This window comes from Triplophysa dalaica, chromosome 21 (genome assembly GCF_015846415.1).
Source record: "Triplophysa dalaica isolate WHDGS20190420 chromosome 21, ASM1584641v1, whole genome shotgun sequence".
Taxonomy (NCBI): domain Eukaryota; kingdom Metazoa; phylum Chordata; class Actinopteri; order Cypriniformes; family Nemacheilidae; genus Triplophysa; species Triplophysa dalaica.
The window spans coordinates 10910462-11198819 of record NC_079562.1 but is presented as its reverse complement, the minus strand read 5'-3'; the positions used below and the strand labels follow the sequence as shown (position 1 = coordinate 11198819).

General features: G+C 37.9%; 3 protein-coding genes and 1 long non-coding RNA gene across 9 annotated transcripts in view; 2 read left to right on the top strand and 2 right to left on the bottom strand.

Annotated features, from left to right (window-relative positions):
- suclg2 (succinate-CoA ligase GDP-forming subunit beta) overlaps nucleotides 1-46383 on the bottom strand; it is a 95650-nt gene extending 49267 nt beyond the window's left edge. The window contains exons 1-4 of the mRNA XM_056734921.1: nucleotides 46237-46383; nucleotides 23495-23636; nucleotides 1469-1568; nucleotides 235-325 (exon numbers count right to left, since the gene is read on the bottom strand). Of these exons, the coding sequence (XP_056590899.1) occupies nucleotides 235-325; nucleotides 1469-1568; nucleotides 23495-23636; nucleotides 46237-46320 (417 nt within the window). The 5' untranslated portion in view covers nucleotides 46321-46383. The remainder of the gene's footprint in view (nucleotides 1-234; nucleotides 326-1468; nucleotides 1569-23494; nucleotides 23637-46236) is intronic.
- LOC130410318 (uncharacterized) lies at nucleotides 19026-63685 on the top strand. Its single transcript, XR_008904995.1, has 4 exons — nucleotides 19026-19160; nucleotides 26752-26839; nucleotides 56976-57027; nucleotides 62573-63685. It is a non-coding gene; the product is annotated as an uncharacterized LOC130410318 (long non-coding RNA).
- A 39539-nt stretch (nucleotides 63686-103224) lies between these two features.
- Nucleotides 103225-228433, top strand: LOC130410217 (chemokine-like protein TAFA-1). 5 transcript variants are annotated; one of them, XR_008904990.1, is made up of 6 exons: nucleotides 103225-103810; nucleotides 105645-105782; nucleotides 210085-210225; nucleotides 220489-220613; nucleotides 223130-223212; nucleotides 227028-228433. XR_008904990.1 is itself a non-coding variant. In XM_056734784.1 (5 exons), the coding sequence occupies exons 2-5, from the start codon at nucleotides 105659-105661 to the stop codon at nucleotides 227043-227045; spliced, it is 408 nt and encodes a 135-aa protein (XP_056590762.1). In that variant the 5' UTR covers nucleotides 103225-103810; nucleotides 105645-105658; the 3' UTR covers nucleotides 227046-228433. The 5 variants fall into 5 exon arrangements, 2 of the variants coding, with proteins under 2 accessions (XP_056590762.1, XP_056590763.1); XR_008904989.1 differs by lacking the exon at nucleotides 227028-228433 and adding an exon at nucleotides 224259-225413; XR_008904991.1 differs by lacking the exons at nucleotides 103225-103810; nucleotides 227028-228433 and adding exons at nucleotides 104385-104442; nucleotides 224259-225413.
- A 21812-nt stretch (nucleotides 228434-250245) lies between these two features.
- Nucleotides 250246-288358, bottom strand: part of tafa4b (TAFA chemokine like family member 4b) — a 38661-nt gene continuing 548 nt past the window's right edge. For both annotated transcript variants that reach the window (XM_056734981.1, XM_056734982.1), the window contains 5 exons: nucleotides 275777-275881; nucleotides 275539-275653; nucleotides 265099-265254; nucleotides 255149-255273; nucleotides 250246-251897 (listed from right to left, as the gene is read on the bottom strand). In XM_056734981.1, coding sequence (XP_056590959.1) covers nucleotides 251886-251897; nucleotides 255149-255273; nucleotides 265099-265254; nucleotides 275539-275653 — 408 coding nt within the window. In that variant the 5' untranslated portion in view covers nucleotides 275777-275881 and the 3' untranslated portion in view covers nucleotides 250246-251885. The remainder of the gene's footprint in view (nucleotides 251898-255148; nucleotides 255274-265098; nucleotides 265255-275538; nucleotides 275654-275776; nucleotides 275882-288358) is intronic.

Below are 288358 nucleotides of genomic sequence, written 5' to 3'. Positions count from 1 at the left end.
GAAATCCAACTAATCTAAGCAAAATAACTTTTTAAATTAAAAAGACAGCAAGAGCATCTTTAAAATGGATGAATTGTACAGATATCTTTCACAACCAGGAACAGCAGAGCGGAGAGAACGAGAGGACAATTTATTTTCAAGTAGAACAAGAGTGATTATTTATTCAGTAAACAACATCAGTACAGTAAAATTGCACTAGAGTAAAGCAAGTTAAATAAAGAAAATCCTTTTTACCGTTTTCACTTTCACTCCTTCTTTAGGGGTCTGTTTGGTGGCCAGATTGTAGCCCAGCATCTTACTAGCCAGATCTCCAACAACAGCAGGGCTAAACAAAAGTAATGTAAAATTAAAATATTTTGTTGTTATTACTGAAATATGAACTCAAAGGGAATAATAAAGGAACTGAAGGAACAGTTCACCCAAAAATGACAATTCTGTCATCATTTGCACACCCTCAAGTTGTTCCAAATCTGTGTAAATGGCTTTATTCTGATGAACACAGAGAACAGTTCGTGGTCACCATTGAATACCATAGTAGAAAAAATAGCGTTATACATTTCTTTGCTATGTTGATATTTTGAAGAATGTAGGCAAACAAGCAGTTCTGGAATTTTTGCCAGCCATGGTAATTTTTCCTACTATAGTAGTCAATGCAGGCCAGAAACGGTTTGGTTGCAAGCATTCTTCCAAATATCTTTTTCTGTGTTTGGCAGAACAAAGAAATGAATACAGATTTGGAAAAACTTGAGGGTGAGTAAATGATGAAAGACTTTTTATTTTTGGGTGAACTGTCCCTTTAAGGAGAGATAATAAACTTAAAAAGTTTATAAAGAAATAAAAAAACTGTGGGCTCTAAAGCTACATTTAAATTCTATTAAAATGTGTTTTAATCTAACACAAAATAAAGAAATTGTGACAATCAAACAAACTAAGAAAGAAGCTTAAATTAGCAATGCAAGTCTAAATTTGGCTCAAATCTTTTGATACTGTTTATAATTTCATCTGTGTACTGAAAGTAAAGCTGAAAAAGCTTTAGTCATTGTTTAAAATGATCCTGGTATCAAAAATCGCACTGTGCTCATTTCCTAGATAAACACAGTAGCGTGATGTTTTCTCTGGATGATTCTTTTCACCCTGAACGCAGAAGTACACTACGGTGACAGTGATACACGACTCGGGCATTCAGTCATAAATCAGCCCCTACTTGAGGAAACCGCGTGGCTTTGTGCTAAAGTTTTTGAGATTGCTATATTTCACACGTCTCCTTCATTCTCAAGGGTTCTTGTTCACAACATTTTACAGTTTCTTTTACACTTATAATTTCTTCATTGCGACCGAAAGTACAAACAACAGAGGAATCCATCATTCTACATTTCAAGGACACCTGAAAATGTTGAGGGGAGCGTGACAGTCTTCATGGTGAGAAATGCCTTTAAGAGTATGTTTTTGGGTTTGGGCAGGCACTTACTCTTTTGTTAAATGCACTCCTCCCTTCAAGCCGCTGTCGAACACTCCTTTGCCTCTTCCTCCAGCTAAAATTTGAGCTTTCAGGACAATTTCCTTCGCTTCTACAGTAGGAAAAAAAATTGAAATGCGTTAGATGTTCAAGGTATTGAGGAAAATGGATTTTTCAGATGACATGAATCAGCTGCATATGATCCAGACACAGCTTATGAGATTCTTATGCGAACGATTCATTTTCGAATCATATAACTGCAAACATACAAACGTAACATACAGCTAAACAAGTAAACAGAAATATGAGTTTGCAGTGAGGAGTGTGTGTTTTCAGCAGTAATTTGATTTCAAATATTACGCTGATCTCCAAAGGCATGTTTTATGACGCATGTTCCAGAGAGGTTAGCAATTTTCCCATTATTTCTTTCAAGGAAAGAACACTGAAATGAAAGCACAAGGCTGAGGAAATAAGTCTCATGAAGAATGTTGAAGTTCTTGATCGATATAGCTGTGTAGAAATCATTGTATTGAATTTGGGGCCACATTGTGTAAAGTACCTTTTGTGTGACTTTGATTAAAAGAATCTCAGAGAAATTTGACCTATTTGATTTCTTAATACTATAATATACAGCTTTTGAAAAAGATAAGAGACCATTCCAAATGTTCATTTATTCAGCCTGTCTAGATGTATTGTGTCCATTCCAGTCCAGTGTCTGTTGAATTTCAATAAAATCAAACCTCAGGAGTGACAAAGTCATCCAAATACAACGTGAAAGACTGACAGTATGTCAAGACACATGAAAGCTGTGATAAAAATTTACATTAAACATAATTGTTTAACTTTGGCTAAATATACCTAGAATGTTACTGTTGTATTGCTTAAAAGTTAACATGAACTATGTTATTTGCCGAATTCGAGATCTGAAAAAAATACAGAGCACCTTTTCTGTTATTTGTAAACCTGTTTTCTGAAGTTTTCATTTAAATTAATTGCAAATAAATACAAATAAAAACATTATTTTTATTTGAAATTTGTGAAAAATATTGTTAGAAATTCAAAGAATGAAACAAAAATTATCATTTAACCTAAACGCTTACCTATAAATAGTACATTTTAAAATCTCTTGATTTTTTCTGCAGGTGTATATAGAGAAGAGAATTTGATCCATGTCACTTTTCCCCAGCAAACATCAACTAGAGTGTCATCGCTTTACAGGCTACAATCACGACATGAATTGGCACATGGTATAATGACTTCAAACCCATTAAGGACTTTATATGATCATAAAACTGTCATGACTGTGAAATTTAAATGAGTTCAAGTTGAAAAAAAGACGTTTCCTGCAGGCATCTGGAAATAAATAAAAAAGTGAAAAATCTGTTCAACATCAGGGAGAATGCAGCTACTGTACATGATGTAGATGACACATAGAGGAGGACCTTTGAGATGAAAGGGGTAGAGGAATAATATACAGGTGTTCTTTGCATGATTCTCACATTTGAGAGGTGGTATGAGAGCAAAAAATTGAATATAAAAATGGTAGACCACAGCAAGTGTCATTACACAAAGAAATAATTTCCCCATCTTCCCAAAAGAGGAAAAATGTGTTCCACCTCATGTGTCCTCCTTGATCGATGGCATACACCAACACTGTCACTCCCTGAGTATAACAGTGGATTAGTTGAAAGGTATTAAACCATTTATTTGATCCAATTAATTAAATATGATTTCTGTCAACACAACTGAGCAATTAAAATATACCGTTTGACATATCCCATTTCTCAAACAACATTAAAATAAGACTGCCAATAAGCAACCTAGCGTTCACTCATCCTTAGAAATGAAGAAATATCTCAACTCAACTCAACTCAACTTTATTTATATAGCGCTTTTTACAATTTTCATTGTTACAAAGCAGCTGTACATGAGACACATTTAATACAAGTATGAATTCTAAAGCAGCCCCCCCGGCCAGGCAGATAGTGCAAAACAATATGCAAACGGTGGTGAGGAACCCAAAACTCCCATCGAGAAAAAAAACCTCAGGGGAACCCAGGCCCAACCAGGGGATTCCAGTTCCCCTCTGGCAAAAGCTGCTGCCTCTGCACAAGCTCATCAGTGCTTGCACAACAAGGCTTAATACATAGAAGATCTCACAAAAGAAAATCAATAAATAATCGAGATCTGGTGATATCAGTATCAGTACATCCTGGAACACTACTACAGGCAATTCAGAAAAGGTTGTGTGGAAAAAAATGCCCATAGTAATTTGATAGGAAAAAATACAAAGCAACTCTAAATCTCTCTAATTGACTGAAGTCACTCATAATAGTGCGTACGTAAGGGACAATGTACATGGAACCGGTTGTTATCGCATCACACTTATGGGGCTTATTTCGTGATAACACCCTGCTGCTTGTGCATTATGCCGCTTATTACACGGCTATTTGCCACATGAGGAAAAAAACTGGACATGGAATGTGAACTAGCTCATTTTTAAAGAATGCAGACCTTCCGCGAGGAAAAGACGTTTACTTTCGGTTTTAAGGTAAGAAACGACGTTCAAATGTCACAAACAGGAAATTTGAACAACAACAATGCCGTAACTTGATGACGCTGTGATGGATCGTGGAATGATGGGATCTGTTTTCTTCAATCTACCGCTGATGGCCATCAATCAGACAGAACCTAGAAATCAAGCTAGCAGATGATGTAAAGTAATGAAGTTTTATAAATGTTGAGTATAATTGGGGTCTATAAATAAGAGACTGTTAGAACCTACATTCGCATTTGTTCACGACACTGTTGTCATGCGGTTTCTACGTCAGTTAAAGTTGTAACAAAGGGTAACGCGTATATGACGACTTTGACAGGCGACTGCACAGCACTGTGTCACTGTTTACAATGGCCATTTTCTCAGTAGTTGGAAACATTTCAGATTTTGTAAGTACTCCGCTGAACAAAATATATAACTCTGGCCTAGTGGTTTTCGAATATTTTACTGCAAAATTGTTACAAACTGTAACTTTAAAAGACATTTTTTCATTTAATTTTTGAACAAAAAACTATCAAAACGATTTGCTGCATCTGGTTTACCGTGTGTTATTGGTTTTGAGAGGTTGTTATCTGGGAATAAAGAACCTGCAAATATTGCAACAGGCCAATCAGAATGAAGCATTACAACGAGCCTTGTAATAAGGAAAAGAGAACAAGAGGTCTGGAACAACACAACCTCTCCATCCTCTCGAATGCTACACTTCGACCAAGTCCAAATGCTTCATCTTCGTCTTTTAAAAAATCTTTCTCTGCTTGAACAGAAAACTTGGTTATGCCTTTCAAGGGAGAACAACGAAAATGAGGTGTCCCAGAAATGTCCACAGAAAGTGTTGGCCTTAAGTCATTTTTTATATACTTTTTCACATTTTGCCACTCTTTACATACAGAAACTTAGAGACTAAACATAAAATATTATTGAGAGCAAGTTAAATCAGGAATTATTGCAAACCTGCTAACTGCAATGCCATGGCTCCAGCCTTAGTCATTGTTGAACAGCAGTTGTGCACTTAACTAGACTGTTGGCTTATATTGTGAATGTAAAAAGTTTTCACACTTTAAGTGCTGATTAAGACCCACTATCACCGCTACATTGCACACATACCACAACTCCTCCATTGATTGCAGTGCATACATTATTTATCACTGCCACACAGAGCTGATAACATTGATCATGTGTATGACCGTCAGGAAGAAGAATGCACAACTTGCAATACGAGAGATATGGAAGCCATTGGATCACTAAATCCAAACAAAACAAGTGAGGACTGGCTGGTGAGAGAGAAGCCTTAGCAGAACACCTCTTGTCCTGATAAGAGATCTGATAGTGTTAGACAGGAACACTACACTGCAGCACATGAGACTGAGATGAGCGCTACAGGAGACACAGATGAGAGTGATACAGAAAGAGGAGAACAGAGATGTACATGAATGTTCACTGGAAAACACTGACAGCTGGACTTGAAATGCTGCTCCACAGCTTTAGCCTTGAATGTAACACTATTAGAGAAAACCTGTAAATGACAACGTAAACAGAATCCAATGGTTAAAGGTTATTTCCAGCACAGTCAGTGCTGGTGTGTGAATTGCAGCAATTTGAATAAAACAAGAAAGATTTTATAATTATCTTGAGCAATGTGCAATGTGCAAAGTGGCCATTAAACTGAGAGAGAGAGAGAGAGAGAGAGAGAGAAAGCGAGCGAGAGAGCGCACATATGACTTGACTATAATGATCAAATTAAAAAATACTTATCAAAAACCGGCCTCATTAGAGAACAGTAAAGATATCATTTTGGCAAAAGGCTTATAACAAAGTTATTATAGACCTCCAACTTACAATAAATGAATGCATACACTGCCGTAGGAAGAACTAATATCCAAATTTTTATTTAAGCATTATGTCTAGATGTATTGTGACTGTTGAATTTGAATAAATCAAACAAAGTCATCCAACTGCAACGTGAAAGACTGACAGCATGACGCATGAAACCTATGTTAAAAAAAATCTAAGTTAACACATTGTTTGAACTTCTTTCTGAATACATGAACAATTACTTTTGTATTGCGTAAAAGTGAAAATGAACTTGTTTTTTGCAGTATTTGTGATCTGAATATACAGAGCATCTTTTCTGGTATTTTGACCTGTTTCTCTAGTTTAAAATCCAAATAGAAAAACAAATTGTGTTTGAAATTTGGGGAAAATATTATTTTCAATACATTTTCAATAAAAATTATTGGGGCTGATTTTGCTTTATAATCTCCAACTTAATCGCTATAATTAACTTATAGCTTGTTTTATAGACAAAAGAAAAGAGCATGTCCAAATATTTGGATGTGGATTTTAACCCAAGGAGAATTTCTCCGAGTAGATTTTTAAGCTCCAAATTATTATTTAACATAGACTCAAAATCTTATAGCTGACATACAACCCTGACCTTTATCCCTGGTCTTCCCTACATGTATAGCACAAAATGTCTTTAAACACCAAGTACCGCATTTCCATAATCTTTGTACATTATTTGCTATCCATCACATGTCAATTATCCTTAATTAGCCAGAGCAGAAGTGACTCAATTTCTTTCTCATGGATAAATGATGAGAGCAGCAAATTAAAAAGTGAAGGAAGCATGAGGCCTGTAGCTTTATAGTTTTACCATAAGTTTCTTTATTTCCTGCAACTTATTTTTTTCTATGCCAACCATACAACATAAATTCAGAATCGAATTCAACAGCTCCATCAAAACCATCACCGGAGTGACACTTCAAATGCCCTAAAAGACACTATACTGGCTTTTTGATTGTTTAACCTGAAGCTACACATCAAATCACACCATAAAATGATATATGAACTTCACAGAGACATTTATTTTCTCCAGGAACAGCCTCCAGACATAAGACATACAACACCAAAGCACATATTCCATAAAAAGCTAAATTTCCTCACCACGGAGGTATAAATACACACCTCATGTCTGACTGACTAACAACGACTAAATAAAGCTATCAGGTATTTTTAAATTCACACAGCCAATCAGATTGAAGCTTACCATTTTTGTACAGTAAGTTGTCACAGTACAGTATGTGAACGTGGGCATGCCATCTGAGAAGAAGGCTGGCCAAGTGATATATAAGAGGAAACACATTTTATAAGAGCAGCAGTAAAACATCATGTAAGGTAGTGTTGGCTGGCAAACATTAACGCTTTGTCTATAAGAAGACCGATAACACATCTTTGTGGTAAAAAGGACATTTTCTTTTCCATTGAACCCCCCCAAAAACTACTGAAAACTATTTCTATATAGTTACAACTATATAAAAGTCATATGTGACCCTCGACTTCAAAAGCAGTCATAAGGGTCCATTTTTTAAACTGAGATCATCTGAATGATGAATTAATATACTTTCCATTGATGTACTGTTTGTTGGGATATGACAATATTTGGCGGAGATACAACTGTAAATCTTTAATCTGAGCGTGCAAAAAATTTACATTTTGAGAAGATTGCCCTTAAAATTGTCCACCAGAGGCACTGTAGCAGGCCATTGCTAAGAAGAAACAGGTTTATTTTAATGCTCTCTATTGGCTTACCGCTGTAATGACGTTGTGGAGACCAAATGAACCCAAAAGCATAAATTCTAAGATATACATAGATACCAAACTTGAGTGGGTAATTCCCAAAGAGCGGCAGCAGCGTGTGAATGTGTAGATGTGTTTCCGGCCATTTATGTTCACGATTTTGCGGCATCCACAAATAACATTTGGATCTGTTTAAAGTAGGAAATGTATGAAATATCTTCACAGAACATGATCTATCATTTAGACCCATACAATATTTTGGCTATAGCTACAAATATACCTGTGTGACTGGTTTTGTGGTCCAGGGTCCCATATAGATTATTGCATTCATTTGACAATGTTAAACTATACAGATCAATTGTTTTGATGCACTTCTCAAGCATGAGCCAAATACTGTGCAGAGATGGGAGGGTAGAACAGCAGGCAGAAGTGATGGAGAATAAAATGAGCATAGTTTATTTAATAATCTTGGATGCATTTCAATGGTTGGTCCGAATAGAAACAGATTCAGCAGGTGTTATCATACTGTGCAAAGAACGTGAAAATTCACTACTTCACAGCACTGCCTTGTGAAAACCTTGAGACTGAGACAACAAAAACAAATTAGAACCAGAATTAAAAGATTGCAAAGGATTGTAAAATGCATAAAAATAAATAAATACAATGTGTCAATACATACATTACAAGGATAAGATATTTATATCTGTTCTACATAATACAAACAGAAAAAACTGTGTTAACAAAAGGTCGACTTTGCAAAAAAAATGCTTACATGGCATTTGTTTAATATACCATTTTATTTGCTCAATAATTAACTGAATGCTAAATGAACAGTACTCATTTAATTCCGTGTTTCATTCGCATTACTGTCATTTCATCATTTAAAATGAATAAAGCATTAAAATATGCCTATGAGCCACATCACAAAATAAACAATCTAATGCTTATTGAAGTGAAACATACGGTTTTGCCCCACATGTACGATAAAAAGAAAACATAAAGCTTGCATTGAGCCACAAATATGTTCGTACAGTTTCAATGGCATTAAAAGTAATTGCAATAATAGAGTCATCCCCATCGGCCTCATTCATTAATGAACACAAATCAACTTAAAGCTTATGTACCAATGACAGGAGTCAGAACATCAGAGCTGGGCCTTTCTTTCTGCTTCACCGTTTTTCTATTTCCCGTGTGCCTAATGTCTGACTGTGGACATGACTGCAGGGTGAAAAACGCAGAGGTGTCCTGTTGTTTGATATTCAGCGAGAGCAATGGGGCTACGGTAATAGGGTACGGGGCATAGCGACTGTACGGATTCAGACAGCCGAGAGAACAGAGGGGAGTCAAGATCCCTTATGTGTGTTTAATACAGTAAAGTGGGTCAAGAGGAAGAGAAGCATGCTAAAGAGATGTGGTGAGTTTGGCAAATATTAGAAAATGGAATATCTTGTGCTAACACAATTACAGGATGTTGAGATCTGTGGCCAATACAGTTGCTGCAATGACTGTAAATTACAGCACTATCTTAATCTTACCCACGCAATGGAACATAGTCAAGATTAACCCTCAATAAAAAAAATCTCAAAAATCAACGACTCAAATGCTGTGTCCACCGAGGCATTTCTGCCAGCTGACGGTTTTCAAATGTTTCCAATGACACCGCAATGTTTTTTTTAATGACCAGCAGCTGCCGTTCTTTTCTGCAAATTCAGCGTTTTTTTTAACATTCTGGGTATCATAGTAAGCAACGGGCCTCTCCTTGAAAACAAAAATGCCATTCAAGCACCCACAATCCACGTTTTCAGCCACTTAAAGATTATTAAATTGGTCAAGATTATTGTAGTTTACTAAAACTACAATTATAAAAATACTTTTCTGTTTACTGAAATTTAAATAAATATTGGCCTAAATATTCTATAAATATATATGTGTCAAAGCAATATGATGGGAGTTTTTTATGAGGTGTCTCATTCGTGTGACTTCGTATTATCTCATTTAGTATGATTTGACTCTGCCACATGTGACGTTTAGGGGCGGAGTTAAAGTTGGCTTTAAGCATTGCCTGGCCACCTCATACTTGCCTTTGCGCCTGTGATTAAAGCTTTGGGTGGGTGGGGCTTATAGCCACCTTATAAAATATGAAAAAAAAAAATCCTCTGATATGAGGTTAAAAATATATAAATGTATGCCAACACTTTATTTTACATTGCTCTTGTTAGACATGTTATATGTATGTATTGTAGTATTTACTATAAAGTTGGCATAATTACATGGAACTAACCCTAAACTACACCCTAATCTTAACGCTATCCCTATAGTTAGAATAAAATTAACATTGTAACACAAGACACTTAGAATAAAGTGTAACCACATGAACATACACATGTGATATGTGTATTGAAAGTCATGCTGAGTGACTTGTTGGGAATTCGTGTCCATAAACAAATTTGGTGACCTTCACGAACTGCAATGAAACTGGGTTGTATATAGCAACACAAAATATAACAAATTAATAATAAAATGACAATAGCATATTTAAATAAAATGGTTCTATCTACACAATCAAATTTTGTGCTATAAGGTTCTATCTGCACACAAGTTGACCAATCGGGATCAGCTTTCTTTGTCATGTGACCGGACTCCTCAGTGAGAGGGTAACATCTTAGGAAACAGTGCAACACAAAACAATGTTTAAAAGAAACCTTAAGGTTGACTGTTTCATTGATACTCTTGTCAACAAGAGCAGCTCAAACGTCAGTATTTTTATTTCTTTAGTTGAGGAGATAATTTTTTCTATATTTATAGACTTATACACTAGCCAGCAGTGTTAGCTTCCTAATACCGGTGTTTACATAGACTCCCATAATGCAGTTAATGCCAAATATTCAACAACGTCAAGAGTCTTGATTACAATAATAAACATTATTATGTTTTTTCAGCCATACTCATCTCTAAAAAGTAATTTGATCCGTCCCACCTTCTGTGGATAAAACATTGATGCAACAATTAGCACTGCCTTTTAATGCTTAACTTGAACAAGAAAAAGCATTCTCAAATATGAAATAAGTATGAAATGCTAAAACTTTAAAGCTCAATATCTCAAAACTACTCGGAAACGAAAGGCAACAAAATATGTCTTTATGGGTACTATATAATTTGTTGTCGGATGACCAACTGTATAACAGATCCAAACAAACTCATGACCTGCGTGAGCCGATCTGCTGCAGTGTTCTCCACCTTTTGACACGCTCGCCCGCTTCACCCTACACAGAAACAAGTCATACCAGAACAATGATCCAGTTCTACCTCCATCTAATGATCCCGGTGTGCTTGAAAACAGAGCAGAGGTTGATAAGAGTGCCACTTCTCCTGTCTCACTTTCAGTATGTGTTATTTCAACTTCAACTGTCACTATATCACGACAGCAGAGTTCTTGTTAAATTCATACACCTGCTTCTCGTCGCAATACTTCATAATGATCTCCAGCTTCTTTCAAGGTGTTACCCATGTGCAACAAAGGAAGGAAGAGGCCGGAGTTTGAGTACTGTGTACCCTCACGTACCATGTAAAGTGTCTGTAGATGTGTACAGTTTACCTAGACCTCTTCAAGCATTTTTAAACCGTACTGATATGAGACCACAGAGAGCCACACAATGCAGTAATATAAAAAAATCATTGTATGCTAACGTATATCATTATTTTCATGTAAATAAACCTTAGTTTGCATTTTCCAATGGTAAACAGATTACGGATTCAGGGATCTAAACATTATTCATAATCATATTAGCACTGTACAAAAAGTAAATGTACTCCAGATTCTCATCTGTTTAATATTATTGCAAAAAATCTGGAAGTCCTTAGCAGTAGCTAGCTGGATTTTAAAACTTTGTTTTAAACTCCTAACAAATGAAGTTAACAAAAACTAAATATGGACAGCACACTTAAGGGCCAACAAATTTCACCAGCCCGCATCAATCAAAGCCCAAAACTGCAAAACTGCCTTTAAAAATTATCACTGTCTCTCATAGACCCTCAAAATATTATCTATTTTTAGTATTTCAGACTCCGTCTCTAAGCATTTTCATGCGTTTTCATCATCATCTCTGTTCCTATGCCGTCTCGCTCTCCATTCTTTGCCCGTCCACAGCAACATCTGGCAACGAGAACATTGTGCCGCTGCAGGAAATGGTAAATCTGTTCACAGCGCCCTTGCGCGTGGCACATTAACCTCACCTCAAATCTCACCCACCCACATCAGTCAGGGCGAATGGAAATGCGCTGCTTGGATAGCATGTGAATGCAAGCGATGTAAAGCTTGTAAGTGCGCTTGCCTGTGAGAAGAAGAGGTGAAATGAAAATGTAAATTGTGGTTTGGTTTTGCACGGTGACAATAAGAAACTCGTGCCAGAATGGCTTTACACAGGAATCCAGGTGGGTAATGACAGGAGGGAACTTCAATGTACAATCCGTCTCTTCTGGGCACTGAAATCATGTATGTTCTGATGCATGCTGGGAACTCCGGGCGGACTGTCGAAATGATACTGCTGACTAATCGAAACTTTGAGAAAGCATACTGATGCTTTTTCTGAAGCTCATATTTACACCAAAGTCAACCCAAATGCCAGAGTATACTTGCTTCACAACTTACTGTGGCTGACTGACATGTTATTTCAAAAGCAGTTACCTACCAAGCCAAGGTGATTTTTCATGTCTGGTTGATCAAGGCAGGTATAATTGATTGTTACTACAGTATATAAACACGAGCCGAACTAATTTAAATGTCAACATTTTTCCTTTATGAAATCTTTGACCCAGCCATACTCAAAGGTAAAGCTTCCTGATCCTTCCGCGTCAATACTTCTGTCTATTTTAAAAGCACCTACAAGATACAGATTGGTTAAACTTGGTTTGCTTGCATGGTAAACATTCATTTTCTGAGGAATTAATCCAAGAGAGATTGTGCTGGCTCCCAATAAGCATATTTCAAGCTCACCAGAGGAGGCTGAAGTAATTAAGTGGGGAAGGTTTCCTCAGGGAAGCCGTGGGGATTTCATTACCCTTTCTGATTCATTGTCCCAGCACAATATCAAACGGAAAAAAAAGGAGAGAGGAAGAAAACGCTGTCTTTCATTCGGAGAGAGGCCGGCTGTGATTGAGCTGGAACGACTGTGTAAATTCGGGTGCTGTCTCTGACCCCTGGCTAGCTCGCCGCTTTATTCCATCCTCTGGAACACTCCACAAGCTGTCAACACCCATGTCCACGTCAATCAACTGTGCTGTCGTATCCCTATCTCTCCTCAGTTCCCTGATAAAAAGCAAAGCAATTGCTCAGATTGAACCGACTCACACAGCAAGAGATGCTGCCAAGAAACTGGGTGAAAGAACATCAAACTGTCTAAACAACATCAAATGATTCAGTGTTCACAACCAAAATGCAACAAAATTCACAACAGTGGCAACTAGTTAGGCATGGGAGGGTTTACTAATATTTGTGTTCAGGGTTTCAACCTAAATTTCAAGAATTTAATGGTTGTTATGGAAATTGGATTGGTTTTACTGGAAACTATAATGGTGTCTACTGGTATCTGGAATACAGCCCAAACACACTACAAAAAGGAATGTTGTAATGAAAAAAAGCTAATGCTATTTTAATGGTAACCATTAGAATTTTTGTGATGGTGTCTATTGAGTTTCTATTATTTTTTCCAGCAGGGCAGCCAAGCAGGCTACACATGTTTAGTTACCAGCCATTCAGAACTTCTTCTAGTAAAAAAATTGGATCCTGAAACCATCACAGTAATACTAATGGTTGCATTATGAGCCATTATCTTTTTCCAAAAATCCAAATTAAAATTCCTTTTTCGGAGTGTCTTTTGGGCATTTTTCCATTATTTAATTATGTTCTATTAGTTCCCATTTTTTTCAGATAACATCCCATCAATAGAATTCATCACAACCCAGTAGACACCATTATAGTTTCCATTAAATCCAATCCAATTACCATTATAACCGTTAAATATATAAAATGTTCTTTTTGGCAGGGTTCACCAAAATCAGAGCTTAAATATAAATGTATTTATCCACAATGTCCTCCTTTCCTCTTTCATCCTCATTTTTTTAACTAAAATTGCATTTTAGGTGTGTCTTCCCTATTGCCTCAATGCAAATGATCTGCGTATACAATCTGAAATGCACCATGTTTGCTTCACAGGCACTTGTAGCTCCAAACATTTTAATCACATGAGCCATACATGTCATGTGACTGTAACTTCAGAAAAAAAAGTTTTAGAGCACTTAAAAAATGATATTGATAATTGACATGTTGTTAGAAAATGGTACTTACATTACACAAAATTATAACCTCTGAATGCCAGTCAATACTTTTGCTCAATGGTGTGGTTATGGCATCTAGAGTATCAGCGGGGGATAAGTGCCGAGTTCCTGCATGTTTCTGTAGTTCACTTGGCACAGCATTACGTCCGAAGTCCAATTTCATGATTCGGATGTCAAGGGAACACATATATTGATAAAATATAAAGCTTAAAAGCACTTTAAGTCACTTTGAATAAAAGCATCTTGCAAAAACTGTAGTGAGTTTAACCTTATGATAATACATGATTCCACACCTACATAGTATACAATTTTATGCAATGTCACAATGGTATTATCTACTGAAATCTATATTATGTGACACCTTGTTCTTCTACGCTTGATAGAAAGCACCCGTTTTAAAGGATGGATTTGTATTTACCTATGCGGCAGCCTGTTGGAAAATAATACAGAACAAACGTGGCGTGGGAAGAGAACAAAAGCAAGTGTATTTCTCCATCTAAATTTGGTGCTCGATGGACCATGGAATACTTCTAATAAAACATGCAATTTAGAACCCACATCACTAAAGTAATGGTGTCGCACCTTCTGCTTGTAGACGCTGGCAGCACTGAGAGGTCTGGGGGCGTGAGGTATGATAATGTGCCATGTGTAATATCAACGCAGCCCAGCCGTCAACAAACTGAAATTACATTTTGATTTGTGAGCTCCCTCAAACGCAGCTTGTATTCCCTTTGTGTGCATTTGTACAATAATTCGAAAGGCATTTTTAACAACCACTACACAAATCATTTCTCCAATTACAATTCTTTATGATCTAAAACGTGGGGCTCCTTTTGTTACGATGAGAATTTTTGGCCATTTTGAGAGCCTAAACTTTCCATTAGGTATGGAGGGGTACAATTTTCAAGGTAATGTTGTTTTTGGGGAAAACCATTCAATAAATGGAAATACATATATGAATATATACAGCTAATGGGACAAATGGGTATAACGTATTTTATAGATGATGTATATTAAGTCTTCTACGATAAACTCTCTGCAAACAGTACACTGACAGCATACTAATTCAACAAATAATTGTTATAAAATATATATATTTCAACTTGAACTAACAATGAGCAGTATAGTATTCAACATGTATACATTTTTGTTAATGTTAGTTGATGTCAATACAATTATTTGTGTTAGTTCATGGAGCATTAACTGATGTTAACATTTAATTGTTAAAATGTATTGTTAAATGCTGAAATGAACATTAGGTAAGTTGTATCAATGCTGTAGAAGTATTCCTCATTGTAATTTCATGTTAGCTTATTCATTAACTAATATAAAAAAATACAATCTTATTGTAAAGTGTTACCATTTAAATACAAATGAAAATCGGTTGGCTAATCAACTAGTCAGTTATTCCATTAATAGTCAATGATAGTTACCTACTATTGACATGTAAGCACTGGACACCATAAGCGCTTTTTATATACCCCTTTTATCTGAGATCAGATAAAGCAACAGTGACGAACAGCTCTGTGCCAGAGAGAGCCTATCAAAGACATTCATCAAAAATCAATGACAGAACGAGTGAAAATGGAAATAAAAAGCCATCATATATAATGAAAGAAAATAAATGCCATCATAAATAAGTCCATTATCAAAGAGCCACCCCTGTCAGTTGTGAAAAATCATTTAATACAAAAGAAGATAAAGGATGTTTAAAAGGAGGTGGAGGTTGTGTGCCAACATAATAATGTTCCAAGAATGTTTAGTTTATAGTCAAGCTATTATTATTAAGGTTGACATAAGCAATTTAAACCCATAAAATGTCTGTACTACCTGACAGATGTCACTGAAATGGGTGTCCTGAGAAATCACAGGTGTCTCTGTGACAGCCCAGGGCTGCAGCAACGAAAGAAGAACATCTGAGCATGTCCAGTAAGTGTCTTTGAATCATATTACGTGTTCAGGTTAGTGGCCTTATTAAGTTAAGAAGATGACAATGGTAACGATATCTTAAATGTTTTTTTATGCAACATTTCTTTGGTTTGGTTGCCAGCACAATTAACTTTTTTCCAAATGTATGTAAGAGCGCAAAAATCTTACAACCTCACAAATTCAAACCAAACAAAATACAGTCATTGCTAAATTGGCTTAAAGGAAAAGTTCACGCAAAAAATTTAATTCTGTCTTCATTTAGTTTTTCAAAATCTGTATAAATATTTTTGTTCAGATGAACACAGAGAAAGATATTTTGTATGTATAAATGTAGGAAAGCACACAGTTCGGAGGCACTTTTGACTACCCATTGTCATTTTTCCTACTATGGTAGTCAATGGTGGCCAAGAACTGATTGGTTACAAGCATTCTTCCAAAAATCTTTCTCCGTTTTCAACAGAACCAATACATTTATACAGGCTTGAACAATACGAAGGTGAGTAAATAAAGACAGAATTTTCATTTTTGGTTGAAGTTTAATATTATAAACCCAATTTGCACAACATGCAAGTTATATGGCAATATATGTCTCAAAGACATTTTATTGCACCGGACAACAATATCATGATAGCAAGAATCATGATATATCTCATGAGGGGATGGCAGTCAGCTTCAATATCTGTTCTACACACGCCGTGCGAGCGGCTCTCAGAATAAGAGAAGACTCAGCAGATGGTGTGTATGCAGCAGAGTAGAGGGTCGGTGAAGAGACATATGGTGTGATGCCACTGATGAAGAGCTTTGAGTGGAGAGGTGTGAAAGAGTAGATGCTTTGAGGTCCTCTGAGAGCTAAAGCTGATGATTTCACCACAACTGGACTACGGCGATGGCAGCAACAAATCTAGACACCTACTTCGTCAATTCTTGTCTCCAGAGCAAACAAGTCGTTCTGCACGCAAATCACAGGTTTCATATGTGTGAAACTCTTAGAGCTGTGATGTTAATCTTGTGTTTTTTGGCACATTCCTCTATTGTTCACTGACTGTCTAATGCATAGAAACCCTAAAAGTGACAGTGGAGCAAAAAAAGAAATCTGTTGTATTTTATTCACCCTCATGTCATTCAATACCTGCTTATTGACTTTTTATTTTGTGGAACACAAACTAAGATATTTTGAGAAATGTCGCAGGTTTTGTGTCTATGCAATGTAAATCAATGGGGGTCGATGTTATTTGGTCACCGACATTCTTCAAGATATCTTATATTGTGTTCTGCAGAAGAAAGAAAGTCATACAGGTTTGACATGTGGGTGAATAATTGATGAGAGAAATTTCATTTTAGAGTGATGTATCCCTTTAAGATAAATGAAAGTAATGTCCACAGTGATATCAACGTGATGGTCTACTGTCATCGTTTAGGCCAGATCTGTGAAACTGAGGACACAACTTTGTATCCAGGACAATAAGAAACATGTCACAGATATAAAAAGGATGACAACCTCACGTCTGTGTAATAGTGTCATGATGAAAATGGGGCACAGGTGCGTTGTCCTTGAAAAGTCTTGAGGCTTCTTTTTTCAGTAAGCGATGCCCTGTTAATTATTCCCCATAAAGTTCAAAGCGGTCTGTGTGATTGATAATGCTCTCAAGCTGGATGATGTGAGAAAGCTGTTAAAAAAATATAATCAGCTGAAGATAAAGCATCGAGAGTCGATTTTTCCCTCGACGAAATGACTTCCTTGTCAAAAGAAGTAGCAAAAATAAGTAACTTCTGTCACCTTCATCAAATTTTCCCATGAGGCCACTATCAAAGTGTCTTCTCAAAGTTGCCTTAAATTGTCAGAGCGAACTGTTAATCTGGAGAGGCGAGTCAAGCCGCTCTGCATTATGGCACATACTTCTGCCTCTCACTTCTCGGGGTTGTTGAATGTCAAAGTAATTGAGTATGCTGTCGTAGGTTGACATACAAAAGTTACAGCCTCTCTAATAAGGGCACATGAGACTTGAGTGCCATGCATAAACCATTGCGGTTTACTTTGAATATTCATACCTCTCTGAAAAGTATTAATACAGCTCTCTCCTGTTAATTGTTAATCTGACTCTCTTCTTTCTGTCATTTCAAACAAGCTCAGACTCCTGAATTAATGAGCGAAGAAAGGGAAACTAAAGGTTTGTGAAAGAAGCGCATTAAAGAAACAGATGTAGAGTAACAGAAAGAACACCTGCAAGGCTAAACTAAGCCAGACTTTGGGATTTGTTTGCCTGTCTGGAGCAAAGAGATCTACAATAGCTGGAGATCAGGACATGTTCTTTATGTTCATCTCAATGGCAGTTGCTTGGTTTTGACAGAACGGCATTGAAGTATATAAGAGTCAATCATGTAAAAGTAAATCCTCATTAATATAAGCTTTAATGGATAAAATAATGTCTAAATATGTCACTTAACAATTTAAAAGTATTAATAAGCATGTAAATAACATAACATTACATTTAAAATGATATGATAATTTAAAGTAAGATAATTGTGAGATATATCTTTCATGGCCCATTATATTATAATTCAAAATATATACATAGCAAAAACAAAACAAAAAAAAGTGAAAGTAAATTTTAAATTACTATTAAAATATACTTAAAAGTATATTTTGTAATTTAAAATGTAAATAATATAGTGAAAGTGAACTTTCATTTACTATAAAGTTACAATTAAAAAAAAATGTAAGTAAAAATTTGTGAAAGTTAACTTAATTTGTCATTACATTATATTTAAAAAATATATTGTTTTAAATAGAAAGAAAATGATTGTGCAAGTTAACTTTCATATTCCATTAGATTATATTTTAAAAACATATTTTTTATTAAAAATGTGCAACGGCGTTTCATGCATTCTGACTTCTTTGACTTAAATGTGCCGTCTTCTCATGCTTGACATGGTCAACTTGTCAAAAAACAAATTGGAAATATGACGTAGTACTGCTCTGCTCGATACACTCCCAAGATTGAATAGGTTTGGGAAAAAATTTTTGGACATGAAAAACTGTTGTGTAACAACTTTTCGTAGTCCCTTATTGGGCAATTCTCCGGGAAAGCACGCCATGCATCAACCTGCCAGAGCGTGGGAGAGCAGGAGAAGGAGGATGTGCACACGTCAACCAGCTGGAGCAGAAGAGAAAGAGCACTGGGTTCGCAAACTTCAGCTGTGTTTGTTTGTTATTTAAACGGTGGGTATAAAGCTGGAATTGGAGATAGATGGAAACTGATAGATGGAGGCGTCCCAGCGCTAAAAGATGACATCAAACAACTGCACGTGGTAAGTGAAACTGAGTCACATGTCTGTGTTTTGTTGGAAATGGGTGCGCATGCTCTTTAGCTCCGTCCCCACCACCGCACGCATGCAAGAGGTCAGGTCGTCTGTTACGGAAATAATCGTACAGCTGTATCTGTCATTTATAAATGTGATCAAACTAAAGACTCTATGGATATTTGAAGGGTGCAATACTATTCTATTAGTACGCAAGATTATATAAATAAATCATGAAGTTAACTTTTAATTTTAATAGCATTGGAAAGCATTGACAATTCACAATAGACATCAATGGAAAACAATGCCTACATTTTAGAATCAGATGGGTGTAGTTACATTAGTAACCACCAGGGGCTAATAGGGCCATACTAACCAAGTACACCATAAATAAGGAGACAGAAAGAAACGGTTGTATATTTCTCCATCTCCACCTTACAGCGCACAGTCCAAGTAGGGCTGCATAATGCAGACAGTGAGAAAACCATTCTGGAACATTCTACAGGACAAATCCATCAACATTTACCCAGCAGATGTATCTGTCACCAGGAGCTACAGGAGAAACAAAACAGGCACAAATAATTCATCTTATTCATTGGACTTCTAATATCAGAGCAAGGCTTGTTGTGCGAGAATCATGATAGAAAAGCAACAAAGTAATGATTTACATTTGTTCTGCTTTCATGTCTGAAACCCCTGTTTAAATATAGGGGTTATACTAAAACCTGCTTCCAAATGCTTCACAACACTTCTCCTACCCATAAAATGTCCCTTTGCAGAAGTAAACACACTTTTGTTTTATAGATGTTGAAAATTCTCGTTTCCCCGAACACTCCTCCAAAAATAAGAAGCCCTCTCCAATTCCCCAACCCTTCACTCTTGGGCAGATCTCTTCCTCTTAAATAGGACGAGAACACGCTGGAGATAGCCTGAAAGACTCTTTCTATGGATGAGCGGTGATACGGTTCTCTCATTGATTTATTGCGCCGTCTCAGTTCGTTGGAAAAAAGTCTCTACCAATCAGAAGTCAGCGGCAGCATATCTTAGCTATGCTGCGTGACCCCACTCTCACCATCCCTCTATCTTTCTTGCCCTCTTTCAAACTCACTTTATCTCTCGTCCTCTCTCTCATTGTTACTTGTGGGTGTGTGTGTGTTTTAATGTGCACGCGTGTGTGTGTTTTGGCAGCAAGCGGAGCTGCATAATCGAGTGGCGGTTGGTGACTGATGAAGGCGGCATCAGACTTGCCTCTCTGACAGTCAGATTACTTAACGGCACAGGGGGTTGTTTAAAATGGACAGCCCTCCTGCCTCCCTGCCAAACACACGGCACACTTTGGGGACAGGTGTGGGATCATTACCGCACCGGCCTGCGGTCGGTCAACAAATAAAGCAAAAACATCAACAGAGTGAAACACTTTCAAGGCCAGATGCTTTTCTTTCATTCCTTCTTTAATGTTTTCTTACTAACGTGCCACCCGGAAGTTTCTTTCAGTTTATACGGAAAACACACTGGTTTGTGCTTTGCCGCATGGGCTGCTGGGTACACTGCAAAAAATGACCTTCTTACTTAGACTTTTTTTCTTGTTTTCCAGTGAAAATGTCTAAACATTCTTAAATCAAGATTCATTTTCTTGATGAGTAAATTGACCTTAGAAAATAAGTCTTGTTTTTGTAAAAAAATATGAAATTTCAGTGAATTTGTGCTTAAAACAAGCAAAAATATCTGCCAATGGGGTAAGGAAAATAATCTTGAATTAAGGTTTACCTTTTTCTTAGTCACTCAATTCAAGATTATTTTTTGCAGTGTAATAGTGCGCTGTGGAATCCACCCTCGTGTAAACTCGGCAAAAGTTGTGTGGACAAAAGGGACAAAATCTAAGTTTTTTTAGTGAGGTCAGGGCCACGTTTAGGAAGCACATGATTGGGGAACAGTAGCCAGGTTTTCATTACAGATTTGCACAAAACTTATGCAACTTATTTTCTAAATGTAGCTAAAAATAAATAAATAACGGCATTAACCTTAAACAATGTCATATAACGGAAATGTAACTTTTTCATCTCGCAATTAGTCATTCCCTCCAAACTTCTTTAGGTTTTTGATAGGTTGTGAACCAACTTTAGAGGTGCATACCGCTACCTAATGTGATGAAGTGTGAAGAGGAATCTCGGTAGCACTTTATTTTACAGTTCTGTTTCCCATATAGATACTGTGTACTTATTACAGTAAATATAATAACTGGGTAATAACTAGGTACTAACCCTGAACCTAAACTTGTACCATGTAGTTACCTTTTATTACTCAGTATTTTTTAGGCAAGTTCACTGTAAGTACACATACTGTAAAATCAAGTGCAACCGTAATGTTTATATATATCCCTATATTCTTTATATAAACCCACTGTTCCTAATAAATTTCCATACTGCACTTATTAATTTTCCTGCGTTTGGACTATCATTAATTCATTAATTTCAAATAAATAAATTAAATTAATTCAAAATTAATTTTTATCATGATCATAAAGTAATTGCCATAAAAACGGGTGTACACTAACAAGTAAAGAGCAGGTGGTGATTGATTCATTAGAGATAAACTCAAGTCTGTACCAGTTACATTTTCCATGCTTGTGTTTGACCAGAAGTTTCTGTCATGCCTCATTTCCTGATTATAAGGGGGGAAAAAACATATATTTAAAAATAAAAATGTGTGGGAAACTGGAAATGAAGCCGTATCTTAAATAATGTAAATCTTTTATTTAAATTAATATTCATAAGCGCTTATATACTTAAACGTTCATATACTTAAGAACTGTACATACTAATCATCAAATAACTACACAGACAAAAAAATCCAATCCCAGTTGAATATCTACAAACATCTTCAAAACAACTTAAATTTATTTGCAATTTTAATAAAATAGCAAGTATTAAGATATTAATGGATATATATTAACATTAGTTTCCATCAAAATTGGAATTGGTTTTTAAAAAACATTAAAAATGTCTTGCCTACATTTAAAGCTTGATTAAAAAATATTTTAAAAGGGATAGTCCACTGAAAAACTAAAATTCTGTCATGAATTAATCACCCTCACTATCCCTATAAGGTCATTTCAGTACTAAAGGCAATTCATGGCAAACTGTCATGGTTTCACAACTTTACTTACTTATAATGTTTTAAAGCATGTTTAATGAATACTTAAAAAACATACAAACACTGATTAACAAGCACTTTTTGCAGCGCAAAACTTTTTAAACGTATCACTGCAGTGGATACGGGTGAGCAGGAAGCAGTAATGCGCAGAGATGAGATTGAGCTGTCAGCTGAATTGCCGCATGGGTAAGTGGGCCTAACTGCGGTGTGGCGTTTTTGCACTGGGGAGAACAGCTCACTTCACTATCGCAGTCAGAGAAATCCTTCACGTCTCGCTTGGTCGCCTCGTACATGTCACTCGGCCCAGGTCGTGCCCTACCCCACCGGGACCAGGATGAACCACTGAATGTGCTGGGCTGGAAATGCCGTTTCGCAGTACATTTCCAAATAAAGTTTAAGGATTATGTCGTTGTCTTTCCTTCGCGGCGGACCTGAGAAAGCACTGGGGTTCCTGAATCTCATTTACAAAACCCAAAAGTGTATTTGAACGGAAACATTTTGGCCCACAAAGAACTAAAGTGGAAGGCGGAGACATGGCGCACTAAAGCCCACTTCTGTACAATGTAATAATCTTGAGATTACAGCTGTGACACCTAACCAGCGTCCAGTGTGTAACGCACGTGAAACTAAAGTATCAGCTCACCTCTCGGATTTAGCTCGCTTTCTGCGGTCAAAGTCCAAACGAAATGCCTCCTATGGAAAGATGTGTGTCTCCCCAAAACAAAGCTCAAATGTTTGGATAGCAAGCAATAAAAGCGCATGAGAGAAGACAACGCATGCATGCATGGCTGAAACATCAAGGGAGCACCAAACCATGAAAAATGGAAGAAAGTAAAGAAATACGAGATGATCTTCTGTTCTATTGACCCCTGAAGGCACATCCACCACAATAAATAAAAACAAAACACGAATGCTTTGTATCCTGGCCACAGCTATCTTTTTCATTGGTTAATTCTTGCTCTCTTTATAGCGTGGGACGTCTGATCTCCGCATTAAGCACCAATTGAGTTAACAGATAAACATAACCTCATTAGCATGTTATCAATGAAGCGTTATTCATGTAATCACATTGTCGGCTATCACTCAAAAAGCTATTAAAGGCAACTCAAAAAAAAAAAAACAGCACTGCTGTCAGAGAATTCTCCGCAGCGTTTTAGATACTTAATAGGGAGGTGTTAGGAAATACTTACTGAGTCTCCGGGCAGCTTCCAGGGCTTCAGAAGCGGTGTCAGCCACCAAGAACCGCTGCACGGCTACGCCACTGTCCTGCATGAGCTTCTTGCTCTGGTACTCCTGCAGGTTCAGCCATCTTCTCGGGCTCACCCTCGACAACTATAAAAAAAGACAGAACACCGTGTTATTAACACTGAGCAGATAAATGGTACACATTTCCTGCCATGGATACACGGCGCTAAACATTTCATTTATCAAATAGATTTTTTGGCATTCATTGTAATAGAGCAGATTCATGGCCATTCTTTCTTCGTTTCCTTTCAGGGTTTCTCAACCTTACAGCTCGCAGCTGGTTTAATATCCACACGTACTTTCACAGTCACGTCCTTTGATGAACATTTAAATGCGATAGTTAACAATAATCCATAAGACGCTTATTAAACAGACAATTTCCCATTATGCACTGCTGCAGAATTACACTGAGACGGGTTATCAGAGCAGCACTGGCTGTTGAGGAGTCTACCGGTGCTAAATGCAGTCAAGCACCTGATTAAGTCATGCTTATGAACAACTCTCCATGGCTTCCGCTAATTGAGCATCTAAGCGTCTCTATGGAAAATAATGAGGGAGCGTACCAAAGCTGGCAGCCTGTGAAGGAACAACAGGAACGTACACTAAAAAGTGTACAACTCTCAGAAGTGCACACTAGAAAAAGAAAAAAAACTGAAACACAAGGTGCAGACAAAGAACGCTCACAAACTTCCAATCCACTGGCTAACTTAATCTCCGGCACGAGTTGAATGATGCACTGCTCTCATTCTCTGCAGGGTTCCTCTTTATCATTTCACTAGCATACATCATAGTGTACCGTGCGCTGGGCTACACTAAACTAAATAAAGTATGATTCATCATATCATTGCATTTGATGCTCCCATCACATTTCTCATAACACAAACCCGAATTTAAATGGATATTCTTGGTAGGTTTAGTCAAAACTTTAATATTGCAGTGACAATACCATTTTCTGACATTGCCTCCATTGTATAATAAATGCTCCCTTACCAAGAGCAGAAGGTAAAATTTGTCACAGCCTTGTTCAGGCCATCATATAACATGGAATACATCGTCTGTTCAATATCCAACATAGAGTTTTATGATAAAAAGAGCAGAAAAGTTTCATGATGTTACAATATAAGGGTTAAAATGAAGTAATCAGGGCTTGACATTAATGTTTTTGCTCAACCTGCCACAATGGCTAGTGGTTTTCAAAAGTTACTAGCCAGTAGTAGCCACTCAGCGTTGCCCCTAGCCACAATTTTGTTCCTGGGAAAATATTTTATTTGACAAAGTTGACATCGAAAACTGACCACCCGAATATAAGAGCTTTATTCAACATGCTGGCATTGTAACCGATGGACTTTTCCGTTGTCACGAGGACTTGTATGTCGGCAGTGCGCATTCCTTTGACCAAACATTGGGTGCAAGGAGTGCTGATGGGAGTTGTAGTTTCGTAGTGTCCAATCGAGCATTGTTTATTAATTTGCATCACTTTTAAGAAAACTACAATAAAAAGATAATATTCAACCCGCTGAAATGTCTAGTTGGATTGTCTGTCTTACTGGCCACAGCTGTTAATGTCAAGCTCTGATGGTAATCATTTAGTTCTCAGTTCATAATGGCTGCTTGTTTATAACAAAATCAAAATCATGATTATTTCGGCCAAAACTGAGATCACTGTTAGTTACAAGATCACTCGCTGAATTTTGAACATGTAAAAATAAACAAACAACTTTTAAAATGTAAAACAGCTGCACAGCTGTAAATTCTTGCAAAATTGAATGCTGCTCGATAATTGTTTAACCTCGATTTTTTTGTTTTGTAATTGATAGAATCCAAAATTTACAATAATGATTTATTATGCTTAATTGCAATTAATTGCATAAATAGCATGATTAATTGCACATTATTGTGACCCGCATAATATAAACCTGCTCTCTCACAGCATAGTTTTCTTTTCTTATTTCTACTGTCTCTCTCAATGCAAAACTGCTGAAACAAAAAAAGCATCATCACCATGGCAATTCACAGCAAAGTATATAAGACCACTGTCAGCTTTAAAACATCACAATTTCCACAGTAAGGTATTATTTTTATGACTCGGGTCATTTCTAATGGCCACAGTCACACTTAATAGCATTTGCTGAATTTTTTTACTACTGTAGACGCATTTAAAACAGGAAACAGCTTGCTGTTGTACGAGCTAGCCTTTTGTTAACATAACTACTTATAAAAAGTTCCGCGGAAGTAATAAAGTGGCATTGCAGGCAAATAAATCCAAGTTCATATTTCTGTTGCACAGATAAGTTTCTAATGCTCTACTTAGCATGTCAGTATGGTAAAATGTGACTTGGCTCTTGAAGTGTGTAAGTGCATGTTTAATTGCATATTAAAAGCTTTTTATTTACACTTTATGCTTCTAAAAACGCGTCGAAAACGCGAGCTGCACTGCGTTCTCCTTTTTTCCAGAGTGGCTAGACTTTGCGCTCTCATGGCGTCTGTCGTCGCTAAGCAACCATGGGCCACTATAGCCGTTACGACGAGGAGGTAAAAACAAAGGATATATGGAGCATATGCACTGAAAATACGTCTCAATTACTCTGGTACTAGATTTAATTATGCTGTGATCATCTGTGTCTCCATTTTCATTGAGCTTGTCTATACTGGTTGGATGGTTCTTCTCACATGACCCGGTTCATAAACTTCATAATGCCAAAACTGTCCAAAACCGTTCAACACTTTTTTAACTTTTCTTAGGTTAATTTCACGTCGTTCACAATATAATGACACTAGGCGGAAAATAGTTACTTGAAGCAGAGCCTCATACAACACAGCACATTATAAAGGATGCTAGATAGAAGATGTGTAACAAATGACAAAATTGCTTGCTACTATTCACACTGAAACTCAAAGTCAGATCTATACTGTTTGGTATTTAGTTTTGTTATTGAGCTGTTCAAAACAAGTGATTTTAGTTAACTACAAAAAGAGTGCAAAAATCATCCTCACACACACAATCATGACTCAGAGTCATATGTCAATCAAACACAAGGGGGAAAAACTGTGACACCAGATGCCAGATGTCAGGTGTTTGAACAGCTAAATCTGGAGTCTAATGACAGAAATATATGTTAAAATTATCAACATCGAAGCCTAGATCAAAGGCGTTGATATTTGTTATTCTAACAGTTATATTTTGGTTTCTTCTGTCTGTCAGGTGTCATCAGTGTTCCCGTTTCCCAACCCGCTTGATAAACTGGACCGCAGAAGTGCTGAAAGAGCACCATGGCAACCTCTTCACAAATGTGAGCAGTAATTGTTTTCTTTTCCCCGTTCTTGCTATATTTAGCAGGAACCCACTGTGTGGGTTTACAGGTTATTAGTTCAATCAAGGGCAAAAGCAGGTGGAGGTGGAGCTGGAGCGTGAGGAGGGCTGCGATGGGCTTTGGGTGGGAGCGGTTGGGGGGATGAGTTTGCGGCAGGTGTCTGATCTCCCCTGAGACTCTGCCTCAACAGTAATTATCTTCATCAGCACTCTGGAGACACAGCAGTTAAATACCAACACACACCCTTACACACACACACGGGCAGTCAGGCTCAAAGACAGAAAAACAAAACACGCTTAAACAAAGATGTTTAGGTATTGCGACATAAAAAAAAACACATATGCACTTCAAGTAAAACCCCACCCTGTACGGACAAAAATAATCCCATAAAGAATAAAAGTTTGTTTACATAATTTACGTCATTGTACTGTGTATACTTATTTTGCATTTATAAACACATACACATATATTTAGGAAAAATATGCATGTACAGTACATGTATGTAGACAGTACTACATATGTATGTTTAATTAATTAATACAATTATACACATATGTTTATATCTTTAATACATAATACATGTAAATATGCACAGTACACAGACATTAATTATGTAAACAAACTTATTCTGGATGTGATTAATTTTGCGTGTTGTATTTAATAAATCAATCCATCAGCAGCTAAAGTCTAAATTAAAAATAACCCTTTCAAAACCGTGGTTACAGAAAAGCAATAAAAGCATCCCGACAACAACATAAAACCCAATTTCTTAACTTTTCCCATGAACAGTCAAGTCAATATTTTTAAACTCGGAGAATGAAACACATTAGAGAGTCTGCAATACTTTTGGTGAGAGTTTTGCTTACGGCAAGCTTGAAGCGAAAACCGTGACATTATGCAGTGATTGTTAAATGTCAAAGAATGACAATTCAAGGTAAAAAAAAAAAATGGAATTCTCCATTTCTTCATCCAAGTCATTCTGTGTAAAATCTGTTCAATGCTTAAAACAGTCCTGAGAGTTTTATCATCTCATCACTCAGCAACTCAACTATGGCATTGTAGATATTCGCTTTAATAGCTTAGGAATATGGTAATTACTTTACTGTCCCATGTAATTAATTAACACAATCGGTTAAGTAGCTTTACAGAATATCGTGCATTAATGTCTTAACGCCCCAAGTGAGCAAGCCAAGGAAAATAATTGAGGCAAATAAAAACTCCCTAAGATATAAGAATAGTTCAGCTATGTTTCTGCGTTCTGTTCTATAGATATGGTCTCCATCTACCTGGCTATTTTTAAACATAAGGACCGGTCCTGTATAAGCAGCCCACGGTTGATTGTTTAAACCACAATACCACCATAACAAATCAGAAAATTAAAGATGTAATTCATTAATGCCTTAATATTGCTATGATCACTCTTCGAAAGATAAAACTCCATAATTATAAATTGCATAAAATTGTTATACTTGTCTGTGAAATTTAAATGACGGCTAATTTACATTTTCTGACAGAATGTTTCTCTATTCGGTTCTTATCCAAACTTTATGTTGAACAAAAAAATATTACAGAAGTCCACACAGTCATCGTCATTTTGAACATTACTGAGACTGTAAAAAGACTGTATTAAAGGTACAGTATACGATTTTTAGAACATTAGTCACTAAATAATAAAATTAAACCTGAACTTGGCTATTGCAAAAATAAATAATATGGTATAAGTTTTTACCATATCTCACGCTTTATGCATTGTGGCTTTTACAACTGTCAAAAATAGAATTTTAGGTCAGCAACTAGGTCAACAAACAAAGATAGATTACAGTTTCACAGACAAAGTCAGAAAGCACAAAATGAGAACGATAAACTATAGAGTCACTGTTCACATCACAATGTCTCTGAGGAGGTCCAAACCATTGTCTATTCAGATTAGTAGTAGAAAGTTTACACATTCCATCTCATCTAAAGAGCGCATGGTCTTAAGGGCAGGGCGCAAGTGCACTTAATGCATGCGAAATCCTCTTTTCCTAGTTTAAGGATGGGAAAACGGTCAGCGCACCAGACGCATTGTTTGAACGAGTTGTCCCTATTTTCTTAATGAGTCATGGGTGTGTTTTGGGCAAAATGTGCAGTAAACCAATAAGGGCTAATCGATAAAATCGATAATTCGTTGTCAACGAATTTCATTATCAATTGGTTGGTCTTTGACGTCACTTGCAAGCTGAGCATTTATAAATCAAGCGCGTCTTCTTCCCTTTTAAAATTACCGTTTTAGATATGCCTCTTAGTGCAGCATGAGCTGCAGAGTTTTAAAGTCACTCATGTCTCTCCATGGATGCGTCTCTTCGTGCAGAGCGAGATACGCAGTTTTAAAGTCACTCGTGTCTCTCCGTGGATGCATCTCTTCGTGCAGAGCCTGATACACAGTTTTAAAGTCACATGTGTCTCTCCGTGCAGCGCGAGATGCGCAGTTTTAAAGTGAGACATGTTTTGCATGCATCTCTTCAAGCTGCTCAGTTTTAAAGTTTAAAGGGGAGAGGTGTGTTAAATTACATAGGAAAGATTATATTGGGAAAACCCAATTTGTGGCGTTTGCACTTTTCAAAGTACATAATAGTCTAAATACCCTGATTTGGTGGTTTATTTAGTTCAGAGGTGGGAAGTAACGACGTACGTTTCCTTGAGTTTTTGTACTTAAGTATTACTTTCTCTGTTCTTTTTACTGTACTACACTACATTTGAATGACCAATATCTCACTTTTCAAGGCACAAAAAAGATTTCCTTGGCTGACCACCTCTCCTGACTATTGTCAGTTGCTTCTAATATGACACACCTGAATTAACTCACCAGGTGTGTTAATTATGAAGACATTCACGACATTTGGGGAGATGGCTAATGAGTTCAGTTTTGTATACTTTTGGTACTGGACGAATAATTCTAATGTGTTCTTTAAATAACCAAAAACATATTGCGCCATTGACTGACCAGGTTTCTGTCGGTCAGTGGCGCAGTCTTTTCCAGTTGCCTCAAAACAGCACCTCATTTTCATACCAGCACGCACATGGGCGCACAAATGGGTGCAAATGTGCTATATTAAAACCTGACAATGAAAACTGTGATGGTCTGAAACAACCAAAAAATACTTGCTTTCGCCGAGTGTATAATAGAACCCTTTATGGGATGGTAAACATTGCAAGTCACTAACCATGCTTGATGCTGAACACAAAAAAATTACAATGCTATTAAATCCCTGAAGAGGAATATAAATCACACAAACTCTAAATGAAGAATATAGGTTTACAAATGTTTGATGTAAACTCAGTCACTTATGTGAGCCTTAACCTGCAGCTCAACAGTTAAAACAATTTCTGTATAAAAGTTGTCATCCAACCTGCAGCTGAACAATGTTTTTGGAGACTTTCTACACATTTATTTTTCAGTCCAAGTTTTATGCAGGAATGTAACCATGTTCACCTAGTTCATACTAGTTCATGTTGGGCTGCTTGACTAGCCATGTTATTTGCCTCCGTTGAAATCCAAATAGTATTTATTCTGACTTGACTTCTTTTTTGAAGCAGTTAGCGTCTGTTTTACATTATAATCCTATGGAGTACACTGTGTTTTCATAAAATGTCCTGAACATTTTTAAACCTCAGCACCGGCATATTTTTCTGCAGCTCGGAGCGTCTGTTGAGGATAAAAAAAGGAGCTAGCCAATGACAGACACCTGTCATTTCTATAACAAGGAACGTGGTTGGTCGAGGATGTCCAAGCTGGAAAAAATAAAAAGACGGCGAAACACCCATTGGACCAAAGTTTTCTATTAATAATAAGTTTAATTTTCACTTTCAACAACTTTTGAATGGATTTATAGTGAGAAATTAGTATTGTAGTTTTTAAATATGCGATTAGTTAATGCTCTCTATTGCTCTTTTTTTTGTAATTCTGTTACACTGCCTATCTGTTTCTCTGGGCTGCCTTCGTGCACAGATGCTGCCTCTGAAGTCATGGCGTTCGGCTGCTGTTTCTAACCAAACGATACCGGCGTTTTTTTTGTAACTGCGTCTTTTTCGACGGTGAAAAGTTCCAAGGATTCATCTCCTCCAGCCAGGAGGAGGAGGGGCCACATGACTTATACACACACACAAGTTAACATAAATTCTAGCTAACTTGATCGATAGATCGAGCGTGTGAGAAGTACATTTTGAGGGTTCGAGGATTACAAACTCATGCCTACACCGTTTTTTCAACAAGGAGCCATGCAGATTTATTTTTACAGACATACTTATGAGAAACAATTACCATCCGAAAAGGGTTTAATAAGAGTTGATGGTTTCCATTACACTCCTGTAAGTGTCTGGCATCTCCTGTGAGCGTTGAGTCTGAGGAGGGGCGTGGAAAAACCCTCGCCAATATTTTGAATTTGGACTGTATATTCCAAGCTCAATCCATAGGTGTCAATGTTACATATGGCTCCTTCAAGGAAAACATGCAGTTCTGAGCCACCTTTGACTGCAATTTTGTCAATTTTGTCAGAAATCTCAGTTGCTAACATTCAACAGAACAACAAAAATATTCAGGTTTGGAACTAGTTGAGGGTAAATGATGGCAGAAGTGAATAAAGTTCATCTCCTGAGCCATCTAGACCAACCCAACAATTCAAAAGCAACTTTATTTACTGACCTAAACAAAAAAACATTTGCTTTTCTTTAAGGTTTGAATCCTTTATTAGCATTGAAAAAAATAGCATCTCTGGATCCTTTGGGATGCCAGATGTCTCTTAAGGACGTGGTGGCCCAAAGCAGATCTTGACTTATCGGTTGTCCTCACACAAAGGTGAGAGGACAGAGGAAAGCTGTGGCAGCAGTTGCATCAAATTCTGCATGCTAGCAGATGCTCCGCAAGGCCCCTACAAAAACTTAGTAAATCGGGCACAAAGTTAAGGGGATAAACAAGGTTGCGGAGTCTCTGTATTTCTCTTCAGGACTCATTCAATGACTAACAAAGAGCATTCTAATGAATTATACAGCACAAAACGTTAATGAACTCATTTTACAGCATTTTGTGCTAAAGGATTAAAGACCCGTGTATCTTTATTGTTATGTAAACAATACCAGTGTTTCCCCAACCGTTACTTTAGGGGGGCACCCCACCCCTCCCACGGCACCTCCCGCCCCCCTTGAAGGTCAAGGTCATTTTATTTAAGGTTACCTTTCCTATATAACATGTTTATACCTTCTTCTCATGTTAAACAAACTAAATAGCATTATGTTATTTATATTATTTACATGGCGGCATGTCATTTCAGCCTTTCCAATTCTCCATATCGAGTTCCACCGCATTGCAGGCACACAGGTGTCCCTCAGTAGATGTTGCTGTTTTAATGACATAACTTAAGCATAAACCTAACTGTTTGCAATTAAACATACATTTTACATTTTAACAAGATTTTAAAACATGCTATATAATATATAAACAATAATATATACAAAACTTTTTTGCAACAATGGTTTTATGCTTAAGTTAATATTTAGGATCATTTCTAGTATGAATGGCATGGAAACGCTACTTGTTAGTAACTTTGTAAGTACTCATGATATATTCACTTCAGTTGTTAAATTTTGTATTCAGTAGTTTTTTAAATATTAAAATAGACCATTAAGACTTAAGACACATTTTCTCAGTTACCAGGCCTTCTAGGTTTCATACAGACTGTCGATATAAGAATATAAAATAAATGACCTGATAAAACAATAGAGTGATTGAGTAAATATTATTTATTTTAAAAAGTATTGTCTGGACCTCCACCGCAAAGAAAATATAGAGACCGCAGCCCCCGCGCCAAAGCCGTGAACCGGAAACATTGAATACTGCAATAATGCAAAGAACAGCCAAATGATCCCCAGGGATAGGCAGATCTCTTTTTATCCAACCGGATATAAAAGTGATACCTGCACACTTCAGAGGTAAGGGTTAAAAACCATAGTGTGTACCCTCCAAAGTGCTGGAGAGGGTCTGCAGCTCTTGAACATAATAGACTTCTGGCTCACTCATTACTCTTATAACCCTATTCAGATACCAGACCTGCTTCTCATTAACTTTGACAGATAGTAAAAACAGCCTATTGAAATGAATTGCGTTCGGAGGCCGTTTGCACAAAATCATGCTGAGTGGAGTAGAGAACAAGTAAACACAGAACCAAATCATTTCTGCCAGAATTTTAAATATCCTCATCTAAAGGTAAATTTGATACAAGGCATTGGCTGAAACAGTATGGGCAACTCATTTAACAAATCTGCAGTGTGACATATTGCAGATTGGATCAGTTAACTGGATTGTGTAAAGTATGCTATGATGTTACTGGTTTAAAATATTATTTTTCTGCACCTGCATCGCCAGGAAACTTCCAATCTCTCCACTTCATCTCAATCCACTTGAATTCACCCTATATTTTTTTTTAAATATGTTTACAGTCGCTGTCAGATGGAAACTTCAATAACTCAAAAACCTCTTCAGAAACTGAAAAAAAACTATTTGTAAATAATTAAACACTATGATTTCTAAGTTGACCTGCTCTTTTTAATATTTTTCACTGGGTATATACAGTATTTGTAATATCCATAAAAAAACATGAGGGTGAGAAATAGGGCTGCAGCTATTGATTATTTTAGTAATCGAGTACTCTACTGATTTTTCCATCGATTAATCAGGTATTCGGATAATAAATACTTTTTCTTTATTAAAGAGCACTACTAAATATACAAGAGAAAATAAGATAGGTCTCTTAAAATGAACAACTAATTTGTTTCCTTTTCAGACAAAAATAAAAACGTTATTGCTGAAATTGCATACATAATTATCTGTGAAAAGTTAACCCCTTCAATACGTTAAATTGCCATATTACATTCAAAATGCAATATAATACAAAAATATAAATAAGAAACATTAATAAAAATAGAAAGAATAATTTTAAAGGTAAAAAACTAACTTCATCCTATGCATGATGCATTTAGTTTATCTAAATTAGTTTTAGTTTCTTTCTTTTCAATTAAATAGTAATAATTTTGTCCACATAAAATACAGAGTTAACCGGACTTTTATTTTGCCAGTTTGTTGGAAGACGCTTATTTTTTAGTATGTCTGTTTCTTCACTCAGACGCAGACGCAGACAAATTCATGAGCATCACGCATGTAGCATGTTAAACTGTGCAGTTTATTCACACAGACATGCAGTACTGCCAGATGTCAAGTTTAAATAACAGGATTAGGCATTCACTAGTCCGCATTTAGTTTTATGGGCTCAATGCAGCCGGAATACCAGTTTCACTCACAAAATATACTAAAACTAAGTAAAATGGAAGTTCACCATTGCACATACCAAAGGAGCTCACTAGATTCACGTAAAGCGCAACGCCGCAAGAAAGAAATCAACTAGAATTGGGCCGATAGACAATGCCATAGTCCATCGCCGATGGCCAGCAGACATCACAACGTTGAGTCAGCATTGTGATTCCAACATATGTTCCACTTTCGTCGCGTGACTTTAATTGCTCTATGCCTGTCTTTATAACTGGGGAACTCAGTGTTCCTCAAGAGGAAACACAGTTTGCGCAGACCTCCCTGACTTTATAACTGTACATAGAAGACACGTGTCTGCCCAGCCTGCGTTGCATTAAGAATACGAATGTCTGCACAGCCTGCGTTGTATAAAGACGTGCCTTACTTTGAAACACCTCAGGGTGATTTCATCCCTAAAAGCAACATCTACAGAAGAACCGGAGAGCACAACCAATTCAGTGGAGATGACGTGCAGTCCCACTGACCTTATCATGACTTGGACGCAACTCTGCCTTAGCAGGACAGAAGGAGAGGATAAGAAACACAACTGCCTTCCTCAGAGAGAAATATTGGCTTAAAATTAGCATATTCATGGTGGGATATTTACAAATCTGTATTGACCAAACCAATTCTTTGGGGAGAGGAAGAGAAGCTTAGGAGAGCTCAATCCCAGAGATGTTCTGAGACCGGGCTTAAAACCAGAGCTTCTTTGGAGGTCTTTCAAAGGTCACTGCTGTTTCATGATGAATACTCCATGTGGATATTGAAAACATTAAAACAGAGAGATAGTTTTTCACTCCATATCTATTACAGTAACCTTTTCAATTGCATGTATTCTCATATAACCATTATATAATTTACATACAAATATTAATGCATTCTCATTTTTGCCATATATTTATTTATTTATTGGGATAAACCTCGTTTTCAAGGGGGGTCCACAATATCACATATATCAAGGCCTGCTTAAAAAAATACTTAAAATAAGACAGAAATGATAGGTGAATTACACAAATAAAGCTAACCTTGCCATAACACTATGGCCCTACATTTTTTTTAATAAAAGTTAAATTGAACAAGACTAGACAATGAGGTATATTTTTACACAATTTATTAATTGTAAATGTAAAGTTAATTTTACTTAAACATTTACTATTAAAAAAATCTAAGTTGCATTTGTCAGTATTAATTATCTGGAGCTTACATAAATAGTTGTATTTATTACTAATATTTAATATAAATGAATAAATACTTGAACAAATGTGTTGCTCATTCATTCTTCGTTAATGTTAGTAACCATTTAAATGATTAACACATTTTTATTTGGCTTTTAATTACATATAATCCTTTATCAGCACACATAGACGAAAACGCAAACTTTACGCAAGAAAAGTGGCAGAGACTCTGCACTGGCCATCTTTCTAACATTAACAACATTTAACCGGAGCGAATGAGACGAGTGGATGAAATCATTGATCAGCGCACATACATAGAGCATTATGGTAAACATGGACGCGCACACATGCATCACATGCAAGAACTGCTGCGGAGACTTTACCCGCACCAGCATTATTTCAAACATCAACTTAACCGGAGCGAACGAGACGAGTGGGTGAAATCATTGATCATCGCACATAAAGACAAAAACTCTTGCAATAAACATGAGAACTGTTGCGGAGACTCTGAATTGCCAAGCTTTCTAACATAAACAACGTTTAACAAGGGCGAATGAGACGAGTGGATGAAATTATTGATCAGTGTTCATACAGAGAGTGATATGGTAAACAAGGGAAGTGTAAATGAGCGTGCACTAAGCATCATATGTGTTACTGAGACTCTGCACTGGCCATCTTTTTTAAAGGGGTCATATAACACGGCCAAAACGAATAGTATCGTTTGTTTTAGATGTAATGCAATGTGTATACACGATTTAAGGTTAAAAAAAACGCTGTATTTTCAACATACCGTGCATGTTTGTATCTCATCTTTGCCCCACAGAATTTTTACAAAGCTCATTACTCTGAAAAGCGAGGTATGCTATGATCGGCCAGCTAACCAGTGTGAAGTTATTGGTTGAATACTACTGTGCGGTGAAATCTAAAAGCCAACACATTATACACTCTCTGTGGCGCAAGGAAAAGTCTAAATTGTGTGCATTGCAAGCTCTCTTGCATGAAGAAATGCGCAATGCGCATTTGTAATATTGATTCGCAACATATATTGGCAAAAGGCCAACTAACGTCTAGGGAATCAGCTATCGCCGATAAGTCTGAGGATCATCGATACACGATAGTATCATCAATCTTAAAAACCCAATAATCCACACAACACCATAAAGGCTAATTCACACTGATCCAACAAACGTTTCAAGGATCAGTGTGAATTAGTCTTAATGCTCTCATAGTCAGAAACAGAGGGCATATATGCTCATGATGGCAAAGGAGAGAGTGAGTAAGTCGGAAACTTGTAGAAAGACTATGAATGGCTAAGAATGGCTGAATGGCTGATGAATGGCTAAGAATGGCTGACTAAGAATGGCTGATATACCGATAAAGAAAAGATCATAAGAACATAACTGTAAAAAGATGTGTAACGATCAAGCAAAGACTAGAACGAAGTTGTTACCGGAGTGGTTTGTTTCAGTTGGTTACTGAGTAACAGTTTTGTTGTCTCACAGATCTAAGACGTGCAGATATGTTGTCTTATAATAACAGAACAATTTTTTAGTGTCGTCATATATTTAGAGCTGGTTTGCTGCATGTGCAAGTGGGTTTCTTTTGCATGGGAGTGTGTTTCTTTTGCATAGGAGTGTGTTTCTTTCGCATAGGAGTGTGTTTGTTTGGGTGTCAAATTTAAATATCCACAACGCTACTCAGAAATCGCTAACCTCACCTTTAAGGATCACCTCAGTTGTATGGTATCCTTCATAAAACAGTCAGAGACCAGCTGTCTCCAAGGGTTGAAATCCTCATTACCAGTCATAGTTCTGCCATAAACCCTTTGAAATTACTGTTCTTAATTAGCACCTCCAAATGGCCTCACATTTAATTAACTTGCAGAATTCTTCAGGGGCATTATGATTTAAAAAATTAACACATTTTTCCATTCCTGATTGTAACTAATTGGTTTGCTTTATTCAGAACTGATAGCTGCCATTTACCCTGCATAATACAGCAAATAATATAAAACCAGCCCCTTAACAATACAGTGGTGCCAGCAGCGAGTGTTTATTATACTGTAAGGTCATCTCAGACACACTAAAGCCGAAGTATCTCTGTCCTTTACAAAAGGACTGAAACATCATGGCAGTAAATATTTGAATTATAAAACATTAAATTCGGTAACACAAGAAAATTGTTGTATTTTCTATCTTGTTCAAAGCGTAATTTTTACATCTGCATTATTTATAGCTTTTTCTTCTGAAATGTTTATTACCATAACATGCCCCGATTTGTCTAAATGCATTAATTGTAATTCAAATAGAGTAATGGTTTACCGGATGTTCTCAAAAGACAAAAAAAGACTAAACTAAATTACTGACCGAATAATCATCTATAATAAAAATGAATAAATAGTGGAATAAAACAAGTGTCCATGATCGATATTCTCCTCCTCTGTAACATTTTTAAAGGAGTGTTTACACACAAAGATATTTACATTATTTTATTTGAAGAAACACATCTAGTACTTTTCAGGTAAACAGATTACTTTGGATTTCTCTAGTTAAAAGCTTAATATTATTAAACATTTTGTATAATTTTCTATTAAAATATACTGAATGGTCGTATAGTTATGCATGATTAATAATTTTTGTAAAAAAAAGTTGAAAATTGTAAAAAAAAAAGTGGAAATTGTGTTAACCTGTCTGTAAAAGTTTTTAACCAAAAATGAAATCATGTTTGACAACTTAAAACCAAGATGTTTTGAGAATAACTCGTACGATTTTTGACCTACAGAGGGATTCAAACCCTACTATTGAAATTCCAGCAAAGTTAAGCCTCAATGCTTTATAAACACACATAAAACACAGTAGTGGAAGTAAACTCAGGAGTGTCCATACAGCAAGAGGGTGGGAGTTCCCTTCACTTGTACTCTGGCCACCTTCACATTCAACAGGTTTAAGAACTGAAATTATATTGTGAAGGAGTTTTTTGGGGTCACCAGACAGGCTTCAGGTTTAATGAAAGGAAATGACTTGACATGTGCACTTATTGAAACAAATGGGAAAATGTTTTAATTCGGAATATTAATATTCACGCTAGGTCACTGTTGCATAATGAAGCATTTATTGAATTATCTGGTGTTGTAGAAATGGTTGAGTAAAGTCATTTGTGACCTTTGAGCGCTCTCTGATTTTGTTTTAAAACCGGTATAAGCGTCTGACTTCTATTCAGCAAGGCTAGCACTGGATGAGCGACAGCCTTTTGACAAGTTGACAAGAGACCACCGTTAGGCCGTGACGCGTGTCAGCGGAGCATGTTGAAGGATTTAGATGGCACAGATTTGCATCATGGGATACACTTTTGGCTTAATCTCCTGAAGACAGTGACAGGCTGAAGGTGAAGGGAGGTCTCTACAGATATGAAATAGTTATCAATTAGCATATTTAATGAGGAACAACATACAGAGCTAATAAAGAGGGAGGTGAAAGAGGGCAAATATGAGCGAATAGAAAAACAGGACTGGACATAATACAACAAAAATGAGACATTCTGGGCTTTTCGTTTCAACCCCACTCAAACAAACCTGCTTATAATTTTTAAGGAATCCTGTAGACCTTGACCAGTCTGTGTTGAGTACGGAGTCATGTGTTTTTGAGTAATTTTGGTGCTAAATACTGCTGGAAAGTGGCCTTCACACTGTATAAAGTGAACATGCAGTCTGTTTTACTTAGTCTTTTGCTTTCCAAAAATTTTACTCAGAATTGTACACTTTTCCAACTTAACCGCACAGAAATTCTTGATTACCCAAACTTCTCATTTTCAGCCAAAATAAAATTTCCCTTTAAGGAACCACGTTCTCTGACGTCAAACCGCACGGTCTTATCCTCACTGTGAACTTTTCTGATCAGCGGCCATCGAACTAGGATGGAAGCTATGTTGGAAGTTAGTTTTAATTAAAATATTACATATTGCAACGTTTGAATACATGTTTCAGTTGTTTGTAAACATGAATGCAATAAAATAACAGACAATTTAAAACTTGCGCGACCTTACATTGTACAGGTTGGTAACGGTAACACCCTGTCTGCAACACACACCGGCAGCCCGAAGCAACACGACAAGACTATAAAACCCATTATACACAGAAATTCTGTCCCCCACTGGATGTGGCAAACGCCTTGTTCTTAATGTTTTTTATTGTCGCATTGCACCGGACGCGTACGGTGTAGATGGATGTATTAAGTTGGGATGTGGGGAGCATGTGTCGAAATTACTTTACACTAGATATGTTATCTTTCCATCTATCAAACTATATTATTCAACAATATCTCAACTCGCGAGGACAGAACGCTCAAGGCTGGATTTCAGCATTTTAAGACATTGGCTATAATTTGTTCATATATTTCTCGCCTAAAACAATGATGTAAGTCTCTAATCTTGTGTTTAACGTTATCTTCGTTTACCTAGCTGCTTTGTCTAAAAAAAATGTTAGGTCTTGAATGAAAAATATGTTTCAAAGACTGTAAGGGTTTTACAATCATGATGCTCTCCTTTGGACCTAAAGCTTTTTGATATGGTTTAATGAGAACACTTTTGTGATAACTTACACGGTAATTAATTTCTATAATTGTTAGTAACCAATGTGTGACCCTGTCTCTGGAATCCAGGCTGAAGTCTCAATGTAATTTTGAGATTTAAAGCATAATTTGTTTTCAATTATTAATTTCAATGTGATTTCAATTGTTCACATGTTCTTACTCAGTTAATGTTACAAGATATCAAGGTTATAAAATGGTAACTTATGAAAAAATGGCATTAGCTTGTTTTCACAGGCAGGATCACAGAAATTACTTTACATGTAATCCACAGCCTCCACAAAAACTTCAGAGTGCATCCAAGGCAGTCTGGAGAGCTAGCTTCATGTTGTGACACACTTGCAGCACCAGATCTGGTCTGTTATCAATATATTTTTTTGTAAATCAATGTTTTCTGGTTCCCTTTTCTATCTATTTGTATAATCTCCTTTTAAATAAAGAAACCACAATTGCTTTATCACAGACTGTAAATATTCACCTGATTCACCAATATTCACAGAGACGAGTGTCCTGAAGGCCCTTTTCTTTTCCTGTGAGAAAGTCCTGAAGACCTCATCAAGAATTACCTCGTAAATCTAATTGTCAGCATATTCAATTTTATTTTTATTATAAATGTGTGTATTTTCTAGTTGTGATAGCAAAAGGCAATTGGAATGATTTTTTTATTTATATACAATACTTTTAGGATAACAAGACAGATGTGAGGGTGACCTTAAGCATCTTATCGTTCGCTACTCTGAAGGATGGAGAACTTCATGAACCATATGCTGAAATTGGCATAGCAATCGGGTGATTCAAGTTTTGAATTGTTTGACTTCCGTTACATAACATTGTGATAACATTAACTAGGATTTTCAGGAAAATAAATCATTCAAAAATATTTTTTATTTTCAAGCAATATTTGGTATGGAATTATAGGCCCGGTTTAAGCACTATGCCTTAGTTGAGTTAAGATAATTATCATTTTTATAATAATGCAGTGCATTTTGAGACGAAACAATGGCACGGTTATATTTTAAGATATTTCTGGGCAAGTTATATTGAGCTAAAACAGGTCACAAATTTTTTTTAGTCTGGGACTAGCCTTAGCCTTAAAATTAAGTTGGAAAAACTTTTTTAACTCATTCGCCGCCAGCCTCTTTAAAAAAAGTTGCCAGCCTACGCCAGCGTTATTTAACATTTTCACCCAACTTTAATGGCTCACAGAAAATTTTCTGTAAAGAATATATGGACAAACATGTCAAATATATGTCAAATGAAAGAACAGAGTCTCAGCTTTCAAATAAAAGAAACCATATTCTTCTATCTTCATTTGTTCGTTTTTTATCACTCAGTAAATGAGGGTAGGTTTCTTCTTAAATGTATCACTTTGACAAAACAGCTGAGAGAATTTACGTTCTTTTAACAAAGCTTCCGCCCAGATTCCACTCAGAACAATCATTAAAAACCGCTAAAACATAAACGTTCTAGGGTCTGGGATTCTGTACTTTTTCCCAAAGGTGTGTAATAGCGCCACCTGCTGTACAACAGTACAAACACTGATTGCCGTAATAACTCGTCTTTGGCGGGGAACCGTTTTTTTAAATGACGAGATAACTCGTCAATGGCGGTGAAAGAGTCAACTTAAACCAACTGTTCATTTTTTACACTGCAATAGACCCTAAAATGGTCCCTTCAGATAATTGAAAGAAAACATGCCAACAGAAGAAATATCCGATTCGTATGACTTTTAACTTTTCCTCAACTACCATTGAAACAGCCATCACAACTTTTAATTTTCTGTAACACTAAATTCAGCCTCATCATAATCATCATTACAGAAGAATTATCCCAAATGGAGCGGAATATATGTGGCCCACAGGAGCATTCGAAGTAGGAACGTCTCCTTGAGAACACTGCCAAAAGTCCTTTGAATGATCGCTGCCTTCCTAAATTATTGAAAACGCCTAAACAGCCCTCATGAGTAACGGAAATGGCTATTAACCTTGGTGAAACGATATTTAAATCCGGTTACAGAAAACTTGCTCTACTGTATCCCTGGCGGCCAAGAAATGTAAATGTGTTCTTGCTGTGGACAGATGGGAGCAACGCATGCTGTTTGAAGTTCCTTCACCAGAGGAGTCGCACCCTCCCACCCCGGTTTAAAATATTCAGCACGTAGCCTCATCCCATGGACTCCGCTTCTCTTGTTTCGGCACTCCAGTCGCGCTTCTCAAGCTGCCACGGTAATGTGAGGCCAACGAGCTTTGACGACTTTAGTCCTCACGTAAATATTTTGTGCGAACAAGCCGCAAACGTTCCTTTAACTTCTGGAGGCACAGCTGTGAGATCTGTGATGTGAGGAAAACAGCTTTGGAATTATCTCTGCTTCCAGACAGAAATGTTTGAGGCAGCTCTGGCATTATCGAACATCGTCCGTCTCAAATCAATCTCCTTTTTTTGGGTATTGTCGAAGACAACCCATCTCTAATTTTTAAAGTGTCAAAATAGAGGAGACTGAATTGGCGCGATATGCGTCTGCCTGAGCGGCACTACATCTGATTGGCCAATCGCTGCTGCCTATCTCTGTGGTAAAAGTTTAATAAAACGGAAATAGTAAAATCTCAGGGACACTGGTAGAAGAATTCCGAGTGCAAAGGTTTGTGACGGCCGATAGCGTCAACGTACGCGGTAACTGATTGAATAAAAAGATCATTGATCAATGTCAGCAACTGGCAGAGAGCCAGACTCCTAAAGAGACAGAGAAATATGGACGTGATCCAAACTTGCAAAGTCCAAACTGATAGAAAACTGCTGCCCTAATCTACATCTCATTTATGTCTAAGAACATCATGACATCGGTTTTTAAAAGACTAGCTTCTGAAATTAACCGTGACCTTCACACAATCTTCAGGCCTTTGGAGATCATCTTTATGAATACCTTTTTTAATCTTCATGCTTTAAACATCTTATACCATAAAGATGTCATTTCTGATAGCAAACATGCCTTAAAAAAAGACATTGCGATAAAGATAGTATAAGTGCACTTGGCACTATGTACCATCTCATTAGAGCAGGAGCCGATCTCAGATGGATGAGGCTTGTACCAAGTTGCAGCGGGTTGCATCTCATTATACCACGGAAATGAAAATATATGCTATCTAAGCACTCTGCATGCACTACTACTCCGGATCTTAGGGCAGCATGGACTGCACTGAGTAATGAAGTGATGCCCTATTTACTGAATTGGTGTTCATCCAATGACATTTTCCTCTGTATAATCTCTCTACATAACTTTAAACCCCTAAACTAAAGGGACTAATCTAATCATTAGAATATCAAAAGTACCAGAGATTGAGAAACCAAATGAATTAAATGATTTGGCAGTTTAATATGGAAGTAATATTAACTAATGTTTCCTCGTGACATCTTTCTGTGTTGTATTTTGGGAACTGAATCAGTAAACTGATTGTCATCAAGTCACAAAATCAGGTCAGTCAAATATCAACCATGTGGAGGGATTTTCCTGTATAGAGAAAATGGAGGCGGCCGCCTCCTCTTGCCAAAACTATGTCGGGTGTCTTCACAAGAAACGCTGCGAGCATTTAACAGACTGTCATTTGTAACTGCAGTTGCGGCATTGGATTGGTTATCAGCACACTTAAGCGGGAAGTATGGTCCGTCCGTGTCCACATGACGAAATTTTCGTCATTAGAAGGTTCCACGATAGTCCACTTTTTGAGACCCCGCAGTAGTGCCGCCTACAACAGCGCATATGGAAAAAATGTGCACTAGTCCACTACATGTCAATACACACAGAAACTGTGCAATGTACCATTATCGAAGAAGAATGATACAAAACCAACACGCTGAAACCAAGAACAGTAAGCTTAGAAGCATATCCTTCTCCAAACTGTTTGGTTGTTGTTCTTGTTGTCTTGCTGTTTGCTCGGAATGTTTGCAATGGCGAAAACACATCCTCAATCATTAATTTGCAGTGGGTCTGTAAATGACATGACTCGGCGCTGCCCTCAGACGCATTTGTGCGCGAGACGGACACGGACGCGAAAAGTCAAGTATAACCGGGCCTTTAGGCGATTAATAGAGTTGCAGAACAAGAGCTGGCTGTGTTTCGTGTCTGTTTGTTTTGCATAGTACGTTTAATTTCTTGAGATTTCTTAAATTAACATGAAGTACATTATTAATGTATTTAGCTGTGCAGTTGGATCGTTGAATCAGCGTATAATGTACACAGCGAGTTCGCCAGTATGAATGCACATCGTGATCAGAACGACTCGCACACGAATGACTCATTTCAACCGATCATTTAAACTATTGAACTTTTCAGTCACTAGCAAATATAAGAGATCATTGAATCATTTAAAATGAATCCCAGAGAATGCAAGATGTGAATGAGCTTTGATCATTTAAGTCATTTAGTAAAACCGGTTAATTAAGTGGGCTGAAAAGTTGATGATTATAGAAAGCGTAATTCTGTTTGGTTAAATAAATGTAATGTTTAAATAACCTCATAATTGTCATTTTCAACTCATTTCATTAGAACTTTTAATATGTCACTTTGGTTAATGCACTTAAAGGTACGGTATGCCTATGTGTGTGTGTGTGTGTACAAGATCAGGATGGCACCACCTCCGCCTCATTTTGAGCCAGTTTGCATGTTTGCTAAAAGTCACTGCAGAACATCGAATGTGTCCTGTACACTACAATCTGATGTACAATCTGCTACAAAAAAATGATTTAGGAGACATCATGCTTTTTTACAAAAAAGGGAAGTATTAATGGCTAATGGAAGTACCTAGGACATCTATTATTGTGTTGAAAGAGGATAATGTAGCCACTAATGTGAACACAACATTGCACCATTACACTCCAGTTTGCGATTTTGCTTGTATGAGGGTGATTATTTGGTCGGCACATTATTTTTTCAAACCTCAAAAATTGTAGATAATAGGTTTGGATTATTCGGATTGTATTATCGAATAAATAACCTGCATGTACACGTATATCTACATTTGAATTACTTTTTGGTACAGAGTTTGATAAAGAAGAATACAAAGAGAACTTCTCAAAGAGAGTCTCTATCCTCTGGAACAGATTTGTTTAAGGTGCCAACAATAGACCTTGAACTATTTAGGAAAATTAGTCAGAATGAAAACAGAAAATAAGACGCCATTCAATGACCTACTTGAAACTTTCTTTTTAACTCTCCAACTGTCCCAATGACTGAATTTCCAAGACTCCTGTCATATCATTTGCCTATCAAAGATATGTTTTATTCTACTGTACATGAAACGCATCACCTCATTTAGGTTAACTTCACTTCAGTATTCCCCTTCCTATTGAACACTATTGTTCGCAGCAGATTAATCATGGCATACTGTAAACAGTGTGTTTGTTCCATATCATTAAAAGATTTATTGAATGATGTCACATATGTAAGGGTTAATCCACGACGTGGAGGTGAAGAACCACCCGACCCGAAGTGAAAACTGAGAATTTGTAAAATTTGTATAAGCATTCTGACAACAAATAGCAAGAACATTTATGAAACAAACGCATGTTTCATAACACATAAAAGTAACAGGAAAAACAGGTTCAATTCCTGAGCTTTTTGTATGAGTCTAAGGCAAATATTAGAATCGACCTTTAAACCTTTGCCTCACACTGACAGCAAATGTCATTGACCAGCTCAGCAAGAGTTAAGTCACTGATGGGTCAAAGGTTGATAGATGGACATGATTCTGGCCTATTGCCCCCAGACAGCCTGAACAGAGGACACAACTGAAGGTGAAACAATGATTTCATAAAGCTTTAAAAAAAGACCAGAAAAGCCCCAAACACACAACTTAATTCACAAAATCAAAGCATAGGGTATAATCTTGAAAAGAACCTTTGTAACACAACCATAAATATCCAGGATCAGTTCCAATTCATCTCAAATTCATCGTAATCTAATTGCAGGACATGCAATTGTATTAATACATTTATATGCTTACAGTATCACATCACAAGTGTGACAGGGCAATAGACACTCCATAAGAGTCCCAATAGGAGAATGATCGTTTATGCATCATCAAATTACGTTAAACTACCATCACTATCGATCATCACACACTGAAACGATCGTACATTTATCAAACGACACTTTTGCTTGATCTGACAGCTCCACACATGAAAAAGCATCCTGTCAGCAGCTTCAAACTATCAGACAGCGACAGAGTCTTTTACTCGTTTGGCTCAACACGTGCTGGATTGTTAAAGCTAAAATCGCCGCAGTGTTACCTTATTTCTGTTCACAAACAGATGTTTTGTACTTGCTCCTCGGAGTCCTCTCACTACAGCCTTGCAAGCCATGGATGCCGCCATGTTGAACCGGAAGAGAGTCCTGAAGCGCTGACACGTGTGCTGAGCGAGACCGAGTGACGTTTACAGATTTGTGTTACAGGTCTCGAGAAACCTTTTGTCAAGATTACACCCGGATTTAATTTACACTCTTATCCTTATCTGCTTTGTAGACAAAAGGTTATTTTGATATATATGAAGAGTTTGGATTCAAAATAAGATAACTCCGTTTAAAAAAAATAAAAAATCAGGTTTTTCATTGAGCATTCCAAATAATATTAACTGCAGTTTTAATTTAAGATATAAAAACAAAAAATACAGCAAACTAACACAATAAAACATTATGAAAATATTAAAAAACATGTTTTTTGAAAAACTTAAAAATGGAGTAATCTCATTTTGGAACCAAACTTTTCATTTAGTAATATTTGGCATTTTGTGTGTTTAAAAAATCGCATGCAGTTCTTCATAAAAACATACAGTATAAATCTATATGTAAAAACTGTATAGTATTTATGCAGAGGGATGAAGTGCATGCATAATAAAAAGTTTATAATCATTTATTAGTAGTTAATGATTAATTTATTTGTTATTACCTGTGCATACCTGGAATTATATGCAAAAACTCTATACATACAACTTAAAGGGACTGAATCAATAAACTGATTGTCATTAAGTCACAAAATCAGGTCAGTCAAATCTCAACCACGTGCAGGGTTTTTCCTGTATAGAGAAATTGGAGGCGCCCGCCTCTTCTCGCCAAAACTGTGTTGGGTGTCTTCACAAGAAATGCTGCGAGTATTTAACAGACTGTCATTTGTAACTGCAGGGATGTGTGAATAAGTGCATGCATAATAAAAAGTTTATAATCATTTATTAATAGTTAATGATTTATTTATTTGTTGTTCTAATAATCAAAAAAAATATTTTAGCAACAAAATTGTATTTCTGTTATTTAGATTGTTGTTATTAATCTATTTAATAAAGAAAAACATACATGCATATGTGGGGTATAAGCAGTGTTTATTCCCTAAGCGCAAAGGACGTTTCGTTGAGACACGCTGACACACACACAGTATATATTTTCTCACTCACTTTCTATTTTTCAAAGCACTCAATACTTTCTGACATCACGAAAGGGCAGCAAGGGCAAAATGATCATAAAAGCCGGTGATTATGATAGAGAGACATTTGCTTGGAACTTATCTGTCAGCAGAAACCCATTCAGAGAGGATAATGAACCACTGAGAACGTAGGGGAATCTCTGTCTCTCTCTCTCTCTGTCTCTCTCTCTTTCTCACACACACACACCCTTTTTCACGTGACAGTCACATAAACAGGCCTCTCTCCCTGTTCACAGATTGTGGTCTCGTATTTTCACATTTATTACTTTCCTAAGTCTCGTTCATTTGAATACACGTTTTGTTATATTTTTATAACTTAACACTTTGTTATATATATGCTGGAATTAAAAATTGAAATGGAGTCTCTACTAAAGCAGTTAAGGATGCTACTGTAAATTTGACGTCTTCTTCTCTTCTGACAGCTGAAATTCATCAAATTTTTCCTTTTTTGTAAAGTCATGGGAAAAGTAGATTTTTCTCTTGGGGCAAATGGAAATGAAAGGAACGATATTTGCTATTGTTTCCTGAATATGTCACTAGCAACATTCATTTCCATCCCAAACCTGGAATTATGAAAAAAGTCTATACATACAACTTAAAGGGATAGTTCACCTAAAAATGAAAATTCTGTCATCTTTTACCTGTCACCCTCTTGTCATTTGACTTTCTTCCGCAAAACACAAATTTTAAAGTATGTTGTTAACCGAACAGCTGTGGTACCTATTTCGTTTTGTGACAATAGAAGTGAAGGGATACTGCCATTATTTGGTTACCAACTTTCTTTAAAATATTTTATTTTGTGTTCTGCAGAAGAACAAAAGTCAAACTAGTTGGAAATAACATGAGGGATTGTAAATGATGACAGAATTTTCATTTTGGGGTGAACTATTACTTACTTTTAGTGTTCTCTTATTCTGCATAATATTTTACATCTTCCTTCTATGCCAGCCAAACTCTTTCAACTAACTGCACAGGGTGCACGTCTATTTTTATTGTGTTGCATATTTTTTACCTTTCACCCATTTTAAATCCATCCATCATCCAAAAAGCAGAGTTGCAGATTTTGCACAATATTTCAATCTGTCGTCCAAGCTGTCTTTCTGAGAGAGGATGTTTGTTTGTCATGCTATAAGAGCTGTAATATGGTAATGATGCTGACCTGAACTTGGATGGTTAATAAAGGGCGGGGATTCTTCTCAGCTCACCGAACAAAGCTTTTTGCTTTTCATACTGCATTGATATGCAGGCTTTATCCAAACATTTATGCTTCGGTCAGATTTTTTCCATAAAAGTGTTTTGTATTTAAATTTGTGTCTCAGTTGCCGTATGTGCCGTACTTTTTTCAGTACAGTGGTCAGAACTCATGAATGTCATTCAGGATATTTTTCCCTATTTTTGCATGCTTAAGGAAGAGTTCAGCATCCTGTCATATTTACGCACCTCATGTCATAGTAAACCGTTAAACTTTCTATATTCTGGAACATCCAACAAAATAAAACAAGACAAATGTATTCAACTTTATTAGAGTTTTGACAGTATTCTTTAAATGATCCCAATTTTTTTTTATTTTGGTCACAGGTCATTAAGTATACACTCTGAAAAATAAAGGTGCTTTGCGATGCCATAGAAAAACCCTTTTTGTCTAAATGGTCCCACAATTAACCCTTAACATCTGAAGAACCTTTCTGTTTCACATCTTTGTGGAGACTAAAGGTACTTCAGATTAAATAAAGGTGAGAAAGAGATTTTTTTATACAACCTTTGAATGAATGGTTCTTTATATCAATACAAAATGAAGAGTGTAGAATTACAACGGTTTTATTTTTCATTCAATTCTATCATGGGTTACATAAGAAAATTCCTGCACATAATCAATTTCAAGTCCACTTCATCCAAACCCCCTTTTTCATTTTGATAGCCGTCCAAGAATCCTACTTTCAGGAGAGAATGTGTTTCATGTCCATCCTCCGCTGGGATGCGCAGCCCCAGAAGTTGCACTGTGGTGATGATACACCTCCTCTGCTTTCAACGCTGTGAGCTAGCAAGTAAACAAGTGCATGTAAATAATTTCATAAGTACTTCGTTGTTGCTATCATTTGCATCAAAAACCCTATGCCATGCCTGGGGAATGCGTATAGTGTAGAAATAACCCCCACTATCTTACCGGCAAACCATTTGCCTGCCTATGAGCAGAGACCCTCTATTTCTGATAGAGACAGGCAACAAGGTTTTTCACAATTCTATTAAATGTTATTTAAAGTTGAAAACTTAAAGGGATGTCCAGTATTCTAGTGAAGATGGTGAGACTGTTCTGCCATCTTTCTTACAAACCACAGCACAGTTGGAAGCTGCAATAAGAGCTGAGAAGGTGCAACATTGACTTTAGATCACAAAGCATCCTAATAGAGTCTGGTGGTGTGTCTTTTCCTCTCTCTGAACAATTTGTTTAACCTGTACACCCCGGTAGCTTCAGCAATCGCACTGCAGTTCCGCAAAATCCAAGAACATCTGGCCCCCTCATCGGACATCAGTCTAACTCTGACAGCGAGGAACCTCATTAGCTAAAGCAGAGAGAGGAAAAGAGAGAGCGAGATGCCCAGTTTCACTTTCCCTCACAGCTTGGTTCTCCAAACACCAAAGCCCTCAAGCGCGTTAAGCCTCTTACCTTTCCGTCTCTCCTCTTTTTCCTCTTCAAACCAGTTCTATGAAAGTCCCGTCTGCTCAGATTCACCCTAACCCACTTTAAAAGCTATTCTCCTCCAGCTTAATGCAAATAAGGCCATTTCATTTTACTGTGCTGGCAGTACGTCTTCCACTAAAAAGAATGAAAAGTAATGGCACGCTCCATCTGCGCGCAGGATGTGGTTCCTTTTTAGGCCGTGGTGGTTTTCCTAAGCACTGAGCACTAAGGGTTCTGTTGCGAGTACATAAAATACACTTATAATCTGCAAATGAGGGGTTGAGTTCACATCTTAAACAACATGTTTGCTGGTGTGGCATTACATGACCAGAAGAAAGTCTTGTTTTTTTTAACCACAGCAACACATTGTGATGTACAGAACGGAGAAAGGAATGCAGTGAAATGCTGATTCAACAGCGCAGGCTTACTCACAGAAAGCATAAACTTGCCAACGGAGGAAAAAAAATAAACCCGTCATAGACAGGAAGAATTGTCGAACTGGTGCCGCATCAAGATTTAAGATTCCAAGCATGCAACAGTCTTTACATATTTCTGCTTATGACTGACAGAGGATGCACATTTCAAAAGGACAAAAAGATGATCAGCGATGTCACATGGTCAGTAATTGGCCATCCAGAGACACTCTCAAGTGCCATATCTTTCAAAAGAACGTGCTAAATCACTCTCTTCAACACCTGAGCATCGATTTCAAACACATATTCAGCCACTAGAGGTGATTTAATATGGCAGCGTACACGAACACAGGACCAGCCTGCATTTATATTCAGCGCTCAGCGAAGGATTCGACCGACTGCGTAGTCGTATTATAGCACTGCCAATCTATGTAAACAAATTCAAGGTTTTCAAGGCAGAGCTGCTAAAGACATAACCACAGGAGAATTCAAAAGAGCAACGCACAGAATGCTTTATAGGTATATGGCTGCTCCACACAGCAGCTCATTTTTAGCCGGCCACGGTTTGTTTTGTTTTTATGTGGCATTTAGGGGCAGTTTTATCTGTAATGGATTACAGCAGACAAGAAATTAGCACAAATAAACTCCAAATGAATCTGGAGTTTATGACTGAAATTTTTGTGCATCCCAACTAATACAAAAATTTGTGTTTACAAGTCATAAACTCAAGAAGACCAGAAAAAACTGTCACGCTCATACTTATGAAGTGTTCATTTGCAAAAACTGATTTTAATTGTGCATTCTAAGTGAAATCAATCAATCTGCAGTTGTTTTGTTGATTAAGTAATAATAACTTGAATAAGACAACTTGACAATAACTAAAAATAAACAGCTAACACAATTAAACATAAACGATTTTTATCTGTTTTTGCAAATAAACTCTTCTGATACATATAACACACAGTAGCATATCAAACAACTCTGTATATCTTCCAATTTACAAATATTTGATGACACTTAGCTGAGGAATTGGATTAAAAATGCACAGATCAGACTTCTTAGGTAAGATGTGAAGACATACAGCTGCAATTTGTACTGTAGTTTATTTTTGCATATTTTTACAGCATTTTAAAAATACACAAAAATCATCTAAAATAAACCAGTAAAATTCCGTACAGTACAGTACAGTAGTTTTGTTCAGTGAAACAAAATTCAAAGGTCAGATTTCAAAACCTCACCCATTTGAGTGCAACTACCTCTTTAATCATCACTTTGTAAAAAATCCCGTAAAAAAATGGAAAATGTACATTTTTCCTTTTTTTAAGGCATTTCCGTTAATGCTGAATGTAATTTAATGTCGTGCAAAATGTAAAATACAGGTCAAACATAAAAAAATACATAAAAAATGAATAAGGAAGATTCCTTCATACTAATAGAGTATATTATGCCCTGTTTGTGTAGTGCAGGATCTCTTCATCACCTTCATACTGCTGGTGGTCTCCATTATGGAATGATCTTGAAGCAAGAAATAAATAAAAATGAAACAAGGATTATGCTTCCACAAGGACGCTTTGCTGCATACATACATACAACTTCAATAAAACTCCCACACATGCTTAAGGTGCTCATCATTCATTATAATAATTATTAACTATGTTCTGGAGATGAATAATATCAAACAGAAGGAACAGTTCACCCCAAAATTTAAATTCTGTCTTTATTTACTTACCCTCAAGTTATTCTGATGAACACAAAGATATTTGGAAGAATGCTTAACCAAACAGTTATTGGCCACCATTAACTACCACAGTAAAATTGCTGTGTAAAGTTAATTGTTCTGTTAGCTCAAAATAGGATATTTTGTTGAAAGCAGTTCTGGAATTTATACAGATTTGGAACTTTTTTATTTTTGGGTGAAATGTCCCTTTCAAAACAAACATGCACATAGAGTTGTTAAGGGAGACACAGGGTCATGTGACCTTAAGTGATGTATACATAAAAATCTCTTAATGAGGAAATTTAATTGTTTAAATTTTAAACAATTTAAAGCAAAATCATTAAAAGCTTACATAAGGGCAGCTTTCAACCAGGTGTCTTCCTACCCATTCCAGAATAAACTACAGGATGACAAGCAGTCTGGCTTCAAAACAAACCACTCCACTGAGACAGCACTGCTATCGGTCACAGAAGCACTGCGGCTAGCCAAGGCGGAATCTAAATTCTCGGTCCTGATTCTGCTAGACCTATCTGCAGCGTTTGACACTTTCAATCACCAGATACTGCTAGCAACCCTGTCATCACTAGGAATCACAGGCTCTGCCCTCCGCTGGATCAAATCCTACCTCTCCGACAGATCCTTCAGGGTGTCATGGAGGGGCTCACTGTCCACGGCTCACCACATGATCACTGGGGTCCCTCAGGGGTCGGTGCTTGGACCGCTGCTTTTTTCCATCTACACGACATCACTGGGACCCATCATACAGGCACATGGCTTCTCATATCACTGTTATGCCGACGACACCCAGATCTACATCTCGTTTCACCCAGACGATACCAATGTAGCAGCTCGCATTACAGCCTGCCTCGAGGACTTCTCAGCTTGGATGAAAGACCATCACCTCCAGCTGAACCCTGCCAAGACCGAACTACTCGTGTTTCCGGCACACCCTACGGTCCAACACGATTTCAACATCCATCTTGGCAATACCACAATCACCCATTTCAAGCCAGGAACCTCGGAGTCATATTTGATGAACAGCTGTCCTTCAATGATCACATTGCAAAGACAACACGGTCATGCCGATATGCCTTATTCAACATTAGAAAGATCAGACCCTATCTCACGGAGCATGCGGCACAACTCCTTGTCCAGGCCCTGGTAATCTCAAGGTTTGACTACTGCAATGATCTCCTTGCTGGTCTTCCTGCAAAGGCTATCAAACCACTTCAGCTGGTTCAGAACGCAGCAGCACGCCTCGTCTTCCAACAGCCCAAAAGGGCTCACGTGACTACCCTTTTCATCTCTCTTCACTGGCTACCAGTTGCAGCCCGTATCAGATTCAAGTCACTAATGCTTGCCTACAGGACTATCACTGGATCTGCACCGGCTAACTTCCACACTCTCCTGCACTCCTACACCCCATAAAGATCCCTGCGTTCACCAAACCAGCGGCGTCTTGTATTGCCTTCCCATAAGGGCAGTAAATCGCTCTCCCGCTCGTTCTCGTTCTCATTCACAACTCCTTCCTGGTGGAACATTCTTCCTACTTGACAAAAAAAATACTTGACAAAAAAAAAAAAAACACTAACCCTTTCTCTCAACAGGTAGTGGTCTAGCTTTTGTTGAAACCAGTAACTTTGTATTGGCACCTAATGTATTATGGCTCCTGTATGAACTATTGCTTATTGCTCCTAAACTCTTTGTAAGTCGCTTTGGATAAAAGCGTCTGCTAAATGTCTAAATGTAAATAAACTGCAAAACAATTTGAAAGAACTGATATATGCAAAGTCAGTAGGTAGCTGTTCACTTAACCAGACCTCACAGAAATCCAACAGTATTTAAGGATGCGGGAAAATGTGTATGAATATGTATGATGTAATTAAAAAACTTTGACTATTAGAAAACGGTTACTGAACCCCCTCCCTTCACCCCGCCCTAAACCTAAAGTCACTAGTGCGAAAGCAAACCATACAAGAACGTATCAATAATATTGTACGAATTCATACTAATAAGCCAGCCATAGTTTCGAATTAACGCAAGATTGTGTTTGAGCTGAAAAGCTGTACTGAAAATGCTTAACCGGACACAAGAACAAATAAACTAGTTTGCCGGGTAGCCATGCCCTTACTTTCTCTGGACTCAATCCCCTCACTGACGCCATGTCTAGAGCGGACGCGACGCAACATGACAACCTACTCGCCCTCTTTCAGACCGCCATAAACTAGCATCGGCAAAGTGACACAATCCAATCTCATTCATTTCAATGGAGAGCTGCCGACTTCAGGCGACACGAGCAACAGTCATTTGGCAACAGAAAGTGGGCGTATCCAGCAACGGAAGTTGATAGACAAAAGTAGAGAATTGTTCAATTTATGCAAATGATGAGCGACTTTCGCGAGCGACTACCAATAGGAGTAAAGCAGCGAAGCTCACGTCATCCATCTCTCGTCAGTTACTGGAGGATTTTTTCAAACTGTTAATATAGGACAACTAAAGCTACGAACACCATACGAACGATCTCATAGCAATAGACAAGCCACACACATCAACAAAGTATCTGGCTCTATCTGAACAAGGCTTTAATGGGTTTGTCGCGCTGCATCCAGTGTGGACGAAATTAAAAATTATTATGAGTTCTAACGGTCGCATCCGGTGTAGACACGGTGTTAGTATTTCTCACATCACTTGGAAGAATCACCCCCACTCTAAAGTGGACTATGTCATATCTTTGAACATTTACGTTTATCGTGTTAAAATAAATGGCCATCCTTTTGCCACACACACTGTGTCTGTCCTCTCTCACCCTGCCTTAGTTCTTAACAAAACAGATAAAGTCGTTCACCTTGCTTAAATGGAGAACAGCTGCTTGTGTAACAAGCTCCACATTGAGTATAAGAACATTGAGAAGATCATCTGTTTCAATGGAAACAGATTGGGCTCTGTTTACAAAGCATGGAATTCATGGCTTTAGTCTTTGATTCTGCACACTTGTCAAAAGCAATCACTTATTGTTTTAAATGGACCTGCAAGTTCTTTTTGTTAACACCACCAAGGTAAAGTGAATCCCACTGAGCTGATAAACCTTGAAAGGACTGTAAGCTGCTTTGGATAAAAGTGTCTACCAAATGTAACTCTCTCTCTTTTGCAAAAGTGTCTTGATTGTTTAGTGTGGCACTGGGAAAAAAAAATGATTCTTTATAATACCATAGAGTTCCCAGTCACAACATGTTTACAAAGTGGGCAGTAAGCGGAGCAGGTTGGCATGGATGAAAAATATAAGAGACCCATTAACCTTGTAATGTCGCTGTGAGCAGAGGAACCGCTTTCACTATCTTAAGCTCTCATCACTTATGGGCCCTTGGGGTCCTGCAACTAATTAACCTTGTGGAGACAGGCTGTGTTGTAGTGTGCTGAGAAGAGAATATTAAGAAACCTTTCAGAGGGCCATTAGCAATGAGATTAACATATCTTACTTTCAAGTGAATTTTTGACATGAAACCAATATTTGTTCGAAGTCACACCACAAGCGCTTCGGCCTGTCTGAATTTAAAGTGACAAGGTTTTCTGAGAAACGGGAAGTCTCTTAGGGTCAGCTTGTGGCAGGTCTATTATAAGGATGTGTGATGTTGTGTTTAGCATATCCATGAAAAAGGCTATCACGCATTGGGTTTAAAGGATGTTGCTGGCCATTGCTTTAAATTGGTTAAATGGGTTTTGAACAAAAACTTGGGAATCTAAGTTCAGTCAACAAAATAATCTTTATTAGAAACATGTGTGTTTAGTATATGCAAAACAATACTTTGACTCATTCAAGTTAAAATTGTTCAAATTACGTCATTATCCTTTTGTATCAAGTTGTATTTTTTACTTTGACGTGGCAGACAATCTGAAATGAGCATTTTCACATGTTTTGTAAGGTAAAATATCTGCTGTTTAAATATTTAATATGATCATGGTTCCCATTGGTTTTATCTTGAAATGTAATATTTTATCCAGGGTTGGCAAATGATCAGCCCAAAAACCCAGCTTACATACCAAAACTCAAAATATACAGTATTTACAGTCACTGTTATGCATAACACACAATTCCTTTTTTAAAATCACTGTAATAATCATAAACACAGTTTGTTGTTGACTGCTAATGACTAAAATCTTTTCACCTTTAACCTGCAGAATAGAAAACAGCTGGTTGCAACAGTTTAAAAACAATTCTGCGGCAAAATCAGACCAGGCAACGATCATTTTAATCTATACATGATATAACTTTTATAAGCATTAATGTTCAAAGTAATGTTAATTATTTTAAAAGTGTGACATTTACAATTATTTACTTTTATTCACTTACAGTAGAATCTGCTTTTATCCAAAGTGATTTATAGTTCAGGAATACAACAAGCAGGTCATCTTAATATTCAACATAAACTTAAACATAAACATCATGCTATTACTCAGTGTACAACCTGATAATTGCTAAGGAAAAGTTGCTCTGCAGTTTTATTTTCCTTTCTTTTTTCTTTTTAAAGAACACAAAAGGTAATAACGATTTTTTTCGCAGGATGTTATGGTCATGGGGCCCTGGTCATTTCTATATATGTTTTGTAAATTGTCAGACTGTGAAGTCAGAGGAAGTTCTTTAAAGAACGTGCTGTGATATTCTGAGAAGGCTGGTGAGAGGGGTGGCAGAAGGGAGGATGTTCAGAGACCCTCTGCACCTCATGTATAATGCTCTTTGTGTTTTACAGGTTGGCTAGGCTGAGGAGTCAGACAGGAGTGGAAGAGTGGAGGTGTTGGCAGGTGAGCTCTTCCAGAATCTCAAACAGCCCCCCCCATCAACTTTCTCTTTTGGATCTGGCTGGGTGTGTTAATGTAGCATTTTTTTCTGTGGCGGCAGAACAGAGACGAATGTGTCCCATGGGTGTTGTTTCAGCCATACGTTCATTTCGTTCTCTTTTCTCTCCATTGACTGCTGTTCAGACTGATGCATTAACTTGCAATCCCCTGAAAGCAAAGCTGAAAAAATTACTGTTTTGACACAATCTTAATAGTCATTTTCACGCAAGATTACATTCCCTAGGAAACGTGAGTCTGCGTGTGAAAAGAGCTGCTTATTACTATAGGAAAGTAATAAATCTGGGATAGAATCAGCAAATTCTTATTCACTTGTGCTCGTTTAGACCCAAAAACAATTATGTTGCAATTACGGTTGAGAATGAGAATGAATGGAAGAGAAATTAATGCGCTGAAATAATTCTGACATAGGTTCCTACCACATATACTGTACTAGGAAATATAACAAGAAAACATAATTATTAATTAGAGTATTTTATTAAATAATGCCACAAAGGCCATTACACATACTCATGTATTCACAACCACATGCATTATTAAGTTTTCCCCAGTGTGCAAATTATGCCAGATTGCAACAAATAGACCCAAAACAGGAGTCGTGTTGATCTCATATGTCTAGACCTCTGCAAACGCCTCAGTTGAAGTATATGTAAGGAACCCAGTTAATACACAGGCCTGGAGCTCGGCTGCAGGGGCAACCCAGGCTGTGAGCTCCTATCATGGAAAGAGGAGAATGGACATGGCCTGTGTTTGACAGAGCCAAGGGCAGCGTTCTGAAGGACAGATCACCCCAGAGGTGTGGGGGGGTTGTTCGGGGGTTTGCACCTTGGCCGTGACCCATTGTTGCGTGTTAGCACCTGTGGATAAAGAGAGGTAGAAAATAAATGAAAGGAATATGAGATTATGCAGTCCTTGATGTAAATCAGAGCCCATTAGAAATTCATTAAACACTCTCCAGAATACAGGGCTGAAATATGACTGCATGCATGAAAGGGTATTAAAAGAAAGTTCACGAGGAGTAAAAAAAGACAGCAGTGGGTAAAAGGTCGTTCAGTTAAACTAAATTAGAAGAACGGGAGGGATGGATGGACAGATGAACGGAGGAAGAGATGGATAGATATGAAGCAATCATTAAATATGAAGTGGGTCATTTTTTACTGTTAAAATACCTTATTTAATCTCAGCAGTTACTATGCAGAAATACATTGTGCACACTAAGCTTGTCACTATTAAAACTTTTTATTAAAAATGACTCCCGTTTCATATCGCTGTCTGAAACCTCATATTCCCTTTTTCAGGAAATGAAAAAAACACATACTTCTTAAATGACTTTGTTGACTTCTTAAATGACACCTCATTAATACTTTTTATTGGTTAGATATATGCAAAACCAAGTGACAAACATAAAGGGTGCCTAATAATAATGATTTATGGCAACAACAAAAAATCACGAAATATGAAGGTACAAGGTTTCAGATGGACAGAAGCGATATTTTGCAATTACTAACCAAAATATGTGTTCCTGGATGTTTTTAGCTACAAGAAAAAGCAACCAAAGCAAACAACTAAAGATAACGCTTTATAAATTAAATAATAAATCCACAATTCTGATAAATAATTAATGCCTGGTCAAAGAATAAGGGTTTTATGGATAAATTAAATAGTTGTTCAAATTAGAACACAGCCGTCTAAGCTCTATTCTGTATTATTGATGTTGTTTTGATGCAAATAGTAATTTTCTGAGCCTTTACGGTTGATAAATGTTTGTTTTGGTAAGCATGGATTAAGTTCAATACTTTCTAATCCTCCTCACAATAATAATGCATGTATACAAAAAAGTTTGGTGTGTGTTTTTGTAGAAAATCAAATCTATTAAATGAGCAATATAAAGTTATGGTTTTCTTTCTAGACTCTGTTGTGATATACTTTCTGCTAATTTCATTGATTTTGAGATGACATATTTTTGAATGCAAACAAAGGAAGCAAGTAAGCATTTTAGGACTTCTGGTTCCATCGACCCAAAGTCTATGGGTTTTTTTAATGGGTTTTTAAGTAAATCGCCTGAAATGAGGTCTGTGGTTAACAAAACCTTTCAATATTTTCATGATTTACCCGCTTGTGATTTTTTAAAGCCTCATTGTGTCTTAAAAATGGTGGTTACTTACAAGTTGCTATAAACGTTAGACCTCATCGCGCATATAAATCTCACAATAATGCAACATGGGCACAAATCTCTTAAAACGTAGATGCGGATTCATTCACAGCGTAATTACTTACCAAGGAACACATTTTAAATAAAGTTTGAAAGAATTGTTGGAGGCTTGGTGGTGGTGATGTTGATATCGTGTAGCATTCGTGCAAATGTATTTCGGCTTCAAAGGTAACAAATGTTGTGTTTATTTGTTAAGATTATCTTGTTAGATAAAACGTGTAAACATCATAAACCTTTTTAGATCACCAAGCTTGTTCTTTGCAATCTTCCAAAAGTCGTTCGGAAAAATGCATAGGCTTTCGGGTTATCCCTTAAAATACGTCATGTTTGAGGTACTGGATAAGCGAGCAGAAGCAACACTTCAGTGTCAGAATGAAAAGTATACAACATATACAATATGTTTTGGGACACAGTTAAAGGTTACATGTAAGGGAAACAACTTATTTAACTGTACTTTTAAATGTACACAATATGTCACTTATGTACCCCAAAAGGTACCAAAATGTTTGTTTTGTACCACTGTAGAAGTACAAAAGGAACCCTTAAGGACAGCACCCTTGAATAATAAGTTAAGGTATATTTAAACAGTATGAACCTACACTGCAATGATGTATTTCATTGTCATTGCTATGCAGTTCTCCTTCAGGTAGTCTAAGTTATTGTGTACTCTCCTCTGCTCAGCTGTCACTGATTCAGACAGGCTGTTCCAATAACCTCTGCTGCATCCGCAATATAACACTGGCCGGATTTTATAAATTGAATTTCAGTGCAGGAACGTTATTTTGATGTAGCTGTTTATTTATTTTCATGTGTGTCTGTTCACACATGACGCAAATAGATATCAGATTGCAACAGAGCTCAGGGTGTACCGTTAAATGTGTTTGTGCATGTGTGACAACACTACTTTCCTTCTTTTCATTCAGTCCTTTTCATCCAGAAACCTTGTTTGGTTAGATCATTTGTACATGCGTAACTTTCCCTATGTGTCTTAATATATTGAATATAATTTAAAGCAATAGGTTAACCCCTTTAATTTTACATCACCCTGTTTATTTTTTGACACATGATAAGTTTGGTTCCAAACTTTCCAAAAGTCATGTTTTGTATTATGCTAACATGTTTTTATTGTGCTAGTTAGCTGTATTCTTTAAGTTTTTATGGGATAAATCAAAACAAACAAATTGCAGTTTGATTGATATTTATTGGAAGGCACAATAAAAAAACATGATTTTTGATAAATATTTACTCATTTTGGAACCAAACTCTTCATACTTTTATATTAGTTCATCATAGTTTTAATTCATATATTTTTTGCACCTTAGCTTGACTGGAGAAAATTCTGATTTTCTGGCATGGTCTAATAGAGATTAAATTGCACATTAGAATTCAAAAGGATCTACTGCATACTTCATGTGAGGTGTGCAGATTTTATGTTACATAAGTTTCTATTCATGTGAAAATTAATTAACGTTTGAATTATTTCAATATCAATTTAGCTACCCACAGATTACTTAAGACTGAACAGAATTAAAACATAAACAAATCTTAAAAATCTTCTCTGAGTTCTGTTTCTGGGTGTGCACACAAACTTGCAGCATGGTTTTCACTTTTTTACTTTGTAAAATGAGCTCTGTGTTTGGCATTCTGAGCACTCTCACGCTAGATGCACTTTTTGTGTGTTTTGATGATTAGAAAACTTCTAGAAATAGCTCCAGTATATCAAACAGGAGAGAATAAAGCCGCTGTGACGTTCTTGGCCGAGAGGTCTTTCATGCTTTCATGGGGAAACTGTGGAGGTGATTGTGAATGGGCCTATTGTTTTTTAAATGAAAGCGGCCACATCCAAAGCTCCAGCGCTGAAGAAAAACAAGCCAGTGTGTGTACAGAAGCCCCCTTCACCTGTGACCCTCCCTCTCAGATGTTCGGCAGCATATGTCCCTGTTGCCCCTTCACCTGGAAAAACAGAGAGAGATGTCACAACGTGAAAAGAACAAGCAGGAAGCTGGAGGAGAGAAGACAGAGAAGGCCTTGATAATTAAGACACCAGCTGTCACGGTTTGTTATGGAACCCAGAGAGGTTGTGTTTAAAGTGACAGGATTGACATGTAACTCCGGCGTGTCCACAGTAGCCGATGACTCTTGAGGGCTGAGTGGGTGTTTTATGGCTTTCATCCAGCCGAGTATGTGTTTTGATGCAATCATTATGATACCACCAATGAACATTCTTGCAGGTCATGCTGTTATTAAACAAAAATTAGCGTTTCTTGAACCTTTGCGATAACAAGGAAGGCACCCCGTGAGAGATGAGGTAACAATCCCAATTTTTATACACTATTTGAAATAAAGCATCTGCATTTCTCCAGAGCCGATTTTGCTCATTTAAATTCTTCATGTGTCAGGTAGCATTTAATGGGAGTTGTGATGATTACAGATCGGGAGGCTGGGAGTTCCCCAGGTGTGTAATTGCAATTCTTCGTCTTTTTTGCTCATCTGTGGAGGAGTTTGAATTAAAACAGAATCCATTAAAAAAGGATAAGAGCCTCTTTGTTGATTTTTAGCCCTCTCTTTGATCCTTTTCTTGCCACCAAGCCCTATTTTTCCTTTGTTTTTATATTTGCACACTTTAAACCTTTGCTGCAGTTTTGCAGCAGGTTCGCCAGTTACTTAGTGTAGATTGAATTACTCTCCTATTAATACTGTTTTCAATTTAAAGTTAAACTTTACTTTTACCAAAATTAAGCAATACACAATAAAGCACTATATAGTGTAAATGCCTCATTCATTCATTCACTCACTTTGACTTTTGAGGTTCAAATTGAGCAAGAAGAGACTGGCATAAGCACAGAAACTCTGCAAACAATGACATTGTTCCTAATCATTTTTGCCTTGTTTCCAAGTAAAAATATTGGAAACTTCTTAAATGATGATACATTTACATAACAAGAAAAGTGACCTTAGATATTTATTCTTGTTTTATATAAAATATATAAAAATAGGTAAGTTTATGTTTAAAACAAAATTGTTAATTAAATATACAGTAAGTTGCAGTACTGTTTTACAGTGTAGATTAAAAGGGATCTGGCTGGACGTGGCTAAAGAGTGCAAAGAAGCGCTCTTCCCCGCTGTTTAGGACAGGTATTCCCAGAGGACCTTAACTCATTTTTGGAAGCATGTAGTGTAGAGATGGAACCAACTCATGTCAGTGTGCTTAAACTCCACTGGGGCTAAGGACACTGGCCGGCACCCTCCAGCTGACCTTCTCCTTGTCTCTCTATACAGGGTTGTATAGTCTCCTCCTGTGGCACAGCACAACTCGACCACCACTGGGATTTCTAAGTGCAGGCTAAAAAAACTCAACCTGATCATTGTGGAAAAACATGGCTTGCTAAACCAGTACTTCATGACGACATTGGAAAAATGTTTTGCTGTAGTTATGCAGCTAGTTGTCAGTAACTTATTATAGATTTATATTTGTCTAATTTATTGGCAACAGTTAGTTCAAAGATAAATGAACATTGCACATCTTTACAGAAAAACGCTAAAATAACAGCCTTCTGCAAAGCATTCTAGGAACCAGAAATCCTCTTAACGTTTTTTTCAATTTTTTAATTTGGTTACCAAAATGCTTTGCATGAGGATTTTATTTTGTAGTTTTTCTATAAAGATGTTTAATGTTTAATGAACAAACTGTTCCCAGTAAATTACATAAATGTAAATCTACAGCAAGCTACTGGCAAACCGCTGCCAGTAATACTGTAATTTCTACAGGTATTCATTACAGTGAAGTTTTAAGTTGAATTATAAGCAGCGTTGCATCTTAATAGTGTTGTTTTGTGGAAACAGCTTGTTTCTTTGCAATTATTTTTGGCTTATGATTCTTGAAGAGATTTAGAAGGATTTCTGGACATACTGTATAGGTAAAATAAATAATATTTGTGGTTGTCTGGTCGACCAGCAGAATTATTGAGTTATTAAAGCAATATAGCCATAATCATTTATTCAAAAGTACTTAACATCTGTGTACGTCAACCCAGTGACAAGCAACAGAGACAGCATTTACTGGTGAAAAAAGCAGGTTATTTTGAATAAATATAAATTCTGATTAAATTTAAAATAGCTCAATTGCATCTGCATTTTTAACATTTATTTCTGTAATGTAACTGTTTTGTTTTGAGAATTCTGTAAATTGAAAAAGTTAAATTCTGTAAAATCACAGTTTTTTAAGTGTAGTTTTGGGGTCAGATGATTGTTCATTAAGGACCTTTTGTTGCATTGTTCTTTGTCTGTATTTATTTCATGTCAGATGTTAATTTTGTGTATTTGTGTTGTTTCCTGGTTTTCCTTTGTCTGCACCCTTTTTGGATTATTAAAAGCACTCACATTGTACTTGGATCATGTCTACTCGGGTTCTTGTTGGTTCCCCTCAGTACAAGAAATGTTTTTAATGACATTATGGTTAAGAGCTCATAAAACAAACAAAGGGAACAACTAGACAGCTTCCAGTCATGCCAAAGAAACATTTACAGGCATGAAGCGCCTCTGTGTGACTATGATCTTAGCTCGATCTAACTTTCCTAGAATGAGGTTTTTAGGTTAGCACTTGTTTTGCAAAATCAATGCCTTGTTTAGTATTAACTGACAGGGTCTCTGATTGGGTTTAAAGGTAACATATATCTTTCTGTTTATCAAAGAACGCCAGGGAATTCTTTTCCATCAATGAGTCTGACAAACAACCCTTTTTTTCATGATCCAGTAATACCGTTGACCAAGGCCACAGTCCAAACAGGTTGATAAATATATCTGAGAAATAGACGTTTGTCCCAACACAAAGGGTTTCACATGAATGGAAAAGGAAATAATTTTTTACTCCTTCGCAAAACTTTTCATGATTTCTGCAGGTCCCAGTATGTAGTACGGAATTCTTTGAGGGATTATTTTAGCCCTTGACATCGATTTGGGATGCTGGAGATAATAATGATGTGTTTTTTGTGAACACGAGGAAATACACAGCTTGCTAAAACCCATAAGCTGTAAAACTAAGTGAGACGTAGCTTATTGAAGCCAATATAATTGCTGCGTACTTCCAGACACTTCACGCTCTCTCTTTAAATAAAGTGCTTACAATACAAGATAGTTGTCAAAAGCTTCAAAATGTTCTCAGGAACATTCCTAAATAATTCTGAACACTAAAGGCATTAAGAACGTCAGAAATTCAAGTAGGGTTCCAGTAGGAGGATCAAGGCCTCAATATGTTCAGAAATGACCTTGTAAATGGGGGCAGCTCCTTTCTTATCGCTCTTATTCTTTTTTAGTAATTTATTTTGAAGATATTTTGAGAGGCCGTTGTTTATCATTATTAACATTCTTATGTACAGACATGGACAAAAATTGTGCAAAATACTAGAACAGTGTACTTTTTTAATTATGTAAGGATTTATTATAAAAGATTGAAAACTGAAAGAAAAAAAAATATTTTTACATTATCAGAAATAAAGATAAAATGTTTTTTCATTTATTTAACTTTTGAAAACTGTATAGAAAGTTTATCAGACACACACCTGGCCAGAAGTTAATTTCCGGACCGTTTATCGGTCTGCCTTGTGTCTAGTAATTTATATTTATATTTTTTATTGTATATTGATGATTTAATTAGACAATTTGAATGGTTCATATAACTTTGTTACATTTAAGTTTAGCAAAGTTACTGTTCCGGTTCCCCCGGTTTGTTCACAATCCGTTAACAAGATTGCCCATGTGAGCACGTCTCAAGTCCCGTTGATGCAGACAGTAGTCTTATTTCAAATTTTTAACACTACACAAACAATATTTATGAATATAAATGATAAACGACTATCTTTAAGATTTAATTATATATGTATGATTACAAAATAAAAGAAATAAAAATGAAACCGGAAGTGTGTTTACATCTTACAAAGTGGAACTTTTGGACACTGTTTGAATGCATGTCACATCATCAATTGTTTTCTGCTCTGTTTATGTCTGCAATAAAACAATTTAGCTGCTTTTATTTATTAGACGAAGTACCTCCTGCAGGCAGTTAAGAATTACAGTCAACTAAAGCTGCTCTTCATTGACTCCAGTATATAAATACTATCCAGAAATCTGTTCTCAGTGGTCACACGATATGCTGATTAACAAATTCTAAAAGACATCTTCCATAAAGACAGACATTTGTCCAAGAAATACAAAAACACATATTATACATGCGTTTATAGTCCTTTGGACTATAACACCTCCAGTGTTGATGGTCACTGAGGGAACAGATAATGAATCTGGAGTCGATGGCAGATGCTCCATAGTGCCAGCCAAATATGAAAGTAGCCACTGGGAAACCGCATGTGCAGACGGTAAGTCATTCGGCATCGTCCAGCATCTCTTTTTGAGTCACCACATCATGCAAGGCCAGAAATGGTGCTTTGTCTGATCGAATCAGGGAAAATTGTGAGTGAACCCTAATGGTGAATAGAGGAGAACCATGTCTCTTTATTCCACTAACCCGATTACACCATTTCCCCATGCTGACAGACACGGGGTTTAATCTGGAAGCAACACCTGTGCCTCGCTGCAACGCAAATAAATGAAGCATTAAAAAGCTGCAGGCACACCAATAGGATTTGAGGAGGATACCTGCACAAAGGTGACCTCTGGAGATTCCAGAACAGAGCTCCGCTCGGCCAACAATGGCTTCAAAGGGGCTTTCGTCACTGGTTCCTTGTGGAATGTTGACTTTGTCTTAATCTGCGAGCTGTGAAGGTGATGAAGACGAGGATAAAAGGTGAATTTGGTAGACACAAAGCAAAGCAACAAAGCGAAACATCACACAGACGCGGTGATCAGCACTCATTGTCTTTTCACACATCTGAGCAGTCCGTTATTGAGTGAAACGTGCCTTTTTCCTCCAGAGAGACAAGTTCCGGGGTTCCAATCGCAGCCATTTGATGGTGTCTAATAATGGCTAATTTCCTACTCTTGCTTTGCGTTGACAACCAACTAGCCAAGACAAAACGATCAGGGTCGTAAAAATGAGTTTAAAGAATCAAGATTTTTCCCTCCGTCTCTTACCTGATCTTAGTCCTCAAAGCTGTCTGGCAAAAGATTAACACTCTGTCTAAGCCGAATGCACTTTGTCACAGTGCTGAAAAGAGGAAAAGCAAAGCAGGCAGCAGTACACCATAAACTTGTTTTATTACACCACACAGAGCACGCTAGCATGCTTTTAATTAATGGCCAATGTGCTGTCACCCGTACTGATGGCAACAAAGTCAAAATTGGACTGTGGGCCAGATTTATAACAGAAACAGATGCAATATTTTATTGTACTGTTTGTTTGGTTTCTAAACTCAAGTAATTAGATTAAATAGAGGTTCATTTGGTCAACTTTTGGGAGCACCCTAAAAGTTAGCTCAAAACCCAATAGACATGAATTTCAAGACACAAAAGTCAAATCTTCAATGGATGGCTATAGGAGAGGTCAGGAAACAGTTAGATAATACCATGGGAAAGCAGCTGTAAAGAACAAGGTTTAGGATACAATGAAATATACATAGGAGACAGGTAGAGGATACACTTCAAAGGCTGCTCACAAAGGACAGGAAGATGGCAGCACATAAAACTTTCATAAGCACTTTAAAACTTAGATTAAAAAAGGTCCAGCAAAACAAAAAAGAATCCTTCAGATGGATAACTTGTCATATGTAGCTAAAACCATATTTTTCCAGCAAATCCCCAAAATATGTACCAATGGATCTGAGTTTGATGCCACTCTTGTCCATCTCTGTAAAACGGAAATATTTCGATAACAGCCCATGAATTATAAAACAGTGGAACAATGAAAGCTGAAGGGTAATGCTTTTTTTCTCTATGTTTCATTCATTCTGAAATCTCCGGCTGTCTTCGATAACCCAGGATCTATTTTGTGGATGTGACTTTGAGAGAAAAGGATAAATGCTCTTGAATCCCGTCTGAGGGCTGAAGAGAATACGTGGGGGATATTTTTGTTGCTGTGTTTTGTCAAAGCCAATATAGATTTGCACCTGGAACTGCTGCTGCAGGAGCCTTTTGAGCAGCACAGCAGCATTGATTGGGATTGAGGGAGCCTGAGATTCTGTTCATCACCCCTGTAATTGCTGCAAGGGGGCTTTTATTAAACTGCTCAGACATTTTGGAGCCAAGAGTCAAAACCTTTAGTTCGCAATGAAACGTACACTCTTCCCCAAAGCCCACCTACCAAAATAGATAGAGGTGTGCTCTGGGGTTTAGTTCGTAATATAATATTCTGAAAAGGTATTTTTTTATTCATGGATATTTAATTTTAATTACAGCCTTCCCAAATCAAGACATAACATTGCAACTTTATGAACCTATAACATTTATGTTAAAAATAAGATAAATAGAAAACAATGAATTAGGCCTGCCTACATTTTGAATAGCGGGGTAGTTTTTCAAACATTTCAGGATGCCTAAATGACACGTTTTATAAAACGATGGTGAAATATCAAGCGAAAATAATGGCGAGGACAAGCTGGTTTGAAAACGATGCAAGAAAACTATACGTGTGTCTATTTTGCTGTTGGCGATATTCGTTGGCGCTGTTGACGCATGCGCACTGCGCGAGTGCTTCACAGAATAAGTGCACGTCAGTATTTCCACTTTTTCATTATTGTGTCAGCGGTTTAAATCTGTTTGTAAACATTATTCTTATGTTGTTAGCACGTCGAAGAAACTTTGAGCACCTCAGGAGTGTTCTTTGTTTAGTTAGATTTCGGCAGAGTGTGTCGCGTTTTGCGCGCACTGAAATTGCAAATCTGTGCAGATCAAAATTATTTTAACATTGTAACATTACAAATATTTTTGTCTTTAGCCTGCGAAACTAGGATTATAGGTGGACTGTCATCGTGTAGCCTAGTAGTGTTGCGCTAGAAAAAAAACAGGTGTGTTCGATTTCATGCAGCCGTGCTCAGACCTATAGTCCTGTGACGTTTAAGTACCGCGAGAGTCGATTCGAAAGCATACGGAGCATTGTACTCTCGCTGTACTTGGGTGTCATACACCGATCGTTCTGCACAGCGTATAATTTTCTCTTCCCTCTTGGCCTTCACTTGCTGTGGCAAACCAGTAGGTACATTCGTATGAATTCAAATCCGTCCTTGTCTCAAATCTTGCACATATTTGTACAATGAATTATGGATGTTTCCAATCCACAATGTATTCAATTGCAAATTGAGGCTCTGATTGAAAAGTCGGAGCGCCATAAATATCCAATTAAAATTAGTTTGTTTGAAATGGCCAATACCTTATGTATATGGAAATCCTGTCTGAGGAAGGCTTACTTATGTTGATGACAGCACATTTTAATTTCTTTGTGAAAAAACATAGAAGGTCAGCTATCTAAAACTGTAAAGCTTGGGATCATATCATGCATTTTTAATGGGTTAGTAGTAGTAAGATTACATTTTTAATGTAATTTTTTGTATGTTCAGTAAGATTGTTTGCCATAAATGCCCCAAACTATGGATTTTTGTGGTAGGTACAAAATGTAGGAAATATGCATTGTGTGTGAAACACTGCTGGAGGGTGTTTATTAAGAGGTGATATTTGTTTACCGATAACTTATTTTTTATAATTGTAAAATACATCCGCAGCAGTCTATTTATGATCATTGATGCGTCATATTTGATTAAACTGAAATGTCTGGTGAACTATTACTATTAGCTTTCCTGTAGCTCAGTGTTAAGAGCATTGCAACGCAAGGTTCTGGGTTCGATCCCAGGGGATTGCAAATACCTATGTAAAATGTATAGGATAAAGCAATGGATAAAAGCGTCTGCCACATGCCTAAATGTAAATGTACTTTTATCTCAAACAAACCAATAAATATAAATCTCCAAATAATGCAAAAGCTATAATAAAATAAATGATCTATGTTTTAAAAAAACATTTTGCAACTCTTTCCTGTCCACCTTGATGGCCAGAAAACTATATGGGTCTGAAACATGAGTTTTGTCACTCTACAGTCATTTGAGCCCTGAATCTGTTCCTTATTCCATTGTGTCTAGCACCAGAAAACTTAAATAGTCTTATTCGTAACCATTTAAGAAAGCTTCAGCATGACACAGGTCTTTATGAATTTGTTTCATTCCAGGTTATACATATGTGCAACTTGGCCACCATAGTTTGTTCTGAATTTGGTAAAGATTAGGCTTTGAGTCGTGATGCTGAATAAACTGCAGTAATGCGTATGTGTTACACAAATCTCTGGCACTCTTAGTTTGTTAGTTTTAGTTTTACTGAGACCTTCACTGGTCCCTTGGCCTAAGGGGTAGCAGACTCTCTGCTGGTTGCCCATTTCAGAACCTCAGAAGATCGTCTGGGTATTGTTTGCTTACTGTATCATGAATACTAAGTATCCGTAGTTTCTACTTTTTTTCTTTTACTGTGTAGCAATACATTCAGACACAGGATTCGAATGTCTTTTTTACAGATCCTCTCGGCCATAAAACCTATTCCCATGTAGACCCCAATTTTCTTTTCAGGAAGCAAAACCTGTGCTTCTACTCCCATGACCCTTTAAAATGTCCATCTAGATTCGCTATTGTGTGTCCTGCTGTATGCCTGGCTACAGTAATAACAACATGTTTTCTTGGTTTTAATGATTGCTTCTTCTAGAAGAAAACAATTATTCTCTAAGGGAATGGTGGAATAAGCGAGTGTCTGAGATCAAAGCTGGCTGGGCGGTGTGGGGTTTAGAGTAGCTGTGCACCTCTGATGGAGATGTTGAGTGTTGTCCATTTCATAAGATTTATGTAAAGCAATATGTCTAATAGGCTGCACATCACTCATCCCCTCTCCGAATCCCGCTTTCATCTTGTTCTGTGAGTGATCAAATAATGTTTACATGCGTGACCTCCTAAATAGAGTGATGTTTTAGTGGGTCATCGTGGTGTGTGGTGTTGTATAACCTCGAAACACATTGTTAAAGACAGAGAACACATTTATATGTGTGTGCGTGTGTCAGTGCACGTGTGTCTCCATGTGACACTTTTGAAACCTGTATAACATATTTGTCTGGGACACAAAAGAAGATATTTTGAGAAATGTCTCGGTGGTTTTGTATCCATTAGGACAAATTCTTTACCCATGGACAAATTAACCGCTGTGGGTGGGAAATATATATATATTATTATATTTGCAACCACATGATAAGTGGAAAAGAAATATGCCTAAATATAGACCTTATTTAAATAAATTTTGAAATATGAAATGTACGTGCGTGTTTAATGCGTACATCTGTCAGTAAAACGTGACACTACAGCATATAAAATAATAAACATCTTTAAATAATGATAACTAACTTATCAGAAAGTTAAAGTAACTTTTTTGCAGTAAAATATCCAAAAACCACTTGGTCAGTTTTATACATTTTGTTCAGTTGAGTATGAATATCTGTATATATATATATATCTGTATCATTTTTATTTTAAGTACAGATTCAAGTACAATCGCATACAGTCCTTATGTATGTGATTGTGTTCATGTCTTGTAATGTGTGTGTTAGTCCTCTGCCAAACATTAAAATCTGAATAGGACATTGCGGATTAACTATTTTGTAATAAAAATTACAACACAACCTGTGTTGATCAATATTAGGCAATTTACCTGCGTCTCTCTATTAGGGATTGACAATTCCTGATTGTTCTTAATCCACCAAAATTTGAGCTGTTCAGAGACAAAGTCAAGAGTAACCAAGTATAACTGACAGACTTTCTGTGCCTGAAGCAACAGCTGTGAACTTAATTGGGTTAAATTTTTCGCTCAACAGAGAGAAAACGGTGCAAAGCTCCAGTTTAAAGGAACCACGGAAAATAAACATGTGATATGATCTTTGACAGGCAGGTTCGCTGTGACTGATAGTGCATCCCTGATGCTCGGAATGCACATTTACACTTCAAAGGACTCTGAATATTTGTTTAGGATATTTTACGTTTTTCTACCTACTTTGTAGAGTGTTTTTGAGAGGTGTCAAAAATGACAAATAAAAACAAATAATCATTGAAGGTGTAGAGAGACGGGTGTAAAAAATCGCTCTCAGGCCAAAACCTTATAAATCTTTTTTCCTGGAATTGCTTCATTTTGGCACTCGGTGTTCAACTAGAATGTAAAGGATTGTGAAAATAAATGTTTATAAATACTAAACTAAAAGATACACTGCTTCATGTTTTCCATAAACCTTAAGCATTGCATAACAGAGAGTCAGATACCGTAAAAAGACATTTAAAAAAAGTGATAAATCCCCGAATCTGTAAACCAAAAGTGCACATTCAGTCTCTTTTGTTTTGACAGTCAAAAACATAATACTCATCACTCTCCTCCAATGCCATTTCTGACGTCTACTGTTCTGCAGTTTTCACACACGGCAACATGAAAAAGTGCCATGCTAACGTTACTACATCCCATAATATACCAGTCGCACATCAATAGGTTGTGTAAGAAGGGTAAAATCGTTATGATTAACTACTCATTTCTCCAAGTTATTTATGCATGGCCATTACAGGAAAACACGCCTAGAGACACATTGATCCTATCCTTCCGGAGTAAAAATGTCTTTATTGTATTTCAGCTAAGCAGCTCCTTTATCTTGTTTACTGTATCGACAGAACTGAACAGCTGTTTGCAAGACTGGAGCCGGTCCACATTGATGACATTGATGTGACAGGTAGAGCTGCAATGGTACAAAGAATATGAAATCAAAGACACCCAAAAGAAGATATTTAAAAAAAATCAAACAATGACGTTACCTATTAACTTGCACTGCTTTTGTGTCCATACAATGGAAGTGAATGGGTATCGCTGTTGTTCAGCTACCAACATTTTCAAAATATATTCTTTTGTGTCCTGCGAAACAAAATAACTCATACAGGTTTATTATGACATGGACACTCTAAAAATAAAGGTATTTAAAAGGTTATTCACAGCTAACCATTTTTGGTTCCACAAAGAACCATTTAGTCAACAGGGGCTTTCGCACCTCAGGAACGATTTCATAGTTCCGGGACGATTTCCCGGATGTACCCACTTTTTGTTGTGTTCGCAACGCAGGACCTAGCTGGAATTTTAGTTCGGGAGAACCTTTTCGGAGCAATACTTTAGCTCCTTCTCTGAGGCAGGGTCTTAACCAGCAGGATAGGAACGACCCATGTTGTAAGCAAACGCTGATTGGCTGAACACAGCACCAATCACAACATCCTCCATCATTCTGTTGTTTGTCGTTGTTCGACGGATGCACTGAAATGACGCCGCTGTCGACCGGTTTACTTCCCTAAATAGTTCCTTTTATCGGGAAACAGCCTGAGGGAAAACTTAGTTCGCATAGGACAATCCTCAATACTTGTTTTGGAACTTTCCTCAACTTGTCAGGTCAGAAAGCACATATTAGCACATATAAAGGTTCTTTAAAGAACCATACTTCCTTACCTTTTTATAAAGTAAAGAACCTTTAGGTACCTTTTCTGAAACAGAAAGATTCTTTATGGAACCATTTAGGCAAAAACGGTTCTTCTATGGCATTGTGAAGCACCTTTATTTATAAGAGTGAGGGCGAGTAAATAATGACAGAACTTTTATTTTGGGACAAAAAATTCCTTAATTCTGAAAGAAGCCATAAATTCACACATCACAGACACATTTTAGCTGGTTAGTCTTACACACAATTCACATGAACTACATTTTATCTTTTTGTGTGGATTGCCATGTAACTAACATGAGCTTATTGTTTGATGCTCTATGACTTACTGCCGTAGAAAATATCTAATAGAATCCCTGGCATGATTTACAGCATAGCCGATGTGTTGTGTGATAGAGGAAGTTTAATATCACCGGTCATCCATCTTTAGGTCTGTGATGCAGTGGTACAACATATAAAAGAGATACAATTCGCTATAACCACATATAAATAACACTTTAGGAAATGCATTTAATAATGTCATTCTCTTCTGTTCTCATGCAATGACATACAAATGAAATTACTAAATTCGAATCCAACACGGGAAGTATATTAAAGAAATATCTATGTGTGACAATTTTAACATTGATTATTAATTATCTGGAAATTCCTGATACTTTCTATGATGACATCCTCGTGGATAATTCAATATATTATGAGTGATGCTTGAAGTAGTTATTCCATTAAGTTGATAAATATGCACCCTGTTTGCTGCTACTTCAAATTCATTTCATTTTGAATGAATTGAAATTTTAAAAACATTTCTGTTCACTTGTGAACGGGGCACACCCCCGCTATTTAGTTTCCTACTCTGTCTGAAACCAAATGTATTTCCCATCTAGCCCCAAGGCTGTACATTTTACTGACAGATATTGAATAAAAACAAATGCACCGATAAAATTAGATGCTATTTTGGATTAACTAACCTGATTCTGTTGAAATGTGCTGTATAATTTATTTAATGTCCTGTTAGCCTTGAATTTAGAATGGATCAACAGGACAGCATTGTTCATTCAGGTGTGTAGAAAGTACAGTAGACGAAAACAGACAGCCCCAGCTCAGAGAAAACTGCTTCCTTCCTGAATATATTGGACGGAGACAGGAAGATAGGATGTGGGACTTGGCACATCAGAACGACTGTGCTTACCCAAATCTATATTGTCAGTATGACATACTACAACCACCGTTCTCTGCTACATAAAGCCGCCACTAACTGAGATTGATGTAGATGAGTCCTCAGAGCGGCTCCAATTCTGCCGCGTGCATTGGGAAATCAGTAGGGTCTTTGAATTTCTCAAGTTAAGTTTGACGTTTATGATATCACATTAAACGAAAAAAAGCTGTCAAATGTAGTGGTCGATTGATATGGGGTTTTCAGTGGCTGATGGCATTAATGATAATTAAAGAGAATGGTAGCCAATAAAATTCCGATTATATATAATACAATTTTTTTTCCGGTTTATGAAATTTAGAGACATCTAGTGGTGAAGTTGCGAATTACAAGAAATGTCTCACTTCACCGCTTCCCTGTCTATTGCAAAGAACTACAACGCTAAAATTTTGTCACATTCTCGCTTCTAAGCCGAGGGAGACAATGTATTTTTGAAACATGCTCTTTAGAGCAATGTGTCCCTTAAGGGCTACCGTAGAAACAACATGGTGAATTCCATGCAAGGGGACCCACAGTTTACGTATAAAGAAATAGCTCATTCTAAGGTAATAAAAAAATAACGCTTCAGTATGTAAGGTCTTTATCCAGCTCTGAAGACATAGTTTTATGTCATATTATATTGCATTTCTGTCAATAGATCCTCAAACAAATGACATATTGGACCTTCAAGAGTCAATCTGTAACATATAAACAAAAGCTGTTATTGAGCAAGTACATAAAAAAATCAATGTTAAAAACCTTAAATAATGATGAGCGTATAAAAATGATTTATTATTTTAGTGCTTCTGTCAGATTTTGTAGGGAAATATCAATATCAGTTAAAGGAGACATCATACAAAAACCCCACTTTTTCTATGTGTAAGTGCTATAATCAGGTCCCGGGTGCATCTAGTTGTGATGTCCAAGCACACAATACATCATCGCAATATTCCTGCATAACTGTTGATTCACTATATGTCCGTATTGTTTAAATTATGCACTTACTCACCGATTACCAACAAAACACACATTGAACTGAGTTTCACTTACCGCGTGGGGTTCATGACCGGCATCTTTTAGCACTGGGACCACTCCATCTATGATTTTCAAATCCAGTATAACATCCAACGTTTATATTACATTGAAGCACATTGATGGGCATGCTCTTCCTCTCGCTCTCCTTCTGGTTTATATTTGCACTGTACTGAGATAAATTGGTTATAAAAGGAAAATAAGGACCTCTGTTTCGTCACAGTAATACATGGTTTTAAACAAAATTTGCAAAACTTGTTTGAAAGCTGAGGGAGTATATTTTGCATAGAAATACTACGTTATATGTCCAACTTGTTTTTTCGACACTTTGCTCATCTTAAGCATCAGAATCTAACACTTGTAACAATGTAAATAAAACTAACAGAATAAATCAATCCAGTCTTTTTTATTGATTTTAGTATTAATTTTATTTATCAAACAATTATGGTCAATATGCTTAATAAATTATGAAACAGGAGTTGAATAGATATGGAGAAGACAACATGAGTAGATACAATCAGTGTTTATGTTGTCTGTGTTTCTCTACAGGTATGCATAGGCTTAGTTGGGCAATAAGTCTGCCATATTTCTCAGTCTGTAAAAAGCCCAAAAGATCCAGCTGAGAAGAGTTTGAATGCATTCTATTGATTCACCACGTCAAAAGGTCAAAGCCGAAAGTCCAATGTCTTCTCACATGGTGAGAAAGCTCAGAAACCCTGCTGTGAGATTTGGCTCTGGCGTTTGGGTCATTGTGCACACAAGACCAAACAAGACCCTACAAATGTCATGTCTCCTTTCTTTGTATGAAAGACCAAATGTTCACACACAAGAGAGTCTCAGAGAAAAGCCACACACAAACACGCACACTTTTTCTAGTCTGAATACCGAATACTGCAATGATGATGATTTGCATAGAGCTCAAAGTCTCGTGTTCAGCCTCATTGGTTGATTATTAGTCACCGTACACTGGACACTCATAAACACAGACTGGCCTTTAGAATGTCACTGATGACAAAACTTGTGCTACTAGGCAAATTCACTGAGAATGAATTGGGGGCCATAGTGCGGTCTACTCACATGGTCGGTCTACCTTTTTCAATGACTGATTCACTTGGAATGATGCAAATTGGATAACATCGCAAATCTACCCACAAAAGAAATTTAAATCTCCTATGTGAACGCTACTATAACAACACGTATGGTAAAATTTGAAAGGTTGTGTGGAGGAAAAGCACACGCCTAACAAGCAAGCATTTACATAAACACAATAGCACATAATGCTAGCAAATGCGTTCTTTCGTAGGCTCGCTGTGGACAGGAGTCAACATCTCTATGATGACTGAGCAATTGTCCTTCTACATTTAAATTGAAATGTACTAACAGGACAAATTTGAGGATGAAGAAAATTGGACCAAAACAGAACTGAAGGAGCCATAGAGGCACAGAGAGAGAGAGAGGTAAAACCAGCATTTCAATTACATTATGGCGATTGTTTTTTATCTTTGACGCAGGTTAATGAAACTAATTAGTCTTCGCTGCGTAGAAAGCTTCTGGCGTCTCAGGTAATTGCTATTGGCTGAGATAGCAAAAGTCAATTTTACCTCACGCAGCGTAGGGGAAAATAAACATTGAAGCTTATCACTTCCGAAGCCATTACATGAGAGGTTTTACATCAACTCAGCACGCTCCGTAGCTTTAAGTCTTATTGGTGTGTCGGAAGAATCCTGTTACATTAAAGTATGCACTTGACAGGAAATTCTTGAAGTTCACAAACGGCGACTGTAGTCATAGTTTTAGAAGAGTCGGATTAAACAAATGACAGGAAAATACTCTCTCATGCATCTACGCAATATGCATTGATATCATTTTCCCACGTGAACACGCCGGGACACACCTCCTCAAATGCCGGGACACACCTCCTCAAATGCCAGGACAAGTTTCCTTGAGTGGTAAAACACGCAGCAAAATGGCTGCTTACAATAGGAGAAACAAAGAAACTGGCACTGCTATTAGTTGCTGACATTGAAAGCAGTTGGACTCGACGGTCCTTACGACTCACGAAGAAACCAGGTGTCCTTGGACACTGATATGTTTGCACGGAATTGCGTTTCCTGATATTGTAAGCAGCCATTTTGGGGAGTAGTTTGCCACTCAATGGAGCGTGTTCATGTGGGGAAGTGATGTCATGTTCATACCCTCTATAGACTTCAACCATGCATTTTTTGTAGCACTTTATATGGGACTTTAATTCTAAAATGCTTTCGTTTAAGCTTTTGGCTTATAGATTTATCACAGTGTGCTTTTTTACTTTTTAAGATGCTCAATAGCTATCCTGTTTTGTTTGATTATGCTTAAACGTAAAGACATAGTTCACCCAAAAATAAAACTTCTGTCTTCATTTTCTCATCTTCATTTCATTTCATATCTGCATGACTTTATTTCTTCTACATAACACCAAAGAAGATATTTCGAAGAGAGTTTGTAAGCCACCCATTCACTTCTATTGTATGGTCACAAAACCAATTCAAGTCAATGCGTGCCAGTTGACAACATTCTTCCAAATATCATCTTTGGTGTTCCGCAGAAGAAAGAAAGTCATACAGGTTTCAAATGACAGGAGGGTTAGAAAATCATTACAGAAATTTCTATTTTAATGGGGAGATATCACTGTAAGTATACTTAAATGAATTATTTATTAAAAACATCAATTTTATAAAATATCTGCATTAGCCCGTGTTCACACTTGACTTCTTTTTTTTTAAACTGCTAGCATCTGTTTTACATTATAATCCTATGGAGTAAACCATCTTTCAAATTCGTTCTGAGCGTTTTTTTGAACACCAGTTTCGGCGTCTTTTTCTGCAGCTCAGAGCGTCTACTGAGGTTAAAAAAAGTTCAACTTTACGGAGCTAACCAATTACAGAGAGCTTTTGTTTCCATAACAACATGCGGGGAACGTAATTGGTCCAGAAGGCTCCAGCTTGAAAAAATAAAATGGTGGCCGAAAAGTCCGTTGGAGCACAGTTTTGTATAAATGGAAGTATCATTTTCTCTTTCAACAACTTCTGATTGCATTTCTAGTGAGAAATTTGTATTGTAGTTTTTAAATATGTGAATAGTTATTGCATAGACGCTCTCTTTTTGTCATTCAAATAGACTTCGTTACAATCTGTTTCTCTGGGCTGACTTCGTGCACAGATGCTGACGACGAAGTCAATGCATCTTTTTTAAACTAAAAAAGCGGCTTGATCAACTTTTTCTTCAAAAAATTTTTTTTAACCGTGAACACGGGCTTACCCTGTCAATTATGGCCATAAAGATTTATAAAACGGTCAGTTCTGTTCCTTGATTCTAATTGGCTGAGCCGAGTCTTGAGCCATTATAAAATACCCAATATATCATAAATGCCTAAATATCATTTTATTTCCTTTATTTTATGAAACTTTGCTACACATATGGAATAACCCTTTTATAAAAGCAATAAGACCGGCAAGCAGTGGGTTACAGTGCATTTTATAACAGCTAAGGGCGTTGTGCTTCTTTGGGCTTATTGCTTTAGTTAACTGGTTGCATAACAGTTAAAAAGCCTATTCACAAACCTGTAAGTATTCTTATCTAAAATCTTATCAACTCCGTGGAAAATATGTTGAATTGAAAAAGCAAGCTGTCTGATAGCTTTAAGAGTGAAAAGCTTGTCTCTAAGTGGTTGCTGCTGTTCAGGATTTAGATTGTTAACATATTGATCTAAACGAGCCTCACCTTGCTTTGCCTGTTTTTTAATGGTGCCCATCAATAGTGTGACCTTCATGTATACAAATGGCTCAGGTTTGGAGAGGGTAGAGAATGGATTATTTCCACTTATAACTATAAATCCAACCTAACCTCAGCCTTTAGATGTCAATCAATGCTCCAAAACTCAAGCTAAGACTCTTCGATCCACATCTGAAATAATAACATGCCCCATAAAGCGAGGGAGCCAGATAAACTGAAATGAAATAAGCAAGAGAAAAAAAACTTAAATCAGTTTCATTTGAGAGAATATTAAATCTATTTATTGGATTCCTGTATTTGTATCTGCTCAACTTTCTTACGGTTTGAGGGAGCTGGGCATTTATTTCTTTGCATTTCAAAAATGCAGTTGTTTCATAAGCCGGGCGTGACAAACTATGGAAGCATTGTTCTTCAAAAGTGCCTGAACTGCACAGTATGAAAAATGACTGTGGGTCAAAAGATGTCAGAAAGATGTAGTGTGTAAAGTTCGGGATACTGCTGCACCCAGATCAGAACCGGGGAGAGGAACGAGTCAGAAGTTGGTGGAGAGCTGCAAAACTGCAAGTAGGTCAGAACTATTCCTGGTGTCCTAGCATATGCCAAGAGATGTGCGAAGCAATAGAATGAGAAAAAGAGGGTGATAGACACAGAGAACATTTGCACGAAGGAAGATAGAGAAGTTTGATCTGATGGCACCAGCTGGCATTGCAGACCTCATCACACCTGACCAGTGTTTCTATTGGTCCTTCCTTTTTAACGATGTCTGAAAAATGTACATGGTCCCACGGATCAGTCTAGACACCCCACCAGGCTTCTAATGTCTTGAAGTATGAGATGAATCTGCATCTCTTCCTGTGCACCACCCACTACTCTGGTCACCTCCAGTAGTAATTGCATGTAGAGAAGTTAAGAAATCCAATAAGGAATGACGAGAAACTGTTTGATCGCTTTAGAGAGAAAAACCGGGACCAATGGGGATACTGAGAATAGGTGTGCATGGGCGATACACCCACTGTTAAGACACCGATAGAGATAGAAAGTGATTAAATTAAACGGCACAGTCGTAGGCATCTGTGTGGGGAAACCACTCGAGGGATGCCACTGAAAACAAATGAAATATCGATGGCTACAATGACTTTGGCGTTATTTGATGGAGTGGAGATGAAATATTGGCTTGATTGGATTTTTTAATCAGATCAGAGATCAGATTTTGGAATAGTGTGGCGCTCACAAGGGTGAGTCATGTTTTAAAGTATTTCTCGGGCTAGGTAATGCGTCCACTGACAGTTCTCAGCTCAGTTTGGGGGCAACCGGAAATAAGTGTTTATTATTCTTTGAGGTGTGTAATTTATTTCATGTTAAATTACTTTCTACTCCTTCAGTTTATGGTGGTGTCAACTACAAGGCTCTTTGTTGGTGAACTTCTTAAAAGAAGTATAAACATTGTTAAACGTATAAACATTATACATTCATTTCCAGATCAAACAATGGTGTGAGTTTGGGGTTGGACTATCTGTTTGTCCATCCAATGGCAGACAGTGATAAATACAGTAGAAGTATTGAAAATTAAAAATGTATTCACGTTTTTATACCCAAATTTGAGCATATTTAACTTTTCTCCGAAACCAATCAAGCATAACACTGTGTCTACATCGGACGCGGACACTACAAAAGACAATACAAACTATTAGAACCACAATCATTTTACACTTAGGATGCGTCGTGTCGTGACACAACAAACCCATCAAGAACAAGCTGTTTGTTGTGTCGCGTCCGATACAGTGATTCAGTAAATAACTGTCAGTGGGCATCTGAATAAAAAATATTAAAAGTACTTTCTTGTAAATTCGAAAATCTATGGATCCATCCATCCATCCATTTTCTACCGCTTATCCGAACTACCTCGGGTCACGGGGGAAAATCTATGGATAACAATTAAATTGTAGCATTAAAAATAGTACAGTGACTTAAGAGCAAACACATTATGGTGGATTAACAATGATTAAAAATGATTTTGGTAATCACCATTACTGTTAGTTTAGGCGTGGTGATCTAATAAATTTGTTGTTAAGATTTGTAGTTTCCAAACCATGTTTGGTTTAAGCACATCGTAACTATGTTTAGGTCCTATTCTCCGAAACTCGTCACCATCCAAACATTCTCAGTATTGCTTTTCATTAAGAGCAGGTGAAGCAGGTTCTCCACAGGATGTTCCTTTCATTCTGTTCGGCTTGCAGGGAGTAATCAAAGCTCCAGAGACAGGAGGTATATTAGTGTCATGGCACTTTGCTTCAAATGATACAGAAATGATGAGTGACCAAACAGATTTCATTAGAAATGCACCGGAGCTTCTGGGAGCCCAGGGGAGCTGGAAAGACGTCTAACTTTTTTACTTTGTCATATCTGAAGGAGTCTTCCTTTTTTTGACAGGAAATAAGTATCACATACGAAATAATGGTAATAATAAGTCCTCATCTGAGTGTTTAACTGGGGATAGTCAAAGGTATTCTAGCATTTAATAAATGACACTCGTAACCTCGAATATCAAAGACGTTCAGCAGCTACTGTCTTTACAGAGGCGTACTGTATATCAAGGACATTCACTTTGTTTTAGTGACCTGGTTTGTCCGTAGACGTTCGAAATTGAGGTGAAAATTCTGATACTTAGCCATACGTACATTTAATAGGCTGTTAGCTGAGCTCCACTTGAGCGAGGGAATAATCCTTAATTATACCGCTCCATTGCTTTTGGAAAGACCAATTCACCCTTTACAGTCTATATGAAGGGATTTCCATTCATTTTCATGACATGTGAACAATGAGGGATTTTAATCTGTAGATTTTAAGCAGACTCACAGATGTATTACTGAGAAATAATGGATGACAGATCCAAGTCTGTTGTTTACAGGAGTTTAAAACAACACGCTAACACCTAATTCAACTTTTAGAATGTTTTATTATAGATTATGTTATTTAGTTTTGTGAAATTGGTCCTGTATAACAAGAGGAATGTTGTAGAATGGCATTTGAAGTGTTCTAACGGTTCAGTCTTTTATGGACGCAGTTGCACACTGTGCTATTTTTTCTGTCCTTTCTTATTGTAACCTGTCACTGTACAGTTGGACCTGGTGAGATCCATTGTAGACCCTGTGAGATACACTAAAAGGCCTTTTAGGTCAGGCTGAGCACATACAGTTTAAAAGCCTTTCACGAATAGCTCTGAATCAATATGGTTTTCCCAATTACATGTTCTATTATTTAAATATTTAGTTACATATTTTTGTTTACTGCAAAAAATGAAGTCCTCACTAGCATTTTTGGCTTGTTCTCTAGGACAAATATCTTTAATATCTATCTATAAATCAAGATATATTTACTTGACCTATTTAGTCTTGTTCATGAAATAATTTGGGAAGTTGACAGTAGGATTAAAACAATCAAAAAAACGAAACAAATTTTGCCAATGTGAATTTAGTTTTATTTTAAGTCCTGAAATAGTTTTGGATAGCAAAATTGTGGTTAGAATTGTCAAAAGTTGGTGAGCTGAACTTTGAGGTGTAAACACCAGCGTGACTTTCTTTTTTTTAGGTGGCACAAGTATGACGGAGAGAGTTGATATAGAGAGAATTTGAAACTTGAATAAAATTTAATTAAAATTCACACAGTATGATGTTAGACATTTAATCTGCTCGGTTCCTGGAATGAGACTTTTATGCTGGTGAACCCAAAAAGAATTCAAAGAGTGAGCTGAGCAAGGGCACAATCTGTAAAATAATCTCTTGATACACTGAACAAAGGAATCGGAGAGCAGTGCTTGAGTTAACAACACTGAAGCGCTGTGATGTGAAAGATTTTTGGTTCTGTATTTAGGGAAAATGCAAAAGCTTGATGTTATAATAAACCTTGGGCTTGTATGCTGTTTTAGAAGCATCATTGGTATGACAAAAAACATTAACGCATCATTAACACAGATCACTGGCTATGTTTACATGTATTATATTAATACAAACATACAGAGGTTGCATCTATTCCTGTTTGAATTTGCATGTGTCATTAATAATTCTAATAAATTGCCACAGTTTGTTGTGTGAAATGTCACTGAAATTCTGTTACAGAGACTCGGCATGCAAAAGCATACTTTCTGCGATTTAATAAGGAAATCTTAATTGAATTATTCTTATTCATAGTATGAATTTAAGTTAGAAAATGGTTTGCTGTGGATGGAAAATGTGTAATGAGACCAATAGTCGGATTATTGCAGTCAATGTAAATATAGTCAGCTATTGAATATTTAACACGTCAATGCTCTTCGAAACATAGAACATCTATGCACTACTTCCTGAGGTTTTACATGATATAGTAAATGACACAGGGGCTTGACATTATTAAAAATGTTTATAGTTGTATTTGTTAAATTCATATTTCGGCATTTATGCTTATTTCATAACTAAGGAGATTTGGAGTACTTTTCATGTTCTTGTATTGATGGTTTCATCGGACGCACACTCCTGACCCGAAGTTAACTGTGTTAGCGGACTGTGTTTGATAAATATTACAATTTACTTTAGATTTAATTTGTATTAATATTTTATTGTATATTAATTCTATTCAAATTAAAACTACTTAACAGTTTTTTAATTTTTGCAGAGGTCTACCAGAAGTTAAGTTTGGGCCACATAATGTTTGTTTATGTTGTTGCCGCTTTAACTGTCTGCTAATTATTACAGTTTTTTTCTAAAATAAATTAGACACATTGTACACATTTTGTGTTGTGTTTGTGTCTATATTCAGTTTTTACTTAGAAATCCAAACAGACACATTACATATACTAGAGAAGTGGACTGTACACTTGTACAGTGAACAACCCAAGGCCAGTGGGATCGTTCAGCAAAGGATAAAAGTTGACTGACAGTGCAGATAGATAGACAGACAGAGAGAGAGAGAGAGAGAGAGAGAGAGAGAGAAACAAATGCTTTCACCCACTGACATGGACATGATATTGTCTCCCCATCTTCTGATGGGCGCTGCTGCCATTTCCTCCATTCAGTGTGACCTGGCAAGCACATCTGAAAGGCTTTACAGACAGCAAAAAGACTTACTTTTTTCTAAAGGAACAATGTATAACCTATTATTGAATCTTTGAGAGCTCAGGTCATGCATGCACACTATAGTTTAGGTCCTGTTAAATATCAAGGCAATAAATGTCAAATGCATTGTGTGGTCACATATGAAAGGGAAGCAAGCGGTAATAGGAATATAATCTATGCTGTTTTCCCCTCAGTCAGTATGTAACTTGCTGTTATTACTATATTTTTAGAAGGGAATTCAGTATAAGGTGACGCTACTGCAATATGAATTGAGGGTAATTATTGAAAATGACATGCAAGGTATGTTTCCCTGCTCTGTGTTTGGTTGGCATAGGACACAAATATCGCATAAAAAGTGAAACGAAACTAATATATAAATATATATGATATAAATATGATATTAATTTGCTGGCTGTGTTGAACGATTACCCCAGCCAAATATTTTTTCCTTTTAGCCTGAAACTAAATGGTTATTTAAAATAACAGTTGATGTTGAATTTGTTATGGTTATTGTGTAACAATATTAACTATAATTCACAGGATTGTAAGGATCTTTGGCAGTTTCAGATGTTAAGATGAATATGCAGTGGAGAAGGAGAGAGTTGTTGGCATGCGTCAGGTGGATTAAGTTGAAGTGTGGAAAGTCAGTGGGTTTTGTGGCAGTGGGAATGTAATTAATTAAAATGCTTGTAATCGCTCCACAGTCGATTATAATGGAAACACTGATATTTAGCCAGACAGGAATCTGCAGGGAACATTGTCTAGAATACCACGCATAGATTTTGTGTGTTTGTGTGTGTGCGCATGACCTACTTTTGCATGTATGCCCACTTCTAATTGTGTGTTTCCTGTTCTTTGAATCCAGTTAATAGCTGTAAACCATTTAAGATTCAATCTGTTTGAGGTTTGTGTCGAGACTTTAGTGGCTAATGCGATAGCGGTTGAACGAGGAATACTGGAGTTACAGGACCAGATTAAGAGATTACAGGCTTGTTCTTATAACATCTCAGACATTTAATAATGTCTTTCCTTTCCAAGGCCCTCAAAATGGTAGTTTTTAACCAACTCTCTGCCTATCTCTGACAGCACGACTTTCTGGACAGTCAATAATCCGACTTTAAGAAAGGACATTCTACTGAGACCGCTCTCCTGTCTTTCATCGAAAACCTACGGCAGGCAAGGGCTAAATCCTTGTCTTCTGTCGTTTTTCTGATTGATCCCTCTGCTGCATTTGACACTGTGAACCACTAGTTCCTGCTGTCCACAGTCTCCAAACTGGGCAACTCTGGAACTGCACTCTACTGGTTTGACTCCTTAAGGTATCCTGGAGAGGCGAGACAGGCAGATAACACCAGCTGAAGACTGGAGTTCCTCAGGGATCAGTTCTTGCTCCTCTCCTCTTTTCTATATATACCGCCTCCCTGGGTCCAATTATTGAGACACATGGGTTCTCATACCATGTTTATGCAGATGATACGCAGATTTATTTCTCTTTTCAGCCAGATGACCTCACTGTCTCTGCCCGTGTCTCTGCCTGCCTTCTCTACATCTCTTCTTGGAAGAAAGAGCATCACCTACAACTCAACCTCTCCAAGACAGACCTTCTGGTTATACCGGCCCACCCATCAATTGAACACCACCTTACCATTCAGCTCGGATCCTCAACTATAACACCCACCAAATCTGCAAGGAACCTAGGGATGATATTCGATGACCAGCTGAAATTCACCTTTCTCATCGCAGCAACCACTCGAACATGCAGGTATGTGCTCTACAAATCAGGCCGTTCCTGTTGGAGCATGGCTCTCAGCTGCTGGTCCAAACTCTGGTCATATCAAGACTGGACTACTGCAATTCTCTACTGGCCGGCCTTCCAACCAATGCAGTCAAGCCCTTCCAAATGATCCAGAATGCAGCTGCACCTCTAGTTTTCAATCAGCCTAAAAGAACCCATGTAACATCCCTCCTGATTTCACTTCACCTGCTGCCAGTTGCCGCCCGCATCGAGTTAAAATCGCTGACAATGGCCCTCAGAACGATAACTACAAATTCGCTCCTTTACCGTAACTCCCTGCTCCAGGTTTACATCCCCTCCTGTCATCTTCGGTCTGAAAATGAGCAACACCTGGTTGTTCCAATACAGCGAGGCACCACATCTCTTGCAAAAACCTTTACTCATTCTGTTCCCCTGTGGTGGAGTGAACTGCCAGCCTGCACCCGAACTGCAGCATCCTTCACAACTTTCAAAAAACGGCTCAAAACATAACTGTTACCTGTAAATATACGGTACTGTTTAGCGTTTTAACAAAATGTTTATACGGTCTCCTACTTGTAAGAATACTTTGGAATAAAATCGTCTGCCAAATGAATAAATGTAAATGTATAAGACTAGTGTGCTTACTTTCCCTCAATGTGTGCGTACACATCCCTCAATCCCACTGTAAACTCACAAACCTACTTAGCGATGCTTGAAGAATAGTTAACCAATTAAATCACCTTGATGTTGTTTGAAGGTGTTTTTTTATTTATTTATTTAAGCAAGAGAATGTCACAAAACTCTCAGGGCTGGAAGTGAAATGGTTAAAAATATGAGCTGCTAACCAAGAAGTTCCCTGTTCCATTCTGCCGTATCAGCATTTTGACCTTGAAATAAGCACTAGCTTCGGGGTTTCTGTCCCGGCAATTAATGTACTGTAAGTCACTTTGATGCAAAGCATCTGCTAAATGGCACGTAACTAGAAATGACATTTTGAAAGACCCATAAACTCTCTGTGATTGCTCTGTCCTTCCACCGTGATGTTAGAACATAAAGCCCTTTTAAAACCAGACTTAAACACTGATCATGTGACTGATGTAATTAGAAATTTCATTAAACTGACACATTACTCTATTATTTTATTCTTGAAACTTAACGACCTTATTCTCATTAAAGGACTATTATAAGATTATCATACAGTATATGTGTAACCCAAAATATGCTGTGTTTTTTTTAACCGTACATATTAACACATGCTGTGATGTTTCAACCCAAAATTCTAAAAAATTGTGTGTAATTTCTATTCTTGTAAATCTCTAGATTAGACAGTAAATCTATTATTATAAATGTGACATTATTTGTATAATTTGACTTTATTTTATGAAATAGTAATCTTATAACTGTGATGATAGAAAAGAATTATTAAGAGTTCACTCTTAACAGGCTGATTCTCAAAATTGATAGAAGCCTGTATTCACATTTTGTTCCCCAAAATCCTAATTTCTCAAAATTATATTATTTTGGCAGAAAATACTAATACAAGATTATTGTGAGACTACTTTAAATATTTCTGTTACTTAAAATCATATAAAACGTAGGCCTTAATATAAAAAAAGATAGAAAAACTTGGCATATATATGAATAGTTTGGTTCCAAAATGAGAACTCTGTTTTAAATAAATATATATGATCATGTTTTTATTGTGTTTTATTGTGCTAGTTAGCTGTATTTTTTTGTAAGTAGGGCTTAAATCAAAACAAACCAACTGCAGTTAGATTGATATTAATTTGAATGCGCAATAAAGAAACATATTATTGTTATCTCATTTTGGAGCCAAACTCTTCATATATATATATATACATTGTATATAAATAAGTAAATAAGAAAATAAAGCACTTAACAAAATAGCTAAAAATACAATATAAAATTGACATAACACTAACTAAACTAAAATAATAATAATGATAAAATAAAATAAAAAAACTATAAAGACTGCAATGATAATACATAAGGTGTATCATACCCAGTTTTTGAATTTTGTCTAAAGTCTTGGGGTTCCCCTGATCCTCCCCACATCGTTATCATTGACAAAATAAAATGTTTTTTTTTCAGGTCCTTGTGGGTCCCTTAATGTCTCCCCTTGAATTGCCTTCCCAATTCAAGCACTATTCATACCAACAGATGCCTGACCAGTTTCCAATGTACAGTAAGCACATGACAGGGACCCCTGTGCCAGACTGACAACTTACTTCATCATGTGCACTATAAGGAGCTCTTTCATCAGTCAAGGTTTTCAGTTCCCACATGACAGGAGACCAAAAGGACTTCACCTCTGTGCTTGTGTGTTCACGTGTATCTCACCAGTCTGACAGGGTTGTTTGGGTTGACTTGAATTACATAAGGTCCCTTGATTCGCCTTAGCTCTATGAGCTCTCCAAGCATTCCCAGATCCATTGAATCTGAACACATGTTTTGCATGGTTAAGTTCTTAAAAGAATCCTTCAAGACTGAAAGTTTGAGCCCTCAAAGGATGTATCATCAAAACAGTTTACGCTAATGCTTCAGAATTCACATCTAATTGTATGGCAAACAGCAAATAATCATAAAGGCATTTATAGTGAAGATAAAACATTTATAACCAACAGCGATGCTATGTAAGGTGTGTGGCGAATACAAAATGCATTCCCAAATGGTCTATTGGTTAATACCAACAATGTCTTATGTAAACATATTCCTAGAGCGCCGTGGGCTCCAGCTGCGATCTATGCTAGACACATTAAAGGTGTATTAAAGGGGGAAATATATGTTTTACCTAGAACCTCATTTTTACTGCAATACAAAAACCCACATCAAACAAAATTAGAGAAAAATAAAAACACAAAGGATGCAATACAAGATGTTTTCAAAAGCTGCTTTTAATCAGAACACTGGTGAGTCGATAGTCGTGCACTTGGACACGTCCCTGAAGAGAGTCTATTTCAGGGACTTTGGAGGAGGACATCAGGTCGGAAAGCAAATGGAGGACCTTGGCAAGCTGGCCACATCTTTGCATTTATTCTCTCTCTCTCAGACATCAGGGCAGGTTTTTATGCTTCCCCCAGTCACTCCATTACACAGACATTTGAACATTACGTTACGGCTGCAGTTTTCAGAAATACAACCGGGCCTCAGTATTGACCGGGTTATGAACTGCACTTTAGACTTTTTAGGAAACCAGCTTTTAATGTCATACGTCTGGGCTGCAACCGTGTACGAGGCGCCATTGTCCTTGAAATCTAGTTTCAAGTCTATTTGAAGTAGTTTGGGCTGTTTTAATTGAATTCTCCTCAAGGAAAATGTAGAAATCACATCAGGTCTCTGCTGATTTAGTAGTGTGGCATTTAAAAAGGCCCTTTGTGCTGATTGAATTATATGAAGGGGATGTTGGTTTTTTCTTTGAAATCTTGTCCTTATGATGTCATCTAGGTGTGTTTGTAGATCAGTCAATGTGTTTTTGGTATATTTTGACCCAGCTACAGTCGATTTATTGTGATTTACATTTACATGTAAAGAACCTTCTGTGAAAATATAACCTTGATAGCTTTAATACTGACTGAGTAATGTCAAAAGTTGAAATCCTAGTGAAATGAATGGTTGAAATCCAACTATGATGCTTGTTTTCTCATAACTACATTATGAGGCTTTAGCCGGGTTTTCACAGACTGGGTGATTGACCCACACTAAGACCCGGAAAAACTGTGGCAACTCTTGCATTAGAGGTGGACTTGGAAAAATGATATGCATTGTTGTTATTTAATCTGTTACCGTCACAAAATGTATGCCGAATATACATACAAATTCACATCCAAACTTTAGTGGTTGTAATTCATGCATGCTTTAGAATGCAGTACCAAAATTGGTCATTTATGAAAAATCACACATGGCAGATTATTGTTGACCAAAAAAATCACTTAAAAATATTTTTTTAGTTTTGGTGGATTTCAAAAAACATATATCTTTTTTAGAATTATTGCATGTGGTTTGGTTTTAGCGATCGCTTGACTACCCCTAACGTTTTACAGATTAAGGATTTACGTGCTAAAATGCTTTGTGATATGATATAGTGCAAACATGTTGAATTTCTAAACTTTACACTGACACTCGAGTAACTTAAATCGGCAAGTTAGCTTTTAGCCTCTAGATGTTTTGTGAATAGACTGATTTCACACCACCGCCATGTTGAAATGGAAAGCGAGGTAGATGTGGAAAGAAAACCGGAAGGGTAGATAGACTGCAATAGTTTGGATAACCAACCTGAAGTTATAAAAAGATTTATGATCTTAAATGTGAAAATATAAACATTGAATGCATGTCAGAATGTTTTGCTTGATCATTTCAGCCATACCATGTCATATTTGTGACTGCTTAAGCTGCTATTTAAGAGAATATTCATTCGTGTACACACAGCTACTCTAACGTTGTTTTTAAATGCATCATTTGTTTATTCATGTCACAAACACCCGAGGGTAGTCCTAACCATTGTAGTCTATCAGTCCTTCAGGTTTTCTTCCCACATCTGCCTCGTATTCGATTTCAACATGGCAGCGGAGTGAAATCAGTCTAAATGGGCCCTTATCTGGGTCAAAATTTATTTCTGTGAACGCAAAGGCATAGTGCAATAATACAGCAAGACGCGGACTGTTGTATGTGTGTTTTCTCTTGGGTTCTTCTGCTCTTAAATGGGTATATGAGAAAGTGAAGGCCATGCTGTGTTTAATTACATGAAAATCTGTTTCTGACTGAAGCCGACTGGCACAAGCATATGATTTCTATGGGAAACCCAAAAATACAGAATTTAATGGGCAAAGTAACTCCATGATTTGCACTAATTCTATAGGATCTATATCCGCAAAATAATGCTTCTGTCAAATCAAGAAGTGTCGATTACAGATTTAGGAAATAATAGTAGTTTTGTTACATTCAATGCTAAGTAGGTTAGCGGGATGCTATATTGAGACATTTTTCAGTTTTTACTGTTTACCTTCAGGTCAGATACATTGGCAGCTAAATGGCTGTATGTAATAACTGAATGTGTGCATGTGAGTGGCCGTGACTCGTCAGTTCTTCAATTTCAAAACATAGTGAGATACCTTAATAGTATCAAACCTATTAAAACTTTGAATTCTAGCCATCAATAGCTTACTAGTCTCTTTATATTAAACTGAGAAGTATACTTGAAAAATTTTCAATGACAAATCACCATTAAAAGTCTGAAAGACAGAGGCAAACTGATAGAAAGTTAAGTGGGACAAAGATCTATGAGCGCCCTCGACCTCTTTGCACCGTGCAGCCATTTTGAAAGGAAAAAGTGAATTGCTTTCCGGGATGGAAAAAGCCTTTTATAAGGGTCGCAGTGAGGGCATACTGAAGATATAGAAGAGATGATGGTAATGATTTGCATTGGAAATGTGAGTTGCGTTCTTACCCAAAGCTTTTACAAACCCCTTAATGCCAATATTATTTACCTCAATCTAGCCCTGTGTGTTTCTGCTGTAAAAATGCAAATGAGCTGCTTGATCAAACATATTTTCAGGGAAAATGTTTGTTTTGCTATAGTTTATCTTTTTATAAAGGTTAATGTATTTCAGGAGACTTTAGCCTGCAGCAGCAGACATACCTACCCTCCTCTCTGATAGACCTCATATACTTATCCACATTATTCTGATAAACTTTAAGCTATTTTTGATTGCTGGTTTGTTGTTATTTATGAAATGTTTTGAAATGTCAGTCTGGGCAGACTCTTTCTTGCTTAAAAGACCAGACTAGAAACTGACAATGTTGGTCAACCATTTTGGTCTATCTGATGGAGATGTTTAACCAAAGATAACTTGTTGCCCTCCAGAAGATTGTGTTCAGTTAGTGAGCGTTGGCTTGTGGTGCCTTTTCTTGACTGTTGCCAGCTGGTGGTATGACCTGCATATCTCAATAAGAGCATATGAATCTTTAGCCATCTTCAAAAAATAGCTAAAGATGCATCTTTTTCATCAACACTTGACCAAGTAATATTTACTGTTTTCTATTCTATTTAGGGCTGGGACGATATATATCATGATTCAAACTGGGTGATTCTGAAATTGCAATGGCCTTGATTCTGTGTTTTATGCACTGTTCTTCCGTGAACAATGGAAGTACTGCTCGATCTAAGATCACTACGAGATTGAGTCGTTTATAACATACATTTGAAAAAACAACACTCATCAAATATCATCATTATAAATATATTTTATTATCATGAAAATACCTGGAAAGGTTTGAGGAAAAGCAATATGAGCATTGGCATTTCCAGGAACTACTGGTGCATTCCAAATAGGATAAATTGCCCTCCAAAGGGCCATTCGGAGGGTAAACATTCATGGCCGCCATATTGAACTGGCCACTTGGGCACTTCTGAAAGAAATATTTCGAAGGGAACAACTGATGGACACTTCGTGCCCGCATGATTCATTGTGCAGATTCTTTGCATGGTGACTACGATCCTTATGGGCATGGAATGATGGCTCAGAAGGGCACTTCAAGAAACAGTTGTTCGGTCCCCTACACCTTTCAACCCTTTGAAGGTCTCACTACGAAGGGCTAATCCCTTTAAAGGGCTTAGGGCATAGAGGGATGAGCTTGAATGAATGCAGTGTACGTGTGTAAATCGTTCTTCTTCTGTGTCACATATTCAGAGTTTTTGTGTGCCCTCTGGCTTTCGGATGTGGCGAAATTTAACCCTTATTCTTTGGGAAACTGAAAATAAGAATTGCACGATATATTGTCTCAGCCCTAACCCAATTTTGTATAAAATAGCAGCAAAACCAAATAAAAAGTTTTTAGTTTAAAACATCATCTTGTGAATAGACAATTCCAGTGTTATGGATGTGACATTGTGAGTCAAAACTTGAAAAATGTATTTGTAGAAATGTATTTATTAATCGTCTGTTTATATTTTACCAAACCCCTGATGATAGAGCCCAGGCATAAGATAAAATTTCAGTCCATACACAAGTTTTCTATTTTAAAAGAAGGAATATACATGCATTATTGGATGTGACAAAAACGTTTTTGAGAGAACATATTTTGTAGGATTTCTCTGAATTAAAATGTGGTACCCAATAAATGGAGAAGGGATAGCTCTTTATAGAACATCATTTTTTTATTTTATTTTAATTTTCATGTGTCTATTTATGAGGAATATGGACCGTTACAGATGTGACAATTCACTAAGAACAATGATGCTTTAAAAGCTTTAAGAAAGAGTTGCCATGGGTTTTAAACCACCAAATATTGACATCTGACCTATCAGCATGGTGAAAACCTTTAGAAGTTTTTTGTATTCTTTTTTATTTTAAGGTTGACATTTCCATGGTATTGCCCAAATGGTCCTTAATATCCATTGTATGCAGTTCTCAACAAATGGCCATTTCTCATGTTGGCCAACATTTCAAGCATGTAATTTACTTTAAAATGTAATTTGAAAACATGGGTCTGTTGGGGGTCATCAGTGGTCAGCGAGGGGTTATTGCTGCTTTCTCTGTTTCAGCAAATGGGAGAATTCGGCAATCGATTGCTGGAATCTTATCAGATACACCTGAATCAGCTCAGAGGTATTTATGTTTGTTTCATACACATGTCATATTAAAGTCCAATAATCACTTTTCCAATAATCGGTTTATGACTATCATATTAGCAAAGGCCATACAGTATCATAGTAACATACCCTCGCTTCCTGTTTTTGTGTACTTTAAGGCCTGAGAATGAGAGGACATCTCAGGAGTCACAAGTAAGCTTCACTTGGAATAAGTGAATGTCTTTTTTCAGGGCTGTTAAATATTGAGGGGGAAGGTTGAGGCACTTTGATCAGCGACGACATGGTGCATGGCAATTAGGAGTGATGAATAGGTGAATCTCCAACATGAATCTCAGATCCTGAATAATTGATTTAAAGAAACATCAGATGTAAGAATCCAGAAGTCGGACCATCAGTGTCAGCCTGTGATGTATGGTGACTTCGCTAAGAGTCCATTTCCTTCAGATCCGCTGGGAGGCTGTGAGATGAACAGCCTGGAGAAAATAGGCGTAGAGTGGACATTGTCTCAGTTCCCTTGCTTTGGTTTACTGCTTCTCTTTGACATCACTTTAGGGAGAATGTTTTAATATTAAATGATTGTTGTGTAGTCGAAGAATAATGAAACATGTGCTCATTTGTAGCTTTCTAATCTTTATATGCAGCATTGCCACAATTAAGAGTGTATGTTTGGTTTGTTTAAGAAATTGATGTTTTTTGGACTTAAGATTTTTTTATCCTTTTAAAGTCATTACAAACATGAATACTTTTATTTTGTTAACTGAACAAGTTTTTACAGAGATTTTGCGTTCTATAAAATGAAATAAATGATGACTAGGGGCAGTCAACCCTTAACAAATAAATGAACCTTAAAAACGCTGTAAGACTTGCGCAAGAATACCGAAATGGGGAACAGACCAATTAAGTCATTTGATCTTATTCGCCGAATATCATCTCCTCTGCCATAGTTTGACAGTCCATGGTAACCATTCACTTTCATCACTGAGAGAGAGTAGAATGAGCTTCTCCTTTTGTGCTCCACGAAATAAATTCATCCAGGTTTTTATTGACTTGAGGGTGAGTAGTCTAAATGATGAAAGAAGTTAAATATTTAGTTGAACCCTTTCTTAAAATAGTACCTCAGGGCCTCTTGTATTTCAACGTCTGAGTTCAAACAAGATTCAGGATTCAATTTGAACATTAATCTACGCAGGTGCTTAATCTGGTAAATCTGGTTAAAGGAACAGACATAAAAATACAGAATACATTGTGAAACATCAAAGTCATCGAGGGTCGATGGAAATTTATACTTTGTTCTTTTTGGTGTTTGATGTGGCTGCATTGTGTTTGCTACCCATAGACAAATCACAATTGGTGTCTCTTTTATATCCCAGTTGTCTCTCCAAGCATCAATGAAAATTAGCTAGAGATTTTTGCTTAGGTCCACTGCTTGTTTGATTTTTCCTTTGTGAGAAATGTAATCTTACAGTAACCTACATGTGTCTCTATAGACCTCTTTAAATGATGTAAACATTGTTCAAAGATGGTCCAGAAGAACATCCAGTGACGCAAACATTTGAACAAATTACAACCATTATAATCTATTTAAAATGTTAAACAAATATCTCTAAGATTTATTTATATATAAAAGATTGAAATATTGAAATAAAAAAGTAAATAATACTAATAATAAATAAATAAAAACTGAACCTGGAAATGTTTTTTGACCTGTGTTTATATCTCAGTCGTCTAGAGTTATGAATGCAATCTCAAGAAAGTTATTAAACAATTAAAACAAATCTTCAGTTAGAAGTCAACAATTTCTCATCCTAAAATCAAATCATCCGACCACAGTGTTGTTTTTATAGCGAGTCTCAGTTGTGTCTCTTTATTTATCCTAAGGATTTGTTCGAGAAACATTTCTTTCATTTAAGTTAATGCTTAAATAAAACAGCTGAGAACTCCATTAACCTCTCTGCAGTTTTCCCGAAGCATCAGGGATGCACAACGGGGCCTTTTTAAATGCAGCCATTCGCTGCAGGACAAACCTGGTACATCACAGCTATATAGAAACGAGAAGAAACAAAAGCCCTATGCTTGCACGTACAATGTATTCTCTATCAGGTGACCTGTGTCTTGACACTCAGGCTAAAACAGGAGCATTAGTTATGCAGTGTTTTATCTGAGGAGAACACCATTTACTGCATTGTTCAACAAAATAATTCCCATTCAGCTTTCACTTTGTTTCTGTTGATTGACAGCTAACATCAAGTGCCTTTCTGTATTAAGGCTGGACAGACAGAGGTCAGATCTCTTCATAATCACTCTATGAGGCGCCGCAGAGGGTCAGCTGCTATACAACATACACAGTATTATCATGTATTCCCCTACAGACCCCAGATCAGACGCATTCACCAGTTACCTTGAACACAAAATAGTATTGCTTCAGAATTGGTCAGACACAAATGGTGCACTGAAAAGAGCGATGGATGCTTTGAATGAGTGACCTTCTACCTAAACGCTGCACTTTACTATGTCTCAAAATGTCAATTAGAGGCATTTTTGCACATTAGATTTAGTTCAACATTATAAATATTATTTTGTAGAATAAATTGTATGACTCTGCTTATGTTATGTTGGCCAGCAACATTTCCCGGTCTTGTTTGCTGTTTTTCACCAAACATTCTCATCATTTTCTGTCTTTTCTCTATTGTCGAGAAAATGCCAAAATATCACAAGCTGTCAAGGCTTTCAGAAATGGACAAACCACCACATTTTTCATCAAATGGAATTGCTTGTTCTTGCAGGCTGTCCACAGAATTATACGTTTTTCACATAAGAGCCACAATCTTTGAAAGATGTTAATTTGCATATTTACAGTTTTTTTTTAGTAGGCAATAATCTGTACTTATTTTGGACATCCAGATATTTTGCTTACAATTGTTCACATCTACATTAATGTTGTGTATTACATCCAACGGTTTCCACACAGATGTACTCTAATAAAATGCGTTGCATTGCTAGACAAGTCTGGCTACATGAGACTACCTTTTATCAATCTCCATTGTTGGTATGTACTGCACACCACAGACTCTCATGCCTTCGATACGATGCAAATCACAAATGTCTTTCCGTCATGCAGGGCTGAATATGAAGAGCTCTTTATGACCTAGACAGACTGTGTTTCATTGACAACCTTGTAATTTCTCTGCATATTGTGTTCAGTCGCACCTGCTGAATCTAATAATGCTCCCGTCTCATGACAAATCCTCCACCAATGGCTGATGACTAAAATGTGGAGAAGTGATTTACCATATGCTTCTTTTCTTAAGCTAGGTCATGTGAGTCACACACTTGTGTGCATTCATGAAAGCCGAACACGACCAGATCTTTCTGATCATCACAAACATGTAGCGGTGAGTGAGTCACAGACGTCTGGGAAAGCATGCTTGTGTACCAAATGCTTGTCTGCTCTCATTCAATCAGTCCATCTTACTGGCTGTTGAGTGATATGTCCGTCCTCAGTCAGGATACGTCTGGATGTTACTCTGACCCACGGTCACAATTTAAACATCTACACTTCGGGTAGAAAAAGGTTCGATATCTAAAAAAATGTTTTTATTTGTGAAACTGATATATATCAAGATTATCACTTAAAAAGAACTTTACCTAAAAAACATATACAAATACTACTGTTGTTTTGCTTAAAAGTAAATATGAACTTGTTTTCTTTGCAGTATTTGAGATCTAAAAAAATACTGAGGGTCCTTCTGTTATTTTGAGCTGTTTCTCCAGTTTTCATTTTCTGCAAATAAATCCAAATGTTGTTTGATATTTGGGAGACATATTGTTAGTAGTTCACAGAATGACACAAAAATGTTAATTTGACCTAAACACGTACCTATAAAGACATTTTAAAATAACAAAAACTGACATTGATACTGTCTCTTATGTTTTCCCAGGCACAGTATATCTGTATCAGTCCATTATTTTTCTCATTGTGAGATAGCCGGAAGAAATTTCCTCCGGAGGCCTCACAGGTCCACACACTTTTGTGACAACATAAACAGTATCTGGCCCACTTCAAACATAGTGTGTGAGGGGGCAAAGAAAAAACGACAAAACATACACACAAGCTCCTCTCAGTATCGTCTCTAACCGGTAATGGATGGTTATTCCACAGGGATTGAGAGAAGCCACCAATCTGCTCTGTTTCTTACACACACAAACACCTCTGAGACAAATAAGTCGTCTCAGTCTCTCTTATCCCACACGCTTCTTCAAACCAACCTCTTTGAAAAATGCACAAACAGCCTGTTTTATATCAGTTTCTGTGCCATGGCACCTGAGGGAGATTTTACATGGCGTCAATTAGAGTACATGGCTTGCGTGTTGCTTCTCCTTTACCATGAGGGAATAATTAAAACAAGCCTTCAACACGTTCAGTCCCTCAATAAGCAACGCTCCACATCACTCACAGTCCTGAAGCTATCATAAATATTTACTTGAATTGAAGAAAAACAGCGACATTTCTTTCTCTCAAAATGCTGGAGGAGAACGCAGCGACAAGATTATTTGTGTATTGTTTTAATTTCTTTACCGGTAATTTACATCTAATGAGCAAACTGAGAGATGCTGTAAATTCGAGACACTCGGAGGAGACGTCTGGTATTATACCGCCGTGTTGAATTTATTCAACATTGACTCTACACAATGAACAAAGAACATAATATTTACATAAGAGTTTATTTAATAAGGTCAGTACAATATACAAACATTGCTGGCGAACCTATGAGTTTCGTTGGTAAATAGTGTCTTCTTTTTGAAAGGATCAGATTATATATTATTTAATCATTTTTTTTTATTTGCTTTATATTTAGGTTTTTCATGACCATTTCTCCCTTCTCTAACCCAAACCAGATACGTTTGGACCCAAAAGCGGTGATGTGTGATGTCACACTTCCTGTAGTGAATACACTAGCTCCACTTAAAGAAAATTTCATTGGTTAAAAAATCTGTTTCACATAACCGTACAGTGGTAATGAACATAGATATTAATAACTATATGCCGCAATAGCATATGTTTCTATGGGTCTGCTATGTGTCGTCTGCCAATTTGATCTGTGCGAGTCGGTCTGTGTTGCCAAGTCTGTGGCTTTCCTATTGAACTGGGTAACTTGTAACTGTTGTTCTGATTTGTTTTATCCACAGGGTAGGAGTGGAAGGATTTTGTCAATCTTAAAGGGGTCATTTGACTCGGCTAAAAGGAATATTATTGTTTACTTTAGATGCAATGCTAAATTTAAGGATAAAAAACGCTGTATTTTCTACATACCGTGCAGGTTTGTATCTCCTCTTTGCTCCGCCTCTCTGATATTTTACAAAGCTCATCACTCTGTAAAGCGAGGTGTGGTTTGATTGGACAGGTCACTAGTGCGTAGTGATTGGTCGAATACTGCACGGAAATGTAACGCTTCTTACCATATTGGGTACATCAGGCTGCGCTAGCGACGGTACAATGAGATTTACAAAATCGCCCTCCTTACTTGCGTATACACTTGGGCGATCTTAGTCAAATCATACTACAAGTGACATACATGCGTGGGGGCGTGGTTACACGAGGCGTTTCAGGCAGGTCTGGGTTCACATTCGCTTTTAGATAGAATGCATCTTTTGTTCCGACACTTACATTTTTGCAATTTTAGGTGTCTAATACATGCATGGGCAACGTATAACACACCACCAACACATTAAAACACGTATTTCCACCATATGACCCCTTTAAAATGATTGTATTAATGAATGTTAAGTTCTGTTGGAGTAGGGCCATTAGGCTCTTGAAAAACGATTTTGTTTCTCAGATCCGGTAACACTGCCATGCCGGTCCATATACACTCAAGAGCAAGCTGACTGTGCGTGATTCTGAAAACATATTTGTTGTTATGTAAACTCAAACATTATATTTGGGTATCCCATTTTTGGGGAATTAAATTGTCATGGCTGTGCAATTGTGGCATTCTAGTAAACTGTGTGTGACGTAGGTGGACCGTTCCAAGATGCCGGACACGTCTAAGTGACTGTAGCGCCTGAAAGAGGCATCTAGATATTAACATATATGTATTGACATGAATGTCACTATGTCATTATTATGTTTATTATGTGTTTGGTGTAATATTACAATTGTTTTACCTTAGACTTGACATATCCATCCTTCAGGGTAGAAGTGGGGTCTATCTCTTTCCCGTGTCTGATACTTGATAACTTACATTTTAAATAAAGGTTAACAAAGGACAGCTAACATCTCCTGTTAGAGAACAAGGAAACAGCATGTGTTGAATACTCTTTTTGTTGATCACACGCAGTTTTCTTCAGCTTTTGTTATTCATTTCCAGACCCTTTTGGCCTTGAGGCACCTCCAAGCATAGTAAGACTGTTTCATATATGCTTCAGACACTAACATCACTTAGTTCATGAATCATTGAGAGAATTTCTCCTGGATTCTTTGGTGTCTTGAAAAAACACTCCACACCCTAGTAAGCCTCACCAACTTCCAAGTCTGCATTATCAAATGGCTGTTCTGGTCTGGCTGTGATAACCTTGGTCAAAGACTTCATCAAGAGATCTGGGAGAGTGTGTATTGGTGGAGAAGAAGTTGTAAAAATGTTTTATACAGGCTTGTGTGCAAACAAATGGCTCCTGGTGATTGGATTGCTCTGGTCCTTGGCATGGATGGTGGTGACAGATGCTTGGAAATATTAGGAGCCCAAGAGATGACGCTTGGAGATTAAAGAGTGAAGGCTACAGTAGTGATAAAGTTACTGTTAAATCATCACGTTGTCCCCAAACAAGCCCTACAATGTGCAAAATAGATATAAATAGGGAAAACTAAATCCCAGATGGAAAAAAAAATTAGATTGAGGACGATAGTGTCGCCGTAAACACGCATAATGGCCATGAGAAACAGCTAATTGGATGATTTTTCTTTTAAGTCGTCCTTAGAGGCGCGTAGAGATGTTTCCAGAAAGACTTTGTTTCAAGTTTTCGTGCGGCGCGACATTGACGGAACACAAATGTGATGTTTGAGCGCCTAAAATAAACAGTGGCCCTATTCATAAGCCATACATTTTCATGAAGTCTTCCAGCACAAAAAGACTTTTTTAAAACACTGTTAGTCAAATGCTAGTGTGCTTATCTAAACTAATTCAGATTTTTTTCCTCAGTGCCTTAATTCTACCTTCTCCCCTTCCATTGTGCTTTTGTGCTAGTGCATAACAAATGATCCTCATTTTGTCACACATTCTGTGCTACGAGTCCGAGCTATTAAGTCCTTCATCTTATGCAGCTGCATTTTGCTGAGTCACAGTCATTACATTATGGCGCTAGCGCTCTGATGAAAGCAGTGGTCAACATGACGGGCGTAATAATATTCAAGGTCTGTATTTAAAGTTCACAGGGACTCGTAAAGTCTTTTTCTCATTTAACTCTAAGTTTTCTTTTTCCTCACGCTGGCCACGATACATCAAAACTAAACAGCTCCTATTATAATCAGTAGAGCTGTCTACAGTGAAAGCACCCATTATGACATGAAGCAATACACCTTCTGTTGATAGGCAACCTGGTTCTTATTTTGCTACTCTAGCTTTATATATTATAAATATCTTATATATTTCACAGCATTTGAAAGTTGTACCTGGGCAATTCCATGAGAATGTCAACCTAAAAGCGTCACAAAACCTCCCCTTTCAGCTACATCGTACCTCCCTGTTAAAAGAAATGCGTAAAGTGCGTTCTGTTAAAATGGGAGTAAACGCTGTGAGAAGAGCCGTTAAATACCAACGAAGGTTCCCGCATGGGAGATGGGCACTCCAATAACAAGGCGCTGTCATGACTGATGGGAAGACTTTTCTCCGCATTTTTCAAGAAAACACAGTCTCAGAAATAATAATAAGACACCGACGCGTCATCACATCCCTTGACTTTGGCCAGATGAAGATTTTAAACCCGGAAGGTGAAAATAGCACAAAAAAGCTAGAAATGAACTAGTTTTCTCTACTGTAATAACTTACAGTTGCTAACATTGTTGTCTATGATGTGCGACACAACCAACGATTTTTACATCTAAATAAATATTGTTTAATGTTTCGTGGCTCTTCAAAGGAACAGTCCACACGATAAAGAAAAATCTGTCATTAACTCACACTCATATGGTTCCAAACTGTATAAACGTTCTGCTGAACACAACGGAAGATATTTGGAAGAATGTCAATCTAAGGGTAAATATTAACAGAATTTTCCATTTTGTTGAATTTCTTTTTAAAGCATAGTTTTTTATAGTCAGCTAAGTGAATTGTCACATCCGTTATGACCCATATTCCTCATAAATGGGCACATGAAAATTCAAATTTTTCTTTCTTTTAAAATAAAATACTTTTTCATGTTTCTGATATCTGTACTCTAACAAATTTTTTGACTAAAAACACCATATCCATAACGCTGGAATTGCCCAGCTACTAAATTGTACAACAATTTAAAACCAACATTGGTAGCACATACTTTATCATTTATAATTTCATAATATAGCACTTGTAAAGTCAATTTACAACAATGAAACCGTAAAATGAAATCAAATCCATTGCAAACAAATTTATTTTCATTGTATTGTTTCTGAAGTGTAGCCTTGAGCACACAGCTGCTTACTCCGTGTTAGTGAACATTCTGAGATGATATCCGGCTTTGATGCTTATAGAAGAGACAGCCCCAAGCCATTCTGGCAGGTTGTGTCCCGTGCATCATCGGTCAGTCACTTCTAGCGTACACGCGTGGTTGAGCGAAACAACCTTGTTAACAGCTACCCTTGCACAGGTTCCAATTACCTCAGCAGGTAACCAGTTACTTGGTCTCTTTACAGAACCAATACTGAGCGAGTAATAAATATTTGCTTCTTGTATTTTCCTCTGTACCACAGTTCCCCCACTGCTGATTCTAGTGTTGCCTACCTGCGCTCCTGCCTGACGCGTGGACGCCCCACAACAATAAGAGGACGAAAAACACCCTTTGGCTAGGCTCACTGTCTGCGCTCTTGCAGAACCGTGTTCAAAACATCAGAAATAAATCTGAGATTTAAGCATCAGTTGGGGAAGTGAAAATCTGTACCACTCCAGTCCTGATCTGCTCATCTACTTTTATACTCGCACAAGCATTTCCAGTCTTAAGATATTCAGATGACGGCAGCGCCCAGGTTCTCCGCTCCAGCTGCTCTGAGCAGCGTTTGTCAGCCTTAATGTCACTTAAATGTCACGATGTAGTCAGTAGTGTCAAGAAAGGAGGAATTCATCTCGACACCGCTGCCTCATCATGCGCCTATAAAATTCCAAGAGATTTGGTTTGCCTACGTTTTATATCCCAGTTGCCCCCCGTAGAGACAGCGGTTGCCCTTCTTCCTACATTATAGGTGCATGCTGTTAGAAACAAAGATCTTTCAAAATGTATAAATTCATAAATATCTGAATGACAATTATTCAAACTGTGAGCTTCAAAATGATGTCAAATCATAACAAACACCGAATTCCTACAACACCACCGAGCACGTATAAATGGGACAACTGTTTCTCTGTGCCAGCCTTGCCAGCTGCAACTTTTCTCTGGCAACATTCAACAACCAGCAAGAGCCGAGCACGACACAGAGAGCCATTTAGATTGTACAAACAGGCAAAGAAACACAGCAGCAATCTTTGGATAATGAGATGATTACAAACGCAGCTGCGGACACCCTTCTATTAAAAGCACACTGGGCAGATTTCACTCTCTCTCCTCAAACCCTTCAAGATAATGTAGAATTGAGGAAGCATATTGCAAAATTAACTCTAGTCTTCGCCTGCAGTCGCACGCACACAAGGCACAAGGTTATATCAACACTAGGTTCTGTTGTGTCCAGCTACAGTGGGCAGTCTTGCTTTAAGGCATGCGATGCCTCTCCTTTCCTCTCCCACTCGCGAGGCGTATTGTCATACACACAAACACGCCTGCACTCACATTGGCGCACGCACACCAGTCAGTGGGAAGAGGAGAGACTCGTACTGAGTGGCTTCTCAATGGGAGGAAAGAGAGGAGAGACGGAGAGAGCAAGCGCGTGAGAGAGAGAGAGTGAAAGCGTGCTACACAGAAGTGCCGTCGCGTGCGCTGGAGCCTCTGTCTGTTTGCCAAAAGTGAAGAGGGAAATTAGCTTGTAATCTTTCAGAAGAAGCATTACCTTCAGAGAAGTGAAAGAGAGGGAGGCTGAGGAATAGGAAGAATGTTGCTTCTGTGGTGAATTAAATGTGACATGTCAAGCTGCTCGTCTCTCAAATCCAAGCTAGTTTCTGACGTTTCACGGCTCCGAGGGGAGAATTTGCTGTTGGGTGCTTGACTGTGTTCAGAGGATTGCTGGAAGACTTACGACAAGCAGGAAACAAGGGCAGGAGAGGGGCTCATCTTCTTTTTAGTTTGATCCGAAGAGGAACTTTGCTGGGGAGCTCTTTCCCGAGAGCACGGATGGATATGTGACAATGTTTGTCTGAGGATTTTTATAGGAACGCTTAACACACATTCCTTTGACATTCTCCTGATCACATCGCACAGGTAAGACTAGGTGTGAGCGTTTTAACACATTCAAATGAAAGAGAAAGCCAGTTTGACCAGATGTGACACCGAGTGTCTCGGCACAGGTGTGCACATTTGAGTGCACAAACTAATTCAAAGGCGACACATGCACGCATTTGCACAAATTCTGTATATGAGGATTTTGTACATGTCTGTTATATTTGGGTTGATTATACAGATGCTTTTTTGCTGATCAATGATGATGAGCGTTATCTGTAGGTTCAACAAGGGGACATTAGAAATATAATTTTCCTATCAATGCTTTCTAAACTCAGTGCATCAAAGGAGCAAATAAAACATTCAACATTATACTTTAATATTGTAGAATGTATTCTGTAGAAATAACTGTCTATCTGTCATACAAGATGTTTAAACACATTAAAAGCATTAAAAGACGAAGGCTTTAAAACCTACCTCTCGTTTTTACTGAACCTGTACTTGTGAACCCACACAGGATGTATTATTATAACTGTTGTTAACAGTTTATCTTGTTATTAAATATCGCTGCTGCGTGCCGAGAACCGGGAATATTCTGCGGTGATGCGCGCAGGTGTGTCCGCGCGAGCGCGTGTGGAGCGCAATAGGACGGTCACGAGGACGCGGTTCAGAAAGTAAATATCTGTATAATTTATCGCCTCAACGCGGTTGATTGATTATGTCAATGTAATAATTAGGCGATAGATCGCGCCATTAAGCAGCTGCTCTATATAAACTCCCGGCATTTCAGACATCATCATCACGAAGGCGTGACAAATACTGCACGTTTAATATGAACAAATGCCACAGAACGCGCGGTACCAGTTCTTAACATGACCTCTTTATATCCGGTATTGATTATTTCCATGCGTCTTAAAACATCATCATTCTCTTCTGCGTATTAATAGACTCGCTTGAATGCGTAAAATCTCTTTATATCTCACTGTGGTAAAGAAGAGACAGTTTAAGTTTGCGCGGCAGCGTGCCAGTCACATAGAACAGAAGTCTAGTCCTCTGGGAACAGTTCACATTTCCACAAAACTGCGGATTAAGAAGGCTTTAGCGGGGAAAGGAGATTACAATGTGCTGTTAATAATTATATGCTTAATTCTGAGCTCGATGAATATTCATTGGACATTTCAATGTCATTTGAGGGTACGCTGAGTGATTCTCCTGTCAGCTTGAAGGGTGCAAGATAACTCCAATGTGCCATCCATTAATTAAACACTGTTTGCCATTTAAAGTGATGGAGATGTTGGGAGTTTTGCCATTTAGTGTCGAGTGATTTCATAGTGCAAATACTGTTGCGGATTTCGGCTTGTGATTTTAAATCGGAAAGTTGAGAACTTTTAACTAGAAGTTTGCATGTTTAATATGCAAGTTACTTTGAAGTAGCCACGTTGTTTGCTTTTCTTTTTTCCTCTTTTTGTAAATACTTGTTTTGTTGATCTATTATTAGAGGCATATTTTGCGTCTTACATAAATGCATTTATGAGAGAGCTCGCAACTTGTGTTGCTGTTTCAGTCATATACAGTACATACAGGTTATGCATTGGTCATTAGGACACTAATCATTAACTAATGCAAATAGGGCTTGTTCCCTATAGATTAATAAGTTTGTTTTTAATAAGTGCTAGAGATCAGCCATAGACTGACTGGGGTGGTTGAATATCTCTAAAGCAATAATAAATCTTGTCATACTTTAAAACTGCAGTGCAGTGCCATGTTTACATCAAAATAAATGTTTAAGAAAATATTATTGCAATAATTCTTACCGACAGGGTGTCAGATATAATAAACATTGGCTTTTATCTTTTGTGTTCGTTTTGTTTTCTAGCCAGCGCTCCTGCCATGTCCTGGTTCCTCGGTCTGTGGATAAGTGTCAGCTGCCTACTGCTCTGCCACGCCACTTTGTACGAGACCATCCAACAGCATCATGTGACCCACCCAGGCCGCAACGCCATACAGATTCTCGGTCAGTTTCTTGTTTTCTTGTTCCTGAGTATGGTTCTTTGTTCTCTTGGTTTGGAGTGTTTAATCTTGCTGTTTGGTTGATGGTGTCGTGCAGAGGTCTTTATTAAACCCAGCTGGGTTTGTTGATCGATACCTCACACACCTTACTGTCACATTTAAGTTGCCGAAGATCATGTGGTGGTTGTTTTCTAGCAGCTCAAAATTTCACACAGTCCCGCTTGATCCCAAGGGATGCTCATAGCTGCATTTGAAACGCTAACAGAACTTTTTGCCTAGGTAAAGAGTCATAATGTGCTTTATCCTCTTCTCCTGGATCCACGTGCAGTTCTCTGTGGATGGATGCGCTGGTACGAGCCCCACCTCAGTCGTGTTTGTTCTGAAAAGAGATTTGTGTAAAAATCCCCCCTCTACCAGCCCAGAATGCTTTGTTCTTGCTTTTCCATGAGTGACTTGTTAAGGGTTTTGGATCATGAGAATCCTTATCCAGACGGCAGCAGCACAAGTCTGCCGTTTGCGTGTGTGTGTGAGACAGGCTTGGGGCTAAACTCTCCTATCAGTATGCCGTGAATACGAGCAGCTTTGATCACAGAAGCTCTGGTGGAAACGACGATTTACGTCTATCGCCCGCTCTATGGAAGTATTCAGTAATTAAGTACTCTTTCGCTGCGGGGGCCAGAGGAAGAGAGACAGCAAGGTGGGTTTTCCTTCCACTCTCAGTATGCAAATGACAGCGTTGTGGTGCATGCTTCAAAAATGATGCAGAAGCTAAGAAACTCGAAAGCAATTTAATGTTGTGCAAGACAGACAACTGCATTCTCGATTTGCAGTGTTTTGTTTAAACTGTTCAAATGCTTTTATATATTGATTGACAATAATATTATTCTACTGAGAAATTGGTTCACTTTATAATACTCACATGTTTACTTCCATTCTTGTCTTCTGTCAAGCAGTCAAGGAGTTATTTATAACAGATTTTATAAGCTGCTCTTCTTTTGCATCGAATATGAATGGTGACCACAGCTGTCAAGCTGGAATTTCAATCAAAGTTTTATTCAATACTTTTTTAATGCATTTACTGTTTGATGCTGTTTGTGTGGAACAAAAGTCTGTGATTTAGGTTTGGATGCATAAATACTGTCGGAATTTTCAATTGAAGAAATGCATTTGATTATTTATAGTTGATCAGCAGTTAAAGAAAGTTAAACTTCTTTTTAATTGGACTCTCCTAAAGGATGCAATATGCACACACGCTTCATATCTCACAAAACACTTCAAACTCATTAATCCAATACAAGCGCAAGCAATAAATGTGCTAGGAATGTCAGAAAGACCCCACTGAATTTTTAACGTCGGGCTTCCAGGTTTTTATCCGGAGCATGGTGCCAAAGATGTATGAGCAAGAGCTTGCCCCATGTAAGTGTTTTGTTAATAATTGAAGTGGTCGGCTAACCAACAAAGAGTCAACCCCCACTCCACAGCATGTGGAAAAGTTAGACACGTTGTGTGAGAAATCCTATCTGCGGTGTTGGGAGGGTCAGAAAGGGTTTGCTAAGGGAGGGTTGTAGCTTTTAAACACGCTTCCAAACACACATGCATGCACACATCTATATTTCAGCTGTCGACATATTTAACTCTTATGTAGCTGAAGTGCTTTCTTATGCAGTAGCTTGGCAGATTTTCAGGTGTCCAGGCAGAAGCTTAGAGACTTTTTCTTGTGGGAGACATTTTTACATAACCATGAGTACATTTACATTTAGTCATTTAGCAGACGCTTTTATCCAAAGCGACTTACAGGTGGGGTAAGCAATCGAAGCAATTGGGACAGCATAAGGACAACAAAAGCATCTCTATGACTCTCAGTTGTTATTGTGTTTTTTCCCTATGGCTTTAGCGACCACTTTTGGTTGTAATGGTTTGATAATTCTACACCTATTAAATGAACCTCACTTTTAATGGAGCCTTTAATACGATTCCTTTATAAAGACGTAGGTGCAAAGGCATGGAACAGGATAATCATTGAGCTCACTGAGCCTTCCCATAAAACCCTAGTTTTGTTGCTAACCGACTCAACAAACTTTTAAAGCTGCTTGTATTGGCAGCATTGTTAATTGACTTTCCTAATGTCAGATATGCAGGCAGCAATGGCTGCCCTTCAGTAACATCTAGCTTCAATCTCAGCTGACTGTGTGCGTACTTTGAAGAATGATGTCTAGATTAAACTGGAAGAGTAGAGTAAACTAGTATGATGAGGAGTTTTGATGAATGTTTCCTAATGAGACATCTTATGCTTTATCTCATGAGAAGAAGAATGAACTGTGCTTCGATGTCCACTATAACTGGGTATAAACCCCATAAAAAGTTAGAAATGACGTTAGAAATGAATGCGCATATTTTAGACGAATATAAAGAGCATTTGAAGAGATTGAAGCTGCCGTGTTTCTAGTAATATCTAAAGTCTGTTTTACTTTCATATCTATTTATTTTTTCATTTTCTTGTTTTTAGCTTTTCATTTTTATTACTTTGGTTCTCTGTAACTAATAAATGAAAAAACCGTATTGTTTATCACTTATATCACATAAAGCCATCAATGTGATCACTCGGACCATTTCATGGAAACTATGATTAATCTTTATTTTGAAAGCATCCCTAGTTTGAGAAGACCTTTTATTATAAATAGATTTCCATTGCCTGGAGAGAGATCTAACATTTGAATTTTTCTTCCTTTCCACAGCGCTATTATCCGGCAATCAAAGCCTATTAAAACAAGTATCCGAGATTAAAAATGAGACTGGGTTAAGGAAAGCAGAGCATGATTCATTTTGAAAAGCTGTCATCATTTATTTAACTGTGAAACACCCCCTCCGATGATATTTGAGGACAAACACTTTATAACAAAGCCAAAAATGCGTCAAAACCCAGATATGAGAGAACAGCACGTATTAATTTATGGTTAAGACAGGAGGGTTTCAGCTTAACCGGGAGCAATTGTATTTCCAAATCTTTTGTAAATGGTGAGATGCGTCAGGTGTCAAACTGATGTCTCTGGCACTGTAAGATGTTCAAGGAAGACAGTAATCTCTCTCCGTTCTCTGTAAATCACCATTTATAATTTAAGACAAACTCAAGTTGAAAATGTTATTCTAGGAACATTGTGGTGCATATTGGTTATTCGTGTTGTGAGAGCCTTAATTGATCAGGGAGGAAACTTGCTGTTGATGAAACAGAATTTATTGAATTTTTGTTTACCTTTAGGTGTGGTAATAAATTAAACAGAGAAATTATGTTTTTGCCAAACTCTGGTGTAGTGGTTAGTGCATGTTCTCCTAAAACATTGTGTTGTGGTCCTCGTCCAGCTTGAGATCTGTTTCTCTCCTTACGGAAGAGGCAAAAATAACCAACATTTAAAGAGATAGTTTACACACCCTCATGTCATTTCAAACCTTTTTGGCGGTACTCATTGACTTCCATTGGTTAAGTGTATGTACAATAGAAGTCAATGGGTACCGGCATTGTTCGGTTACCAACATTCTTTAAAATATCTTCTTTGTGTTCTGCAGAAGAAAGAATGTCATACAGTTGTAAATAATGAGAAAGATGTTTCCAGAATTTTCATTTTCGGGTGAACTTTCCCGTTAAAGGAAGAAGTTTATCTGTTGATGCTATGAATCCATACCCTCTGTGGTCAGCTTTAGCAATACAGTTAGCTAGATCATTATACGGCTGTGGATGATGGATACAGTAGCTGTCAGGTCAGAGGTGTTCTCTGTACAAGTGTAATCCTCCATGCATTTCAGGCATTTCACAATACTGCTGAAATCGGCTTACCTCCTATAACAGGAACTTGACTTGAATACTAAAATGGATTTGGTAGCTTTAGATTCCCCCATCCCATTTTTTGAGAAACGACCCAAAAACCCTTTCCCCGTCACAGCTGAGGCTTATATTGAGTAACGAGTTGAGTCGCTCCACTGCTTCATCACCTGTTCAGGCACCGACTCGAAGACGTCCGCATCCCATGAGTCCATGCGGGACGGGCCCCCGCTCCACTCCCAGCCGAGATTGATGGCGGTCCGATTCCGGGCAGCCAATTCTGGTCTCTCAAGAAATAACCCACTACATTGACAGATGAGCAGAATGTGACATGACACAATCCCAGGCTGCAGTGCTTCTCCCCCACTTCCACTCCTTCTCGGCCTGGACCGATCTGGGTTTGGCCAGGTACGCCGGCTGCAGGCATTCTGCTGAATTTTTCCTGGTCTGCCAGAGCCGTAGCCCAGCAACAGAGAGAGAAACTTGCCTCATCTCTTTTCTCATTTATTTTCTATGCTTTCAGAAAGCTCCCAGGAATGTGAATTACCAATATAAAAGAAGCAGGTCGGGTCGTGGTTTGGTTCTATTCATAGTTGTATGATGGCGCAACATATAGCGACGGCAGATTATAAATCAGATTTGCTCCTGTTTTACTCGCATCACATTGTTAAACATCTGTTAACAGCCCAAATGAAATTGAACCAGGTGCTGGCGCATACGTTACGCCGCTATCGTAGCACAGCATCATGTGTGTAATCTTTATTGGACCCTGTAGGTCTTGTGAAAGCTCCGTCTGGAAGTAAAACCTTGTCAAGGTCAGGAATTTGATCATGCAGACATCCGAGTCAGAATGAAGAGACATTAACAGCCGATACTGTCACTCTGAGTGACAGGGCATATTTTACTTAAATTCTTGCTTATCTTAACTTTTCTGTGATGATTTGGTGTAAATGGTAAAAGGCGAGAAATAATATTCAAATAAATATTAGAAAAATGTAATAACCCATGAGGTGGTGACTGCTCAGCCTTGAGATTAATAAACCAAAGTAAACCAATATTTTAAATGAGCATAATTGAAAGAAAGACAGCGAATAAGTTTGTCTAAAGAAGATTGAAATTACTTAATCTAAAGCTTCAATAGCTGAATATTGAGTTTATTCTATTAATTTGCATGTTATTTGAAATAATTTAGCACCAGCCTTAAAAGCCAAATTCGTCTCACTGTTTGCCTCACTAAATTTGTATTTTTGATGTGATTCATTGACCAAACACAAAATAAACTAAATGAAATGAGTTCTCCACTATAATATTAGTGAAAATCTGATATGTTTAGTATTTTAACTGTCAAATTAAAAAGAAACATATAAGATTCTGTTCTTTCAGGTCATTATTTGACCTTGTTAAAATATTTGTACTAAAGGTGAATTGTTTTATTCCTTTTTCTTCTAAGTCAACATTTTGCTTAATTTTCTGTGCTAAAAATTAAATTTGTAATAAAATCGTTCACAATGGTAGATGTAAATGTGTCATAGTTTGTGTCTGTAATTTTTTTTTTTTTTTTATTTTTGCATCTCTATCGTCATCATAAACATAGTTTTAAACATAAAACCGCAAGTTATTATACATGCTTAGTCTTATCGTATGATGTCATCAACGATGTCATGAACTGACACTTCCCACTAAATCAGACCTAATAGCTCAACTTATAAAGTCATAATTATAAGCATACCGTTGTGAATGCACATTGTGATATAGAGACACTGTCAATCACTGATTTTTACATACTTGCTTAATAGCATATTTTTCGTTATTTGTAATTAAAAAAAGTAACAGGTTGTAGCTTTAAAAGACACAATTTCTTTAGTCACATTAATAATGACAGATTGAACAAAGGCTCGCTTTGGAAAATAACAGAGTTGAAGTGCTTGTGTGTGGCTGTTTTATTGTGAATTAATCTGATTAATTTCACGCCTACTTTTAATTGTGGCAAACTAATTAGAAGGGGGAATTGATGACATAAAGCCAAATTCAATTAAATGCAGCTCGCTGGAATGGCGTAGTAATCTGATTTCTTAGCAAATTGGATGAAGGAGAGGCTGGAATGATCCACACTCAAACCTTCAGTTTTCGTCTCATTCAAAACATTCTGTTTACAAATATCTGAATGTTGTACACATTTTCTTGTAGTAACTAGTATGGTTGTCAAGGGTGGTGTTAAACTAATTGCTTTGATAAAGTTGTGTGTTAATTTGTTTCATGATAAAAGTAATGTATTTTTAAAAAGGGCTAATTATTTCACAATCGGGCCTGTCAAATTCATGCTCATAGATTCTTTCTTTTCTCTTTGCACATTACACACTTCCTGCTTTCCTTCCATCCCTCCAGACTTCCTTCTGTCTCAGGGCTTCCTTTCAGACTTTCAGAAATCCCTCTCCTTTTCTCCCTGACGTCTTCCCCGATGCCCATCCGCCTCATCCTCTTTCTCTGCCTCCTTTTTTCTCTCAATTTCCTCATCTCTATCTGGCCCTCAGACGATTTGTCATGGATCAGATGAGACAATTTGTCATGGATTAGTGCTCTTAACTGTGTGTGTGATAGTAAAGGCAGTCAGTGGAAAAGCTGAGGAATCCCATTACAGTTCTTTTTATGGTAGTGTGTACGTGTGTGTGCACTTGCATGTACAGACGTGTTCGTCTGAGCGAGGGGAAGCAGAACTGGCATCGTATACAGACCTTCACACATCTATTTCATACTATACAACTGATGAATCAAGCGGAACTGTACGGGCAGGGATGTTTTATCACTGTATCAGACACGAGAGACTATTGTTATGCTACATGGTTTGCATTGTTTTTGCGCCAGATTTTCCAAGCGTTTTTTCTGAACCTTTGCATGGAGCATATGCTATGAACGCATTGTTTGCCACTACATGCTTCTTCATATTGGAAATATTTACAAATACAGGCAAAAAAAGATAGTGTGACACGATATCCGTAATCTTTCTCCTCGTGAGCACATGCCGCTCAGCAACAGCGAGATACGGCGATTATTCATATTTACAAAGCAAAACTGTCATTCAGAAGGATGCATCACAGCGTGTGCATTAAAGGATTTCTTTACCAAGTGCAATGAGACGGAACAGGATTAGAGACCTGTTCTCTTATCTCAGCCCCCGTCTGTAAATAAGGTGGGCATTGAGGCTCACTCCATCACCGGGGGCTTATTCAAACCATCTCGATATGTCTGCACACATCAAACAGGCGTCCAGCTCTTTCTCAGAAATGTAAGAGCTCGCACACAAACCCGGATCATCGTGGAAGAGCTTCATCTGTAATTCGTGCCAGAGACTTGATAGCATTTGCATTTTAGCATTTAGATCTAATTACATGCGCTAATTACGGCTGAATCTGACTCACATCTTTGTTTGGCCCCGCGGTTGAATTCTTAGAAGCGCTTCCTGATACCATTTTTGGAAAATTGAATTTTTGGAATGAAAAGCGGAGATATGGAGCCTGACCGGCCTGACCGGTCAGTGCTTCCGTTAGGTCAAGTGATCCCAAACAGCGAATTAGTACATGAGACATGTGAAATTAATCTCAACCCACAAATCATAGAAACTTGAGTGAGCGACACAAAAAAATTATTAGAATCTACCACTACCATCTAAATTCTGTTATTTATGTTCGAGTGCAGCACAAGCAGGATGTTAATATTACCAGGATGTTATATCCACTGGAGACTTGACTCACAGTTTAAGGTGAATAGGCATATTTTTATTGGCATATTGGTAACTTCATGATACTCTTAAGACCTGTTTACACCCAGGAAGATAACCGTAGAGTTTTATAAATCATTTCTTGATTTAAGGGAATAGCTGCAGTCTACAGCACTAGCTAACACTAACTATAACAATATTGATAAGAGAAACAAAATAATTGGGATCACTTTCAATCAATTTAAATTAGTTAATGTTGTAGTTATCTTCTGTACATTTATTATTCTTGGTCAGAGTATGTTTCTATAAGCAAACACTGTAAAAAAAGTAATTTTACAGATATTTTTTCAGAATTAGTAAATTTTAACAGATTTTCTATGTATAATGTAAAACCTGTTATTTTATGTATTTTGAAGTTTTTAAAAAGTATGTTCACAAAAAAGTACAATTACAGAAAACTTGCACATTTGCAAGAAAAACGTAGAAACATGTAATTTTACAGGGAAAACCAGCTCTTTCTTACTTTTTTATTATCTGAAGAACCATTTTTCGCCACAAAGAACTTTTTTTTCTTCATATGTTAAAGGTTCTTTATGGGAAAAAAAAGCATCTGCTATGGCATCAAAGAACCTTTTGCAGCACCTTTTTTTAAGAGTGCATAGGCCATGAACAAACCACCACATTTGTGATAATTGGTAACATTTTGGTGCTGTGAATACGAATTTAACCCGTTTGGCATCCAAAATATTTTCTGCTGAAATCTTTTTGTGTTTTGTGTGGCAGTTTTAACTACCGCTGATACAGGTGCTATGTTTTTATATGGTTTATGCTTACAAGGAACACTGTCTTGAAGTGTTGCCATGTCCAAATCTTTTTTTTTTAATGCTTCGGGGCTTGTTGTTTGTCAGGGTTCCTCAAATCTTACCCTGGAGGGCCGGAGCACTGCAGAGTTTAGCTCCAACCCTGATCAAACTTGCATACCTGTGATTTTCTAGTGATAGTGAACAACACGATCAGCTTGCTCAGGTGTGTTTGATCAGGGCTGGAGCTAAACTCTGCAGTGCTCCGGCCCTCCAGGGTAAGATTTGAGGAACCCTGGTCTAAGTTAATAAAGTGGTCAGTGTGGATGTTTGAGATATATGACCTTTTTGTGGGTTTTATCAAATAGAGCGTTTTGATTTAAGGCTTTTTTGGGGGCGGATCCTTGTTTGCTGTCTGGCAACACTGTCACTTTACCTTAGGGCTCAGGGCGTCTTACACCCATATTTTTTTAAGGGGGCAAAGTATTACTCAACATACGGAAACATGTCCGTACATACACATACATGCATTTAAAGAAATATTGTAGAGAATAACTCTTAAGCGTATTCAAAACTAATTTATTTGTATTTCCAAATCTTTATTAAATGATTTAATACATTACTGATATTTAATTTAGAGGAAAATATATTTTCTTTAATAGTATTGTCAGTCTTTACACACTGATATTAAAATGTTACTTAAAAGTTATTCACTTTAAACAATGCTACCTGTATGCCAACTGGCAAGTATTAAACTGTGCAGACTACATCAATGTATCGCAAGAGCCTTTGAAAGCATATGGAGCAATCTGTTCTCACAGTAGTTTGTGACGTACACGGATCGGTCTTGGCAGCACCGCTTTTAAGTCAAAAACCCAGTTCTTGGTCCTGAGTTTGGTCGCGGGGTCTTAATGAATATGGGTTACAAATGCTTTGCCTAAACGACGGTGCATGCTAGCATAGAAAGAGTCTTAAGGTCTTGTTCTGGTGGCACGGGTGTTTCCGGAAAACCTGCAAATCTGACTGTTCAAAAATCAGTTTGAATGGGCATGATGCTTCAGGTAGAGCAGCTAGCCCTCTGTCTAAAAGTGTGAAATTACATTTCTTTTATTGTTGTTTTCTTGCAACTCACGTGCAGATGAACACACATCTAGAAGCACATTTAAATATCCCCAACCCTAAACTGTAGTTTTCAAGAAAGCGGTTGTCACTCTCATAAATGAGTGAACAGTGTGTGTATAGAACAAGATTAAGCACTAAAAGGAAACAGACAAATTTGAAGCAGTACGTAGCTATAATGTTTCTACCTACATAGGCAACGCTGTCTTGTAATTGAGCAATAGAGTTTCTTTGGATGGATGCTGCCACGGATGGATTGGACTACTTGCACTTCAATATCTAATTTGTTCAGGAACTGTCAGAATTGATTATTTTAAATGTGACACTTAAGCTGTAAACAATCTGTACATCCCTCAGTATCACGAGAGATGTGCTTCTCTTGTGTATCATGCACAGAATATACACTATAATTGTCAGTGATGTAGTGTACGATGAGAGAGCAGCTTACCAATTTCTTTCGTTTTATTCCTTCCTTTGTATTTTTGTTTTCTTTGCAGTGAACTGTAGCCTTTAGGGGTGTAAGTTTGACTAGAGAAACACTTATTGACTGGGTAGTTCAAAGTGTGATTCAGGTCCAGATCAATCCCCACCATGTTGCCACGGGTCATGTTTCTCCGGAGCAAATATTTTTCTTCATTTCAACTGTTTTGTTTTCCATTTCGAAAGAAAACCATAAGCCTGTCCGAATCTCGAAATCATTACTCATGTTCCAGCATTCAGCTAGGTTTAATATATATAAACACATCTCGCCAACGTATGCCTGCACCGGAAGAGTGCATATTACAAGCACTTGTGTAATCTTGTGTTCAAAAATGCAGTTGGTAAAGGAACATTGGTGTTTTGTTTGTGTGACATAATGTCTAAATAAAAATTTTTTTACTTTGTTTGGTTGTCAGTACCTGCAGAAGATCAACTGGATGACATTTATTTAGAGGTTTCTTAAGATAGTTGTGTACAAACATTAACATACACAGACAAAGCAAATATTAAAGTGTCTGTGATGTTCACTTGTTTTCAGGTTGTCTTTATTGTGATTAATAATGACAGATGCAAAAAAGGTGCTATTTTTGTCACATGCTAAAATAACTTGTGAGCATAGCTGGCCAGCTGAAGCGTTTGTTATGCGTCTTCTACAGACTTGTTTGATTGTGTTATATTGTTTGAGGGTAAAACAAAGCGAGATTTGCATACGGTCCTCTGCAAAATTACTTAGTCAACAAACACACACTTCACCTCGGGCCCTGCTGGTTATTATCTTCCATACAGCTTTTTCCTTGGCTTTATTCCCATTGTTTTAAAGCCATGACTTACATGTGTCACTGTCTACTTTTTTGCTGCTGGATCAGAGAAACACAGCTCTGAGATTTCTGTGGGTTTTCATGGCCAATTTAGGAAAGCTCACTGCGGGTATTTAAAAGAAGCATTATTTATTAGAGCTGGATTCAGACAGACACTGAGAGGCTTCTGTTGTTCCTATTTTCTTTTCTTTATTGTTCTCGGTACAGTAGTGACCTTCTTTGTGAATCAGCCTTGCGTCTTTCAGTTGAAATGTGCCGCATGCATGTACCATTTTATCCAAAAACAACCAATGCTGATAAACTCATAAAACCAGTCTGTAAGCACAATTATTCATAAATTATTCACATAAAGCACTAACATCACAAATGCTATTCCTCCTATTTACTTTTACAGTTGCTTTTTGGTTTTGCTTTCCCCCAAAGTACATTTAAGGTGCTGTGTGTCACTTTTTAGGAGGATCTATTGACAGAAATGCAATATTATATACACAACTATGTTTTCATAGGTGTATGAAGACCTTACATGATGAAGCGTTATGTTTTTATGACTTTTGAATGAGCTATTTCTATCTACATACACCACGGGTCCCCTTACATAGAATTCACCATGTTGGTTCTACAGTAGCCCTATATGGACAAACTTCGTAAATACATTATCTCCTTCAGCAAAGAAGCGAAAACTTGACAACATCTTAGTTCTGTGTCAGCCACCGTAGTGCTTCGAAAGTGCAGGGGTGGAGCGAGCCTTTGGTTGCAATCTGTAACATCACCCCTAGATGCCACTAAATTTCATATACTGGACCTTCAGCATAAGACTATTTCTTAATATTTCAAATAAAAGAGAATGATTCGTCTGTCTTGTCTCTCACAAAATGCTCACTGCCCTCCCTTTATTTTTTCCAGTGTACCACCAGCTATATCCCAGAAGTCTGCAAGGCCCTGTGCTCTTGATGTTAGGGCATAAGCGGCGTCTCGGTGTGTAATATCTCTTCTGCAGATCCCGCAAAGCATTGATTACAGCACCAGCGAAAAACAGGCCCTGAAATCTTAAGGTGAAAACTCTTGAAAGCATGCGTTGCTGATATATGATATATATCATCCCCCTAGCGCCTGTCATTTTTGTCGCATTGTTCGTCCGTTCTGGAGGAGCGGGAATGAAGCAATTACGGTTTTTACTCTTCGCTGGAGAGGGCAAAACAAGATGGCATTTTGCGATCCCTCCAACTTTTGAATACATTTGAATTGTCACGCCGCATCCAAAACCCACGAAGGCTGGAGAGGGTTCGGGGCCAGCTGTGACAGTCTGTTGTGATGTGTTTATGTGTGCGTGTGGGTTTCGCGCCGAGGTTGTGGAGGAGGCAGGGAGGAGTTCTCATTAAGGTGGTGTGTGTTTGTGTTGCGTGACAGGTCTTTGCCTCTTCCTGACATTGTGACACTTCTCACATTGAAGAAGAGAAAGGATAGAGGGAGAGAGAGAGAGAGAGAGATGAGGAAATGAAAAAAGGAAGAGAACCAGAAAGAGGGGGAAGGAAGCAGCTGTGGATGTTGGTACTGTGCCTTGAAGTGACGTTCTCTGAGTTCTTTCACGCACAAAGGTGACACTTTCACATCAAGCAACATACCTAAAGATGGATCTCTGTGACTCTTCCGCTGTGCTTTAAAATCACCTGCGGGATTTAACTCAGTGTGCCAACTTTTGATGGTTCCTTGAACATTTTGGATCGCCGAGTCCTCATAAAACTTTACTTATCCATGTCGCACAATCAAGGTTGAGAATTGTGTTTTACAACAACATTGCACTGTTTAAATGGCTTTAAAAGTGACTTTCACTTTACAAAAATATTTTTTTTTCAAATTGAATCATAAAAAATAAATATCTGTCTTTCTCAGTCTAACATATCCCGTTTCAATTACACTCTTCTAAGCACCTTTGACATGTTCTCCATTAGACTGAGACATTCTCCTTTCGTCTTGATGCGTTGGTGAAGCACGAGAGATTTCTTAGATTCAGATCTTCACTCTCCGCTGCACGCATGCACGGATGTGAAGAATTACTGCTCTGCTGGAATTAGCCTGAGCACCACTTCAAGTCCGAATCAATGAAGGGGTTTTAAATTACACTTAACAGATGAAAGCCCCTTCACCTGTGATAGACACTCTATCCAACCACCGCGTAATGAGCAAACGTGCTAAGAAGAGCCTCGCTGGTCATGTAAGAGCCAATTCCTCAGGTAATTTGAAAAGTTTTTTCCTTTTGTCTGTGTAGGCACATAGATACAATCTTTTTGGTGTGTTGTTTTTAACCGTAGACTTGCACAGAAATGTACTTGCCTACTGATAGCGCTGTTTTATTTGCATTGCACTTGTCTTCATTCTTTTATTGTTTTTAGGAATTATAAAAAAAAAAAGGCTGTGAGACAATCTTGTTGCTCGGTTACTCTTTATAATGCCGAAGTGTGCTTGACTGCATCCAGATGTTTGACCATCCAGATTATTAATTGTTGCATATAGTTATATGGTACTGTATGGAGTGAAATTGAATATGGCCAACTCTACAGACTGTGTGTATAATAATAAAATATAACATGAAACTAAAATATGATTTAGATAATTTTGTATAGGCGGTTTTAAAGGGAAGATAAACAAACAAAGAATTATGTGGCCGAAACTGTTAGACTTCTGCAAACAATAACAGTTGAGTAGTTTTAATTTAATACAATTAATATACAATAAAATATATTGGATATTAATTAAGATATTAATTAAGTTATATCAATATAAAATAAAAAAGACCTAAAATTAACTTCAGGCCTATATTTAAAGCAGAAAACATAGTTCAAAAATAAAAAATTTATGTCATAAAAATAATGTAATAAATAAATTCATATAAAAAATGTAAAACATTTATTCAAAATATACAAAAAGTGTAGATCACTTAAGAAGACGCAAACAAAGCCGGTCCAACGCTGCTCAAACAAGTATTTCTTGTTTCAGTTTTTTGACATTGTACAAATGTTTGAAAAAAATACAACTAACAAAACATTTATAACAGAATAACATTTTTTAATTAATACCTTTAAGATTTAATTATATATGTATGAATTAAAAAATAAAATAAAACCACAGTTGCTGCTTGACCAGTGTGAATTAGATGTCTTAATGGGTCCACTAACAACCGAAAACCCGAGGTCCGACCCGCCCATTTCCGTACCACCGTCCAAACAAATATCGCATGCTCAAAGTCAAGTCTGACCGCAGCATAATGTGTGAAAACAATTAAAATAAACGGAGCAGCGAGCCAAACTGGTGACCAGGCCACTGGGATTTGTTTCTGTAGCCTATCTCCGATGGTCTGGCTGGTGAGTGCAGGGCTGCAGACACACAAACGTCCAAGACGTTTACATTCGGCTCCAGTCCGGTTCGAAAAAAATGTTCGCTGGGTCAGGTAGGACTCGGGTCTAGTTTTATGGGGTCTTTCTCGGTTCGGGTCTTTTTTTTTATATGCATATCGGGTTCGGGTAAAAGTGATTCGGGTAATTTTGGGTAGGGTAGAGATCTTTTGACCGGAGAAGACCTCTAGTGTGAACATTTTGCAAAGTGTTCTATAAAATACAAATGTGAAAAGTAAAACTCAATTTACACAAACTATACACAAAGAAAATATACACAAATATCTCTTTTAAATGAGATTCTGCTATCCATCTGCTTTCCACGAGGTAGGAAACTATAGTTGTCAGGCAAGTAGTTCAGAGCTTTGGGAATAAGGTACAATCTATAATGAGCCTAATTTACATAGTAAGGGGGCGTTTTTAACTGAAAAGTATGACAGCATCTTCATTTAAATACTCAAGACAAACACATTTAGCTCCTGGTTCAACTAGATATGAATGCTTGCTCGGTAAGATACCTGTTTACACACTAAAATATCTGGTGCAGCTGTTAAGTGATTCAGTGATGTCAATGTGAGGACATAAATAGAGCCATTTTATGCATCATCCAGCACAGACACACGACGACATGCTTTCAGTATTTAGACCTTATCATGGCTATAATGGAAGTCGTTCTTTAAAGACGAATGTATAAATCGGATCACGCGATGTTATGCGATACCAAAGAGATAGACTCAGATTAATTGGTTTAAAGGCTGCTCTGACGCTCCCATCGCTTAATCCCGAAAAAAGCCCTGATAAAACGATGCTCTGGTCAGTCTAGGATTACATCTTCTGTTCAATTTAGTTTTAGAGGAAACATAAGATAGCATGAGTTGCAAGTTCGGGTTGAAACGCTAGCCGATATTTATTATTCAGGATTGAGAGTGCCGTCAGAGAGACTAAGGAAAGAACGCGCAGGCGACACCGTCCAAGAGAAGATGCACAATATCAATCCCTGAGAAATGACCAGCATCTATCATTATTTGCAGATGCGGCTCCTGGGAGACGCAGGGACTCATCATGGAGGGCCGTGCTGTTCAGGCATTTACATCTGTGTGTGTGTAGGTGTGTAGACAGATGGTCTTTATTTGATCGGGGAGGGTAGTAATGGCAGAGGAGATGGTCTAAACGAGTACCTGTCACCTGGACTCATGAGTTGGCCATCATCTCAGCATCCCCTCCATAAATATGTTAACATTCTTAAATGGGCCACGGTGTGCAGCTGCCCAGCTTAGGGTGGCACTGCCAGGCACGTCGGGCGCCGAGCCATTGACGTTTCGGAGCGGGTGCGTGAGTGTGATGATGTCAAAATCAAACACCTGAGAGTCTTTTAAAATGATTACTTATGCAAATGATACGTCATATAGCTTGTTTGTCAAAAGCAGGTGATGAATGATCGGATTGTATTGAAAGAGTCAGTTCATCTGTGTTATCTTGTCCACGGAATAGCAAACATGTTTTCTAAAGCCCGTTTTTTGTCCTGTGCTTTTTTACTTGGAAATTCATTTTTAATTTAAATTAGCTTAAACCAGTCTGGCTTAGCTGGTTTATTCTGGCCTAGCTAAGACCTGGGGCCTTATCATACCCTCGGCGGAATGCGACGCACGGCCACGTTGTTTAAAGACTGCGTTGTTTAAATAGCAAATGCATTTCCGCTCATTTGTGCACCAATGGGCGCGCTGGTCAAAAAAAGAGATGTTTTCAGGCACGTTGTTGGCATGTTGGTATTTTGAGGGACTGAAAAATCAAACCTGGTCTAATGTCAATGGCGCAATTTTTTTCGTTATTTAAAAGTCATTTACTTATCTCGCACGAGCAGACTCGTTTCCTTTCCGGAGAAGTATCTGCTCTTCCGAATTCTGCCGTGCAAATAGCGAATCAACCATGGCGTGAGCGCAACTGGTTCTTATAGGGAATGGGAGAATCTGATTGGTTTACTGCATTTTAGTCCCCCCCAAAAAACATTACTCATCAGGAGATTCCGGACAACCTGGTCACAACTTTTGCCCGGCCGCGCCAAACGGTTTTCCTTTTGCAAAAATGATCCAGAAACGGTTTTACATGTCCATTTACAACCCTAGGATTTGTCCATAGAATGATAAGGTCTGTTATTACCTTATTTGGAAGGGTCATGATTATTAATGTTGAGCGCTGGTCCGACGTAATAACACCGATGTCACAGACTTGGATTGGCCACTTTTCAGTGGTCCTTTGCATGCACAAGATTTACACAATAGGGAGGAAACAATAGTGTTTGAGGCTCACGATATGTCATTTCCATGTACATACCTCTTATTATTCATCTATGCCTACAGTTCCCATTCTTTACTTGCAACAGCATCACATTGGATCCAAACACATTTATGTAAAATGTAAATGAACACGCCAAACAATGGCAATGTCTCAAAAGTATTTACAGTATTATTGTACAATCCAGCTTTCAGGCGATACGCCAGGGTTCGCATTCATGCCTTATCTTGTCACGACCTACAAATCCATTTTGAAGGTTAGATTTTAAAGGCAAAAAAATTTGACTCTTATCGCCATTTCCTTGGTCTTATGAGATGTTAGATTACACATTTTACCCAGAGCAATAGACAGAAACTAATCTGTACGCTTGTAAAAAACGTGGTCAGGCCATAAAGGCGTCGGCTCTGTCGGTCTAAATCATGATATTAGTTCCTTAATGGCCCGATATAAAGCGGCGTATCAGAGAGGCGATTTCTGGCCCTTGCGACGGGCGGACAGGAGCGTGAACATTTCGAAACCATCATGAGACAGCTCGCCCATGACACATTGAAGGAGACCTGTCAGTTCTAGAACCCTCTGCCATTTTTATCACTACGGATGAGTGTCATCTTTGCCTCATAACTGAGCCAATTTTAGGTTAACTGGAGGCTTAGTCGCGGACTGCATATTTATCAATATTTTGAAGACAAATAGGAAGGCGGAATCGCTGTCCATGCAGTTACGCAACGGTTCTTCATTAATCTTATGGGCTAAGGTTATTTTTTAGCTCCATATGTGGGATTTGTGTGTCTCTACACATGTGTGCGTGTCACAGAAAGCCTTTGTCTTTTAGACAGTGTAGGAGGAGCACTATTATACTCTATAAATAACTGTGCAATTTGCAATTGAATGGTAAAGAGAATTCATTTTCAATGCTTTTGAATCAAGCACTGACAAATTAGCAGTCATTATATGTCACTGAATCCTAATTGACTGAATCCATTGACAATGGTGGGATATTTATAGGGCTGATCCGTGCACAAAATGCCTCGGCAACTTCTCTCGGTTAGAAACTGGTTCCAAGGTCATGAATGATAACTTCAATCCAGCCAGGTGTAAGCAATACAATGGAAGAACCACACGATTGCACATATGTTCAATGAAACAGTGAGGCAAAGATAATTTTTTCCTTATTTTTTTTATTTGTGTGAAGTGTATTTGTACTATGAAACTGACGATTGTAAAGTCATTTGTCCACAGTCATGGCATTGACCCTGACCATTTTGTAATATTTTGTAATATATTTGTCCTATAAATTCATTCATTATAGAGAGTAAATATTTTGTGATTTTTAAGGTTCCCCTTAAGTAATGGAAAGTCCAACAAACCGTTTACGTACATACAAGTTGTAAAAAACAAATTTTCAAATAATAAGATGTTATAGCTTTCCTGTGTTTCAGTGGTTAAAGCATGGCACTAGCAATGCCAAGGTCATGGGTTCGGTCCCAGGGGATTGCACATAGTCAGAAACAAATGTAAACAATGCAATGTAAGTCACTTTGGATAATAGTGTCTGCCAAATGCATAAATATAATAGCTTCTTGACTGACTCTCAAATGGATTCATTCGGCGATTCATCTGTCTGTTCCCCTCTTTTCTGTCAGCCTACTCTGATCTGATTGGTCAGATGGTCTAGTCTGAGGTCATTGGTTTACCGCATATAGCGCCGCAGTGTCGCAATTGGAACGTAGGTGGGCATGGGGTAGTTGCACGAAGCCACCATATTAGATTTTCGATCAGCGAGTGAGGGCAGGCTTATTTACGGTCCTATAACACTGTTTGTGAAAATTAGGATATTTGGCCGGAAAATATGAGAGTTTTTTAGATAAAGAGAAGAAACTGTGATAATCAGTGATATGACAGAAAATCATCTGTACATTTGTGATTACCTCGTACGGGCCAACGCAACTTGATATTACAGCAAAAAAGGCTGATGGTGTTTTATACCAATCTGTGCAACTCCCCACGTTTCTCCCCATATCACCATCCTCTTAAGAAAATCAACAATAACTTTGTATTCACTGCTCACACTGCTATTAGATAAGTTAAATGTCTTTGTTTTAACTCAACGTTACAAGTTCTATATGACGGATGGAATATTCTGCGTTGTTGGCAAGAGTGAAACTCGTTTTCAGACAGCACCAACATCACTTGGCCTAGACGTGAGGGATCTGTCGTAAACTTTGTGATGAGTTTCTGTGATTTGTGTCTTTGTCGTGTCGTACTTACTGTGAAAGAGTATTAAAACAGTCGTGATCAGGTGGCGTTTGTATTCAGTAAGGCGGGATAGCTCTATCCCGTTGTGGAGAGAGTGGAGTGGTTTCGCATCGAAAGAGGAAATAAATGCTAATATTAAATATTATAAATGCTTCGTCCCTCAACTGTAACTGTTTTTTATTTTTATCTAAAAAATGCCCTGTAACGAAGAGGGTGGGACGAGAGCCATGAGGCAATGAGGCGTGGCCAGAGGTGTGAGTGATAGTGGGAATCAACTGTGCGCTGATGCATCTCACGGAGGAAATCGGGAGCATAAGAGGAGGTGCGAGCGGACTGCTGACGAGAGAGGACCGGGCCCGGACATGTGTTAAGTTTGTGTTTATGTTCTTGGAGCCGGCAGTCAATGCCCACAGTCGCTGATCGAAAATATATTAAGGGGGCTTCGTCCAACTAGCCAATTACACAGAGTGACACAAATCTGACAAGAAACTGAAATTAGGAATTCAGTCGTCTCAATTTTTTTTCCAATGCCAATAACTTTGTTATTCGTTCACTTTCGGCTTTACAACCTGGCAGACTGCATACATTCACACACAGCAACATTATGTATGGACACAAAACTTTATGATTTTTTCTCCTGCAAAACTTTATTAACCAAACTGCTTTGTCCCAAATTGACTTCCATTTTATGGACACAAAACCAGGAGGACATTTCTCTAGATATCTTCTTGTCTGTTGAAGATCTAATTCTTATGATAGAGCAATAAAAAAATGATTAGAAAATCGGACACAGCACCGTCGAGTGTGTCAAGACACAGCTACAAGATCTCGTAGCAGATTAAATCACACTTGATAAACTCCATTGTCTATTTTTCAGCGCATTATGATAAAAGGAATTGTGTTTGGTAGACTGAGTGAAATGATTTCATTTGTTCCATTTCGTACTCTCTTTCTAACCCACAACTTGCCTGCTCGCGTTCTGTCTGACAGCAACCTCCAACTTGAATTGAGTTCTCACTTTCCACTCAAGCCCTCATTCGATGACAAACGCACACAGATGCATCATTCAAAACAAAATAAGATCGGATATGCTCAAAACAATGGCTCATTGAGACTCAACCCTGTCAAATGAGTGATTACAAAAGCCCTTTGTTAAACAGCACAATGCGTATTGTGTGTTTGTCAGCAGTCTTTGCCCAAACAAAACATTTCCCTTCATTTTGCATTTGGCTGAGCCCTGCCAAACAAACTCTAATCACTGTCCAAACTGAAAAAAACGAAAACTTGTGCACATACTGTTATTTGCTCTTAAAAAAGTAGAACTCCAATGCACGCTTCTGTTTATAGGCCTGAGCGAGGGCTCTGTCTCTCTCTGTATGATAATTGTGTCTTGCTGCTCTTGCAGCCAGTGCGAACGTTTCTCAGCCAGGAGAATGTGTCAAGCATTGTATTTAGTAGCTCATTCGTGCCGGTCCTCTGGTCTAAATCCAATTTATCAGCCGTAATGGACTACAGAAATTGTCTCTTTAAACAGCCGTCTGAAGGCGGTCAGGCTAAATCAGGGATGGTGCAGAATCATACGCTTCTTATAGAGTAGATGGGAAAATTCGGGGCATCTTGGAACACATGTTACAAAGAGCATCAATACTTTTGAGCCAGAAGTGTGTGTAGTGACAATGTTCAATGTATTTTTTTCATGATTCATGGATCCAGTAGCACTACCATCATCTGTCACTATCTTCGTCACTGTTTTCCTGTTGACGTTTCCTGAAACCCCCAAAATGAGAGGCCATTCATTGTTTTATTAAAGTGTTGCTTTAGAAACAACACGCTTAACATATAAATCACATCAAAAGAGACATAGAGAGAAGATGAGAAAGGAAAATAAGTGAGGGTGATGCATAAAAGAATTAGGAAGTATCTATATTTTAGAGAGTGTGAGACATACCCAGAATTTAAATGATAAAAATGAACTACAGTATAAAGTAACGGTTGGGCTTTACAAGCTAAATGTTCTCCAACTAAATGTTCTCTTTCCTGCTGTGTGACAGAAAGTGGAAAGTCTTTTAAAGGACATTTAGCACCATCTAGCGTCAAGGTTGCAAATTGCAACCAATGGCTCACTCCAGCACTCAGCTCTCCCTTTGGAAGCACTACGGTGGCTCACACAGAACTAAGATGTTGTCACATCTTACGACACGGATGTTTTAACTTCTTTGCTATTGGAGATAAGGTCGTATAGAGCTACTGTAGAAACAACATGGGGATTTCCAAAATCGGGGACCGCAGAATATGTAGATAGTAATCGCTCTCTCTGTGGTAATAAAACATAACGCATCATTATGTAAGGTCTTCATACACCTCTTTAATGTATATTATAACACATTTCTGTGAATAGATCCACCAAAAAAGTACAAATTGGACCTTTAAATAATGACACAGTAGTCTTAAACATAACCCTGAAGAGATTACATGAAAATTTGTGTAGATTTATTTAAACTGTTGGTGTATCAAGTCTCGTTTTTCCTCCTAGGAGGCATTTATTGTTTAGTAGTCTGGAACCTCATAACAGCTTTCCCAGCAGACTAATAAAAACCAGAGAACCCAGAATCACCAAAAATAAAGCCACATTGCCATTTACGGTTTGGAGAAAAGTCTTGGCTTTTTTGTGAACAATATGTTTCAGACGGTCCGTGGGCATCACAAATAAAGCTGAGAATAGTGGCGCAGTGACCGCGAGGATTCAGGCACAGTTTGACTGAGGAGTGTGCTGGAGAAAAGTAGACCATTCCTTCTGTTTCACACGACAACATTTCCTCTGCCAATTCACAGTTGAGCTGTTAAGCAGTGTGTGCGTGTGTGTGGTTTGTTTGCAGATGCGCACTGAGATGGTTATTGTCACATACTGAGGATACCTGCAGTCACAAAGGGCAATGCTGTGCCCGGGACGATTGTGCGTGTGTGGATGTGTATGTGTTAGATGGAGGGATGCAGCTGTCAGTTGTCAGATTCTGTTGTGATGAAAAGGGAATGAAAGAGCAGTCTCTCTTTCTCTCTCTCTCTCTATTTCTCTCTCCCCGTCCTCAAGATCTTCAGCTCCAAATGGTTTTCTAAGGTTGACTTGATGGCTTAGTAGACTTTTAATCTCTTCATTGTTGTTGTACTAAAGTCGAAAATCTCAAATGAAAAAGAAAAGAGTCTTGAAAGTTCACTGAAAACATTCTGATGAAGAACTGCATTCGCGCACTCGCTGCACTTAAAGTATGTTTTGAACCTGCTACAGTTTTTAAAGGGACTCGATGGAATTTTGCCCTTTGAACGTCCTTAATGTATTGGGTCGTGCTGGGCATTAGTTAAAAGGAATCTGTTGTTCGTCTCTGGAATGCAGATGGCAGGTCAAGCCTCGTGAAGTCAATAGAGATGTCTGCATAACACAGGATGAGATGTGCGACTGGAGTCAATGCTTTCAGTGGTGAAACACCTGCGAGAGTGTTTGTGCATAAATACTGTTCACTAAAATGCGAGGATCTGAATAGAGAGTGTTTATATTTTGTTAATGGAGGGTTTGAAGTAGGGCTAAGTAAAGTAATGCATATTTGCAATATATTTCTTATGAACGTGTCCAATGGTGTGACAGCAAATATTTGGAAAAAAATATCAAAGAAGATAAATCTCTCTTTTGATGTTTTATATATAATAATGTATTATTAACAGTTTGTTTTCTTATTTTATTAAATATATGAAGGAAAATGTGCCCCCTCTCTCTCTCTCTCTCTCACTCTCTCTTCCTTTCTCCGTCTCTCGCTCCAGGGAATAATGTGCCATTATCTTTTAATCAGGTCTGTGTCTCAGGACTCTGGATGATATGAAATGCATTCGGTGGATCAATGTTTTCAGACCTCACATCTTGTTTTAATCGGACTATCATCTCTTCTCAGCCTCACCAGCACACAGGGCCGTTCGAACCAAAGTGTTTTTCAGGCATATACACACACGTTTGATGATAGATCTTGTTCTCAACTTGTGACTCTTTTGTGAATGAGACTTGTGGGTTCTTTGATGCTGAAGTGTAATTTCGCTGTGAGCCTGTTATCAGAGGGGGAGGCGGGGTAACCACACTCTTAAAAATAAAGGTGCAAAATGATACCAAAGAAGAACCATTTTTGGGTGAATGGGTTTTATAAAGAACCTCAACGTCTGCAGAACTTTTATGTTTCACAGACAGTGAACTTTACAGTAGAAGAAAGTTACCTTTGCCTATAAAACGGTAAGAAAGAAATGGTTCTTTTAAGAACCTTGGACTGAGTGTTTCTTTGGGGACCCAGAAATGGTTCTTCTATGGCATCTGTTTTTTTAAAGATAGATGAATGTTGTGGGCCCTGTGATATAAGACAGGGGGTTTCAAACTTTACGATGCGAAGGACCCCCAAATATGGTACATCTTTTGTGAGGACCCCCTTGCTAAAATACATATCTATAGTTGTACTGTAGCAATTTTCAATACATCTTTGCAAAGACAAAATAAAGGAAACTGTAGTGAGAAACACTCTCTATCAAGACATGTAGGAAGAAAGATAAACACTTTGAAATAAATATGAACACTTCGAAATGAAGCAGTAATAATGTTCAGAAGACATTTAATTTCTATAGGGACCCCAGTTTGAAAACCCCTATAAAAGGAACGCAAAGACCACTTTAAAATCGCTTGGTATAGTATTCTTGAATGGATTAAATATTTAAATGATTCAAAAAGTTTCAGGTTTAAAATCTGTTGTACAGTTCCCATTGTACGGTAGATTAAAATATTGTAAGTGTCATTCAGAAACAAATCCGTTTTAGTTAACACCACATATTTCCCACAAACAATTTCACTGTGTTCTGGAACAAAATATTCTCTGTGTAAGTGCATAAAGTACAATAAACAGATTAAAATGCTTTGATAAATGGAGAAATGTGACTGGCATTCTGCCAGTTTAATAAACTCTGCATATACCTGCATCCTCAGTTTAGAAACCGTTCTCCACAGCCTGCTGAAATAACTCAAACCTAAAATTTGTCACTTACACAGTGTTTGTCATGTGTTGACAACCGTTGTAAAATCTGGTATGTCGATGATCCTTCCTTACAAAGGAATCCAGCAAAATGCAGAGCTTTACAATGAGATTCCGGCCGATTGCATTGATCAAAGGAGTTCTGAGCTTGTTCTGAGTGCACAGTACAGATGAACTCTGGACAGAAAGGTCAGCCGCTCCTTTACATTATTCATGATGAGGAGCGAGAGAACGCTGAGCCGCGTCTCGAGGGGCTTCACCTCTGTTGCTCTTTTGGCCCACCGACACCTTGAAGTAAGTCTTTCTCCGTAAGCCAACTGGATCCTAGTGTTCTTTTAATAACCGTCGCTTGCGGGAATGCTGGCAGAACCCGGGCGGACCCCACTTTGCCCCCTCCAGGGCTTTAACACAACTTTGATCTTCGGTACAATGCCCATGTGAGATTCCCCTCCTTTCTCTGTGCCTTTGATTTGGTTCCAGGCTTTTAGCGGATGATTAGGAGACAGAAACCGTGGAGGGTTAAAGTGGCAGGAGTGGAAAACCTGACGGTCTTGTTTAAATTTCAGATTTATCACACATATGCACATGTGTGCACGTGAAGGTATGTGTATAAATATGTTATTGTCCTGGGAGTGTGCCAGCAGGGGTTGGCAAGTACGTCTGTCACCGCACAGACATTTACAAACCTTCGTGAAGGATTGCGTATGTGTGTGCGCGCGCCCACATATGCTCCTGTCGCCGCTTGCACGTCTGTGTGTTTATAGAATTCTCCCCAGCAATTGTTGGTGTAATAAGACTGATGAAATATTAATGTGGTCCTGGTTTAATGACTCATAAATTGCATTCAGATATTCCGCAATCTCGCGCTCTCATAACCTGCTCATGGACTTGTTAAATCGCCTAATTTAAAGCTCATAGAGGCGGTGAGATTGTGATGCTGAACGTATTATATTTTAGAACAGAAACCCAAGCTGATCGGCTGATATTTTTTAGAGCTCTTTTAGAGCCGCTGTACTTTTACAAGGACTGATGTTATCGAATAACTGCTTGTGACTTTGAATTAGATAAGAGGCTCAACGCATTAATATATTTACAGAGACATTTTTTATACTTACATTAATAATGTACCCTCATAAGAAAAGAAATTTGTTATAGTGATCGGTCCAAAACGAGATGTTAGGGTCTAAGCTGCATGAATTCTAAAATGGTATTTGTTTGAAGATGTGTGTTTAATGCATAGCGTGACATTGCAGAGGAATGATTTGATGTTACGTTTTTTGGATGCGCTAGCTATAATGCATTTAATTAGCTGCTAATGTTATGTGGACAAATAATGCGTTTGCTCAGTGTGTGTGTGCTTACAGAGAGCATTCTTTTGTGAGTGATTTGGTTAAGCCAGTGTAATCTCTCTCATTAGCGCTGGTGTGTTTGAGCAGCGTGCCGCTGTGTCTGCGATGGGGATTGAACTGTTGCGGTCCCGAGACGCTGTTTTAAATGTGGAGTTTAGGGTGATGCACATACACAGACCCGCACAGTTACAAAAAACCTGACGTGATTCAGTCCTCAAAATAGGTGACATGTGAATCAATGATACACATTAGCTTCTCCTAGGGCCAATTTTTAACCAATGAATTTTCTTCACTATGGTAAATACTAGCCTGTTAGTTTTGTCATTGCTAACAGTTAGTTTAGCCAGAATATTGCAGTGTTTATTGTAAATAGTTAATCAATGTGGCTCATTCTCTTTGTTAAAATCATGTGCCCTCATAATCTTTAGTTAAAATCTGAAAATGCAGTTCATGGTCTGTATTGACTATCCATATTAGATGACGTAAGTTCGATATCTTGGGCGGCGCATCCGTTAACTCCTCCCCTTCAACTGTCAGTCTGCTGTCAGCTCCATTTCAAAATGCAACGGCTGTTTTTATACATCCAATCAAATTGCAGAGAAAGATGAAAGCGTGTCACTATTTTTCTCATTCAAATTTCCATTTCATTTGGAAACGCGTCAAAATACAGAAATAAAAACGATCTTAACTTCCGGTTCGTGGGGACTTTAAGCATAGTATTTTTACTTTGTTTACTTAGATTTTGTTTTCAGAGTAGATCCTGTTATCTCAAGCTCCAAACATCTGGTCTAGATATTGGTGAGTTTCAGAATCAGAAGGAGCTTTATTACCAAGTATGTTTACACATACATGAATTTGACTTGGCGACAGGAACTTATTGCAGAAGAAAGTGTAAGAAGGGGCAACAAAGTGCAAATGTACATAAAAATAGAAAAAAATGAGAATTAAATTGTCATGATTCTGCCGTATCATGTCATGTTTCTCTTGGTCTAGTGGTGGGATCATGACAGAACCTCTTGTTTTATGTAGAGAGAGGCATTCTGGCCCTGTTGGCTTTCCAAATGCTCTCTCCGGTCCCACCCTCTCGTACCCTCGTTACTGCTTGGAATGATTTCGTGCCCAAGAGCTGTTCCCTCTTGTTTGTCCCCTTATTTAATGCCCCTGTGTCTTCTGTCTTTTGCTGGATCATTTCCGATTGTTGGAGTGTTGGGTTAAATATCCTTTCCATCCACCTTGTCTTGAGTCTAAATAAGTCTAGTTTAGTTTATTGTAATCGTGTCTTCTATTGTAGTTTGCCCAGTCTAGTTATTATAATATGTCTATGTACTGGTTTATGTTCCTGGTTTTACCCTTGTGGTCCTTTTGTTTTTTATATTAGTGTAATTAAAGCCCTTGTTTGCCCCTTACCTGATGTCAGCTTTTTTTTTACTATACTGTACCGGTATGTTCTTTTGTGCAAACTTTAGTCGAAAAAGAATTTCATTATCATTCAAAAACACTCAGAGATTATGTACTTACAATGCATTTGCTTCTTTTAAGCTAAGGGTGGTAATACAATACACCTACTCACACATTTACACACACACATAGACTACCTCATGCAGAGATGTCTTGAGTTTTGTCAGTGGGCACTTTTCTATTCCTCAACCCACAAAATTAGTAACTACTGCTAGTGAAACACATTTATTATAAAATGTCACCTGGTGGTGCCAAATGAGGCCCCGTTTTATTGTTCCTACAGTGGAAAAATGGAAAGATAAAAGCCATACAGTGTAAACTGAAAGCAAATGATGTTCATATAATGACTTGTACATGTACAATACATTTACACTTGCATGGCCATTCGTTTATGGCCTCCACTATAGTCCTCATTTAGGATTTTTTCCAAACCTGAATGTTTCGCCTCAAACTGAATGTGATGCAAATTAAAGTCAGTATCTAAAATAAATTGCGTAACACAACAACAGTCAAATGCTTTAATACAAAGTACAACATTTGGGGAAAAATGATTAAAGATGCGATCATTCCTTATTCATATGTGTCATATTGAGAGGCTGTGCTGCAAACAGTTGAGAGCCTTTCATGCTAATGAAGAATGTCACCCCTCATCTTCATTCAACTCTAGAACTCGCAGCTTTCATTTGAACAAAAGGTTAGCTGCATGAACACGCAGTCCTTGGCACTTTAATAGACTTACATAAGCGTCGTTTCCCTTTGGCATCTCGCTTTTTTTATTTAGACATCTCACATTCCTCCCCTGTGCCACCTTCATGCACATACAGTCATCATGCCCACCTCCTGTCTCGTTCTCTATCTGTTGCACTGGGAATGCTGGTTTATGAGTAGAGACGCACTGCCGGGCCCCCGGGCTCCGACGCATCTGGAGTCTGCCATAAACCGTCCTGCTTCAGCAAAGCGACACATCAGCCACCCAGGCCTTTTCTTTGGCTCACATTCTCTCCGCCCTGTCTGCTGTGGATCTGTGAGAGAGCACTCAAAAAAAGTACTGTGGGTTTCTCTGCGTGTTGTTTCTATCTCAATATAACTTCGAGGTCATGGAGTTTGTGTACTCGTGAATATTTCCTCAGCTGCTACACTATATACTTCACTTATTGGAATAAAGAATGGTGGGATTGAATAAAAGGGCCATCCCTGAAAACCAACTGAACTTCAGAGTCAGAAGAAGTGTAAACAAGAGCATTTTGAGATAAAGAGAGGCAGCATGTTGAGTTCTGGTGGAGATGGAGGTGTGTGAGGGGAGAATGAGAGTCCTAATGGGACGTAGTGGGCAGTTTGATTGGCGACTCTGAGACACAGTGCTCCATCTCACTTATCCTCCGTTTGCTCAATTTCCTCAGTTCAAGACAACACACCTGGGGTCCCTCGCTATCTACCCCTCTTACCAAACCAATCGCTCTATCACATTATCAGTCTCTATCTGTCCAGCTGTATCCGTCCAGCAAAATTTATTTGTCAGTCTGTCTATCTATCTATCTATCTATCTATCTATCTATCTATCTATCTATCTATCTATCTATCTATCTATCTATCTATCTATCTATCTACCCCTATGTCTGTCTGTTTATTTATCTATGTATCTATGAATCTGTCGGTCTGCCATCCATCTGTCTGTCTGCCTGCCTGTCTATTTATCTTTGTATTCATCCCTCCATCTATCTGGCTGTCTGTCTGCCGTCCATCTTTCAATCCGTCATTTTGTCTGTGTATCTTTGTATCTAAGGATCTGTCTGTCTGTCTATTTTCATTTATTCATTTATTTATTTCATTCTGTCTGTCTGTATGTCTGCCATCCGTCTATCTGTCTGTCTGTCTGTCCATTTACTACGTATCTTTGAATCTGTCTGTCTGCCATCCATCTGTCTGTCTGTCTGTCTCTTTACTATGTGTCTTTGAATATGTCTGTCTGCCATCCATCTATCTGTCTGTCTCTTTACTATGTGTCTTTGAATCTGTCTGTCTGTATGTCTATTCTCCGTCTATCTGTCTTGTCTGTCTATTTACCATGTATCTTTGAATCTGTCTGTCTGTCTGTCTGTCTGCCATCCATCCATCCATCCATCCATCTGTTTGTCTATTATCTACGCATCTACAGTATCTATCTATGGATCTTTCTGTCAGTCTACTGTATGTATATCCATCTTTGTATCTATATATCTATCTTTCTGTCAGTTTTCGAGGTCTATAAATATAAAAAATGCGTTCAAATTTGAGTTTTTATTGTTTTTAAATTAAAAAAAATGTATTTGGAAATTTCCCAGAATGGAAAGAAAATTAAAATAATTGTGAAGTGGTCTCTTAATTAAGAAAAGTCTGTAGGTGTGGAAATATATATTTTACTGCAGGACCAACATCAGACTGAACAAAGCATCCACTTAACTAAGTAGAGCTGGATTGATACATCTGTCTGCTTTCTGAAGAGCTTTCACAGTTTTCAGTACACAGTAAACAAGTGAAAGGGAACACGGAGTCCTTTAGCATTTCAAATGTAACATCAGTCCGAGCATAGCTAGTCTGCTGTCATTGAGCTGCCTCAAGAACAGTAAAAAGAAACAGTAAACCCATCCACCTTTTCCGAGATATAAGCGATTAACGCTGTTTAATGAGATATAGTTGCTTAAACAGGAATTATTCGGTACTGGTTTTATAAATCAACTGCTTGTAGTGAACCTTCAGTGCCGATTCATTTTAGCCACGGTAGGAGAATCACAGAATACATTTGTAGATTAGACTCTGCCCTGAACAATGCGAAAAGAATCCATTTGCACCCGCAGGCAATTGGTTTGTTTCGACACCAGCGAATTTCGACTTAAGCGTTTGTGTTGGCTTACGCCCAGTCGACTCTGCCTCATGGCAGCGGGCTATTTCGGTGTCACGGGTGTGACATTGCTTTCACGCTCTCAGCCCAAACTGTGTGTGCGCTTGTTTCTAAGTAGCACGAGACTCTGCATATCCCCAGGGCTTGGTCTTTCTGGTCAGCCAGGAAAGGAACCAGGGGAATCATTAGGTAAACCGAACCCTTAAACCTGAGCTTAAATCAATGAACAGCACTGCCAGAGGAACAAGATGCACAGACAGCCCCAGGCCGGCGTGAGACTTCCTGATCACGCCACTGCTGACACAACAGCTCGTTTTATTGCCATCAATCTTGAGAGACGCAAACAAACGCGAAACATGTGCAGACTTTTAGATATTTCTTGTAAATAGGGATGTGACGATATTATTGATATCGTGTTATCGCAATAGAAAAATTGTCTCAATATTAGCGTGGTCACATGATTGTGTCGGACCTAACATAGAGGCTATTTTCAAAAAAATTATAGATGTCACCTTTGGCAAGGTACATCTGGTGAAATTATATTTCTTATAAAAGGGATTTTTAGGTCATTTGACCCGTCTCAGGGTACACTATAACTCATACTTCTAAGCAACAGTTATGATTAGAGGATTAAGAAAATGGGATGCTTATGGCACGTTTACAAGTTATTATTTGTCATTTTAAATATTGCAATAAATACCGCACTGTGGACTTTATACAGAGGTATTATCAGGCTGTGAGATCTTTCATATGAATTTACACATGAAAATTCAGTCTTTCTCACCATCTTTTTTCTTTTCTTCATACACTCACCCTGATCAAACAAGCACTAACATATTTTGCGCTAATAGAGCTTTTACATTCTTTAGCCTCTCGGCTTTTACCCTAAGTGCTACATCAATTCCAACGGTGTTCATCGTCCTCAGTCAGAGCATGTTTTATCCTATTATGACACACTATTGAAAGCATCCCTGATAAAGCTGCTCAGAAATGTTATTTAAAAGGTATCGTGAAAGAACCAGCTTCGCCACATCTTCATATCTGAAACATAAGATCATGCATGTTTCAAAATGTCTGTTGTCCTGAAAGACTTATTTGCATTGCACTGTGTGTGTTGATATATCATCATATGGATTTATTGATTCTTCTAGAGGAGAAAAGCGCTACACCCTCTTGCGACACCGTTGCGCTCATACATTTATTTAGGTCCACATTTTCCCTAATGCAGCTGTGGATTAGTGTTCACCATGAGTTATCACACCTCTTTTAAGTTGGTAGAGTCGTGTTTGTGTATCTGATGTCTGTATATAAAGGTGTTGGTATAAATGTGTGTGCGTGAGATTGGTCCCGTGGGAGAGATCATTACTGGTGTGAGGCTGGGGTTTGAGTAGCTCACTGAATCAGACATAAAAATCAACTTCTGGAACAGCTGTGCAGAGCATTGTTTACACGGCCCTCATTGTGGACGCATTAATCACATCGCTCGCATTACCCACACAACCACCAGCTGCAAGGTGTGTGCGCGTTTGTCTCCCGCGTGTGACAAAGGTTCGAGCGATGTCCGAGGAAAGTCACAGCAATGAGCTCACACTTTATAAATCACTTGTGTCAGTTTGATCCTCATTATCCCCTCTGTCTCTCCTTCTCTCTCTCTCTTTCCTATCCATCTTTGGGTAAAAGGGTTTTGTCACAGACTGTTTTTGCATTTAGAAACTCTTGGTGCGTCATTTGGTGGCACACTAGTGTCAGCAGACTCTTAACTTAACGTGTAAACACTTGTATGCAATAAATTAAAGCCTGTTTCACTTTACAGGCCAATGATGTTTAGCATTCAGATAGTATGTGTTCATTATTCTGTGCATATTCAACATCAGTGTGTGAACTCAGTTTCATACTATATATATATATATATATATATATATATTTATATAATACTGAATTAACCAAACTCTGCATATATACTGTATATATATATAAAGAGTTTGGTTCCAAAATGAGAAAACCATTTAAACACTGATTATTTTACATTTTTGTATTGTTTTTCAGATGACAAGGTAATTGTATTGCTGAAAATTAAATAAGTTCATTGTAAAAACAACAGAAGTTAATAACAACGAATAAAGACATCCAAGTTTTGGAAGGACAATGACAAAATGCAGATATTAAATAGATAATCTGTTTTTTATATAATACTGAACTATAACTCTAGAAGTGGTTGCCAAAACATGTTCTCCTCAGTTCTGACATTACAATCTTGAAAGTAATGTCATGATTTTTAAAACTTGATGGTAATGGAATAATTTAAAAATGACTAAAAGAGGCCAAGCATTAATTTAGCAAATGTACTCCAACAAAAATAATAGTAACAGCATTTAAAAAATAAATTTATTCGCAAATTTATTATAATTGTTACATCAGTTAATGCACTTTTAATAACACTTTGCATTGACATTAACTAAAATTAACAAGGATTAATAAATGCTGGGAAACTAGATTGATCATTGTTAGTTCATGTTAGTTAATGCATTTACTTATTGTAAAGCAGTGTTTTCTTTATGAATGTGTTCCTTTGTCGAAATCAGCACTTAATTTTGTGTTCTCAAAACTTTGGAGTCGAACATATTAAACCAACTGAATGTTTAATAAATTATAAGCAGAACTCTTTGGAACAGTATCATCAACGTCCTTGTTTTCAACATCCGCGTAGGCCACTTAAATTCAATGCAGGTGTATCATAAATCTTACCAGACGAGCTTTAATGCATTATGATGGCATTGCAGTCACTCGAGCCAGAAAATGCATTAAGTCTGCTTACAAAGTTTACACACATACAAAACACTCATCGAACTCTGCATGTGTACCTCCTCACGTGCAAATTTATCGGCCACGTTGTCTCTTGATTCCCACACGGCCATGTCCTATCTATCTGCAACCCAGCGAAAATTCATTTTCAGCACAGTGCAGCATAAATCCAGCAGCGGTTGGAGGGGGTGATTTTTCTCCCACGCTGACGTTTTAACAGGAGGGGGAAAATGGTGGGAGCTCATTTGATAGCGATGCGATGATATAGCTGGCAGCCCTCAGTGGAGCAGAATGCTATAGTTTATAAGCTTGGATCTGGCTGTCGCTGGGACATGTCGTGGCTCGTAAACAAACTTTCCCACGATTAGAACGAGGTGGATGTTATCGCAGGGGTAAGGATCCGCCTCAGGAGAAGAGCAAGTTTAAGAATAGTCTCTGATGGCATGACTATAAACCGGAACTTAAATGCACCTTCCTGATCTGGCAAGCTTTAATCTGATTGGCTGATGTTGTCATGGTTCCACTATCATGTCATGTTTTATTCCTGTCTTGAGTGGAGCCATGGCATTGCCTGATGGTTTTTTGTGGGAAAGACATAGTTCTTTCTCATGTCTCGTCTTTGGCCCCGCCCCTTTCACTCCTCGTCAGCTTTCCCTGACTGCTTTATCCCCAGCACCTGTTTCTTGTTAATTATCCTGTGTTTGTTCCCTATAAAGAGTCCTCATGTTTCATTGTCCTGTGCTCGTGCATTGTATGCCTCACCTTGCCTGTATTCTGTTCAGTGTACCTGTAGCTCTATGCTAAGCCGTGTTTCCTGTTTCCTGTTTCCTGTTTCCTGTTTCCTGTTTCCTGTTTCCTTGTTTCCTTGTTTCCTTGTTTCCTTGTTTCCTTGTTTCCTTGTTTCCTTGTTTCCTTGTTTCCTTGTTTCCTTGTTTCTGTTCCCTCGTCTTAGTAAGTGTTTAAGTTTAGTTTATGTCAAGTGTTGTTTAATTCAGTATTGTGTTAGTTAGTCTTGTACCCGTATTCTGTTTGTTTGGTTTTACCCCATCGTGTGTCTTTGTTTTGTTTCTTGTTTTAATAATAAACACCCTTGTTACCCCTACCGTCTGTGTCTGCCTGCAATTGGGTTCCCATGCCATGTCTCCCCCCTAGAATCATGACAGATGTGCCCTAATGTCATAATCATATAAATTTGCTTTAATTCTTAGGCGTGAGTTCATGAGAAATATGTTTCTGATATATGAAAGAATCGTTTGAGTCGGCTTATTTCAATGAATTGGAGAATCTCATTGAGAAAACGAAATAATCCTTCACGATTTAATCTGATGTGAATTCAGAAAATTGAGGAATTAAAAATGAGATATTGTATGAGTTATACAGGGCATATTTGTTTTTACCTGGAAACACATTTGTGTTTGAAATGAAGTGTCGCTAATATCAAGACCAGGTTGAGGAAACCTTCGGCTTTGTCTCAAGTCTCATAAAAAAAATGTAGAAAACCAAGACAATTTTAGAAAGGGCAAGAGGCATTTAGGACTATGACAGCAGTCAAATTGAAATTTGTTTAGCTGTTATTTGTTATGAAATTAGAATCACTGTTTCTCTGAGCTGAGCTGAACTAAAATCCATCACTTGGTTAAATCTTGTCTGAGCCAAATCAGTATAAACTACTGTGATATTTGTCCGATATTTATATCCATGACAGGAAAATATCACTTTTGTTCACATGGATCGTTGAAAGAGAAAATTTGACCTGCTGGTATTGATTTGAGGAAAAATTCAAGACTTTGCGAAACTGATCAGATTTCATGATTCATTACAATCATTAAGATTTTGTATAGAACATAGAGACGTAATGAAATTGCTACAACACTTTTTCAAGCATTTTGCACACTTCTTTAGCTCTTGAATGCCATTCACATGGTGAATACTCTTTGATAATGCCCTATTAAAAGCTCATGTAGCAGCGCTGGCCTCTTAAAAACACTCTGAATATCAGTACGGCTTTCATTGTATTATTTACAACATCCATAACTGTATTCAAGGGAAAAACCTTTTATTCCAAGAAACATAAAAAGAACAACAATGCTTGTTCCATCCATCAGGTCATATTTCCACCTAACTCTCTGTTGTCCCCTCCATCTCTCTGGCTTTCTCTGAAACGCACTAAAATGTCTAAAACACACTTGAAGAATACAGAGCATTGTCTACCGCATGCAATTACATCACTTATTTATATCAAAAAGGGGAGCGTTGTCCGATGCAGAAGTGTAAAGAGGGCAGGACGACTACTAGGTGCCATGGTAACAAGAAGGTTGGCTGTAGCTCACCTTGCTCTTATGACTGTTTGTGTGACGGTAACTTTATCTGACATGGCAATGGATATTCATGTTCTGGAGCAAACACAGGGGCCCTTATAGCGAGACGGGTGAATATGCAGTCAGTCAAACTCGTGTAGAGCTTCTCCTGTAGACGTGATGCAATAAACCGCATATATACGCAATGGCATGAATGTGTCCTCTGTTAAAGTGAAAAAGCAGAAAGAATGGGTTTTCTGTGACCTTTCGATTTCACCTGGAGCCCCTAGTGCTCACATATGCTTTTTGGACAGAGCCATCACGAGGACACACATACACACATGTTCCCTCTGGAGCTGCTCAACATGGCCTTTATTCCTGCTAAAAGCTGCTATGCCCGTATGCATGTGTTTGGATCTCAAAGACTCTGCATAATAAAACCAGAACACATCAACTCTTACTTGGCATATTAGTGTTTATAAAGAACTAAATTACTGTTCCCGCTAATGCTCTGAGCTCTGTCAACAGCAATAATAAGTGTAGTGTAATTAAAAAAAAAAAATTACATGAATCAGACAATGGATTTTACAGCTTGAAATGGCAAAAAAAGAAAGTCTGACCAACCACAGCTTATAGTTAGTAGCTTTATTGAAGGGATGGTTAACTCAAAAAGGAAAATTCTGTCATTATTTACTCACCCTTATGTCATTTCAAATTTCTATGACTTTCTTTCGTCTGCAGAACACAAAAGAGGATATTCTGAAGAATGTTGGTAACCAAAATAAGGGTCACATAAATATGAGTAAATGGTGGCTGAATTTTCACCATTTTAAGTTGTATTGCCATTTGTAAAGGTACATTACAGTACAAGGTAAATTGGAATCCGTGTGCATTTCTGAGAGTTATTTTTTGTAAAAAAAAAAATATACACACATCATGGCAGTATATAATATTGTACGTTATTGAATACATAAGTAATATTACACATGTTGGTCAACAGAAGTCAGATTCAAAGTGATAGTTCACCCTAAAATGAGAATTCATCCAGGATTTATTCATCCATAATGACTTTTATTCTTCTGTACACAAAATAACATATTTTGAAGAATGTCCCCCATTGACTTTCATTGTATGAACCCAAAACCACAGAGACATAACTCAAAATATCTTCTTTTGTGTTCCACTGAAGAAAGAGGCATATACAGATTTTGAAAGACATTAAAAGTAAGTAAATGATGACAGACTTTTTATTTTGGTTTATTTATTTGAAGTTTTTAGTAGTCTCTTGAAAAACAAGATGAGTCATGCAAGTTTTGGTTTATTATTTAGGAAGAGAAATAGTCTGCATTTGAGATGTATCTGCTGAAAAGTTTATTTAGCCAAATTTTCCCCCAGCACAAGAGATGGCCTCCAGTGCCGAGATATGAAGTCAAGAGTTGCACATGGTCTTTCCACGGCACGGGAACATACCATACAGGAAAGGATAGCTTTGGTGAATGCACAAGCTAAAAAAGACGGAGACAGTTAGAGACACACAGAGAGACAGAGAAAAAGAGAGATGTTTCAGCCCAATCATGTTCTCCCCATTGACTGATAGTAGATTCTGTTTGAGCGCCGTCTTGGAGTATTAAGTCATGTGCTCATTCCAAAGATCAGCGGTTTCTGTGATGAAAGCGCAGATAGAGCACTTGCCACACACTTCGGACTACCTCTAAACACACACACACATGCACATCATAGACCTGCTACCATGTTTCCTGGAGGAATGTCATTTCTTGTTTTAACATGCAAAACTGAGTGATCATTTGAACCTCCTGCTCTCTCTGGCAGCTATGTACCAATGACTGCTTTCAACACCAGACATCCTCTGATCTGATATTTTATCATTCTAGTGATGCCCTCTGTGCTTGAACCCACACCCTTACTAGAGAGAAAACATGACATGTTAAAAAACAAAATCGGTGAAGCAGGTAAACAAGGCATCATCTTTGTGCTTCTTGCAGCACCAAAATTACAGCATTGATGCTGTTTATGCCAATTCTAGTGAGAGCCCAAAAGCTTTACAGCCAGGAACAGTTTCATTGGCTTATTGTACCAGAGTTCAGTTCATAATGTTATGCCCGCAAAAGACATTTTGACATTGTATCCCCTTTTTTTAGAAATCCCAACATGTGTTTTTCACAAGGGACGGCTGTGCTACGAGAGCCTGTGACATTGAAGCACGACGAGATGGGAAAAGATTCTCTCCGAGGGAAATATGACCCCAACCGAGAAATATGGGGTTATGGGGCCATTGCTTGGATGAGCTAAACTCATCAGGAAAAAAGAGGAGGATGTGAAGGATGTGGGTCAAGGGCCAAAGAGTGCCAAGGGAATGGGTCAGTGGTTACAGTAAAAGACAATGTTCTTTATCGATCCACACACCACGCACACATTTCCAAAAGGCTTGCAACCTTCTCACTTTTTCAACAATCCTGTCTGACAGATAGTGAAGGTGATTAATGACACATCAATTGATAATCACTGGTCGGGGTGGGACCCACTTGACTTTATATGACAACATTTTATTGTCAAGTATTTATAAATGAATTACAAAGAATTGACAGAGACAACTAGGAACGCACATCACTGCTGTCATTAAAAACACCCTGATAGTGTTCAAGGTTAAATTTAACTTTCAAGTTAAACTAATGCAAAGCATTGTGCTGATTCTGAGTCATCACAATTATGGTGATGTTTTGATAAACAGAGAGATGTCAGGTGCTTGCGGTTGAGACGTCTGGATTCAGTGCGATGTGCTTTTTACAGAATTGCTGGCAGCTTCGGAGTGGAATCGGATAACTATGGATGCTGTTTTTACATCCCTTGCTGTGTCACGAAACATATTAGCAGAACCCAGATGCAGGCAGACGATTTTAACAAAATACTTTTATTTAAGTAAACAAAACAAAACCCACGATGGGGAAAAACAGAGACGTGCTCTCAAAAATAAACACTTCCCACGAGGAGAAACAAAACTGAAGAATATACCAAATCCAAACACTTCTATTCTACAAAAAAACAGAACTTCAATGAAACATACCAAACATCAGGTAACATACCAAATACACAAACCGACATGAATGGCGACAACAATCCGACCAGGAACATTGAAACAAAAGGGAATTAAATAGGGAACAACCAACGAGGGAAAATTACAAACAGGAGGTGAGCGGCAGGTGACAGAGATTAAACACTAAGGAATGATTACGGGAGACAGAAGGCGGGGCTGAGAGGCATGACAGGATGACACGTGGTGCAAAGTAACAACAACAACCACGCGTCTCCACATAAAACAACCACAAGACATGGATCTGTCCTGACTTTGTCGAGAGTTAGAGAACTCAAAAACATGAAGGACAAAGTCCTGACATGCTGTACATAAAATAAAAATGCTGGTCTATACTCTAAATTATTTTTATAATTTTTGCATAGAATCCTCAGCCTCAATATGTCACCTTGAGCTTGGACTTGAATGTCCACATCACCATTAACCCAAACTGGTGAATGCCAGGTCTGTTCCTGCAGCTCCAGCAGGACACACAATCCATCCGTGGCAGTGTTTATCTACAGCGCAGATAGCAGTCGGAATTCCCAGACAGGGGTCCGCTGTTATTTCAGCACTGGCTGGAGGTGGGCTAAATGCAGGCTGGGTGAGCAGCAACACGCTGATCGCAGGACGTTGTGTTAGTCGACGCAGTTTGGCCCTGGCTGTGAACACTAAGATGCCATCTGAAAACCTGGGTAATATTGAAATCCCCCTGTAGGTTTCACGACTTGCTTGAACGTATGATGTTTTATATTTTAAGCAGGCTTCTGTTTAGTTTAGCGCTCAATGCTGGGGTGGACAGCATACATCAGATTTGTAATATGCACGGCATGGCAGCATATTACAGAATAAATCAAATTGTCCTCTTTTTTGAAAGCATGAGCAATAAAGGCAAAAGTTGAGGAGTTTTGTTTGTTTAGAGGTGTGTGTGTGCATATGTGATTATGAGAGTTTCAAAGAGGGTTTGGAGAGACTAAAAATAGGATCTGCATGCTTCTGAGTTTCTTTTCATCAAGACAGGTGTATCTGCCTGGAATAACGTTTACCCATCATTCCAGTTGGCAGGAGGTTTGGTCTTCATCATTAGAGGTTTTTTGTCTGACTGGATGCCTTTACTGAGATGACAGAAGAGGGAGAGCCACACTGATGCAGAGAAAAAGAGAGATAGATTGAGGTCATAGGGTGGAATGAAGTACTGGTTGAGTCTTCATGTTAATCTTTTCACTCCTACGCATAGCTACTGTGGATATTCACATCAGCTTACTTCACCAAAGTACAATTCACATGAACGGATGGAGTGACTTAAATGAGTTGATACTCCAAATTATTTTTTACCACGATAGGCAAAAAACTATGTAATCATCTGAATGGGTTAAATATGGCGTAACTAATGCAAATGTCGGCGTGTAGGACATAATTATTCACATTAAGATTTTTGATTAGAAGAACGTCTCTGCAACCACAAGAAATCTACTGCAGTTTATGCATAAAAATGTATTTATGTATATTTTTCTTCCAGGATTCTACCCAATAGAGACTCCTTCAGCCATGAGATGGTTGACAGTAGTTTAATACTTTTAAAATGGAGCTAAAGAGAGAGAGAATGAGACATTTTATTCAAGTGTCTAACCGCACCTGGGCTGTCACCGTCATTTAAGGTAATGAGTGTGCACACTCCAAGTGACTTAAGAGCAAACTCACCTGATTCAGAGTCAAAACATTTGTCTTTTTTCCTCATGCATGCACAGGCAGATTTCGTTTCATTATCTATGTGAATACAAATAAAAAACAATCGTCCCAGTGTACCTCATAGGTCACCAAACAGCCGGTCACAGCCAAGATTTGTACCTTGATTCAGTTGATAGCGCCATTTCCAGCTTTCAAAGTAGTCATTGTGGGGATGATAGTTTTACAGACATTTAACTGAAAAAACTGAAAGAGGAATTTCAGAACTCTTTAATTTATTTGACCATTGTTCAGATCAGATTTTTAATTGTATTATTGCAACAGTCTTGATATGAGTCAGATATGTTGGAGAAAAACATGTCAGTCTTAACCTATTTAAGTCGATAAGAGCTGTTGTAAATAGCTACCGGGGACATCACAGATATGGCCGCCTACTGGACTGAATGGCCTTAAAGCGAATCTGGTCTCTAATTTCCGTCAGGTCAGACTATGTTTGCAATAACTCACTGTGGTGCTCGAGGCACAGCAACATGAAACCTGGCACTAATAACTGGCCCACGTCATGATTATTTGTTGGATATTCCCTGCTGGTCGTTGACATTGAAGCATCAGCTTGTCGTCCAGTTATTAACATTTATCAGACCTCTAATGTGTGAGTGCAAGACCAACATCGTAGCTTTTCCATCCGACAGGTTAGTCTGTTTGCTATTTATTTACTTTCTGTATAGACGCATGCCTAATTTTCTTACTTCTGGGTGCACGGAATTGGTACTAGAAAGTATGCAAAATCGGCGTTATGATAGCTTGCAATATGAATTGTAAATGCACAATTAAAATTATATTCTCACAGATTTGGCAGCTTAATTGGTTATGATTTGCAATCTAAATCTGCAGGCAATATGCAGGATGATAGTTTTTTCTTTCTTCATGTTAATAACGTAATTATGAATTTTAAAATAATGCCATGATCGGGGGACAATTGTGTAATTTGTCATTAGTAATCCAATCCATAAATAATAAATTACTGGAATTGAAAAAATATGAAAACTAATTTCATTATCTCATTTTTAATTTCATTTTATTTATGCATCTAATTTTGTTTTTCATTTTTGTATACCCATAAAATGCATTGGAAAAGTAGTAAACGAAACTTAAAAGTGTCTTGGGCAGTTTTATTGTGACTTTCATATAACAAAAAGGAAAAAAGTTTGAATTTGTTAGTTTGAATAAAAATCCACCCCTGGGACATAAAAGTGCCTATAGCTTAAGAAACATCCAGCTATCTCCATTAACAAGAACATTTCCTTTTTCATTATGCAGATTGCTTTTTTCACAATAAAAACATTTTGCTCGCATTCTAAGACACATTGAAATTAACATAATCCATGTTAACGGTTATACAAGCTTGCTGGTGAAAGGATAGGATGAACAAAGATCCAAATAGAGCTTTCAGCTATTCCAGAGCCTCACTTTTAATTTATGCCAGTGTTTTATTTCCCAAACTTTCTCTTTTTTAGCGTATAAAGAACTGTGCAACTGACAAGGTGACCGAGCTGTCTGTGAATATTTTTACTCTGACAGGACTAGATAAACATGTGGCCTCTTGCGTAATTGTGTCTGGTTGCCTATCACTGCCCTAGCTGTCCATCTTTTATGCACTACTTTACATGCTCTCGGTTCACTTTCCTATTAATCAATTATGAGGACCTTAAAGGAGTATGTACGCTACTTTTTTGAAGGTCATTTACATGTGGAGAGAATGCAGATGATACATTTGATGTTAATTTGTAGGCTCACACAACATGAGGCAGGTTTGAGCTTTGTCAGTATGTGGATATGAGACCTCCCACAGAAAACTGTAGGAATTTAAGTGAGCCTATCAGTGGGTGCTCATCTGTGTTATGTGTGGGTCCCTATTCTCAAAAATGAATGATAGATACACTACAGTATGTATAACAATACAACGTTTTCTATGCAGGGACTGTACACTGTACTGTGTAAATAATTACTTATGGACTTCACAGAGGTGTGCAAACACACTTATTACTATTATTATTACTCAACAGCCCAAGCCGTGAAGTTTAGACTCAGATGAGGACCACAGGGGCTTAGGGTGCCATTTGGGACATGGCCCTACAAACAAGCACACAATACGCTTTTTTTGTATTAGTTGGTTTGCATCCCTGGACTCTAGACCCGCAGTCTAGTCTGCTTTCAGTCCAACTGGGGATCAGAGGTCTTCCAGAGCTCATGCATTTTCAACACTGGCACTCGGGAATGGATAATCATGCTAATTAAGACTGGAACAAAGGAACTCCCGCTCTGATCTTCCGCCGAAGAATGCTGACTGTCAGCCTTTTTAATACCATAATTACCTTCAACAATTACAGGCACAAAAATAACAGATTCAATAATAAATTATTTAACTTTTTCTCAACTTTTTTTGCAACATCAGGCATTCAGAATCAGCAAAAAAGTTCATTTTAAACAGTAAAATATATGTTCTTTCGCTTTCTGTGGCATTGTTGTAGGGTAGAAATAGTTCTATTTTAATGCACCTGTAATGCCTACATTATGTAATTAATCCTATGAATGGGGGGAATGCCATGACTGCAGTTCTTGCTGTATCTTATGAAAATTATATTTGCTAGTGTATTGCTTTTCTTGATCTTGTGGCAGAATCATGACAGAACCTCTTCTTTCATGTGGAGAGAGGAATTTTGGCCCTTTTGGTGTTCCATACTCTCTCCGGTATCATCTCTGTTCCCGCCCTCTCGTTTCCTCATTAGTATTGTTACTGATTTCATGCCACGCACATGTTCCCCTCTTGGTTTGGTTTCCTTTATACTGCCCTTGTGTTTTCTGTCCTGTGCTGCTTCATTTCGATTCATGTGGGGGAGTTCTTGTCTTGTCAGTGTAGTCTAGTCTATTTTGTAATATAAGGTAAATGTTGTTTTTAGTCCTGTATAGGTTAGTTAGTCCATGTTCCAGTATTTATGTTCTGTTATACTCTTGTTTGTTCTTTTACCCCCTCGGGGGTTTTGTTTTGTTTTGTTGTTGTTATTATTATTATTAATAAAGTCCTTGTAACCCCTTACCCGCTGTCTGCGCCTGGGTCCTCTGTCCTTGTGTTTCACCCCTAACGTGACACTATATGTATAAAGTGCAAAACATTAGTTGTTTGGTTGTTTTTTGGTTGTTTGAACACATTATTCATACTATTTTAGTACATTTCTATTTTAATTTTGATAAATAGTTTTATAGAGCTTACATGAAGATGTTCAAGTATTTTAATGCAAAGGCTGCCTTTATACAGCAGCAGAAACAAAGAGAAGACCACTCCAAAATTATTTTCAGTTTTTCTGAACGTACTTGCTATAGTACAATTAAGATTTTTGTTTTATTCTGTGAACTACTGACAAGATTTCTCCCAAATTAATAATATTGATTTTATTTCAGGAAAATTTAAATGGGACAAATTTGGATCAAAATAACATTAAAAATTCAAATATTAATGTTTAAACAACACAATAATAATGTGTTTACATGTATTTTAGGAGCAGTTAAAATTATTATGGAATAAGCCTGATTTTCTTTACAACTTTCATGCGTCTAACCTTTTTGTCATTCCTGACATTTGTTTCAGAAACTGGACTGGAATTCACAATACATGCAGAAATGCCCAATAAAGGCAGAACCTAAGTGCTAAGCTTTATATTTATGAGTTATTATATTAATTCCAGTGAATGTACTGTACTGTAAAATAGATTGTTGAATGTAACTGTAGAGAGATTCAACGTAGGGAAGGGAGGAGACGGGAACCGGCAAACATTTAAACATTTAATAAAGTAATAACAGCCGGCGGCCCCTCACGGCCGACCGCCGGCGAACAAAACATAAATACAAATACAAACATGTTCGGCCTCGGTCCTCTCTCTTCGACGGTCCGGTCGCTCGTTCTCTTATATGCTCCCGATCTCCTACGTGATTCGAGACCGGTGCGCGCACAGCTGGCGCTCATTAACAATTACTCACCGGTCTCGAACCACGGTCTCGCCCCGCCTACTCCACTACAGTAACAATAAAGTGGTATGTTTTAGACGTACGAAGACATGTATTGTAGATAGACACGGATAGATATTTTGTTTCATATCTCTTGTTTGTTTCTGTTGGAGTGAAGTGTTGATTGAACGACCAGCATGATTGTGAACAATTTCATTCAGAAATTGCCTCTAATTTTACCTTAACTGCCCAATTTAACCCACTGATCAAACGATTATGCCTTATTAAGGAAACTTTTCCGATTCACTGGAATGAGGATGGACCTATTGCCTTCACACTGCTTCTAAAATTCCTACTTTTCTTCTTCTTATGTTAATAATAGACAAAAATTAGGTTAAAAGAAAACAGACAATTAAAGTATTATCTTTTTTCTGTTCGAGAGGGCCTCAGATTGATCTCCACTGATACAGGCTGAATTGACTTTGAAAGTGCATTGTGTGGAACAGAATGAAAAATGAAGTTCACATCCAATTGAAATTCAGTCTAACCGAGGCCATTCAGATCTGAGAAATACTTTCAACATAATTCTAGTTTTGCATGAGTGGATATGAAGATTAAAAAGGGAAGCACCATTCATTCAGAAAGGGCACCATACAAAACATCAGCACACTTGACTATTTATGAAGTACGTCAGCTTGAATTCAATAAAGATTTCATTTCTGACTCCCACATTCATGTTAATTGTTAAGTCGCTCTGTATTTCTTTTCTTTGAGTTCTTTGATGCCAGCATAATAACGTGTATTACATGAGACGCTATTGTAAGAAGTGCTTTTGGTTGAGAAAAAGAGAAATACAAGTCAGTTTTTAAAGTGAAATTAACCCTACGACTCTCAAAATTTGAAAGGTAATGCAGCGACACAAGAGACATATGGGCTTTACATTTATTTGTTGTATGTCGTCAGAGAACCCTGAGGATGTACACATATTTAATGTGTATTATTCGTTCCAATTCTGCGGTGGCAGCATGATTCCGTTCGGGGCATTCATGATGGGATGAGAAGCCCTCCGTGCCATACCATTTCTTAAGCTAATCCAATTTGCCATGGCCAGACAGAAGCACAAACTTCCCACAAATTTATCTATGGGTTCCAGAACTTCAATTATACTCTGTCGGTCAAGGAAATGTGAAATCCTTTCATCTTGCTTGCTATTGCTTTACTTTATCGAGGACATGGATTATCCCCTGATAATTCCAAAGAGTATTATGTATCCCAAATGCAAGTTAGGTTTAACAGCTAACTTCAAGCTTTTTCGGAGGGAGTTTTTTACACATTACTGTGTAGAGTTAAAAGTTGTATTGAGGCTGCTACTAAGACGGATTTTCTAAGAGGATGTAAGTGTGGAGCAAACATAATACAATGGTTAGCAGCTAAAAACGGCCCAGATTGTGTGTCTGCATTTGTAAGCGTTAGATCTCGTACACCAGGGTAAGGCTATGCAGAGGTAACCTACTTCCTCTCTGGGACTAACAAATGGTTTACAGTATGCGCTTCTATTAAATCTGCATATATCACCAGGGTGAGGACTCAAGAGAGGCAGCTATTTTCTTAGATCATGCAGGCACGTCACAGCGCATGCTGAATATTCACATTTTATAAACATTCAGTGGATCTTTTGCAGGTACTAAGTATTATTGACAGGTCGCTGATGGATTACCGGTCAGGTCGGTTGCAAGTTTGTAACAGTACAGCAGATAAATGCCTTTTGTCAGTGCATGATGTACACACTCTAAGCATAAAGCCAGAAGAGCATCAGGATAACAAATGATAGAGCCATTAGACCCCAACATCTTAGGAAAATATATGACTGTTATATATACACTAAACCAGGTTTGACAGTGACTTGTCTTTAACACAAACATTAGTGACTGCTCATAGGCTACTACTGTCCTTGTTCCCTCCTCAACCTCCTGAACCAAGAAGTCATCACATTTTCTCTTCTTTTGTCCGTTTTGCACTCCATCATGCCAATAGCGTGAGGAAATTGTGCCGTTCTATCAGTGATTAAACCTGCCATGATTGATTTGGTAATCTTAAATAAAGCTAAAAACACCTTTTTTAAACGACCATATTGAGTGTTGCATTCCTCCCCTTTTTTTTGTAATAGCAGTGGGGAATCTTGTTCATACCTATTATCTTTGATATTAATAAGGGGATGTAATATCTGCCTTGTGGCATAATTTGTTGACAGGCAGCCTGTGTAGGCACTACCCAGAGCAGGTTTTGCATTTACATTTGGCGAAGGCTTCTGCTCGGTCCTAACTGCTAGCTACATGTTCTTCTTTGTTCTGCAGCCAAGCGAAAAAAAGAACAAAAACGTCAAATATAATGATCATTTCTCCACGTCATATCCACATTATGTTACAGATGTTATGCCTACAGACACTGAATCTCCTTTCGATAAGTGATTCAAAGCCGAAATTTTGGTAGTCTAGAGACTCACACGCACAACAGACGCTCTGCCCAGTTTCAATGGATGAGCGGAGGCACACAAAGGTTAATGAGTGATAATCGGACACTATTAATTTGTTCAGGATGATATCTCCAGTCTTGATAATGGATTGTAAATTGGTGTGTGTGTGCGTGTGCATACTGTAGGTGTTTGCAGGGTTGTGGCAAAAGATAATGAAGGTGTATTTCATTGCACAAGGAGACGCATCAGCACAGCCTGTTATAGCCACTAAAACCATCCCTAGTGTAAAATTCAACACTGTGAATATTAATACCTTTCTCTCTCTCATTTTTTGTTTTTCTCTAAGCTGCCATTTTCGGGATAGATTTCACCACACACAGTTAGTCTAATAAGCCTCTTACTGTCAGACAAAGTCAGTTGATTAGTAGATGGGTGTTTTGATAAGATCAGTCAGAGACCTCAGGTAAAAGCGTCTCGCTGCTGAAACAAACTTCCCAAAGACAGGCTTCAAAACAAACAAGCTATCCCCTGGAGAAGAAGTTGTGACGGTTGTGCTAATGAATGTGTTATATGAGCGACAGCCGGGCAGTGTGGCGCATCTTCACCTTTCGCTTATGAAGAGACAAAATATGTGATGTATTCCTCCGCAGCCAGCGGTGCGTGTGCCTGGGGCATATCCATCAAGCACAGATGGATAAACAACGTAGATCAAAGGTCAATGTTTGTGCAAAGCGCATCACAGGAAACAATGGCCTCTGAATTATTGAGTGCTTCCCTTTTAGAAGATTCTTATCCCCTAGCCCTAATGGACGACTCGCTAAGAGGTCGAACGAAAGAGACGTGAAAGCGTGAATTATTTCTGAGTTAAAGAAGGAAGGAGGCCCCAGTCAACTTTCAAATTTTAGGAGCTTGCATTATGTGTGGATGTTTCCCTTGAAGTCAGCGCCACGTGCTCATACACAGACGAGCAGAAACACACACGTCTGACAGACCTATCAGGGGGGTGGGAACCAGGAGTCCCAATGGTTCACAAATATCTTACATAAAATAAATAAGACAGTAAAGACACTATGTAATGAAGAGATAATTTATTAAATTGTTGCTGTTACAGTTTTGATGTGTCAGAGAAAATGGGATATCAACACATCTTTAGGTTATGTAGGCTTTAAATATTTATGATCTGTTAATGGAGTGGTAAACTAACAAGGCTTGTATCATGAATAATAATGAGGCGATTCCAGAGTCACGGATGTGACATTTTAAATATTTAAATATTAATTAATTAATTTATAGCCAATATATTGAACCATCTGTTTATATTTGACTTATTATAGAGTCGAGACATCAGAAAATGTCAGTCTATGCACAAGTTTTTCATTTTTAAAAGAAAAAAATAATATATTCATGCGTTAAGGATGTGACAAAGTTTTTGTGAGACAACATACTTTGTAGGAATTGTATGAATTATGTGCAAAAATTTGCAAAACAGAAGCAATAATAACCAACAAATGGAGAACGGATTGCTTTTTGTACATAGAACATAAAATAGGTATTTGATTTTAATATGCATGTGGCCATTTGGGCAATTCCAGCGTTATGGACGTGACATTTTGCGTTATGGACGTGACATAAAAATGCTCAAGAGATTGAATTTGTTACGATTATTTTGAACCATCTGTTTATATTTTACTGAACCCTTGTTGATAGAGTCTAAACATAAAAAAATGTAAGTCTATGAAAAAAAAAATATCAAAAAGGGAAATAAACATTTGGATGTGACAAAAAAACGGACACGTTTTTTTGGAGACGATAAACTTTGTGGGATTTCTGTAAAATAAAATGCACAATCCTGAAGCAATAATACACAATGAATGGAGAAGGGATGCCTCTTTATAGAACATCAAATAGTTACTTTATATTCATTTTTATGTGTCCATTTATGAGGAATATGTAGAAAATGGCACTTGACTATGAAAAATCATGCACTAAAAATAAAACAAATGCTTTACAAATTTGAAAAGAGATCTCACATGGGTATTTGAACCACCCAATATTCAAATCTGTGCTGTTACCATAGTAAAAACCACTGGTAAAAACAAAACATTTTCGTGGTAAGATTGTTATTTTAACGGAATTGTCCATTTATGTATAATCATTATGGATGTGGCAATTCACTTGCTATGAAAACTTTAAGAGGGACTTCACATAGCTATTCAGACCTCCAAATATTGACATAAAAAAATATATTTTCATCATAAGGTTGACATTTGCATGGAATTACCCAATTACCGTACGTGGTTGGCCAATCATGAAAGTTTACATGACCACAGCACAACCTGATGAATATTTATGAGGTAAGCTCCTTCCACTTAGAGTCTTGTTTCTGTATCACTACACTGCCCTTGACTCGCTGTTTCCACGATGAACAAGGACTCTTACGCCATCCACAAAACAGACAGGTGTGCCAATCAATCAACTCCCTCCCGCAGTCTCCATTCACTCTCAGGCACTCAACCCTCCCTGCGCCTTTCTTTCTGAACATGTTATCCTTCAAACCCTCTGCTCTCGGCTCTGGTAGGGTTTAAATAGACGTCCCACCATGTTGCCATTTGTGCATGTTGTTGTGTTGCTTATGTGTTGTTTCTGCTCTTCCAGGTGGCAGTTAGTGGCCTGTCAGGGGTCCTTAACTTACCATAGAGCAAAGAAACGGTAAACAAGACCTCCGGGAGGTAAATCAATACGCGTGTCACGTCAGTCACAGATGAAAATAAAGTTGCCTTCGGTGGACCCTTTTTTTAAAACGCTGAATTAAATACATTACAAAGAAATGCGGTGGAATCTGTCACACATTGGGTTGTGTAAATTGAAGAATGCTTGTAGCAATGTGTATTATTTCACCTTTTAAAGTCACCTTGACATGTCGTACGCAATACAGAGTGGGTCTTTTCCATTTTTGTAGTCCTTTTAAGACAGAAAAAGGTGATTTGCTATTCTCTGCAGGTAATATCTGCTGTCTAAGTATCTGTTTGGGACAAAAATGTCAAGATGACATCAGAGACTGTAATCCTCTAAGGCAGAATATGCAGCATGGATTACCAAAGATGGAATCAGACCCATGCCTGAAACTTCTCATTACTGTCAGTTTTGGGGCGCAGAAGAGCACTGAAACCTCTTACCTTGCTCACTGGCCCTATCCTGTCAACTCCGTGTCTTTTACCCATAATTCCCTATGCATGTATCTGTGGTTAAAGTCGTCCTATGACTCTTTGAGGGTTTGAAATGGTGGTTGATATTCAGAAGCTACTGTAACAGTAACAATAATTTAAATGTACAGTATCTTCTTTTTGTGAAAGAATTGGTATTTGTATTATCTATTTATCCAGAGTGCACTGTAGATTCTTCTTTCAAAACATAGGTCACAACAGGAAGTATTTTTTTTGCTCCTAATTGTTTCTTTTCTCACTTAAACGAAAAGCAGTGAACACATGTGGGTAGTTGACAGATAAATCGTACCATGTGTCCTATGTTGTGACAGCAAAAATATAGAAAATAAACTGTTAATAATAAATTATTTGTATTTATTGTCAATACATTATATACAGTATATTAGTTAATTGTTTATGTTTTGGCATCTATGTACAGCTGTGGCATTGCATACATTGTATTGTTATTACACTGTAATAATTTGCATTCTTCACACTGAAATGTAAATTTATGGTATTTGTTAGCAATATATTGGTGAATTTATTGTTTGTGGTATGATAGCCATACAGCATTTCAAGCTATTTATTGAACAATTCAAGGCACATTAAAAGTGATAAAAAAATTGGAAGAGTGTAGGCTGTGTTCTAAGGTTCTTTTACAAACAAAGCAAGTTTACGTTGGTATATTTGTTAATAAAATAACTATTAACATGAACAATATTTCCACATCATGTACAGTGTTAAAGGAGTAATGTAGAGATTTTGGTGACATCTACCGGTGAGGTTGCGAATTGCAACCGACTCCACCCTTCCCTTTCGAAGCACTATGGCTGCTCTCACATGACAAAGATGTTGTCACATTTTCACTTCTTCTTTTGCTACAAAATTTATCTACGAAACATGCTCTGTCGAGCAGATTCTCCATTTTGGGCAACTGTAGAAACAACATGGCTTATTCCATGTAATTCCATGGCGATGCGTGGAAATAGCTCTTTTTTACATTTACATTTACATTTAGACATTTAGCAGACGCTTTTATCCAAAGCGACTTACAAAGAGTTTAGGAGCAATAAGCGAAAGTTCATACAGGAGCCATAATACATTAAGTGCCAATACAAAGTTACTGGTTTCAACAAAAGCTAGACCACTACCTGTTGAGAGAAAGGGTTAGTGTATTATTATTATTATTTATTTTATTTTTTTTCCTCATTTGTTTGTCAAGTATTCACTGAAGAGATTGGTTTTAAGTAGTTTTTTAAATGTTGTGAGAGATGTGGTTGAACGGACAGAGATAGGAAGAATGTTCCACCAGGAAGGAGTTGTGAATGAGAAAGAGCGGGAGAGCGATTAAAGTAATAAATATATAACGCTTTATAATGTAAGATCTTTATACACCTCTGAACACATAGTTATGTATATTTTATTACATTTCTGTCAAAAGATACGCCAAAAATGACATACTGGACCTTTAATGTTTGTTAATCCCAATTTTACCATTTACTATTAGATTTTGAAAAATCAAGATTGTATCTAACAACATTAGTGCAAAATGCACTAACATGAAAAAACGTAAGACATTTGTACCAAGTATCTTTAACAAGAACAATACATCCTGTAAAATGATGTTGCTTATTATATGTTCATGTTAGCTTATGCATCAAATGGTGGTAACAATTAGGGCCTTACTGTAACAAGTTAACATACAGTCAACTCATTTAATGAGCACTATATGGCATTCTAATGTTAAATCACCTGAATGAAGTGCCCAAATCAAATCTTAATTGGCATAGAGAAGCTCATTATACAGTAGCCTATATGGAACAAAGCAAACATCAAACAAGTGAACATCGGTTGTAAATTGCTAGATCTAAATAAAACTTGAGAAATTCATAAATAAGAATGTAACAATGATTACCCATACATTAAATCACATGGCTGAAACATACAGAAATATATGTTGCAGTATGTGTAGCTTTCCACAACTCCATATTAATCTGCTCTTAGACCTTGAAGACACTTCGCAAAGCTCACACATACTGAATCTTGAACTTTAAAGCATCACGCCTGAATACCAAATTCAGAGGTGCAGACTCTACCAAGGTCAGACATATATGTTTGATCTCTTGGTCTCCATCTGGTATAAGTCTTTAGATTTGGAAAGAACAAAAAATACTATTAATATGATTATGCAAATCATTATACGTAACAATCATGGTTTATTAACGTTAAATGTGTTTGATTGACAGATTGGTTAGATTACGACATTTTTGGATTGAAGGGATAGTTCACACAAAAATGAAAATTCTGTCATCATTTACTCACCATCTTTCACATTTTAAACCTGTATGACTTTCTTTATTCTGAACACAAAAGAAGATATTTAGAAAAATGTTGATAACCGAACAGTGGCAGTACCCATTCAATTCTATTGTACAGACACATAACCAATGCAAGTCAGTGGGTGCCGCTGTTTTTCAGAATTTTCTGAACTATATCTATAACGTACTTGCCTGACATGCTCAGCAGTGTATAAAACTGTAACTGGCTGCAGTGGTCCATTGAAAAGTGCTTTAAATGTGGTATTTCCGCTGGTAAAATAATAACCAAGCTAATATAGTGTACAGCAACTTTTGGATGCATTATTTACACATCGCTAAACTGTGAAATTGTGTTTCTTTTAAACATATCTCCACAACATAAGTGAGGAATTACATCGCCTATTGAGTCTGCAAGGCGCCAGTGTTTCGCTTTCCATTAGCGGAGGTGTGATCCACTGAAGCCCAAATAATTAAGCCACCCATGTGGATAGGCGTCGCATTCAATGTAGCGCTGGAGGAAGTTTTGGGGATTAATGCAAAAGTGCTCCGCCAGCGTCTTTGCCAAACTTCTAACACGCATTTTCTGCCCTCTGGAATAATTATGACCTGACAAACGGACTAAAACAACGCACATTTAGCCGAGGGCTGAACACTTACAAATTCACACATGTGCACATCAGCACCCTAAAGTCACATCTCCAAAACAGCTTTCCACACACGTGTGCGTTTAACACCAACACTGCGGCACACTTTTTACTTGGTGACTCTAAATACTGTGGGAGAAAGAAAGAGAGAAGGTGAGAAAACAAAATCATTTCCAAAACACAAATCTGAGTAGTGGTGGTACTCGTGTTATTGTGTTTCGGACGCAACGGTACAATGAGAAAAAATACCAGCGAGGTGGAATCAAAATCTGGTTTGGACCAAGCAATCGAACCAGCCGTAAAAACGTGGGAGGTTCAGTATAGATTTGTAATCTAATAACGTGACCTTTAAATGAGAAAAATAATTGCAGGCGGTTTGATGGCACTTCATGAACACACTACCACTCATCTAGCTGGAAAACAGATGCTGCTCTAGAGAGAGAGAGAAAGAGAGAGAGAGAGAGAGAGAGAGAAAGAGAGAGAGTATTTTTCTAATTTTCTCTAATCTCATATTTGCATTGCCGAGAGATCAGCGAGATGACACGGTATCAACTTGGCCAGCGCTAATCTTACAGTAATGCCGCATGCAAGTGCACCACATTCAGTCAATTTTAATGTCATTAGTTCGAGCTACAGAGGATGAGCTTGTCAACGGGAGAGTAATTGCATCCTTGCGCTTCTACCCTGCTTGTTCTGAAGATGTGATTAGATTCCAGCATGCTATTAAACACTTTGGCTGAGGAAAATGCATGCATATTGACTTGTGTATACATGTAGACATTGTTTCACTGATCTTCATTCTGTGTCTGTCTCACATATCTAAATGGCCACAAACCAGGCACCTAAATCCAGTTGTCCTTTATTTTCCAAGTACTTAGTCATACTCATGCACGGTTCACACTGACATTGTCAATTGCTGTGGTTATGACTGTCTTTGCTGATTCAAGAGTGACTCCTGTTTTCTGTACACACATGGAACAATAGATCCAGGTGTCACTCCTATATCTTTGCTGTGTATACATGGCTCTCCAAATCGTGTTGGTCATCCCTGCCTGCTTACTTCACTCTTTTTTTTCTTCTTTTCGGGTAATCGGTGTACTTCCCATTTTGCACAAGTAAGGCCAATTTAAAGCCGCAATTCATATTTTTCAGGGTTGAAAACTGTCTCCTAACTTACTCACAACTGTAAGCTATAATAATGTATAACATAAGCGCTCAAGTCGGATTTTGTGGAAAATGTAAACTGCTATTTTTATGTTTAAACGGATATTATAGAGAGGTAAAACGTATGAAATGTCACTATAAGCCTGAGATTTAGCATGTACACGGTTACAAATATCTTTACCCTCTCAGCTGAATTCGTCATCCAACGTAGCATTCAACAATGCAATCCTACTGATCTTGGGCGTGTTGAGCTCTCTTTTAAAAACCTTTGATAGATAAGAGATACTATAGCTGAAAGAGGTCTATAAACACAACTGGCTCTCGCTGACCAGACACATGCAATCTTTCATAAGTACTTTTTCTCTCTCTCCATCAGCCCTTTGAGGCATTTTATCTCCAGTTTGAATACTAGACCAGGTAAAAATAAAGAGAATCGTCATATTCACTTAAACAATAGTGTGCCAGGCAGCACATATACAGATGGGCACTATTTGTGAGAGTGAGTTTTTTAGTCATTTCCCATAACAATGAGCAATTCCCACTCAATCTTCGAAAGAACACCTGCACTGTCCGTTTTTCTTTCAACAAGTTCACATTAATGTAAACCAGATCAGGAGTGTTTGACTTCTGAATTTATTCTCCAATTCCATCACCTCCAAAGTGACAAGGTGTCTAACAGTGTTGCATTGTGAAAGGGAAAGACTATGAAGAAATCTCTTCCGTGTTGATACAGCGGCTAGATGTAGTCAGAGAAAAAATGAGACGAGGGAATCAACAAACATCCTGTTCAGTCTGACAAATATGTTGCTGCCAAGTGAAAGGAGGATAAAGATGTTTACTTAGAGGGCCCGACCAGTTTGGTGCCTAGGTGCCCAAGGTCTCTCTATCTCTCCCTCTCAGAACTGAAGGACTGTGCAAAAAATGGATATTCTTTAAGCTCGTCTCAATCCTATTTCGTTATTTTCTACAGAAGGGTTAAGATATGAATGAGGGTGAGAGGAGTTAGTCCTGGATCGGCGTCTAGCCTGAAGAGCTTAATGGATAAATAATGAAGGTGAGTGTATGGTTGAAGATAATGCGTGGGGGCCTCAGGCGGCCTGTAGGCCAGTGTCATGCTGAAGTGTGTGGTTCTCTAACGCCTCAGACTTTAGACTGCCATCTATTTCAGATCTGTACACACACCAGAAGTGTCTCATTTATAATGCAGTGCTGTTTAACAAGTAATGAGGGTTCCAAGGATAGTTTCAGAAGTGCATATACCGGGGTAGAAAAAACAACAACAAAAAATGTTTGTTAAAAGTTGTGTAGCCCACAGTGAATAATTACAGGTTGAATATATGATTATGTTTTGGAAAGTGTGTTTGTCATTGAGAAGGTCGGTTGAAAGTTTTTGCACGCTTCTCAATGTTCAATATGTGAGTGTTGCAGACTTCATGATTTATATGTGCCTTAAACTTGGCTCACAATGTTTATACTGGGTCTTATAGAGTCACTATTTTTTGTGTTTACCAGACCTGCCGCTCTTTTATGGTACTTATCCTTCAATGTAATCATTGCGTTTCTTGTCTCTCGTACACATTGTTAGTGATGGGTGGTATCACTTGGTTTCTTTTTAATGCAAAAGTATTATCAAGGCCAGTATTACTGTTTTTCAATACCAACAAACATGAATAATCATAAACATAAATGTTCTGGCTCCTGGAAGACTTGAATCGGTTGATAGATCGGTTGATATCAGTATTTTCAGGAAAATATTAGATTAGATTAGATTAGATTAGATTAGATTCAACTTTATTGTCATTACACATATACAAGTAACGAAATGTAGTTTAGGTCTAACCAGAAGTGCAATTAGCAAATGCAGGATATACAGTGTAAAATATTGTCATGTAGTGGCTGCTAAACTCTATAAGTCACTGTTGTCACTGGCGATCTTTTACACAATTTCTTATCTATGTGGCCCTTTTCTTCTCACATAATAAAAGAATTCAGCTTTTTTTCTTGCATTTAGCAAGAAGCTGTACATAAGCTTGCATAATGTACATTCAGCCAGATGTTATCCTACCATAATCTCCTTCTTGATGAGATAATCACTGTACAGATAACCTTGTTTTATTTGGCAATTATGAGCATTGCATTTAACCTTATTTAGTATTTTATTTTAAAAAAAGTAATTTCAAGCATTAAGATTGAAAATTAATTATATTTTGGTCTAGAACTTAAATATTCAGACCACAGTTTTGTTTTTAATGTATCATTGTTTGACATCCTTTATTTTAATGTCATACACTACCACCACTAGAAAAATTCCATTTAAATAAATGTCACATTTGGATTTATCATTATTTAGTTTGAAATATCTTGAGATGCAAGCACTTTTCTCACTCTGTGCTTGAATACGTGCTATGATGAACTTTCACTTTTCAGCCTGTCTGCAAGTATTGAGATTGAAAAACTATTTCCAGTTCTAAATTGTCCTTACTTCAAAGCCTTTCATACGCATACATTTTTTATGCTGAATACATAATACATTTCCTCCTTTTAAAAAGAAACATTGATTATCTTCTTGATGCAACATTTTAATAAAAGTGTATTTTAATCCTCAAATCGCTATATTTTATTTCTCATGATTACTTTTTCCACAAGCTTGTCCCTCAGTTTGGCCTTTCCTGGTGAGCTCTTTTTCAGTTTATCACAGTTGCTTATTCTCTGGTAGTTCACGCAGACACTTCAGAGCAACATTGACTAGCGTGCTAGATCAGAGGTCACTGGACAGACTCCTTGTAAACTTGTAAGAAGGCATCTGTGCTCCGCTTTTTCTTTTCCGTTCCTCAGCGAGCACTCCACTTCTAATCCCTCTCCCCTGCTGACCGCACAGAATCTGAGTTTCCGTCTCTCAGCAGAGCTCATGTTCATCCTGTCAGTCACAGAAGCCACCTGCTTTTGCCACTTTTAGATAATATTAATCATTTGCCGTAAATTTGAGTGGACGTTGTGCGAGCAAGATCAATCTTACAAGTAGATCTATGGTTGTATGGCATAGAAATAGCAGATCCTGAATCAGCAGTTTAATAAAGTAAATAAAATAAGTAAACAACCAAATTTTGGTTGTCAGTGGGAGTCCTTAAAAAGCTTTTGATCTGAAGGCACATGTCCAAATGTTAGTTGTTCTGTTCTTAATAACAAATTATAGCAAAAATTTAAATAAGCATTAAGTTTTCGTTTTAGAAGATAAAAGTGTTTTTCCTTTAGTCAGCATTTCAGTATTCTGTGTTTCAGTAATATGCATTATTTCTTATGCGTTTCTATTTGGGTCATGTCACTTTAAGATCGCGCTGCTCTAAATGTCCCTTTGCAGGATCCTTAGTTGGGAAGTTAACACTCACGCGTTTCGGCAGTTCGTTCGAGTGTGCAAAATTCACGGAGCTTCTATCATTCTGTCTTCTTCTCATTTCTGACGTGGCATCGTCGGTATGTGTATTTTGTTTTGTGGGATTATTCGGGAAGTATTATTAGTTATTTTTTGACTATCTTAATTTGTTAGTGTAATTTGAGGATGGTTTGTATGCACGTCGGCTATGTAGGCATATATGCAAGCGCTCACGTGTTCGCTCACGTGTACTAACGAGCTGCACAGTTTAGGTGCTATCATGTCCTTTATGTAGTTCATATGTATTTCTTATTAGTTTTAAAATGAGTACAAACGAAATACAACAGTAATTGTACAAATTTCCTTTATTCACGTGTATTTTGTCGTTGTTTTCTTTGTGTGTGTTGCAGTTTCACTATTTTCCTTGCAACTCCATTAAACCTGTGGAATCAAAAATCAGTCTTCAGAGTTTTGGTGTTGGGAAAAAGTTTAGCTGGCTGTCAAGATATTGAGCAGACATATCAAGGACAGCACAGTGAAACGACGGCTATCAAGTAAGTGAGATAAATCAGAGCAAGTAGGAAGCTAGCCGACATGTCGTCGTCACACGCAGCCAGTGGACGATCAACGGACCATACTCTACAGTCATGTGCTACTGGAGCAGCACGCGCCACCGAGCTACAGGCTACAGAGGAGAGTTTGCATGAAAACACAGCAGCACAGGAGAACCCATATAGTGCATCGTTAAGGACACGCTCGCAAGTATGTTGTTCAGTGAGATCCAGTTCATCGTCAGCGGGGTCTGCAGCAGTCAGAGCAAGAGCGAGAGCCGAAGCAGCAAAGGCACGCCTATGCTATGCTGAAGAGGAAGCTAATCTGAGGCTACAACAAGCTAAGTTGGAAGTGTCTATAGAAATGCTAAAACATAGAAAAGAGGCTGCAGCAGCCATTGCAGAAGCAGAGGCACTTGAAGCTGCTTCTGATGTAAAGAGCGAGAAACATAGTTGTGACCTGAACAAGGACTGTGTTCCTTTGGAAGCCTCACAACGCACAAGGCAGTATGTGCTTGATCAACTAAAAGATAGGGATTCAGAACTTAAGTCATGTGATAACGGTGACACACAAGCAAAGACAGCGCCGGTCCTTAACCACAACGTGTCACCTCCACCACTAAAGCCTGAAGCCTGTCCCTTCTATCCACAACAGAACAATACTGCTCCACATCGTCTCATCTCACAGCAGCCTTACATCAGCACATACGAGGACAGCCACAAGCCATTCAACAGGATGCCTGGAGACGTTCGTCTACCTCACATCAAGTCCAGCGGTGAGCATGCTTCTCTAGTACAAAACTTCAGAACACAAAATCACCACACCCAGCCTCCTCCCGCACACCATGCCATACCGCCAGACTACAATGATGGCAGTTCATACATAAATGAGGGCGGCTCACACATAAATGACTTTGTCAGGTATCTAGCCCGCCGTGAGCTTGTGGCTACAGGCTTGCTTCAATTCAATGACAAACCCCAAAACTACAGAGCATGGAAGCGTTCTTTTTTGACTGCCATCAGAGGCCTTATCCTGGAACCGAGTGAGGAGATGGATCTTCTGCTAAAGTGGCTCGGGAAGGAGTCGGCAGAGCATATTGAGCAGATAAGAGCAATACACATCAATCGGCCAGAAGCAGGACTGGCCATGGCATGGGAAAGGCTCGAGCAAACATATGGCTCATCTGAAGCAATAGAAAATGCTCTGTTCAAACGCATTGACAGCTTTCCAAAAATAGTAAACCGAGATGGATCTAACCTGACAAAGCTGGGTGATCTGCTAATGGAACTGCAGGCCGCTAAGGCTGAAGGAGACTTACCAGGCCTGGCTTTCCTGGACACGTCGAGAGGCGTCAATCCTATTGTACAGAAACTCCCGCCTCGTCTCCAGGACAAGTGGGTGATGGCTGGTGCAGCCTACAAGCGTAGAAACCATGTGAGCTATCCTCCCTTTGGCTTCTTTGTTGATTTTGTCAGCGAGCAGGCTCGCATCGCAAATGACCCAAGCTTCAGCCTCATCGGCAACACAGACATGGCCCCCAGGACAGAGAAGACAGCGTGGAGGCCCAACAGACAGCGGGAAGTCTCCGTCCACAAGACAGAGGTGTCACCCAGAGCCACATCTGACACGGGTGAGCCTGCAACAAAATCTGACGAAGGCGACAAACTGTGTCTGTTGCATAAAAAGCCACACCCTCTCCGTAAGTGCCGGGCATTCAGAGAGAAGCCCATTGACGAGCGCAAAACACTCCTCAAAGAAAACAATGTGTGCTTTAAATGTCTTTCATCCTCGTCTCACATAGCAAGGAACTGCAAAGTCAATGTCCAGTGTTTTGAATGTAAGAGCGACAGGCACAACACAGCGCTTCACCCTGGAGCTGCACCCTGGCAGCAGAGGGCTGACCCTACTGCTGAGCACGGCGGGGAGGAGGATGAAGCTTCACCGCAGTCTCAGGTCACCAACAAATGCACGAAAGTCTGCGGAGGGGAACTCACAGACCGCTCCTGCTCGAAAATATGCCTCGTCAAAGTGTTCCCAGTCGGCCACAGAGAAAAGGCCGTGAAACTGTATGCGATCATGGACGAGCAGAGCAACAGGTCACTGGTACGCTCACAGTTCTTCGACATGTTCAACGACCAAAGTCCAAGCGCTCCTTACACACTGAGAACATGTGCCGGAGTGAAGCCATCGGCAGGCAGAAGGGCCAGTGGCTATGAAGTGGAGTCTCTGGATGGAGCTGTTCGCATCCCGTTGCCAAGCCTCATAGAATGTAACGATATACCGAACAACAGAGAGGAGATTCCAACCCCCGAAGTAGCTCGTCATCATGCTCATCTAAGGTCAGTGGCTCACCTCATCCCAGACATTGATCCACAAGCCCTCATTATGCTTCTCTTAGGACGAGACATTATCAGAGTGCATAAAGTCCGCAAACAGGTGAATGGCCCTCACAACCTGCCTTACGCACAGAAGTTAGACCTGGGGTGGGTCATTGTTGGAAATGTGTGCCTAGGTAATGTTCACAGGCCACTGACAATTAGCACGTTCCACACAAATACCACAGAGCTGCAACGGCCCACTCTCTTTACCGCATGCCCCAATGTGTTCCATGTGAAGGAGAGGTTCAGTGACACCCAAGCCACCAGTGAGCCTCCAGCCTATTCTGAGGACCGGCCTATCTGCGAAACCGATCACCTTGGATGCACAGTGTTCAGGCGAACCAAGGATGACGACCAGGTGGCTCCCTCCATTCAAGATTCAAAGTTCATGAAGATAATGGATGAGGGACTGCAGAAAGACTCAAATAACAGTTGGGTGGCTCCATTACCCTTCAAGAGCCCACGGCCACGGCTCCCAGACAACAGGCCTCAGGCACTGAGGCGTCTCATGTCTCTCAAGCGTAACTTTGAGAAAAAGCCTGAGATGAGAGACCACTTTCTCGCCTTCATGAGCAACATGTTTCGGAACGGTCATGCAGAGTTAGCCCCCCCTCTCAGTCCGGATGAAGAAAGGTGGTACTTACCAACGTTCGGGGTGTATCATCTGAAAAAACCTAAGAAAATCCGTGTGGTATTCGATTCCAGTGCCCAATACAACGGCGTGTCACTCAACAACGTGCTGTTAACGGGACCTGACATGAATAACACACTACTGGGAGTGCTGATTCGGTTCAGAAGAGAGGCCATCGCCGTCACAGCCGACATAGAACAGATGTTCTATTGCTTCCGGGTAAGAGAGAAAGACCGTGACTTCTTACGCTTTCTCTGGTTCCAGGACAATGACCTCTCCAAAGCCATCGTGGATTACCGGATGAACGTCCACGTCTTCGGCAACAGCCCTTCACCTGCAGTGGCTATTCACAGTCTACACAAGTCTGTTGAAGGCAACGAGTTCCACGTCGACCCAGATGTGCAGCACTTTGTGTTGCGTGACTTCTATGTCGATGATGGGTTGAAGTCCCTGCCCACAGTTCAAGCTGCTATCAGCCTGTTAAAAAGAACACAGGATGTGCTCTCCAAGTCGAATCTGAGACTTCACAAGATTGCAGCGAACAACAAAGAAGTCATGGACGCCTTTCCATCCAGCGACCACGCGAGTGACCTCAAAGATCTTGACCTCGACGCAGACGCGCTGCCGTTGCAGCGCAGCCTTGGGCTTGACTGGAATCTCAAAACAGACTGTTTCCTTTTTAATGTCTCCAGTGAGCCCAAGCCCTACACACGGCGGGGTGTCTTGTCAACAATCAATAGCCTATACGACCCACTTGGATTCGTTGCGCCTGTCACAATCCAAGGCAAGGCTATCCTGCGAGAGCTCACGGTGGAGAACGGTGACTGGGATGCGCCCTTACCTCCAGCCATGGAAGATGCCTGGATGTCATGGAGAGCCTCTCTGTCTGAGCTTGCTGAGCTGTCCATCCCAAGGCGCTACACGGAAACCACACCATCAACAGCGGTAAGAAGAGAACTGTGTGTGTTCTGTGATGCATCAGTCAAAGCTATCGGTGCTGTGTGCTACCTGAAAGTGACAGACAGTAATGGCAACAATCAGGTTGGATTTGTAATGGGAAAAGCCAAGCTGGCTCCCCGCCCTGAACACACAGTGCCAAGACTCGAACTCTGCGCAGCAGTGCTTGCTGTTGAGTTAGCAGACCTGGTCTCAGCAGAACTAGACCTACAGCTTGATGCAGTAACCTACTATTCAGACAGTAAAGTAGTCCTGGGCTATATTTGCAATGAGACCAGGCGCTTTTATGTCTATGTCAGCAACCGAGTGTTACGCGTCCGAAGATCCTGCCGTCCAGACCAGTGGCGTTACGTGCCTACAGATATGAACCCTGCTGATCACGCAACACGTTCCGTCCCTGCTAGTCAGTTGAAACACACCAACTGGTTAAGTGGGCCCAAATTTCTCTCCAAGCCAGAGCCCAGTATTTCTGAGAGTACTTATGACCTTGTTGACCCGAGCTCAGACCCAGATATCCGCCCTCTGGTCTCTGCCTTAAGCACTACAGCCTCAAACCAGCAACTGGATTCACAACGCTTTGCAAAATTCTCTACCTGGAAGTCATTAACTCGTGCATTCACTCGCCTCAATCACATAGCTTGTCATTTCAAGACAGTTCACAGAGAGAACAGAGCATGCCAGGGCTGGCATTACTGCAAAGCTGGATTCACAGTTGAGGAATCAGAGAAAGCGTCAGCTGTAATCATCCAGGCAGTGCAAAAGGAAGTCTACAACCGAGAGATAAAGTGCATTCAAAAACATGAAAGGATGCCTAAAACAAGCCCTCTCAGAAATCTGGACCCGTTCATCGACACAAACGGCCTTCTAAGAGTTGGAGGCCGTCTTCATCATTCAAGTGTCAATCAGAGTGAAAAGACTCCCCTGATTATTCCTGGCCAGCATCACATCGCCACTTTGCTTATCAAACACCACCACGAGCAAGTCCAGCATCAAGGCCGTCACTTTACCGAAGGGGCGGTCCGTTCAGCTGGCCTTTGGATAGTTGGAGGGAAGAAAAGAGTAAGCAGCATCATTCACCAATGCATAACATGCAGAAGGCTCAGAGCTCCACTCAGTATGCAGAAAATGGCTAACCTGCCAGCCGATCGTCTTTCAGCAGATCCTCCGTTCTCTAATGTGGGTCTTGACGTGTTCGGCCCATGGAACGTCTCCTCACGCAAAACCAGAGGTGGCTTCGCCCAAAGTAAAAGGTGGGCAGTGATCTTTACGTGCATGAGCATAAGAGCTGTGCACATTGAAGTCATAGAATCCCTCGACACCTCTAGCTTCATCAATGCGCTACGGCGCTTCCTTTCAATACGTGGGCCGGTCAAATACATTCGTTCCGACCGGGGCACAAACTTCATTGGTGCCTGTAAGGAACTGAAGATAGCCTCAAACATTGACAGCACTGCTGTAAAGACTTACCTCTCAGACAAGGGTTGCATCTGGTCCTTTAATCCCCCACATGCATCCCATTGGGGTGGATCATGGGAGAGAATGATAGGGCTGGCTAGGAGGATTCTGGACGCAATGTTCCTCCAGCTGAAAGACAAGCTCACCCATGAAGTGCTGGTGACTTTCATGGCAGAAGTTGCAGCGATTATCAACGCCAGGCCACTTGTTCCAGTGACTATGGACCCTGATGACTCGTTCATACTTACACCAGCTGCTCTTCTCACACAAAAGACGAACGTTGTGCCTGCTCCTGCTGGTGAGTTTGGAGTTGCAGACCTTTACAAGTCCCAGTGGCGGCAGGTTCAGCACCTGTCTAACACCTTCTGGGACCGCTGGAGGAAACAATTCCTCCCAACACTGCAGGCCCGCAAAAAATGGCAATCCACTCAGTCAAACATTCAGTCTGGAAGCGTTGTTCTCCTTAAGAACATCCAAGCACCTAGGAATGAATGGCCTCTTGGATTGATTACTCAGGCCTTCCCTAGCAAGGATGGGAAAGTACGCCAGGTTGAGGTAAAGATCATCAAACCAGGCGGGTCTAGCCTCTTTCTCAGGCCAGTCAATGAAATTGTTCTCCTCCTACCTCCAGAGGCACAGTAAATAGACTGTTTAGTAAATGGACTGTTTTAAAAAAAAAAAAAGGGACTGTGCATGGACTGTGGGGGTGACGTGTGTCCACGTCAGACGGGGAGTGTTCTGTTCTTAATAACAAATTATAGCAAAAATTTAAATAAGCATTAAGTTTTCGTTTTAGAAGATAAAAGTGTTTTTCCTTTAGTCAGCATTTCAGTATTCTGTGTTTCAGTAATATGCATTATTTCTTATGCGTTTCTATTTGGGTCATGTCACTTTAAGATCGCGCTGCTCTAAATGTCCCTTTGCAGGATCCTTAGTTGGGAAGTTAACACTCACGCGTTTCGGCAGTTCGTTCGAGTGTGCAAAATTCACGGAGCTTCTATCATTCTGTCTTCTTCTCATTTCTGACGTGGCATCGTCGGTATGTGTATTTTGTTTTGTGGGATTATTCGGGAAGTATTATTAGTTATTTTTTGACTATCTTAATTTGTTAGTGTAATTTGAGGATGGTTTGTATGCACGTCGGCTATGTAGGCATATATGCAAGCGCTCACGTGTTCGCTCACGTGTACTAACGAGCTGCACAGTTTAGGTGCTATCATGTCCTTTATGTAGTTCATATGTATTTCTTATTAGTTTTAAAATGAGTACAAACGAAATACAACAGTAATTGTACAAATTTCCTTTATTCACGTGTATTTTGTCGTTGTTTTCTTTGTGTGTGTTGCAGTTTCACTATTTTCCTTGCAACTCCATTAAACCTGTGGAATCAAAAATCAGTCTTCAGAGTTTTGGTGTTGGGAAAAAGTTTAGCTGGCTGTCAAGATATTGAGCAGACATATCAAGGACAGCACATTAGTAAATACGTTTTTTTTAATATATATATATTGCAAACCATTTCTTTTATAGGAAAACTAAAATTTGATTTGTTAAAAATATTTTTACAAATAAATACTTTTAACGTATGAATACAAATCAGCCTATTAGAGCCCAGCATACAGTTGAGTGAGTCCATTTTTGTTAATTCATGGCAATAGGTGATTAAACAACAGTATAAGCTGCAACGGTATGTATGCATTCAAAATATTAACAAAAAAGATCCATTTAAATTTGTTTTAAATGTTGTGACTGCTCAAGACCTTGACGTGTTTATTTATTATTTTAAGTATTGATTTACTGCTGATAACAATGCATTGATTCTTGATGCAGAACTGTATTTCAACGGTGGACGTGCCCTTTTGAAGGACACAATTTAACTTTACACCAACTCCTCCACCCCCCTTCACCAGCTCATCAGCATTCGTGATGGAATTTGAGGAGCGTAAATGTCAGTTGCTGATGGGGGAATTTTTGTCCTCCCAAAATTACAACAGCGTTCTCCCTGTTTAGGAGACAAAATTCTGCATGAGGCCAAAATCTGGACCAGGCAGAGGAGATTAGGGTGCCAAATCACGTCTCAACCGCAGACACCCAGCCAGCCTGCACATTTATAATTGATCTGGAGGGTTTGATTCCGTCATACAGGAACACTCGGGCTGTTGGAATTCATCTCGCGTTACTGTGGCTTGTCACATGGGGAACCAAACTTTAGACAATAAGATTCTGTCATTGCATCATAGAGACTACTGTGCTGTTGTTGCCTTCAGCTGTCAATCTGAATCTCAAAGGCATATGTCTAACATTAACAGGTCATTCCTATCACTGATGATGACTCTGGCTCTGTTCAAAATGCTTGTTAAGATGAATTGTGTAACTGCTGTGTCTGTGATGTCACACGTGTGTCCTGGAGGATGAAAAAATGACACAGAATGTGGTTATGTCAGTTTCTTAAAGGGATAGTTCACCCAAAAATAGATTCCTTAATCCACCCCAACCTGTATAGGAATCTTTCTTCTGTGGGTCACAAAAGAAGATATTTTGAGAAATGTCTCAATGGTTTTAAGGCCATACAATGGAAGTCAATGGGGTCTTTTGAGTTCTGTGGTAGAAAGAAAGTCTTGCAGGTGTTAAATCACACGTGACTAAATAAATCATGTAAGAAATTTTATTTTGGGTGAACTATCCCTTTAAAGCTTTTGTGTTTTGAATGAAAACTAACACACCAAACATCATGCTTGTCACTACCAAAATGGTTGCTGTCATTACTATTTAGGTTGATTATTTACTTCAAGTGTTGTGTATGCAAAAATGAATGGTGTTTTTGTAATATGTCCTCTAGAATCACTCAAATACTGAATCAAATTTGTTAAATGGGCACAATTTTGACTCCACAGGTTTCAGAGTATCATTGAAGAGTCTCTTTAATTGCACACTTCAAAGGAATTGTTTTCAATGATTCATCTGTGTCCTTAATAAAAGGTTATGAAAATCATTAGATAGTGCCAGAGAGTATGTTACACTGTACTTTTCAGGTGTTTCTAAAGGCGCTATGGTAACAGAAATAGGACATAAACACAGAGCCTGCTAAGACACAATTGGATGAATATTTCAATTTCCCCTAAACGGCCAAGACCCATAGAGCTGAGGTCCATTGTTGTGCTGGGCTGAAAAGCAACAGGAAGTGCACCATTAATGGTTTTATTAATAAGCAAGATATCGACATGAACGAGATCTCAAGGTGCTGATGGAGAGTGGGTACAGTCTGCTTTCAGCACTCGGTCTTTTTTCCCCGTAGAGAATGTTCGGCTTTTAACAAGCCAGATGGAGCCTGAGCAGCCACAGATTTAATGGACATGCTTGTAGTGTATGCAGTGGAGGTCACACTCAAACAGCCAGAGGAATGAATGGACACCAGTGCATTCAGGAATTCCCACAGTTGCACATGTTCTTTTACACCCACTCGCATATACACAATGAATGAGTCTTATATCATTTATAGCAGTCCTGTTCCCCCAACATCTTGAATACATACATTTATTTACATAACCGTTCACTCATACAGCTTGTGCAGAAGACTTTTGACTGACAGCCCCATAATTTTGTCTGTGTACTTCACATGAGCATGTATAACTTGTACAAGTATGACTGTTGTATTGCTTAAAAGTATATATGAACTTATTTTCCTTGCAGTATTTGAGGTCTGAAAAAATACAGAGCATCTTTTCTGTCTTTGTAAATAAATGCAAACAATATTTGTATTTGTAATTTGCGAGAAATGTTGTCAGTAGTGAAACAAAAATGATTTCTAAACACATACCTATGAATAGCAAATTTGAATTTCGAACACTCATTGAACATTATACATAAAACTTTAAAACACTTTAAAAAAATATTTGGATGCCCTACTATGAATTCAAGCTCATCTTTAGGTGGGCATGAGCCAGAATGCAATGCTGAAATAGGCTGGCAGTTCCCTTACCCATTCTGACAGTTGTTTGGCACAGACTCACAGGTGGATTAGTGGTCAGCAACGTTTGGCCCAGTAATTCCACCAGTCTCAGTGATTACCCAGCGGGGTCATCCAGCAGTAAATGTGTGCATGAAACCCCATCTGTGTTCTCTGGGCAACACATGCCCCATAAGTTACTTACATCTGTCCGCTTGAACATGAAATGGACAACCATATTCATCAGATACGTCGTGATATGCTTTTATGTCCATTTCATTCAAGGTGACCTGATGGTGGACATTTAGATCCACTTGCTCTCAGCAGACTGGACTGCAGCAGGGCATTCTGGGTAATTTGAGAGCGTGATTGATCAGATGTCTGTTGACTGGCTGACTGCCAGACCTGTGCCGCCTGTTTCTGTTTTGTCCAATCACTGACTTCGAAAAGCTCCAAATGCAGAGAGAGAGAACAACTCATGGTGCTGCTCAGTTCAATGGTGAGAAAGTGGTTTACCCTTTAGGTAATTTAAACCAAAAGACATTATTTTCAGATTTTCTGTTTACTTTATTGTATGAGTAATGTAAGCTGTACTTTATTTTTATTTGTTCTGTAGGTAAGGAAAGAGATGGAACTAATATTTGCTGCATATTATTAGCATTTTCATACTAAGCAACTGCAAAAAAAGAATTACTTTCAATGTAAAATGTACAATTGAAAATTAAAACAATATTTTTCAAAATAGCTGCTTTAGTTTTTCATCTCGCGTGCAGTCAAGTCATTTCAACTTACACCTACCATTTGGGGAAAATCATTTATTTGCATTTTTTTATATTTGCAAGGCACCAACATGTAATATAATCAGTTTCATTTGACCTAAGACACATTTAAAAGACACATTAACCTTAACGAGTAACATGTAAAAATTCTTCTTTTTTCTCATTGCTTTTCTCTCTCTTCAATCTTACCTCGTGGTCCTTTTCTCATTTCTCTATGTTCCTCCTTTCAAATCAGCTTTCAATTGTCCACAGAAATTTTTGTTTCTTGGAACTGTTCCAGCCCTTTTATCGGCACACTGATACCGAAATGCTTTTCCAGGCAATCTTTAGGGGGTGGATAAAAGGTAGTCAGAGTGGCGTCATCTTGGTTTAGGCACTCACTCTCTTGCCAGCTCTTAAAACCTGATGTGGCCTATGAAAGGCTCCAATCTGACATACAGGCTCCGCAGTTGGTGGGGGGGGGGATTATTTGTGCATAAAGAGGTGGACATTAAAGAGAAGAATTAAATGGTAATTTTGAAAAATAGTGTTGAGAGAGGACCGAATAGAGCAGAACAACTTCAGTCAGAAACTTTCAGTCAGAAACCTCGTGTGCCACCCTAATAACAGGTCCTGGGTGTGTGCATTGACATATTTATGTGACCAAATATAAATTTCAGGCTGCGTGAATGTGACTGCTTGAAATATTTTGCATCACTGTAGGCAAATGTTGATAAAAGGTTTGCTGGTCTTAGCCGGTTTGAGCTGGTCTTACTGCTTGACACAATTGACACACCAGCTTGGGCAGGGTTTCTTTTAGCAGGATTAACATACAGTGAATATTACCGGAGCATTGACTTCCATATACACTTCCAATAATTCCAAATGTATTTTGCTAGTGTTTATTTATGTAATTCATGAGCAGATTGCCTTTTGACCTCGATAAAACATTGTCTAACTAAAACCCAGATATTTTCCTTTGGTCTCAATTAATTGTAAAAAAAAGATTGATTAAATCTGACTGCACTGTAATTTTTAGTGCTGAATATTTGCATCATTTTTTAGTAGACACACACCACAATACAGGAGACACTGAGCAATATCAGAAATTATTATTTATTTCCAAATATTCTTTACTTTTAATTAAAAAGTGTCTTAGGAAGAAAGAAATTTAGCATCTTTCTAACCTGAAATATGCATTAATGCATTTGTATAATACAGGCGTGAATGGCCGAGTGTGTTTGTGTGCGCGATAACAATGTGGAATAATATCCCGTCGCTTGCGGTTTGTGGTTGCAACCTCACAAAAGCCTCGCTGAGCTTTTTGAATCCCATCAAACCCCTTCAATTATGATGCACGGTTCTCCATCTTCTGCCATGAACAGCATCTCTTAGAAATTAGAGCATCAACAAAGCTCAATTTACCGTAGTGATCTACAGGGTTTATTTTTCCTTTTATTTCCTCTCACAATACACTTTTCCTCTCTTCTTTGGGGGTTAATTGAGTCTTTTGACCCCATTGTCAACAGAGTCTGTTTGTGGTTGCTGGGGAAATGAGTTTGTTTCCATTCTGGCTAAACACAATGGACAGAATGGAACTTGATCGGTTATTAGGAAGATGATGTGTCATCCATTTCCCAGAATGCCCTTTCCCCTGTGCTTTATGACCGTATTGGGATGCCAAAACAGGCCATCATGATAAAGACAGGCTTCTTTTTTCTGAGCATGTCGAAGAGCTCCAGTGCATATATTAGAAGACTTACGCAGTAAAAAAAAACAAGAGTATTTCTTGTCAGGAAATGCAGGGTTTAGATCATTACAGTTAAATGTTGCCATGTTTATCTTCCAACATCAATCAGACTGTCAGAGCGGATATCACAATTTGTCACAGACGTGGCAGTCCAATATGGTTAAATGTATTGTTTTGAGCTTTATGTAACCTGGATGATGTGTTTAGTCTGTATGATAAATTAGTCTGGGTGTTTGGAGGCTATAAACTGACTCATATGATTATAATAAACCTCTGAGTCTTTTGAGGTTGTACTGATGTAGTTCTATACTTTATTGTTATTTCAAAAGTGTTAGAGGTACAAAAAACATCTTTGCTCATCTCTCAGTTAAAAGAATAAAGGACAGTTTGATCATTTTGACATACTCTGTTGAATTGATACTCATCATAAACAACTTTACTATGAAACATATTTTCATATTTTGTCACTTTAGGATTATAAGGTACTATCCGCATTCTGAGCAGTTTGGAGATATTGAGCTTCAAAGTTTTTGCATTCAATTTGACTTTTTAGATAAAACCTTTTTGTTTTCTAAAATTGTGCACAACGTATAGAAAAAGCATCACATAAAGGAAATAAGAATAAGCTTATTGTATGTGAATAACTCAATTTAGACAAAAATGTCAGGGAAAACCTTATAATTCAAAGGTGAAGATTTGCTGAGATTTGCATAAATTTTATCTATTCTGGATTTTATGATTTTTATTTTGAGAAATACTTATTTTAATATTATACAACGTAATTGAATTATATAATAATATCTTTATAATAATATAACACTACAAATCAAACGTAAACATTTGCTAAAAGGGCTCATTTAAAAATTTTATACAATATAAAAGAGGCACCAATAGCCCTGTGGTTATTTCGCTGACATACACTATAGTGCCAGTGCACTTGAGGACTAACCTGAGTTCAATTCTTGTCTCAAGAGTCATTGGCCGGTCCCAGTCCCCTGTCTCTGTCCAATGCTTTCCTGTCTATTCTCTATTCTCTTCTCAGATTGAAGGCAAAAAGCCCCTAAAATATTATTTAAAAAAAGTTTTGTATTCTATCAAAGAGACAAATCTGTTTAAATTTCTTTGTTCTGATGAACACCGAGATAGATATTTGGAAGAATGCCTGCAATCAAATAGTTGGCCACCATTGTTTTCTGTAACCGAGCATTAAGGGATACACAGGACAGACACCTGAGATAATCCGCCCATGCCATCTCATGAGGAAGGTGAACTGCTTTGCTTTGACAATTTACAAGCAGTGCTTTTGCCTGTATGCAATCACACCTGTTGGGGACGGAAACGGGGGTCCGATCTTTTATTAACAGCTGTGCATCTTTTAGATTTACATTCTTCTTTTTGTATTTGATAACCATTATTTCCGCAGGCTGTATTCTAACGAGTAACACTCTACCGTGTCAATCAGTCATCTGTGTCCTTCCCTAGCCCTAGGAGCTTAACTCTTACCTCTAAATTAATTCCCCAGAGGCAAAGTGAAGACAGTACTAGCCTGCGGAGTGCTCAGCTGATGTGGAGCGCAGCTGTACCCTGTTTCAATGATGCCGCTGGCTATCTTTTCTCACTACACACATATACGGTACATGAAGCCGCTATGATGCATTTGCTGTATCAAGAATGCACCTATAGGAAAAAATATTCTGCTATATTGGTTGTTTCATGTCCCCATTAGGATGAGACTCCTTCTTTTAGTTCACCCAAAAATGAAAATTCTGTCGTAATTTATTCACCCTCTTGTCATTTAAATCCTGAATGACTTTCTTTCTTCTGCAGAACACAAAAGAAGATATTTTTTAGAATGTCCGTAACCGAACAATGGCGGTTCGCATCGTACAGACAAAAACCAATGCAAGTCAATGGGTACGGCCGTTGTTCGGCTACCAATATTTTGTGGAAAAAACGTGAATCATTTATGATGAATTATGAATGATTATAAATGTCTCTAAATATAGATCCGAGGTCCATACACCGAGCCTTGTCGAATTGTTTATGCTGTGAAATTTCAATGGCCTACATGCACACATGTACATCTTCCTGTCCCTGTTATATTAATAATGCTTAGGCAGTGTAGTTTTTATATTTTTCATCGCTCACCGAAGAATAAAATGGAAAAAATATCTTCGCTCTGTCCATCTGAAGAAAAGGGACATTAGAGTTCCACCATTTGTTTGTTTCAGGCCAACTGAATCAAAGTCAATTCACAGCGGCTGTTCCAAAACATAATGTCCATACAGCCGTGGTGACCTTTTGGGACCCCGGCAGCGGGCAGAAAGATAGAGTGTTCAGAACTGCTGAAAAATTGCCCCTTGTCCTCGAGCAACCAGCAGCTCAACGGCACAACGATTTGGTCATGCTTTTTCAAGAGGGCAGCTTTACACTTACGTTTTGGTTCACATAGGTATTAACGGTTGCTCATCGTCTAGACCCATCAAAGGACTGTGAGCTTTTCACTGAGAAAATTAGGATTGTGCTCTTATTCCTGGGGAACCTAAAGATGACAGAAAATGGAAGAAGGATGTAGTTGCACATGTATCTGCCATGGATTCACTTGCAAAACCACGTGTGTCTAATCTGCTCTGATAGGTTATGTTTGAGTTTGAGCTTGAAACTGAAAGGAACATTTTGCTCAAAGATTAAAATTCTGTCGTCATTTACTACAGTAAAAGTCTGTGAGAAACAGAATGAAGTTTAACAAACCATTATTCACTAAAAACACATTGTGACCAAACATGGCGATAGCGCCTTCATTTTGCATGACTCTTATTTACATGGCACCTTATTTACGTTGTTCTTTCTCACATTGCTCTTCATTCACTCGCATGTCAACACCACCAAGCTGATGTCACTTTTACAGCTGCGAAACACACATTGTCGCACAAACGCACACAATACCTGCTAAATATTTTGAACAACTCATTCCCTTTTGATTTCTGAAATAATTTCATTTGTCGTGTGTCTTGGAGTTGTGTATTATCTATGAGCTTATGCATTATACAGGCTGCATGCTAATGTACAAAAAAAGCCTGGTGCATTTTCCATGAGATTGTTTGTTTTAATAAGAATCACAAGATCAAGAATCATCTTCTTGCGGCCTTAATTTCCCCGTAGCCTGATTGTGGTGTGAATACATTACCGTGTGATCCCAGAGAAAAATTAAATTGCTCAGACATTGCTCTTTCGGGGCTTCAGGAGATTTAATGGTGTCCTCATTTTTCCATTTTTGTTATAACAGCTTTCATAAGTTTATTCTTACATTGCTAAGGGGAAATACACAGGCAATAGTAAGAGTGCAGAGATACTTGGACAACTGGACTCCCGCAAAAAAAGTAGAATTGTAATAAGTACTGTTTTACACAGAAAATATGGGATACATGTGGAAAAAGAATTTTGTCGCTATACTATCTGTATTACTCTGAGCATTATCACAGGCAATGTGCCCCTCGTGGCTCCTGTTCAAGTCCATTAAGCAGTCAGTGAAGTTCAGTTCCCCAAAAACTCAAGACGTCTACTGTATATTACTGAGCTGAAATTGTGAAGTAGTTCTGCATCGCTCTCTGTAATGTTTTAAAGGCATAGGTCATTAAAAAATGAAAATTCTCTCTTCATTTACACACCATCAATTTGTTCCATTCCCGTATAAATTACTTTGTTCTGTTAAGCATAAGGGAAGATATTTGGAAGAATGCTAGCAGCTGACATTTCTGGGGCATCATAGACTACCATAATATGATTTTTTTAGCATATATAGGCCTTGTAAATTTGTTTTGTACTGTTTAACACAAAAGATATTTTGAGAAACTTTGGAAAGCAAAAAGTTACCATTTAGACTACCATTTTAATTTTTTCAACTATGTTAATGATGCCCTAGAAATGTCAATTGCTAACGTATTTCCAAATATCCTTCTTTGTGTCCCACCAAAGACAGTTATACAGGTTTGTAACAACTAGAGAGTGAGTAATTCATGACATTTTTGGGAAACTATCAGTTTAAAGGGGAAATAAAGTACCATAAGATTTGAATTTTGATAAAAAAAATTGTGGCAACAACTGTTCTATGACCATTTGTATCTCTCCCTCAAAGTAAGCGTTTTGCTGTGCCTTTCAAATACCATTTTCAGATGTGTTACAGTGAATTTTTTGCTGCATCTTTCTACTAGCTGCCTCTTTGCAAAGCGTTCATTATTGTGACAAGTTCACAAAACAGTCTGCTGTCAAATGTGATGCTGCAAGTGGCTGGATTGAAATAATAAGGGATGTTTTTAAAAAGTCAGGTGTTCTAACTTCTAAGAATATCTATCTAGCTTCTTTCAGGTATTTTACCACTGTGACTGGTTGGGGTGAGTTTCTGAATGTAAAATAGTCAGTGTTGAGATTTGTGTGATGTGTTTAACTTCTTGAAGGGACAGTTCACCCAAAAATTAAAATTCTGTCATCATTTACTCGCCTTCGAGTTGTTCCAAATCTGTATACATGTATTTGCTCTCATGAACACAGAGAAAGATATTTGGCAAAATGCTTGTAACCAAACAGATCTTGGGTACCATTGACTACCATAGAGTGGTGCTAAAATTTTATATATTAAAAAAGTAGATGGTGTAGTTGACTTTGAATTAGAGAGTTTGGACTTCTCGCAGCTGTTAAATCTTAGAAGTTCAAGGAAAGTTTGTGTATTTATAATAAAATTGCTGTCATAGGTGAGAATATTCTTGCTGTTGTTGATTTGTATGTGTGTACTAGGTGTGAAAGCTGTGAAAAATAAACGGCGAATAAGACAACACTTGATTTGTGAAAATTATTTTTTAACCTGTGATGAAAAGTTGTTGATTCGATTTATAAAATATAATTTCTGGTTAGCCTGTGCTTTTTTGTTTCATTTTTCTGTTTTCGGTCCCTCTTTTTTTACTATTCACAGTCCAGTGGACACCGGGACACCTCCAAGAGCCTGTCCCAGAATTCCCCACTCACCCGGCCTGAGCTGTGGGACCTTTAAAGCTTGTCAGGCAACAGCGCTTCACATGTTATATTGATAAATCTCTCCTTCCGTGAACAGAAGCGAGGGGCTGTCACAGCATCTCAGAACTTCCCCGTGTACATGGCATCAATAAGATGGATTTGTTTGGTTTATCCTTTAGTTAAGGGATTGGTAGGGATGGTTGATGTGCAAGAGGTAGAAAAGAGAGTAAGTAAGTAACATCTGCTGTTTTATTAAGCCCCTTGACCACCTTATGGTCTTCAACCCTAGAATAATCCCTTTGGACTTTCCTCACAAATACAGGATTAATATTAAACTCACATCTGTCTGGCCCCTATTTCAATTTATGGCAATTCTTACTTTTTGAATTTCAGATTTAGCTTTTGCACATCTTATGCAACATTCATAACTCAGGTATGTGGTCTTAAAAACAATGCACACTTGGCTGGGAGCGTTTACATCAATCATGATACAACAGAAGCTGAGGGTGAGATGAAAACGGTACCCTTGAAAAAGCGATTTTTTGGTGTACATCGGGAAGTTCACATGGGAGAGTCTGTATAGTGCACTCAGCGCAGCACATACTTTGCAATCTTAGATGCCACTTCTGTTTTGTGTCATCGCTAAGTTGCTATGGACACACTGTTTATCTGGAAATTAATTCAGGACGTGGAGTCTATTTACTGACCTGTAACAAAGAAAGTGGCTTTTATATTGACTTTCAGATGTAGGTTTAAAAAATCCAAAGGACACAGAATTGTCATTGCTGGATGGAAATGGAGGGTCTTTCGAGTCTTTTCTGGATAGAAGTATTTATGTAACCAGTTTACTTTGAGACACATGGACACTTTGTTTTACATTTACATGTATTCACCTTGCAGGTGCTTTTATCTGACTTACAGTGAAATTCAAAATCAAAAATTGATCTACAGGATCTGTTAAGCTATTCAGACAATCAAATCTGTAAAAACACCTTTGTTGTCAGCTGTTACCCATTTGCGGTGAGCTGTGGATGATAAACAAAAATTTTGAGATCCCAAATTGACCATGGAAATAAATTTGATCTGATAATTGTTTCTTATAACGTTTGAAATAATATTTTAGTGTGTAAATAATTGCATGTCCTGCTTTGCTGAGTATCCATGTTCCTACATTACCATGAGTACTGTATGTAAACATCTTTTGTCAGTCTTGGAACTACAATCTTGTCAAAGAAATCTTCCAACCCTCAGTCCTCAGTCTAACCCAAATAGTTGCTCAAAAACGAACAAACTAACAACAATCCGATCGGCTGTCAGGAACATTGTACTCGGACCAATGTTGGCACATGAACTGCAAAATCAAGTTTACAGTAAACAATCTAGTGCTATTTTTAGAATTTAATCATACTGATATGCTGGTTTGTGTTATTGCCATGAAAATTATCTTGAGTACTTAATCGAGATCTTCATTTTTATCCCAGTTGAGTTTTTTATGACTATATCTCGGTATTAAAGTGGCTTGGGTTGTTAGGTGATGTCCATGTTCTTAGTGTAAGACACCAGCTCTCAGTAGAAGAAGAGTGAAACAGCAGATCTTCATTTGAAAAAAACTTTTCCAGTGGTCATGTCTGCCAGAAGGTCTCTAAAATATTTACAACACCTACCACACAGATTCTGCTGTTTCTCAGCGAAACTATTTCCTTTCCTTTCCACAAGGGGACAAACAGACAAAAAGATTTTCAAGGTGTCCTTATTGAAAAATCTAGGGATGGATTAATATTCACAGTGCTTCTTGGAAATAATAACTGGAAATGCTTGATGTTAAGCTCTTCGGAACGGCTTCCAAAACAGTGAAAGTAGAAAACAGATGCTCAGAAACAAAGAACAATGAAACATCGGTCACTAGCCTTGGGGAACAGCTTCAAATTATTTGTGTTCTTTTTTCCTAAACAACATAAAAGTCTCAATAAAGAGGCACTTCAACAGCTTTCATGGGGTCTATATGTTACCAAAACCAGTGAATTAAAAGGCAGGACTAATCCCATATGTAAGGGATATCAGGATAGCGCTGTGAAATCTGTATTTACAAAAGACTGATTAACAGCTAAAATGACCCTAAATTGCGATCTGTGCCACGACTGTAAAAGTAAACTTTAAAAGCTGTGTTTTTGTCAGCCTTTGATATAACGTGGATATTTTCAACTGCAAAAACACATTAAGAAGGTGCTTCACGATGCCATAAAAGAAACGTGCTTGGTCAAAGTGATCCTTTAACATTCAAAGAACCTTTCTGTTTCTTTAGATTTCAGAAAAGAAAGGAACGGTTCTTATAAGACATTTCGTGTAAATGGGGTGTTTGTAGAGATGTAGATACAAAATTTCTCCACCGATACCATAAACGATTATTTAAAGGGATATCTGTCCATACGATTCTGAAGATTAAAGTAATGTTTCCTAACTTTCTGAATATTATTAATTCATATACTGACTAAGTAATATTGAACATCAAACTGGTGATGTTTCTTATGTTTTTGTTTAAACAGACCGATACTGATTATTGGGTAATAAATCATTGCATCTCTATTCTTTAAGGAACAAAAACAGTCCTTCTTGGGCAACTCTATGAAGAATATTTTGAAGCATCTTTTTTGGGAGTGTTTATGCTTAAACATTATTTAAATTCTGCACAGAAACGACATACACATAATGGTGTTTTAATTATAATACTTATAATAATCTGTTTTATTTATATGCCGCCTTTCCAGAGCTCAATGACACTTTACAATAAAGGCAAACAGTTCAAAGAGAATAAAAAACACATCAGAGCAACAGAAAACACAGAACGGCTTATGAGATATAACTATCTGAAAATTGGTGAGTTTTAAGTAACGTTTTGACAGCAAGTTATTTGCACAGCAATTAGTTGTTGATGATGTTCATAATGCATAGTAATCTAGGTTTCAGGTTCTTTGGCAGGATTGTCATGACAGGCAGCACTGGTGCGACACAGAAGTGTGATTGTGGCACTGATCAGTGTTACATCTTCAACACTAGTGATAGGTTGAAACGAGAGAGTTTTTTTTGCTCTCTCTTTCTCACACTCTTCCTCTCACTTTCTGTCTCTCTTCCTCTCTCTCTGTCTCTCAATTTCCCTCTCGACAGGGATTTGTAAATACGGTTGGGAAAATCTCAGATTGCACAGTATAGGGAAAGAAAGAATATTATTGCCACACCTCTCTGCTTTTTCTCTCCTCCATTTTTTCTATGACAATTAGTCTTTAAATTATTAATTATTGTAACATTTTGAATCTGGCTAGAACCGGGGCATGTAGTTTTCATGAAACGCGACAGACTACAAGTTTGCTTTGCATTCTCAGTGTTGCCACCAGGGATGCTATAGCGAACATTGATGGTAACGTTGGTTCTGTGGTCAGTTTTCTTATTCAAGAAATGTCAATGCAGAGAAATACTGTATATTGAAGAGTATGAGTTCATGTTGGCATGTTACCGGCAACCTTAAAATAACAGCACAGAGTTAGATTTTGATTGAAAAAGTTGAAAAGAAGAAAATGGCCTTTTTTCAATAGTTCTGTCAGATGTAACTCTTAATTCTAAGGTGGCCAATGTAGAGCCATATATCCAATGAAGAAGAGGAAATGACTGGGAGCAAATGGAAGGCTCCAGAATGGCTTGGACCCTGAAGGTTTAAAGTGTGTATTAGGGACAAGCCGAGTGAATGAAAGTAAGACAAATTTAAAGGATTGTAGTCAGCCCATTTCAAGGCCCAGAGGAAGTGGAAAACTACCCTGCTGCTTCAAACAGGCTGATGTAAAACCGCCCAACAGGCCCCCAGCGTCCCTCTGTGAACATTCATGTGGACAAGAATATACTATTTGCATAATTTCATTACATATGCTCAAGGTGAACTCAACACCTGGTGTTTGGAGGTCAATGGCTACTTCCTTTTGAAAGGGTGTGATAGCTTTTGTTATGATTTACAGTGTCAAGGGACATGTAGGAAATGTTCAGCATCATTCAAAGACATTAAAACAGTATATACTGTATGAATCCCTCGTTGTAAGACCACCATTATCCATTCGTTCATTGGTAGTGGGCATCAGGGGGTGGCATTGAAGACTTTGTAATTTGCTGACCAACAGTGGCATAATCGCCCATCAGCCATTACAGAATTTTTGATTGTCAATTTAGAAAAAAAAAATTCAACCCACAGGTTGGGATATTTCTAAGCATTCCACGCTGCCCACGAACAATGTATTTGAAATATGGGAGAGAGTTCCTCCTTCCTCTCAGTAAACCCGTCCTCCACATGTCCTTTCCTGAGACGGGCTCCCCTGTGGCATCATAATTGAAAATTAAGAAGGTTCAGGGCCATAATTAATCTGAGACCTTTGACCCCTGCAGAAGCCAGACCTGCATATCAACTTATGTAAGGGTCAAGAGATACATCTCAGGGAGGACACACGCAAGCACACACACACATTTACACCTCAACCTGATAATGTAATGCACCCTGACAGCTTTTTAATTATCGCCCTATCCCAGGTCGTTAAATGATGCCTCCAATATCCTGGTCATGTTTCTGCAGCAGTTAAGTCAAAGGAGTATCTCATTTGTTTTTAATTAATTATCAGATGAAGTCATAAGGAGCGGGTTACAGGCTCCACCACGACTCCCTTTAAACGCTCATTTGTGAACTTTGTTCTTCATGCAAAAATAATTAAGCGAGTTATTACTCTCAGTTTAATGGGGGTGCACGGAGGGGCTAGAAAAAATGAGTTAAGCGTGTTTGATACAGCAGGATAGGGGTTTCAGATTGAAAAATATGGTCAATTAGTTATTTATTTGAATTCTATCCCCAGGAATCCACTAACAGGCTATATAGTTTGAATCATGGGCTGCATTTAACAGATTGTGAGAAAATACAAAACCTGTTGATATGTACTGTTTGTACTATATGACTTAGCAATTTACAGATATCAGTATAAATAAGTGTATTTATCAGGAAATCCAGGCTCCAGATATGAGGTCAAGTCAACTTTATTTATATAGTGCTTTTTACAATTTTCATTGTTTCAAAGCTAAACATTTAAAGCACACATTTGAGATAAGGGAGAGAGAAACACAGTTCAAATATTAAACAGACTATAAATTCCTATATGTAATATTAATTAAGTACTAAAATAAATATATAGCAGAAGACCAGCCTAATATGTGATCAGCCTGTTTAAGACTTCGACAACAGCCCTTCAGAAATCATAATATTTAAAAAATAGTTTTTGGTGTCAACAATATATACTTTTAGATAGCTCTACTACATTTCCGTTGGAAAATAGGAAAGATATGGGTATTATTAAATAAAAAATCAAATAAATGTAATTTATATATAAATACCTACAGCCGTGGAAAAAAAATTAGAAGACCATTACAAAATTATATTCAGTTTTAATGAATTCACTATTTATAGTTTATAGTATTTAAAGTAATTTTTGTTTCAATATTTTAACTAATTTCTCCCAAATTTCAAATAAAAAGTTTGTTTCTTTTTGCATTTATTTGCAGAAAATGAAAACTGGAGAAACAGATCAAAATGATGGAAAGATGCTCTGTACCTCAAATACTGGAAAGAAACAAGGTTATATTAACTTAAGCGATAGAACAGTAATATTTGAATATTTATTTGGGAAAAGTTTTAAATATTTTTTATGTGATAACCTTAATTTTTTTCACATTTTTTGTGTATTGTCATGCTGTCAATCTTTAACAATGCTGTTGGATGATTTTGTTGAAATTCAACAGACACTGGACTGGAATTACAACAAAACATCTAGAAATGCTGATTAAATGACATTTGAAATGTTGATGTTTTGGGTGTCATAGATTTTGCATTAACAAACATTTTGACCAAAAAATAATGTTACCCCAAACTCTAATATTTCTTTTCTGAATACAGACAATTTAATGAATATTCATTTGAGTGGATTTAATATAATGGCTGTACATTAAGACATACTGTAAATCATTTCACAGTAAAACAAAAAACATACAGTCGTCATGAAAATGAACAGCAATATTTAATTTAAATGCAGAAAAAGACACAGCTGACACCAAAGCATTAAAGACCCTTACAACATGTATCATACTCCACATGGCCTGTGTAACACAACTTCATCATTGTATTCTGTGACTCGGTATCTACTAGTCCCTCTGAAATGCAATTTAAAAAATGAGCCACTGGAGCGTGCAGTGTATTACAGCTCTATTCCACCACACCATATCACATTTCTGTCCGTGATCATTACTTTTTGCATGTGAGCGAAGCGTTCTACTCTTGGTCTGAGCGTCTATCTCCAAATAAAAGGATTCATCTTCAATGACAGTGAAACGCGGAATTATGTTGGCAGTGATTAATCAGTGAGCGTTGATTGATTCATTAGCAGGGACATTATATTGCTTTTCTTAGGACAGAGCAAAGAGCAGAGTGTAAGGGAGAGGCATAGCCACTCGCTGCAGCTCATTAGCTGCCAAATGTATTAGCTTGGAGCTAATTCCCTGTGGCTGAAAACATAGAGATCTTAATGAGAACATACATATGCCTGTATCCCTTACAACCCAAATGAATTATGGTAGAGATCAGTGGGCCACAATGCACCCAAAACCTCTGACTAAGCAAAGTGCTCACACAAGCTTTAATTTAAGTCCATATATGTTAGTCTTTATAATTTTTCTATACTTAAAATGTAACACTTGAAAATGCTCTTTCAATCCGAGTGTTTTCTTAGTTCAATAGTCCAATCAAACAGGAGCTTACTACAGTTTCACTGTAAGTTTTTTGATAGAACTATGTGTGCCACTTCAAAGATAGATGATCTTGCATATCCAGATAGAGACTACTCTCACGAAACCTTCATACTGAAAGTCTGGGAACTTTTTGGATGATTTGATATAGCAATATATGATATACTATGATATAGTATAGCAACCAATCACGGTTCGTTTTGTGGCGCATCATGTTTAGAAACGTGAAAATGTCCCCGCAGTAACACACCGCTGCACATTCACGAATGTGTCAAAAGTTAACAGCAACATCATATATGAGTTTACGCTGCAAACCTCGCATAAAATAATTCCGCCTTTAGTCGATCGTGATGAATTTTTATCGCAACCGATGTAAACACGACAGCTTACTTCGATCAGACGGCTTCATGTTATTTCCAAGTGGACCGTTATGTGACACTCACGTCTCCAAGAAATCCTGTGGAATTCAACCAATCAGATGACGAAATCATTCTTGCTGAATTGTTTCCAGTAAAGCGTGCTTTATGCATCAGATGTTCAACCAACGGTCTGATGCTGAGACTAGGAGCCACTAAACAAGGGTTGCCAGGATGTTGCTATACAGTTGTAAGGATGTTTTTTTGCTTTGCAGTTCCTGGGGTGTCCTGGGTGGTTGATATGTTGTTGTTTACTGGCCCAAGTCAAATGACTACTACATTTCTAATGGGTTCTATTGTCTTTGGTCGCATCACATTGCGCCGCTCACATGTGGTGTAGACAGGGTGTAAAGGTACCCTAATATAAAACAAATATATTGTTTCTATAGCAAAACTGCAGTAAGACCATTTTTTGCTGTCATGTATTATCACTGTAGTTTTACTACACATATTATTATGGTTAAAATATGGTCGCTGTAAAGTATGGTCAACGTTATATCTGCAATGAAAGACTATGGGTACCATTGTAAAACCATGTAACTATATAAGTTTGAAAGATTTAAAAAAAAAGTAGAAGCTGTGTAATGTTTTCAGGGTCCTTTCATGCAGTTTAATTAAAAGTTTTCCAGATGAGCTGCATCCTGATCCTGTTTCATCCCTTATGTACATTTTATGTACGGCTTTATACAGCTTAAGACTCTCTTTAGGGTTTAGTCTAGTTTGAGGCACCCTGCTGCATCTGTATAGTGTAGTGTCAGATTCCCTGCTGTTTCATTTTAGCGTAGTCTCAGACGCCCTGCCGTTTCAGTATAGCCTAATATCAGATTGGGTTGCTTAGTTGCAGATAATGACAGAATCATTCCTCTGTCAACCCGTTGAGGGCTTTGCCAGATCTCATTTTGTTACCGTAAACTCTGTGGCATTGTCTATTTGGGCATTTTAATGTAAGACATTCTCACAGTAAGCAAGAGCATGATACTTTGGGCTGTGTGTGTCCGAAAAAGCGTGTTGGATCTATATGCTCGCCATAAGTACTGTAATGATAGCTTCTCCAGACAGGGTCACTTCAGGCCAATTACCCACCCTCCCTTCCATAAACATAGTTTTTCACACCAATCTCCCTCAGAGTGTCAAGAGCGGTGAAGAAAAGGATGTTGGTCGAGACTTAGAAGTGCGTATCTAAGAGAGAGAGGAATAAAAGCCAAGGCATGGACACCCAGTGAGAGCACGCTGCGTTTTGAAAGAAAGGACAGGAGGTTGATTAATTAAATTTCTGAAAGGCCCGACATTTGGGCTGCAAAAGCCTCAGCCACCTGTTGTTGTGCGAGCAAGGACAACTGTGACAACAACAGCAGTCTGAATCTGAATGATGAGGCCATTTGCCAGTTTGATAGAAACGTTTGAAACCAGGAGAAATTGACTTGTCTCTAGAATCATTACTCTCCACCCCAAATTTCCAGAAAGTAAAATAACAGTTGCAAATATACGTATAAAAACACGCACGTTGAGTGGCAAGCCCTTAAACCACTCAGCAAGCCATCTGTCCTGAATACGCATGTTTGGAGAGTGCAAGTCTAAATGAAATTACACGTCCCTAACAGCTGGCAAGTTAATAACATTAGTATATTTTCTGCTAATTAGTTCATATAGATGTTGACAAATCAGTGCAATGATGAAAATATAAATATACAAATTGCTCCATAATTCGGTAAATTGCGTGATCCTGAGCATCTCGGAAGATGGCAGGGAAAGACAATTATATTTTTCATGGTCTGAAATGAAGTGAATCGTAACGATCGATTTATTTCAGTCGGTTGCTTGTAATTCTTTTGTGAGCAGAATAATTGTCTGAGTGCGCCTGTTACTGAAAGATTATTATACAGTCTATTTGTGATATATCATTTTATTTACTGAAGGCCCTATATCACATACTTTGACGATATGGTGGCTGTAAATTGTGATGATTGCCATAGCAATATTTGCAATGATAGGGCTGGGATTCAATTCCAAGGTTTTGAGAATCGAGAGTCCGTTAAAGGATTCGACTCCTCTTTAAGAGCGTTCATGAGCACAAGCCCCGCCCCTTAGCTGATGTCATTGGTCAACTAAATTAGTTTCTTGTCTAAAACAGTACAGACTTCAGAAAAACCTGATGGATGAAATCTAGAGCTGTGGAATGACATAAAATATTCTGCATCCATATATGCAAAAGCTTTGTTTGCACACACAATGCTAATATAAGTATGCACACATAACTTGGACGTCTGTTTAAAGCTGTCAAAGGATTCTTGGAATCGATTCTTTCGATTACCAAACCAGGAGTTGGAATGGGAATTGACTCCAAAAAAAATCAGAGTCGAACAGCCCTAGAAAATTACTAAAAGTAAATATATTAAATATCCTAACCTATCTTGTATTATCAATGAGTGTAGATTTGGGTATGGATGTTACAGGCATGTTATTACTGATATTACTGAATAATCCTTTCCAATATTTCTAATAATCATTGCTTTATATATTGAATGTTTCTGAGTTATGTTTTATTAGTGAACAAACCATTTTGTTCACATTATAAATGTAGTTAACATGATAGAGCGCTTGTCGCCCTGACTGCCATCTCTGAAGCAATGTTGTGTGGTTTTCGTCCATCCTCAGACCAGTGGTGTCTATAGACCCTGACCTTGAGTAATGAGAACCCATCTCTAGAATGATCCGGCCCACTTGGACATGACAGGGTTCAATCCGGTCACTCGTTCCATGGACCGCTATCTCCAGCTCTGCTTGGTCTAATGAGAAAGAAGAGAGGGTTCTACTAACAAGCGATTTCATCAATGTGAGCAATGAGCTGGCAGAGTGGATCTCTCTTTTGACCTACCTACAAAAAATGAGAGTGACCAAGAGAGAACAATCAAATGAGGACGAAGAGTGTTGGACGGTAACACAGACTGCCTAAAATGGTGTAACAATATGATTCTGTACTTTCTGATTAAAACCATAAACAATTATTTGGATTTTTTTCCTTTTGCTTCATACTATTAGAGACATAAACTACAATCTAACATACTATATACAATCCTAAATTATATTAGTCTACAAACCATAAAGTGTCAGATTATAGTTATACCCAAAATAAAATGTTTCATTAGACACCCTAATGTTGTTTTTTTGGAATACACAAAAAAATATTTTCAGAAACAAAAATTCTCATACAGTTGAAGTCAATAGAGGCCAGTGTTGTTTAGTTACCGACATTCTTTAAAATATTTCGTTTTGTAACCAAATAAATGTTTTAAATGATATGAGTGTGAATACATTTGAATGATTCTTAATAACGTGTGAACTATCCCTTTAAGCTTTCAAAGATATAGTTTATTTCATATAATCTGTCTCTTTTTTGTTACAACCGAAGTGAAACGAAATTAGAATTGAAAAAGTGCTTTGAAAAGTCACCTTCCTTAAGACAAAGGACACATACCTGCTTAACATTAACATGCTGGCCAAATCCAGTCACACTCTGATGTGTAGCCGCATGATTTCACAGTCTGCATTGATAGCACAAATCAAATTTAAAGGCGTGTTGCCCAGACAGATTAGAAAAGCACAGTCCACATTTAATCTCAGCCGAGGCGTCTGTGTTGCCATTAAAATGGCCGAAAATGAAACGCCTCAGGTTGCCTTATGGGAATCGGTTATTTGTCAGCATGCTTGTCAACAGTAAAGGAAGTTTCTTTTTTCGCTTTCCTTTATCACTCTGTGCAGACATCTTTTTACATTCATCAGTCCTCCTGTTTAAATGACATCACATGAAATGTTTTATGCAAACTCAATTTAAATAGCAAAGTAATCATATTTTTATAATATTTGCATGTTGCTAAACACAAATATACGTATCTGATCTTCTTCATTTAAGATTCTGCAAAGCCTATTTCATTTTATCCCGTATACTGTATCTAGGGGCCAAATTTACTTAACTGGGCAAAAAAAACTTGAGTGCGCAATTTAAAAAGTGCAGATGGGACATTCCTTCAGGTGATTTACTAACAAGGCGCACATTAAGGTGCAATATCTCATTACCATAATGACCAACACAATCTACTAAGAGCAGCGTTTTAGACATGGTTTTGGGGGTTTAAATATAGCCGCAAATACCAGTACAAAGACAGGCGCAAAATTTCGTAAATCATAAATACTCTCCTTCCATAAAGTTTGCGTCGGAAGATGAAACTCCTACTAATTCATATGCAAAAAGGTCATTTGCTAAAACAGCTGTGTCCATGCCATTTCAACACAAATTTTCACTTCGTGTCTGCCTGTCATGCCAAAAGAGGTTTTTGCTCCGCCTCAAGCTGTTAGTAAAGCTTGCCCAAAGTCTTTGAAATGAATTTAAGGAGTGATTGAAATATGACAATAAATTGGCTGTTAATCTGTTATCTGACATTCATCTTTTTGTGATTTTCGAATTCCTGTTCGTTTGTTTTATTTGTTGTCAACCAAAATTACAGTATAGAATTATTAAAAAGTAATATATAACTGGGTAAAATTACAATTAAACCAGCTAAATTTGCCTTCTACCAATTCTCGGAAATATAGTGCCCTAGTTTCTGACCACACCGAATCTGCATTCAGCTCAACATTTTCTTATACATTATAAAAGACGCCTCTCTTTTTGGTGCATCTATTTAGCTTACGGCTAATCAGACAGAATGAGATGTATTTTCCTAGCACAAGTGGCAGATTGATCCAAAGTGATGTGTGCAAGACTCCATGGCAAATAAGGAAAGGCTAAAATAAGCCATGTAAGGATGGTTTCAGTAATATGATAAACCCTTGCTTGGCAAAGTACCTCCACTCCCCCACTACGGAACACAAGTACAAATGTCACAAGCAATTACACACAAAGCATGACAAAAGAGTATTATCATGCATAGCTGTGTAATGACACTAGTGTTGATGCCTGCCGGGCAGACAGAAGATGACTTGAGAGACTGCACAACGTGTCGCATGTGGAGTGAAGCCAGTCTTGTTAAAATGCTTCGAAAATGCTTAAAAGAACAGGCAACATGAAAAACAAGTGGCAGAATAAATTGGAGCTTATGGACGTAGTTTGGAAATGGAGGTCTGTTATGCAAACTCATGCATGACCCCAATGTGCCATTGTAATAGAATATTATTCTTTTTACACAGCACTGTCTCTCTCCTACTCTCCCTCTCTCTCTTGCTCGCACTCTGTTTCTGTCTATATATTTCACTCGCTAGACACATACAATGATTTTAGCATGCATGCATAATTTGGAACAGATAAGTGGCAGCTGAAGCATTATGCCGTTTAATAAATGAACAGCGTGTGTGATTCCAGAGCTCTGATAGTTACATATTGCACAGGCTGGAGGAGACTATGAAAAACTGCTTAGCTGATTGGAGTAAGGAAGTGTTTTCTGTATTTTCTTTATACCGAAACTCTTTGGCCTGGTTTGACATTTAAAATGCAAGGTTGTTTTTTTATGTTGTATTTTGTCCTATACTATTTTAATATGAGTCCAAAAGTAAGGCATTTGTATATTAGATCATATATGCTGTTATTTTCTGTGGAACAGAACATTGTATGTTTTAATAATCACAGCTTTGCCTGTGCCATACGACACTTCAAAGTGACCACATCTGTCAAGCTCCAAAAGAGGCAAAAAGCTGCATAAATACAGTCTAACCGACTCCAACACTTCTGAAGCCATATGAAAGCTTTTGTGTGAGGAAAAGGATATCAATAAATAATGACTTACATATTGGTTGGTTTCTCACACAAACCATTAGCAAATAATGTTTTTGATTAGGATTTCTCGAAACTGTCACAATATCGCTATGAACTGGCAATGCATAACCATACCTCAGAAATGTCCACTTTAGTGCTCTATAGACCACTTTTGCAAGATGTAAACCATGGTCCAGCAGCACTTTTATTTTATTTTTACCAATCTCACATATACGTATAACTAAATCTTTAAGATATTTGTTTAACATTTTACTTTGGTTATAAATGTTCTGCGTAGTTTTAAAAAACTGAAATGGAAAAAAGTTCTGAAAATGTGAATCCGGACCAGCGTTGGAGCAGCGTTGTTTACGTCTTCCGGAGTTGTCTGTAGAAAAATAACACAAGTTTGGAATGAGAAAAGAATATGTAGATCTCGAAAACGAAAGGGCCTTTTTCAAACCGTGATGGATTTTTTTTCAACCATCCAATCAAAAGGGCAGAAGCCCATTTTACCATTATTGAGCGTTTCACAACGGGAATCCGTCCTTTAGGAAATTGTAAATCACCCACTTGATTTTTGGAAATGAACTAAAGAGATTAAGAAGGCTCGGTTTGAAAACACCCCATAATTGAGAAACTTTGCGTTTTGCTCTGCAGAGAACCCAGTCTCATTTTTTGGTGAAGTGCTCCTTTAAATACACACATATATTTACTTTTATTGCTGACCGGGAAACCACATGCTCCGTAATGACCGGCCCATTACCACATTATCTCTCCATACCTGCTCTGGAGTTCATGCTTACAGTCATTACAGTATACCGTCTCCATTGTCTTCTGAATCATTTTGCACCTGAACAATATAATTGAAGCATCTGTCCCTGTCCGAGGTATAATTCCATTCACAAGTATCCCATAATGCACCACCAGTTACTCACCTCTACGTGATCTCACACACGCTGCCGTATATGTGCATTTGGTGCGCGCCCCTCTCTTTACAGGCAAGCGATATCAGTCTTGTTCCCTTTTCTGCAGTTTTCTTAATAAGTCTTGTTGTGAAACTCCCAGCAGGCGGAGGTAATTTCATGCTACTGTTAGTATTGATAGTAACTTTGGGTGCTGGGGGCTCAGTGCGACAGCAGGGCTCATGTCACGTGCCCATGTACAGCTATTTTGTGACACTCATTAAGGATTGATAGAGCCCATTTATTTTGGTGTAATTACCACTTCCATTACTTTTTACGACTGGTCGGGACACAGCAGGGACTGTGTGTACACACAAGGCATTTTTTAGAGCTCAATAAGCAGGTGGAAAAGGCCGCTGGCAAGGCAATGCATGTGTTTCAAAGGAAGTAATGTGTTATTCGTCTTGCTTTAGTGCGACCGTGCAAGCTTCCATATATAAGCGGCAGATATGTTAAGCTTTTGACATCTAACTCAGAAATTGAGTCTTTTGTCAAGAGTACAGGTCTCAGATCCCTAAGGTAATAGTTTTCTATATGGTGCAGGTTATGGTTTTACTGACCCTGTTGCTGGACAGTTTATTCCCTGCGTTTTGTCCTAACATACTATTTCTAAGATTTTACCTTCATAACTTCACAAATTCACAAATATGCAAATTGTACATTTCTCTTCTCTTATCCATTCTGTCATGAAATGCATTTAGTCATTCTGTCAGGAAAATATATTTTTATTCAACTTAATCCATGTCTCAGACTCAAATATCCATTCGTGATAAATGCTTACATTCCACATTTTGTGTGAATGCTTTTTGCACTACTACTGTATAGGAAAACTTTGTGAGATAAGTGTAAATACAGCCGCTTGTGTTGAGGTAAAATTATCAGTTTTGTTTCATTCTGTGAACTGCTAACAATATTTCTCCCAAATTTCTAATAAAAATCTTGTTTCTATTTGCATTTATTTCTATTTTCATAATAACAGATGCTCTTGCTTCAGACCTCAAATACTGCAAAGAATTCAGATTTAAATTTGGACTTCTAAGCAATACAACAGTCATTTTAGGAAAAATGTAAAAGTTATTTTAACCTCGATTTTAATCACAGTTAAAGTCTTGTCATGCTGTCTGTCTTTTACAATGCTGTTGGATGACATAATGTCACTCCCGAGGTTTAATTTTGTTGAAATTGACTGGACTAGAATGGCCACAATACATCTAGAAATGCTGATTGAATAAAAATTTGGAATTTCTCTTATTTTTTCATGGCTATGTGTAAATAAACAGGCAGGACTTCTGTTGCTCAGTTACTCAGCTGTGGCGAGGTCACCGCACCATCTGAAACACATCCAAGCTCTCTGCGCTCTCTTATTCTATTTGCCGCGGGCTATGTTTGTACGTGTGCGTGCGGTTTCTCTGATCCAAGCACCACTGGTGCGTGTGTCCACTAGCTTGTGTGTTTACTTGTATGGTTTTTTTTGCACGGTTTGCCTCTCTGGGGACGCAGACCCCAGCTGTGGGGGTTGTGGGTATATATACCGAAACGAGGTCAGAGATGTGGAGAGAAATTTTTCAGAAGAGGCCACGAGTGGGCGTGTTGTCTAATAACATGTATGCTATACAGCTGTCGGGAAAATCCAAGAAAGAGCCGCATGTCATGTTCGTTTGCACGTTGCTTGAAGAGATCCATCATGAAAGTGCTATGAGACAGGCGGTAAATCCGCAGCAGGCTGTTCTGTTGATACTATGGACTCTATTTAGCCTCAAACAGCCTCTGTAATGTTGTTATCAATGGACCCTTTGGCTGTTCATACATGTTGTGTTGACTCAGAATCAATGCTGATTCACTCTCATGGCTCTGGGCTCTTTAGAGCTCCTGGAGATTATCCAGCGTGTGAATTTGGGCAGTGCGGCACCATATTTCACGAATGCCCAAATGGGCAAGAGGCGCATTCCACAAATAAAGTATAATTTGGTTTGCCATTACATTTTAGAGTCAAGAGGCATGGTGTTAGAGACACAAACCATTTGAGAACCATTATATGTGTGCAATTATTAAACAAACAGGAAAAGCAGGTTTACACACTACTTGTCTTAAATATTTTTATCTCTCCCATGGCAGCCTTTTTAATGTGGGCTAAATGTATAACTATGGTTAAAGCTGGATGTCTGTAATGTTTTATATTTTATTTATGGTTTATTGCTAGAAGCTCCAAAATTCTTCACAGGCTTTGAAGGTGCCAGTGTTGCAGCCAACGGCTCACTCTAACCCTCCCTTTCGAAGCACTACGGTGGCTGACAAGGGACTAAGATGTCGTTTTGTTTTCACTTTTTTCCTGAAGGAGATAACGTATTTACAAAATGCGCTCTGTAGAGTAGTTTGTCTGTTTAGGGCTACTGTGGAAACGTGCAAGGGGACCCGTGGTGTATATACTGTAGATAGAATTATAGCTTCATTATGTCACACCTCTGCAGACATAGTTATGTATATGCATTTGGCAATAAATCCTCCAAAAAGCACAACACTTTTCAAAATCAGAAATAAAACCATCCATGAAATATTATGTTTGATCTCATGAGGCTGACGGTCAACACTTTCTTAACTCTTTCAACGCCATTGACAAGTTATCTCGTCATTTAAAAAAAAACGCTTCCCCGCCAAAGACGAGTTTTTAGGGCAATCAGTGTTTGTACTGTTGTACAGCAGGTGATGCTATTACACACCACTGGGAAAAAGAACAGAATCCCAGAACTAGAACGTATATGTTTTATTGGTTTTTAATGATTGTTCTGAGCGTAATCTGGGCAGAATCTGTGACAAAAAGCGTTAATTATCTCAGCAGTTTGATCAAAATGATGCATTTTTGAAGAAACCTAACCCCATCTACGGAGTGATAAAAAACAAACAAATGAATATAGAAGAATATGGTTTCTTTTGTTTAAAAGCTGATACTCTGTTCTTTCATTTGACATATTGTTTGTCCATATATTCTTTACCAAAAATTTACTGTGAGCCATCAAATTTGGGTGAAAATGTTAAAAAACGCAGCCGTAGGCTGGCAACTTTTTTTTAAAGATGCTGGCGGCGAATGAGTTAAAGGGGTCATATGGTGCGAACACGTGCTTTTCTGTGTCTTTGGAGTGTTATAAGTTGCCCATGCATGTTTTAGACACGAAAAATTGCAAAAATTAAAGTGTTTGAAAAAGGTCTTTCTAAAAGCGAATGCTCACCCAGCCTGCCTGAAACGCCTCGTCTAACCAAAACCCTACAAATCTACTTCAGTTCGTGGTATGATAAGACCACCCAAATGTATACGCAAGTAAGGTGGGCATACCTGTCAGTACAATTGCTTTGGAACCTGATGTTCCAAATATGGTAAGACGTGTTACATTTCCGTCACACGCTAGCAATATTCAACCAATCACTACACACTGGTTAACTGGCCAATCATAGCACACCTCACTTTTCAGAGCAATGAGTTTTTTATGCGTTTTGTAACCTTTAATCGTGTATACACATTTCATTACATCTGAAATAAACGATAATATTTGTTTTAGCCGTGTCATATGACCCCATTAATGGACTAGTTCACCCAAAAATTATTTGATCATTTACTCACATTTATTCCAAACAAGTATGACTTTCTATTTGTCGATATTTTGAAGAATATTTGTAAACAAACAACATTGGGCCTATTGACTTCTATTGTATTGGCACAAAACCACCGAGATGTTTCTCAAAATATAATTTCTTGTATTTCACTGAAGAAACGACTACACGGTACACGGGAACACGACTTTTAGGTTCTGCATCCTTTTTGTGAAAAGTGTCAGAAATGCCCCGGACCACATATTTTTCACAAGGTCTTGACACAAGCCTACACAAGCAAAGTGTCAGGAAACTTTTTGCAGCCACACACCAGACAAGTATGGTGTCAAACCACACCTGTGCATGACCTGGACACAGCGGGGGCACAACGTGTTCCTGATCTTGACTGCTATAACAGGCTCTTATAGCGAGAGACCAAGTCTGCATGTTGAGTGCATTATATTTCACAATAGTGCATTATCCACAAAAAGCAACAGTACATATTTAACACATGGCATTATGAATGATATGCTTTGGCGGTATGAGAAAAGGCAACCAGATATTCACAAAACCGAAAGAAATATCCCCCTAGGAGTCCTCAGTTTGAATGATCCGTGTTTATCTCGGCGGCCAATGCGAGCTGCGAGATAGCTGCAGACGGCCGCACGCTCCGTCTTTGTACCGTTCACGCTTCATTTCCCTACACATTTTTTAGAGAAATATGTCATGTGAGCTAAATTAATGTCAGCCCAGAGGGAGCAACATGTCTGGAGTTATCTGATGATCCCACAGAGATCAGGAAAATAATCTTTGCTCCATTTTAAGCGGTGAGAAATGCATTTGTACTTCTTTTAAACATCAGATGGGCGTCCTCCCTGATTTAAAGATGAGAAGCTTGATTTCTGTTGCCAGCCCTGAAAGCTGGTGCTATTAAACATAAATGCATTATAACAGCTGCTTCTCATTCTCTTTGATGCTGCGTGCTGTCGGGAGATTTGAATTTTTGATGCTAATCAATAAGAGAAACATCTGAAGGAGCATCAGTAAAGAAAGTCACAGTTGAATTTATCACAAATTTCATTCAAAGTCTTGATTTTGAGATTTGTGTTGGTTGATATGAAAAGTTTAATTGCTGACTCGAGAACAGCCTTTGTTTAAAAATTTTAATGTGATGGAAGAATGCCTTAAAATCAACAACAATTCCGTATAAATGCCTGTGTGTTCTATAGATTTACGATAATACGGTTAATATTAAGATCTTTTTATTATATAATGTTAAATCACATAATGTTTGATCTTTTAGATATTTGTTATTATTCTGCTCTATTTATTCTACACATTTTGTGTTTGTCTGTGGGGATTAAGGAAGTTTTTTTCTAATCTTCTTATCTTCATTTCATTAGCTTCTCTTCAATGAACCAGAGACGAATGAGGAGCAGTTATTTACTTTCTATCCTCTGGATTCAAACTGAAATTCTATCATTTGTCATGTTCTTGTTTCATTTCTTTACTTCTGTTGGAGCTCCTTACCAATTAGGTTTAGGAAAAAGATTAAATATTTTGCAAACTTCATGGGAAACATAGGTATGGTTAGGCAGATTGATGCAGTTTGAATGCTTGGCTTTTGAGTATTTCTCCATCACATGGTTTCTCTATATTCTGAAACATGTCATATGTTAAAGGCCTTATCACGTTATGAATACCTGTTGTTAATCCTGTGATAGATATGAGACTTGGCTAATTGTCTTTGTTATAAATCACGGATGCGATTACATTGCAGGTACAGCATATGACACATTGCATTATTGACACTTCAAGGGGAAAAGAGAGAAAGTAGAAGAATCACACATCTCTTTCTGTTATTAGTCTTGTCATATATCATATGGCTCATTATCGCTGAACTGTATAGGCTTACAAATGAGCAACTATTTTAGTAAGTGTCATATAGCACATAGGAAAATCTAAACAGGGGGCTATCATGGTGACATGGACTGTTTTGTGCTTCATTGCTATTAGATTGTTAATGATAATCTTAAATCCTTAATTTTTATATTTTTATTAAGCCTTGTTGTGCAAGCACTGTTGAGCTTGTGCAGAGGCAGCAGCTTTTGCCAGAGGGGAACTGGAATCCCCTGGTTGGGCCTGGGTTCCCCTGAGGTTTTTTTTCTCGATGGGAGTTTTGGGTTCCTCACCACCGTTTGCATATTGTTTTGCACTATCTGCCTGGCCGGGGGGGGCTGCTTTAGAATTCATACTCGTATTCAATGTGTCTCATGTACAGCTGCTTTGTAACAATGAAAATTGTAAAAAGCGCTATATAAAAAAAGTTGAGTTGAGTTGAGTCATTGACAAAAAATTTGACAAAAGGCTTGTAGGCCTACTAGCTTATCAATGGTAGGCCCCATTAAAAAGAGCCTGTGACAAGTGGGTCATGTTATGTACAAATTAACTATGTTTACACAAGCAAAAATAAGTGTAATGTGCATCACACATACAGTAGCAGGAAGCAGGTTGTTTGGAGGTAAAATGTGTGAGAGTTATTTTAATTACTCTGATCTCTTCGCCTGGCCGCTCTGTTCCACACTCCTTCATTACTGTGCTTTTAATTAGCCTTTAACTCACCAAAAACAGCAGGCATCGATTCCCTTAAAGGTAATCTCTATGTGCATTACTGTAATGACCTCAGGTCCACAAAAGCCTGATGGGACGAATGACCAGTGTTGCTTTGATTGATGCAACCCACCTCCAAAATAACCTCTGGGGTGTGAGAGAAGGAAACAATGTCTGAAATTAACAACGTGTGACAATGGCGGGGAAGAACTTTCTTATTGGTCATGATGCTGTACAGTACAGTTGCATTTTTATAGGATATTTCATATATAGGCAATTGTTTGTCCCTAGAATAGTTTTGTATAGTTTTATTGTAGTTTTATTCACTATTAAACTCAACTCAACTCAACTCAACTTTATTTATATAGCGCTTTTTACAATTTTCATTGTTACAAAGCAGCTGTACATGAGACACATTTAATACAAGTATGAATTCTAAAGCAGCCCCCCCGGCCAGGCAGATAGTGCAAAACAATATGCAAACGGTGGTGAGGAACCCAAAACTCCCATCGAGAAAAAAAACCTCAGGGGAACCCAGGCCCAACCAGGGGATTCCAGTTCCCCTCTGGCAAAAGCTGCTGCCTCTGCACAAGCTCATCAGTGCTTGCACAACAAGGCTTAATAAAAATATAAAAATTAAAGATTATCATTAACAATCTAATAGCATTTGAAATGTTGTAGAAAAAAACAAAGTTGTCGCGTCCTTTATCCAGCTCTATCCTCTTAGCACTTGTCAGGTCACCGCTTCCCATTCTCAGCTCTGCCATCAGGTCTGGGCATGAACTGCATCCTGCGGTAACCTTGGAACAAAGAGACAAGACTGGCTGAGAGTAGAGTACTGTTCTGCACTCTTTGATGCAACAAGTACATAATTTGTTGTTGGATGTGTTCCTGGTTCCGGTTGATCTAAATAATGCAGCCTAAATCCTCTGAGGATTAATATTATGGAGGTGTAGTGTATGCAAGATTAAAAAGATGAGTCTTTAGTCTAGATTTAAACTGACAGAGTGTGTCTGCCTCCCGGACCGTGCAGGGAAGAATATTCCAAAGTTTAGGCGCTAGATAAGAAAAGGATCTACCACCTGCACTTGATTTTGAAATTCTAGGTATTACCAACTGACAGGACCCCTTAGAGCGTAATGTACGTGGTGGTCTGTAATACAATAGAAGTTCATTCAAATACTGCGGCGCTAGACCATGTAGGGCTTTATAGGTAATAAGCAAGATCTTAAAGTTAATGCGATGCTTTATAGGTAACCAGTGCAAGGTTGACAGAACCGGGGTTATATGCTCATACTTTTTTGTACGTGTAAGAACTCGAGCTGCCGCGTTTTGAACCAGTTGCAGTTTTTGTAATAGGCCCGCAGGGCAACCACCTAGAAGTGCATTACAGTAATCTAGTCTTGATGTCATGAATGCATGAATTAATTTCTCTGCATCTGACAGTGACAGCATATGACGTAATTTAGATATATTCTTAAGATGGAAAAATGCAATTTTACAGGTGTTTGCGACATGGCTTTCAAATGAGAGAGTACTGTCAAATACAACGCCAAGATTCTTAGCTGATGACGAGGATTTTATGGAGCAACCGTCAATCGTTAAGCAGTATTCTTGGTTGTTACGCATAGCAGTTTTCGGTCCAGTAAGTAACACTTCTGTTTTGTCCGAGTTTAGTAGTAAAAAATTGTTACTCATCCACATTTTTAAGTCAACTATGCAATCCTTTATTCGATGAAACTGCTGGGTTTCATGAGGCATCGAGGAAATATAAAGTTGAGTATCATCAGCATAACAGTGAAAGCTAATTCCGTGTCGCTTTATTATATCTCCTAGAGGTAGCATGTATAATGCGAAGAGCAGGGGTCCCAAGACTGAGCCCTGTGGTACACCGTACTGGACTTGTGATTTGCGGGACACCTCATTGTTTATTGCTACAAATTGAAAACGGTCGGATAAATAAGACTTAAACCATTTCAATGCTATTCCGTTAATGCCGACGTAATTTTCGAGTCTATGTAGAAGTATGCTGTGGTCAATGGTGTCAAATGCAGCACTGAGGTCTAGCAGCACCAATAACGAAATACAGCCACGGTCAGACGCTAAAAGCAGATCATTTGTAACTCTGATCAAAGCAGTCTCTGTACTGTGACATGCTCGAAATCCAGACTGGAATTCATCATTAATGTCATTCCTTTGGAGGAAGGAGCATAATTGAGTTGAAACTACTTTTTCCAGAACTTTAGATATAAAAGGTAAATTCGATATAGGCCTGTAATTCCCTAGTTCTTTGGGGTCGAGTTTGGTTTTTTTTAAAAGAGGCCTTATAACAGCCACCTTAAATGCTTTAGGCACATGTCCTAATGTCAGAGATGAGTTAATAATACTAAGAAGAGGATCTATAATTTCGGGGAGCATTTCTTTCAGTAGTTTTGTAGGTATAGGGTCTAGCATGCATGTTGATGATTTAGATGATTTAATGATTTTAGACAGTTCATCGTGATCTACTGTAGAAAATAATTGCAATTTCTCCTTAGGGGTGCTGTAGTTAGTTTGTTCAGCGGATTTCACTACAGGTTGCATTGTTATAATTTTTTCTCTTATATCTTGGATTTTACTTGTGAAGTAGTTCATAAATTCATCACTGTTATGCTGATAATCAGAATCTGACGTCGATGACGACTTATTTTTTGTTAATTTAGCCACGGTGTTAAATAAGAACCTAGGGTTGTGATGGTTTTCCTCTATTAGTGTTGAAAAGTAGGCGGATCTAGACGTTTTTATTGCATTCCTGTAATTTCGAGTACTATCCTTCCATGCTATACGAAATACCTCTAAATTCGTTTTCTTAAAGTTGCGCTCCATTTTACGGGATGCTTTTTTTAGAGTCTGAGTGTGTTCATTATACCACGGTGTTGGGCTGCTATTTTTAATTTTCTTTAAACGCAGAGGAGCAACTGTGTCTAATATTTCCGAGAAAGTAGAGTTAAAATGTTCAATAGTAGTGTCAAAATCGTCAACGTTATTACTCATGCTGGATATTTTAGACAATTCAGGCAGATTATCGAGAAACGCATCTTTGGTAGTTGAAGTAATCGTTCTACCATATTTGTAACAAGGAGTTTGATTTGCAGCCGTAGGCCATTGAAGCAAACATAATATCAGATAATGATCCGAAATATCTTCACTCTGCTGAACGATTTTAACATCGTCCACATTTATACCATAAGAAAGTATTAAATCTAAAGTATGATTACGAAGGTGAGTGGGTCCTGACACATGTTGACTAACGCCCATGGAGTTAAGAGTGTCTTTGAAAGCCAGTCCCAAGGCATCTGTATCATTGTCTACATGGATATTAAAGTCACCGACGACAAGGACTCTATCTGCGGCCAGTACTAGTTCTGATAAGAACCCACCAAAATCTTTAATAAAATCTGTGTGGTGCCCTGGAGGCCTATATACAATAGCTAGAATAAATTTTAAAAATGTTTTGTCCTTAGTATTAGGTGTCGATACGTGAAGTACCATGACTTCGAAAGAACTGTACTTAAAATTAGACTTCTGAGAGGTAATAAAAGAATTCTTGTAAAGTGCAGCGACACCTCCCCCTCTACCTTTTAGACGAGGCTCGTGTTTATAGTAATAATCATGGGGAACGGATTCATTTAGAGTAATAAAATCATCTGGCTTTAGCCATGTTTCTGTCAAACAAAGCATGTCTATTTTATGATCGATTATCAAATCGTTAACAAAAAGTGCTTTATTTGAGAGAGATCTAATATTAAGCAATCCGAGTCGTAACAGCTGATTATCTGTATTTTGTTCATGTTTGATTTGTTTAACGTTTATTAAATTACTTTCAAGAGGTTTACGCAATATCTTATGTTTGCTAATCCGGGGGACAGACACAGTCTCTATTTTATGTTGTTTGTAAGAAGGGATTATTACATGTTGTATATTTTGTGTATTCTGTAACGCGAGACGGCAAGCAGACAGTTGGTTAAGCCATTCTGTCTCCTTCCTGACCTGGGCCCTAGGTAGTCAGACTTTAGCATTATTAAGACTGTGTGCCAAATTTCTAGAGAGGAGGGAAACCCCATCCCAGGAGGGATGGAGACCATCTCGTTTCAACAGGTCAGGTCTGCCCTCAAAACTCTTCCAGTTATTTATAAAATCTATATTATTCTGCAGGCACCACTCAGACAACCAGCCATTTAGTGATGATAATCTGCTATAAATCTCATCACCACGGTAAGCAGTAAGGGGGCCAGAGAATATTACAGTGTCTGACATCGTTTTTGCGAGCTCACACACCTCTTTAATATTATCTTTAGTGATCTCCGATTGACGGAGTCTAACATCATTTGTGCCGACATGAATAACAATCTTACTGTATTTACGATTAGCCTTAGCCAGCACATTTAAGTTGACTTGATGTCAGGCGCTCTGGCTCCCGGTAAACATTTGACTATTGTGGCTGGTGTCTCTATGTTAACGTTCCGGACAATAGAATCACCGATCACTAGGGCACTTTCAGCAGGTTTCTCAGTCGGTGCGTCACTGAGCGGGGCAAACCTGTTCGAGACTTTAATCGGAACGGTTGAGTGATGTTTTGTCCTGCGACTATGCCGTCTCACCGTCACAAAGTTTCCCAGCTGCAGGGGATTTTCAACCGGAACCGAGCTGTGTGCGCTAACATTGCTCGCATCCGAAGTGTTTTCTACGGTTCTTACACTCTTACTATCCTCAAATAAAGATTGGATGCGAGACTCTAATTCTAAAATCTTCTCCGTCAGCCTAACTACTTCCCTGCATTTATCACATGTAAAACCCTCGCCGCTGACAGAGAAGGCTAAACTAAACATATGACATGAGGTGCAAGTAACAACAATAGGAATAGAAGCCATAACTCACCGGGTATGAAGTGCAATCCTAACTTACCAAGGTTGCTTGATGAGTCTTAGTATATACACTTAAAAAGAGAAACAGTTAGCACACAAGACAAATAGGGGGAGATGATATTCCACAATGTAAACAGAAGGCAAGCTAACACGCTAATATGCTAGCGGCGTTACGTTTCAATGAATATAGGTTTAAAATATAAAGTTATAAATAATTCGGCAACGACAGTGATATGTAACGATAGTAAAATACACTAATAATAAGACCAAGAACAAATGTGAGGTGAAGCAAGTGTCAGAGGATACAAACTAGCCGCCGGCAGCGATGCAATCAGGAACCGGGATTTATTTATTTAAAATAAATAATAATTAATTACAATAATACTTTTAACTTAGCTTTTATTTTATATATTTTTATTTTTTAAGTTATATTTTGTTTATTTTTAGCAGTTTATTATGAGCTTGTGTCATTTTATTATGTATATGTTTATTTTGCTGTTTCAGATGAGTTTATTTTATTTTATATATTTATTTTGGTTTAGATTAGTTTTTTTTTTCAGTTAATTTTATTGCCACAACTTAAACATGTTTAAACATTTATTCATGAGGCAAAATTCTTTATATAAGTTTTCAGTAGTTTAAAAATATATATTTTGTTGTTTATTAATATAATATTTATGTTTAATTTTTCAATAAACAGAAATGTTTTCATAGTTCAATGTTTTAGCAAACTATAATAACTTTGGTAATAATGAGAGTACATCATACTATGTTCTGCGACCTGAATCATCATACAACATTTGTGTACCCGCACCTGTCACAAAAACATGAAAAAGCCCTGTTGTAAATTTGACAATGAAAAAAGAAACGTGGTATTGTGAATAACCTCATCACATTTTACACTGAGGTAAATGTTGTTAGAATTCGCCACAGATGACCAATCGGGTGAGTAACTGTGTTTATTTTGCCAGCTTAATTAAATTGCCTGTTGTTCTTGGCAAGTGTTAAGTTTGGACTCTGGACAAGAAGCAGAACTTCAGAGAACTTTACTGGTATGGGGCATCCTTATATTACTTAAATAAATCTTGCTCAACACCCAGTCACTCTATTATGAAAGGGAACAGATGTATCTGTGCCCATACACACACACACACAGTTACTGGAGCGATGATTACCTGTAGCTAACAGAAACATGGTGTGCATGAGTTTGGCCTCAGCAGCAGAGCTGAAGTGGTCATTTGTCCTCTAAGAAATTCTGCATTAGACTCAACTCACAGTCCTGAGGTGTCATTAATCCTCTCATTCTGGGCACAGATGGTGCCAGTGCAGGATGGTTTAACGTCCACCTGTCTGATGGCCACATAAAGCGCAGCTTCCCCAGCTCCTCTCTCTCCCTCACGGTCACACACAAACACACACAGATATCAGCCAACGAAATTCACTCAGGCCTGGTTATGTTGCCACGAGATGTAAAAAGCTTTAAATCCCAATGAAAGACTTTTTGCGGTAGGTTAACCTATTATTAGCTTCCATTAGGCTCGCCACAAGTCATTACTGTCAAACTCAATGAGACACCTTGGAAGGAAATTAACCTTTCTGTGTCACAGCGTTTGTGATTTGAGCCAACAGCTTGCGAATTAAACAGATATACCGCAACAGTGTTTAATGTTGTTAGATAAATGTTCTGTAAATGTGCTGGGACCTGATTTATATTTTACGTAATACAAGATAAATGACCAAAATCAGCAAAGAGTGATTTCAGGGCCAGCCATTTTGATCAAGATAGTAAAGTGTGACAATACCTTACAGTAAATGCATCAGTCTGTCTCATAGAAAAGAAATATCCCAAATGGTAAAGTCTCTTTAATAGCTTAGTTGTTTTTCTTCGACAGAACAATGAGAAATTAGTTCAAGCCATAAAGAGCCTCTTACTCCTGACAAGCCAATCCCATCTTTATGGAAATCCACTTTCCTCAATAATGACCAGGATCTAAGACTGGCGTCCTCAAAGAACACCGTTGGGAGAAATAATTTACACCGACTGAAAGAGCGTGTGAATCTTATCCCGTCGGCCTCAGACAACCTTAGAAAGCAGGAAATAGTCAAATGGTCGATAAGGCATTTAAAGCAGTTTAAAGAGGTTAAATATATGGACTCCTGAGGGATTTGTCTTGGCATTTTGTGGTTTCGGGCAAAGATATATCATCGAGTCAGCTTACTGAGAGTATAGCAGCCAGCTGTCAGGAAGGGCAGGGAATATTTTTTGTGTCATACTGTCAGCTGGTTGTTGGGATGGATGTTTTAATGGGTCATCAGAACTGCAGAGAAAAAGCATTGCCAGACGTGTTCAGACAAATGAACGCCGGAACACGGGACGGATGACAGCGCCGAGACGGCAATCATGTTCTCCGCTCGCTTAAGCCTGCTCGTTTCTCCTTTGCACACTCTTGCATAACGCTGAAGCAGAAAGAGTTGGAAAGACGACCTGAAGTGCAATGAGAAACTTTTATCTTCACTAACTTCCTCGCTGACACTTACACCGTCCGGAAGTGAAATTGTCTTGCACGGCTTCTCTCTTCTGGGTATGAAAATAAATGCTCCAATATTCACAAGGATGGGTGATTTTGGAATGCAAACTTTTAATATCAGTAGTAAACAATATAATACCGCTCATAACTATCATGCCTTATATAGTATTGTTAATTATAATAGCTAATGTATTGAAAAATCTGTCTTCATCTACTCACCCTTGTCATTTCGAACCTTTGTGACTTCCTTCCCTCCACAGAACATATAAGAAGATATTTTGAAGAATATTGTTAACAGCCCCCAATTCACAAGGATTGGTTACAATAGAAGTGAATTGGGGGCTGTGCTGTTCTGTTATCAACAGTTTTCAAAATATCTTCTTTTGTGTTATGAAGAAGAAAGAAAGTCATACAGGTTTGAAATAAGGGTGAGTAAATGATGACAGAACTTTCATTTTGAAGGCGAACTACTCCAATGTAACAAATACAACCTTATTTTAAAGTATTACGCAATAACTTTATATCTATCAAGATGTACAGAGATTAAACAAAAAAATAGGTTCATTATTTTCAAATTGGTTTCAAAAGCATTTCTGTATATAGCCTAAACAAAACAGGTTTATATTGAACACGTTGGCAGATGTGTACATTAACGCATGCATAAATTAGCATCCGCACAAGTCCTCTAGAACAGTTTGTGAGAATGTGTTGCCTCTTAAATTTGTTGGAATAGGGGGAACAATCGTTCTCGCTCCAGTCAGTATGGTGAGCCTTTCTCCCTGATGTCCTCGCACGAGTTCTGTTGTAATTGTGGGAAGTGGGAGCGGGCAGGCGGATAGCTGTCAGGGGAAGATAAAGAGGGTTTCCGCGGGTGTTGGGGAACGGGGAGCATCTGATGAAGGGCCTTTCTGCAGCAACCCCACTGGCTGAATTACCTGGCCGCTTTATAATTGTGTGAGAGGAGCGTCTCCAACAGCCCTGTCATTACTCAACCGGCCCAGCCTGACCCAGCGAGGGAGCTGCCTCCCTCCTCTCCCTTCCTTTCTTTTCCTCTTCTTCCCTTCTCTCCACCTCTTCCCCTTTCCTTTCTCAGGGTTGATGCTGTGTGCTTAGAGGGGTACACCATTACCTACCATCAGCCCCCTGACTCCCCCCAGCTCTCACTCGGGGGCTTTCTATTGTTACAGTGACCTGCTAGTTGCTTTGTGCATTCTGAACTTTTTTTTTTTATATCATCATTTTGTCACAATGGGGTCCTTTTTGCCGCAGCACATTGTATAACAGTATACAGTATATACTCCCCGCATTCGCTATTGCATCGTTTCGAAAAGCTACTGCAATGTCCAGTATAAAGCTGCTGTTTTCCCGTCCAGAGTTGCATTATTTTTTTTTGCCTCCAAAAATGATGGGAGAGTCGGACCGCTGCGCGAAGTCTTCTCCAGCACATCCCAAAGATTCTCAATAGGGTCAAGGTCTGGACTCTTTGGTGGCCAATCCATGTGTGAAAATGATGTCTCATGCTTCCTGAGCCACTCTTTAACAATTTGACTCCCATGAATCCTGGCATTGTCATCTCGGAATATGCCCGTGCCATCAGGGAAGAAAATACTCATTAATGGAATAACCTGGTCATTCAGTATATTCAGGTAGTCAGTTGACCTCATTTTTTGGGCACATAATGTTGCTGATCCTAGACCTCCAATCCAATGGGAGTCTCTTACCTATCTGCTTAGTTTAATCCAGGTGATCTCAAAATTTTTTGGAAGGGCGGTGTATATAATTATATATATATATATATATATATATATATATATATATTGTAAATGTGTGTGTGAAGGACAGGAAGTGTGTTAATGACAATAAGGGCTTGATATATCACATGATTTCTTACTACCTAGCAATACGAACGATTGTGACCCTCTCAGTCGGGACAATACCGTATATGTCTACTGTACATTTGCCCACGATTTTAATTATACACAATAATTCACAACACTGCCATCGTCTGTCTGGGCTCAATAAAAGTCCCTCCAGGGTAAAAGGCTCGGCATTGAGATAAGATAATCAACATGCTTCAAGGGTAATTTGCGAAGTGGAGAAAAGAAAGAATACATGGTAATTACATGGAAAAGCAGGCATTCAGAGTCTGTGGAAGAGCCTATAATTTTCTCTTTAGAGGCTTTTTACAAGGGCCATTTGCTCTAATGCTGTTTTAAGTGATGAATGTGGAAGTTAATCTAATTAAAGAGCAGACGCTTCACATCTGTGGGCTTTTTAGGTTGATTGGCATTATCAGCTTCTTGGATATAAAGATGTGCAGAAGTTCAATGTTTATGAAGTGGAAACTGCGTGTTTTGAACATTTTAAGATGTGCCTTAAATATTTACATTAAGAATCTCTCAACATTGTTAAAAGTGGCCAAAGGTTGTAATTCGGCCCAAAAGTGGCAAAAATAAATAACCAGTAAATAATACATGAAGAAATAAAACATCTGTATTTTATAATAGCATGTAAATAAACATCAGATTAAACAATGCAGTACACCCATAAAATATATCACCAATGTTCTTTTTGTTTTTCATTATAGGGTTGACGTGTCTTTCACAATGTTTAAAAGAAACACGCACGAATCATTTGTCAATTGTGTTTCCAATCTATTTTCTCTACAGTACATTCCTTTACAACTTATTATTCTATCACTGAATTTAGATAGATATGTAAGATATCTCTTTTTGGATACAAGTCACTACCTTGGATGCTGTTGAACAAACTGAAATATGTGCACCTTCAGTTTATGCCAAAGGTAAAATCTGTGTAACATATACCTGTGTGTGTGTTTTTACAGAGGGAGGAACATGTGAGGTCATCGCTGCACACAGATGTTGCAACAAGAACCGCATCGAGGAACGCTCGCAGACGGTCAAGTGCTCATGTTTACCAGGGAAAGTGGCCGGCACTACACGGAACAAACCCTCTTGTGTAGACGGTAGGAATCCAGAGTCCACTTTCACACCCAAACATAAGGCAGAGGGATGACGCTTCAGATTTTTGTAATGCTAAAATTGATTCAGGGAAATGTTTTAAAAAGATAACAACAGTTTAGCGTGAAAATAAAGGCTCAGGGGAAACTCACTAGGAATTAATAAATCCAGCTGTTTGCCTTGTTTATCTGCACGTGTTGTCGGCATTTTCTGGCACTTTATGGACTTGGCACGTTTTAGGATTTAACAAATAGGTTAATGAGCAAAACATGCCTAAAACCCAATGAACCTAATTCTATGTCTCCATCAGGCTGTTTCTATGCTACAGTAGGTAATGGGAATGCAGCAGACTCCAGACACCTTAACCGGGCCATTTAAAATGCCAAAAATACACGTGTCTGGATATATTGCCATTTACACTCGTCCGATAACACTCTTCTTAATGGTCAATCTGTAGTAAGCCTAATTTACACAGAAAGGAAGAATGTTTGCACTTGAGAAGACTGACAGTGACTAAATGTAAATGTTAATGACAACAGATTGTGCCGGTTGAACTGAATGTTTATTTAATAAGACAGGTGTTTGCATTGAAATGGTGTGCACAAAAATTGGATCTTGTTGTTGTCATTTTATCTCTAAGAGTCTTTGGTAATGTATGTGTAAATATTGCTTTAGCAGAAATTCTTTGTGAGTCACAGCAAAACCAAATAGCCATTATAACTGTGGACAAGGATAATGGAGGATAACAGACCTTTAAAGAGTTCCTCAGGTGACATTTCGCTTCAGCTGTCACTTTGATCTGATTTTACTGGATTTATTCAAATGCGATGCAAATGCCAAAGGCAAATATGACCTCTCTGCTAAATCAAGATAATCCTCTGCCAACGTATAACTAAACAAATATTTAGAAGAAATACGTGTACATATGTTGTGTGAGTTACATTTAAAGTTCAATGGAATATTTAAGCCTGAGGTGAAAAACTTTCATGGTGGAAGCAGCATTTAAAAAGAGTGAGACACACACATCTTCATAAGATTTCAAAAATTAGCATTGCACTTGAGTTCCAACCCCTATCCACAGAATACAGAAACATTTCCTTCTTCCCTTTTTTGTGATTTCACCCCTTTTGTCTTTTTTGTATACTGTGATTTCACCCGCTCAGGTCCTAAACATATTGCGAGCGCTGTCCGTCTCTTCGCAGCATACTGATGTGATCTGTGTGTACTAGCATAAAGAAACTTTTACACTTCATGCTTCTGTGTATGTGTCCTGCAGGAGGACCAAATCCTGCACATCTGCTAGTTTATCGATCAAGCCAGGCAGCTTATTATGTGGGCAGGTGAGATAAAGAAGGAAGTTGACAGATGATGGACAGGGATGTGTGGGCTTGACTGTCTGGATGTGCACGCCATCTCTATATGTTTTAACACGCTGTTCATGGAATAGTTCACTCAAAAATATAAATGATTGAAGATTTTATTCCTCATGCCATCCCAGATGACTTCCTTTCGTTAAAGGTCAAGTGTATGAAATGTAGCGGCATCTAGAGGTGAGGTTGCGAATTACATCCAATATCTCACTCCACCCCTCCCTTTCGAAGACCTACGGTGGCTGACACAGGACAAAGATTAATTTTTTTCAGGAGATAACGTATTTACAAAACGCGCTCTGTTGTGCAGTTTGTCCATTTATAGCTACGGACAAACTGCACATGGTGAATTCCATGCAAGGGGACCTGCAGGGTATTAAGATATGAATAGCTCATTCTAAGGTAACAAAAACATAACGCTTCATTATGTAAGGTCTTTATACACCTCTGAAGACATTGTTATGTTTATTATATTGCATTACTGTCAAAAATTACACATTGGACCTTTAATCCTTCTACATTAAAATCTAGTTTTGTCATCTTATAACAACATGCTGAAGCACCAGAAATAACATAAATTCTTTATTAAAGTAATCCAAATGACTAATAATTAATATCTTGCCCTAATTTAGCGATGTTGAAATGTAAATAAGCAGATACTGATGTCAAAAAAGTAATTCATGCTCATGATTCATACAAAACAACTAGTCACGAGTTAAGCAAGAAGTTGAGTTGTTTGTTAGCTTAATGCCTGATTTATACTCTCTTGTACTTTATTGCTTACAAATAGACAAAAAATCTCACAATTCAATAATTTAATATACCACTGAGTCACAATGTGGCGGACATTATGTCAGCTTTATTCTTTAATGTTTGCACAAATCCAATACAATAATTTTAGTACATTGTATTAATAATTATTCCTCACAGACCTCTGCAATCGCAACAATGTTTCTAACTGCTTTGCTTTTTATAAAAACCATCAGCTTTGTGTAAACACACACACATACACAATACTATTGTTCATCAGAGTGCTAAATGCAAACAGCTGCAGGTGTGTTTGCATTTGTGTGTATTGATTTATGAAGGTGGGCTGTTTCTTGTCCATTAACTTAAGACAAGTGATTATACAGTTGTGGAGAAAATTCCTGCTCCCTTCACGTGTGCTCTGGCCTGGATACACACTCGTCTTCTGCTTGATAGTAATACTGTTGTCATGAGTAATGACTCTGTCAGGTGAGCCTGACTGAGACCTGAGGGAAAACCTGCGGGAACGGCCTTGAACACACTGCTGCTGTCACACACGAGCAAGCTTTTGCTCACACAGTCACACCCCACACACGCAAACAGCAGACACACACTTCATAACACCACTTTTCTGTCTAGTACACACACACACAATGTCACAAAATTTGTGTCGCCATACTAATCTCCGTCAGAACTCGCTGAAAGGGTTCACATCCTTCACACACGACGAAGTGAAAGTGGCTAAATTTGGGCCCTCCTGTCACTATACTTTTTAAATGGCATTCAGATGAAGTTGTATGGGCATTCACATAAAAAACATTCCCTGTCTCTCAACCCGGAGGGTAAACAAACAAAATATAGTTTTAAAATTTAGTCATCCGAAGGGTTGATTCCTGCAGCATCGCTTTTTCCAAACATTTTAATTACCAACAATAATCGTTCAATTTTATTATTAAAAATACAAATTTGCTATAAAAATCCACTGGAGGCACTTCTGTGCATTCAAGAAAAATCAACCCCTCTTTTCACATGAAGGGTAAACAAACAAAATTATGAATCCTCTTCCTTGAAAAAACTTAAATATATGTGTAAATGATCCACTTCAAACAGGCGGTGCAAACACAGATTGGCTAATTTCGTGTTAGATTGGAGAATTATTGGTTTGGGAGATACGAGGGTGGGTGGTTGATTGTTTATTAGTGCGTGTTTACGCAGTGGCAGTTAGTGGAAGTCTGCTGTCAGATTATCTCAGCATGGGAATTGATTATTAGCTTTGACAAGGAGAACTCTGTCCCAGTTATGTCAGACCCAACACGATTCTTACCAAAGAACATCTTTTTAAATATGTCAAATGTGGGGTTTAATTCACCACATACACATACGGGGCCCGTCACATACAAAGGGACGAAATAACTCAGCCACATTTTAGTGCAGAGTGGTCAAAGTAATGTAAATATTAGAACAAGTTATTTGTAGGTTTTCATGCTTTTTTCTCCTTTTTATTCTGCCAAATTTTCTCTTACGCACTCAAATATACATAAACATGTCTTCTAGATGGTTTCAAAGCAAAAACTTAAACAAACGTTACTGTGCATGAAACCTTTCATCCCAAACTTAACTTCCAGTACAGATCCAAAAAAGATAGAGTCCCTGTAGATTATTTCTGATAACAATCAAAAGAAATAACAAAAGTCAATTACATAAGCTAGCAGGTTCAAAGTGTGTCTAGCCAGTATTCTTTTGGTTTACAAGTAGAAGAATGGTTATTTGGCTAAATGAAAATGCGACTAATTATTATTATTTTTATTATTATAAAAATATTGCTGGAGGGGGCATTTAATATAAAGCATGACAGGTTGTCATTGAGCATTTTACTGAGGCCTGGCGGAATACATGCACACAAACACAACGCACACAAGATTATTTCTGTGCTTTTTCTTACAGACATTTGGCATGTGATTGCACATCTTCATACACAGAACCAGTTGGGAGGGGTATCATACGGCACTTTGTATAACCATCAAGGGCATTGTCAGATACAAGCATTTTATTACAGTTACGTGTAACTTCATAACTACACCTGCAACTCTCATGTTTTCTCTTTTGCACATTCTGTCTGTTTGTTTGTTTATTTGCAATTAAACTTTGCCCCGGTTTAGAGGAATTCCAGACTTGTGGCGTCATGTATTTCTCATCTTCATAACAATTGTGTTTTTAAGCGCTTAATCTGAGGAAAAATAAATATTGCGAGTGCCAGTCAACCATTGATGTTCAGACAAAAAACATCAGTGGTGTCCTGCATGGACAGAACTGTCAGAGCTCATTTCCTCAGAGGAACAGGGCATTAGACCTCTGAGACAGTTTCACCGGTGAGGCAGGTGCCCACAGAGAGGACGGGTCAGGATTAGGGCGACTCTGCACCAATAAAACCAATAAACGTCCTCTGCTCTGTCACTTCCGCACGTACTTGCTCTCCTAGTCTCAAATGCTTTCTCATATACAGGGAAAATTAAATAAGAGAATATTTCAAAGACCATTTTCAGTTTTATTGAATTGACCATTCTATTTGTAGGTACTGTATGTGTTTAGGTAAAATGATCATTTTTGATTCATTCTGTGAACCACTTACAATATTTCTCCTACATTTCATAGAAAAATATTGTTTCTGTTTGCATTTGTTTGCTTGAGAAACAGGTCTAAATAACAAAAAATATGCAGTTTTATTCAGATCACAAATGCTGCAAAGAAAACAAGTTCACAGTCACTTTTAAGCAATACAACAGTGATATTTGTTCATGTATTCAGGAAGGTTCAAAAATAATTTTTATCACTGTTAGGACACCGAATCCTACTGAATGAAACTTGGAATGGTCTTTTAATTTTTACTGTCTTTATTAATATCATATTTTTTTATTATCTATTACAAGCATTTCTAAAATTAACCTAACCCATTTAATCGAACTGTGTTTTATATACAATTCACATCTTACTGCATCCTTCCTAGACATGATGTGACAAGCTATTTGTCCATCAATTCTCAGCACAAATTCAAACCATAAAAGTTTGTGGGAAAAGTTTTTAATGAATATAAATCACCTCAGTTTATTAAATTCTTTAACCTGACTGTACTGTACACCCCCACACTATAAAAATAAACCTAGGAATGCAGCATATTGTGCCTGAGACAAGACAAAAATTCTTGAACCTAAATAGATTAGCAGCAGGCATCTGGATAATTGAAGTGTGTTTCGGTTTAGCAAAGGATAATTTATGTGTCGAGAATGTTCCAAACCTATAAATATTCAATGATTGTGTTATGCGTTTGCTTAAAGCTGTGGACGGTTTGTCATCACAATCAGCCAGACAATGATCTTGTCATAACAGCCGACTGAGACCGAGTGCTCTGTTAGGAGCACACACACACACAGTAGAGATCTTTTCAGCACAGGCTGAGGACTCTTAAGTCAGTAAGAGACATTCAGTAAGAGTGAAGAGCATGAGGGAGTCATGATTGAGAGACCTCACATCTCTCTTTGAATGTCTAATCTTCCTCTAGAGAAAAACACTGACTTGATGCCCTATCCTTTCTAAGCTCTTCCAGCTCTGACCCACAGAAAGACTCCTGATCCCAGTTCTCTGTTAATTATACCAGGTTCATTAGAGCTCCTCGGCTCGCCCTCTGACCTTATCCAGCTTTGAGGCGGCTTGCAGTCGATCCTTCCACACCAAAAGCCTTATTTACACACCTTATTTAATCAATCCGGTCATTAACGGACCGTTAGAAAGAAAGAGTTGCTGTTTGAGTAAAGAGCGAGACAAAAATGAGATAAGAAACTGGAGTGGATTTAAACAGCGAGTACATTCTTCATTTTGATGACATGCGGGACAGCAGGGGGAGGGGCCGGAGGGGTTCACCATTATCTTCTGTGATGTATCGATCCAGACCCCGGCGCTCTGAATTAACACCTGCGAGGAAAGCATGAGAATTTAAAGTGTAATTGCTTAACGCTCTTAATCTCTGCTGGGAGAGATCGATTGAGTGACGTCGGGAGAAACGTGGTGTGCTTCAGAATCCATCGAGGAGTCCCTTGTGTTATATAAAATTCTAATCTTGATAGGCGCTTGAACATTATTTGCAGGAACGTTTTCAGGTGCTGTAGCTGTAGTGGTCGTCAGGCAGCAATTTACCTTAAATGTTGTGGATTGGGTTTGTAAGCACTGACTCTAAGCATTAAAGTTTGTAAGTTAATTCAGGACGGAATCACAAAATATTTGAACATCATTTACATTTTTGTTTTGTTTTCTAGACACTTAAAGGCTTAGGACAGTTTTCATGGAATTGGAAATCCCCTTTACTGAAATTAAGTCTTTTTTATTTAATGAATTGTTTTGATATAAATATGGATATAAACTTAGTTGAAAAGGAACACAAATATACATTTTTGAATATAAAAAGGTGTAATTTAAGTTATAAAAAATGTATAGATTGTGTTATTACTGATGTGTACAGTTATTATTTATTAGATAATTATATTAAATAATTAAAAAGGATGTAATGATTTATACTCTATGATATAAAATACAATGCAATACACTATATAAATAAACAAATAATTTGTTAGAAGTGCACTGAGTTGTTTTTTACATAAAAGATCTTATATGAGGCACATGTTCTTATTTTATTATAATCTGAATAACCATTTTTCACTTCAAATAACATTTTATGAAACAAAATATTCTCTAAAGCATTAGTAAATTTTCAAAAACTTAAATATTATTTATTTTATAATTGTGTCATGCAATCAAAAGTTAGGTAAACATGTTTTATTTTATTAAACCTCCTTTTTACTGAAACCACAATCATGTCATATGAATATAATTTCCTCTTTTCATGATGTTCCCAAGCACAGGTACCTGACGGACCATTTGTCATTCCCGTTTTTATGTGATGACCCTGTGTATGCTTGTGAGGGTCACCTGTGTATCATCCTTAGTGACAGACAACATAGCGAAATGTTAATGATGGACAGCCTGATTTATCTAAAGGCAGGAGACGGCCAGAATTGTGTGAAACCTGACAGTTCTGCCAACCTGCATGCTGTTCAGGGTCACAGACCTACAAGCTTACCACACCTGCTCCCAGTCACACTGATGAACTAACCCTTATCCACACTACAACTGACAAGCTAGATAAACTGATCTCAAATCAGGTAAAGCCAACCTCTATCTTAAACTTTGAAAGTGGTAGTGAGTCCGTAAGAAGACCAATGAGCAGTAAAGTAAGGTCCTTTGCCCCTGGGGTCCTGCGGTGCTCAAATAATACACTTTTATTGCACTTTCCTGGGAGAAGCAAAACCATGCTGAGGCTAGAATGGCAAAAATGTTGCTGAAGCTGTGATTTTGTGATGGCTGGGAGGATCCGGAAGAGGTCCGATGCCTAGGGACCTTAAACGGATCAAGACCCAGTGGGAAAGGCCTGTCTTCAGGCTGGGAAAGTCACCTGAAAGGGGTCTGGAGTGAATCCAGCCAGATAAAAGTCTCGGAGCATAAGCACCGACCCCGTGTCCTTTCTCGTGAGCTCTCTCCCGCTTGCCAAGTTTGAGATGGAAAGATAGAGCAGCCCATCTGTCAGACGGGTCAAACGCTGCTGAGGCACGCGTCTCACCATTCGTCTCACTTTGCTGTATCCACGTTAAGAGACTGCCAATAAATGATGAAAGTGATAAAAGGAAAAGTGTGTTTAATTCAGTCAGTGTTAAAAATGTGGTTTGCATTGACAAAAATATTTAGTAGGTTTTTGCTTTAACACAGAAGAAGTCATTTTAAATGGAGGAACTTAAAAGTACAAATTGAAAGAAATTTGGGTTTATTTTAACAAAATTTAAATTAGTTTAAAAAAAATTGTCATTGGTGTGTTTTCAATTGGAAAAATTATTTATCGTACTGATGCATCATTGACAGCTCCTTTCTCAGTTATTATATGTATCCAAAAAACTTGAATTGTCCTACTGTATATGCAAATCTAACTCTATTCCTTCCATCGCAAGTAAATATGATGCACTTTAAGTGTTGAATTCAGGACTCACATTTCATAGTCCCCATCACAGTTTTAATCTAGGCATCTGTTTCCATCATCCCTCTGTACGATGGAATTTATATTTTATGGCTTTTTGCTTTTTACAGATATTACCTCACTATTTTTGGTTTCGAATTGCTTCAACATTTAGAGGATATGAATATAAATCTTTCCCAGAATTGTAATGAAAAAGTCTTGTGGGTTCCGCTTACTCTCCGTGCTCAGGAACATTTCATACGAGAACCTGTGCACAAAGAAATCACACTATTTTAGAGCAAGTTATTTTGCATTTCTGATCTGTTTTTCACAATGTTGCCAGAAGTTTGACCATTCAGGCTGCCAGTTGCATTTGTGCTTCAATGTCAACAGATCTCACTTGCGGGCCTTTAGGAAAGGTTCACTGTGGGTGTTGCACTCCAACTCCTAAGCCATGTTTCTTAAATGTAGAAATAGTGCGGAAACCTCACCACCAACTCCCGCCGACCGCTAATTGCTTTGTGATTAAGAAGGTACACAGTAAAACTGAGCTGTTCAGAAGTGCCAGGTAAAGGGAAAAAAGAGCTTGAGATAATCATTCTCCATCCGGTCCAGGCTAAAGGGACTTTAGTGTTTAATGAACCTTGGGCTAGTGTGTGCACTGCACATGAGACTGAGGAATTATGGGACGACTAACACCGCCGTGTCGAGGTCTCCTCTGTGGCATTTAGGACAGTGTCTCTGTAGTGTAGCTGTGTTTGAGAAGTGTGTGTTTTATTGGTTGATGTGTGCAACAAAGAGACAAAGTTCAACAAAAAAAGGAGTTTTGCAAAGAGTGAAAGTGTTAAAGTCTGAAGTTCAAATTGAGATGATGTAAAGGAGTGAGCTGAAACTGTAAGTTTGAGTGAGATTCAGAGGAACGTGGTGAGCTATGATTTCTTTTTTTATTATTGATTTATTTAAACCTTTTTACCTTGGTGGCAGAGCCCACAAAGATAAATATAGATTTGAACTTGTAACCTTTAAATGCTAAACAATTTATCTCAGAACGATTTCTCACAGCATTGAGATGAATATCAGTTAACGGTTGAAAATGTAGGGCTTGACGGTAGACAGATTTAATTTCATATACAGTCTTATAATTTCACTTTTCTAAATGAATAGAAGTCTGCACATGTGGCTAGAGGATTCTCAGTGTCATGAGAATTGAAATCCTCAGATTTCTTCAACATGTAGGGAAGCAAAAGTAGCCCTTTGAAACTCTTGGCTTTGAAAAATCACGTTTCACACTTTTACGTATATGGCATTTTATGTGCTCATTGAAATGGTATCCCACTGTGATGTTGGTGTATTTGGAATGCAAACCATATTGAAACTAAGAGAAGAAACATTTTTAGAGCACAGGTTGCGTCAGGGGAAAACACACAGTGACTTGAGGCATCCTCCATTTCTGACTCCATGTTTCCTCTGTTTCTCCTCCCTCTGTCGTGTGTAGTAGTGAATACACGCTGACATTCACATAAACACTCATATCATATGCTGAGTAGAGGTGGGTATTGCTTGTTTGTCTTAGAGGAAATACTCTGCAAATGTTACATTGTAAATTATTGTATACATAAAATGAAACATTACATAAGCTACTTTATTAATATACGTTTCTAGTCTTGTTGTGAATGATTCATCGGTGCTTGTTATTCCAAATTAAAAGCTCTCCCTCTGAAAATATTTTGTTTTTATTCTGACAACACTACAATTTTATCCAACTGCATTAAGGTCTGACTTTATCCATTTATCAATCTAGTCAATTCCTACATATGTAAACAAAGCTGTTTTACTCATAACAATGTCACATTTGGCTTATATTCATGTTCATAAAATATGTTTTAATTTAATGTAATACAACAGTGAAATGTGGTGCCTCTGCAAGTTCGACTTGGTTATAAACTTGAACATTTTTATAAGAATGTGAAAAATGTAATTTCATCAAAGTAAAGAAGATGAATTAAATCAGTTATTTAAACTACACAAATTATTTACATAATTTTTCCATGTATTTGAAACACTCTTTTGTTTGTGTGTTTGTGTTGTGTTGTGTGCAGCTTCTATCGTGATTGGGAAGTGGTGGTGTGAGATGGAGCCGTGTCTGGAGGGGGAGGAGTGTAAGACTCTACCTGATAACTCCGGCTGGATGTGTTCTTCTGGGAACAAGATCAAGACCACGAGGGTGAGGACTCGCAACACAGTGAACATCACGTTTTGCTTTATTGGTTAAAACAACACATGCGGTCTCATCTGTATGGAACATTTTCATGTGAAATTGTGTAAATTCCAAGGGGAATTTCTTTAAAGTGCGTTCAAACTTAAATCAAAATGGTAATTAAATGTAAATTCAACCTTTCAGACATCTGTGAAGCTTTACAAGAAGCTTAACTGGTTATATGAGCTACATCTATAGTGTCTCAGAGACGAGAGAGAAATTGTGTGAAAATGGATCTCACTAACCTGTTTATTCCTTACAAATGGAAGCTCGTGCTCAGAGGACACATCTTCATTTATCTTAATGCTGAGGTATAAAGAGGAGCGCTAAAGAAAACAAGAATATAACAAACAAGTTCTAGATGACACGTTCTGAGTCATACAAAAATAAACGAACAATTTACAACGTACATGTGTAAGTCAACACATCAGGGGTTGTGTGACAGCCAGCCTTATCATGATGGGGCACACTGTAGCCTGATTTTTAAGTGATAAACAAGTAGAGATTTGTATGGGAGAGGAGACAGCACTGGAGGGGTTAGATCCCTTCTTGGCATCTTCACAACTCCCTCCCGTGTTTAAACTATCTCAAGCCCTGCTTAAGGGAATCCGATGCTGCCTGGATGAATTTCGAGATTTCCAAGGTAAGATCATGCATACAAATCCAATGAAGCACAGAAAGCATCTCTGGCATTATATGTGCAAAAGCATAAATAGATTTAATAAAACCCTCTGGCGGTTAATGTCACGCTTAACTGTCAATGAAATTAATCAAAAGAACCTATAGTCAAAAATAACCCTGTATACTTTTTAAAGAAGGTATTGGAAAAAACACCAATGATGCTCCTTCTCCACCAACAGAGTGCTGGTGGCCAGTTTAGAAGCACGCAATGAATTTCCAGAAATAGTTATTTTGGACAGGAAAAAATCTGCCGGCCTTAAAACAGGAACTTTGTTATAATTTATTCACCTTCATGTCATTCGAAATATTTAGGGGCGTAGCTACATGGTGGCCATGGATGGCCACGGCTACCCCTGAATGATGGATGGCCACCTATCTGGCCACCTCTGTTGTGCGAAGCAGTTTTAAAATGTGTCGGATTTTACGGAGTGCTGCGCAGATCATTTAACGTATACACTGAAAGTAAACATTACTCTCGCGTTAATATGATGTCACACGCTGACGCACTGACGCAAACAGTCTGAGCGCTATAGCTGAAAAGCTGCTAACCGCTTCGTGACAGTTTACTGTCTGTGTACTGATATTTTGTAGAAATGCAATGATGTCATTTGATTTATATAATTCAGTTCCATGTATTCTTGCAAAGAATTAAGGTGTTCGATTTTTCTTGATTTAAAAAAGTGCATATACAGCACTATAATATATGTGTAATTGATAAAAGAATGTACATGTGGTTGATAACAGAAAATGACTTCAGTTTCTTGATTTTACACACTTTGTTTCATATAACACCTTACTAATGTACTTGTAATTTGTTACATCTTATATTTTAGTAATGTTCCAACAGTTATCTGTTTGTACGGCAAATTTTTAATTTGCCAAACAAAAAACAAACATGTTTAAGACTAAGCAGGAAAAGACCTATGAAAGCTTTGCAAATAAATTGCTTACTTTACGTTCTTTTGTGTGTTTTTGATCAGCAAACTATGTGTAGTGAAGAATTGGTGTAAATGGTAGAAAAGAAAGAATTTTTGTCTGTAAGGATTTTTTTGGGCACCATATTAAAATCACTGGGTCTTACCTGGCCACCTCTAAAAAATGTTCTGGCTACGCCCCTGGAAATATGTATATGACTTTCCTCTGCAGAGCACAAAAGAAGAAATAAAAAAGATGTTTTGGTGATTTTGTCCCCATAGGCCTAGAATCGAAGTCAATGGGGTCCATTGTTGTTTGGTTACCACCATTCTTCCAAATATCTTCTTTTGTGTTCTGCAGAAGAAGGAAAGGCATACATATTTGGAACGACAAGAGGTTGACAGAATTTGCATTGTTGGGTGAACTATCCCTTTAAAGTCTTAAAGTCTGAAACACCAGATGTCAGGGTTCAAAACAATGACAACACAACTTTTCGAAAACAACAGCAACTCAATATGACATTAACAAATTGAATTTGCAACTGTCGGTTGCTTTTAAAGCACGTTATGACTACTTGAAGACACTGAATCCAATTACCTTGGATGTTAACATTAAAACCAAGATCAAATAAAAATCTTAAATAAAGACAGACATTACAGCAATGGCAAGTTTGTGCACAGGCTATGTAGTAACATATTCAGTTATGTAAACATTCGGTTCTCACATCTTCAGAAACATGGGTCAGATCTTAAAGCAGATGGGACAACACCCATCTCTAAAATTCCCAGCATTCTTTTGGTGGATAAGGAGTATTAAAATACAAGTAAACACAAAAGAAAAACTTCATTCTGATGACACATTTCTTTTCCTCATATCTTCCTTCTCAGAACACGCAGCCATACTCAACATTTTAGCTCCGAGGGCCACAGAGGCTCAACCGAAGCTCAGCGGCGTCCGTCTACTCATCAAGGTTTGCCTTCTATTTTCTTTAACCATCTTGAGCCATATGATTAGGCTGCACATTTTAATCACTGCTCATCAACATCATTACACTCCAAAACATAATTATTGCTGAGTCTGTGTTTGCGAGTGTGTTTATATGCTGTGCGTGATTAAAAAGCCACAAATATATTCCTCCTCCAGTGTCTATTCTCCTGTCAACGTAATTTATAAACACACGCACACACAAACAAAATGAAAAATGTGAACTCGGCAGTCGGCGCGGTAATTACTGAATACAGACCGATGCAGTTATGAAGTAACAGATGCACGAGAGAACCGTCTTTGGCGTGTGCAGTCCTACACTCCAAAACATACTGTGCCATTGTGCTAATGCAACATAATTGCCGGCACGCAGATACACAGCCACACACACGAGGGACTCAAATTAATGACCGTACACACAACACACACCCGGAAAGACTCATCCGTGACCATGTAGCCTTGAATAAGTCCTTAACGCTGGAATTCATGTTTTTCTCCTTATAGCCTAACATTGTTTTGTAAGCTCCTGAGCATGGAAAGGATTTGATTACAGTGTTTGTGGGTTCCCTACATTATCCTCCTTTATTTGAGTTGTGCAGGGCTTGTCCGTATATGTGTGTGTTAGATCAGCATAGCTGTGTGTTTTGTGTGTTGTGTAACCTGCATATACAGTAGTCTGGGTTGATGTATGGCTGATCCGCCCCACTGGAGAATAAGTAGATACACCCACACTGGCTTTCTATTAAGACCTTTGACCGTCTCACTGGTTTCTAATCTGTCACCCTCCATCGCCCAACCCCACACCCCCTCCCCGATGCTTTCCAGGCACTCCGCCCCATTGAGGGAGTATGAGCAAACAAAACGAAATGCTAAATCCTAGCAGTATTTTCAATTCTTTAAAAAGCACAACACACAAACGCCGCTGCGGCGTCCATTCTTTTTGTTCATTTTTTTTTTAATTGGCATGTTAGAGAAGCCAAAGCGTGAGCCTGACACCCTTGTTTCTTCTCTTTTTTCCTTTATGTTTTACAGAGAGGAACCCCTCCTTGCCTGTACAGTAGCTCCAGACAAGGCAGGCCTCTTTTGAGGAAGGCACACAATGCAAGAGGCTGAGAGAGACCCTCAGACTTGCCCTGCATAGACCTTCTTTTACCGATTCCTAATGGCTTTAGCATTCGGTTCTTTATATACAACTAAACTCAATGCTTTAAAAGGCTTACAGCTTTCCCCAATTCATATACCTCCATCCTTATGTGTCTCGTGTGAGAGGAGACACGGACTGCCATGGTGATGGGTCTTATTCGCTCAACAGTGTGCACCTAAATAGGCGACATGCACTTATTACATGCACATATTAGTGAATAAAAGCCCTTAAAGGGATAGTTCACCCAAAAATGAAAAGTCTGTCTTTATTTAGTCAGCCTCTTGTCATTTCAAATCTGTATTAAATTATTTCTTCTGCAAAACAATCACTTTGTATTTTGTATGGACAAAAAAACAATGCAATATCAATGGGTACCGCTGTTGGATAGTTAACCACATTCTTCAAAATAAGTATTTGCAGAAGAAATAAAGTCATGCAGGTATGAAATGACAAGCGGGTGAGTAAATAATAACAACATTTTCATTTTGGGGTGAACTGTTCCTTTAAGAGCATTTAAATAATATGGTTACATATGTTGTAACTTAATGTTAGAAACCTGGGAAATTTTAACCTAAACCATTTGTTTTGTTTTTATTTTATGTCATAAATCGTGCAAACTTTAGTCTGCACATTCCACAGAGAAATAAACTCCTATCGGCAACATGCCGTTCAGTTTTCAACATCTTCTGGTCATTTTTCCCATTTCCATCCCGAGTCAGATTTACTGGGCAGTTATGTCTTTGAAACACATGTTCATAACAGAAGGCGTTTTACCAGATACCTGTGCTTTGTGAAAAACAAAACCCCATCTGGGTGGCTTTTCGGAGCAGAAGTAATATGCCAAGTGATGAAGCTGAAGATTATATGCGGTAAAATTGCATGATTATCAAGTCAGTTCCCAAGGGTCCTGTTGAACCCGGTGCCTTGCTGTATGTGTATCTCTTTGCCGCTGTCAATGTCACATTAAATTAATTCTAACACATTCATGCTGTCTGGAGTCTTGCTGTATGTTATCCTCATTTAAAAGTGTCATTCGACGTCAGGACAAATCTACACCAGATTACAGTTTTTAATGCATGGGGCAATTGTGATGCAAAACGGATTTAAATGTCATTTGTGAATTAGAATGCAAATAAGGCACGTGACGACAATATCTTATGTGATGTGGATCCGGACCGATGGCGGATGCGGTAGAGACAGCAGAGGTCACCTGAGCTGAGATGCAGAGAAATATGACAACATTTGCATAGCACCTCAATTCATTGCAACAAACCGCATAGGGAGAGACAGAGCCGTGCATGCCAGCAGACAGCTGAAGACAAATTGCATCAGGGTCACTATGGTACTTTTTGGTAAAATATGCGCAGGCTGGGAAATGCGAAATCGCATGCAAGGCTTGTGGAAAAATGAGGAATGTTCAGCATAGCACAAAAAAATGGTTTAGCACTAAATGGATTTCTGGGACAGAGCTGTCAGCCAAAGTTTACATGCTGTCAGTGGACGTAAGGATTTGAGTCCGGCAAAACGGATTATTTAAAACAAAGAGATTACTGCCTTCTTTGTCAAAGAAGCATCCGTCTTCCCTTGTCCCGTGTTAATTTAGCTGGAACGCCATGGAAGTTCAGTTCATCATTGAGGTTAGTCACGCAGCGTTCGCTGTGATGTCATTGGCTAGCTGAGTGATGCCCTATTTCTTCACGGAAGCCATCCGAGTTGCAATGACTGCCGTGAACTGGTTCCTCTCCAGGGAATCCAATATGATGGACAGCTCCTCTACCTCTACCGGGCCGTGCCTATAATGATGAGAACACGTGGGGCGTAACATTGCCGCATGATAGCTGTCTGTCTGTTGGGTTACGAGGGGCCTCAAGGGGTGCTTCTAATTTTTGTCCCCGGTCTCTCTCTCTCAATCTGTAGCTCACACCTGGAACACTTAGTTTGGGAAATGTCAGCGTATGCTTTATGTGCTGAGGGCGAAGCCACCGGCTTGAGCCTTTAATTAGCTTCATTGTACTGATGACATCACGACTTGCCGATACAGAACCCACAACAAGCGCTTGTGTTTATGTGCATGAGAGAGAGACTCAGACTGAGAAGATCATATTAAACATTCATTATATGAGGATTGGTGGATGTTTGCTTTCTGAGAAGCAGGTCTGCACTGACGTAAATTGTTAGTGACTTGGTTTGTTATCATGCATTTCCTCCAGTGTGAGGAAAGTTGGAGAGCGGAGAGCGGGACGCACTCACCAGACACACTTAATAGGGGTCCGTGAACTCACCGAGAGAAACAGAGGAAGAATCTTATTTCCCTCTTGGCTTTGCTGCCGAGTTATTTTCATTGCAAAGTAAACAGGGATGATGCTGAGATGTGATTGGCTAGCGCCATGATGTGCAAAAGACCACCGCGATGGATACGCATTCACACACGCAACTAATTTTATAGTATGGCGACAGTCAGATATCAATCTGGTATCCTACAGATGTGTACACAGTGTCATCCATACACAAACAATGGCTTCACAATTCGAATGAGGGCTCCTTGTGGCTTTGAAAATGTAAAACTCAGTCGTCCCATTTGGGAATCGTCCAAGCATTTGACCTTTATTCTAAGCATGCATTTGTGTGTTTTCCCCTCCCTTTTTCTCTCTTTTTAGATTCATCCCCGGACCTAACAAAGAGCTCCTTCACAGGCAGTGAATGTGGATTCTCTGTCAGAATGGATGAAACCATTACATTAAAGGGGTATTTGACTGGATTACCTGTGACTAAACAATAAAGGAGAACATTTCATGGAGATAAAGATAGGTTTTCCATATCCGATGCCAAGGAATATTAATAAAAGTTATATAAATAAAGCAGTGTTTTTTCCATTTTCTCGGACACCGACAGCTTCGTCCAGTTGTCTCAGTCGTTTTCTTTTCTCTCGACCGGCGTCCTCTGGTATTGAAATCAAACAGCTTATTGGGGACGTTTACTGGATTTCAATTTATATTTGAAGACTTTGCCAAACCTTAGGTAAACTGGACGATCCCAACATAAGCTGTGAATGACTGTTTGGAGGATCACGGATAATAAGCGGCGGTCTGAGAAAATGAGGTGGAAATCAATAGGAGATGTCTTTATTCTTTCATCGTTTTGTCTTCGCTGTCTACGCTGGCTTTGGTTATAGACTGGAAGCTTGCGAAATCCCCGCTATTTCATTTCTGAGTTGACTGCTCACCACTGAGTCCACACACTGTTCAATTGGATCCTCCCTCATCCCGGGTCAAAGGTCACCTCACTGTCTACACCAACAAGATATCTCTTTCTTTGTCGGCATGCTCTGTGTATTTCGTGGGAGCTTTGTTATGAAAGTACCTGTATATATTTCTGTATATATACATATAGATGCATATTAAAAGATGTCATACAAAGACCTAACATGCCCTTAAAACCTGTTGAATAGGTTTGAGACAATGTAATTCCTGACTGTATTCATGGTTCTGGTTCCTTAAACAAGAAGTACATTTAATCACCTGTCTGTAAAAAATACATATTCTTTTGTCATAATGGACATTCTGTATTTTTTTTTAGAATGAGAGTATAAGAATGATATTAAAAAACAGAAGTTTGATGGACACTGCGGCTCAACAAAAAAAAGCCCACAGATGCTTATTGGAACACATTTCCATTCGTACATGTAGGCAGATCGACCTTAATTCATGTACCGATCTGTTCCATGCTGTTATGAGAATAGGCATCATCTTGCTTGTGTAGATGTCACGAATACAACACAATAGAAGACATTCAAGTTGTAAAAGATATACACGATAAACATTGGATTTGTGTCAATGGCCCGATACATGATTCAGTTCAGATAAAAGAAGCCCTTTCTCACATAGATCTCAAGGTTTTAGTTTGTCAAAGCTTGGGGCAGCTGAGTTCAATTTTTGAGTAAAATAACATCTTGATAATGCTTGACAACGTGTAAGTTTCAATGATCTACCGTACCTCCACATTAATTCAGAGGGAAATGAGCGTTTGTTAAACACTGTAATTGTCATTAAAAGTGTTTCTGCTTTGCTGTGTAATGTGTTATTCAAGGTGAAAGAGACTATGGGGAAGTTAAGGGCTTCATTTCTTTTTACTGGAATCAGTCTAGACTTACATCTACAGTAGCCCTGGTCCTGGATAGATAAACGTGCAGCCTTATCAGAAGCAGATCAATATTAAAAGGTTTTCTATACACTCTGTCTACCTTTGATTTATCTGCCAGCAATTTTGTTCCCTGTTGATTTGCATGTTTTCACTTTAAGTTGTTGACATTTTTATCATCCATGCATTTGGGCAACATAAGGTTGTTCTGTGTGTTACATATTATTTTTAAGTGGGAAAACTGAAAGGCAGGACATTTTCTGAGGTAAGTTTAGCCTTCTAAAGGTCCTCTTGATACAAGTCAGAGACTTCTTTGCTTTGTACATACAGCCGCGGAAAAAATTAAGAGACCATTTCACAATAATTTTCAATAATGTTTTTCTGTATATACTACTTTTAAGTGTGTGATAAGGTAAACGGGTCCTTTTTATTTCATTCTGTGAAATCGGTAGAAACCACTGAACTAATTCTCCCCAAAACTGGAGAAAAAGTTCAATATAGCAGAATATGCTCTGTATTTTTTCAGACCTGCCAAGAAAACAAGTTCATATTCACTTTTATCAATACAATAGTAAAATTTGTACATGTTTAGGAAAAGTTATTTTTTTATGTGATAACCTAATTTTGATTTTTATCACAGTTTGTATGTGTCTTGTCATGATGTCAGTCATTCACATTGCCGTTGGATGACTCAATGTGACTTGTGAGGTTTGACACTGGACTGAAATGCCCACGATACATCTAGAAACGCTGATTAAAAAGGTCTCTTCGTTTTCCCCACAGCTGTATAAAATAGTGTTACAATATAGCAGTTGAGAAATTACAGTATAAATAGTAATTGTGCAAAGATTGCGAGAACTGTAAAAAGTAAAGAACAAAGAAAGTACAACGTGGAGACTCAAGAAATATATATCAGAGAGACAAAACAGTAAAATTACAAAGCTTGAAGCCTTTGTAATAGTGACTTTGCCTGTGAAATTCAAGCAAAAGTCATTTTTTGTGATTTCCTGTTTTCTACAAAAATTCATTACGCATAATGTGAAGAACATTCTGTGAAATAAAGCCATGATATATTTAATACTGATGAGGAAGACCAAGTAAAAAATTTAAGTCATAGCGAAATGTATTGATTGAAAATGAATTTTGATGTTTTTATCTCATAGACTTGGATTTCACACACAGTTACAACTAGTTGTTACATTTTACTATTTTAGTGTTTATTTTCAAGTGGCTATACTGTAAATTTGTATATCATTGAGCTGTTATATAATATACTGTATAAACCATGCCTGCCGATAAGATTCACATGTTAATATAACCTCTAATGAAGAAAAAAGGTAGAAAGGTACTCATATTCACTACTATGACAGCATTGCGTACAGGGCAATGTATTCATTCTGTTTATACAGACTTCCATAACTGAATCTTTGAATTATACAATTCCCTGTGGCCCACTGCATTTATCAACACTGCCCATTTGGTTAACTTATTCAATTAGGATACAGATTTTCAGTTCCAAGCCAAGACTATTCCCATCTGACTCTCATAATGAATCTTCCGGGGTGCCATACTTCTTCAGGTTTCTTTTCTCTCTTCAAAAAGTACCAGATTGTTAATCATCCAATATGGAAAAATCTGTTTCATTATGTTTCAAGTGATTTTTTATCAGCAAAGTCACAGAGGGTCCAAGATTGACAGCTACATCGATCTCCCAGCAGTTTTCCTGGATTGCTAGGCGGGGAACAGCAAACAAAAAGCTGTGTTTTCTGCTCTTCAATGAGGCGTTCCCTCATTTTGCTGTTGTTTATCCATCTAAAAAGGATACAGAGCTGCTCAGAGTCTCGGTGTGAATTCGGCACGTTGGAGGAATCGGAGATCCAGCGGCAGACCTTTAACAACATGCTGTGGCTGAGACAGAACGGTGAGATTATCCTGAAAAAATTATGTAAATTAAGGGATTTTGTTCACTGTGTATTCAGGGTTTTATTGTGGATGGGCCTTAAAAGGTGCTTTGGGTGGATGCTTAAGGAAGAGCTTTAAATTCTCTTTCATGCATCTGTTTCTTGAATAAAAATGATGGTGTCTCGCTGTGGAGAGAGTCCTGTTACGTTTGAGAGGGAGAGGTGCCGCTGCATAGATAACCAGATGCATTTACCACCGCTGACATCTGTGTTGCTTAGGTCGAGTTTTATGATGCACGCGGAACCAAATTTTGCTTTTGGGTTACCCCTAAAGACCTTACAGTGAAGCGTTATGTTTTTATTATCTTAGAATGAGCTATTTCTATCTACATACACCGTGGGTCCCCTTATATGGAATTCGCCATGTTGTTTCTACAGTAGCCCTAAATGGACAAACTGCTCTACAGAGTGCATTTCGTAAATATGACATCTTTGTTCTGTGTGAGCCTCCGCATTGCTTCAAAAGAGAGGGTGGAGCAGTGGAGTGAGCCGTTGGTTGCAATACAAAACCACACCACTAGATTTCATACACCGGACCTTTAAGACATCACAAGTTTACTGGGACTGCAACAAATCCAACTACTGACAAGATGGGAAATGCATATGGAAATTTAATCAACATTTTCAGATGTCCCCTATAACATAAAGTTGTATTGAGATTTAGCCTATTTCAATTATGGTATTCTGATGAACGTTCATTCTTGAATGTTTAACAATGGTTTTCACAGTTACAGTGATTAACGTTCAGGACTGTCAAAGGCTATGGTCATAATAACACATCTTCTTTCTGGTTTATTCTCCCACCTGCAATACCTAAAAACAAACTAAATATGAAATTCACAGGCATGAGACGGACCAAACTAAGAAATCCATCATTGTCTTGCTGAGTGGCTCTGTGTTATACACGTCAACTTCTGTCTCTTGTGGGACACACCTGAAAATTGCTGTCGCTGTGTCTTGCTTGATTTCAACCTTCCTCCATCCTATTATCCCTGAGGTCCACAGGCTTCACAGAGAATCAGTGATATGCAATTTGAAAGATTGAAGATGTACAGTATTCTTCATATACAAAATGGTTAAGTGAATGTCTGATCAGATTGTTTTAGTGTTGGCTAGCAGCTCTCCACAGATGATATATACACAAAATTTTAAATGCAAGTTAATATTTGTGTCCATCATTGCCAGCCAAACTAACAGGATTTAAAGTAGTCTGGTTGTCATCAATGTAAATGAGATTTGTTTACACATTGTGTGTTTGTTATGAAATATGTTGGCCAATCTGACAGCTTGTGATTGCTTTCATCTTTTAATAAGATTCATTTTTTAGCTCAGAATACCAACGGTTTCAGCTGCAACAACATAAACAAATGTTATGTGGCACAAACTTAACCTCTGGTTGACGTCCACACGAATCAATAACTGTTGAGTAGTTTTAATTTAATGCAAATTTATATCCAATAAAATATCAAGGAAAATTAATATTAATATAAATAAATAAAGAATCTATATTATAACCAAACACAGACAGCGTTTTCGATTTTCTTTTTCAGAATCAGTGCATACATTTTTGATGACTGAATTATGGAGAATTCTGAAAAACGCTGCAGTCTTTGTATTGCTGGTTTTGACACAGTAAATATGTTATTACAGGTCTTATTGAAGTATTTTTAATCAAAAGCTCCACCAATGGGAAAACTTTAATGGAGTTCATTTGAATATTCTTTTCATGTTACATCATGACATTTCTTTGTTCACCCATCATTTATTCTCATGCTCTCTACAACCTTTCATCAGATGTCGTGATATTTTTTTCTAGCACTTGACAGGTTTAACACTCACACAATAAGCCTTTCTTGTTTTCATTCTGCTTATTTATTTATTTATTTATTCACTTATTAATATTTTTATTTGACATTGACATTGACTAAACATTCTTTATTCATTTCAAGAACTCATATTATAAATGGAGCCCCAACAACACACAACTGAATCTTAAATAGACAGTAAAAAGAAGACTTTTGCATGTTACTGTAGCATTGTGAAATGTTAAAAATTCTACAGGAACGATATAGACACTGGATATATATCATGAAAAAATTCAGATGGACATGCAGTCTTGGTCGTTTGATTGAAGATTTAGGGAGCAGGTGCAGAACAAACAAATAAACCACAAGCTTTGATTTCTTTAGCATCTGTCATCTTTAATGCCGTCTAGGCTGAATATGTACCAACAAATTTCTTTATTTCACCGGACCGCCTAAAAGCAATAAAAATGTCCAAACCCCTGTTTAAACTGGCTTTACGCCATCTGCGGCTGTCATCGTACAATCCCACAATACAAGATCATTAAAATTCAGGTCAACACTGTACTACTGCCTAATCAGATTCACTCTTGACAGACGGCCAAACACTTTTATTGGCCTTTTCTAGCATTCATTTACCCATTCAACACAAAAGTAGAAAAGTTTCATGCTCTAAGCAAAGGCAATGGATTCCCATTCAAAGAATGGAAGCATCCTATATTTAAACCAGCTAGAGTTTTATACATGGGGTGGCCAGGGGGTGTCAAGGCTACTTCAGCGGATCCACAGATCATAAAAGAAAGCCCTGTGTGTAACCCTGACCTGGCATCGAATTATAAATAAAATAAATCCAAGATTATAGGTACAAGTGATCATTTACTTCCCAGAGTTTGTCGCAAATGTGACAAATATATACAAAAGAATTGCACAACGTAATGAGATTAATGTCATTCTAAATGTATGTAGATTAAATAAATTATAAAATATAAATAATGAAAATGTTGAAAACATAGTTTAACCCTGATAACTTGTTTAATTTAAATAGAAACAAAGGAGCACCAGAGGTGTCTTTAAACCGGTGTGGATCAGAGCAGCATATCTGACAAAACATAAACTCATTTCATAGGACTGCAAGATTAATATAAAATCATTGATGCTAATTTTTACCTTGATTTTGTAATCTTGATTATTACTTATAGATATTAAAAACATGACGCAACAAAAAAAGCTGAAAAGCATTCATGAATTATTTAATTGCTGTTTCATTGCTGTTTTGATTCTCTATGGAACATAAAAATCAGTTGTTCAAACGGGAAATATATAAAAAACATATATATTATATATATATATAACATCCAACATCACTAAAACACACAAGGACTTCAGGTTGTGTCTACTCTAATGAATCTCTTTCTTACGTCATATCTGTATCGTACGTGGTTGTTAGTGATAAACTTTGTGAGTGTTGAGCACTTCAGCACAGCTCTTCTTCGCTGGTAAATAATTTAAATGCCTCTGATTGGCCAGTATCATCATACCATGAACTTGATTGGCTGAAATTCTCAAAGCTGTAGCCGAGAAAGAACTCATTTTTTTTCCATGTTCGAGTTCAAAAATTGTGTGCTGTATTTTACATAGAAGTTAATACAAGTTGCTGCTGCTGCTTCTTGTGGTGTGGATCAGAAATATATCCAACCACCAACAAATATGTGTATTCTTTCAATCAACATTGCCCTTTTCAAATAATAAAACAAACTATCTGTTCTAACTGTAATTATATTCTTTGCGTTTATTTCTTGCACTGTAAGCCTGTAAGCGCTCTTCAAAATTTCCCGGTCCTCAAAATCCTTATGACCATAGACATTACAGACACTGCATTGGCACTTCGCTCCGTTGCTGCGATTTGTCAACTGCGCCACCATATTTAGTATGGCAAAAACCCACTACACAGCACAGGACAAGGGCATTAAATAGGGGAACGAACAAGGGATGTTTAGGCTACATTAAGGCGGTAAACTAGACGAAGAAACGAGGGTGCGGGGTCAAGACACGACCTGACAGGAGAGCACATGTTCATCATAACAATGGCCAAGTGCTTCCACACAAAACACTTGGGACTGTCATGATCCTCCACAACACAAGAAAAAATGTACAAGGTGAGGCAGGATCATGACAGTAGACTTCTACTATTTTGTAATTTAAGCAAATCATTTAGTAATTATTTGTTCATGTTTTTGCAGTACTAGATCTAAAGTGGAAACTATTTATCAATTGTAAATGTTTATAAACAATTACCAATCATTAGAAACGTTATCTTGATTGTAAATATATGTCCCAAATTACCTGACTTTACCTTATTTACACATCTTTAAAAATCATGTATAAATAATTTGTTCATGTTTTGGCATTTTTGAGAATGTTCACTAATCATTTAGTACCTTTATGGGTATTGGACTCTTACAACATTTGTGTAAAGGGTGGTTAGTTACATTTAATGCTTGCTAAAGGCATACAACTGATTGTAATTTGGGTGCAAGGCACGTTTTGCCTCAACATTTGCATGAGCATGCAATTGTGTGCAATAAAATAGAATATTCCTTGAATCGTACAGCAACCGGAGAAAATGAATCAACATTTACAGAGAGAACAGTAATCACCAGGAATCAAACAGCAATCAAATCATGGTGATGAAATTGACCCCTGTACAATGTTGACCCCTTAAACCTTCAACTACCACTAAACCTGTCCCTGTGTAACAAAGAGACAAAGACGTCATGAATTATACAGAAGAACCCAAATAAAGGCAGACGAGGGGATAAAGGGGTTAACAAAGAATTTATTTAAACAAGAAAAGACAGGAACAAAAAAAAGCCCACAAGGGGGTAAAACAAGACAATAATAGGAAACAAGCGATTAGGAACTAGACTAACTAACACTAAACTTAACAACACTAGACATGAACTAAACTAAACACTTACTAAGACTCATGCAACAGTAGCAACAGGAACATGCAATCACCGTAAGCATCAAGGGTAGCACAATAGTAGCACACAGGAAGCACATACCATGACTGAGCACAGGATAATGAAACATGAGGACTATTTAAAGGGGAGAACTACACAGGATAATTGGCAAGGAACAGGTGTAGGGGATGAAACACTAATGGGAAGGTAACAAGGAAACGAGATGGCGGGAACAAAGACATGGACCGGAGAGAGAGAGAGTAAAGCAATCTCTCCCTCCACACACAACCTAAGGCTATGCCATGACTCCACCCTAAGACCAAGAATAGACATGACAAAATGGCAGAATCATGACACAAAGAAATGTAAAAAATAAAAAAGATTTTTATTGAAACAAATATACTTTAAGTAGTTTCTTATTTTAATTATCAATAAAAGTATGCTACACATTGTCTCTGTTTTTGTATTCAACACGTTGAAATTCAACAGCCTCTGCTTACATGCCCATAAATAAATCACTGACCCATGTCATTCTAATGCACCATGTGCTTCACAACATTAATCCAATTCATCAGCCTTTATATTGCGCAAACAGTTTGCATAGCTGGCTTAAAAGTGCAGGAGTCAAAGAAGGCTGTAATTAACGGGCACGACTGTGACACCTAATAAGAGATCTAATTAAGAAAACGAATAAGGTGTCAGACTCCTTTCAAAGAGTGTTGGACAGGAAGATTAATCGCTCGCTGGCCTAATTTGATTTGTGACAACAAATAGGATGAACTGGTGAGTTGTTTTAAAAGATCTCATTCCCAAGAGTATATGACATTAATAAAACATGAACAGGTATAGGTTTGGAAGACCTTCACTGAGGCTTTAAATCCCAAATGGATCATCATATCCATTTTAGCTTTTTAAAGAACAATAAATTTACTTAACAATGGGGCAATGGGAAATCTGTCTGCAAGAACTAAAGCAGCCTCAAATAAATACATAAAGAAATGATCTGAAGTAAAAAAAATCTGTTTAATTTTGATATCATAGTTCTTCTTTAATATTTTGTTATGTCAAGGTTGATTCTAAATTGTCTAATATTTACTTAAAGTGTACTTGTATGAATTTAATTGAACTTCTCAATTAAACTTTAATCTATAAAGAAAATCAATAATTTAAATATTATTACACTTCAAAGACTTTAAACAATTATCACAGAAATTATCACTAATTTCACTGTATAAAAACATGTATACAATTTTTTATATAAATGTCTGGTGCACAGTTTAGTGTAATTTTCATAATAAGAGTTTTGACACATAAGAGTTTTGACACATTTTTTTTCAAAAATTATATTGTCTGTATATAAAGTATCATGTTTAGGATTAAGTTCAAAACATGAAGAATATGTTCATTTTGGGTAATTTCCAGTCAAATTGTAATTTTCTCCATCTTGACTCAACACTACACATTTCGGAATATAATGAAAATGATTTAATAAAGATTACAAAGATGTAAAATGGTTCTGTGAAGTATAAACTAGTGAGGGTGCTTTCAGTTCACAGGGTCTAGAAGCACTCGGTTATAGTCTGACAAAATTATCTATGTGTGTTGTCATGTGTGTTCTACTAAATGTGTGATAACAAATGCATGTATAAGAATTTGCCCTGTGGAGACGTCCTAATGCTCTGTGGAAGTCTGCATAAATGCACAGGAGTCAGACTAATAAAATTATGGCTGACATTAATAAGCATGTGATTAATGTGAACTACTGAAGACTAGACATGTGTGGGTGTTGCCTTTGCTTATGTGCACATCCTCCGCTCAGGATCAGTCGTCGTGTGTATGTGAATCAGGGATTTTGAAAGCAGATCATTGTTTCTGAAACTCATCAATCACAACGGATTCTCCTGCAGAATGAGCAACAAGCAGAAAGATTATATTCAGAATGTTCATCTGGGTGGAAACATGACGTGCCTGGGTAAACATGGCAGATTTCATACTCGCCAGAAAGCGAATTTTAATTTAAATTACTCACTGTGAAGTATGTCAGAGGTACAAGACAGGCTGCCTAGATGCACAAGCATGTAGACCTGCATATATCCCTGCCAAACATCTTAAAGTAAAACAGTGCTTTCTACAATTTCAAACATGAGAGGCAATCTGCCCCCATCTGTCAAGTCAGAAAATATAGTAATAACAGGGGCATTTTGAAAGAGTAGAGGAATGAACGCTTTGCTTCCTCAAGATAAACTAAAATGAAACAAATGCTATTAAGATAAAATACAATGCATTACATTTACATTTATGCATTTGGCAGACGCTTGAATCCAAAGCGACTTACATTGCATTGTATAACACATTTTGTTTCTGACCATCACAGGTGTAAAACGTACCTGAAAACCACACTAAAGAAAAAGTATAGATACCTTCCAGCAAAAAATTACTCCATTACAAGTTACTAGTCACCAATTCAAAAACGTCTTTTACTGAATTTTATCAGTACTTGAGTATTTCACTCATACTGAATGTTGGCTCAAAGAAGCACTAGTCCTCAAGAGAGCAATCACATTTATTTTTTTAAATAATAATAATAAGGCTGAACACCTCAAAATTGCATGAAAAATTATGTTTGACACCATAACCTACATCTATTACAAACACCCAAGTCTCATTTGAGCTCAAGGGCTCATAATAAACCAAACTCCTTCAAAAAGGTCTCTTCAATATAACGGATAAATAAAATAATGTTAAGTGAAATTTAACTTGTATTCACATTAAGAAGCCATGTTGACAAGTTTTAATAAGTTAGGGCAAAGTCCATGAGATATAGTACTTTCAATGCCCTCTAAATGTTAATATGATTATTCTGTAGCTAAAATAAACTACTGCCAAAAAAAGATAGGTGCTAGGCAAAATGTAGTGGGGTGAAGAGAACATATACGTGTTCAGAAATGTAGTTAAGTAGAAAGTAAAAATTTATAATATCTTTAATACTTTAGTACAACTACAAAGCCAAAAATACAGTTGTGAAAATATGTAAGTACATTTACTCAAATACTTTTCACCACTGTACTGAATGCAGTCCCCTGGGATCGAAACCATGACCTTGACATGTCGTGCTCTAAACACTGAGCCACAGGAAAGATATTAATTGATTTATAGTAACTGTCTAATATATCGACATCATAATAAAAAGGTTTAAAGAGAATTTTTAGGGTCTATTTTGTCTTATTGGAAGAAATACTTCACAGAAGAGAAACCGACCAAACTGAGCCAAGAAGTTACAATTCAAGCTAGATTACAGTTTAATGGACCATTTTCACAAGACTTGTTCAACGGTCAGCGTTCAAATCCTCCAAAGTTTTTTATATATACTTTTATATTTTTAACACTACACTTTGTATTATATGTGACCCTGGATCACATAAACAGTCTTAAGTAGCACGGGAACATTTTAGTAAAAGACACAAATACATTGTATGGGTCAACATTATCGATTTTTCTTTTATGCCAAAAATCATTAGGGATATTAAGCAAAGAACATGTTCCATGAAGATATTTAGAAAATCTCCTACCTTAAATAAAGTTGGAAGAAAAAGTATGTGAACCCTTTGGGCTTACTTGGATTTCTTCATAAATTGGTCATAAAATGTGTTTTGATCTTCATCTAAGTCACAACAATAGAGAAACACAGTCTGCTTAAACTAATACCGCACAAACATTATACGTTTTCATGTTTTTATTGAACACAACATGTAAACATTCATAGTGCAGGGTGGAAAAAGTATGTGAACCTTTGGGTTTAATAACTGGTTGACCCTCTTTTGGCAGCAATAACCTCAACCAAACGTTTCCTATAGTTGCAGATCAGACCTGCACAACGGTCAGGAGAGATGTTGGACCATTCCTCTTTACAAAAGTGTTTCAGTTCAGCAATATTCTTGGGATGTCTGGTGTGAATCGCTCTCTTGAGGTCATGCCACAGCATCTCAATCGGGTTGAGGTCAGGACTCTGACTGGGCCACTCCAGAAGGCGTATTTTCTTCTGTTGAAGCCATTCTGTTGTTGATTTACTTCTATGCTTTGGGTCGTTGTCCTGTTGCATCGTCCATCCTCTGTTAAGCTTCAGTTGGCGGACAGCTGGTCTTAAGTTTTCCTGCAAAATGTCTTGATAAACTTTGGAATTCATTTTTCCATCGATGACAGTAATTCGTCCAGGGCCTGAGGCAGCAAAGCAGCCCCAAACCATGATGCCCCCTCCACCATATTTCACAGTTGGGATGAGGTTTTGATGTTGGTGTGCTGTGCCTTTTGTTCTCCACACATAGAGTTGTTTGTTCTTTCCAAACAACTCAATTTTGGTTTCATCTGTCCACAGACTGTTTTGCCAGTAGTGCTGTGGAACATCCAGGTGCTCTTTTGCAAACTTCAAACGTGCTGCAATGTTTTTTTTGGACAGCAGTGGCTTCCTCCGCGGTGTCCTCCCATGAAGTCCATTCTTGTTTAATGTTTTCCTTATTGTAGATTTGTCAACAAAAATGTTAGCATGTGCCAGAGATTTCTGTAAGTGTTTAGCTGACACTCTAGGATTCTTCTTCACCTCATTGAGCATGCTGCGCTGTGCTGTTGCAGTCATCTTTACAGGACGACCATGCCTAGGGAGTGTAGCAACAGTGCTGAACTTTCTCCATTTGTAGACAATCTGTCTTACTGTGGACACATGGACATCAAGGCTTTTAGATATACTTTTGTAGTCCTTTCCAGCTTTATGTAAGTCAACAATTCTTGATCGTAGGTCTTCTGAGAGCTCTTTTGTGCGAGGCATGGTTCACATCAGACACCGCTTCTGCAGAACAGCAAACTCAAAACTGGTGTGTGTTTTTTATTGGACAGGCCAGCTTTAATCAACACATCCAATCTCATCACATTGATTGGACCCCAGGTTGGCTGACTCCTGGCTCCAATTAGCTCTTGGAGAAGTCATTAGCCTAGGGTTTCACATACTTACTATGCACCCTGCACTATGAATGTTTACATGTTGTGTTCAATAAAAACATGAAAACGTATAATGTTTGTGCGGTATTAGTTTAAGCAGACTTTGTTTCTCTATTGTTGTGACTTAGATGAAGATCAAAACACATTTTATGACCAATTTATGAAAAAATCCAAGTAAGCCCAAAGGGTTCACATACTTTTTCTTTCCACTGTATATAATTTATTGTGTCTATATAAATCTATTGTGAGTCGATGGCCTGTCACAGTGCCCATGATTAACAACTTAAAAGCCAATTTTCTCAATATTTCGACGGGTTTGTTGTCCAGGTTCACATATTACCTTTGCAAAACATTACAAAAAAAGTAGGTAATGCAAGGGTGTTTCTTATACAATGTATGTGGAAGTCATGGTAAATTTGACATCATTCTCTCTTTTCTTATCAGACTATCTCTATTTTTTTATTCTGTTGAAAGTAGTGAAAAAAGTATCAAGTTTTTCTTTTACTATTTGAGCAAATGAGAATGCAAAAATATATATATGGTAAAGGTCTTATTCACCACTATAGACATTTACCCAACTATGACGACGTCCGCTGCTGAGAAACCCGGAAACGTGAAAATGGTCCATTGAAATGTAATTTCAATTTATAGATCTTATCACAAATGTTCTTTGTTGCAATTGCAGTTTCACTGTAAATACATACTAGACACTGGAGATATTTGAAAGCAAAGGAAATTATGTGTCAAATATTTAGTGATAAGACTTTTAAATACATAATGTTATTAAGCAAGTATGTGTATCAAGTTTTTATAAAATGGATATTACTGATCCTAACTGTTGAAAAAAATCTGATTCTCAATCAAAAAGTGACTTCTTAGCAGCTATTTCAAATTTAAACCATTTCATGAAATGGACGAGTGTCAGAAATATTTAATTCGAAGACTCGTACTGTACCAACTGTACATTGATGTTTAATCAACATACTAAATAAGAATATTATTTTTTCAGAGACTAAGAGACATAAAGTAAATTAGCATGATAGATAGGTGTTGTTACGAGGCTACACAGAGACACACAGGGTGAGGATCCATGTGCAGTCTTTTATTGATAGGGTAATGCAAAATCCTAAACCTAAACAGGCAAAAGTCCAAACACATGAAATCAGTCCAACCAGAGCAAACAAACACAAAGGGGTACAAGCAAAAACAGGGTAATCCAACCAGAACCAGAGACAAGGGTAGAAATGCTCAGAGATGTAGCTGTAACACTGACAAGCCTTCGCAATGACTGATTGAAGAAACTATTTTTGCCACTCGGTTATTTGTTTTAAGTTTCCTGTGGAGCAGAAATAATCCAATCTGAAATTCAATACAGAAAACAAAGAAAAGTTTGTCACCTACCTCAACAGCTTTGACGTTTTTATTCAGAACCAATTATTTAATGAAATGATTAGTAAAGTGTGAAATGTTGAACTATGCTTATACATTATAGTTTGCCGTGCAAGTTTGTTGCTAATAGCATTGCTAATAGCTTATTACTGAGGTGATATCATCAGCAATTTCATAATATAAAACTGTTCTCAGTCGGCACTGCTTTTGCTACATTAAAGTCAATTCATTATTGACAATGTAATTATCAAAGTATTCTTCCTAATGTAATTAAAGTGTCTCTAATGAATCTTGAGACCTAACTGATCCCTGTAAGTCTCCCTAACCGCTTTATCTGATACTTGTTTCAGTGGTGGGTCTATTCATACACATTACAATTCATACCATTCAGGGATTCCCTTGGAGACGCTTCATTTAGTTTTCTCTATGGTCTGATAATCTGAAGGAATCACTTTAATTGGCTGCCTGTGTGAAGTATGTGTAAAAGGTCTAATGTTTGATTGGAAGGTGTGTGTAGATATGATGTGCATCACAGAGTTGTTGTTGTGTCTCTGGGGTTCAGTGACTGTGGGGACTGTCAGGCTGTAGAGAGACTGTGACAAAGACATATTAGTGAGATTGGAATACTGCAGCCTGCTGTGGGACATGTCATTTCCTGCACAGCTTGACATCTGGGACAGTAGATGCAGATGCAAAAAAAAATACGGATACCGACTGTTGTGTGTGGCAAACAGTATAGAAGATATCTTTAGTTTAATTTAATGTGAATGATTTATTAATTATCAGTATTCATGCTAACAGATCATTTTTCTATCTGTAGTCTTTCATCAAAATGTAATTGATACCAAGCTCTTTTATTTCATATCCCATCCCCCAAAGCTGAAATCAAGTCCCACTCTACATTTTTACATCGATTATAATTATATTTAAACGTTGTCAATTCTAAACACAAAATGGGTTTTAGATGCCATTTCATGTCAACTGAGATAAGCAATTACTTGTGTTATTCGTCATGTTCCATGGTTTTGTAGTTGATATGCATAGCATTTGGGACAGTATTTTTGTTGTCAGTCAAAGCAACATTAAAGGTGCACTTAAAAATGTTTTGCTAAGGTTTCAATGGCCAATATGACAGTCATCTAGAATTAAACTGACACCAAGCGTATGAAGCATTTAAAGTAAATGACATTTTTTTCATTTCATGTTCTAAATGTGTGCAGTCATACATTATATTATTATTTTATTTTATATTATAAAGTGAAAATGTTATTTTACATTTTGAAGTGAAGATATTATTTAACATTATAAAGTTTAAATATATAATAATCATTTTTAAGATAAATTTAATTCAATATAATTCACGCCTCTAACAAGACTCCCCTGACCCAAGATACCATTGTAGACCATCACACTAACACGGTAACGGTGACACACCCCTCCTTCCGCTGTCACATTCCCTCTAACACCCCAGGCCCCTGACAGAGCAAAGACTGACCCTTACTTGCTGCCCTTGCCTTTTAACTCCTGGAGACAGTCAAAGGTCACAACAGGTTGGCAGCATACGGTAGTCCACAGATGGAAAGAGACCAGAGTTGTGCTCCTGTCACATCGACATGCGGAGGTCTCCTCCTGAGGGAGGTGAGATGAGAGAGAGAGAGAGAGAGAGAGAGAGAGAGAGAAAGAGGGAGAGAGATACACCCCTTCCCAAATCCTACCTTGGTGGTAATGAAAGGACACAGAGGCAGGATGGGAAACATGTGAATCAGTGGTCTGCCTGCAAATGCCCAGAGGCACCTTGGCATTCACAGGCAGCTAGCAGGTGGCAGAGTCAGGCATAGTCTGTGTACTGCACACAAGCACGTTCCCTCTATTCCTGCCTGAATGTCACAAACCGGGAACACAGCCAACAGAAATCCGGGTATTTGTGGGATTTTGTCATCTGAACATGTTTAGGTAAGCATGAGGGAAATAACTTATTACAGTTCTGGGAAAGACTGCAAAAGACCGAGCTACACTCAGGACAAACGTTTGGTCAGCATGGTCATTTCAATGTGATTTATTGAAAATACTGAGGACTTGTAAAATCTGATTATTTTCATAATCACGCTTATTAACCCAAATTACCAAAAAGTGCATCAACAATATCACCCCCCAGGAAAATCTCTCCCAAAAATGATAGTTCACACCACAATGAATACTTATGTACTCAAATATCTTTTACTTACCCTCATGCCATTCCAAACCTGCATGACTGCATTTTACTTTCTTCAGCAGAACACAAACTATATTCTAATGAATGTTGGTAACTGAACAACACTGACCGCCATTTACTTCCATATTATGTACACAAAACCATTAAGACCTTTCTCAAAAAATCTTCTTTTATGTTCCACAGAAGAAAGAGTCATTTGAAGATTTTTTTGAAATATGATGACAGATTTGTTTATATCTGAGGGTGAACTACTACATTAAAGTTTCCTGATTGTAATTCCTATATATAATAACAGTATTGTACAAACTGACAAACACATCAAATGTGATATCAATATTTAAAAATACCAGTACTGGAATTGTAATGGAACTAAACAAACAGACATGTCAATGGCCTGTGTAAAAATAAAAAGACATGTTATGTCAAACAATTTAAATCAAAATACACAATGCATTCTGTGGGTATGGTCACAGTTATGAATATACTTTTGTCCTGTTGTCATTTACACCTTATCAATCTATTGAATCTAATGTTAAAAATAAGTACATCTATATCGTTTAAAATATAAAAATCTGCCATACATATAAAAAGTTTTTAAAGGTATACAAGTTTGGTGAAAAACTAACACATGCTCACACAAAAAAAAAAATCGGCTAATTTAACTATTAAACTTTGTTAAGACTTTTCAGATATGATAATAATATATTGAGTTGCAGCCTCTCTTGCCTATTTTGATGAATGCTTGGTTAGTATTGTGCAAAGCATCTTTTCAGTTTCACTATAAATCATCATTGGACCACCTCCTAACCCCTAAACCGTTGTGAGCTCTGATTCATCATGTTTTATTCAGTCCATCAGTTGTTCAGTGATGTAAGCACAGAGTCCAACCTCAGGTCTTCATTCGCGAGCACTCTGGCTCTGCAGCCGGTTCAAGATCTTTATCTTGATCACACCCTGCAAACTTAAATGCACTTCTTCTGCTGAGAGACATTAAACGTGACACAACACATTGGAGAAGGACAGAGAAAGAGAGATAAAAAATAAAAGAAAGCGAGATACACACAGAGCCTCTAGATTTACCTCTCTGGAGAAATGAAAACTGGGACAGAATTAGTATGAACAATTGAACAATTAGTATGAGACACATTTACAAGATAAACACAAACATCCATGAGAATTAAATGCATGCATTAATTAAAATAGAGCAACAGATACAAAAAATCAAGACTTCATTTTTGTTCTTCTTTATTCCTATTCCAATAAGAGTACTGTGTGACAATAAGAAAAAAATACTTTGGGATTCTAATCAGCTGGGCAAATAATGGAAACATCTGATATGCAGTCCTCTTTCTCTCATTCACTATCTCTCATTTGAAAATCTAGTTCATTCTTAAGATGAGCAGAAAAGAAATGAAGACATTTAGCCAGTTTACATACTCATGAAACTTGTTTTTCACACAATATTAATTGTTTCACACTTCGGACAAAAACATGTTCATTTAATGCTCCAAATCATTTCTAAGCTTTTCCCCTCTCACACCCATGAAATCAGACACAATTTGTCAAGTAAACAAGCCCTTAATCTTTTAAACGGTTACAAATCCTGCATTCTGGGCATGAATGATGAATTATGTATGATTGATATGGAAAAAAAACTCTGCTAACAAAAAACTATCAACACTTGTTCCATGCCAGAGAAACAATTTTTTTTCCAGGCAGTTGTTTAGCGTACCCAAATGTTGCCACGGGTCATTTGCTAAATGCAGTTTTTAAATCTTATCCTGCTTGCTGCCTTCTTGACAGTAATTAAGAAAGGCAGTAAATCATATTTCCATGATTTTTTGGGGGCAAAGTTCTTTAAATAGCTTTTTAGAAGACATACTCCGAAGGCTGTGCTGGCCAACATGTCTTTCATATCAAATCATATCATATCACATTACATCACCTTGCAAAGTTTCCGTGAAATGTGGTTACACGTCTTTGAGCATATCGGCGTCTGTTTGTGTGATTTATGAAGTGTTGTTTGCTAGTCTATGTTTATGCCGGATGCGACAGTGAGAAATGTGCTCTCTTTGTGCACGCTGTTGTCAAACCAAAGGGAGGAGGGGACATACATATACAATTTTCCAAAGCATATAGTTTCCAATGGACCAGTTTTTAAAATGTGCACTTATCCAGATTGTACTGATCTGCATTTATCCAGATCAATTTCAGAATGCAATGAAAAGAAATCCAAGAATTACGTTAACATTTACATTTTTATGCAAAGTGACTTACAAGAGTGAGGATACAATAAAGCAATTTATCAAATGAGGAGAATGTTGATTATAAATACACTTTCAATATTAATTCGATGTCTTGTTTTATACAATATTAGTGTGATAATCTGGAGTTAGGATGCTGTCTCAAAAAAGCACTGCCTATGGAAATAGCTTCATCAATTTAAAAAGAGGCAAAAAGAAAATAAACAAAATGATAGTGTTTACTGCAACTTGCTATCAAACACTAACCTATCAGTGACACACGCAAACACTTTGATCCATTCAAACACACTATCCTCTTGACAGTATCCTGATCTTCAGACACACATAGATGACATAAAAAATAAACATCACACAAGGTTAGATATAACTTTAAAAACACTTGCATGCTCAGAGATTCACATATGCACTTACAGCACTGTTTGTCTTTCTTCGGTTCTTCCATAAAGCTCTTCTTCAAAGCCCTCGAATGTAACAAACGTGGCAATACCTTGTGCTTCAATCCCATCCGACACACTTCTAGTGCCATGACAATGTGCCTGCAGCTCTAGCACCCTGGCTAAGAGAGAGAGTGGGTGCCAACAGGCGTGTATGTTATCAGGCTTGGTCACATTGGAACCTCCCTTGGCACATTTTAGTGAAAGGTGGGATTGTAGATGAGGAGAATGAATCAATAGTGCTCCTGGACCCAAGATCATCAGCACAGACTGAGGTCAACACAGGGTACTATTGTGCCTAATTGGTTTGAGGAGATAACATGATTTTGTTTATTGCAACAAGAAGAGATGAACACTGACAAAATCTGTTGGATTAACATGTTAAAATTATGCTCACTTGCCCAAATTATGTTTGTTAATTGAACACGTATTTTATTTGTTAACATTTTCATTTGGCAGACACTTGAATCCAAAGCGGCTTACATTGCATTATACTATCCATGTGTGCAATCCCTGGGATCAAGCCCATGACCTTGGCGTAGCTTGCGCCATTCTCTAAACACTGAGTAATAGGAAAGTTGTACATGTTTATGTTGAACTGTTAAACGTTCATATTGTAGTTCTTAATTCTGACATTTTTGTTATCGTTATTAAAAAGTTATTAAGTCTAAAACCGATTTTTCAGGATGATATCTGCAGATCTATTCAGAATCTTACGATTAAATTAATGTTTATTTTCTTTTCGAATGTTATAATGCAATGACTATTAATATTGAACATCAAACTGGTGATGTTTCTTAACATATTCTATGTATACAGAGTTCAAAATCATTTCATTTTCCTGTCCTCTTTTGATTGACTGGATATATCAGCACTGATCATCGACTGTTTTTAAAGTAGCCAATAGTGAGAAAAATTGCTTTTTTTGACCAATTGGCCAATTATTGGTCGGTAAATCCCATACGAAACACAAACTCTTCTCAATCCTAAAGATAAAATAACATTGAACACTACAAATTGTTTCTGTTTATTTAAAAACACATAAAATATCACAATTAAGAAAATTACTCTCCAAATGCAGTTTTAAACAAACGATTCTATTTTAACAATTTACAAATTGTTCATGTAGTCCCAACTTTAATAAATTTATTCAGATGCCGGAACATGGGACGTGAGAATTTTATATTGTGACAATTTTTTAATTGTGTTAAATTATCTTGTTAAAATTAAGTAAGTTGACCGTCGCAAAATTCCCTTTGTTCAGAGTTCCCCAATTAGAATTCGGAAAGATTCATTATAAAACAAAATTAAGTTTTAATCTTGAAAATGTATACTGTACAAAGACCTCATGTGGCTTTTGTTGAAATTGAAAACAATGTTATGATTAACAACTTTAACATTCAACCTTATAAAAAATCGATGTCAATTATCTTTTAAACTTTTCCCATGTGTCCTCAAAGTTTCATAGCAAATACCTTAAAGAGAATTGGTACTTTCTGAGTGGACTGTAGCTGGTTGTCATGTTCTGTAATTCCTTTCAGCAGTAAACCCCGGCATCACATCACTCTTATTCAAAGTCTCGTTGAGATGTCATTTGCTCTTCATACTTACTTTTCATTATTTCATAGCCTAGTATTAATAAATGATTCAAACCCAGCATTTATGTCCTAGATTATTCATGTTTTGTAGCACTCTTTGGATTTGTATGGTGACAGTCACAAGAATTCACAAAGTAGATAACATTCAAATTCAGCCCATCAGAGTTTGAGCGTAGTGCATGTGTGCCTGTAATAAACATTTCACAGCTCCAGTGTTTACAACAGCTCCCTCATAATCAATTGTTTATATCAAGGTTTTAACTCACATTCTGAGCAAACAGCCGTGAGAAATTTTCATTTGAATATGAATAAAACTCGACAGGCAAGTAGATGCAGCGCCGCTTATGTTTGCCTTTGCTTTATGTTTGGTTTATTTTCATTACAGAGAAATTCTACTTGCCACCCCGTAGAGTTTAAGTGGGCTCTTGGGACAGAGATAGATTTGAGCACAAACAGACAAGTCTCTTATGAAATCTCTCTGCAATCTTACACTCATTGTCTTGGCACACTTCCTGTCTCTTTTCACAAGAAGCTGGTCTTGAGATTTATGTTTCCTGGAAGATCAGAACATTGATCCACCAATCCAAGCTGTAGGTCAAGCATGTGCCTACAAGCATGGCATGTTTCCTCCCAGGTTGTTTAAAGTGCAGGACTTATGTAATGTACAGAATATAGATACAGGCATTTATTACCTGCCAATGAAACTCAAACAGTCCTTTTAACATTTTGTTTCATTCGTTTCATTCTGTCCCTTTAAATGTCAGTGATCTATCGGTGATTCTCATTTTCTCGTTTTGCTTCTCTCTGTCAATGGAAATATATGCAGTGGAAGACCATTACCACAAGGGAATGAGGGAATTGAACCAGAAGTGAGCCCATATTTCAGGTTCAACTTCAGAGCACAGCGCCCTCTAGGGGCGAGGGCTGACAAGCTAATAGACTTCATTGTGTTTACGCATCAGGATTTATAGTGGCTTTCTGCATCCCGGGAGAACGTCATAACACAACAAAACCTTTTTAACTGCGGACATGGATGTGGAGATAAGCATACCCAGAGGATACTGTATTGTTCAAAGAAGCCTCTTCCATAGCTTAAATGGAGTTTTTAGCTATAAACCTCATCTTACATCACTACGAAAATTCCTTGGGAGACATGAACATGGAAACAAATGAGAGAACTTGCACATTGGTCCTAGAAATCATTTGATTTGACACATTTAAGCTGAACATTTCTTCATTTGTGAGTGAGCCATTGAGACATTCTTGTGATCTGTTTCATATCAAATTAATAATACGAGAAAGAGGGAATATTCTGTAAACGTCTACATTTAAGATGACAGAAATCATTCAGACACAAACATGCATGTCTGCTCTTGTCTGTGGAATCTCTCACACACAACTCATGACCAAATCATTTGTCACACTTCTCATCATGCGTGTACCTCCAGCTGACCATTAGAAAAGAGAACAGGATGTTGAGCCTCTCCCAATAGCAACAGACCTAAAAATACACTCACACCATCCCAGGAGAATTCTGGCAGTATCCTGGGCTTCAGTAATGAGAATTCAAGATGGCTCTCGACCCCATCTCCCAAGGCTCAACACTGGAATCACAGTGGTTCTGATACATTCATCACAGCTCACAAAGCAGACGGCTGGAGTCAGAAGGGGCTTTGAAACCTGGAAGATGTCTGGGCAGGCCCAGGGCAAGCCTTCCATACAGAGCTGTTTTATAGAGAGAAACCTCATTTAACACTTCACAAGCCATCGCAGCCCGGAGAGAGACATTGAGAGATAAAGAGACAATGGTCCCATCCTTTCTGGCACGCTCAATCTAACACGTTTTCCGCTGGAAAAGGTAAAGCTGGGCGAGAGTGAATAAAAGGACAATTAGAGTTCAGAATTAAAGTTGAGGTTGAGCTGGAGTGCGCGGACAAAGTATGTTAGATTAGATAATCTTACAATGATGAATGTCGGAGCTGATTCTATTTCAAACTTTATTAGACTGCAGTAATGAGCAGGAGAAATGCCTTTTCACATTGGATCTTAAAAGATGTTCACAATCTCGGTCAACAAACTGTTAGCCTGTGATCTGAACTTGACAGATTTTTTGAGAGCTTCACAGTATAACCAGGCAGCAAAGTTAAAAAAAAACACAGATAGGCCTTCTTGTTTAAAGGTGCACTCAATACATTTTTGGTTATGTGTTGCTGGTAGATGAGACAATGGCATTGAACTGACACCTCAGCATGATCCAGCATCACAAAATGATGACCAGCCAAAATAAAAGTCTGGTTAACTTGACCCGATCATGAAGAAAAATACTACAGTATATTGTAATAATTATACGTTACATTAGTATTCTGTAGGATTAACTACAGTCAATTGACAAAAAAACTGTAGTATACAGTTAATTTTACACAGCGCTCTGGAATGCTTGATTCTGATTAGCTCCCCGAGACATCCCCCGTTACTGTTATTCAAAGAAAACAAATCCGTGTTCTGCGAGTCATCTTAACCAGCACAGTTTAATTTTACACATAAATTAAATATGAATGTGCCAAAATCACGACATACTATATGTGAGATGAATATATGATGAAACCAAATTCCAAGTTTCTAGTAACTTCCGGGAACTATTGAGAGGCTCCATGTTCCGCTATTTCTGTGAAAAAAACTGTTCCATTGGAGTTAACAGAGTTGACGCAACTCTTTCTCAATGGCTCTGGTAGGGCCCTAGAGTGTGCATTATTTTAACATACAGTATTTACCAAAAGTACCAAATGTATTTATTTAGGTGGAAAACCTTATTACGGTGTTGAAAAAATTATAAGTGCACCTTTAAGTTGTTGATCTATTAACAATGTTTTTGACCGTTTGTTTTGAAGGAGGGTTGCATTCATATTGCTCACATTATATAAAATAGACAGCAAGGTAGTGCTGTATTCAAAAAGCATTTTTACTGCTGACTACATCACTTACAAACTGCGTTTCTACTTTTGTATTTGTGGAAGAAAACTTTGTTAATGTTCCTCTCTTTAATGTCAACTAGAAAACTCAAAACAGCTCCATGTTACCTAGTGCAAAATAACTCTACATGAAATTTTAATTTGTTGTTATGATTCTATTCAGAAACTCTAATTAGCACTGCAAAATGAAATAATTTTATAGTTATGGCGTGACCCAGAAGAGCAAATTGTCAATAAATTGAAGACCAGACATTAAGAGCAATCCCATTCCTTACACATAAATAAAAAGTTTACTGTGTTGGCAAGCGGATAAATGGAGTTACGCTGCTGCGTCAGCATCTTTACAAACTAACACGCATGTTCTATTAACATACATCTATAAATGCTCCGAGCCAAGTCTGAAACGTCCAAGGAAAGTTTGTCCTTCAAGCCCAGCCTGTTATGATTACCTCTCTCCTATTCACAAGCACACGCGCATACACACAAGAGAGCAGCCGCAGCCAGTGGAAATCCAAAAAGCTCCTTTCAGCTGACTGATGCAGTCTTTCCCATGAGCACCTGTGGTGTCTAGCATCTGCAGTGCGCCGAGCATAGCACCACAGGTATATAAAGAGATCCTTGTCCATCCTCATCTTCTGACAAAGCAATGCAGTCATCTATAGTTTACGATAAGAATGTCCATCTATCACATTGACAGAATCCTCTGTGATATCAGTGTCTTAAACAAGAGGGTCTCCTTTTTCATCAGGGGGTTAGCGAAAATTCAGACTCCTCTTGGCAGGGTAGTGATGTTCTTGCTATCGTGTGACCTAGTAATAACAAGAGACAGAGATAAGGAAACATATAACACAGATTGATCTTTGTATTATCGTTAGAAATGTGGAAAAACCTCGTGCAAAGAGAATATATTTTCCTCTATATTTCCCTATCAATACAGACCACTTCGGAAAATGTAGAGACTGGTCCAAAAGCATATATATCATATGTATCATTTTACATATATAGTTCACTTGCTATTTCGGTATAAATGTTCTCTAGGCTGTATTTAGTTTTTTAACGTTTGTGTAGTGTTAAAAACTGAAATAGCGTTGGACCAGCTTTGTTTACTTTTTCCGAAGTAACCTACCTTTATATTAAATAGAAAGTCTAAATCTGTCAATAGTGTTCTTTTGAACACAAAGAAAGATATTTTGAAAAATGCAGGCAACTGACATGTCTGGGGTGGTAAAAAATGGTAGTTAATGGTGCCCCAGAACTGTTTGTTTTCCATAAATTCTTCAAAATATTGTTGTTTGTGTTTAACAGAACAGAATATACAATATGTTTTCCTGCTATGATAGTCAGTGGTTCCCCAGAAATCTCAGTTGCTAACATTCTTCCAAATGTCTTTGTGTTCAACCAAACAAAGAAATTAATACGGGTTTGGAACAACTTGAGGATAAGTAATTCAAAACAGAATTAAAATTTCAAGGTGAAATCCATTTAAATCATTTAACATGGATTTTAAAATATATAGAATAATACACTGCTAATATATTACAATATATTGAATTATACATAAGGAATTGTCACTTTTCATATATTGCAAAAAATAGGCACTGGGTTCCAATATATGGAAATGTATTATTTGATATGATGCATTATATTTTTCAGTAGTTTCCAATGTATTTTTGTTTCTTAAGGGAAGCATCTACTTGGTTTTGTTATTTGCCTGCAAAGAATTACTATCAACCATTATTTTTGTATTCAAGTAAAAAGACACCCTTATTAAATAAATAACTTAATTAATTTAAAAAGCGTTTTGTCTTATTCCAAGCAATAAGCTTAGCAGTATGTCTAAAACAAACAAAAAACTATTTCAAGTAAATCCATCTTGTTTTTAGAATACTGCTGTAAAACATTTGCTGTAAAACAACAAAAGATACAGATTTTTAAAAAGCTTATTTTTTACTGTGTTGTGATAAATCTCAGTGCCAGAGGTATAGTGGTCTCGCAAATGGATGATTTGAGCTGAGCGCGCCAAGATGCTTTAGTGTCGGAAAGGGACACATTGGTTCGCTTCAAACAGGAGATTATGAAAGGCTCACAGCGAGGAAGGATAATAAACACATAAAGAAAATATATTGAATAAGAGGATGGTAAAGTTAGAAGACATTAAAAAAGCAGACAGATGAAAAGACACACAGACCACAAAATACAAATACTGGCTTATCGCCACAATCTCCTTTGACGTGCGCTGGAGTCTGCCAGTTACTGTTCCAATTCTGCTGCTATAAAATAAAAATGTAACGCTCACTGGGGTAGTAAGTCACACCCTGTCGCCTTCTGTACTACCTGTGAGTCGCTTCATTGGTTTCCGAGGAAGCAGAAGGCGTGGCGTGGCCAAATAACAGTAATATTAGCCAATCAAGAGCGATATCTACGATATATAATGGACCCAAAGCCGTTACTCGTTGTTTTGTTTCCCGTCCTACCAATTTAATTAGAACTCTTAATTTGAAGGCCTCAGTGGAGCCCGTAGCCATAATGCATTTTAATGAACACAACAGATGTTCTGCTGTTTCTTTATAACTCTGAGCAATTATTCTTATGGCAGTTGCATGTACTCTGCCACTGTTATTTTTTTAATACGTCACCTTATGTCACACCTGCAGAGAAACAGCAGTCACTGCGAATTTCACACTAAAAAGAAAAGCTTTCTTTCACATGGAATCTGTCATCTATGAATTCATCAATTGCTCTCTTTATTTCTTTTTATAGCCAAACGTAATCTCACCAACCTCAACCATCAATATTGACCATCCTTTGCTCACCCTCTTGTCATTTTAAATCTGTATGACTTCCTTTCTTCTGCAGAACACAAAAGAAGATCAATTATTTTGAAGAATGTTTGTAACCAAATAAAGGCGGTACCCATTGACTTGCACTGGTTTTGTGTCCAGAAGTCAATGTGTGCCGTCATTGTCCGGTTACCAGCATTCTTTAAAATAGTTTATTTTGTGTTTTCCAAAAGATAAATCATTAAGGTTTGAATTAAAATGAGAATGAATAAATGATGAAAGAATTTTCATTTTTGGGTGAACTTTCCCTTTAACCTCAATATAGACATCTTGATTCATGTTGAACTATTCAAGCTAAACTGATGCACAAAAGATGCATCTTTAAAACAAAACATTCAAATATTGAGTCAAAGCTAGTGCGAAGGAACAATCTTGACTCTGCATGTTTGTCAATGCTTGGTCTTTGAATCTCTGTTGGCCTTTGAAAGTTCTCTCTGTATGACTCCTCAGGTCTTCAGGGATTTGTTCACACGCTCTATGGAGTCGCTCTGAAATTTTTATTTATCTTCAAGCCTTGCTCATTCTTTAATAAGTCTCTTTTACAAACTTTGATCGATGTGTCTGACTGTAATGTTGGGGTGCAGGAATGATTCACAAGTGGCCTTTGAGAAATGTTCATTACACTCAAAAAGTGAATCTTACAGGTATGATGGTGTCTACATCCCTGCTGTAATGCCCATAAACAGGTAAACAGTTCAGCTTTTAGTTGAAATGTAAATATATCACTTTATAGTTAGCAACAAAAAAAAGAGTTTTAGAACATATTGTTCCTTGTACTCTCCGGGGCTTCAGAGAACCCTGTTATCCAAGTAGAGCCTCAACAAAACGCTTCTTTGAACAATGGTTTGCCAGAGAAAAGGCCCGTGGAGGGAGGTTTCTCAAAAAAGCAACACCCTTGTGAGAATACTCCAAGGGTGTGTTTTGATGGCATATATAATAGCTCTTAGACAGGTTTGTTTTAAGGGTCTTTTATGCGAACCAAGAAGGTTTCACATCCCTTTATCCGTCAATGCACCATGGCCAATACACACTTTTTGTGCCAACCTGGGTCTTTTGGACTTAAAACGTAGTATCAGAAGCCTTCAGGCTGTGACCAGCCTTTAATCAGGATGGTGTATAAGAGAGGTTATTTGTCCTTTAGACCCCCCAGAATAACACATCAGCTGTAATTTGAGTTCAGAAACCCCACCTTGGGGCATGCAGATACCAGTTTGACTCACCTTGGTGGTTTTGACTTTGTTGCCAGTGCTGCAGGACCAGCCGGTGAGATCCGGAAGAACTTTACACTCCTCGCCGTCCAAACACGGGTGCATTTGGCACCACCACTTCTGCAGTACAATGGAAGCTGGAGAGGAAATTAAAAAATGAATTAATACAACATCACATTTAATACACTATAGATTGTATATATAAATAATCGCTCACACAAGAGAGAATCTAATAAACAAACATGTTTATCTTTAAAATTGACATGCCTTTGTTAAACGTGTGACACCTTTGGAATAAACTACACTGTGAATTTTATACAATTTTGGAAGGTAATTCAAAGTAAAGAGGGAGGAGGAGGTGGATGGAGAAGGACATGACGAATGAGGGAAGAGACAAAAAATTATTGGAATTGAAAAAAATGAGAAACAGAAGACACAAGTAAAAAAATACATTAAATAAGAAAGTTGTTGCATTCCTTATAACTGAGCATATTCCAAACATCAATTCAGGGACACACTTCAAAACCCCCCAAATTATTTGGACACTTAAGCCACACTTCAAATGCATGAATGTCATAAATGCACGAAAGAGCAAATTGTAAAACCAACTGGGATCAAAATTATGCTTTGACTCTTTTTGGAAATGTTGGCAGACAACGAAAGCACACAAAATAACCGGGCCAACTTTAGTCTGAAATGAGTCAATATTCATGTATTGTTTACTTATCTGTTTATTATCACACTTGTTCTCATTCATTGAAACATCATGTTCCTATTCAATGAGTCTGATAAGAATATTGCTTCAAACAAATTCAATGACATAGATTTCAGGCATCCAAATACATTTTTGGGGCCATCACTAATACAAACATCACCGATTCCCAACTAAGAACTGTATACAGTAAAATACTTGAAGAACTAAGTTATAATAATAATTAGCTGTCAAACACACACCTACTGATACAGAGGGTAAATAAACAGGTGTTCACACCATTCTAGAAGATCACAGTGTAAAAAAAACTTCCTTTTCATTACCACCCTGTTGTGTTATAGCGTAGGAAAGAGGAAGATGAGATGCTGTGTTGTTCATTTATTCTTACAATAAAGTAAACCTTGAATGTCTTCCATGAATGTATGTCTACTCTAGATCATCTCCCTTCCAAGCATACAGAGACAGTTCTCAACAAATCCAGTCCTGCAAGTCAATCAGTACGCCGCTCAAATGAGGCTAAATGAGATGAGGACGCCCATATATGAGTTACTTACAAGCCTATTGTCCTCATAATAGGAGAGAATAAACACAGCAAAAATGAGCTTCGAACAGAATTATGCAAAATAACATTGTGTTTGAATTCCTCATGGATAAACATGAAAACACTGTATTCATACAGCATATTTATTTTTGTTCATCTTAATTCTGTGTCAGCCACAGTAGTGCTTCGAAAGGGAGGGGTGGAGTGAGCCGTTGGTTTCAATTCCCAATCTCACCCCAAGATGACACCAATTTTCATACACTGGACCTTTAACAAGTAAAACTTCCTTGGTCAACCAGTTTTACCAGACACACAACAGCATGCAGGTCAGAACCAACCCAGCACAAACCAGCCTGAGCCATGTCGGTTTTCTTTCTAAATCAGGCAAGCCCACGATTAAAATGTCTGATTTATGTGCCTCTCTAATGGTTTGGAAAATCTGTGGGAGGATAATTATCATTAATGTGCCTGTTATTAAAATGAATGATAACCACGAGAAAAGACGCTTTCATAACAGATTTGTATCATTTGAGCATACATTCAACATAAACAAATAGATGCATTCTTTCTGAAAAATGCAGCTGTTGTTAAACAAACTGAAATGAAAGTGAACTCAGGGCATCAGTTACACTGGTTCATGATTCACATCTCATATCAAACGCACCCTCCTTTTTAACAGCAGTGAGAACGTATCCTGCTTATGTTAACACCCAGGTGCTAATGGACATTTTTTTATCATTGTGTACAGTCTGTGTCGGTGCTATGTCACCTATGTTTCAATTGTGAAGCGCACTCAAACAGAGAATCAATGAAACACCAATAATTATTTATTAATACCAATAAGCAAGTTTATAGTATGGAAAGCTACAGACTACAAACATGTTTTATACAAGAGGCTCTGGACATTTCAAGCATCTGAGCAGCTAAGCTTTTAGGAGTTAAATGGCTTTTGGTGGACACCTTTGTCTGGAATTTTTTAGGCTTTTCTCCACCAAATCTTCCCTTCCACAGTTAAAGCATTTAACTGGATAGTGTTGGCCAAAGCTCACAGACTCTGCCACTTCAGCACTAAAAGCAGGCAAAATCTGTTAGAGTAAAGCAACAAAACATATCTCTCCTTCTCTGATGGTCCTATTTTCAGTTAAGAAATGCCCAAACTGAGGCCATGAAGGCCAATAATTTAAGCTCTAATGCTGTCTAGATCCATTGAGGAGCAATGCAGCAAATCATTGCTGACGTGAAAGACTATGAGCTATATAGGAACATTTCCTTGCCCCCATTTCCTAAGGTGTAAACGGCACCTGTAACCGCAGGAAAGCACAGTGACGAGGAAGAGTGGAGGCTGGGAAAAACTGGCGAGAGGGAAAAGCAAGATTGAATAAAACAGCATGTCTGACATCTTGAGGAACTGTCTCACTGTCTGTCTCTTCTTGTTTGTGTCTGTAATTGTTGGCAGTGGGGTTTGTGGCATGTTGTAGTGGGCCTGGTGGGGAAACACAGCATACACAGCATGTGGCAATCATAAGTATTCTAAATCGTGCAAACTTTATCTCCCACATACACATGCACACACACACATATATCCACAGTTTTAAATAGTGACGATTATGTGACACTGAGGGAATAACAGGAAAAAACAATCTTCTTAGTAGGAGTCAACTCGTGTGTGCGTGTGTGTCCCCACTCAAGTGTGGATGCTTATGTTAATCCCTATATTGAATACTTGAGAGGTTGCATATTTACAAAATCAAAGGTCCAGTGTATGTCATTTAGCGACATCTAGTGGTGAGATTGTGAATTGCAATCAATGGCTCACTCCACCCTTCCATTTGAAGCACTATGGTGGCTAACACAAGGCTACTGTAGAAACAACATGGCGAATTCCATGTAAATGGGGCCCCGCGGTGTATGCAGATAGAAATAGCTCTTTCTAAGGGATTTAAAACATAATGCTTCATTGTGTAAGGCCTTTATACACCTCTGAAGAAATGATTATGTCTATTATTTTGCAACACAACAAAAAACACATTATAAATTTGTGTGACAACCCTTACTATGGAAATTTAACTTCTTATTTGTATATTCAAATGAATTTAATTTAATTTAAATGTTCCTCTTTCATATAATTGTGCTTGTGCATTGTTGATTCAAATATATTTTTAAAATATAAGTATATAACATTTGTATATATTGTTAGTACAGAAATAAGGAAACTCAAAAGAAAAAAAGTACAGAAATTAAGAAAAAGAAATCATAGAAAACAGCAAAAAATATTAAATATCATTAAATAATGATATTATATAATATTATTATCATACAAATGATACATGCTTTTAAAGAATACATGGTATAATTGTTCATTAGATGTACATTAGCGATACTAACAATAAAAATATCTGTGTGTAGGTTTTTAATTAGGTATATGTGGCATATGGGGTGTATTTCTTTTTTGTATATGTTGGACAATTTTTGTACATTTCTTTTTCTTTTAGGTGTAATGTATAAAACTGACATACATAGACAAGTGTGTACTTTATCGCACCTGAGACTAATGACACTAAGGGGTGTGCGTGTGTGTTTGTGCTCAAATAAAAGTTATTTGCAACACCTCGGAACACGGTTTATGCAGGAGAGACTCAGATCTCCCCAGTATCAATATAATTCCATTTATAGCCGTCTATTAGATTACCCAGCACTCTGTCTCGGCACCAGAAAGCTTGAAATGACCTCATTTACAACACTATCAGTTTAGCTACAGATTCTGCCTTTGACACACATTAATGCAGTGTATTAATTCAGCATCAGTCTTCGCGGCTAACAGCACATTTGTCTCCTTAAGGACATGCCCGAAAAACACAGCTGACCCCAATGACCTATTTATTAAACAGCAGGCTAACCCAGCTCACAAATCCACGCACAACTTGTTGTGCATCAAGAAAGTCACAGCGGGTTTTCTTGATATCTGCCGCCACATACATGTAACCTCAGGTGGACTTATGCATAAGATTTTGAAGACAGAAACATGAAACAAAATTGGTAAAGACTACCAAGGGTTAAAGGTCTAGTATATGAAATAAAGTGGCATCAAGCAATGAAGTCGCGAAATGCAACCAACTGCTCACCCCACTTTTGAAGCACTACGACTGAAACAGGAGATGTCATTACAATTATGCTTCTTTGCCGAAGGAGATAACGTATTTACAAAACGCGCTCTGTAGAGCAGTTTCCCGTTTAGGGCTAATGTAGTAACAACATGGCGAATTCCGTTTAAGGGGACTCACTTTGTATGTAGACAAATGCCAAATTGTATCTAAACAATGCCATGTCTTTCTCACATTTAACACGTGAATCTGTCATGATTCTGCCACCAGACTCAAAAAAAACATGACTAAGAAGGCAGAACCATGACAGATGGCGCAGTCCCAGTGCTAAAAGATGTCGGACATGAACTGCACACAGTAAGTCAAACCACGTCATATGTCTATGTTTTGTTGGCAATCGGAGTGTACATGCACAATGTACAAAAAATGAAGGGATTAATGTGATGATGTGTTGCTTGCTCGTGCTGTAGTTACATCCCACTCTCCCCACTAGTCCCACCTCTAGCAGCTCATGTTTTTCCGGAAATAATCGTTCAGCTTTATCTCTCTTTGAGAAGTTAGATCAAACTAAATACTCTTCGAAGATACGACGTATGCAATACTGCTGTATAGGCACTCAAGATTAATATGAGATTGGCAGAAACTGCCTGAGATACGCAATCTTTAAGCTTGTTTGTTCAATTTCTATCTGTAAAGAAGATAACAAAATAGTAATTTGCCTGAACAAAACATTATAATGCATATAAAGGAAGTTCTCTCAGGATTTCTTCCTATCAGGACAATCACCCATTTTGAGTTTATTTCGCAATAATGACAGCATGTTATCCCATTATCTCATTAATCTTATTATTTATCTGTTGAAGGGCCTAATTCATGTAAACTAATGGCGTTAAGAACTCTGTGCTGGACTTGTAAGATTGGACCTTGATGTCCTCAGAGGTGTGGTGAGAACTGAGATTCATATCAGAGGGTCTGTCTCAAGCCCTAAAGCAAAGCAGAATTCCTGTGCACACCGAGCAGGAGGAAAGCACAACTCCCCACCGAGACTCAAAACGGATCGTCTCTCCACTTTTCATTCCCTTACTCTAATGAGATTTTAATGGGCAGGTCCACTGAGGCCTACAGAGACTCAAAAGCTCAGGTAGAAGAGACTAGAGACACCGTTTCAGCCCATCCCGGCCACTACTAAAAAACGTATGAATCAGACAACAGACATATGTAATCCTTATTCATTACATTTTCATTGAATGAGGTTTATAGTGAAAGTCCTCTTATTGATCCACTTTTAATCCTACGGTAGTTGATTCGTTTTAAGAAGTTTTAGGCCTGCCTCAAGTCTCATCCTCTTAAAGTTTCTTTCAGCCGTTTCTAAGGCTCTGCTGTGGGTTTACACTGAGGTTTTAATGACAAGTGAATGGGTAAAGTGCCCTCCAATGGTCAAACAGAGAAACAACACAATATAAATGCCTCATATAGAAGAAATGCTGGTTAAAAGGTTATGTTGTAATGTATTATTTTGTAAAGTACTAGTACTCTGTTTCATTGTCTTATCTGATAATTAAATCTGGAATTGAATAGGTATATTGGTAACACTTTACAATAAGGTTGTATTTGTGAACATTAGTAAATGCATTAACTAACATGACCTAACAACGCAAATATAGTTTTCCAGTATGTACAATAATCATATTTGTTAATGTTAGGTCATGTCAATAAAATAGTTTATGTCGGTTCATGGTGCATTAATTTACATCATTTTATTTTAAAATGCATTAGTTAATGCTTAAAATAACATCACTTAAATTAACAAATGCTGTCGAAGCATTGTTGGGGGTCATGTTATCTAATGCATGAACAATTGCTTACTTTATTGTAAAGTGTTACACTTATATAAGTATATTCCTTATATCTCATTATAAGGAAAAAGGGTTAGGATTGCAATTTGGTTTATCAGAAACGTTTTACATCTTCAAGCGTTGTAAGTGTCATACTTAATAAAATAATAGCTAGATAATAACATGTAGTTTCAATAAAATCATTAAATTCAGTATCTATCATATAAATAAAAAAGTAAGTACTGTATTTAAAAATCTTTAATACACATAATCAATCAATCACAATCAAACGTACATTACCGATTTTCACTATTTTGATGGCTCTTATAATAATTGGATTATATCACTTTCACCTGTTCCCTTTCTGTCGGTCTCTCGACGTTGTGTTGAGAACGACAGATGGGGTTCGCCCTTGAGAACCAATCAACTCTGACTACTATAGAAAAGGCCGCCCCCGGATGTCCGGTATAAAAGGATGCCGGCGTGCAGCATTCATTTACCTTTTGTTCTTAAGAGCCTTCGCTCATGACTACGAACAAAACAAACTCAAGAAATTATTTCTTCTACATTGCCGGATCTATGACGTAGAGCAGCGGATCGTCCCTACCTGCAGCGACCTTCCCCTGGGCGTCTTGGCGGTTCTGGAGGTGTTAAGAGATTTTTTCTAAAAAGGTCCTTTTCAGTACTGAGCATTCTCCAGCGCGTCATGTCCCGCTGTTCTCTTGGGTGCGGTACTCTCATCGAGGAGGGGGACGGACACGATAGCTGCGTCAAGTGTCTGGACGTCCAGCACACTTAGGCAGCTTTCGTTGACACATCTTGCCCACACTGCGGGCAGATGGTCATACAGAAGTTGCGGTCACGGGTGGCTGTCTTCCAACGAGAACCAGCCACCATTTCGTTGCTACCTGGCCGTGACGTAGGTGGCTAAGGCCCCGATGCCCGCCAGTGTTAGCAGCGTTAGTGATGTGGGGACCTCTGCGAACGTAAACCCGCCAGCCAGGTGCTCACGGGCCGATCGCACGGGCCGAACACTAACACTACATCGATGTCATTTTGTCATTCCAATCTTTAAACAGCAGAGCTACTGACATGCTATTGAAAAATGAACTTGATAGTGTTACTAGTGTACTACTTGTAGTTGCTGTAGATCCTTCTTAACACTGCTATGATTATTAGATATTTATGAAGCTGAGAGTATATGTGTAGTCCAGAGGGACAGTGTGAAACTGATGACCAGAGGGATCTACAGATACAACAGTGTTGATGAGAGGTGAGGACAATGATCCTCAGCTTTCTTTCCTTCACTGGAAAAAACACAGGTCAATCAGTGTCTTTATTATACGGGCACAAAACCAACTTGACCTCAGATGTGTGAATTCTCTCACACCTAGCCTCATTTTTTTGCTTTGCATGCTTTGCTTTGGCTCTGTCTTACGCATTACCCATACACAGACACATGCCTGTGAAAATGTTGAAGGGACAGTTCATGATTGGGTGCAAAAAAAATTAAGCTTCAATAAAAGGCAACTAACCAAGATAATTAAAATAGTGATAGCAAAGCCTGAATTCATTGCAAGTTATTTTGGATAAAAGTGTCTAATTATTCAACAAACTGTAGTTTATTATAAATTATTGCTAGAAGCTATAAGACAACATTATTTTTTAAATGTTTGAAATGCTACAAAGAGCATGAGGCTGTTAAAATCCTTTATAAGACTCCATCAGATTTATATTTATGCTTTTATACGCAGCAACTTAAAATACATTCATTCTCGTTTCTTCTAAAAGACGCAGCCCCTCACATCTGCAGAAAAAAAACAGCGCCTTATGTAGGAACCATTTTCGCCATTATGTGAACTATACTTAAAGAGAACCATGAAAGTCATGACATGGAATATCTCCCCTGATAGAAGCTCCCTGCTTTCTCGGTCTTTTGTCTCGGGTGTCACAGAAGACAAAGTAGAAAAATGGCTGGCAGCGTTCTCCCTCCTGCCTTCATGACTAAAGATCCTACAGCACAACCAAAGGGACACATTTAGACCTACTTCATCACCCAAACTACACTCTCTTGTCCTAAACCTTTAGGCCATAAAGACAGAGTCACAACATTTGTCATACCAGCAACAGTTGTGACATCAGAAAATATGAATACAGTATGAATACAATTTAGGCTCTTTTAGAGAACTATTTACTCTGTGGGGATCCTTAAAGGTTTCCTCAGATGAGCACTTTCAATAAGTTGATATGATTTATTAGGGTCTTCGTGAAATGTCTAAAACATACTTTGCTTAAAAACACTCAATGGCTGTGTAAACAAAACTATTCATGTTTCGTCAAAAACTGCTTTGCTCACAGCAACCCGTTCTGGTCCATGTCTCTTTAAATTAAAATGAGTTACAGCGAACCCCACCCCGCTTCCATCTGACTTGTCAACATAAGCGTAGTACTGCCATGGCAATGGTTTAGCTAAATTATGTTTCCTGAATTCCTCTGCGGTTAGTTTCGTCTAAAACGTCTCTGTAATGCTAGACTAAAAATTCCGGAAGTAAGGCTAAAGTCCAAGGATTGCGCATCTGCAGATCTCAGCAGAATATTGTGGATTGAAGCACTTGTCGTTGACAAGTTTTAATGTTAACTGTTACACACACAACGTGAAAGCAAAACTAGTAAGCTGTGAATGATTTTTCAGCCTAAGCACGAATGATTAGAGATGTTTAAAATGAAACTAACCTGCAGTGTTCGCCCCTGTTCATTAGCAAAACAAACAGCTTGCCGCAGCTGAACATATTAACGCACATAATGTATAAACATTCACACAGTTAAACTCTAAGTGTCCATCTGCACTTATATACAGTAAGTTTAACACAGGCTCTGAATGTTCAATTTAGCCTGTGACTGCCGTAGCTCCCTTCGCTATCCTATGCTAACATTATCCTCCTATATATACAGTTAATTTTGGTCCATTCAGACTGTAGATAAATTTCTCTCACATCGGCATTTTTATCTCGTTCAGTCGGTCTTGATCACTTTTGAGGAACAACTTTGAAGCGAATCCTGTTTGTACTGTCCCAGGTTGAAAAAGCACCTGGGACATGAAGGTATGAAGTGATTCACGCAAAATGCAGGTTTTTACTTTTGGTTTCTGAGGGATTTCCACTAAAAATAAAATATATCAACCACTGTCTCTTCCTAGGTTTGGACTCTGTGCAGCGACTACATGTTGTCCACAAAATTTTGCCAAGGTGTCACGTACACCGCTGTCGCTTGTGAAAACAACAATGGGGGAGCGCGTTGGGTGGAACTGTGTAGATAAAGGGGCGTTAACATTATAAGGAAATCAGTTTTGAACATCACAAAAGGGGCTAAATCTGAACGGCTCAATTTCTCACATGCTTGCAAGGAAATGCACCCCAAAACAAACTCACAGGGTTTTTATTTTTCACGTTTTCTGGGTTGCTAGATGCACCCAGGACCCGATTATAGCACTTAAACACAGAAAAAGTGGGGTTTTCAAATGATGTCACCTATAATGTTAATATATATATTTTTTTTTTTACTTCCTTGAACCGTAATTTAGATCACACTGAATCATTTACAGCAATAAATAAAAACAGAAATGAATAATAATAATAATGAAATCATCTGTATCAAAATGGTCAAACCCCACTGTATGTCACATACTTATTTAGATTAGTAGAATTCAGAGGATGTTTATCTAAAAGTACATTTGTATAGAAACACATGGACATCGACAGGTGATGAGCACTTACCCTCCACGCAGGATGGCTGTGTACGAGTTGTCCCAGCTACCTGCCCAGGAAAACAGGAGCATTTGACCGTTTGTGAACGTTCCTCAATTTTGTTCTTATTGCAGCATCTGTGGATGGCCACCACCTCACAGGTTCCCTGCTTCACTTGGTACGAAGCTGCAGGAAAGAACAGAAAGATGAAATAATAATGTTTTTTCTGTTTGATCTGTTCATGAAGGGTAATGATAACACATCTCTCACACTGTAATGCTAAAGTGTAAAACATGCCCAAAAAGCGAATGTTTTGATATGTTAACAGATTTATGGTGATGTTTTGTTTCCTTCAGAAAATGCATTATGTATTACCTGCGTCTGAAATCACCTACTTCCATACTTTTTTAAATTTCATGCCATACTAGCATGGTTTATTGCCACTGAGTTTTCTTAGTATGCATTATTGGATGGACTTTTCCCTACCCCTTGAAACGCCACCGAAGCAGAGCCAAAAGTTAATAATAATGACTAAAAATATTGGAAAACTGTGAAGGGTATCAAAAAAATATTCTTTAAAGGTTAAAGTATGCTTGTTCATTGCCCAGTGAAATTAAAAATGACAATGCCTATTTTTTCATGAAATATTTTTTCTAAATAGTTCAACAATGTGGGTCATTCTCTTTTTTTAATTCTTGTGCCCTCATAATCTTTAATGTAATGACTATCCATCACAAATGACATATGTTATACATACGTCCGGTATGTAAATAATCACAAAGTTCGCTTGCTCTTGAATTTAACCCTCCTAATCTTAATAAAGCACCTAATACTTATAATAAAGAATCTATATTTAATGAGAATGGCAGCATGTAATAAGCCGCTAAAGGGCTGCTTGTACAAAGTCTCCACTCTCTCTCTCTTTTCCTCCCCTTGGCAGAGTATTATACATAATGAACACAGAGTTGTGTTCTGCTATTTAGAGTGTAAATAAGAGGCTTGAGCTTTGGGTTTTTTACAGCCAGCATTACAAGTGTGCTGAATCACAGCCAAGATTTGTCTCAAAGAAAAGTGGGCTCTTCTGCGCAGCAAGAGGCGAGCGCCAGGTAAGGACGTAATAAGAATTTATGAGTCGTTATAACATTTATGTGCTGTTATAACAGGTGGGTAGAAGAAAATATTAAACTGATTTAATTAACAAAGAATGTAAAGTTATTAAAAACCTTTAACATTTCTTAAATACTGTATGTCAGTAAATTGACAGTCAGTGCATAGTGATGTATTTATGTGTGGTAAAACCATCTGTCCTGCTGTCACAGGAAAAAGAAAGAGAGAGAGCTGAACTGTAAACTGGTGACAGAGGTCCACAACGTCTATAAGTCACAAACTAATCTGTACAATAATAAACACAATCAATATCAATCAGCTTTAACGCTGATTCTGTAATGCACACACCCTCAACTCTGAGCTTAAAGTATGTATTGCATAACATTAGATGGCACTTATCCAATCTAAATATAATTATTCTTCCATGACGATAATCACTATTTGTCGTTGTGGAATTCATTTAAAATAGTTTTAGGAATCCATTTGGCTTTGTAGATAAAACCTCTTTGTTTTATAAAACAAGTCCCAAAATAAACACAATATAAAAAAAGAATCACACAATGTAAATAAATTGTCACAGAATAAGGATATGCGAATAACTCAATTTTGACACAAATGTCAGATAGAACCTTATCATTCCAACAATATTTAAGATTACAATTTCTAATATAGGTCTGATTAATTATAACAAAAATTGGACAGCACTTTCCAGTATTTTCCCATTAAAATATTTCCAACTATTTATCATTTACAAAAATATATCAAACTATTTAGGATTTACTTAGATATTTCCCACTATTTGGGTTGTGCACCATTTAGAAATTATTTTTAATTATACATTTAAAAAGCTTTTTAACATGTATATATTTTTTTAAATCTAACTTTTTTTCATTCATGTTCAATGGACATTAATGTTCTGATAAGCTTATTATTAGATAAACAGGGGTTACAATATATAAGAGAATTGTGTATACATTACAATATATTCAAATTTTGTAAACAAAATTCACAACTTTTCAAATTTATGATTGTAACTGTGTGAATTTTCATCAAACTTTGCAAAAATGCTAAATTTGAATTCCACTTGAATATGAAATGTGGCGAACGTGTATACACGATCAGTTTTTCAATTACAATTTTAATTTTTACATATTCTGACATAGCAACCTTACATTTTCTAGATCTGTGCACATACACACGTAACTACACGTTGGTTTCCATTTCATCAGGCCATGCTCCCCGTCCACCACTGTGATGTAGAGTTTGTTTGACAGCTTCCTCCTGGGAAAGGTGGTGCTCCTCAGTTTAGAGAGGTCTCATTCTTTCTACTCTACTTTGTCTTTTCATTTCCTCCTCTACTCATCTCTATGCCTTCTTCTCTAAGGCTCCAAGTGTAGCCCTATAACCCAATCCCATCTCCCCAATGCAGACCGCACCGACTGGGCTTCAATTAGAAGAGAGCGTGTTAAGTCCAGGGGGCGACTGCTTACATGCAGAAAGCCCACATACGTGCCGCTCGAGGGCCCGACTCGCTCCATCTCTGTCAGTCTCGACATCGCTGGATAAACAACAGATAAGGGGATATCTCTAACTGTGACTGTGACTATGACAGACATCACAGGGCCTCACCTGCGATTCAACAAGGGCATCGGGGAGATAATGGATGACGGAAGGAGAGGCACACGTATGAATTTGTGGAAATATATAAAAAAGTGCCTGAGAGATATGCTTTTGCACCCGAAACAAAGCTTGCTGTAGATATGGGTCTTGAATTTGTTACACAATCAGAAAAAAACAGACAAATTCTCAAAGATTTTATTTTCCACTTTGGTCCACATTGTCCTCATCAAAAAGAATCTCAAGATCAGAATCAGATGTTAAAAGTTATTCTTTAAAAATAAATAAAAATAAATCCTCCTATATAGAATCATCAAGAAACCCCTTTTGGTTACAACTAACATTTGGAGTTTTTACTGTACAAACCTTTTATAGCCAATCATAGGAAAGAATACTTTCTTGTTAACCTGACTACATTTCCTCGAAGCACATTACGAGGTTCAATCTGTGCATGCATGGGTCTTATGTGTCTTGTTGTTAGTGTGCAGAGAAGCAAGAGTTTGGAGGCTCAATGCTCGGGGGAAAACGCCCCATCACCACCGAACCTCAAGAACAAAGAGCACACTGCCTCCTACTGGCATAATGAGGTCACAGGAAAGAAATGACCACCCCCTACAACCGCCCTTCCTTCACCCATATCCGCACTAAAAGCTTTGACACGCATTACAAGATTGCGTTTTGGGGATTTTGTGTCCATAACTAATATAATGCTAATATACCAATGTACTTTACTATAGCAAGCCAAATTAGTTTTTAATCATTCTCAGGATATGAATTTTTGCTATTAACGATTACATTTGTACTAGTAAAAATTGTAATTCTTGATATCAAGAATATAATTTCTTGGTTTTTAAAGGCAAAATATCTTTAGTACTTAACTTAATTTGATTCTTACTTATGTAAGACAGCTAAAATAAGTATTTACAGTATATGTCCTTCTTCTATTAAATAGACATGTAGCTCTTTTTATTAGGTTTGGTCAACGATTAATCGCATCAAGAATAAAATACATAAAATATGTCTTTACTGTGCATATTAATTTTGTGTTTATATAAATGTGTACATGTGTATATTTAAGAAAAATATAAAACATAAAAAACGAAACATTTATATATCATTTAAATTAAACATTAATATGAATATGAATATGCAATAAATAAACATGTGTACATGTATGTTTACAAATATAAAATAAATATGCACAGTGCACCAACATAAATGCACAAACATTTATGTAAACATAAAATGTAATTCTGGATGTGATTAATTGTTGAACAGCCCTACGTTTTACCCTTAAAGGTAATCTATTTTAAAATACATGATTCACATAATTTTAACAATTTAAAGAAAAATCAATCTCAGAACAAAGCTCTCACGTCTGATCTCACATTATCACTCATGTCTGACTCACACATCTGTCTCTCACAGGCAGGCAACACTTCTCAGATACTCAAGAAGTTAGAGGCCTGACACATCTTCTGCCCAGGGGACTACAGCCACTCACAAGCCATGAGTTCTCACGGTTTCACATACAGACCTTCATTACAGAGTCATAAGTTGTTGTTGTTTTGCTAAATCCCAAAAAACTGAAATGCATTTGAATGAGCCTCATCCGTAACTGTCCCTTTTGACACAACAGCCAGCAGGAGTCGTTTGAAAACATTCGCCTCTGCACCATTAAGCACAGTCGACTCTGTGGATAATCGTAAGATTTTTGTGCGACTCCTCCTCCAGAACCGGAACACTGGAATTAACCGCTCGGTATTTCACCGTAGCCATCTTGTTCTGGAATTTAAAGCGCTGTTATGATGGTCTCAGAGTAATAAATCTCAGATCGGCCTGAAATCAAATAAGATTTCAAGCATGGGTAACTGTCTCTATCCCTGTGGCAGGCGCATCTGGGTGTCGAGCTAAACGCCATTACCTTGAGCTGATGGGGCAGCCAGGCGACTGATATATTCTGACAGTGCGAGGCGGGTCCGCCTTTGTGTGATTTATCAAGAAGCATGTCTTTCTGCTGTCAACACCGGACTGGCGTGCCAGCACCAAAAGGGCAGATATTCTGTGGCTCTGTTTGAAGGCACTCGGTTAATTGTGGTGTCAGTAAATACAGAAATTAAGCACTAAGATACACAAAGTTACAGTGTTGTTTGCAGTGAGTTTACAGACATTGTGTCTACATCGCAAATGTTGTGGGTTTGTTTTCAAGGTAACTCACACGCAGTATTAATAAATATAAGAAATGTATGCACTGAATAAGTCTTTGGATAAAAACCTTTTTCAAATGCATAAATGTAGGCCTAAGGCCGTGTTCAGACTTGACTTCTTTTTTAAAGCTGCTAGCTGCTGTTTTGCATTTTAATCCTATGGAGTACACAGTGTTTTAAAAAAAACGTCCTTTTCTAAAAAGTTCAACTTTTCTAGAAAAAAACGCCCCACGTCAAGCTCCTTTTCACAGCTAACCAATGACAAGCGAGTAGTGTGTCGTTTCCATAACAGCATGAGAGGATGGTGATTGGTCGAGCAGGATCACACACAAAAAAATAAAATGGCTGCCGAAATGGCGGTTGGAGCATAGTTTTATGTAGAAGTAAATTGAACATTCAGTAACTTTGATTGCATTTCTACCGAGAAATTAGTATTATAGTTTTTAAATATGTGATTAGTTATTGCAAATACGTTCTCTGTTTATAATTCAAATCGTCTCCCGTTACACTGCCTATCTGATCTCTGGGCTGCCTTTTTGCACAGTTGCAGCCTCTGAAGTCATGGCGTTCGGCTGCTATTTGTAACCAAACACGGCCAGCGTACTAAAAAAGCTCTTTTCTCAACTTTTTCTTGTCAAAAGTCAAGTTTTCTTGTCAAGTGTGTTCATGACCTTACATGTATGTTTACATGCACTCATATTATTCCTCTGTAATACTACCTGTCTACTGAACAACATTTTGCTTCACTGTACACTTTTATGTGGCTGGATTCTGAATGACTCTAAATTGAAGTTAGAGTTGAAGCTAAAATTTTAATCCCATTATCTCAATATTAGCAGCCCCAGAACAACACATCAGAAACTCGCTATGCTAATCTAACAGGTGCAGAGCACAACAATAAGGATAGTCCAATGGCCTGAAGCCAGTGTCAGCGACCAAACCATTTCTTGTCCAAGCACATATGGATGCTGTTGAGCCAGCGGAGGCAGAAGAGAACAAAGTACACAAGAGATGTTTTTGTGATTAAAACAACTAGATTCACCTAAACAAGCAACAGAACACATTTTTGACATGCTATGTTGAAACACAGGAACACAAGGCAATCTTTCAGTTGTCATGACAACAAACACAAGTCATGTCTCACTTTCAACTGGGAACAAGATTCAGTACAAAAAGTAAAATTACCCTAAAAACGCTACAATCATTCGTTCCGGTTTGTTTCCATAATTGTTAAGTATATGTACGTACTACCTCTGTGGCCTTTTAAGAGATATTTTATGATTGTGCTTTGGATCACCACATGTTCTTTTTGAAAGTTTTGAAATGCAACTCTCAACATTATTCCAAATCTGTATAAATGTCTTTGTTCTGATGAACACAAAGAAAGATATTTTGAAGAATGCTTTCAACAACACAGTTCTTGGCCACCATTGACAAACATAGCAGGAAAAATTACTTGACAAATTTCTTTGTCCTGTTGCTCACAAAAGGGCCATTTCTCAAGATGCGTTCATGTCTGTCCTTGTGTTCTTGTGGACTTGATCTGCCATTTTTATCGAGGATGCATTGGGAGGTTACTTGTGTGAATTTATGATGCTAAATTTCCTTACATGCATTCTGCAGCAACAGCAGTGGAGCAGTAAAACAGATAAATGCTTATAATATTGCAGTTATTTTGTCACAAAGCATAGTTTTAAGAGTTGTTTAGACGAGAATGCATGTGTTTAAAGTTCAAATCTGCAGTTGATTAATATAGATTGCGTCTACTTTATAATTTGCTGGTAGGATTTCGGAGATGTGAGCTCCAGGCAATCACCGGGCGCTCAGCGCTCAAGTACCGCCTAATTTTTGATTTAATGTTGTACCCGGGCGGTGTAACGATACTATTGACTAAATTATTGCTTGTTACATTTTCTATTGAACAAACTTCGAGAACTTTATAATCATCAATAATTTAATTTTATTCTGAACAAAATCAGAGCAGTCATGTTGCTTTGATTTAAACCTAAAACTGCATTAAAATAAATTTTATGAACTAGGATTGCGTGTACTGAGTGACTCATCAAGAACTCTGAGGTTCAATTTCTAATATAACCGGTCTGCGTCCTCCCATTTGTCAAGTCCGATCTAGCAAGGATAAAAGTCCGTTCTTTGCATTTTCTGGAATTGAGAAACGGCCAAGAAGGTACTTTTAAGAATGTAAGAAAGCAAACAGTTATGGGTCACTTTTGCTACTCTACCATTGTAATTTTTCCTACTATGGTAGTCAATGGTGGACATGAACTGTTTGGCTATAAGCATTCTTCCAAATATCTTTCTCCGTCTTCAACCAAAAAATGAAATTTATAAGATTTGGAACAACTCAAGGGTAAGTAAATTATCAGAGAATTTGTATTTTTAGGTGAACTGTCACTTAAACATTACTGTTAAATGCCGCTTTAAATGGTTAGAAAATCATTTTGTAAGAAAAACGTTTTTCCTTTGCCTTAGGGCTACAGAAGATGCGGCCAGGACAAGTGGGAATGTGAACTACTGACTTGACCAGGCCAGCAGAGAAAGACTTCACTGTTGAGCCCTGAGGTGATTTTTACACTTGAGCTGCCCTGTGCAGACACCTCATTTATCCAGAGATCTATGTCTCAAAACTCACTCACTATGACCCACAAAACCTTCCTGTCAGATAGAGGAAGAGACAGTAAAATAGATGAAAGATGTGCTTTTAAAATCTCTCTCTTCCACAATCTTCACTAATAACAAGCACTTGCAAATTCACTGATTTCTAACAACAGAAAACTAGACAACGAGTCACACCTACTCACGGTTAAGTCTATTAAACTCAACATAGGAATTGGTTTATTGGCTTATGTCAAAATACCAGACAAAAAAAAAACGGATTATCTGAATGAGATTATAAAAATGCATATGCAGTTTTTATTCAATCATATATGTATGATTATCATTGCATCTTGCATGGTTTTCCTTAACCAAGATCAAGATGTCAATATATACTAGCTGCCTTTAACATTCGTCTCGGGTCAACATCAATGAATTGTGTGTCCCTTTAGAGGAACAGCGAAGACACAACAGTCCTTAGCTCTTGTCCTGTCATGACCCTGACAACTTTTTTTATCTTCAGCAACTAGATTCATGCTAAGCCTAAATAATTAATTGACTATATTCTGGTTACAATTACATTGATGCTGAAAGTTAACTCAGAAAATTAAAGATTGCACAACACCAACAAGTGACATTTCACCAGAAATTTTCCAGATGGCGTATATTATTGTATTCTTAAGAATGTTCCTTAATATATAGCACTCCTTTTCCACTTTTTAAAGAAAGATATTCTACATTTTACACCTTGGGTGACAATTGGATTATTGTTCTAAAATAACACCCAGTAACAGAATTTCTATTGATGCACAGCATGAAACATTGTGAAACTAACAAGGTTTCTACAAGAACACCGTAACAGTAATCTGTTCCAGCTCCTGGTTTGTTGGTTTTAATTGGATGTGTTAAATGTCATTGCAGGTTTGAACAACAACACACAGACATCTAAACTTGTGTTTACTCTCTACGTCAAAAAAAGAGTGACACAGACCAAAAACCGGCTCACAAAACCCAAACGAGGTCTCCAAGTGGATGGCCTTTGGCTCCAGGTGACTCACTTTGACACACCGCATGAAAGTTGAACTGATGTGTTGAAAATGGCGACAAACAGCTCAAGGAGGCATGCATAAATGTTGTGGATGCTCATTAAATGCAACGCGCGAGGAGACGCCTGTCGACAGTATTGCCTATAAGGATCCTATTACAGCAGACAGAAGCAAAAGCAGCCGCTTGCACGCTATTGTCTTTATTTACCCGCAAGCATGGACAAGCATGGCAGCATATGCAAGACAAGAAAAAGTGGTTGTTAGTTGTAGTGTCTGGTTTCTGTGTCAACCATCAGTCAATGGCCCTTGTCTCGTTTTAGAGGGATTCAGACCATCCATTCCCATTAGTGTCTATGTTTCCGCTGGAGAACTTTACAAATGACCCATTACTGCATCTCATTCAGACTGTGAGGGGCGATTCCTGTGCAGGCATTAATGGAGCTTCAGAGTCACCATGTGGCTGCAAATGGAACTGCAATGATGAACTCTTTCATGGGCTGCATGGTGAACGACTAAGAAATTAAACCAATTCAAAGCTATTTTATTATTATTTTTGCCTATTATTTTATTTATATTATTCCATATAGAAGTGTATAGATCTCAATGTAATTTACAAGAAAATGTCAAGCTGTTTTCTTTCATAGCTCAGGACTAGGAAAAGTCATATTTTTTTGGTAAATTCCTAAACTTAGAAAAAAAGGAAAAAAATACCCACTCATAGCCACACAACAACATATAAAGAAAGATTTATGTGCAAAAGTTGGTTAAATAAAATAAGATTGTTTCTGAAACTCTCTTAAGGGGACACATACTATCAGATTAATGAAATCTTTCTCTCACGAACAAACCCTGACAAACAGGAGACTTCTTCATTTTCTCTTCAATTCATATCATTTCCCTCAAATGGGAAAATGAATCTGACTTGGAAAAGCGCAGAGTCGAAGGCAATGATGGCATACTACTTTGGTGGCATGTGAAAACTTTGCTGACCTTCACAACACACTGCTGCTGTAATTAGCACCGAACACACTGATTAAAAACACCTTGGTGAGAAGCGTAACCTCTTCTCCCCGTCAAAATGAGAAGTACCATCATCCGTCAGGCCGGCTCGAGATGCTGGTGGCATTTCTGTGCCAGCAAAAAGGTCACCTTGCATTAGCAACAACCAAACAAAGAGAAGTCGTAATTAAAGAAAGTGTGATAATTAGCCAGAGCGACGCTGACTTTGGGGAGGACTTTGCATAATATGAATGATTCAGCGAAAGAACCCGAGTCTGACCTTTTGGCATGCTAAAATATTTATGTACTGCTGGTCACTTCGTCGCCATGAGGGAAGCTTTCATGAATTATGCAAATCAGAATTAGTTAGCTCGTGGGTGTCAATTAGCGTGGGGAAGTGGACATCATTTTTAGTTTTTGCTCTGTATTTTGTTCGATGACGGGTGTGTGTGTGTGTACAGAGGCACATAGAGAACGGTGTGCAGAGTTTATCACCTGATATTTTAAGATCATACATATTAATACAGTCATTACTGAATTGCCCCTCTATTAAAAAAAAACCTTACCTTGGAACTCTAAGAAAAAGAGTGACTTTTGTGCCGCCCGCATTAATGTTGCCGTAGGATGATGATACTATTGTTTAATACGATTCGGATATCATGCAAACATCTTGCATTTCAGTTTCTGAACAAATTGGTACTCTACAATAGCAGTGTTTAGGTCAAGTCTTCTTAAAAAACGAACCGATATGCTACTGAAGGGCTCATTGACATTCTCTAGTTCAATCACAGATTAAACACATTGTTGTTTTCATTCGTGTCATGACAGAATTTATTTGTGAAGCGTTCATAAACTGATTTTCCAACAGGGATTTGGCATACCTGTATGTCCCCGCAGGGTCCTCGTACCCGCAGAAACTGGATGGCAAGACCATATTACCAAGGTGAGCAAGACTATGAGCTTCGAAAGCCACAATGACCGGCCCCAAAGCTTCATCTAGAGAGAGAAAGAGAGCGAGAAAGAGCATTGCAAATGAGTCAAATTCTGTTTCAGCATTTCTTTGACAAATGTTCGAGGTTGTATGGAAACCCTATGTCTTCGCTGTCTCCACTGTGTTACCTTTCCGTCCAGTGTTCTGGCCTTTCAGATCACTCTCTTCCCTGTGAGACGGCCATGTCCCCTCCCTTATCCTCCTCACTCGCTTCTTCAAAAACTGTTCAGAATCTGAAGAGACAGAAGAGGTGAAAGCATGAGGTCAAATGTGTTTCTTCAGTTATGGGAGTTTTGACACTACAGGGCAATTCCATTAAAATGTCAACCTTACCTCAGTTTTTACTAAAGGTTCTTACGATACTAACAGCACAGATGTTAAAATTTAGTGGTTTAAATAGCCATGTGAGGTCTCTCTTAAAGTTTGTGAAACATGATTTTCCATGGTCTGGAAAGTGCAGTTTTCAGGTTTTAAATAAATGAAGACATGAAAGATAAAATAAAGTAGCTATTTAATTTTCTATTTGTCGGGTATTTTTGCTTGTTTGTACATTTTACTTCACAAAAATCGGGTTGCCTCTTATAAACGTTGTCCTTTTTTTTGTCACCTTTATAACGCAGGTTTATTTTCGTTTTTTAAAACAGAAACTCGTGCATAGACTGATTGTTTCCTGATGCTTAGACTCTACAGTATCAACAATGGTTTAATAAAATTTAAACAGATGGTTCAGTATATTGGTAATAAAACACATGCTCTGTGTGCTTATTGCCTATGTCACATCCATAACGCGAAATGTCACATCCATAACGCTGAAATTGCCCTAAAGGTTCTCTTTTTTTTGTCTAGTGTCCAGCAGTGGGTACACATAGTAATTTTTGTTGGATTCCTTTCCTGAATTGCCATTAACAAATGTTATATTCACCATATTGTAAGGAATGAAATGTCAGAGTCATAGAATGTCGGAGTATTGTTTAATTCCATAACTTGTTGTTAATTATAGATTTTAAATTCATTTTAAGGTGACCTTTATATAACACAACTAAAAAGATCAACTCCTGGCCCATAAAAAAGGATCATCTGTAGTGGAGGAAACACAGGCACAAAAACACAGTCACTAATATGACGATAGAAAAGCATAGATGAAATGTGAAATTGCAAGAAAAACTAAAAGAACTGAGATGAGGTCTGGGGATTGAAAGAAAAAGAAATGAAAGGATTGCCTTAGAGGTGAACAGAAACAGAGGTGGGGTGTAGACAAGGAGGGCAGCTTCAGAGAGGAATATGCATCCTCGGGGCCCGATGCAACCTGTGTTCTTCAAAAGCATCCGCGCGCACACACGTACGCGCACAGGCAGCGGGGCCACAAAGATAGGACTGATACTTGTTTACAGTAGTTCACCTACCCCCGGGCTCCATGAGATCACACACTCACAGAGACCACCGATAGACATCTCACAAGTTCAATAGCACCCACGCACACGTGCTCTCTTCTTCGCCGTTTGCTTCTATTACTCTGGACGCGTGTTTGAACACAAGCTAATACTCAATCACGCATGCGCAAAGAAGACTTTTGTTGCCGCAGGTTGTCGGACATGTGCAAAAGCAAATTCCTGCTTGACTCTTTACCTTGACAGAGAGAAGATGAATACGAAATGAATACAGAGTAGCACAACAGTAGCCCCTAGCATAAAAGGACAACATGAAAAATGAACCGTCATTAACATCTGTATCGTCTGCAACCAAGGTATATATAGACAATATGTCAAATATACACATTGCCCGTTAATAAATGTTATACTATATATATATATCAGTCATACTGTGAACTCACGGAAACGTCTCAAGAATATGTGTTGGTCGTATTTCACTCCAAAATCCCAGGGAAACATTAAACGTGATATGTGAAATTTTAGAAATGGGAATGTATAGGAATTTGCATATACATAAGACGCACAAGCATACCCCAAATCTTAAATAGCATATATCATTTTAAAATTATACATTAATTTAATGTAAAAACTTTTTTTTAAGTATACAATTATGCATTTATGATTACATTTTTGTATACAGTCTTAAATGAATGACAAACATACTTAAGAATAGTAATAAAAGAATAACGAAAATGTTGATTATTAAAAATCTGGCAAATTCCGAACTATTCACTAAAGTGGGTCTGAAGTGATTGTGTAGAATAGATCATAGTGTCGTTCTGCCCCCTTGTGGAAATACTATAAACTGCTTTTAAGGGAAAATGACTAGGGAAGCCATGTGATCTGAGGAAAATGATGAGTTTTGTTAATATGTGCTTATTACAATTCTATATTTTTATTTGAAAAGTCATTATACATTTTCTGAGTAATTTACTTTTATTAGGCTCGAGTCGGTTTATCTCAGCAGGTAGGACACTTTCAGACTAGTGCTTTTATTTTGATTATCTGAGTGAGTGACAAGCTCATAGTGTGTGTTGTCATTTTTCTCATTCTCTATCCATAGGCAAACTCACAACACCCATTGCTAACAGCTGTTTGTTCCAACACATTCATTAGAGCGCTATACAGTGCTGTGTGTTTATAGCTTGCTACTGTTTACACACACGCACTGACTATATTCACACACAAACTGCTGTCCACAGTCATGGAAAAGCGAAATCATCCATTTATCTCCTGTATTTCACGTCATTCTTCCTCCGATACACAACATTTTCGCTTCTTCAAAGTCATGTAGCCTACATATACCAGTGTTTGCTCATTCAGTGATTCTTGCTCTGTGTGTGCGTGTTCATGCGTGTGTGCGTGTTCATGCGTGTGTGGTAGTTATCAGTGTATTAACTGAAGAACTCTTGAACAGATCAGACCGAGATGATCATTATGTGGAGTGGGACGATCTGTGCAGGAAGGTCTGTCTGGAAATTGCTTTGATTTGCATTTGGCTTAACCTCAATCACAAACACACAACAATGTGCACACATAGACACACACAATTCATTGACATGCAACGGCCGAATGCCACCTCAGATAAGGAACTGTGCCCTGCATTTGATGTCATCAACTCGTCAATGGAGATCGCTTTAGAACCATTCAATAAAAACACACGTGCAGGTGAGAAAACACGTCGCGTACACATGCCGCCCTGGAATACCTGTCCCATTTACCTGTGGAAAATAAAGCGCAGCCTCAACTGTACATTACCTGCTAGCCAGAGTCGTTTAAATTGACCGGTGAATTGTGAATTGAAATTCTCTGGAACAGGGAACCAGAATGAAATGGACTCCAGTATTACATGCCTGGCTGGCTGATAATAATGAAAACCTTTTAGACTTCTTGATGAATTAGTCTTGCATCAAAATCCTAGAAATAACCTAAACTTTTAAGTAAAGAATCTACCGATTGATTGATTACTGGTTATATACACAATTATATTTGTGAGCCAGGATCCAAAAAACAGTCTTAAGAAGAAGGGGAACATTTTTAGTGAAAGACAAAATACATTGTATGGGTCAAAATGATCGATTTTTATTTTATGCCAAAAATCATTAGGATATAAAGTAAAGATAATGTTCAATGAAAATTTTTAGCAAATTTCCTACCTTAAATATATAAAAACTTTATTTTTCTGAGTGGATGGCCTACCACAGTGCCCCTGATTAACAACTTTAAAGCCAATTTTCTCAATATTTGGATTTTTTGCACTCTAAGATTCCTGAGTTTTAAACGGTTGTATCTGAGCCAGATATAGTCTATTCTAACAGCTCATACATCAATATAAAGCTTATTTATTCAGCTTTCAAAATATGTACAAATCTCAATTTCGAGAAATAGACCCATAAGACTGGTTTTGTTGTCCAGGGTCACTCACATTTGTCGACCAAATTAAAAGAATCATCACAGTTGATGTTAAAGCAAAGTTGGTAACACTTAACATTACCCTTTATGAAGCATCTATATATGTGTTGTTTAATGACTAATAAGAAATTTACAAATGCATTATAATGCGGTTATAACTGCATGAATAAAAAGGAGGACTCTAACGTAATGCCTGCCAAATAGTGAGCAGGTATAAGAAAAACAACATATCACCCTATAGTGTTGATTCAGACAGCCTTATTGCAAACAACATCAAGATAATAATCAATCTGCTTCCAAGGGTAAAATAAATAACAAATAAATATATGTATTAAGCATTTATAACATGCGAGTTAAAAATGGCTCACTATTTGGCAGGTGTTTCGTTTGAATCCCTTTTTTTTCTCATGCTGTTATAACTGCTTCGTAATGCATTTGTAAATGACTTATTAATCATTAATGAACACATTTATAAATGCTTTATAAAGGGTACCTTACTGTAAAGTGTTACCGTGAAATTACACTGAAATTATGTTGAAATAATCATTTTTAGCTGGAAGGAATATTATTATCTTGAGCATCAACTTACAGCTGAGTCTGTGCATAGGCTGGGATAGGAGAAGGTGTCTTAACATAAAACAAATTGCACACTTCAACTTTGTGCCACTGTAAGTAGTCACCATCCATACTGAACATTACATGTCTCATTAATGTTTTAAGCATATAATGCTTTTAATTAAATTTACTAGTCTTTACATTATAATGTTTGTGTCAGTTTGTGTGTATGTCCACAGGTTAATTGCATCTGCAGTCAATACTTTCGCCAACTTCTGGCAGCTGTTGACAATATTGTTTTTTGTCATTTTCTCTGTCACTCAATTTCTTCAACACACAAAAGCCATTTGCAAACATTCCTGATCCTAAATACACCATTTCATGCTCCGGGTCTCAAACAGAGCAGAAAAATGACTCCGTAAAACAACTCTATCTCTCCGACGAGAGGCAACCAAAAGGAAGCATAAAATGTGAGGAGCCCCAACCAATTTCTTAAAAGCATCTCTGATTTCTGGAGAAAATGCACAATATTGTAATGCGGCGGGAGGCCTGGGCCTCCGGTGCATTTGCTTTTCAATGAAACGTTTCCAGCCTGCTGCTTTCTCACGCCTCGGTGCAATATCGATGTGTGTGTGTTTACGTCCACGAGCATCTGTGGTCACCGTAAAACTCCGATAGCCAATCCGAATGGAAGCGGGGTGTTTCCGCACTGCTGGTCTTGCCGTATCTGTGTGTTTGCAGATGAGTACATCAGCTCTCGCTCAGCTGATATTACTGAAGATAAGCGGGCAATTTCACCACCCGGCACTGTACGGCGACTCATTTCAATATGTGTTTATGGGCTTGTGTGCGGTGCGCGCGTGATTATTTTAGAGACTATTGGAGTTGTACACGAGTTGTCAAGTTTAATCTTCAAGATACGCAAGAATGTATTTTTTTATCATGTAAAAAAGCAAACACACATATCATGTCCTGACTTTATAAGAAATACTAAATTAACCTAAATCACTGCCTGTCCGTACAAATGGAAAACAGGTGACAAATCTATTCTTCAATGGTTTTAAAAAAGATAATTTTTTAGCAAAAAACTATCTGTAAGAAACTGCATATTTGAGGTTTTCTATAGTCAGCTCTGAACTTACAACTGTTTTTATATCTAGCCCGAGGGTAACACGAAGACAAGGGTCATAACAGAGTTAACGTTACAGAAGAATTGATCTTCGTTGCACTTAAGTCCCATTCACAGCCTGTTGCTCAGACTAGAATCATGGTCCCCAAGATCTAATGACTCCAGCAGGCTTTTTGTCCATTTCCTAACCAACCCACTAAGAAGAACAATCTGTCTTTCATTTCATTGCTTTGTGTGATTGAGTATGTGTGTGTGCTTGCCTTATAATGTGAAAATGTGCCTGTGTTTCTTGCTTTTAGATTGAACTGCATAACATTTAAACTCCTAAAAGGTGAAGTCAGTGGTAAGCTGCCTTTCTCAATTGCTGAGGTGCTGGCTCTCATGAGAGTGTATTGAGACTGTACAGGTGCTGTTAACTGTCCAATTAGCTTTGCTCTGATGTTCAAACTACATGAAGTCTACAATGATGACCTAATTTTTACAGAAAAAGACGCTTCATTGCTTCATTTCTTCATGTGCAAGCTGTGTCTTTTGTATTCTGTCTTAATAATTTGTAATCTTTCTTGGTGTGTTTGTACATAGTTATACCACTGAGAAATGTTTTTCAAAACATTTAAACATTTCAGAACAGAAAATTCACTTTGAGAAGGTCTTTAAAACGGAAAAATTAGAAGAAACAATATAATGTCTGTATGCACTTCTTAACATGTAATTTAATGTTATGGTTAGTGTGAGTCTATAATAATTATTGTAAATATTAAAAAAGAAATATATCATTGCTGTGCTTCTGAAACCTCGTAAGTCCAAATTCGTTGTTTTTAGGAAATGGGTAAAACACCATACCTTTAAAATGAGTACACACTGTGTTGTTAAAGTTGACACTTTTTAATACTTTTTATTGGTTAGATATTTGAAAAAAAACAGTGACAGACATAAAGAGTGACTAATAATAGTGATATATGGCAAAAAAAAAAAATCCGGAGATACAAGTTTTATGAGGACAGCAGCGATATAATTTTTTTCTTTTTGATTTTATATTCATGCATTAACTGAGTCACATACAATGATAAAAGGTTAATCTAAAGCTAGAATTGGCATCTAAATTAACATTCTGCTTCTCTACTTAATATCTAAATTGAAAACTATTTTCTATGTAGTAGCAATCCCCGCAGTTCAATCATTGCATCTACAGTATATCCATCACATTTATTGCATCACATACATCTATAGCGTTGCAGAAGAAATCTCAAAAACATTTCAAACTGTATTTAGATTTGCACTTATTAAATTGAACTCAGTAAAAGTTATCCAGGATTCTTGAAATTAATCTATTGGTTCTGTTTGTATTTCACATATCTTTAAATTTTGAAGATACATTTTGGACCAAATTGATGGGTGAATGAAACAGAACTCATATCTTCACCACTTTGTTCTGGTGAAGTCACATGAGCTAAAGTTCCAGTTATCCATAAATTAGATATGTGCATCAAAATAGAATCAAATTATGACAAAAGCAAGAAATAAATCATGGATCTATGGAGTACTGCAAAATAGAGAATCAGAACATCTATTACACAAGCTGTAAAGGAGAGCCTACAAACAAATAGTTCTTATCTAAAAAATATTTTTGACAGCCAATTAATGGGAAGGAAAACAAATATCATTAATTGCACAGCAAATTATAATTAAGTATAAGTAAACAGCCTGTCACCCTTCTGCCTGTAAAGTCCATACCCTCCCTCCTCTCTCTCTCTCTCTCTCTCTCTCTCTCTCTCTCTCTCTCTCTCTCTCTTCTCTTTCCCTCTCTCTCTCTCTATCTCTGATAAATGCATTGCCCTTTTTTGTTGTCCTAGCGTTCTGTGACTTTACAGTATGTCCTATTTCAATGTGGATTTGAACAATCAATGAGAGTGCTACTCTACTGTCAATGCCAGGGTCTTTCTCCTTGCCCTCTTCCCTGCAAAGATGTGCTGAGCCCGGCCACTGTCCCGATTATCTCACAATTCCCCCCTATCACTAATGACCAGACTCCTGCAGGCTGCTGCGTAATTATAATAATGACCGAACGTGCTGGGCCTGCAAACACAGGGGCCGAAAGAGACAGGGGAAAAGTCAGGCATGGGTAAAGAGAAGAGGAGGAAGGAAAAAAGAAAGGAATTGAAAGCAAGTGTGATCAATTGTTAATTTTACAAAGGCACTGAGATGTGTCAACGGTATCAATAAGTGAATTAATATGTCTGTGGGGCTGTGGAGTGTGACACCATATTGCCGTGTTCCCTCAGGATCACTGGTTTATAACCTTTTCCCTTTCACTCACACACACACACTTTCACACACGCTTTTGCAAACGAACACACATAAAAGTTCTCAGTGAAATGATCATTGGTGAGAATGTTTGAATACCTACAGTGGTTTGGATAGAATTTACATACTGTATGCTCATACACATCACGAACATAAACTGAAATTTGACAAGGACATTCATGGAAAACCCAAAGCTAGTTTAGCAGCATAACCACCAAAGCCAGTGTCTTGAAAAAAAACTCAAACAGATTTGCCTCGCAGGGTGTAAAACTCTTTGCATATTTAGGCGACTTTACACAGCTAGGTTAATGCCGATTTCTTCATGACACAATGACGCAATGTCGTATAAAAGCTATTCAATATTCAATTATGCCTGCTCTGAAACGCCTAGTGTCAAAGCCAGGGCACCTCTGATTTTGCATTGTGTAACATTCAAAATACAAACTATAAAGATAAAAATCTTTTAATTAAATACATTCAAAACAATGGAGATACTTTAAAAGTACAATGAGAACATGGAGCGTCGCAAAAATACAAACACACCAACAAAATCAAGAACTGGCCAAAAACGGAACTAAAGCGACTGCAACATCCAAACTCAGAATCCTATTGTTTTCTTCTTAGTGCAGTAAGTGGGATGACTTCAGTTTTCAACCCATTTAGACCATTAAATTTGTAAGATCTTAACTTAGGACTAAAGATGGGTTGTTTTGTAAGATGGCCCCAGGAGTATAGTGATGTGATGTGAGGCCAATGTTGTTTCATACTCTGAATTTGTGCTCTGCATTTAACCCATCCAAGTGCACACACACAGCAGTGAGTAACATACACACCGTGAACACACGCCCAGAGCAGTGAGCAGCCAGGAGAGTGCTGATCATTCACTCCCTTACCTACAATCCCTGCTGCTACTGAGGCTCGAAGCAGCAACGTTTGGGGTACAAGTCCGAGTCTCTAACCATTATGCCATATATATATATATATATATATGAAGAGTTCAGATGCAAAAACTCTCTAAAAGCCAAATACGTCGAAAATAAGATTACGATATTGAGTGAGAACAACTAAATGCACACTCTGCCCGGCCAGGTATTGTTGAAAGTAAAAAATATAAAAAGTGCTAATTTAAACGAAAATTTGAACAGAATGAACATGGAACACAAGAGAAGATGGCAACGATATAAACTGAATGTAAGAGCAAACACCTGACACATTGGTTATGTGTCAAAATGCAAATGAAATGCAAACATTATTGTTGTCATGATAGAGTGAATATTTTCCACATTAATACATATTCACATTTTCATCATCTTATATTCTAAAATTGCTACTTTTATATTTAAAACAATCTCAAACTATTTCTTGTGGAATACTGCGTGGACATACTGCATACCCCATGTTTTATTTTCATGTGACATATGCTCTTTGACTTATGACGTATTAACAACATCCTGTATACGGGCGATGGTAAAAACATAATTTAGTCACGAGAAATGAATTTATCTGTACCTACATTTGAAAAGAAGACATTCAGTTTTTCACATACTTTATTTACTTGTGAATTTGGATCGTTGCTCAGGTCCATCCAATGCACACTTAAAAATCTCGCCGGAAGCAAAGTGAAACCATCCAGCTATTTCTCGCCAACTTATTTTGCATACTGAGGTTTCGGACATATTCCTGACTGATATTAGCCGACTACATAATGGAAGTAGACAATTTCTGATTGGATTAGCTGTATAAACACTGAAAAAACAAACATGTGGCCACAGATTGCTTCATTGTAAGTGTAAACAACCTACAGTTAGACTAATGAACTACACAGCAAACAAAAAAGCTTATCTGACTATTAGTCCTAATAATTTTCACTTTTTATTGAGCAAGGTGTCTTTTGTCAAATTTGACCAAGGTTAACGGGGTTTTAAACACTCACTTCACGTTGTGCCTAAGAATGTGCATGGCCTCGAGTGGTTTATTGCTATAATAAATCAGACTTAATGTCTTAAACTCAACGCTTTACACACTCCACTGCTCAGAGATGCACTACATTGCTGTGAACAAAATGAGAAAAGCAAGCAAATGTGTGTATTTTTTATGCATTCAAGCTTTGGTTAATCACACATAAGACCGTTTTTTTTTTCAGATATAACACAACCCTGACAAACATCTGTCAGCTGACACAGAAAGAGTTGTAAAGTTACTCTCAAACACACACACAAACACTATATCTATTTTACAGTTCCTAATCTCTTGAGGTTTCGAATCTCGCATTAGGTTTGAAAGCTCATACGAGGCACTGAAAAGACAAAACGGGTTTATTGATAGAGATTGCTGTCAGTTGATTGAGAATCTCCACAACTGCAAAGCAACATTTCGGTTCCATTTGCTCAGGCCACAAAAGCACTTATTGCCGCCCACAAAACTGATGCTCATTTAAAAGGCTTATTTTTTCCTTCAGAGTTGTAACCTGAATACTGGAGCCAGTGCTCCAACTTATACCAGAGCAACCCAATCCACTAAGGGGAGTAAACTTATGGTTTGGGGTCATAACATTCTCAATTATAAGTGTTGTTGAATGTGTGTGTGCTTAACACGCTTAATTCTGGTGTGGTAACGGCTCAGAATATTTTCATTTAAATTTGACAACGCTCTGATCAGACAGAAGTGCTTGTGTCTTCAACATATCCTATGCTAAAGCCTGTTATTTAAGGCAAATCCCATTGAAATGGATGTCATCGATTGTGAGTGGAATAAACCAATCCAAACTGCCACACATTGCAGAAAAGATGGATCAGATGCTGTTTAATAGCATCGGAACAGTACATTTTTAGGCTAAGTCAAAAGAAAATTAGAAGACAGTAAGAAAGGGAGGATGAAAGAGATGCAGTACCTTCAGAAAAAGGTCTCAAATACCAACAGAAAGTTAAATAAAAATTGTTAAACAGATTTCAATGTATCTCATGTGTTTTACTTTTTCACACACGCTGGTTGAAGAAGTTCAATGAAATGCTCTTGACAGTATTGGTTTAGCATGTGTGTGCTATGAACAAACACATGCCTTTATTAGCATCTCCTTGCTTGATGTATTTTTCCCTGAAGTTTTGAGCTTTCACTCTATTTCCTTCAAACTTTCTTGTTGACTAATGTGCCCTCTCATGCCTCCCTTGTTTTTAAGGTTTCAGGGCCAACTGACACGACGTGTGTGCGCGAGAAGGATAGAGAGAATAGTAGAGAGTCTCCCGAGGGCCGACTCCCTCCGGCATCTCTGTTTTTCACTGTCAGCACACGCAGCGGCCCGTATTGAGACCTGCGTCCAGCGGAGCATTGAGATTTGTGAGAGGAAGAAGAATGAGCGAACTGGGAGAGAAACCGGCCATCAGGGACAATCTCATTTACAGATGAGAGACTTTCCCATCACTGCCTTCTGCTCCTAGTGAATCTCTCACTCCATCATTAATTTTTCTCGCACTCCTTTCGATTTATATCTCTGCCTCCTTGTCTCTCCGTCTCTTTAATAGCTCCTCCCCACTCTCACACACATACTTGTTCACACATAAGCTCTCTCACTCTCTCCGGTCCTTGTCCATTCTAAGAGCATCCATCCATCACGGCAGCACAGACTGGATGGCTAATGCCAGCTCAGAGCTCAGAGAGCAGATCTGTCCAGCTGAGCTGCTCACAATCCGTGCCTTATCTATCAGAGATCCCCCCGAGCATCCCCCATCCCACCCTCCTCTTGTGACTCCAAAAGTGTGCTATGCCTCCCATGAAGAGGAGAACGATGGGTTAAGAGTTAATGCTAAAACAGGACTGACATCAATAGAGAAGAAACCAATCGACTGCAGGTAGGCAGCCCTTCAGATGTTCTTTAGTAGAATGCACATGCCCTCTGTCACCCTCTCTCTCCTCTCTCTCTCAAAGGGAACACTGTGATGCAAGGCCCAATTGTAAGGGATGGCAGAGTGTGGTGGAAAGACAGGATGAAATATAGACGGAAAGTAAGACATATGCACATCCCTTGGTAAGCACAGGTTTCATTGAGTAATCTCCTCGGGCTCAGCTGCGCAGCTTGGTTCTTAATGTGAGTGTCGATGACAATTAAGTCCCTTTACATTCTCGCCCAACCTCTGCCTCTCTCCGCTGAACTAATGACACAATTGTCTCTGCCAGGCACCACGAAGGACACAAAACAAAGGGGAAATAATTACTCCCTCTCAATACCATTTGGAGAGAACAATTGGCCAAACAGCACGTCGGTATAATGGGTGGAGACGGAGATGAAGAGCTATTACTACATGATGTGGGGAGGCTCTCATTACAGCGCCAATTATAATGCGTCATGGCACGAGAGAGTGCCTGTCATTCAAAGGATCAGCACTTGACTAAACGGTCCCTGTCGTTTAATGTACTGGTATACCAAATACGCACATCCAGCTGTTTTCAGTGAAATTTGGTTGCCTGCACCTGGTGCATCTGGTTCGGCGGAACGCGCTACGAGCGCACTGCGCTTCAGCCGCGCACTTCTTTACTTGGAGATGATAACGACAAACATTAGAACGCCAGATCATATGATCGTTCAATTGGTGAAACGCCAGCTTATTTAACCCCGTACAGCACCGGTGTGATCGCTTGCTAAATCACTTAATTCACCCAAACTGCTCCAGTTGAGTAAATGATCAGGACCGAGCGACTCCAACAACTAAATAAGCGCGAGTTGCTATCACGACGATGCTTAAAATCTGATTATAGTACAGCCATATTTAGAAACATTTGTCAAAATCATTTGGAAATGATTTTCACTGTCTGGATAATGGGGCACATTACGCACGACCTCTAAATAAAAAGTTTTTATCGTTATCAGCCCTAGTTTAAATTGCGAT

Coding starts and splice junctions, on each gene's coding strand:
- LOC130410217 (XM_056734784.1), top strand. CDS start 105,659: ATGTCCTGGTTCCTCGGTCTGTGGATAAGTGTCAGCTGCCTACTGCTC. Junction 105,783..210,084: donor CAACGCCATACAGATTCTCG/GTCAGTTTCTTG, acceptor GTGTTTTTACAG/AGGGAGGAACATGTGAGGTC. Junction 210,226..220,488: donor CAAACCCTCTTGTGTAGACG/GTAGGAATCCAG, acceptor TGTTGTGTGCAG/CTTCTATCGTGATTGGGAAG.